Genomic DNA, 288,358 nt, shown 5'->3' on the forward strand with positions numbered 1-288,358 from the left:
TTCTAACACATAAATTTTCTTGACTAAGAGTTCACTAGGGGAAAGTAGGAATTTTATCATACTTTACTATTTTTTGCATCTGTGTTTTAGAGGAGTTAAAATGTATGTTATCAGTAATTATTACAATTAGATTAGTACTGTTTTCTGTAATTAGTTTCTAATGAACATATGTTTATTGATCAAAACTGCAGCCTTTATGCAATGCCATTTGAGCTGAAGGGGTGCGAGAAGTCTCATATAGTTCCTCATAAAATAACTGTAATGTATTTTGCTTAGGCAACAATCCAGCAAACACTTAGGCATAAGCACCATTTTACCACTGTGAAAAAAAATTAAATGAATAGAAACTGTCAAGACAGTATGGTAAAAGCCTAGTTGTCTGAATTGTTTGAGCATGGGCATAGTTTAAGGGAGCAGATTTGTTAAGCTTGAATCTTAAATATTTTAGCACACATTCTGAAGTAAGTACTCTACTGAACAGAAGCTGAGACCAGGAAGTCCTGTCGGAGATGGCCCATCTCTATCCTGTGTCCGGCGCAATGCTGTCCCCATCATGTGGATCATACAGTAACACAATCTATATCCATAACAGCAAAAATGTTATATTTAGTCATGTTATTTGTATTTATTTCTGATTATATTTTAATTTAATGATATTTATTCCTGTCTATCTGTCAGTATTTATTATTATTTCTGTTCCAGTAATTTGGGCCAAAGTTGGCAATGTAATTGTAGAAAGGAGCATATATAAAATCAAGACAATGTTTGGTCATTGATCATTTCTGGGATTAACATATATTGAGATTTTAGAGTTATTTTAAGAGATATGTGATAGTATGCCAAACTACTAAAAATTCAAAGTTCCCTTTGACAGTTTTTGCCTTTAGGACAGAGTGATTTTTGGGAGATACCATATAGTCTGAAAAAACAATTTAGGATTAGTATAATTGTGTTCTGTGTTGTTTTATGCTTACCTTAAAATACATAGACAGACACAATTTTAAAAGTATCTTGTATACACTGGAGCGAGTTCTCCATCCTCCCTCTTCCCTGGTGCACTTAGGCCTCATGAAGGTCGATCTTGTGTAAAGTTCTTTTGCTAACAGACCTCCTTGCAGGTGAACTAAGTCCACCCAGAAATAAGGACCTTCAGTGTTACTGTTTTCTGAACCAGTGACAGAAAATAAATGCTGAAGATGGCATTTTGTTTTGGGAATACAGGGTCCCGACGGAGTGTATTCTGGCAGGTGGCATATTTGGCACATTTGAAACTAGTTGTATTTTCTAAGCTGGCTAGGTTGTAAATGAGACGAGGCCCATCACCAGGAACGCGTCCGTTCTGAACGCACGTCACATTTCGGGAGCGCAGAGGAGCCTGGCTTCGCGCTGCCGGGCCCCAGACCTGCTCCCGGGGGTCCCGTCGGGGCGGCGCCGCAGGGCTCCCTCTCTGCCGCAGGACCCGCACTTTCCTGCCTGTCCTGCTGTCCTGCCTCTGCCCCACGTCGCTCCTGCGTAGAGGATGGGGCCAAGAGCCGCAGACAGACTCACTCTGATGCCCACCACCCACCCTCAGCAGCACCTGACGGGACCCCCTAGGGCCGGACGTCCCCCTCCCCGAAAAGTGCAAGGCATTATATTTGAAGGCGCCCAAAATAGCGCGCGTCTGCACAAGTCTCCTTATTATTCTTCCAGCGTCGGCAGTAAATCAGGGGGAGGATGCACCTCCGCCGGACTCCTTGTCGGCGGCCGCGTTTGCGGAGAGGGCGATGCCCGCTGCCCGTGGCCGGTGCCCGAGTGCGGCCGGCCGGCGCGCAGCGGCAGCGCAGACGACGGAGGAAGAGGAGCCGCGGCGGCGGCGGCGGCGGCAGTTTCCCCTTTCCCCAGCCCTGGCTCCGCGGGCGCATGCTCACTGTGCCCGCAGCCCTGGACCATATTTGTCAGGACTACTCGAGAGACGGAGAAAGAGAGAATTTGGGGGGGTAAGGAGCGGCGGGTTCCGATCTGATCCGCAAGCCGTTTAGCGAGCCGCGATGGCAAAGGCTGGTGACGGGTTTTAATTTTCCCCCTAGGTGAGGATGAAAGTTAGAGAGAGCGCGAGAGATAAAGGGAGAGACGCACCTCCTCTCCCTCCCTTACGAAACGTATCTGGGGAAGGGGAGGGGGGCTTCTCCCCCACCACCTCGAGCAGAAAGGATGGAAGTTAATGCCGGGGAAAGTGGGCAAGTGACTCGCAAGTGACTGGGGAGCGGCCGGGGCACCGGGGATCTCACTAAATCATAAGTGTACGAGTGTGAAAGAGGAACAAAAGAAAGAGAGAGGTGCCTGGTATTTCTTTTTCTCTTCCCAAACACATGAAGGGAGTACATGTATATATATATGCGCTATATATTTATATACATACACAGGCACGCACGCACTTATGTGTATGTACATATATATATACACGGGGGAGGGAGCTGTGGAAATGTGTTTGGGGGGGGCTTTTTTTTTGAGGGGGGGAGTGGGTTCCGAAGGGAGGGGGGAAGGGAAGGGGAGAGACATTTTGCAGACTTGCCCCACCAATGAGCTTGTCAGTTGGCTCCATTTAATGACACTTACGGGGCATCGCCGCGCTGTTGGGAACAATGTGATGCGGGTGCCGCGGCCGGGCGGCGGGGGGAGGGCGGGGGGGGGCACGGGTGTGCGTGTGCGTGTGAGCGCCGGGCGGGGAGGGAGCGGAGGGGAGGGAGGGGGCTCGCTGCCACCCGAGCCCCCCCTCCCCAGCCCCGGCTCTTTGTTCGCACAGGCTGAAGGACGGGGAGAAGTGCGGGCTGCGAGGGGGCAATGCGCAACGGAGAGGGGTGCGAAAAAGCCCCGGGTTTTTTGGTCGGAAGCGGCGAGAGGTGGCGGCTGCCGGGATATACCGGTTGAATGTGCCGTGGCTCCCCGTGTGCGAAGGCCTCTCCAGCGCGCAGCGGAGAGTTTGTGTTTTCCGTCGCTCCTGCACTTTGTGTGATTGTCTGCGAGAGATATTTAAAATATAATCATCTCCCAATTTCCGCCATTTTGGGGAAAGTTTGCACACACATACACATACAAAAAAAAAAAAAGCAAGCTTCTAGCATTTTTTTTAAGAGACGAAAAAAAAAAGTCTTTTGCTCGAGTGCTCAGTTCCTGCCTCTGTGCGGTGCGTGCGCCGCGCTCGCTGCGGCAGACATGTGAGGCGGCGGGGAACGGCCCCTGCCCGCTCCGGGCTGCGTGCGGCGGCGGGGCCGGCGCCTGTCAGCGCCGCCGGCTGCGCGGGCTGAGCTCGGGGGGCTGCCGGGGGCTGGCCCCGGGGTGGCGGCCGCGTGTGTGAGCGCACATACACGTGAGTGCGTATTTTGCCGACGACGGGGGCGGGGAGGGGGGGGCAGGGAATAGGACGCGGCTTTTCTGTTAAGTTGCGCGCTCTCGCCTGAAGTACGGCCGGGGCTGGGGAGCGGCCCCCGCGCACACGCCCGTCTCTCCCGCCCCGTCTCCGCAGCCGGTGCATATAACAACAGGATATAGGCACACTTGTTCTCATTAACCCGCGTGGGGCGGTGTTTTTTCGCGGGGCGGGGGGGCGGAAAGCGGTATTTTTCTCGGGGGGAGAGGCGGCCGACGGGAAGGCGCTCCCGCGGAGCGGCCGCCCGCCCTCAGCCGGGGCTGGGGAGACGCCGGTGGGGCTGCAGCGCCCAGGGCGGGGGGCGCCGCGTCGGGGCCTCGGCGGAGCCCGCTCCCCCACCCCCATGTTTTCCCCACTCCCCGTCGGAGCGGGCGCACGCGAGAGCGTGAGAGAAAAAGTTGGAGCGCGGGGCCGGGCGCTGGCGGCTGCGGGGCCGGGCGGGTCTAGCCCTGCGGGGAGGCGGCGTGTGCCGGCCCCTGCCGCGGGAAGGGGAGACTGCTCCGCCAAGGGATGCCCGGAGATCGGCTGCGAGCCGCCGCGCAGGGAGCCCCAGCAGTCCCCTAGGAAAAACAGAGCTCGCCCCGCTCCTTCTCCTCCGCGCTGGGGGAGGGGAGGAGGAAGGAGAAGGTAACATTTTTTAAAATTTTTGTTTTTCCTTTGCACTCGGACGCAACCTCCTTTTCCCGGATCTCGGTCCCGAGGGGTGGAGGGGGGGGTGGGAGAAAAAAACCCAAAACCGAAGGACCCGGTAAACAAGCAGAGTCCCTCTCTCGTTGTGCAACTTCCTCAGGAACACTTAACACCCAGTTCCTCTCCCACCCCCGCCCGCACCGCGCTCGCCCCCACGCCGGGGCAGGGGGCACTGCTCCCCCGCTCCATTTCACTGCCCGAGGCGGGGGCGAAGGAGAAAAGACAAATTGGGGAGGGAAGTGGAGCGACTCAAGAACCGCTTTCCCCGAGTGCCGCTCCCGAGGAGCCGGGCGGGCGGGCGCTTTTGTCTCGATGGCTCTGCCCGAGCCTCGGGAAGACGCGGACCTGAGCCCGGGTTTTCTCCAGAAAGTTTCAAGTGCAGCAAAAACACGCCGCAAAACTGGCCAAGGAGGGACCTCTGCTGGTAGGCCGCGGGCTGCCGGCGCCGCGGAGCGGCGGCCGCGCCCGCCGGGCCTCGCCGCAGCGTTCCGGCTGCCGCGCCGCTCCGCCGAGAGAGCGGGCGGAGAGCGGAGCGGGCCGGGCCGGGCGGCTCCGGGGCGGCCGCGGCCAGACCCGCCGCTCCCGCCGCCCGCGGGCACGGCCTGCGCCGGGAGCGGCCCCGGGCGCGCCCCGCGCCCCGGCACTCGTCCCGCTGGAGAGCGCGGTCCGAGCCCTGCGGGTGTTCAGGTTGGAGGAACGCTGCTTGGGAAGGAGGCCCCCGGAGATGCGGCAGCCGCCCCTGGGGGCTGAGGGTCACGGCCTCTTCCAAGTCTTTCAATTACCTGTGCATGGCAGCGCCGTGTGCAGGCTTCACAGTGAGAGGCAGAATGAGTTAGGTTTTCAGTTTTGTTCTGTTTTCTTTTTAGTTTCCTCCGTATTGCTGAGTGGCATTGCACTGATCATTTTTGCTGTTTCTACTCATGAATGGATGCTCAGTCGCGGGTGCTAAAAATCAGGTGGTCAGCATAAATAAAGCTCCCAATACAAAAAGTTCAGTTTATGTCATTTTAGGAAATAGTCCATGTTCAGGATTGTAACAGAGTTTTCTTAATGCAAATTTTAAGGTTGTTCAGGAAACCAGTGCTTTTTACCAAGGAAGTTACCATGTTCCCAGAAGTTTGTGTGATAAACATCTATAAGTGAGAAACTCCCTGGAAGTAGTGGCTGAAAGCAGTGTAAAGCTTTCCACTGTCATCTGGAAGGTGCCAGTTACGCGGTTTTTCCTGGTGTTACTTCAGCAGCTGTGTGGTCCAGTTGGTCTTCTCGTGAACTGGTGCTCTTGTTAAGGTGGCTGAAGCACTGGTCTTGCAGTGAACTCTAGTTTTGTTTGCTTTTGTGGTGTGTTTCACCTTCACATTGAGATTAGCTAGAGTGTTGCTTTTAAGTTTCAATAACTTCAGAAAATTATTGTGATGACTCCTTTTCCTCTGTGACTTGTTGAGTTTCATTTGGCATCACCTGTGAAGAGAAAGGGTTGATTTTTTTTGTGGGCTATTCAGTTTAATCTCTGTGTTTTTTAATACTGCTGGTAAGTAGGATGATGGATTGTGAGTGATGGGTGTGAGGAGCCAGTGGTGATGGCATGAGGCTTAGTGAAGAAAGTGATAGTGTGTGTGTAGTCATAGCTTGTTAGTGCTCCACTAGTAGGATTGCCCATCACAGTGGGAGATACCAGCTGTTTATGAATTGGAAAGAAGGGTAAGTCTGTAAATGCACCAGTGTATTTAGGAGCTAGGAAAGGTGAACTGTCAGATGAGGAAGAGAAAGGCACAAGTCAGACAAAAGGGACATTCAGATGTATATTAAATTAACTTGGGGTAAAAAATAACAATTTGAAATAGGTCAGGTGATCGTGTGAAGATTTGGCGCATTGCAGTTCTCAAGAAGGTGTCTGCACAGGAGAAGGAAGTAGGTACAAATGTGCCTGATTCAAGTAATTAAGAGAATTTAAGATGTAGGATTTCAGCATTGTTGTACACAACTTATTAAACCTCCACTCAGGCCTGCACAGACAATAACAGAAATAAAGGATTCATGGTTGCAGAGGAAATATTTCTTTGCTGTGAGGTACAGGTTGTTTATAAACAAGAAAATGTTATGATGGGTAAGTTTCATTGGATGATGGGATAGCTTTGGTGGTGGGTAACTGTTGTTCTAGTGTTCTGTGGATATTTGAAAATGAAATAGTAGAGGAAGGCTGTGTGTAACTATTACCCAATCTCTAGCAATGGTACAGCTATACCTGTATTAGCCTGCTGACAGAGACTAGTCTTGGGTGAAGACAGCAAGAACCTTCTTAAGCACTGGTGTAGACTCAGCCTTCACAGCATTTTGTAAAGCATCTGTGGCCAGATCTTATTTGTGAGGGGAAAAAGGTTTAAAACTAAAGTATTGTGAAGCAGGAGCAAGCATACACAGTACTGCTGGAGAGTCTAGCAGTCAGAAGTGTAGCAACAGCTAGAATAAGAGGCAAGAATGCTAAAGAGACATCACCAATGGGAACTCTGGTCCATTTTCTGTTCTAAATGTTAAGAATGGCAGAGAATTTTAAGCTCTGCTCTCTTTGTGAATACACACAGAAGATATATGTCTTATCTTGAAAATAACTTACTTGTAATAAACTTCATGAACAACTGGCAAAATAGTGAAATTAAACAACTTTTCAACACACAAAATAAAAACATAGCAGGACTAGTAAAGAAGTTCCTAAACAATGAAAAATGAGATTTTGAGGAAAAAGTGGAATCTGCAAATACTTCTTTTAATGATAATTGAACCTTTAAGCAGATACAAGAAAAAGCACATATTAAAATGTGGTGGGTAGCATCAAAGAGTTTTACCATTTCCTGTGCTGTTCCTGTTGTGGTTGTTTTTCTTTAAATGAAGAATCTGGTGCAAAAATATGAGGGTGAGAAAGAGGCAAGTGTGGAGCGTGCCCAGCTCAAAGGGGATTGCTAAGAGAAAAGCAGGGCTCACCCTGGTACGTTTACAGTCAATTGGCTTTGCTTTTGCTGTCACGAAGCTGGCTTACTACTGTCGGCAAATAGAGGGAGCTTACACTGCGAGGGGTAATTCTGCTTTATGTGGTTTTGGCAGTGTAACAAGTCAGTGCTGGTAGGATACACATTCTTACAAGCCAAATAAAGCTAAATTGAGTATCCACTTGTCCGCAGTTGTCTAGAAGTTGATGTATTTGCAGCTCTGGTACACTGATTTGTTCCCTTCAGATCCACTTTATTTTCCTGATTTACTGAGTAGGGAAAATGTGTCCTTTTATTTTAGCTCATGGGTGCTATACCAGGCAGCCTTGGAGATATCCAAAATAAATATTAGGATGAAAAACCTTACCTGTTGCGTTTGTTTCTGAACATCCATTAGTGGTGGTGTCACCCAGCCTTGTGGGGAAGAGGAACCATTGCTCAGCTCCGTAGGAACATTGCCTCGCTTGGGCCCTCTTTTGCCCTTGGACCTCACTCTTGGTGTCACTTACTGAGATCTCCCCTGGCTCCACATGCCCAGTTTTGCTTCTCCTTTACAGGAGCTGTCAGCTGGAGAGAGGATCAGTATGGGTCAAGCCTCCTAGGCTGTCCTGTCATGGTAGCTACAGAAATCCTCAAAAGTAGGAATAAAAATAGACCTAGATGCATAAAAAGAAAAGACAAATCCTTGCAAACAGGTTATGCCAATCTGGCATAACCAGATGACTGGTGGCTCTACTACTGAAGTCTCTCTCTGCTACCCTGTGACCTGTATTGAGTTGACCCCGCTGGTTAGAAGTCATATGGATATTACACAGTTGTCATCTTACTTTGGGTAGGTGCCAGGTAGTTTTTTTTTTAAAGCACTGACTGCAAGAATCCTATTACTATTTGCTGATATATTCAGTACATAACCCTATAATTATTTCAAAAACTGCTTGTAAGTTTAATTGGCATATTCTATCCTGTGTCTTTGCTTTATATCTTTAGAGAGTTTTTCACCTGATGAAATTATCTCATTTTTAGGGCTGTTTTTCTTAATAAGTATCTCTTCTGTGAGGTTCTCATTTATTGTTGAATCACTTGGTAAAAATGACAGTTTTTCAAAGGATGTGTCTTATTTTATGTGCTTGAGTATTTTAATGAATTTATTGCATATGTCTAAAACAACATGTTGAAATACTAACATCCAGCATTGCTTCCCTTATGACTGTGACGACTGGGATAGTTACATCCCTAATAGTGGATTTTGGAGTTGTTTTTGGATAACGACTGTTCCAAGTTCTTACTATTCTGTCCTTTCCATCACATCAGATGCCAGTGACAGACATAAGGACAGTACTGTAGTTACTTTGCCCCATATTCATCTGGCATTTTTACTACTTTTCTGGCAGTGCAGCAACAGAAATGATAGCAGATGAAATCATTATGGAAGGAGTTATACTAGTTCAAAGAACTGCATCAGAGCTTTAAAACAAAAATTAAAATGAATAGATAAGACATTCTTTAGTTTTCTTTGTTCTGAGATTTAGATGTATATACTGTGATGCTTTCATTCTTTTATAATACCTCATTGGTGAAACAATTTTATTGGTCTGTATCTCCTTCCTTATTAGTATTAGAGGGATATAGCCCTATCTTTCATCTCTTTAAACTCAGCAAAGCTGGAAACAGATATTTTGTTAAAAGTAATTCCTCTTGGTAAATTAATTTCTATCTGCATTGCCCTGTGACCTTTTCATCCCCACCAAGAACACTTCTAAAGGCTGCAGAATGTGAAAAGTACAGACTGTGGCTTTGACATGGAGTTTATTTTAAAACGAAAGAAATAGTGAATACCTTAGAATAAAATAGAATATGTCACTATTGCTGTTTGTTACAATTAAGTTAGAATTTGTGTGTTTTATGGAGACAAATATGCCCTGAACATTTCTGCTGCCAATTTTTTATTTACTTTCATGGATAACACTCTGGCAAGTAGGCGAGGCTCTAAGTTTCCCCCCCCCCCCCCATGTAATTTTCATGTCAGTAATGAGTGGCACTATCAGAGATGTCAGCATCTGATGGAGCAGCTGTCCCTGTCCCGTGCTCCTTGCTCCGTGGTATAGCGGCTGCTGTGAGGAAACATTTCTGCACAGCTTCCCAAGTTTTTTCCCGTTTTCTCTCATGCCTTCTGCAGAAATGATTTCAACATGTTTTCCATAATAAGTAAACCACAGGAGGGTTGAGTGAAGCGTCCTCTAAACAGGATAATAATTTAAGATTACTTAGAGACTTCAGTTAATATAGAACACAACTTTGTGTTTGCTTAGCAAGGCTAATCTTGGGGAGCTTGTTACACTAACATGCTTAAACCAGCATGTTTCACGTCCTTAAAATTTCATGGGTGTCTGGAGAGATCCAATTTTTCAACGACTCCTTAGCAGCTTGGTCTTCTGTTCTTGAGAACTGCGCCTCTGCCATCGTGCTGCAGTTCAGTTTGGTGGAAGCCTGCTGGGCTCAGTCTGCTGTGGTGCTTGGTGGGCTCGAGCTCTGCGGTGTGCTGTGCTCTTGGATAGAGCAGAGATTCCTAGTTGTATTGCAGGAACTGCCCTGAGGTAGGGTGGTGGATTTGGTATAGAAGTGATTTTAAAAGATGAGGTCTGTGGCTTTGGGGACTTTCTCTGTTTGCACTGAATTTGTTGAGACTTATTGACTTATTTTTAAAATTAATTTTTGTACATTGATGGTATGGTTTTCAATACTTTCTCATAGAGAATTACTGAAAGGTGGAGAAGGCGCATTGTGGTTCTTCTTACTTAAAACTTGTCATGTGAAATATGCGAAGGTTTCTCAAAGAACCTTCTCAGAACTCTGCCTGTGATATGAAATGAAGGGGAATGCAGAATCTTTCCCTCTTAGCAGTAGATACTGACTGAGGTCCAGCTCTTGTTACCTAGTTGATAATGTGTAGTTGCTGTAGTATAACAGAAGCACTCATGGAGTGATATGTTGCTCATGATTTTAAAGAATTTGACTAGAAAATGAGGAGGAAACCAAGGAGAAATACTAGGGAATTCACATTGTGTACCCAAAACCAGAGTAATATCTGTCTATAGTGGTGGTGTTACAGTGATAGGTACCATTTTTCTGATGATTACAATGTAAATAGGATTGTTTTTCACGCAACAAAGTTAATTAAGTCAGCATTTTTCTCCTCAAGTCAGCATTTTTCTCCTCAAGCTTTTGGTAAAATGCTTCTAGACTATCTTAGTTTACTTCTGCTTGGTTTGCATCTTTTTCTGTTATCTGTGAATGAACAAATACTACCTTTTTTTTGTGTGTGTGTGCGTGTGAGAAAATAAAAGATTTCCAGAGAGTATTAATAGTTTCAGATCTGGGGAGTGGGACTTAAGTTAGATTTTTAGAAAAGGAGGATAAGCTCTGAGGAACTGAGGAAGCTCACTATTTATTTGAAAATTTAGAAAGTTTAAATTTCAAAAAGTTCAGAAAATGTAAATTTCAAAAGAGGTGAGCTTTTGCTAATTATTCACAAAGCAATGACAGAGCTAGTTTTGCCACAGATTATTTTTACTGCTAGGCATAGTGCAGAAGTTCTTCAGAAGCAAAATTAATGAGTCAGGTTCTACACTGAACAACTGGTAAGTTAGGTGCCAGGCCACAGATGTAAAGATTGCTGGGTTTGTGAGAAGTGGAAAGGAAGAAGTTAGTAGTAGTCCCAACTGGCTGCTGAAAACACCTGTAGTTCAGTGCAGCTGATACAGGGACGAGTCCCAGGCCAAAGCCAGGGGTCAAAGGCAAGTGTGTTATACTTCTGTTGCTTGTGCAAACCTTTTTCCACAGAAGATGTCCAGATCCAGTATTTCTGAAGATAATATCTATCTTTTCTCTCTTCGCTGTTCTGAAACAAAGGGATCCAGTAAGGTCAAGTCTTGCAAAGCTGTAGTTTTCTCTGGTGTGTATGTACTTTTCTGTGTGAAAATAAACATTTACAAATGCAATTCGAAATTCAGCGAAACTGGATGGAAACAAATAAAGAATATTTGAGTGTCCTGAGTTAAACAGGGGAAATGACGGTTTCAAATTCATTTTGAAATTCTAATTTGAACTTGCGTAAAGCATTCACATCAGCATGTTATCCAATATTAAGGAAGTGCAGTTCTGTTAATCAGTGCTTAATGTATTTATTATAGGCATGCACTCATATCTTTCCTTTCCCAGAACAGATGTTTTTCTTAGGTGTACTTGTGGTATGTTTTTTTCATGTCAATTTATGTGCAGTTTGAAATTTTTCTTTCCAATACAGCCTGATTGCCTCCTAATGTGTGAAACAGGTATTATTTTTAAAGTTCTTAAGATATTTTCCCTTGTTTTTATTGCATCAGTGGATATTATCACCCTTGTCATTACTTGTCCACATTGCCAGTGTGCAGAACAGGCATTGGATACTAATCTATGAGAAGAAATATCTGGGGATATAAGCATTAAAACATTTACAGAATTTTCAGATAAAATCTTTTTTTTTCCCCTAGTACATGCATCATGAATGAATCTGCCTCTAGTGGAAATGGTCAAGAGTTTGATGTATTTAGTGCAATGGACTGGAAGGATGGCATAGGTACTTTGCCAGGAAGTGACTTAAAGGTAAGATCTGTAATTTTTTTAATAAGCAAAATAAAAATGTTAAATGACAAGAGAATGGATTTCAAAAACTGGTGTGTAGGTATCTGCTTTTATGAATAAAACATGAATTTGCAGTTCTGAGTTAAGAGACTGTTAGGTTTTAGCTCTGGAGTTTCTTGATTCGGTTTGTGGTGCTGGCACAGCCAGCCGTCATCCCTGAAGGAAGGCATAAATTAGCACTGCCTCACTGTATAGACAGAAGTAATCAAGAGCACAAAATCCCAAAGAAACCTCAAAAGTGTGAAAATTCAGTCCACTTAGAGCATTATATTACTATATCACCAAGAATTTTTATACTGCCATTGATTCTCATGTCTCACTTCTTAGTTCTTTTTATTTCTAAAAATAATTTATTTTTGCTGTGCTTTTGTCATGTGGGTGCCTAGAAAAAGTTAATGAAGTAAGTGCTTCTGATCTTGGTACAGTTTAGCAATTTGAATTATATTGGAATTGTACTTTTAATTACATTTTCACACTAGTTTTGTTTGCTGATGTAAATTATGACAATTTTATTTTGTTTTCAGATTCTTTTTATTAGCTTATATTTTTTAATGTCTCCTTAGACGGTGTCCTTTGCTGTGCTTCCAATTTTGGTATTAAAGACTTGTCTTGCACCTACTTCTTGTTGATTAAGTCAATATTTTCATATCATTCTGTTCAGACTAACACTGATGAGGTTTTCTCATAGTTTATTTTTTAAAAGGAATCTCACAAGAAAATATGTGACGTTTAATAAAAGAACTTTTTATCTTCTGTTGCCTGATAAGATTTATATTGTTGAAATGAAAAGTCAAAAAATGTTTGAAAATCAGGATGTACAAGTTGCAAATGTGTTTTTGTTTAGGTGTTTTGTAGGGTTTTGTGTTTGTGTTAGTTTGATTTTTTTTTTTTTTAATTTTACCCACAGAACACTAGGATAAATTCACAGAATAATTTTCTTTGTGGGGGCCTTCAGGACACCACCTAGACGGAGTAACCCAGTCCTCAGGGTCGCCTCAGGGTGACTTAGGTCAGGTTGCTCAGGATTTGGTTATCACTGGGGCTGGAGATACTGCAGTCTTTCTGGGCAACTTGTTCAACATTTGCGTATGCTCACAGTAATTTTTTCCTTTTATGGTACTTTGTTGGAATTTCCCCTTCTGTAGCTTGTGCCTCTTGCCTCTTGTTCTTTTACTGTGAAGAACCTGACTCTCTATCCCTTCTATATTTTCCCATTAACTACTGGAAGACAGCAGTAAAATCTGTTCTTCTGTTTTTAAGACTGAGCAAATGGATTCACTCAGCTTCTCCTTGCATCTCATCTGTGCCATGGCCCCTGCTTGCTTTGGTGCTCTTGCTGCAGGAGGTCAGTGCCTTTCTTGTACAGGAGACAGTCGCCTGCATATGGTCTCATCAATGTTAAGCAGAGAGGAATAATCCGTCCCCTCATCCTGCTGGCTGCCCTCTTGCTCAGGCAGCCCTGAGTGCTCGTGGCCACCTTTGCTGCCAGGGTGCATTGCTGACTCACGTTCACCTCGGGTTTTCTGCAGAGCTGCTCTCAAACAGTCAGCCCCTGGGCTGTACAGGTGCGTGGAGCTGCTCTGTTCCAGGAGCAGGGCCTTGTGTCTGCCTTGACAGACCTCCATGGTGTCTTGGTTGCCCATTTTGTTCAGCATGTTGAGGTCTATCTGAACAGCTGTCCCACCCCTCAGTTTATCAGCCATTCTCTTCAACTCGGTAGTTTGATTTTGCTGCCTGCACAATTAAAGAAGCCTTTCTTGTTGCCTTTGCTAGTTTATTCTCTGGCTGAGCTTTGGATTTCCTAATTCTATCATAGTACGATACAGCAATATCATTATATACCTTTTCTACGTAGTTACCTGTTCCACATTCTGCTTACCTCCTTTTCCTTTTGAAGTAAGTCAGGAGTCCCTTGTTCATTCATGTTGGCTTTCATCCGCATTTGCTTAACTTCTTGCATGTTGACATTCATCATTCTCCTGTTGTGAAGTCCCTGGGGAGAGGGACAAATTTCCTGGGTCTTTTTACCTTTTGAATCAGTCTACTGTATGATCCTACCAAGCAGATCTCTGAACAAGCCAAAATATGCCTCTTCTGAAGTCCAGTGCTGCTGTTGCAGTGTTTCTTTCACTGACTTTCTTCAAGATTTCAAACTTCACCATCTCATAGTGATAGCCAAGGCTATTACCAGCCCCCACATCCCTGAACAGTTCCATATTTTTTTAAAAAAGTCAAGGCTTTTAAAATTTCTTTCTGTTTTAATGAGCAACATTGTACGAAAGGCAACCATAATATTGACATGTTTGAGCAGTAGAAAAGGTAACAATGCAGGAAAATATAATAGTCTCATATGAATCACAGGTTTGGGCATTGTTGAGTTGTGGTTACCCTACATCAAAAGAAATAAAACTGAAGCAAAACTTGAGTCATTAATTAGTAGAGGAATGGGGAAGTTTCCATGTAAAGTGAGGGAAGGGACTGGGGGGTGTAGCTAAAGGTAGCTTCAAGAAACCGTGTAAGAAGATTCTTAGCTATGTCCCGTTCATGAAAGCATGAACTTTGTTTTAAGGCTGCTCTGCTGTTCATTTATGTATTTATTTTAATTTGGAAACAAATATACGTTTGATTTTTAAACAAAGATTCTTGCTTTGGTTCATGCATTAGGGAAGGCACAGTCAGAGGTGCAGTAGTTTTGGCCAGGCAGCTCCTTCTCTTTGGGTTATTGTTTGGGGTTTTTTCTATGTCCATTTTTTTAAATACAGAAGCAAGGGGTTACTGAATGAAATTGAAGTTGAGCCCTTTTAAGACTGACTGGAAGAATAGTATTTTCTAACAATGCCAAATCAGCCGGAGAAGGTCACTGGACCAGAGAACAAGCCTCAGTGAAAGACTAGGCATTTACACAGATACCAAAGTAATTTGAGCTGTTAGAATGGTAAGGATTGTTGAGCTTTCATGATAATTATAACAACTCATTTTTCAGGGCTTCTTCTAAATATTGATGGTTAAAAAGGTGATTAATCACTTGAAACTGTAAATGTGATCATAGGGAATATGTTACACTCTTGGTGGAGTTCTCAGAACGGGGCTTATGTGTGTGATTTACCTGAATTGTCCTGATCACAGAGCATTTTGCTGTTTTGTCCTGAATCTAATGAAAATGGCCTTAGATAGCAGTTAATTCTTGTAAGCTTGCATGTCTTTGAAAAATTAAAATAGACTAGTTCCATTAAGGGTATCAAACTATTGCCGTGTATTTACATTGAAATGCAGTTAAAAAATCTGATGAAAACAGTGTAATAGCAAGATACACAAACCCAAATATTCTATTTTTACAGCTTGATAATACATTAGAATATATGAGGGGTATTATAACTAATGATAAGCAATAGCCGAACTCTCCATTGTAGACAATGTCTTGCTCAAAGTCTTTCATTTAGTGTTTTCCCTTCCTAAAATATTAGGAGAAATTGTCTTTGAACACTCAGATTTGGTAAATTATATTTTAAGAGCATGTTTTAAGTTAAACTTACACCTAGATGTTGAAATGTTGCTTTTTAATGTAGACATTTTGGGGAGTTACCTGCTTGAAATCCTTATTTTTTAGTCATGTAAGTCATGTGGCATTTGCTTGTCTTTACTGCTTGCATGATGAAGTTTCATGCTTATTTTAACATATACATGTTTTAAGAAATCTCTTTTCTTGTCGCTATATTAGCATCCAGCCTGAGATTATCAGACAAGTATGTATTAACAACCGTCATTTTTAAGAACTGTGGATGTGGTCTCTCTGGACTTCAGCAAGGCCTTTGACACTGTCTCCCATAATATACTCCTGGAAAAGCTGGTAGCCCATGGCCTGGACAAGTGTACCCTCTGCTGGATTAAGAGCTGGCTGGAGGGTCGGGCCCAGAGAGTGCTGGTGAATGGAGCTGCATCCAGCTGGCGGCCGGTTACCAGTGGTGTTCCCCAGGGGTCTGTGTTGGGTCCAGTCCTGTTTAACATCTTTATTGATGATTTAGATGAGGGGATTGAGTCCATCATCAGCAAATTTGCTGATGACACCAAGCTGGGAGGGAGTGTCGATCTGCTGGAAGGCAGGAGGGCTCTGCAGAGGGATCTGGATAGACTTGAGAGATGGGCTGATTCCAATGGGATGAAGTTCAATAAGGCCAAGTGCCGGGTCCTGCACTTTGGCCACAACAACCCTCTCCAGCGCTACAGGTTGGACACAGAGTGGCTGGAGAGCAGCCAGGTCAAAAGGGACCTTGGAGTACTAATTGACAGGAAGCTCAACATGAGCCAACAGTGTGCCCAGGTGGCCAAGAAGGCCAATGGGGTCCTGTCCTGTATCAAAAATAGCGTGACCAGCAGGACCAGGGAAAGTGATCCTTCCCCCGTACTCTGCGTTGGTGAGGCCACACCTTGAGTACTGTGTTCAGTTCTGGGCCCCTCAGTTCAGAAAGGATATTGAGGCGCTGGAGCGAGTCCAGAGAAGAGCAACAAGGCTGGTGAAGGGACTGGAGCACAAGCCCTATGGGGAGAGGCTGAGGGAGCTGGGGTTGTTTAGCCTGGAGAAGAGGAGGCTCAGAGGTGACCTCATCACTGTCTAGAACTACCTGAAGGGAAGTTCTAGCCAGGTGGGGGCTGGTCTCTTCTCCCAGGCACTCAGCAATAGGACAAGGGGGCACGGGCTTAAGCTCTGCCAGGGGAAATTTAAGTTGGATATCAGAAAAAAATTCTTTACAGAGAAAGTAATCAGCCATTGGAATGGGCTGCCCAGAGAGGTGGTGGATTCACCATCCCTAGAGATTTTTAAATGCAGATTGGACGTGGCACTGAGTGCCATGATCTAGTAAATGGACTAGAGTTGGACCAAGGGTTGGACTCGATGATCTTGGAGGTCTTTTCCAACCCGATCGATTCTATGATTCTATGATTTTTGTGAATATAAGTTCCTGAATGAGTACAAGTTGGTAAAAAGTTCTTATAAGTAGTGTAAAACGATTCTTGAAACATTTAAAAATAACTTTTCTCAATATTTTCTTGTCATTGCTTAAATCTGATTTATCATACAGAAGAACAGCTAAATCAGAAATAGAAACTTGGATTATTTCTCTTGGTTATGAAGTCCTATGCACAGTTTCCTGCCTACCATCCTCACTGATGGGCTGCACCAGGAGGCACTCACTTCCCAGTCTAATCAAAGCAAAGGAGCCAAATTGGATACCAAGCCTGTCAGCCATGCCACAGTCTCTTATGCCTGCATCTGTTTCTACATTGTCACAGTGCTGCAAATGTTCTTCTCCTGTGATTTTGGGCACTGTCAATTGTTAGGGTTTTATCACTTGTAGTTGGAGAAGACTATGGAAATACATTCTCATACAGATTTTGTTAAAAATCTTCAGCAGAAATAGTTAACACTCCTTGAACACTGTTTCGAGCATGCTGTGTGAGAGATAAATAGTGAGTAGTTGTGGAAAATGCTGGAATTTCAATTACATAGGGAATAGGGAGAATTAAAAATTGTGCACTATGATGGACTGAAGACTGAGAAGGGAAATTTTAGCACTGTATATTCTTTTAAAATGTTTAAATAAAACAGAAAACTTGAATTCGAGTAAAATTCAAAAGAGTTTACAAATTACAGAATGCCTTCATGTGGCAGGCTAAGTAATGTATGCTCATCTGAAAAACATCAGTGCTTACCAGTTATTCTGCATGGTGTGAATGTGAATGTAAATGTGAAATGCTCCTCTTTTTTCTCTCTGTTTTTTTTGTTGGTTTTTTAAATCTCTGTGCTGAGTGCACACAGTAACACCATGGTTCAGGATTTTAATATACTCATTAAACTGGAAAAGCTGTAATAATTTACAGTCACTTCCTACTGCAGTGACAGAAGCTTATGAAGTACTTCTTAATACATTTTCTAGTGCTTCTTTGGAAAGTGAGCAGCTATGTACTGCAGGGACAGAATTTTTGTCATTATTTCCAGCTTTCAAATTGTGGTTGAACATAAAGAAAAAAAAATTAAAATTTGATGATGAAGAAATTAGCCTGTAAATAAAGTTGGGGAGACAGCAAATATTATAGAAAACTAACTATAGTAGTGGAGTGTGAAAGGTGAAGTAATGGTCAGTGGTGTTTGGTATTTCCAGCTGTGCTTGAAAAGAGGACAGTGATTCAAAATACTGCGTTTCTGGATGCAGGGTTGCAGCAACTCAAGGCAATAGAGTGCATCCTTCCACCTGCCTTTTATGAAGTGGTGTTCAAGCTTGCTTAAGATAATTACCATTGTGAGAACAACCTATTTCTTTTCTCACATTTTTATAAAAATATCAGTAGTGTCTCAGGCAATAACCAAGTGTGGTGGTTTTTCAGTGCAGAGCCATTTCTGTTCTCATACAGTGGCGTGTGCTACACTTTGAATTTGAGAAGGCATGTCTTGCTCAGGGACAGTCTCTGAGAGTGTCTGCAGGTAACATCAACTACCGGGAACTAGTTAAATCACTGCCTGCACTGGTAAGGTTCTGTTTGAGGGAAAAGGTACATTCCCTTCAGGGAAGGTGGCAAGGGGTAGTGCAGGGAGTAGAAGGCAGGGTAGATGGGACTTTCTCTGACCATGTGTGAGCCCCAGCAGATGTACCTAGGGGCCTGGTCTTTTCCATAGGAAATTAATTTTATTCTGTTGTAATCTAATGTAATTAATTAGCTCATTCTGTGCTTTATTGCCATACATTTCTGGTTAAAACTGTGTTATCACAAGAAGAATCCTCATTATTTAGGATAAGAAAGACCAAAAAGGAAATTTCAATACTAAAATTGTTAAAACTCTAAAACCAAAAAATGCTGCACAAGTCCTATGAGGAAAGGCTGAGGGACCTGGAGTTGTTTAGCCTGGAGAAGAGGAGGCTCAGGGGAGACCTTATCACTCTCTACAACTACCTGAAAGGAGGTTGTAGCCAGGTGGGGATTGGTCTCTTCTCTCAGGCAACCAGCAGTGGGACAAGAGGGCACAGGCTTAAGCTCTGCCAGGGGAGGTTTAGGTTGGATATCAGGAAGAAGTTCTTTCCAGAGAGAGTGGTCAGGCATTGGAATGGCCTGCTCAGGGAGGTGGTGGATTCTCTGACCCTGGAGGTTTTTAAGGTGAGATTGGACGTGGCACTGAGTGCCATGATCTAGTAATCAAAGTGGGGTTGGATTAAGGGTTGGACTTGATGATCCTGGAGGTCGCTTCCAACCCAACTGATTCTGTGATTCTATGATTCTATGATTTAGGTTTACCTTGATCTTTAATTGGGTTTCCTCATGGAAAGTTATGGTAGTGTCTTCCTTTAGGTATCACATGCTATTTTACCACAAAATCTGCTGCATCATTTGCTGTAGATGTTGTTAAACATGTAAATAACTAGGCAGAGGGTTTCAGGGAGGAAAAGGGATAGTTTTGTGATTAGTGCAGGTAAATTCCACACAAAAATGCTTAGCGCTGCTCTTGCTTCTACCACAGCCTTCCTGTGCGGTGTCGAACAGCTCACTGGAACCAAAACTTTGGCAGGTAGCCATTCATTTTTTCATTTGTTGCTAGCTTGGGTTCTCTGAGATATTATTGTTTTGTATTTAGAAATATTCTGGCCAGAATAATTCAGAGCCAGGATTGCTTTGTAGGTCAACTTCTGGATCAATAAGCGTCATCTTTGCAGACCTTGACTTCTGGCTCTGTCACTGATTTATGTGTCACCTTAAGAAAGTCTGTTTAGCTGCAATTTCTTACTCAAGTGGAGATAATAAGACAGACTGAGTTTGCAGTGTAGAGAAATCATTGAGAAGCCCTCTGGTACTAAGATAATTCTTGAGCACTTGGATCGGGGGGGGGGGGGGGGGGCGGGGGTTGGAAAAGCCTGAGGAGTGTCTAAGAATAAAGTAGATAAATATTACTGGAGACAAGACTGAGGTATTGGCAGTTTGCTGGGGAAATGTCAGTCTCTTGCTAAAGGTACATATTTTCTGATGATATACCTAAGCTTTCAATTTAGAAGTGATGACACCATTCCTATTATTTTTCTATATGGGAAGATATAATTTGATAGGAATCTCTTCCTGCTTCTGCCTGCCCAGATAGGAAAAGGCCTTTCCTTTTGAATGTAAATTGTTCTCCTTGGTTACTTCAGGATTATCCTATCACAGTGTTACTGAAGCATCTTAAAACCAATGCAATATTGGTGGAATTCCCTGATTGTCTTGCTGACAACATCATTCCAATGAGAGTAGGTCTGGCCTTGCCCGTTTAATCTCTGCTGATTATGATTCAAGGAGCGCTGTACACCCTGCAATCCTACCTCAGTTGTCTTTTGCCATACTTGCTAGTAGTAACATGCAGGCAGGATTCCTTCTCATCATTAAAGAAAGGATATTAGTCAGGTGCAGGAACTAATTTCTTTCCCTGAAAAAGTCAAACTTTAGTGATGAGGCAAGTGTAAGGGGGTCACATGGTTACTGAGTGCTTTAAAATAAGCTGGGAGGAGAATACTCAGAAGGATGAAGAGCTAGGAAGAGATTTTGTTTTTTAAGTGTCTGATAACAGAGATTTTGTTTCAGGAGTTACTGTGCACTGCATTGTAACAGTAATTGCTAGAGTGCCTAAAGCTTATTTAGGTACTTGCTCTTTTTTGTTTTGTTTTGTTTTTTTAAGAAAATAAACAGTCATTCGGCTTTCAAACCATGTAGAGTAAATAAGACTGACTGTTGCTTGAAGAAAGTACAAAAATACCAACAGCTGCCTCATTTTTCTGAATGCTATCCAACCTCTCCTTGGGGCATGGATTCTGTGGAAAACATACTATGTGATTGTGTGTATAAAGACTGTAGCACACACGTAGAGAAGAGAGGACTAGTTGAATGGACAAGCTCTGGCATTTAATAGCTTATTCAACTTAAGTAATATGTAAAAAATAGTTTGGTCTGTAGCAGGATGTGTTTGAACAGTACAATGTCTATAGATAACTCCTTTGGGGAGGAACTCAAATGCTAGAAAAGCTCTGATTAATCTGAGCAGTTCCACTGAAACTGCTGTGATTAAGGAGTTAAACATTGAGGACGATGATAACTGTTAGCCAGAGATCAGAGTGTCATTCTTTGCCTTGTATAACTGGAGTCCCACTTGTCAGTCCTCTTGACAAACTGCTTTGTAATTCTGCTACTTTAGCTGCTTTATAGGCATAAGGAGTGTTTACTGAGTTTACTTTCTGCTTAATAAAAATTTTGTAGATTCTAAGCTAGTCCACAGTTATGCTGTTGTGACGTCAAGATATGTTTTGTTGCTGAAGTTACTGTCAGAATACAGCAACAGTTGCCTTTATTACATTAAACTCTTTGTCCTTATCTTGCCCAGTAGATGGTAGTGTTGCCTGATTTTTCTAATTTATTTTAAAGCTCTGTATTAACATATGGGTTATTTCTTCTTTTTTTGTCCTTTGCACTTCAATTGTTCTTTCTTTTTCTTCCTTTGTATTTTTCTGTTCTCCCAAATAATAATTTTGCGTTGTATAAAATGATAGCAACTCTGATTTGAAATCTGTGGGAACTGATGAGATGTCTTAAGAGGGCACAAGTAATAGCAAACATTGATAGTCTAATCTTTGTTGCTCTGAATTAGATACATGAAACAGTGAAGACTTAATCTGAAACCAGATTGTATATATTTGTTCCCAACAGGTTTGAGTTCATAAGAATTAATCTGAAATATGATAGACATTTTTCATTGTTTGCAAAATTTTTTTATCCCACATAGAAATACTCAAGAGTATTTTTATGAAATAGATAACTGAAAGCACTTTTAACATTTAATTACCCCTGCATAAAACTACAGAGGGCCTTCCAGTCAGCAAAGAACTTCTATTAGAAACAGAAATGCTCTAAACCCACGAGAGAGGGGACAGCTGCAGTCCACTTTTAGTGTTGTGCTTACGCATGTTCACTAGGAAAAAGTGGATTTCCATGGTTCAGCACAGCACATGGTGGGCAAAGAAGGACAGGCTGAACAAGAAGATGGAGCACCATTTTCATAAGAACAGAAGGACCTTGTGCTTAGCCCAGTAAAGTCAAGTTTGAGTGGGTACATAATTCCTTGCTTTATCATATACCAAGAGAGGAAGTGTTCAGGTAGTAGAGCTGTGTAATCCATAGGGTAATGTTGGCTTAAGAAAAAATGGATATAAACTGACTACGAATACATGGAAAGTAAAACATAAAAGGAGGTTTTTCAAGAAAGAAATGTAGGAATGGACTTTTGGTAGAGACGCTGGTAATAGAAAATCTTGCCACTTTTCCATTGCAGTTGAAACATTTTTGGAATACTTTGTGTGATACTGTTGCTTGCAGTAGACAAAGGCTTCATATCACTGACTTACCTTAGTTACTCCAGTCCTGTGTAAATTTTCGTTCAATTATTTTTTGAAAATGTTTATTAATAGTAATTTTGGTCCCTGTAGAAAAAATTAGCATGTGGGCAGACACGAATGGTTCAGAAAGTATTTATAATATTCAATTATTATGATTTAAACCTTGGCTTCCCTCAATATGTTAATTATCTGTTGAATTAATATTAAAATGTTCCTGGGAATAAAATTAACAGTCATATAAGCTGAAGTTTTAGTATATCGGGGAATAGTTTCCTGAGAACGTATAAAAATGTATGTCAGCTCTGAGTGGAAGGAATCTTTAATGATGTTTAAATGGAAGCTACTGTTTTTGATTCTTGTGGAAACTGCAGACAAGGCAGCTAAGTCATATATTTTATACTTATCCAGTAACAGTTGGATTTGTCCTGCCGACTCAGTTACAATATATTTGTGTTAAATAAATTGCAGTTACTTGAACAAGTATTTTTGCCCTTGTTGGTCACCTGTACATTAAACTTTTTAAGTTAAATTTTCTATCCAAATGTTATATTTATTCACATTTCTCTTACTGTGGATTTGCTCAGGAAAGCTGTTGAGGTTTCTTTCTCTTCTTCTTTGCTGTCTGATCTTTTAGGATCATTGTCTACATTGGGTAGGACAGAGAACTATTTTAAGAGGTTACTTAAAGTTTGCAAACAGACATTTGACAAAAGTCAAGTAGATAAATACCCAGCAAGCATATTTATTTATTCTTTTCAAAACATTGAAATGGCAAAAATCAGTCTTCTTTGTGAGTTTATATATGAAGTACTTGGTGATGGTCTGACTTTGTTTCCATCAGTGGGAATTTTACTGTGTGATGCAATGAAGGCAGATTTAAGGAAAATCCCTCCAATGCAAATTTATTTATTTACTTAAGGAGTGTTGTGACTTGGAAACAAATTTTTACTTTTCAGAGAGCAGTGGATCCTCCTCAGAAGTTAGCTCAATGGCACTGTTTCTTTCCCTCTATCACCTGCTATGAAATTGCAGATTGTCAAGACACCTAGGGAAGTGTCTCGGAGGACTGTTCTTACTGTATTTTGTCTTGGAGGAAATATTATGACAGAATCCTTACTTCTAGGTTTTTTGGCGCTTACTTCCCAAGTAGAAGAGACTTACAAATGTGTTGAATTTTTTCACAGGGACATAAGCTACCATTAAGCTGGATCCTTTTTTGACATGCTTCCAACAGTAGACACCAGTTGGCACATTCTCTGACAGCTCTTAACCCTGTGATGGCTTTGTGCAGCATGCTGCTTTGCACATCTATTTATCCCGTTTTTAAGCAATTAACCTTAGTCACAAGTTGTTCATTGCTTTTCCTACCCAGCTAAAACCAGAGTATGACTCCCCATGTCTGAGGCATTGTTCTGGTTAGCCACAAAGAGCTTGGCATGCGTGTTAATGCTGACGCCGTAGCTGGGGAAGCAGGAAGCAAAAGCAGACATGGAATCAAGTTTGCATCCAAACAGGGACTGGATGCCTCTGACTGGTAAACAGGAAGCTGAAGGCAAAGCCAGGAGTTACAGCAGTCAGTGAGCAGCCCAGTAGGACTGTTGTGCCCTCTTGCTTGCTAAGGCAGTATCACATTGTTACTCTCTATCACAGAGACCATCTTAGTGGGGTGGCCCAACTGTTGAAGAGCTTCTTCCTTAAAGATTTGGGTCTTGCTACCTTTAATAGCCTCCAGTGAAAGACTAGCTGGCAGTAGCCTTCCCTGCATTCATGTCTTCCATTTTTTGGTGCCTGTCAGTCAGGTCTCCAAAGCCAGAATGGCTGACAGGTCACTGTGTTACCTGAGGTGACATCCTTGCATTACCACAGGAGGCTCTGGTGGAGAAGGAACATACATTTGATGTCAGGGTTGGACATTGATCAAAGCATGCAGAAATAATCCCAGTTATTCAGGTATCTCAGGACTGTTCAGAAATAACCTTTGATGTATGGATGTTCCAGCTGATACTGTAAGAAGGTGCAGGAGAGTGTTTCCAAGAGCTGATCAGTGACCTCCCTGTGAACAGTCAGTTGGTGCACTGCAGCACTGTCGTGGTCTGTGTTCGCAGTGAGGAAGGCTTTCTTTTCTCTCTGGCATCCATCTGTTGCAGAGGCAGCAAAGGACCAATAGCAGAAAGGAGCTTAACCAAAATACGAGTGCATAAGTCAGCTGTAAGACACAAGAATCCTCTTCTGAGTGGCTTTTCTTGGAGTCAAACGACATGAATGTCTCTCCGCAAACTGGAGTATGAGAACATGATGTTTACTGCATTTGATCACCTTTCAAAGTTGAACTTCTGGACTTTCAGTCCAGATGGATTTATCAAGAGCCTGTCCATGTTTTCATACCTGTTGTGAGCATGGCTGATCACAAATAAAAATCTTGGCTCCAGATGTCATATGTGAGGGCCTCTTCTTCATCTCCCTCCCCTCAACTTACTTCTTAGCTGTTCACATTCCTTAGGGCCTGTTGGCTCTTTGCAAAAGTTGAGGCTAGAAGGACTGTATTACAAAAGCACACTGCTGTGGTATGTATGTTACGGGGCTCACCCTTGCATTCAGCCAGAACTGCTTATTTTCAGCATGTACCATAACAAGGTCCAAAGCGTGGGACTGATGCATTTGACAGCCTCTGGAGGTACAGATAGGGTCAGTGTTGAGCCAGGCAATTGCTCCCTTTCTCATTTTTGCAAGGTAAAGTTGCCTGACTGAGGAAACAGAAATAGGCTTCATGCCATTGCCTTGAAGGAGTATTCTCTTCAGTGGATGATTCAGAGCTTTAAAAGACTCTCTGAGGTGTAATTTTCCCTGTTGAAAGCTGTTACTGAAGCACCTCACGGATACAGACCCGTTCTCTGTGGCAAAGACACCCCTTCGCTGTTCAGAGAAGGGGATCAGGGTCAAAACGCTGCCTTGAGTTGAACCCATGTAACCAGCTGGGCCTGCAAACCACATAGTGACTGGGAAGCTGAAGTTATTTTCTTGTGGTAGTGCTGTAATCACTATGACATTGGGTAGAAACTTTTGTTCTTGCAGCAGGATGGCTATAACTCCCGGTGCTCCAGTATAAGCACAGCATGAGGGGTATTGTTGAGTCTTGCTTCTGGCTGACAGTAATATCACATTCAGCATGTAATTAAACAGCTCATAAACTGCCTTGAGATGTTTGTTTATGGGCCCTTTATAGATAAGTACTGTGTTTTCAGAGAATGCTGAAATTTCTGTACTCTGTGAAGCGTTAGGTATGTGATGTTCGGTTCCCTTTTCTGCAGAAAAAATACTTAGTGTCTGGAGTGCATTATTTGCTGGCAATGAAAAGCATATGGTATGGGGATGTTCCCCTGAATTTGTTACTGATTCTTTAATTCTTGTGTGTAAGTTAGATATTGATCTAGGTGTGGAGGCACCTGTATCTATTGCAAATTAATATTTTTAGATACTGAATTTGCATTATGCTTGATAGAGAAATAAGAATGGCTTGTTTCAAATTCCATGTGAATAAGCAGAAACACAAAGAATATAGGCACTGTGGTAAGGACACCACTATTGGTGAAGAGAAGACACTCCAAAAGACTTTTTAGTAAATTTTTACTATATTGTATGCCATTTGTTTTGTCTTACAGTTTAGAGTCAATGAATTTGGGGCCCTGGAAGTGATTACAGATGAAACTGAGATGGAAAGTGTTAAAAAGGCAACTGCTACCACAACCTGGATGGTTCCAACTGCTCAAGAAGGTCAGTTAAGAGACTGTAAACACTTTTTATGGTACACTGTATTTTCTTTAATATATCAAATTTTCTTAAAGCTTACCCCTCAAAATAAAAAATCTACTTGCTTTAATGAACAGCATATCTCTGGTGATGTTACCTGTTTCTTGGGATGTGAATGCATTTTAAGTTAAAAGGAAATGCACTGTTAAACATCTAAACTTCAATTATAGCCACAATTTTGTCCTAATAGTAATTTTTTTCTAAATTTTAAATCGGTATTTTCCCTCTATGTAATTTGTACAATAAGAAATTTTTTTAAATTATAGAGAATTTTTTAGAGGTAATTTTTATTGAGCCCACAGATTTTACTAACAGCCTAGAGTTGGTTTGTGACCAAAGTACCATGCACTACAAAGTGCCTTCACACAATAGTGGCTTCTGCTCAGCTGCCACCACTGATGTCAGTGTGTATCTGCACAATTGCCTTGCTCCTGCTGTCTGTCCTTGTTTACAGTATTAAAATTAGTGTGTAGTAAAAGTTTCTGTTTATCCTGAGAGGTAAAATTCTAATAATTGTAGTATCTGTCTACCAAATATGATATTCCAGAATTTAAAATACTGGTGAAAGAAAACACCTGTTCTATTCAAGGAAGGTTGGTTTACATGATCATAAATAACATCAATCTTGTTACACTGACTCCAGTAATTATGGAGTAGCATGAATGAGAATATCACAGTAGGCTTTGTGATTACTTACAGCTACCTAGTTTTTTTCCTTGTTGATACTACATTCTACCAATTTTCTTTTAAAATACACATTCTATGAGTCCTTTGAAAAGCAGACTTCACAATTTGTGTTTAATAATCAGCACTGTAAGCATGAGAGGCAAAGTCAGTAAAAGCTTTTCCTTGCTACTCCCTCACCATTAAATCATAATTGTCACGTGCCTTTTGTGAATATGTGAATCATTTACACCAGCGGAAAAGTAGTCTGGGCCCCCCCCAATGAATCTTAGACCACAGCAGATACGTTCCATAGGTCTGTATCCAAGGCAGTGATAGTTCTTCAAGTGTCAAATCTGTTATGAGAGTAGCAACATTGTGATAGTGTAGTATCACGACAGGTTCTCTCCTTAGACTGAGTGATCAGTTACCTACAGGAGAAAGGCAACTGCATCCCCTGCGGTCTGACAAACTTGAAAAAATGAAGTAGTGTTTCTACTAAATTAAGGTGTGTTTATGGTCATATAAACATACCAAGTAAGCATCCTGCTACTACCTTACACTGATTAATGTAGTGCTTCCCAAAAATAAAAGTACAGCAAAAATTTTCCATTGTGAGAGGAAATAGTTGTTTTGAACTGCTAATGATGCTGATGTGTAAATACAACAATATATTCTATATTCTTCTAGGGGAGATAGGCTGCATGCAAGAGTTAATTTGAAGCTGCTTTCAAAGACAGATGCTTAAGCAAAATAAATAGTTTGTGACTTAAAATTCACCTTTTGAGGAGGTGCAAAGACAACAACCTGTGCCAGAGGCTGGAGTACTTGACAGTGCTTCGTACTTGCTTGTGCGGGAAAGAAACTGCATCCTTTCCTACACTGCCTGCTGGTTGTGGGGAAATTGTAGTTTAGGATGAGTGGGTAACTTAGTATTTGAAGATTGCTTTGTTACGAGTTTAGTGATTTTCACCTCTGGTAGATCTCAGGCAGGTTGTGCAATCTGTGCTGCTACAAGAGACTGTAGAATGTAGTCAGCGGTTTGCTTCCAGAAATAAGTCCAGCTAATGAAAGATAACTCCTCTCAACCCTTTTTTCCAAATACAAGTAAAAAAATGAGGCACATCATCAGGAGATGAGGCTATGGACTCTGTGCAGTGGTGATTCTGTGGGCAGTCAGTGCATTGTCTGTCACAAATTCTGTACTTCCATGAGTAGCCACATCAAGTAGTGTCAATGTGCCACTGTGTCAGAATCACAGAATCAGTGGATTCCTCTCTCACGTTACAATGTGAAAACCCAGCTTCCTTGCCAGTGATGTGGACCCCATACAAACACTAACTCTTAGCTCTTCATTCTGACAAGAGTGGCATGGCTTGCTGGGGATGGTTGGAATTGTATTGTCACTACCTAAGTGAAGTTAACTTCTGTCATTGTGCAGCCTTTTCAGAAAAGACGGGGATCCCCACAAGGTTGAAGGAAACTACAAAAGTGGATGGACTTGTTTTCTGTGAAAACTGTTACTGCTATGGTACTATAAAAGAATTTGTTTCTGAAGGGAAATTTTGCAGCCAGAAATGTGCCCAACAAATGAAAAACAAGTAGGTGCTATAATAAAGCTTATAATAATACATATAACATAATAATATAAAGATTTGACGTAAATGCAGCACAAGATAAAAGTAGTGGGATAAACATGTCGCAGCAAAGGGAGGTATTAAGTGGGCATGTTTTGATGTCTTTGTTAGTTTAAAATGTTCTTTCACCGTTTTTCATGTAGTGCCTTAAAATTTGGTTTTGTCTAACACTGATGTTGAAGGCAGTCTTTTTTGCTCAGTGTGCTGTCTTCTGCTGATGCACGCAGTAAAACAGTCTATGGGATGCATGAATCCGTGTCAGACTCCCATAGTCATTGGAATTAAGATAATCAGTAATTAGGTGGCTGGGGTGGTAAGGTAATTAAGTGCAAGAGCTGTGTTATAGATGGCTATGAGTGAAAACATGACCATACTGTAGTTTCTTGATTCCTTTTTTTTCAGCTAGTTCAGCTCATCTAATCATAAAAGCATGTTTATTTTAGTGTTTCCATTCTGTATTGCATATTGCTACGTTATGGCAAATTTTAACATCTATGATTTTGGGCTTTTTCGTTCCTGTTGAGCTAATTGCTTCCAAGTTTTCTGTTCTGATTCTCCTTCAGCAATTTGTACAGTCACATACCAGCTTTCTCCAATTGAATTTGTCAGTCCTAACAATTACCTTTGCTTTTCTCTCTGTAAACTGCCCTGCAGCCCTAAACATTTCTCAGTTTGCTTCTCTGGGAGACTTGATGATACATGGAAAAAGACACACTGTTTAAAACATGCAGAACTTGTTCAGTGTAAGCTGACAACTTTCCTTTCGCAGTTGCTATTGTGTGCCTTTCAAATGAATTCTTTTGACAGATGTAGTTTTCAGTAGTATTTTTAAGGATGTATTTGGTATAATACCATGAGACCCACAAGTACTTGACCTTCACATTTACTTGCTTTGTGCTTGTTTTATGAGTATGAGAAGTGAAATAATACTGGCTTTGTGTCATGGTGTTACTATTGTAATAGAGAACCAAAGGAAGAAAATCCCATTATGGAATGCAATGGGGAAGATGATTCTAAAGGTATTCGGAAAAGAAAAGCAAAGTTACCTCTCAAAGAAGAGCCCTGGGATAATGGGGAGAAGAAAGAGAATACCGATGAAATGGTCAGTATGCATAATAAACTCACTCCAACAAGTATTTTGGTGGGAGTTTCGCCTTACATTGCAATGTCAGTAACTTCTTCAGTCTACAAAGAAAAGTGACTGCATTGCCATGTCAGAGCCACCAGAAGGAGTTGGCTCATTTACTAATTTAATTATGCCTCACCAGTAAATGGTAATTGTTGACAGTGAACTGGTAAGAACTGTTCTTTATCCCTTTCCCTTGCTTTTTTAAGAACAGAACAAAAGGAATTTAAAGGAAAAATAGTACTAACCTAGACTTGCCATGCCCTCAACATATTTCTCAACACTTGTTACTTGGTCACTCTGTGCATCAATGAGTAACTATAGACCAATAGTTTATTTACAAAGAAAGCAAAGAAGGGAATACTTTGGATTATCTTAGTGTCATTTGCCTTAGAAAATCATAGGCAAAAATTCCTTTTTTCTGTTGTCTTGCAGTGTTATATTCTTTAGGGCATCTTTTGTTTTTTTCCTTCAGGATTTGTTCTTCGATTTAGAAGAAACTTAGCTCAGTACCTTCCCATAATGGTTTTTTTCCTATAATATTTGCTTTCTTCCCAATAGATAGGACACTACTGGAGGGAGTACAGTTTTGAGGGAGAAGGGGAGATTTCTGCAACCACTGAATTGTCAAAAGGCTAAAGACACTAAGAGTTGTCAGGAGGCAATTTGCAACACTAGCACTCTGTGTAGTAGTGTCTTGAGCAAAAGTTGGGGGACACCTTCTTTGCCCCCATGCATCTGCCCTCCCAAATGAGTCACACTCTGTTCTTCTATTCGAGTGCTCACAAAACTTGTAATACACAAACACTTGAAATAAATAGAAAGGATCTACATCATTTTGTATTTAATAAAGCAATTGTACATTTGGAAAAAATAGACTAAAGCTGTGAGAGCTTTTCTTTAAAATATTTTGGAAGCATGAATATATCACTATTTATCAGTGTCTCAGCGAGGCCTGCTGGAGGCTTTGTGATTGGGCCCTGGGTCAGGCAAGGCTGACTGGCTGAGTGCTGGGTGGTGAGAGTCCTCCCGTCTGTCATTTTCACTGTATCTGCTGTGGTTTGCCACTGAAGGCTCACTAGCTTTGATTAGATGTCTGCAGGTTTGTTTGAGGTAGAGGAGAGCTAAGTCTGTAGCCATTTGAATGAAGTCACAGTTTAACCTTCTAGATCTCAAGTTTTATTATACTTAGCTTTCTAAACTAATGAGGTTACTGTACTCTTTTTTTCCCTTTGTTTCTTTTTCCTTTTTTTTTTTTCTAATTTAGGAGGACAAACCTGAAGGAAGGATCTTGAGAGTCTCACAGAGAGCCAGGAGAAAAAGAAAAGGGGAAATAACAGTTTTGAAACAAAGTAAGTTAGGTTATGCAACAAAAATCTCAACTATTAGTTCTTTAGGTAATATTGATCTCTTATTGAGAATTGCCAGCATTATTTCACTGAATTTGTATTCCCTACTGAGTACTAGTTTTTCAATTCTGTAAAAAGAGTATGCCAGTGTTACTTATAATAAATACATTTTAAGGCATCACTGAGAAGGATATACTAAATGTAAGAAGGATAGTAAGTGTAAATGCAATGGATGTACACTTTAGGTTTGGGGTATTTTTTCATCATTCTAGAGAATGCCAGTATTAAAGGGAATCAACCACATTGAGTTCCCAGATGTTGAAAGACATGTATGAAGCAGAAGTGAAAGTTTACTTTTGTTGCCTCAGGGATCAATTTTACATCTTCAGTATGTGCTGGAAATAGACACATTTATGGAACTGTTTAGGAATAATTGCTATAATCAATCCAGAGGGACATACAATGCATCAAGCAGCACGATAAAACATATTTTAAATGAGTGCTGTGTCTTCAAGCTATTTGTATGACAGATTGTTTTAGTAAGGCTTGGAGAATCAGCTGCTATTATACCTCAGTGGTACACTAACCACAGAGCTACATCTTGCCCTCCAGAGTATTTCTTATGGTAGATGGGGAGACATTAACCGAAGTTTCTGGGCTGCTAATCAACAGAGCTCCAAGTAGCTCTGATGCACACTAGGCAGATGAAATACTGATTGAAAGTGCATCAATAGAAGTTATGGAAGGTCTCACTTCCAAGACAGAATCACTCCTGAAATGTTATTTCTACACTTGTTCTCAAAGCTGAAGAGATAAGAAGTGTATGAGACACAAGCACAAAGCTGATGCTCTGTGGAAATCACTTCTGTCCACTAACAGCAGAATGACCTGTATCAATTTTCTCTGTTGTGTTTGAGTTTTTTATTTTTATTTGGGTAAACACTAGTTCGGCACAAGAGACTTGGTAATAAAGACCAATTTGTATTCAGAACCAAACATAGAACTGTGAGCAACTAATATGTCACGTGGAATAGATAAAACCTGGGTAAATCCCAGATAAGATGAATATGCTCTAATAGTGTTGAGCAATTGCTGTCATTTGGAAATTTGTTATCTTTCGGTTATATCATGACCTTTCTTCTGGAGAGTTTGGCATTGCTATTGTTATGGTTCATGTTTTAATAGTAAAACTGCCTAGCCAGACTGTTACTTAAGGGATTTATTTCCCTTGTGAGTAACCTACAGTCTGGATCAAGCTGGAATCTTAGTGTTGACTGTGATGAATCCTCCTGGCAACCTGAGTTTATGGTCTGAAATGCTAAGCTGAATCTGCAGAGAAGGCATTTTAAGTGAGGATGGGTAGAGCAGAGTGGAAGTGTATTGAAGTAGATGCATATATGGCCAGCCTCACATGTCATCTGTTTTTGAATTCCTGGCTATTGCTAGTGCAGTTTGTGCCTTATTTTCAAGGCCTAAAAACTGTTAGTCACTGACGTGATGTAGCCAATATTAAGATGGACTGTAGCCAATATTAGAATCACTCTGCAAGTGTATGCAAGTGTTCATACCATATAAGCAAACCTGAAACTTGATGTTTCTGTTTATGCTAATGATATGATGGGGGAAAGAAAGCGCTGGTGACAGCTCTGAAGGCTTGGAACTGCCTCTCCACCCAAAATCATCAAATTACAAAGTGATGGAGTAGGTTAGAAACATTGTGAGTACTGTGATTAGAAAAACATGTTACAAGTGCTATCCAGTTGAAAATGGTTTCTAGTAAAAGAAATTCTGGGGGCTGGGGGGGGGGGAAATTAAAATATTCAGCTGTTTTGAACTGAACCTTTTTATGCGTCTGTAAATTGTTAATGCTTCTTAGAATCAATAAGAAAAAAGGGTTGGGGCTGGACTTTGTTGTTCTTGTCTCCTGAAGGCACTTTTTCTTGTTAATAATCAAGGTGTGAACTGCTGGAAACATTTCTGGATGAACCAGGAACTTTCATGTTCCTGATGCTTTCAAACCTACAGAACTCCTTTTTCCGTAATTTCTGTGTGATGATCCTCAGAGCTATTTCTTTTTTAAATAAGTCCTGAGCAACACCATAAGTGCATTTACTAAAATGTAGATTTGGTATTTATAAACTTCAAGGGGTTCTAGAGTTTTTTTCCTTGAGACATTAACAGTTACAGAACTATTTCACTGTTGTGTGCTTCTTTGCAGCTGTACCCTCTAAAGGAAGGCAAGCATGGTGTTGGGCATCCTATCTGGAGGAAGAAAGGGCCATTGCAGTACCTACTAAGCTTTTTAAGGAGGTATGGTGATCTGAAGTTTTAGTCAGTCAACTAGTTCAGATAATAAATTTCTAGGAAATCAATAAACAAATAACGAAGATTTTACACTTCTCTGGAGGAAAACCTAAATGATTAAAATAATGCTGTCCATCAGCAATCAACAAGACAGTTGAAAATCTGAAACTAGTTATCTTCCTCTTCTTTTTCAGAGAATTCTGTTGTTGTAGGTGAATACTGCCAAATCAGACTACAGAAAGCAGATGCTTTTCTGAAATCTGCAAGTTCTAGCTTTTCTTTCTAAATTTCTAAAGCTAAAAATCTGGTACATACCCACACTTTTTCATGCCATGTGATTTTCTTTAAGTACGTTTAGAAAGCTGGTACAAAGGTCATCTTTTAGCTTGTTGCTTCCATGATATTACCTGTCTTTTTTGCAGCTCCTGCTGACATTATACTTTTTTACTACATCAGGTGTTGGTTTATCTTGTTCCCCTTTGCCTGCCATCTTGGGATGTCACATCATCACCTCTGTCTTGTCCTTTGCCTGATATGGTAGTCTGCCATTTGTCATTTTGGGGCTTTTGCTAGTGCCACCTCTTTTGCTTGGAAGAGAGCTCTGAATGCAAATCCACAAAGTTTTCATGTTAGTATTTTCTCTTGCAAATGCTGGGGAAAGGCAAATGTGTCTTAGCTACTGTACTTCTGCTATGTGTTACTTCTTTTTATAATTCTGTTCTTACTTGTACTCTGTTTCTTGCATCCATTTCTTTCTATATGTTTCATACTTCAACTGTTAAATCTTTTGTGTGGGAATTAGCTTTTAAACTTACATTTGCAGGGGAGGCTGAACTTTAATTGGTGCTTTTAAATGTTACTGAGTTAGAAAAGTGAAGAACTAGCATTGCGTTGTACAGAATCTGTAGATTTGTAGGTTCAAGAATAACAGTTCCCTGACCATTCTTAGTTGTATGCCCCTGTGCTATATACTGGTTCAAAAATTAGTAGGAGAACAATCTGGATAAGGAGTGTCTTAGTGGGAAGGGAGATTTGCAAAGCATTGCTCTACCTGTCTGAAGTTCTATGAAATGCTCTAGCAACATGCAGGCAACTACCAGCCTTTCAGGGCACTGCACAGGGTGGGAAAGTCTGAAGCTGTGTGGTGTTTCCTGTATTTTTCTCCACAGTGTACCTTTCTCATTCAGTGCATCTTATTTAGTATTTCTTTCAAAGTCTTTAGCCCCTGGGTAATGAAAGAGTTTGATTTAATGTGCAGTATGTAAAGCCAGTAGCAGAAAGAATTCTTAACAACACTCAGAATTGGCCAGGTAATATTTCTCCATTTTACAGATGCACAAGCAAGCCACAGTTGCAGGAAGGTTAAAAAAAATCCAAACCAAACATCACCAACAATTTTGAATCTTTTATTTCTCTTTGCATTGTGAAAATTACTTTTTTTCTCTTTGTTTTTCCAGTTCAGAAGCAGTAGTTTTCAGTGTGTTTTTTGTACCCCTAGTTAGGAATGACCAGGATGATGGAGAGTCCCTGCCACTTCCTAGTACTTAGAGTAATTTCTAAGCTATGTCTGACAAGCTGTTACTGTGTCATTAAAACAAAATTATTGACCCTTCTGTTCCTCAGTGCTCATTTGTTGATTTTAATCTTTCATCTTTCTTGGGTTTTTTGTATTCCTGCTTAAGAAAATGTCTTTAAATGTTTCTTGTGAAGATAATGTGTGATTTCTAAGTTTATCATAGCTTTACTTCGGGTGATGTATTAAGAAGGGTGCACAAAATTGAAATCTGTTGAATAGTATTAAAGTTATTAGTCTTCTAGAAGTTGCCTGTTAATTTTACTGTGACAGAAACCAAATTAAAGACTGTGTTGCCTTAAAAGTTCTAGATTTCACAATGGGCAGAACAGTGAGTAGTTCACATCTTAAATTTCAGGAAATACATGTGTGATAATTGCTTGATTTTTAGTGTATAGTTTGTGAAATTTTGTACAGTTTGTACAGTAATGTTTGTTGTAAAAGTGAAATAATAGATATGTGGCTTTTTAAGTGTTTCCTCTCTCTGTAATTTTACTTGCACTTGTTTTTGAAAGATTTTCATTATATTTTTGGCCACCGTTCCTCAGTGTGTCAACGTTTCTAACATTGCGGTTTTCCATTGACATCTTTTATCTGTAAGGTATTTATTGTGTAGATGTCACTAGCTGCAAGCTTATGCAACGATATGAACTTATATTGAGTTTATTATTTCAGTCTATTTTTAAAGAAAAATTTTCCCCTTGATGCATTCCTTTTGAGAAAGGATCTAGAATTATGCATAGTGTAACTTCATTAAACTTTCATTGATAATAAAAATATAAAGTGTGATGATGTTAGGATGAAATAATATTTGAAATGCATGTAGTACAGTCAGGTACTCTGATCTGTTAACTGAGGTCTAGAAATTGTTCTAAGCTATTTTTAGAGAGGGACTTAGAGTTGGGCTAGACATCTACTAGCTGGCTGCTGTAGGCCAATTTAAATGGGTTTGATTTTCCATTTCCTTTCCGCTTGACTGCATATTCCTGCTCTTGTTCCATGCACTGCATTTTTTTCTCTAGAGTTTATTTTCAGTTATATCAGTTGGAGCCAAAGACAGGTTTCCCTTCCTTCCAAGTAACTCTGAGATCCTTCCTTGGTACCCTTCTCTTCCCATTAACTGAAGAGATAGTGCAGCAGGTGTAGCTTTTAGGCAAGAGCAAAAGGAAGGGGGGACATTTACGATGCTTCTCTTGTGTATTTTCTGTAACCATTTGGGACATAAAAACTGTCTGACTGTAAATTTAAAAACCTGTGGAAAACTGTCCTCAGTTTTGGTCAATTCTGATACTCCCTCCAATTTAACTTTAATATCTGCTACCTTCCTTCCTGTTTAACAGAGGGATGCTGATGCCTTCTGATTGAAAATACCCATTTTACTTAGCCTTGTTTTCACTTTCTAGTTTTGCAGGATGTTCTTCTGGGTTCTCTGTAATGCAATGTAAGGGTAGTCATATTCCTGTGGTGCAGAAATACTCCTGGAAAACTAGGTAGTCTGGACTCGACATACAAAGTACATCAAATAGGCCCTCTATATATACACAAACAATGTTTCATATTTCTGCCTTTCAGGTCATCTTTTATGGCCTGAAATGTGGAACTGAAAAGGCAAAATGGAGCATTGTTCTTGTGATTATTATAGGAATAACGACTGCGAGGAAGATGGTGTCAGTGTCACTGTACAGGCTGAAAAATAAATAATTAAATTAATAAAATGTTTTGTGGACAATTAGTGAAAAAAGTTGAAGATAAATCATGTCATCTCCTTTCCCTTGACTAACTCTTTTGCTAATTCTTTCTAATTTTCTTACATACTCTCAAGTTTCAAGTCATTCTAATCAATGTGTTTTACAAAGTTATCTGTCTTTTTCACTGTGTTTTTGAAAAAGTTCAACTTATTTTAAAGTGATTTATTAGTTCACTCAGAAACATGAATAATAAATAATCATTGTTCTATTCCTTATTTTATATATATATATATATTCTTCTGGTGTACTTTCAGAAGTATTGAATCTGTTCTTTTCCACTGCAGTATCAGTCTTTCCCATACAACAAAAATGGATTCAAAGTAGGGATGAAGCTGGAGGGCGTGGATCCTGAGCACCAGTCGATATACTGTGTTCTCACCGTGGCTGAAGTAAGTAGAGGCTGCAGACTGCCATGGAGCAGGACTGCTGAAGAGACTGAAGTGAAACTGTAGCAGCTGAAAATGCTTGCTCTTACCTAACAGACAGACAGAAACTGTATGTAGGAAGATTGCTTTTAATTAATAATGCTGTAGTAATGTTGCCTGACAGACATATAAAGAATATATACAGTGCCAATGCAGCAGTGACCATTAACGTATATTTAACACACACAGAGAAAACAGAATTAGACTACTTGGATGATGTGTGGGTTTGTTTATCTGCAATCATGTAGTGTAAATCTATATATAAAAGGGAAAAAAATAGAAAAACATTTAAGTTTGACAACTGTTACAAAGCAGTTTTACAGAAGTTTGATAGTGTTTACTGTTGGTCCATTCACTGATAGAAATAGTCAGTTTCTTGTGTTGCTGTTGTGCTACAACTTTTTCAGGCTTATGGCCTCAAAAATGGCCTGTTCTGGTAACCTGCACAAGTAAAGTATAAAGTATAAACTCAGTTTTTATTTTGCTGTGGTTTATGAAATAGTTTTTCTAATAAATAGCTTCTTTGCTTCTAATAGAGAACTTGCTTCTCAGGTTCATTTTATATATCTTTCAAACATACCTTACTTTAGTTTTTACATAGTTGAGTTTCTGGATTTGTTTTGTGAATTAAATGGGGAAACAGGAAACTGGTGGGTACTTTGCACTTTATCACTGTTGTTCTAGGCAGCTGTAATTTTGCAGCTCATATTTTAGCAGTTGAGGCTTTTGTGTTCTTGTTTCTGGATCTCTTAATGGCCTGTAGTCATTTCCCATTTCTGTGGATATCTCTTCCATTTTCTTGAGGATAGTGTGTCAGTGGTTGAGTATTTCCTCTGTACCCCGTGCTCAGCACTAGGTGATAGGTCATGTTTTACTGCAGGATAACCTGAATTCCATCTGAATTCTTGTTACGGGTTTTGCTAGGCCTAAATTTATGCTTTGATTTGTAGAAGAGGCCTCAGAGTGTCAGCTGACTTGAGCTGGCTCAGGCTGACAGCTCTGACTCCTGTTGTCCATTGGTATTCCATACCATTCTGGCGTCATCTTAAGTATAAAAATGGGTGTAAGGTGCCTGGCCAGTCCTTTCATGGTTGTGGTCCTGGTAGAATGCACTGTGCTGTCCTGGGAGGGATGAGAGGATTAGACCCAGCACCAGCTTACTACTATGTTATCTTAAGGAAATAAAATGTTTATTATTAGTTTTCTCTCTGCTTGAGTTTGTTTCTGGGAAGGTTGAGCTCTTTTGGGAGATGTCTTTTTGGGGTGTTTTGTGAGTTCAGAGTGGTTTGTGATTTCTGTTGATGGGGAGTGGAGAGTTACTGTTTTCTTTTACCTTTTTATATATGAGTTATATTGTAGTTTTACCTTTTCTTTCTTCTGTGTAAATATGTAAGCCTTTCTGTTTTAAGTTTCAGGGGTTTTTTCCCCTCTCCCTTTTCTTGGCAGTAGGATGGAACTGTCGTTTTGTGTTTGGTTACTTGGCATTTTGCCAGCTCAGCCTAACACAATTCTACACAATTCTGAGATGGCAAACTGAAAGTTATGTCAGAGTGCAAATGAAATATAAAATAGAGTGACCTTGATGTCAAGAGATTTTCACTGATGACTGCAGTAAATTTACAGCATTTGGCACTCAGGAGGATGTGGAGAACTTTACTGTACAGAGAGTATTGTGTCCTGTTTTTCTCTTCGTCTCCGTGGCTGACTTATTACTTCACAGAATAATGAAGTTCGGGGGAATACCTCCACTGACTTCTCATCTTTAACTACACTTTTCAGTGTCTCTCTGGAGAGCCTGTTGAACATAGTTACTGTTCAATGCTCTCTTGCATATCAGTTGGTCAGGATAGCTAGAAAACACCATTATATGCACCATGTCCATGATTGTGTTCATTGTCCTTTCATGCTATTCTGTGGGATTTATCTTTTATTCTGATACTGAGTTGAACCATTTTCCAGTTTTTGAACACTGATGGCAATACCCATCTTTTAGCTAATTCTTTTGACCAGAAGAGGAGGCACTCAGACTGAGAATACCTTTGCCTTTCCATTCTTTCCTTTTTATCAAATGAATTTGTTCAAATCCAGTGTTTAATTGAGCAATAAGAAAGAGATGACTGAAAACACACTTATTATACGTAATATTGAAAAAAGCTGTTATGTATAGGGCGAACATCTTAAAACATAGTGTCTTATGTTTTCAATTCTTGCTTTTAGGTTTGTGGCTACAGAATACGACTCCATTTTGATGGGTACCCAGATTGTTACGATTTCTGGGTGAATGCTGATTCTTCAGACATTCATCCTGTTGGATGGTGTGAAAAAACAGGCCACAAGCTTCATCCACCTAAAGGTATTGTTTTGTTTTACATAGTTCTGAGATTGAGACTACTTGTGTAATGCTGTACATTTATTTTGGCAGAAATGTTTTACTTAATTTAGTCAAAAGTATTTGAAAATGGCAAACACTTAAGTCTTGCCTAAAATTTCAAGATTAAAATCCTACATTTTTTATTTCAGTGGAAATGGACCATGTGAATCATTCATAAAGCATTAAAAAAGAAAATAGAGCAACAAACTTAGATCCGCAGTGAATGCTTATTGCAAGTAAAATGGCAGCATATTGGTGACACATATGCTTAAACTGAGATCTCACAGGCAACTGAGAATCCTTTAGTGGAAGGTCTTAGCATGTTCTTGTTATTGGATATTGATCACCATTACTGTATATATGTTGGCACAAAATTACAAAGATTGCCGTTTCCCCAAAGATAAAGTTTGAAATTAAGACCAAAAGAGGGATGAACAGATCAGTAGTGAGAAAAAAAAGGTAAAACTACAAGCCTGAAGGTGTAATTTATATATAGATTATGTAAATGGTATACAGGTGTTGAAATATGTGTCATTTGCTTGCATAATTGCTTCAATTTCACATTATGTAACTCTTACTTTAGCAATTGTAGGCCATCGGCACTGAACTGTACCATGAAAAAGAGATAAATGAGTTCCTTTTGGAATAGAGAGGGAATATGTGGGGATGGAGGGAGCAAGTCCTGAAGTCAGGAAAATGAGAAATAAATGAATGTGGTATTTTGGCATACGCAGTGAGGGTAGTATAATGAGACTTAGAAGGGCTGCAAAACAATCAGTGCACAGAATCAAAAAGATGTGTTTGTGGAGAATTGTAAAACTGTGGATGTAAGTGCTCAGGAGTGGAAAGTGAGAGTAAAACTGCAGAAAGTTGTAGAGGCAGGGACCCTGCCAGTGTGGGAGAGGATGGCACTTCTCTGTGTGAGCTGTGGAGGAACATGAGCTGCTCTTCTGAGTGGTCTGCAAGTTCCACTCAGGCTACAGAGCAGGAGTGCTCTGTGGTGCCACTTCTGTTATGGGAATTTTTCTTGGGACATAGTTCTGCATAACTGGTTGCGTAGAAATAGCAGTTTCTTGAACATAAATCAGAATTTCTTAGGAGGTTGGCCTCTGCTGATATAGTAAGTTGTATGTAGCAAGTAGGTAGTCCCCAGTTAAAATGTTTCTGATGTTACTTCAGCATGCGTAGTAAGCTTTGTATCTCTGACAAAGGTTTGTGTCTATTACACATTGTACAGATACTAAAGCCAATGTGAGTTTCGACATAGGGCACAGTATTTTATGTGAAGTAGTACATCATAGAAGAACTCAAAGATTTGCATCAGTAGCCTTTCATTTTCCATCTGTAAAATGCAAATTTGTGACCTTCATGGTGTAAACCGTAAACAGTTTGGAACCCAGTGGCCTGAGACAGAAGGAGATACTCCTGCCACCTTTATGGGCAGTGGGACCCCAGTCAGTCATTGCTGCAAGCTTGGACAGAAGTATCCTGCTTTGCAGGAGGGGTCTGTAAGGAGGATCTGCTCCAGAGAACTTTGGGGATCCAACAACTGACTCCTTATTTCCTGAGAGGGTTGAAAGTTTGTACCTTTCCAAACAAGCCTAAGTCTGTCTTCTGTGGTGAGGGGTGTAAGGCTATTCACTGGAATGGGAGGTGAGTTTTGTGTTGTCTGCTGTGAGCTTGAACTGAGTTTTGAATACTCCCTAGAATTACAAAGGGAAAATAAAAAGCCTTGATAGCGTATTTCTTCTAAAACGGTCTCAACTGGTCTACAGCTATAGTGTATCAAGACAAGAAGCAACTGGAGTATAATGAAAAGTATCATTGTTTGAGCTTGGAGGTTAATTTATGTTGGTTAATATTTAAGATGACTAGTGAGAAAGCCATATGCAGAGAAGGTGAAGTTAAACGGTTTTAAACTTGCAGTTCCTGAGATATTACCAGATTCTCAGGTTAACTAGTACAGTTGTCTCTAACATATTTGGGTAATAGTTCAAATAGTCAAGAGGTGACGCTTTCGGTAAAGGCCGCTGAAATTTGTTGTGGTTTTGATCTTGCTTTACTCAATTGTAACATACTGACTAAAATAGATGTTTGTATAACTATTGTTTAAAAGAAGAAGGAGGGAGTCTATTTGCTTCCAACTCTAGGCATTGTTTTGTGTATTAGACTACAATGGTTTCTTGTAGGTTATTTTATGTAGTTCAATATGTTATAAATTTTTTGTTGAGGATTTTCTCCCCAAGAAACTAAGAGGCATTCTATCAACAGAAACTTAGATTTCTTTCCAAGTGCTGTATACACAGAATAAAAAATGCATAAAGTCCATGCAGAGGACAGTTTACACTGTGAATACATAAGGGGTCCTAGGGCATCGATTGTGTAAGTAGCTGTTTTGATATAACCTGGGGGGTTTGTTTTAAAGCTAGTAGTGATCATACTGCATTAGCCTGAGGACATAGTAAGGTGAAGTCTGGAGGAGGAGGCATTTTTTTATTGGACGTACTGGCATGATGAGGAGAGCTTTCAGATCTGTAGGTCTTTTGCTGTTTCTGAAGAGCAGCTGGAGAATGCTTGAGGGGTGTGTCAGATCACCAAAGGAAAGTTGGTACCTTCAAGGCAGACAGGTGGTAAGGTAGGGTTTTCTTGGGGAGAGACAAAGAGGTGGCTTGTAGCCTGTGCTGCTTGAAGATGTTTGTTCAAAGGGAACAAGATTGTAGTATAAAATTGGTATCTTACTGACACATGCACCTTGTGTCTCATACCTGTCATTTCTTGCCCTTCTTTTGTGACCCTCATTTAGGATATAAGGAAGAAGAATTCAGCTGGCCCTCCTACCTGAAGGCATGCAAGGCTCAAGCTGCTCCTAAATCACTATTTGAAAACCAGAATGCAGTAAGTACTCACTTTTTGCTAATGGTGTGGAAAGTTCCTGCTATGCTCATGCATGTGGTAGAGACTCATAGCACATTTCAGTGATGGCAGACTTGAGACCTGAAATAGAAGACAAAAATGTTTACAACACATTCAGTAACTGTCTTCACTACAGCTAACCTTTGCAATTCCAATTCATTACTTTTTGACTACTCTGTTTAAACTTCTGATACATTCAGAAATGGTATCTGAAATTAAGATTAGATATTAGTACTGTGTCTTGCACCATAATGTTGTGGAACAGCAATGGTCTTTCAGAGAGAGTATCTAAGACAGAGTTAATACTAATGCAGTTAATTTTAGCAGCATGTTTGGAACTTTTTTTTTTCATAAACCACAAGTCTCTGCATGTGAGCATCTCTCATGTCAACTAATTAGGCTGCTGCCACTCTGTTGAGACAGCTAATTGAGAAACTTAGAAATGACATGAATATATTGACTGTGGACACTGGGGAGATTTCTGGATTTATAGTATTTATCTTCAATTAAATGTCTTTCTCTGTGTAGACAGTGATTCCATCGGGATTTCGAGTAGGGATGAAACTGGAAGCTGTAGACAAGAAGAACCCGACCTTCATTTGTGTTGCTACGGTAACAGACATGGTGGACAATCGTTTTCTAGTTCATTTTGACAACTGGGATGAGAGTTATGACTACTGGTATGATGCTTTTGTTTTGTATCCTAGTGAGATGTATTAGAAATGTGTTAGCTTTGAGCCCTGTGATGCATTCCAGACTGTCAACACAGTTACTGTACCAACTTTTGCTAGATTTGTAATTATGGCCCCCAAAGTATGTTTCAGTGGCTGACTGCAGGAATTAAATTTCTCATATCAAGCTGCACAGAAAAAATGCTGAGATTGTGTTAAATGAGTCTTCATGTGTGCTGCTGCATCTGGAGTTGTGGATTGATTTCTCATTTTAGTTACATACTCTCTCTGAGGCTGATATTTACAGTGCAGAATAATTGTACTTGGAATTCATTTTACATACAGTTGTAAATTGAAAGAAGGCTGCATTTATTCATAAGGTTCTTGATCCACTTAGGCTGTTAAAACCAAACCTTTCTCATCTTCTGTAAGGTGTCAAGATAGTGGCAAAACCTGATTTTAGTCTTTTGTGATCTACATTCCACTGAAAATTGAATCTTGCTGTCTTGACCTGTGTTAGAGATGACCTTTCCAAGTGTTGGATAGTGGAGGGGCTTTGTGTATCTATACAGAAAAGTCATTGGATGGAACAGGAACATAATAGGAGCGTAAAGATAATGGAGATTTAGGCTGTCACAGTGCTGTTTTGTATTTGCACTTGTATCTTCATTTAGCAGATCATTTAGAGAGATGATGTGAATCTTGCAGTCTTTGAAGAGTAACTTACTGCAGGACAAGTAGAGCATTTTATGCCTATGTCTGGGGTTCATGAGGCAACTTAATTGTATAGTTGAGCCTCTAAAAATAAATGGAGTTTCCTTCATCCATATTTGATGAGTGCTTAGGCACTATGTCAGTGAGAATGATACAAAACAATTCCGTAACTTCAAAATTCTGTGAGTCCACCTCTTGAAATAACAATTGTGTGGGCTGCGTGACAAAGAAACTGTAGTATGACTACATTATTGAAGCAGTCATGAACAGGCATTTCAGTGAAGTCAAGAACTGAATAACAAGATAATAAGCCATATGAGTCAAATACCAGAAAGATTAGTAATTATTTTCGTTAAGAAGTAATCCAGAACATACATTTCCTCTATAAAGTATCAGGAAACTGGGACTGGCAAAAAGTATTCTGTATTTCCTGATATTTGAACATTCACTAGAAGCAGTTATGCCATTAGGGAAAACACAATGCAATATAACTGTAGTTTGTTCAGAAGTGGCATAGGTATCTCTCTAAAGTACTGCACTGTATGTAGCAGACATACACTGAATTTCAGACCTGTTAATATTCCAATGGCAACAGGAATTTTGCCCACCAATCTTCTCAGAAGAGGGAAAAGCAATTTTTAAGTACATAACCAGCCTTTATATTTTTGCAGTATTCTGAAGAGGATTTTCTGAATTTCACACATGTAGAGTATGTGAAATAATACCCTCTTAAAGGAGGAGGGGAGAATTGAAGTGGAAAATCTGTAGGTGTTCCTATAGGTTTTGAGAAATCATTGGAGTTGTATTTATACTGAAGTGAAGCTTCAGTTCTGTTCTTTCGGTGAAATTGTAAAGCAGCTTTCTGGAAGCAGAAAGAAGATGCTAGTAAAGTACTGTGCATGGAAATTCTGAGTAGTGTGGCCTACTCTGCATTGCTGGGCTTGAGAACAAGAGTGAATAGAGGAAGAAGGAAAAAAAATGGGAAAAAAGAACAGCAAATGAAAATAGCAGTAGACTGTCCAACCAAAAGAGAGCCTGAAAATGCAACCTGAACATTTTTAGTTTTAGATACCAGGTGTTTAGGGGCTTCAAGATGTCTTAGGTGTGTAAATTTCATGTCTACCAACTGCTGTCTGTAACTAAAAAACAGAAAGGTTTTTTGAGATTACCTGGAGCAGAGCCTCACAGTTTCCCTGCATGTAAATTTCAATCCCAAAATTGTAAGGAAGGTGAAAAAATTTTTTAGTGTGTATTAGTTATTTTCAAACAAAACCCTTTTTTTTTCTGTACATCTTTTGTGATTTATTTAGAGTAGATTGAACTCTTTCATTGAGGTTAAAAAGCATTCCTGTTCTTGGATAACTAAAAGAGAGCTGACTGATTTTACTGGACTTCAGGCAACAGAAATCTGTTACAATCACCTAAGCTTTTTTAGGCTTCAGGCTTTCAGCCCAGAGATACCCTTCCTTGCTTTTTTTCTGAATGTTAGAAAATACATTATTGGTTGAAAATAGGTAGCCTGGCTAGATTTAGTCATTACAACAGCTCTTTAATGCATGGTCATGATACTTTCAGTATATTATAAATCCTATTAAGTTTTCCTTTGATAGTGGCTTTTAGGTGGGAGAAAAGTGAACAAAATTGTCAAATTTAACACTTCATGAAGGAGAATTTTGACGTATACAACACAAGCCTTCGTGTCCTTTCCATCTGTCCCATCTCTTTTGATGCAACAAGTAATACTTCTTTGAAAACCGAAGGTATTTCCTCTTAATGGAACTTCTGAACTTTCTTACTGTTGTTTGAATCTGGAAATAGCATTGGAAATATTTGGGTATGCCACAACTATGAATTAATTGCAGATCCATCCTATATTCCTCCATTCTTTTACATAAGTTTTACTTACACACAGATCTTTTTTGCCTCAGCTTCCTAATTTTTTTTTTTACCAAATCCAAACACAGCCAGAGCTTGTGAAAGAGGTGAATCTGTGCTAGCTTGTTGCTGCTTGCCCAGAGGAGACATGGAGCAATGGCCATGCAGGACATGCTGCAGCCCATTACTTGATGTCTCAGAGGGCTCTGGCTGCCCTCACTCATCCTTGTCTTGGTCTGAACTTCCCCTGCTGGGAATATGATCATTTTCTTAGGATCAGCTTACCAGGAGTGTGATAAAATACGATGACCCATGCATCACTCATTGCTAAGTAAGAGGCCAGCCCTGTTCACCAGTATTTACTGCTTTGCTAACAGCCAGGTCCTTTAAAGTTGTGCTCTGCTTGTTTCATTTTTTAGATAATTAACTTTGCTCCACTCTCTTTGAAAGGAACAGTCTTTTTGAAGAGGTTATGTTTTGTCTAAAAGAAGATAAAACAATCTTAAAGAACCGTGAGTCATAGTGCATGCTTTTAATGATTTAAATGGATAATGAACCATTATCTGACCCTAAAGCTCTAAATTTTTATGCAAATCACCATGCAGCTGTCTTACCAGACTTCAAATAGAAAATATGGCCATGTTACTATACCACTTCTGGATGCATGCCATAATCTCATGAGCATGCTTTGGGAAGTCCTGACATAAAATTATACCAACATTATACTTGTCAGTGATGAAGTACTCTCAATTATGCACTAGATGGGGCTGCAGGATGGTTTTTATGTTTTTGGGGTTTTGGGGGTTTTTTTGGGTTTTTTTTTGGTTTTTTTTTTTAATACACAGTCAGATGACTTGACATCTCACAATCAAGAACTTGCATAAGTATTCTTGAGGGCATATTATTATTCATGGGTGCATGGGGCATGTGTATATGAGTGGTTTTTTGATAGTTAACACTTGCATTACAGATTGTATCTATATTTAATAAAGTGAAAATCAAAATATCAAAAAGTTTGTTTCCCCAAAAGGGAAAATCAGAAATTATTTCAAAACAAAAAATGCGTATAACACATACAGCTTATTTTAAAAGCAATGCTGACTATTTGGTAAAAAATCTGTCCAGAGCTTCAGGTGGAGACTTATTATGGAAAACACTTTTTAAAAATAATTAACTTTTTCAACAGCAAGCATTATCATTCCTCTCTTTTGCTCTAATTACAATAAACTGTTTATATAAGATTCTGGGGGGAAATTAACAGGGATGAAAGTGATCAGTAGAAAAATACAAGGTCTTCTTCCATGTGTTACTCTCCCATTGGGATGTGCTTCCCTGCCATGAATTAAGGACTGTTGAACTGCACACATGTTCCTTTCATGCAAAGTGGTGCATGCACTGGAGAGACATGTTGTCAGCTGCCCTCAGTTTTCATTATTGCAGAACTACTTCCTGGCCTTTTACGTGATGCAGCTCTTCCTTGCTTTGAGGTTTCCTTCTGTAGTTCAGATGTGTATAACTTAGCAAGCTGTCAGTTGTTCTGTCCCTTTGCATGGCTCTCTTACAGATTCAGCTGGCACATTCTGCTGCTTTAAGCTCTGCTTCAGCTTCCTGATTTAGTTTCAGTTTCCAATATGGATAATAGATACCTTATTCTGTCTGCATGTTCTCACACAGAAGAAAGAATGGTTCACAAGTGGCATGAATTGTGTGGGCATTGTAATCTTGTTTTATTAAGTGTGCATTTGTCACCTCTCTATGGCTTGGTGGAAGGTGGTGTTGGTTCTCTACTATGGTCCAGAGGTAGGTAGGTAGTTTTGGAAGTGCAAAATCTTCATTTCCTGCTAGTGTTGGTAACCCTTTTTTGGCCTAGCAAGCATCCTCACAATTTATGGATCATGGTGTTTTATGAGGGGTATGAGCTGGGTGATCTGCCTTCTGTTTTGGAACAAAGGAGATAAAAAGCTGTGGGATGTGACAAGTGGATTGGTAAAGGTCAGCATAGCCTTTAGCATTCCAATTGACAAGTCTTGGGCTTAGACTGATAGACTGTTCTTCCAAACTAGATGTTATCTCCATTAAATAACATACATTGTAGCAGAATAGTTCTACTTTAAAAATTATGTGTGACTTCTACTTTTCTCTACTTTCTACTGTTAAATGAACTGTTAGAAGCTAAAAGGCTGTGTGAAATCTGTAGGTGAGGATGGACTGTATGATCTGGTTTTGCTGAAACAGGCATTTATTTTTTATTTCCTGAGGCCACTGGTCACAGAAGCTTCTTAGGGGCTTATCTGTAATGACTAGGTTTTTGGTTTAAAGCAAATCAAAATTAGTGGGTGTTTTATAGTGCTATTTTGCAATGCTGTTGTAGCACACATTGCTTTATGTTCCATGTTTGCACCCACTGCTGTAATGTCATAGCATTTTTCATGAGTCCATCTTCCGTTGCAACATACCTTGGTAATTTCCTTCTTCTTGAATCTTCAAGGCAAGAAGTGTGTGCAGTGACATTCACTTTTCAGAATTCTATTAAAATGTGTGTTCAAACTATGCTTGAAAAAGCAAATCAAAACAAATGCATTTAGAAGGTTTGTCCTGATTATTTTAAATAGAATACTGGTAATACAATAATGACTCATGAGCGTGGGTCTTATTCCCAAAGCTGACTCAGGAGACTTTTGAAAATAATTTGTGGACTTCACTTCAAGACATTTTAGGAAGAGGATATGTCTTTTCAGTCCAGAAGCATACCTCATCTATATAAAACTCCAACTTGCAGATGGGATCAAAGAGAGTAGTGCTGCCCCATGTGCTTGTTAGCTTCTCTTTGTAGCTACTGTAAAGAGACTGGAAGAGGCCGGAGGGAGCATGGAGCACTTGCCTTTCTTTACTTACTTGTTTGGGGTAAAGCATTTCTAGGTGTCAGGTGCTGAGTTTTAACAGTGCAAGATTATCAAAGAAGTTCTTTTGCTTCCTTTGCTTCCTTTTACTAATGGCAACTTCAGGGATGCAGACAGTACCTGATGTGATACTATAACTATTGTCAGAGCCGTTACAGAGTGTATCGAAGGTAGGTTTCAAGGTTTCATCTGCTAGGAATTGTCTGTTTGGCATTATTACAAAGAAATACCAGCAGAACTGTTTCATATATACAGCCACAAGATAATTGTATTAGGTTGGCTAGTATTTTTCATCATTAGTGTTTGACTCTGTTAAGGTAGAAGGCTCGAGAGGTGCTTGTTATGAAACACTGTTCTGAGACACCCAACCTGCATTTCTGTTCTTGGAGTATATTGGTACTGAATTTTAGGCGTCATGTGAAAGTACTTTTCAAATAAAAGAAAAAAAGTGTTATTCCGTGTACCTCAAATATGATATGCTCCTTTGTTTTTTTTTTTATGCAGCATAGGTTCAAACCCACAATGTGGTAGTAGCCCAGGGTCCCATCTATAGTCTTTTCTGTGCTGTGTTTCCTTTTGTAATCCTTAAAATGGGTTTGTGTTCAAGATCTGCAGACCTTGTATTTGATCTGAGCCTTAAAATGGAGTGCCTACTAATTTACCTTTAACTTATTTTTCTGTTGTGCACAGCTCATTGCATCCTCTTAGGTATTGCAGATTATCAGCATGTGATATTTTAAAAATATATAAATTAGTATTGCTAATTAGGGGAACTTAATTTAAACTTCCAGCATACTTATACTTTCTGGGTAGATACTGCTAATGATTGTAAACACTCAGAGAGAGAAGATCCACACGGTTCAGATATTTTGCATTAGTTAACTGTTGGGTTGGGGGAAAGTGGACAGAATACCTGTTATTCTCCTGCCAAATGATGGAGACATTGACTTCCGAGTGGGATTAAGCAGAAGCTGGATCGTGAGTGTTTTGGTATTTTATGCAATTATTTTTGTGTATTAATTATGTGTCTTCATGCATGAATGATCTCTACTTGTCTTCTCATTAAGTATTTGAGAAGTGTTTGGAAAACAGTACAAGGGGGAGATGGTGTTTCAGTGTAGACTACTGCTGGGCTACTTAAGGCTGGTTTCTAGGGAACCAGGAATGAAGCTACTTCAGCTTACTCAGGCTTCAGTTTGTTGGCCTTGGTGGATCCTTGGAGCAAGTAGAACATGGAGCTCATGGTCACTAGAGAGGTGAAAATGCTTATGGGATTCTCCAGAACAGAGAGAGGAGGTGTACTGAAACAGCTTTAGGCTTAAGAAATAGTGGAGAAGAGAGATAGTGCTCTGAAATACTAATTTATCTAACTAAAGAAGAAATTGGGTGGAACAGGCTCCTAAGAGAAGTGGGGTCCTTAAGGACAAATCTACATGCAGATTACATGGTTACAATATATGAGTTACCAGCTAAATAGAGGGAAATAGTATGTTTGCACAGCATAGTGCAGTGCCATGCCGAATAACACGAGGTTTTTGTGTCAGCATCTTGTTCCTTAGTCATTCTGACTACATAAGTGCTGTGTACTTCATTAAATTGTTTGTTAGTTGTTTGGCCAACTCAAAAACAGTCATTAAGTATCAATGCAGACATAGGGATGGTGCATGTTTTACAGCAGAGTCTGATAGCTGTTTGCTTTTCCTATGGATCAGTCTGTATTTTTGCCTTTCCTAATAATATTGAGTAATATAATAATTATAGTGTATACATTATATATTGTATACACTGTGTTCTATTGTACAAAATGTATGATGTTATAAAACAATATAACAATATGTAATAAAAATATAATAAAAAATATATAGTTCTATATATAATTATATTACAGAGGGCTTAAACATGTTTTCTCTCATCTACTTTTATATCAATTATTTTTTCCAGTGTGTGTCTTTTTTCGTTTTTGTAAGAGGACTTGATAGCCAGCACCCACTACCCCTTTCTTCTACGCACGATGCAACTGACCCAGTGAGCACAGTGAGAGCAATCTCTCCTTGCTTCAGATAGATGCCCCTACTTCTGTTAGTCTTTTGTGGTTCTTGTGGCATACCACAGGCAACAGCACTAGTACAAAATGTGTTGCACTTGACAGAAAATATGGGAAGTTGTTAACCCCTTAAGTAAGAGAGTTTGATAAATTTTGTTTAGAGCAGTTTTCAGTCTTGGATCACAGATTAGTTCTGGATTCTTTCATGCAGCTTGGGCCCTAAGATGCCTTTTTTTTTTCTGACAGTTTTTCTCAGACTTACTTTTTCTTATGTGCTTCTAGGTTACAATAACTTGTTTATAGCTCCATTTAAACCACTCAGAATACATTTTGAATTTTTGCCCATTACTGACAGTGCATTGCAGTTATGTGTGATTTTCTCCTGTCTTCAGGTGCAACCTCGATCATTAATCAAGATCTTTAAGCTTTTGGTTTAAAGTTTTGGTCTTGGCATTGCAAGACTCCATCTGTCTTTGGTGGGGATTACTGTGTTGTTGCAACCAGCCCACATGATTCTGCCATTTTCTCTACATATAAATTTTTTGCATACAGCATTATAGCTTTTCAATGAAGATCTACCACAGACTTAAAGGACTTGATTTTTTGATCTTCCAGTTAAATTGTAAATAAAGCCTTATGCTTGTATAGGTAGTAACAAGTCTATGTTAAATGTGTTCATATCTTCAGGTTATGTTTGCAGTTAAGCATAAGTTGAAGGTGTTGTGGGTTGATTGTTTAGTCTCTCTTATATGTCTTGTTTTGAAAACATAATAGGATATCTGAAGAACAGCATTATCATGCCCTATTTTTCTCCCCTTCCTCCAGGTGTGAGGCAGCTAGCCCACATATTCATCCTGTTGGATGGTGTAAAGAACATAAAAGAACTCTAATCACACCACCAGGTTTGTATCTTATTACATGTCTGAAAGATTTAAAGAAGTTATAGTCAGCTAGCATCATTAAAACTGACAATAATATATTAAGTCTTGAGAATTTTTTCTTTCTGAAATTACGAATTAATATTTGTGGAGCTGTAAATGTTTTTTACAGGACATAAGATATTGAAAATAGAAGTATAATAGATGTTAGGTGTTAAGTATGAAGATGTATAATGCTTTAGTAGAGATGTGTATCCACAAATGATATCCCTTGAAATTGGAACAAGTTTGTATTTTTGGCTGAATGTATCCACTTATTATAAGATTCACATTCTGAAAATACTGATAAAGCAAATTCCAGGTGTGTGAGATCATTGCATAAGAAAAACATGTTCATGTGAACTGAATATGCAAGGTTAAAGAGTTAATGAGAAAATTGTCTTGTGTAATCACGGAATCGAACTTGTAAGGGATCTTTGGAAGGGAGGAAAACACAATGAGAGAGACAATATGGAATAATGGAAGTGTGTTCATTAGTATGAAACTTGAGGCCACCACTGTTTTTCAGGACTGTTGTGTCTGGCTAAATGATGTAAATGCAGAAATGGGCATCTGTGGTCTGAGAATGTGGAAAACTTTAATTGGTTAAAGCCAACATTGACAGAAATTCTAATAGTCAATAATCTTTAAAAGTTATAAGCAGCCTGTCTGTCAGGAGGCTAATTGCAACCTCTTATTCAGCAAAATCTCTTGTAAAACAAATTAGAATTAGTTTTTTTCTGTTCTGGATTATGAATCATAATGTTTAAACTTGAAGTTAAATTTCTGGTGCAAAGTAAAGGTGAAGGGTAGGCCCTGCCTTTTCTTTAAGAGCCAAGCTGTCTTTGTGTTTCTTGCATGCTTTCTGAGAAAGGCAACATCTTCTGTAGAGTATTTTTATCATAAAGGTCCAGAGTATTTTGTTAGAAATTTAGTTAAGAAGAGCTTACTGAAAGAGTAACAGGTAGTCAGGTGTGGTCTATGGTGGAACAAACCTACCAGTGATTAGATTGTGCTTGCCAGTGGATGACTGTTTACTACTTGAACAAATTGCTTTAATTAAATGGACAGATTTTTCCAGTCAACATTATTTATATTACAGAGTAAATCACAAAATCTTCCCATATCAAACCAATTTTTTTACAATAGCATTTCAATATTGTGTATGAGAAGGTTGTTGACTTTTTTTAACATGTATGTATAATGTATCCAATGCAATTTAGAAGAGCCTTTCTTGTAATTATTTTTTAAGTCCAAAGCATAAATCAGAACAGTATTACAAAAGTGCTGGTCACTCTGTAAACTAGAGATTCACTTTATTTTTTTGCACTGCTATGTTTAATTTTGTTCACATTTCTTCTGTGCCAGATTATCCACATGCTAAGCATTTTTCTTGGGAGAGGTATTTAGAAGAAACTAGTTCATTACCTGCACCTGCAAGGGCTTTTAAAGTGGTGAGAAAATGCTTATTTTTTTCAGTTCATGTAAATAATTAGTTTGAGAATACATATATGGTGTTCCTATGTTTCTAAATGTATCCAGTTAATTAGTTGCATAGTCGGTGATCTATTTTTATGCAAGTTTGCAGTTCACTGCTAGAAATCAGATTATTACAAATCACTATTACTTTATTATTTTAATTATTATAAATGAGATTAAATGCTAGAAATATTAATGAATGTAATTTGCTATGGAAAATTACTGCCTACTTACTTGAAATAATGAGATAGCTACTGAGTCATGAGAACATATTTTGAAGATAGGTATTTCTATCTGTACGTTTTATATGGTGCAATAAATGCAGTGTAAGAAATTAATCTGCTTGCCCACCTAGTCCATTTCCTTGTGCAGTAATCATGAAAGAGCTTGTATTTAACACCCTTCAGTGGACTTTTTCTTCTGTAAGCTTGCACCTAAGGCACATGGGCAACATCCCCAGGCAGCTCCCCAGATTAACTGTGGTGTTTGTTGGCAGCATCCTTTTCTTTTATCTTTATACTTGATTGTTTCTTTCATTGAAACTCATCTTTTTTGAGCTCTTAAGATTTCAGTGATGATCACTACTGCAAAAAGGAATCCATAAAATCATAGAGTGTCTTGGTCTGGAAGGAACCTTAAAGATCATCTAGTTCCAAGCCCCCTGCCATGGGCAGGGACACCTTTCATTAGACCAGCTTTCTCAGAGGTCCATCCAGACCTTGAACACCTCCAGGAAAGAGACATGCATAGTTTCTCTAGGCAACCTGTTCAAGTGCCTCACCACCCTCACAGTAAAGAATTTCTTCCTAATATATGATCTAAACCTACTGTCTTAGTTTGAGTACATTCCCCCTTGTCCTGTCACTACATGCTCTTGTGAAAAAATCTCTCAGTCTTTCTTGTAGGTTCCCTTTAGGTACTGGTAGGTTGCAATTAGGTCACCCCTAAGATGTGTCTTTTCCAGGCTGAACAAACCCAATTCTCTTAACCTTTCCTCACAGGAGTGATGCTCTATCCATCTATTCATCTTGGATTGCTGCTGGGAGCCAGTGTCAGATGTCTGGTACCTCCCAGTGACTTGTCTCACAGCACACTAAAGCACATTTGCCTCAGCTTTTCAGATTAGGGACACTAATTCTGATAACACTTTGCTAAGAGCAGCTGGATTAACAAAAGCAAAACTGTGGTGTTTATGCTAGTTCCTGGGATCAGCAGATTACCAGAGTTTATTAATGACCAGTTAATCACCCGAAGGTGCATCTGGCTTAATAACAGTCTTATGTTCTCAGCAGGAATACCCTGAACAAGGACTAGGAAGGTATTTAGCTATATCTGAGACAGTAACAGTGTATTTTATTTTATTATATTTTATTATATTCTATGAGAAAATTGAGTTCTTAGGATGCAGCTAAAGGAAAAACATCAATGCTCTGGAAAGTCCTAGAGGGATAGATACATTATTTTCCTAGGAAACTAGAATAAAACCCATGACATCTTGTGCATATATTCCTTTAAAGTGCAAATAATTTTGCTTTAGCTTTCATAGTTGTAGGTGACAAAGATGAAATCCGATACTCCTACCAAATACACCATTTTTGCCCAAATAGTATTTAAAACCAGGTATTTGGTCCTGTTTGTTCTGACTAAGTATTTATTGTTATACTGTGAACTAGTTAAATTTTCAGTATGAGAGTGAAAAAGTTTGATTCATGAAACAAAACTACATACTAAAAAGCATGAATATGTTTCCTGTAGACAATTTCATGTAATACTTCATTAAATAGTGCATTGAAACTGTTGGCCAAAATCTCCAGGAAAACTTTTCTATAGAATTTAGGAAAAAACCGATTTGAAATAAAGATTCCCACTTGCTTGCTTGGATTACTTGAATCCAGTCCATTTTGGGAGAACCTGGAATCCCAAAGTATTTATTTTTATTTTGCTAGTTTAATAACCCTGGTTTGAATTAAGTTTTTATGCTTGAATTTGTTGTAGAGGGGAGGAAGATTTGAGAAAATGAAGGCAGAAAGTTTTCAATTGATTTTATATATTTTATAACTATGTGAGATTTTTGAGGGTTTGTTCTGTTTCACATAATATTGTTCTTTTCCAGAAACCTTCTCATGGCTTTCAGAAAAACATGAAACTTGAAGTGGTTGACAAGAGAAATCCAGTATTTATCAGAGTAGCAACCATTGTAGATACTGATGACTATAGAATAAAAGTAAGTTTCTATGTCTTACTGTATTATCCTGCTTAAGTGACTGATGAGGACTTTGTAAAACTCAAATCCTATAGTTTTAAAATTAACCATGGTAGGAGTGAGTCACATTGCTCTCTCCTGCTGAGCTTTGCTGATGCTTTTCTCTGATTAGTATACATATAATTCCTTCAGAAGGGTTTTTTTTTTTTATTGTCCTCTTAGTTACTTGTGCTGAGATAGGTAATTAGAGAACAGAGCTGAATATGTTGGAAAATTGCTTTGGGAATAGTTGGTAGAAGACAATTGTCTGTTCTATCAAGAAATGTGATTATTTAATATCAAGTGTCAAATGGCTACTTTAATATTTGTATTAGGGACCATAAAATATTTGGTCTAGGTTAATTGACTCTGTCTCTATAAAATTCCAAAGGGAGAAAGCAGATATATATATGAGATATGAAAGAAATAGCCCTGATCTCTTATGTTTTGTCAGTGATTTCTAAAATGCTGAAGTTAATTATGGACTTCAAATTGGGTAAATCTAAGCTACTGTATTTTCAATGTATTTTCCAGAAGTTGTGTACTTGAATTAATTTTATCTTACTGTACAAAACTAGTTTATACTCTGAAGCCCTTAACTCTTAGGAGGGCTAGCACATACCAGATATCCAGTTAGATAAGAATGAAGGATGTATTTGCACAGATTTATTTGGCATACCTGTTATTTCAAGTAGGAAATGGAGCTGACATTTAATTTTGAATCACCTGAATTAACTGGTGGTAGGGAGTCATCAGAAGTAATACCTTCACAGATTTTCTACCTTTGTCGGTTATGCAAAAAAACCCAAACGAACAACTACACCAAATCAAACAACAATCCCACTCTCCAGTCTACTTTATTAAATTACAGGATTTATAGTTTCTAGGGTAGTAATTTGACTGTGTAGCATATGTTGAAAGAGCTCTGTTTGTATGTATCTATGTGTACGTGTATCCACACATGCATACATGAGAGATCTGAGAGATTTACTAGTACAGAGATCATGTAAGATTTGAAGATATTTAGCTTTTGCATGAAAAAAAATGTATATAATCCATACTGGTGTTTTCCTGGAAAGTCACATCCTTCCTTTTCTCTTCAGTTTTAACTCTTTATCATTTATACTCTGATTTTAATAAAATTATTACTTGCATGATGGGGGTGGGGGGGTGTTTGCTTTTTTAAAGATAAATGCCTTTTTTTTAGTCCTTTGCTTATTCCTCTGCTGTTCTTAAATCCTGTTCAAACAGGAGATTAAAAAGCATTTGGAGTTTTGTTTGGGGGTTTTTGAGAGATGAGAAGGGCAGAAATTCATGTTTAATTTAAGTATTAATGTGAGAACTAATGTAAGAACTGCTTTATTCCTGGGATTTGAGCCTGATAATGTAGTAAACAACCACATGACATATCGTTGTTTACTCTCCTTAGTTTACTTCAGGGAGAGTATGCCTGAGTCCAGAATGTAAATATATTTTCTGTGTAACTTAAATAGTTCTCTGGAAGTGATTTCTCTAATGGACATACCATTTCTAGAGATTGCTCTAGAATTTTCCTGATCTAAAATGTATTATTCTCCTTTTTGTGTTTTAGGTTCATTTTGATGGCTGGGATAATATTTATGATTATTGGACTGATGTAGATAGCCCTGATATCCATCCTGCAGGCTGGTGTGCAAAAACTGGACACCCTCTCCAACCCCCACTTAGTAAGAGAAACCAAGTGTAATGTAACGATGGTCAAGAGACGTGTACTGTGCTATCTTTTTCTCTGCCACGCCATCCAAGGAAGAGAAGCAACTAGGTTATGGAAAATAATGTAGATGTGACATTTAGTTCAAAATCAGCAGTCAATAATCATTTTTTAGTAGATAGCTCTATTGACCCTTACTGTAATGGAATTACAACGTTTCTTGGTATGCATAAGAACTGCAGTCAAAACCTGAAGTAATGTTAAAGTTCTGTTGCGTAAAATCCTGACCCTCTAGAGGCCAGTGATGATACTGCTGTGGCATTCAGGGAGGGACAGGGTATCACTCTTAAGGTCCTTCATTTCCTTTGTTCACATCCTCTTGATGGTTGAATGCACTTTTTGGTTCCAGGAGTCCTTTCAAATGCAGTGGCAGATCCTCTAAACCAGCCAACTTCCTTTTCTTCTTCAGCTGAACAGAGGGATTAATGATGCCTGTGTTGAAAATAAGTTGTAACAGAAGTGTAGTACCAATAACAACACTGTATTCACCACCTTACCCTCTTTGGGAATTTTGTTTTACTTGTTGAGGAAGTGGGAGGTATATGATAAATAAGACTGAAGGTTAAAGGGGGATGAGATCTTTATGGTAAATACGTCCCTGCCTATGTCACTGTGCTTCTAGATAATAGCATTGAAATCACTTTAGACAAACTTTGAACAGATGATTTTTTAAGTAAGTGCTCTTCTCTGAGGTTGCTTTATGTTGTGACCCTGAGGTAAGGTTTGTACAAGCGCTGAGCATTCACAGCTGTAACGACATCAGAAAGAACTGTGCTTGGAAAATAAGAAATGCTGAGCAATGCTGAGCGCTCTGAAAAAATTAAATGTAAAATAACTGGGTTAGGTCGCACACAGACTGTTTGAATGTGTTACCTAAAAATCATAGTACCTCAATTCAGTATCTCTAAAATGTCAAGAGGAAATGGTTCCTATCCAGAGTGTGATCACAGTATATTCATTATTTTTCTGAGCACTCCAACAGTACAGTGATGACTGCCTGTTAGGAAGTTAATCATTCTGCCTTCAGAGTCTGAATAGAGTGCCATAAATGCCAGAGCACAAAGTGAATAATGAGGAGGAGATAGGATGCTGCGTATCTGAGATGTTCATCCTTTGTGCTCAGTGAGCAGCCCAGTGGGAAAAGTAGTCTGTGGCCACGTAAATAAAAATTGTGTCATAAGGCAGAAGAGCTGAATAAGGTTGCAACATTTCTATTACCTAAGACAGAACAAAATAAAAATCAAAATCTTAGCCTAGGTGGGAATATGAAATACATAAAATTGATTTTTTGGAGACATGAAAAGAAACAAGCTACAGATGCTCATTACATACAACATGTTATCTCCTCTGAATGGTGGCTTAGGAGAAACTGTTCTCTTTTAGGATGTGACTGGTAGAATTGACTTTCTGATAAGCTACAAAAATGAAGGTGTGCAATGTGACAGGAGAGAAAGTTGACTGCTCATTAAACAGAAGAGTATTAAGCTGCACAAATACAAATAAAATTGGATGATTATTGAATAATATATTCTTCCAACAATATGACTTTGTATTATTACTATATAGACTATTACAGAAATATTGTTTCCAAGTAAGCTAAAGTGCATTACCAGACTTGTCAAAGAGCTTCATAAGAAGGAAAGAAAATATTTTGCAAGATGGAATAATTTGCCTCAGTCAGTATGATAAGTGCATTTACCAATGAGATCCAGATCCATCTTTAACACTTGAAGCTTTATATGAACTCTGTGCAATGTTAGAAGCATTACTCAGTTACCACTATTTATTTAATTATAATGTTTTCAGATGTAGTGAAGTTATGATGGATTACGACCTTTTTGGTAGCAGTTGGGGAATTATGAGCCATGTACTTGTGATTTTAATGTTACTTGATAGTGGTGCAAACAGCAGCTTCTTGCATAAACATGGACAGCCAGTTGCAGCTCTTTTAAATTACATTTTTAAAGAGTTTGAATTTTTAAGTGAAGAGAGAGCATTTATAGGGAGGTAGTTTTTGCAAAACCACAACATCATTGAGGCAAGACTTCCCTTCACAAAAGCATCCCTATTCAGATAACTCTTCTTCTGAGTCCACTCACTTGTTACATTTTCAGCATCAGTTTTTTTCATAAAGGTGTAAGAGGTAAAATATCTGTTCTCTCATCCATTATGCTATTTAAAAACCATAGAAGTCTTTGTACTTTGGTGTAGTCATAGTGGTGTAACTTTTGCATAGTTAGAACATTTGGTAAAAAAGCCATTTGGACTGTTCTAATTATACATAGTAATTCTCTCATCCATCTGCAAGAAAGAATCGTATCTCTCATCTGGAAAAAATTATGTAATTAGACCTCTTCATATTTGTATTGTTGGCTGTAAAGGGAAGGTTCATGTACTTTCCGAGTAAAACCAATATTAGAGAGGGACAGTGCATGCTTGCAGTTGTACAGCACATGTTCTCAGTTTCATATACTGGAGTATGTCTGTCTCTCACTTGCTATGAAGTTATGGGTTGTATACAATGTTTGCTTGAATGTCAAAGCTAGTTTTGGCAGGTACATGCTTTAATGTCTCTGCAGGCATCATTGTTACAGGTTGATGAAAATCGGATAGACACGTAAATTCAGACAAGTGGAAATGTCAAAAATCTGATGGCTCATTCTTTTTAGTAGTATTTTCAGCCTTTGTTTTCACATCTTGTTCACTGGAAAACTTCAGCTAAAAAATGTATAAGGTCAGGACCCATTACAAATGCCTCCCTGTCTTCAGGAAAAGGGGTAGAGTTACTTGTTTCTTCTGTGCTCTTACAAAACAACCAAGTTACATTTAAATATAGTTAGTAGAAGAGGAATCTGATGTCATGAAGTTCCTCCAAGACTTGTGTTGTTTGTATAGATGTAGTTCTCTCCTTGAGATTTACTCACTTGGAGTAAAATACTTTTTCCAGTGAATTAGGTTGTTTGAATCTCCATCATGCTTTTGCGGAATGCATTATTAAAGTACTTCTGTTTTCTCATCTCTTCATGTTTACTGTAATGCACTGGTATTCCTGCATGTTTACGTAGCTTTTAAATATTAGATCATTTTTTTTAAACCTCATTTGTAATTTCACCTGACATGCAGGTCCCTTGGAATTGGTGGAAGCTTTAGAGCATGGAGGATGTCCCATAGCAGGATGTAAGGGAGTTGGACTCATTAAAAGAGCAAGACATATCGGCCATCATAGGTATGTTCTTTGAAACTAATTTTATTCTTTCAGTTGAGGGATGTGTGCAGATGGTTTTTTTAAATTGTTGTTCACAACAAAACAGATCCAAGCTGGAAAGAAGGAAATCTTGTAAATCTAAATGTGCCATGATTTCAGTTGCCATGGTGAGTGTGCTGAAATAAACATTAGCAATCTGTAACTTCATTTCACCAGGGTGTGCTGAGGTAAGATTTGTTGTACATTACTTCTTGTCCCAATTGTTAGATTCAGTTACTCTGTATTTTGGTTCTATGAGGATACCTTGTCTTGCTGTACAGATTGCAAATACTGCACAGATAGGTATAAAGCAATAACTTCTGAGCTTTTTTAATAAGAGGCCACTGATTTTATTATGGCTTGGATGTTTTTGTTCTGCTTGGTTTGTGGGGGTAAGGATTTGCTCGTTGGCTTGGAATAATGCTAGAAAGGACATTCCAGTTGAGATATTCCCAAATGACAGCTTGCTGCTTGTACCTAGTGTTTCTAAAGGTGCTTTGTTGAGCACCTTCTGAAGTATAATACAGAAATGTGGACATCCCATCATAGAGGAGAGTAGAATGGGAGAACGGAATGGCAGGAGGGAACAAGGAGACGACAGAGTAAATGGGAAATACTTCCCAAGCGAGAATTTTACTATTACAAAAATAGTTAGTGTGAGGTGAATCCTGAATATTTCAGTTAGGGATACACAGGTAATATTGTATGTTAAGCTGAGAATTAAGCATCATACTTATTATCTTATTACCTTTAATTAGAGCTTCCAGAAGTTTTCTTGTAGTTTTTCCGTTTCAGAGTCATAGAATTCTCAAATGTCATACCACTTCGTTCTTTCTACTCTCATACAGTTAGGGGATTGCTCTTTTTCATGTTTTTAAAGTATGTTTTAAACTATTGTGATCCAGAAGCCAGCTCTGCAATATTTTCTTGTTTTTGATGAGAGAATTAGGTCGTGTTGACTAGAACTAATCTGCAAGGTTTTGATGGTATATCAGCACTGGCTGAAGTCCTAATTAATCCCTAACAGAGATATCTGACCAGGAAAACTCATTGTATTCTTACATGTTTGGTTTGCAAAAGGCATCTTCTGTTCCAAGTTCTTCCCTATCTACAGCAGAAGCACTGTATTTGTGCTGTTAGGAGGCAAAAGACCTCCTGATGCTAGGACAAGCTTTATCCCCAGGAAGGGACAAAACTAGGTTAGCTCCAGTGACAAAACTTCTTGCAATATGAACTATGGTGGAGTTGTCATGACAGAGTCTGCTGCATTGCTGTCTTTCAGACTATTCTCAACCTATTCCTGTTGTATTTTTCTGTCCATGTTATTTTTCTTTAGGTTTTTTTCCCAGTTTTATTACCTTCCCTTTTTTGCCTTCCCTTTATTGCGCACAGTAACTAGGATAACTTCTTTAACAGCCAAGTCAGTCCTTAAGAGGTCACTGTCTTTCAGTTATCATATGGTAACCTACTGCATTCATGTTCTTAGTCCATTGCAAATGTGAAGTAAACTAGACTTGCCTAAAAAGCTTCCTGGCTGCTTGTCTGGAACGCATTTCATATTCTAGTAAACTTGAGTCTTCTATGATTTATTAATGCACCTGATCTGTAAGGCAGTAAATTCCAATTCCTTAAATGTGCTATCTCAATTACTTAGAGTCAGGTGGACGTATCCATGTCCTTCAGCCCAAAGCTGAAACTTCAAATAAAAGAAAATTAATGTGTCTGAAAAGTTTTTAATTTATAATCTCTCTAAATAAACATTGGCATTAAAAATTCAAATGTTTTAGAGAGAAGAGGTAAGAGCTTTATTTCTATTTACTTCGTTTAGCCTTTCTTTTATGGCTACATTTTCCATGCTATTTAAAGTTGTTATAGTTACTCATCCTGAATAGCAAGAAAAGAAAGAAACCCATGACAATCTATTGTGTTTTGTTTTTACTGCGGTGTTAGCAATCCTATTATTTGCACATTAACTGATAGTTTTAGGGTATAAAAATATAACCAAAGAGATTTTGTTGATCACAAGATACGTTTGCTGTTTTATAGCAAAAAAAATAACACCAGGAAGTATCTTACTCACTAACTTTATTGTTTTATTTTCTGTGCTGATATTCTCATTTTGTTCTTAAGCATAGAGATTTGTTATTCATCTGGAGCATACAAATTTGAGGGTCTGGGTCACCCCAGAAATTCTGACATTGTGGTATCACTTTTTTCCTGAGTTAACAGATTTTGAAATTGGTGCAATTATCCACATTAGGTGGCATTCCCTTGGTTCTTTCATCTTGGCAACGTTGAAATGTATTTAACCGTGCTTATCTTTTTTTTCATTATGAGGTACGACGTCTATCTACAGCATAAATGCCTGTTGCAGAAAAGATGGTAATTTCAAATGCTAAGTAGTTCTGAAATAATTTTGAAAGCTTGTTCCTTAGAAATCAGATGAAAGCCCTGGTGATTAATTATATAGTGGGGCTAAAGCATTTACTTTTTGCAAAAGGTGATGTTAACAAGAACTTGGTGTCGATCAACAGTTGATTTAGGTTTATGTGCTGTGCAGTTGGAACAGCCTGAGGTACAGGTTGTTAGCATTATGCACATCACCTGCATATTTATGATTGTGGATTGTATACTCTGATGTTTAATGCATGTAATAATTCTCCAGTTCAAGCAGTAATGCGAAGAGGTCAGTTGTAAATACTTCATTAGTGGTTTTAGTCTCCATGAATAAAGATTTTTGCCAGCAACTTCGCATGTGTTAGTTGTGTAAGTTGAAGTGAACTGAATGTGCCATGGTGGAGGCTGTGTTGTAAGAGAACTGCAGGACAGGAACACAGGAAACCTCAGTTCAGCAGGATGTTACATCTGTTTGTACAGTGTCTACTGAAGTAACTAATCTGATTTTGATGCCAGTCTCAAGTTTCATTTGACCTTTTATGTAAGGTCATTGACCCCCAGCCAAATCTCTTCTAAATTACTATAGAGTCAGGTTTAGACTGTTGAAGCAGCCTTCTCCTAAAAAAAAGAATGTTTTGATGATAAACATGCGTGGTAATTTGTGAAAGAGAACATTTGTATTGCTTGTTTCCAGACTAGTTAAAAATGTCATAAAGTCAGCTGAAGTAAAGAGATTACTTAACAAAATGCATCAGCAGGAAAAAAGAATACATCCTGCAGATGTTGTCAGGATCTTTTTTCTGGAGATTTCTTGCTAATGATACATTGCTACCAGCAGGTGCAGTCATCTGGACATTCATTGGCCCCTCTAAATAGTCTAGTCCATCAGTTAGTTAAATCTATTTGTTTAACCTATCAAGGGAGACAGTTTGAGCAAATCCATGTGAATTTTTCCGGAGCTGTCATATAACCTTCTCCCTTGGGAGTGCTTGGCAGTAACTTGCACCTGAGATGCACTGAGGAGCTGGGCTTAGTAACATTTCCACCCAGTACAGCTAAATCAGGAGACCTGTCTATGACATGATACAGATTTGCAAAATACTCCAAGTGGTCATAAAGATTAAAAATCTATATTTAAAAGTACTTCATTATTAAAGTCCTTAGACTGATCAGAGTGCTACCTTACTGTTCTTCAGGTTAAGAGAGAATCCTGGCTTATGTCCTCTTCCGATGTTACATGTAACTGAGGCTAAGTAATCCTCATCAATTGTCTGGAGAAGACTAAGGTCCATGCCTACCTCTTAGTAGTCCAGTTTTATCCTCGTACCCTTGAACTTTATAGGAAAGAGGTACGTGTGTAACTCTACCTAGACATACATCTCAAGTGTGATAGAAGAGTAGTTGCAAAATAAACACAGGCAGGATATGCTGCCTCAACACTTCTGTTCCATCAGACAGTTCTGAAAAAGGCTGGTTATATAAAACCTGTGTTGATTTTAAAATCTCAGGCCTGTGATCAGAACTGTATACAAGAAGTAGTAATCTGTGCATTGGCTCTTCCCTTAATTCATCTTTCATGATTAATAAAAGCAGAAACTCATTTTAATGTTCAATTTTTACTCAGTGTATGCAGGACCCTGCAAACAGTGTCTCCGTTTCCTTGGAAAACCGTGTCATGGACACACATTTTGCCAGCCTATCTGCTGCCTTTCAGCAGTGTACTACTGTAGGCTGCTAATTGCTGTGCTATGTTTCTTCAACATTTAGAGATGGCTGATTACTGTCCTGTGCAAGGGGCTGTGTGTGTGTGTGTATCAGGTGGTATGAATGTGAATATCTTTACTGAAGCAGCTCAGATGGTACTTTAGATGTTCGTGCTGTGTGGTGGTGCTGGAGGGTGTATAGCCCTGTTAGATGAATAGCAGAGGTTTCACATTGACTACCTGATGCTTTTGCTTCTTGCCATTCTTCCTGAGCCTCTGGCAGACCTTGGGATTCCGAAACCAAGGACATCAGATCAGATTGGAAACTACCTTCTGAACTTCTGGTGTTTTCAAAATGGTGTGCTAAATTAAACTGTAAGCTGGAGCAGAAATCCAAGTTTAAGGTGACAGAAGAGTTAAATATCCTGGTTTAGTATTAAATAACCTAAACATCAAGATTTCTGAACCCTTGAGATGAGTTGTCTTAAAAACTTAGAGTCCTATTTAAAGACTTCTATTATGTAGGAATAAAAATATTAAATTTTTTATTCTTTGTAGTAGACAAGTTCAACTGAACTGAAGGCTGGAGGCATTGGGATTCAGGAGGATTTACTGATTGATTAGAAGCCACGTAACTCATAAACGGCTTCATTCATCCTGTGTTTTGTTTTAACAAAGCTAACAGTGGAAACAACCAGGGCTCTTTTTGTTGCCTCAAGTAACAGTAACATCTTATGGCTATCAATGAGTTTTTAAAAAATGATACAGCAACTTGAATGATTAATTACAAAGAAAAACTGATATGAATCTAGTGCTCTACAGCATCATTATAACTATTCTTGACTGAATTTACCATTCAACTTTGTTTTTTCCAGAAAATCTGAAAGGAAAAGTCAGTATATAAGCAGTCAGGTTAAATGAAGGACTGCATTTTGAGGTTTTTTCTTTTTTATTTTTAATTTAAAATGTATCAGTGGTGTTGGTAAATAGAAAGCCTGCTGGAGTCTGACAATGCTGTTGTCAGATTTCATTGCTTAATAATACACAACTGAAGTTTAATATCACATTGCTAGTGTTCAGTGTTGACTTGTGACAGCACTTTAACTGCTCAGAAACACCAAGTCTCAAAGCACCTGTGTGAGCATAGGAAGCCAAAAGGTGATTACATGCTTTACCTTATAGTGGTAGCAGAACTGAGATTAACCAATATATTCATGAGGTTTTGATAACTGTATTTCATTGCAGTGGTATGTGTTTGTCACAGCAAGAACTTAGATCGCACTGGCATTGATGCCTTAAAACCTTTTTCTGAGTAGAAGCCTGTATCTTTCATCTTGTAGTTTGTTTGAAAGGGAAAAAAAACATCATTGTGATAGATGCAGCAGCATAAGGAATTGAGACTATAAAGCAACTCCCCCTCTTTCCTAGTGTTCCTGTTTTCTTCCCCATATTTCAGTTGATTTTTTTTTCTTTTAAGACATCTGGCAGAGGCTAGTCCTAAAGCAGACAAAACCAGTGGGTTGTAAAACAAATGTAAGTAGATGTATATAAATAGATTTAAAATAAAATACCCAATTCTGCTTAAGAGAAATTAGAAATAAAATGTGAACGCTTCAAGTTAATTTTTATTTGTATATTTTGTTCCACGTCTCTAAAAAATTTCATTAACAAAGGCATACTCAAGTGTAGTGTTTTAGACTCCAGTCACCCATTTGGCTGTGTCTTACTTGGCTGTGTAAACTAAAAGTTCCTCAGAAGGCAAAGATGACTGTTTTGTGCTTCATTAGGATGAGCTGGGGATATGGCTGCAGGACCCTTGAAAAGGCTGTACAGGCTCTTGTGGATGACTGACTTGGCAGGTGTAGCCTTAAGAAATTTTTTCCTTTCATGCTACTGCTGAGAGAAATGTAGATTTCCACCAACTTTTTGTTCCTGTTGTTGAGTCTAAAATTAGATCACTGATACTGTCCAACCCCCTTATAGGAGTTGTTACAGTACTTGTACTTACAGTACTTGCTCTGAATCCAGAGCTTCCTTGGTAAAGGAAAAGGAGAGTGTACAGCTTATTTTGAATAAAAAGGTTGGGGTTTTTTTAGCACTGTGCTTTGTAAAAAGAACATGATAATGAAAGCTGTTGTTTTTATTTTTGTGATTTGGAGGTGGCAGGGCATATGGCTGTCGAGGTAGACTTATTTATATTCTGTTTGGAAATCATGCATGTAACTATCAGTGAAACAAAACATTGCAGTGGTTAATGAAAGGCAAGTAGTTATATCCTTGAAAAGAAAATAAGCAAAAGTTGCACAACATAGGTTTTTTAACCTTTTAACCTTATAGAGGTGATTGTAATAATAGAGGTGAGTAGGAAAGCATAATTTCAGATTATAGGTAGTGTCATAGCTCATGAGCCACAAACGGAGTATCATGTTTAGTTCAGCCTCTCCTGTATCTTACATAGAGTTTTGAAAACTTGAGCGTGATGTTACTCACTATTGTGACGTATTTATACTAATCAGAGTTTAGAATATTATCATTGATGTTCTGTGTATGCAGTCTGGCTGACTAATCAGTTGAACACTGAAGAGCATTCTTCTAAAGAAAAAATCCTAGCTCAGACCCACGTGTTTTCTTTTGTTTTACTGTTTTTCCCTCTCCTTATGCAAACACAGTTTTTTCTGACTTCAAGTGGTACAAAGTTCTCATTTGTTGGAGTACTATTTACAAGTCAGTATATCCATGCACAGAGTCAAATTCTTTCCCCAGCTGGAATGCAGGGAAATAGGGAATGTTGAATGTTAAGAAAGTCTGCAAAAACACCACAGTCTCTTAATGGAATATCACAAAATGGCATTTGGAAAGATGAGGCACTCGCTGCAGTAAGATGTGCACCATTCCTCATATTGTGCCCTTGCAGTGCAGCTTCTATGTAGACATTACATAATAGAAATACCCTCCTTTGCAGTAAAAATAGCCATGGTATTATGACTTTATCTGGGGAGAGATAGGTATAGTCAAAAGCACCCTGTATTTTTTTATATAAATACCATTAAAATTGTGAGTGAGCAGGTTAAACATTCAAGAAATTTTCCACAATGAATGTTGTAATATAAATTAATACAATCTGTGTTATATAAGTTGCTGTCAAAAGGAAATGCAAAAGTCATTCAGGTTGAGGTTTTTAATCCATGGATTTATTAACATTTTAAAGTATGACTCTTTACTGCATTTTTTCTGATCTTTATATTAACTTACTGTATCTGCTTCTAGAAAACTCAGATGTCATTTCATTGAAAATAAGTGAAGTCAATAAAGTGTCTGAGAATAAGGAGTAATTTTTCTTCTTCAACTTCTAGCGCAGTCAGCTGCCCGTATTCAGAGATGAACTTGAGCAAAGAAAGCCTCTTACCTGACCGGTTGAGTGGGGAGATGCCTGCAGCCAGTCCTGTCCCCAGAAACAGAAAAGCAGAAGCAAGTGAAAGATCCACCTCTCCTGTAATCAAGTAATTATGATTGAAGCAATGTCCATGTCTAAGAGCAGTGTGTTTATTTCTGTGTTCTGCAGTGCAGTTTATAGTTGTGCAATGGCTCAATGGTTTCAGAAAGGCCTGCCTACTTATCTACATTTTCATTTACAGGGAAGAAAAATGGTTTTATCAGTGCTTATGGAAAAGGTCACCAAGCTATCAAAGACTGATACTGTCTATGATTTAACACGAGCTCAGTTTTATCTTCAGTATAACTAGCCCACAGGTTGATTAATTGCAATTTAAAATTGAGTGTTTACCGGTTGGTTTCATTTAAGAAAATTATTTATTTATGTTTCTTTTGTTGCTGGAGTGGCTTTATAGACATGGCTGTAAATGAATGCTGCTCTTTGAAGAACAACCACTATTCTCTCATTATTCTGGGAGTGCGGAAGAAAGTTGGTGGGACTGAGTTTTGTAAGAATGGTGGTAAAGTCAGTAGCTGAAGCTTTTAAATAGGAGCACTGGGAAAAAACAAAAGAAGTGTGATACCAAAGTGATTATTTTCAGATGATGATTTTATCTCAGAAATTATGGATTCTGATTCCTGTGCTTGCTTTGGGCTATAGGGATACATAGCAAATTTAAGTAGGAAAGGAACAGAGACTTTCCATTCTTTTCAAGAGCTACATTAATATAAATGTAAAAATGTGAATGTTTGTAGTGAAGAGTTCCAATTCCCACTGCAATAACCACATCTTTTCAATAGAGGGTATTTTAACTTTCATTCTTAGAGACAGTTTCAGCTTCCTGCTTTAGTAACAAAAATACTCCACTGTCAAAGAGGACTGCTTGATTTGACTGGTCTTATAAAATGAAGGTTCAGAAATATGAAGTGACTTAATTACTCACTGACAGACAGCCTGGGTACCATCCCAGTGAATCCAGTAGCAGTTTGATCAGTGTCGTTTGGGACAAGGGCTGTATCAAGTGCCACTTTCCTTGTTGTCCCTGTTAGGAGGCTACATGTATCATTTTAAGGGCTGCACAGTGGTATGTCATGGGAGAGAAGAAATAGGAGGAAAATGATACTTTAAGGTGTTCTTGTGTTACAAATACTTGAAGTGGATAGTTTATTATCAAAAATAATGTTAGACAAATTCTGTTCCTATTGAATTGACTGATCATTTACCATTGATTTCATGGCTAAGAGAGTTCTGTACTGTGATTTCTGAAAATCCTAGGTATGCAATTTTAGTGGTGGGAAGTTAAAAAACTACTTCCTAAAACAAACAAAAAACCACCTTGTACGTCTTCTGTTACACTAGTGACTCTTTGTACATATAAAAAATAACAGCTTAGCTGCTTCCACTTTTAAACATTCTGTTATTTGTTTTAAACAGTGACAGAAAATGCCCCAGCCCTGGTCACGTAGGTATGAAATCTTCAGCTCACAATCGAGTATCTGGGAAAACTGGACCAGAAACAACTAAGCTGGAAGATGCAGAAAGTAGATCTCCTTGCAAGAAACCCTTGTTATGCAATGTGAAGGAAAAGAAGGCACCTGGGTAATTCTCAGTCCTTTCAAAGTGTTGGTTGTTTGGAGTCAGTCAGTTTAAAATGTGACTTACCAGGCAATGCAGTGCAGTAAGTTGTCTATGGAATTCTTCAAAGCAGTGGGGAAGGAGATGAAAGTTCTTCAGCTGTCTTTGTATTAGAAATAGGGGGAAGGGAGCATCACAGCATGTATAAGAAATAAGACACATATCAGAGGAGAGGAAAAATATTACAATACAGATCAGTTACTGGAAGTGGAGATCCTTCTTCCTAGGTCTGTTTACAGCTCGGAAGCTACGCAGGGTCAGCCCTGGTCAGTACTTGAATGAGAGACCTCCTGGGAATACTGGGGGCTGTAGGCTCTAGTCCTGAGGACTTCACTGTCACCGTCCAAGCTCACTCGGCCGTGGCAGATGGACCTTAGAAGTTAAATGGTGGGGCCAGTTCTGAGCACGCTGTGCCTCACCTAAAAAATCTACTGCACAGGCTCAAAGGACACACCCACATGAGTAGAGCCCTTCCCAAATCTTCGTTTGCAAAGCCGAGCCATGCATACATACATTGTATATGTCCAATTGTGTACAAACATGAGAAAATTAAAAGTAGTTCCATAACTTTCAGCATCTGGAGTACATTTTTGACAGAAAAATGACATATGATTGTTCCAAGCTGGCACTGGAAGATAATATTTGTGGTATCAAAAAAGCTATTTTTAAAGCTAAAAAGATACAATTCTGTGTTTTCATGGGGATATGTGAAGCAATAGGATTCCCTACATTTTTAATTAGTTACAGTATTGCTGCATTATTTTATTGGCTATTTTCATACAGAAATAGATGACACCCTGGAACAAGAAGTGTCATTTGTTACATATTTACATGAGATGCATTATTTTGTGTTCATAATATATGAACTATGTTAGCAATAATAGTGTCTTGAGAGACAGACATGGGAGAGTTGGTATTTTATGGTAATTAACTCACGGTAAAGCTGATGATTAAATGTTTTGTTAATAATTGAACTTTGATGGTCCTTGGAGGTCCTTCCAACTCAGGATATTCTATGAATTAAATCCTCTGAAAGCAGTACAAGATTTTTTTTTAAAACTTTTTTTTCAGATTGAGTTAACCAGATCTGGCAGTGCTTTATGATTCCCCTTCCTTTTTCCACTATTTTTTTTTCTTTTCTGAACTATTCTTTCCTTTATTGCAAAAACCTGTGCTAAATTTAGTATGTAGCTATTTGCATCTTTTTTGATTTGGCCAGCTTTTCTTTAAAACATTCTTTCATGTGTTTTCAATCAGATTGTCATTCAAGGTATATTGGAAAAAATCTAGTAGGAGCATCAAGCAGTGTTAATATAATTTCCATACTACAAATAAACAGCATTCACTAGTCACACTTAAGTAAATTTAAAGAGTACAAAAAGAGAAGACAGTTCTAAGTGTAATTTTGAAATACCCTTTGTAAAAAAATAGTTGTTGTTCATCATTTAAACTATAGTTGTAATAAATTCACTTTTTTTTAGAAATATACTTTGGCTTTCCTGATTATCTTGTAATTGAAGAAACTTTCTTTTTTGTCTTTGATTTCTATACAGGGTGTTATCTTTGGAAGCACTCAGATAACCAATATATGTACTGTCTGTTAACTCTTGAGTCATTTTCATTAAGAAAATAAGAGTTTTGTGCCAACTTTGAACTACCCAGAGAATTTGCAGTTTGTATTTGAACTGTTTGAGTACATCGATGACTGACTGCATTTTATCAGCTAGTTTTCCATATTCATTACGTGTCCAGCATAGTCTTAGAGGACTTTGAGTTGAACAATCTTCCTTTGAAAAGGCATGAAAAATAAGGTTCAGAACATTAGGTATATATGAACTGCTGGGGTTATAAAATATTGAGCATCTGGTTATTGCAGGACCCAGTGGATCTTCTTAGATGTGTACTCAAAGTACACATGCATAATTGATGACATGGATACATACACTTGTGTGTTCTTTAGTTGCTGAACTCATAGTGTGGATTTAATTATGTTTGACTTCAGTTCAGTTTCATATACCTTCATATTCCAGGTAATATCTTATTTCATAGAAGTGCTTGTTTGAGAAACCAATCACATACAAACCCAAACATGACTTTTATTTTGTGGTGTTAGGTCTTAAGTGGTAGTCAGTTAATCTCCAATTCCACTTACTCCTTTTCTTATTTTTTAAGCTTTCTATGCATAAAACAATTATACTAGAAAATTTTGGTTTGCAAAAGTTTTTATGTAAATACTGGATTAAATTAAACAGGTCTGTTTATTCTGTAGTTTTGTGTTTTGAGGTCAGCTAATCTTGATGTCTAACAAGGTACCGGGTCTAGACTGGCTTTTTATCTGTGTTTGTGACATTTGTAAAGGGGTTCTTGTTGACTGCTTCTCTGGTACGTAGGTGAAGCGTCAGTTCTCACAGTAGTAGGTTTCCTTGTAGTCTTGACTCTTAAGATGATTCTGTCTGGTGCCTGTTTTAGAAAATGAGCATTATGTACTTAGTATCACCAAGGTCTCTGCATCTGTGATGGTTTAGTAAGAGTTGGTCAAAGTGTTCTCAAGTTCTTAAAAGCAGGGGGAATAAACACATAATGTCAGCAAGTGCACATCAGCTTCATGTCTGTGAGAAACCAGGCTGGAAATACCTTCTGAAGGCAGAGTTTAAAAAGGAACTTCCCATGCCTTTAGGATGCAAATGCACTCACACCCACCTTGAGAAATTACCTTGTTTTCACCTCTCTTGCCCCGTTTTTCTCAATAGGGGGAAGACATTCCCTCTTTGCAAATGTTTGGGCTGGTAAAGCTGATGGAGCAGCCACAGGCAGCAGGCAGAGTGACTCTTCTAGCTGGATAAGTAATGCAAAAACAGATGCAAAGGAATACAGATATTTTCAGCAGGCCCATTAACAGCTGCACAGTAGGGTGTCAGTGTAGTAAAGGAGCTGATGTCAGGTGGAGATGAAGGCTGGGAAGAGAAATTGTAGATCTTACTTCAGACAGCTTCTGAAAATGGCCTGGATAAACCAGTAAGGCTTCATAGGACATGCAGGTCTGTATGTTGGTTTCATTCACTCTTCCCATCTTCTGCTGTGGACACATCTACTGCCTTTGTTTCTATGTTTTCCAGTTTCAATTATGAAGTTGAATGTGTTGATGTGATTTACATAATCTTAGTTTACAGTATTCATGAGACTTCATTGCAAAATTCCTGTCAGCAGTCATGCCAGAAATCAAGTCAGAAATTACATCCTCTCTATTTCTTTATTTTATGATGGTACAACATCCTTTGTGTAGGAATCCTGATGTGTTACTAGCACTGCCAGCATGGCATGTCATGATGCTCAATGATTTTTATGATGTATTAATAAAAATTGAACATCTTATTTTCCTCAGTGGAGTATTACAAACAAAGGACACCATAAAGAACAAAGAGTGTGAAGATGAGGAGACAGAAAATAACCTGCTCATTTCAAATGAAACTAAAGGTAAATTGGCAGTACTTAATTTTTCGTATTAAAATCTGCAGAACTGAAGATGTGTGATGTTCCTTGAAATTCTCACAAAACTTTTAATCATGAGAATTCTCATTACAACTTACTGCATTCACTATTTGTGTTCAAAAGTTTCTTGACAGCAACACTTTCAGCACTGTGTTTCTTTATCTTACAATCATCAAAGGCTTTGCCAAAAACTTTTATCACAGTTGTAAAGGTGAGTACAAAATGAATACTGGTATAAAAAATTTCAATTTAAGAATGTTTTTCCACTGACTCTTAAAAATAGGTAATTAAACCAGTCCAAGTTGTAAAAGTATAACATTGACTTACTGCCTCAAAAATGTATTGAAAGTTAACATATTTACACATTACAGGCATAATGCCAAGTTAAGGTGACTTACTCAGCCCAGCCTCAGTCTTGTTGAGGATGACTCCCAAAGTGGCTCCTGGTTGGTCAGACAGGAAAGTTTTCTTAGCAGTCTCTTGTGCAGTCTGATATTTTCTAGCAGCCCATGTACAGAGCAGGCTCTTTATTTTTCATGAGTGTTACAGAAGGATGGCTAAAATTTTTACCTCACTGAAAAACTGGAGACAGTGCAGTGGGAAACCACTGAGATGATTGAAGGATGAAAGGTTGAAAGAGTTTGGGACAGGAATGCTTGTAGGAACCTAGTCACAGTCCTCCAGTAACTAAAAGGTAGTTACAGAGAAAATGAAGGTATGCTGTTTTCATGATACTCAGTGGTGGGAACAAGGGAGTGGACCCAAGTTGCTTCAGGGAAATTCTGTGTGAATATAAAGAAGAAACTTCTCACTCTGGGAACAACTGCAATCGGCTGCTCAGAAAAGAGGTGGAATCCTTCTTGCTGAAAATGTTTAGAACTTGGCTTGACAGGGCCCTGGGTAGCTTAGTCTAATGCCCTGCTCTTAACAGAAGGTTGCATTCTGTGGTCTCCAAAGGTCCCTTCCGACATGGACTTTTGGTTCAGTGATTCTCTGTGGTTGTATGTACTGCTGTATCAAAACTCTTGGCTGTTCACAGATCCAGTTAGACAGACTGAGGTAGCTGTTCATTATTCATTTTTATCCTCATTGTTTAGAAAAAATACAGGACAAATCCAGAACATCACATTTTTATTAAATCATGCAAGGTCAATACAAAGCTAAATGTCTTAATTTCCTAATCCTAATGCCTTAAATTTTTGGATTATTTTCTTCAGCAATTTGTGTGCAACAACACAAAGTTTCTAAGGCTTTCATCAAAATTTATATGCCTTGAGTAACTGTGGTTCTTTACGAGCTACATATCTTACCGTTTAAGTGATCTCATCTTTGTAAAACCCAGGAAATTCTTTGACACTAATAGAGCATAGCATAAAAATAAAATCAAGGTAGTGGTTTATTTTTAATTATTAACTTCTGATGCAATTAATCTTAAAATATCATTTGTCTGCCAGCAATTTTGAGATAGATCTAAGAGACACTCTAAAGAGTGTGTAAAGTATGAGAGATTTCATCTGATGTAAGAGCTGTGAAAAAGGTGTTAGGGTGTTTTGAAACATGATGTAGTTCAGAATTTTAGAGAAAATGAAGCAGCAAAAGAAGAAAGTCTCCAAAGCAAATAAAAGAAAGAGAGATTTTGGTCATTTTAAGTATTTTGTTTCAGCAGAAAGGAAGCATGCAGTTTTGATGTTGACTTTGCATTATATAAAAGGAAAAAAATTCAAAGAGTTGGAAGCATTTGAAGTTGTCTGGAATTCTTTCTTTTTAACTCTATGAAAACTGGCCTTATTTTGTGAAGCAACTTGAGTCTGGCAGAATTGACTGTTTGGATAAAGTATCACCAACAAGCTCTATTTGCTAGGTTCTTGCATAATTAGATTGATGAAAATAGAACACTTTGTTACACTGTCTTTAAAAGTTGTCCTTTTAAATACACATAATGTTGTGTTGTTACATGTTTAAATGTGCCATAATACTTAATCTGTAGGATGAAAATGGATCACGGAGTTCTTGCTTATCATAGTCATGGAAAGTTTAAGATAAAATAATTGCAGTTTTGTGAACTGTGACTGTTGGTGGCTGTGCTTGTTGCCTTACGTTTTCGACATGTCACTTACACGGTTATTCTTCAGGCTGCTTTTGCCATGCTCACTTCACCAGTTCTCTACTTGTAACTTTATGAAATGTGGACTGCTGTCTTCCCTTTTTTTGGAGAAAGATTATTTGGAGGTGAAGAGCTCCACTAAAATCATGATCTGTTCATACTATTTTTTAATGGACATAAATCTTGTGCTTAAAAACCTTATACATGCTGAAAACTAGAACCATGCAGGAGGGAATACGCAGTGTTAGTGGTCTCTCAATGCTCGAAAGCATTTGCCATTTAGCTTCTTTGAAATACAAGGTTATATTTTGTTCTGTGGTAACTCACTAAGAAGATAGAGATGAATTAAGAAAGATACGGTTCAGAGAGGATAACAAGGTGGCATAAAGTATGAAGAACAATATAAAGGCAAGTGAGCTGATGCTGAAGCAAAATGTTAGCAGATAACATGGGTCAGGTTTAAAAGTGTGAACTTACTGTATCTGACTGCCATCTTGTGTGGAGCTGGCAAGCAGATTTTGTTTCTTCAGTCACTTAAATGGTTCAAGAAGCTGTTTGTGGCTCCTTGATGGAACTGGTTAACCCTAGGTGCACCTAAAATTACTCTTCTCCTAAATGTCCCAATTAAGACATAAATTGCAGTAATTCACCTATTTTCCCTGGCCCAGAAACACAGACTGCCTCTCTATGGGAAGCAGGGCTTGCAGTGTGAGGAATACCAGAGCATCAGAGTACAGAGAACTTGGAGATGTCTGCTATTACAGACATAAATTGTAGGCAAAATGCTGTGATTGGACTTAGTGTTACAAGAAGGTTACACACTAAACTTAAACTTCCTTTTGGCCGTGACATGGTTACACCTGCTGCAGGGTTAGGGACTTTTTTTTTTCTTTTCTCCCATCCAGTTGGGTAAATTGGCACTTCACATGGTCCTTTTGTGTTCGTCATCTTGCCTGTGAGGCAGCTACTACACAGGCTGAGGAGCAGAAGTATTTTTTTCTGCCCACGTCTTCAAAAGCATTAGGCACTGCATTCCTTTCCATGTCAGTAAATAAACCTCTAGAATGTGAGTAGTTGAAATACAAGGTTCAGCATTATGCAGTGTCACCTTAATGAACTTATTTTCTGGTATTCATAAATAGCTAACCTGTGTTTGCTTGAAATTTCAAAAATAAACACAGCATAGACAGATGCCCAGCATAGTTTTTTTCCTTTGGAACTGTTAGGATTGACATAGCTGTAAAGTATTGAAAATAGAGACATATGGGATAGATAGTAACCTAGATGAGCATTGCTGCTGTGCATGTACCTGTGTGCTGTTATGTATGTGTTTATATGTGTGAATATGGGGTGTAATTTATGTAATTTTTTCACACAGTATTGTAGTCTGCTATTTATGTGGCAATACCAATGTATTACGGGTTTTGTGAATGCAAGACAGAAAAATAGCTAAATACTTACATTTTCAATTCTTCAGAGACCTTTTATAGAAAGAAACTATCAGAGGATAAGGATGGGAACAGTTAAAAAGATACTCTTTGATAAAATAGGCTTTACATTCAGCATGCTTACTGCCTTACAAGGCTCAATCCTTTCTAACTGAGATTTTTAATAGAATTAGAGGCTCTAAGGAGCATTTGAATAAAAATAGTGAAATGTAAATAAACGTTTAGGGAACTCACTTCCAAGAGTGCAGGTATGATGATAGTAAGAAATGAAGGAGTCTGTTTAAAAAAATTAATGAGTGGGCTGACAGTGCTGACTAAATGGCATAACAATCAGCTTCTGAATAATAGACATTTATAAACTTAGGATAAGTGTTGAAAGTAACAAAAAATTAAGCTAGAGGAACAGAACAACACAAGCAAGTGTAATAACATCCTATATTGGCAATATTATTTTTTCTAGATCAACCCCACTGTGCATTTCCAGTGGATCTAAATGAACATAGATGTACGCAATTTGACATCATTGGATGCATTCCTCTTCACTCTTTCCTCCTACACACATCTGCAACTGCTGCTTTTATCCAGACAACAGCAGCAACAGCAGCATGTGGCTGAAGACTCCCTCCAATCAGTACATTACCTTTGAGCCCAGTGGGATGGGAGATCATCCCTTCCGTTATGGAAGTGAGATATAAAGCAGCACAAAGGCGCTAAATGTTATTTTCCAAATAAAACATGCAGTTAAAGTGGAAGCAGAGAATTTGCAGACATTTGTGTTTTTTCCTCCGAAGAGCTGAAAAACTTTTTGTTGTGGGTGAGCCATAAATGTTGTGTGGGCTGGAACTGCATAACTGATTCACTTGGAATTTTGCAGAAGTGCTTTGCTGATTTTGATGAATTTGTAACAACTCAACCCTGAAATTAAGTTAATTCTTGTGCTGCTGTACAACTATTAAATGTGGGTGTGATTTATTGTACCAAAATATTTATAATTATTTGACCTACGGTGTGGTATGTGAACAGTTGTGTGGGCATAGAATTGCATTGTTTTGAAAGAGACTTTTTGCATGTAAGAGTACGAATATTTCTATAGAATCAATATAATGATAGTCATACTAGTGGAAGAGCAGTGGTACTCTAATTCTGGTGTACACAAAACTGTACAACTTGTTCAGGGGTGCTCATATATATGTCTATATATATAGATAGATAGATACATATCTCATTAGAAATGAATAGGCTTTTACTGTGACTGATCTTGTCATTGACTGAGTGATTTAATGCTTGTTTATTGCTTCTTGTTGTTGAAGATGTTGAAGAACCCAGTACACAGAGGCTTCTTTCTCAACCAGTTATTGTGTCTTCCAAATTGCAAATCCCTGGCCTACCCTTGCGCTGGGAACAGCAGAGCAAGCTCCTTCCAAGTGTAGCTGGGATCCCAGCCAGTAAAGTTTCTAAGTGGAGTACTGATGAGGTAGGTACCCTCTTATTTTCTACCTTACTTACCACTGCCCTTGAAGGTTGATTCAGAGCTTTAGATTATTGCCATAGATTAATGAGAAGATGTTAGTTCCCAGAGGATTAAATTCAGCCAGACTGATCCCCAAAATGCCTGTTCTGCTGCCAGGAAGCAGAAGCATTAATTCATATGTGTATAGATACAGATAAATACGTGTGCGTGTGTGTGTATATATATATATAAAAAACCATATTCACTGGTGTTAAAAAGGGAAAGAAAAGTGCTAAATGTACAGCCCAGCATATCATGTGCTCACAGTCTATACTACTAACATCTAGTACCCACAAAAAAATTCTGAAGGAATGGTTTAGGGAGTAGCATGAACCAAGAAGCTGTTCCTGGTGCATAGTTTGGCTGTGGCACATGGCTTTGGAGGGTGATAATATAGTCCAGAGTGGAGTGGTATGGATATGGTCAGGCCATAACACCTAATTTTAAGATCAGAGCCCTGACTTGGTTCAAGTGTGTAATAAAGCTTGGACAGTCACTGCTTGCTTTCAGAAGTACCTATGACTGAGAGGTTTCTGTACCTGAGGCAGTCATATCTTCTCTAATCAGAGAAAAGAAGAAGCATGAACTTTGAAAAAAGTCCTGTGGACTAGAGTGGGATGTGCTCCTTCCGTTTGCTGATTTTGTGAATCCTGTCCTTAAACACCCATCTACATGACTCCCTGGACTTACGGAAGATGATGGAACACCTAATATGAGGCTGTAAAAACAACAGCGAAAATAATTTCATGACTGTCACCTTAAAAACAATTTTGAAAAAACACCTTAATAAGTCTTGTGTTTGTGTACTTTGGCGGCAGGTCTCCGAATTTATACGGAGTTTACCAGGATGTGAAGAACATGGCAAGGTGTTTAAAGACGAGGTGGGTGAACTTTATTTCAAAAAGATACAAAGCTTGGTGGAAATACTAGTTTTATGCCATAATTAAAAATACCTATGAAGTAGTAGGATGAAGTGCACAAAATGATAGAATTGCCACTGTTCAAAGAGACCTTTAAATCATCAAGTCCAGCCATCAACCCAGCACTACCACTGTAACCCCTAAGCCATATCACCCAGCACCAGATTCAAGTGCCTCTTAAACACCTCCAGGAATGGTGACTCCACCATCTTTCTGGGCAACCAATTCCAATGCCATATTTTTTAAAGTCAGATGCAAGTGAATGGAAGATAGGGTTTGTTTGCAGGTCATGAGTGTGAAGAAAGTAAGATAAAAGTAGCTACAAGTCAGCTGGGTCTCTTGCACTTTTCTGGCTTTGTCCCTGCCAGTTGAAACTACTTAGGAACTTCGTGATTGACTACTGTTCTCTTTCAATCTGGTTTGAGGAAATTTATAAGTAGGTATGTTACTTTAGTTCTGCAGGATGTTAATAAGTAAAATAAAGCAGAACAGTGGTTCAGGACAACCACCTCTTTTAAAACTCCTTGCATCTTGTCTAATCACACTTAGCTCTTGATGCTCCTCCTCCTAATACAGCCAATTTGTGAATGTGATTTGAGTGAGAAGGAAGTGAGAAGATCCGAAGGTGTTCTGATGAGGTTGAAAGGAGCCATGTACTCACTTTGTGAACATGCCAGGCTTGCATTTCTAGTATCTGAGAAGATTGTTGTTCCAAAGTCGTCATTAGGAATGGATAGGGCTTTTAGGTATAATAGGCCATTATAAACTAGGTTGGCTTTTTCTTTTCTGCTCAGAGGTTTGTTATTCCTTGTAATGCTTAGTTTCAAGAAGGCAGTTTGGTCACAGATACCAGAATGAGTAATTCAGGTGCTTATCCCAGCCAGACCATCTGAATGGGCAGAGTCAGCCAGCCTTTCAAGTGAAGAATAATTATGGTATTTAGACTTGAGAAGGCACTTCCTGAGAAAAATGCATACAGATGGCCCTGCTAATCTCCTGCAACAGAAGTTTACAGGATGTTACAGCTGCATATCAAAGGGCTGACAGGGTGTATCTCTGGGCATTTTGCACTTGCTCAAATGTTAGGCATTTTAGGGTTGCAGCAGGTATGCAAGGCTAGATCATCCCCTCTGTCACTTAGGGTGTCTCATCAATGGGTTTAAGAATAAAAGCTGGCATATTGCTAATCAAGTCAGCAGGTGGCAAGTGCCACGGAGATGGATGAACCCTTAACACTTTGATTCTCAGAGGTGTAAGAAAATATTTACCCTCTTTAGGATTCAGCCTCTCAGGCCTTGTCTGTGACTAGTAAATTAAACCTACCCCACTGAGGTCAGCTGGCATGGACTGGCTGACATCAACAGGTCTTTCAGAAGGTAGAAGATGTTGGTTCAAACTTCTGCTATGGAAATGATCCTGCTTATATTAAGATGCGGCATCTTTTTATCTGGGCACCCCCAGGTTCACACATTTCAGGTTCTGAGCCCACATATCTGACCTTGTGCACAAAATGAGTAGAAAGTAATTGTGATGACCACATGACGTCGTTCTGCTTGTTTCCTAGTCCTACAGAAACATACACTTTTTATCTCAGATCAGTACTTTTAGGCCTAAGCAGCGCTCCTGGTTTAACCACAGTTGCCTTTCATGCATAGCTGTCCAGCTTAGGTTCTACTGGAAATTACCGATAGGCTAAGTGACCCGAAGTTGACACAGGAAATGTTGGCCTCATTGAAGCCCTTGCAATTGAGAACCTTGAGACCCTTTACATTCAGATTTATCGCTCCTGCTGATTAGAGTGATTTGCTTACAGGAGACTGTACACTTGTAATGTTTACTAAAATAGCAACACTACAAAGCTGGCAGAAAAAATATTCCATGCTTTGAAAAGTGCCTGTTGTGTTTGTGTTAAAGAGGCAGTTTTACATAGCCTGGCCCCTATTTTCATGTGGGATCAAATTCATTTTAATTAACTACGTAATGAACAGCAGAAAGTGGTGGCCTTAAGGGCATCCCAGTTCTAGCTGAGAGTGAAATCCAGAAGCTTTCTCTATAGAGACTTGCATAAATGGAATAGCTGAGAGGTTAAAAAGCATTGCTGTGCTTCAGTACAGTTGAATTACACTTCATTTACCCATTTTACTTTTCAATAGCTTTTATACTGTCAGTATGAAAATACAAATTGTTTAGGTAAAAATTAGCCAGACAGTTGTTTTCAAGCAGAATGAAGATCATCCTGGTTTTTTGGACCAGGCGGTCTGTCTAAAAGGTTGAAATCAAAGCTCTCTTGAAAGCATTTGCCAGTGTTTGTATTCAGCCAGTCCTTTACATTGTCTGAAATTGCTGGGACTTTTCATGTTTTCAGAAACATCTATACTGCTGCACTGTCAGACCTACTAATAGCTTTGTGTTTTTCTTTTAAAGCAAATTGATGGAGAAGCATTTCTGCTAATGACCCAGTCAGACATAGTCAAAATAATGAGCATTAAACTGGGACCAGCCCTAAAAATCTTTAATTCCATTCTGATGTTCAAAGCTGCAGAGAAAAACTCACACAATGAACTTTGAAGATAATGGAAAATGTGCACGAGCCGGCTTTCTCCACTGAAGCTCATGTTTTATTCAAAGCACAAAGACTCGCTAGAATTGTTGAGTAAGGACTCTCAGAAAGGAAGAAACGTAAGTTCAGCACTGGTGGACTATTTATATTCTCCTAGAGCCAGTACACATCTGAATCCTTCTGGGAAGTGTTCAAGCTTTTGAGAAGGTACTGAGTAACAACCGAGTCAGCTGGCCTTATTTACCAAACTAATGGCGCTAATTCTCCCTGGATGGTTAGGATCCCTAACTTTCTGTGGACAGAAAAAACCCTTCATTAATTATTTATGCTGTATTATATAAGGGAATGTTAATATTTTCTAAGGATTCTTGAATTCTACTTCATGTATCCATTTTACTTTTCAGAAGCTTTTACTTCATTCTGTCAAAAACTGATTAGCCAAAAATTAGGCTACAGGTAGCCAGATGAGACTGTTATGGCTAATAGGTATTTGTGCCATGGTTTAAAAATGAAACACTTAATGTTACATATGTGACACTTTATGCTACAGCATATAACTTTACAAATTATAAAACTGTCTTTTTGCTTGTAACAAAATAAACCTTGTTGGGGTTGAAATTATAATGCTTTTTTAATAACTGAATGTTTTTACTTTTGCACGATTACAAAAGTGTTACGTGAGTTTTGCCACCAGCATCTTTAATGTATTTTAACAAAAATATAGAGAAGGCTGCAACTGAAAAATAAAGTTTGACTTCACAGAAGACTTTTGTTTATGCTGCACAATGGAGTGCCAGCCTTTTTCATGGGAGTCTGCCACAGTCCTTCAGCACATGAAGGAAAATACATGTATTTTGAGGCAAGGAGATCAGCAAAACAGAAATTATATTCAATCATGTCTGCACTTCTCAGTCTCCAGTATAGTTACCACAGCAATGGAGAAAAACCATGCTACTCTGGCTTCATGTTCAACATTGATTTGTTTTCCCAGTGGTGGAAGAATTATTTCTGATTTGTAAATGAGTAAGGTATAGGAGAGAAGACAAAGCATGGAGGAAAAGGATACTTAAATGCAGATGGTGCAGCGGCACATCCTAGGTGTAAAATGCATGCATTTCACTGAGTCATTAGCAGGCTGCAGATGTCACCAGCAGGTACTTGGGTGAAGCAACTTCCTTTCTTGGAGGAGTCTTACAACGATCTGTCAGGGAAAGTCGTTGTGCTTGGTATATATACACATAAGATGTAAACCAGATGCACTTTATATGAGAGAAAGCCTAACTACCTGTATAATGAGGACTGTTCTAGAATGTCACTTTTGCAAGAAAAGAAAGAAGAGTTAGATCAAGCTTTTTGGCAGACCTCTTTTTAGAGCTGCAGTGGGCAGTTGTTCAGCCTTTAGAGCTGAGAACAGAGTATTTCCATTGCACAGAGCTGGAAGAATTTTACATCTTCCCCCAGATTTTGCTAGGCTGTTCTTTGGCTGGAGTTCTTAAGTTTTCAGGAACTCTCTGTGCCCCTTCCAGATTGTGTAGGTGACTGGTACCTGCCATAATACGAGGTGAAACAGGGTTAGTATGAAGTAAGTTGCATTGTTCTGTTAATTTCCTTCCACAGCATTGCATAAATAATATTTTTACATTTTGTTGAATATTTGTACATTCAAATTGCACTCTTATTGTACTTCAATATCAATAAAACCTGAACTGGAGCCATCTGTTACCTTTGTGTGTGCCCAGGATTCTCAGATGAACCCCAGCTGTTCCTGATGGTAATTCCTCTCTGTAGCTCAGTGTGGCCATGAGTTTAAAGAGCAGCTTGGCTACTGCTGTTTGCCCTCTCCCCTAACACTTACTCCTAAGGCTTACAGGCCCCTTGCCGTCACAGTCAGAATCCTGGATTTTGTCACTGGCAGCAGGTGAAGTTGTGCAAGCAGATCAGTAAAATGCCAGATTCTTCTGAGTTTTTTCATTCTGTCCTTCTATGTAGTTTATTTTCCTTTACCTGCTCTGTCTTTCCTGTATGCCAGGTCTATAGCCTGCAGAGAAAACCAGTGAATATATTTGCAGCTCAATAGAGATTACTGGGGATGTTAGCCACTCACTGAATTTTTATATACACCAATTTACAAAGTACTGTGGTTTGAGAAATACATTTGAGTTAATACTGTTCACAAGATGTAGAATAAATCTCTTAAATAATTTAGGGGCCAAATTTTTTATTCATACAGCTGTCATATACAACAGTGAGGACATACATAATCCTTACTTGTGTATCCTACGTGATGAGGTACCTGGGTGTAGCCACCTCTGTTACAAAAACAATATCCAGCAAATTCACTTGGAAACTAAAAACACTTAGGAGACCTACTGAATCTTTAAAATGGCAGGCACTACTGTTCTATGTGTTGTATTGGTGGTATCCAGCTGTCACACCAATAAAGATTGTCCCCTTGGACAGGGGAGCCATGTGGAAAATCGTAAGACTTTAGCAAGAGAGTTTGGCCATTAAAGGGAGCTGTCCCCTCTCACAGTGAAGGATCTCCTATTGTAACCTCTACTTTGAAGTCACCCCTGCACAACCAAGCTTTAACAAAGCTTCTGTAGTCTTCCAAGCTTTGTGTTGGAGTGTTTAAAGAATTGTGCTGACCACAAGTGCTGCTTTGTCTAAAATGACATTTTTAGAACTGCTGGGAGATTGGTGTCTAATAGAATGCAGACTTTTAATAAAAAACCATTTTTTATTTCTAATTAATGCAATGGGTTATGTCTGCTGGCTGCTGGTACTGTCTATCACTAGGCACTTGTCCAAAGTTTGTACTGCCAAGCAGTGTCACCTGGGGTTTCCAGACATGCAGGAGTGAAGAGGAGCACATTAAGAAAAAGAGCAGGCTTTAGAAGAAGAGAGGAGAGGGCCTCTTGCTCTGTGTGGGCAGAGAAAGAGTCATGTGGAGAAGGCTACTGGTATGTTTTGGGAAACAAATTTAGAAGGAAGTGAGGCATTCTCTCTCCAGCACCAAAGCTGAGATTACCAATGCACATGGCAGCATCCCAGATAAGTCATTCCTGCTACTTTGAGAGCTCATCTTAGAATCCCTATTTAGCAAATTCAGGATTGATGTTAAAACAAAAGAAAATAATGTTTCATGTAAGGAGAAAATAGTGAAAACTCATCATCCTCCAAATTAAAAATCAGGCCAACCATTTTGAACCACAAAAATTATTATATTAGGCTCTCAGTGATCATATTTTTATGAAGTGATGGTAATACATAAATCTTTATGCCACTTCAGAACTTTAACTGTATCAGCATCTGAAGCAGTGAAGTGCTCACACTGGTTCACAGTATGTTTTTTTTAATTCTGATAGTCAGAATACTATCTGAATTTGTCAAATGCTCCACATTAATACACACAATAATACACACTCATGAAGGAATCTAGAAAATTTTATTCTCTCTAGACTTCTCTAAAAACCTACCTTTGAAATAATGAAACTGCTTAGGTTTTTGTGGTTTGTTTTCTTTTTAAAGTGGCCAGTACAATAAAAAAAGGGGCATTATTAAACATAACTTTTAAATATACTTTCACAAGACATAATGGCAGTGATTTCACAATAAAGAGAGTTGACAAAATATCAAATGCTACTGTGAGGAGTGCTGTGTGCACCACCAGATACTGGATACTTGTGAGTCTCCAGCCCTGCCTTTACCTGTGTGAGCAGGGATGCTGGGTTCCTCACCTCAAAGACCAGGGACTCCAGGAAGTTCAGTGTCCTGTGGATTCTCTTTGGGCACGGGATATTGAATACATGAAATGCAGCCACCAGCGCTGCCAGGGCCATGGTGCAATCAGCGAGCTGGGCTAGCTCTTCCCTTTCTATGTACAGTGCAAACTCACATGAATTCACATTGAAGGGATTCTTTACTTCCAACACTGGTGTCACTGCCTTTACCTAAATTGAAAAAAGAGTTTTTCAAATGATACCACAGCATTGCTACAGAGAACAGGTCAGAGAATTAAGTAAGCTTGATAACTGCTTTGAATTTATCTAGTATTTCTATGAGTATTTGCCTTCTACTCAAAAGGCAGGCTAATGTTGTCTTTTTCCAGAAACAGCTCAGCCACCAAAAGGCCAGGTGATGTGCCCAGGAAACTGACAGAAGGAAAAGAGACCAAGAAGGCTGGTGGTCTGTGTCCTACCTCCTCATTTACTGCAGCAAACAGACTGGAATCATCTCCAAAGACATCTGGCAGGAGTAAACATGCAGCAGTCATTTTCATATCTGTCAAAAGACAAAGATTTCTACTAAATTACAAATGAAAACATTCTGGAACTGCAGTATCGTCCTGGAAAAACAGATTTCAGCCTATGTAATAGTTAATAGCTCAGCAGTTGAGCTGTTGTTCAGTCCATTTAGAAGAGTAGTTTATCCCACAGTGATTATTTAGGTGCCTCAGCTGGTAACGGACATTAGTGTTCAAATCATTCATGGAACTCTGCTATTCAATATTACATTTCTGTTTCTCTCACAGGAAGTGTGTAAGTTTACCTTTGGGTTGCTTCTAGTTGAGTTTGTGAGCTGAGTAGTCTTCCTGCCCCCACTGCTCATCCCCAGAGCCTCTCCCCAGTAAACTGGATGTCTTGGGAAGTCTTGTTGCCAGAGGACTCTGCCCTGAAGGCTGCAGTACAAGCTGGTGCTGCAGAACCTCCTGGGACCTGGGACCTGCTACCCCTCTGGTTCAGCAATTATTGACTATAACATCCTTTTTGCAGGTCAAACTTCTGGTGTCCTGTGTTTCACTGAACTTACCTAGTCAGGCATTTATTATCTAGGTGCTAGGTCAAGTTGGTTGTGAGAGAAAAACAGACAAGAAGAGCCTTGGGACTTCACTAAGGTATGAGTTAAAGTCTCTGTGGACATACTGTATAAGAAAAGGGGAAATCACTTAAAATGTCCATAGTTTTCTACTGCTAAAACTGTAGGTAAAAAGTCCGTAAAGGCTTTCTGGATTAGGCTATTCCTTCAGACTTTATAATAAGCTATCGGGTACTTGTGTTTCTAAGCTTAACGAAAGAAAACTCCAGTATTGCAACTTATGCTGCTTGATTCTTTAAAAGAAGTGACCTGGCAATAAATGGAGTGAAGTTGCTATAGGAAATACATGTGTCATATCACATGACCTTTGATTTTACGTCACAGCATTAGGCCTGTTTGATAGAAAATGATTCTAAGGAGCCCTTCTCAGACAGCTAAGCTTGGGTATAGGCAGTGACAGCTGGGCAAGAATGACCATCCAGAGTAACTGCTTCAAAGGTTTTGTCTCTACAGCACCCACACTCTCCAGACTTCTCAGACTGAAAGAAGTTTAGTGACAGCAGGTGCTTGCTTCCCTTCAGCCAGGAGCCAAACACTTTGAGATACATGGACCTCCATGGATGATTCTGGTACATGCTCACCAGAAATATCAGTCTGTGCCCTTTTTCCTGCAGTGTGTCTCTGCAGAGATGAGGTACTTGAAATTGTTAGTGGAAACTACTTCTTTAATTTCACTGGGATAAAGGTTTTAACCATAGAAACAGTACCTTGCTTTCTGAAGTGAATTGTGTCTTTTTATGGGACCAAGCTTTCTAAAGCAGAAAATTAGTTTCCTGTGGGTATTTTTAGAAAATAATAAGCACTCTTTTACATATCCAGAAATACATACTTCTGCTCATCTAGCAATACTTATTTTAAGGTAGTGACTAACTTTATCAAGTCTGAAGTCTTCTATTCAACAGAAAAAAAATAGTTTCAATACTTGACTGACTATATTTTTCCACTAATTTACTAGTTTTTCTTCTTAACGCTTCCCCATCACTATATATTTTCAAAGAAACTGTAACATTTTTCAGATGTTTTTGCAGTAAAATTGAAACTAGTTTAGTTACATAAGTAAGAACAGTTAGCTACAACTAAACTCCAATATTCAGAGCATAGGAGATTAGTACTGACATTTCAGAACCTCTTCCTCTGTGTGCTGCTTCAGATTTTCTTGCAGCATAATATTAATTGGATTATTTCTCACAACATACAAAGACAATATGTTTTCTGAATAAATCTCCAAAATCCTGACTGTTTTCTTATAAATGTCCATGTGTGTCAGAAGTTGGAACTCCCTAAAAAGCTGAAAGAAAAACAAATATTTGATATTGCAAAAGTGAAAACCAAAACTGGAAACAATGCATGCACTTTGAAGACAGGATAAAACTAATTCAGTTAAATAAGATTACAAACTGGAGAGGATGGTTTCTTTTCAAAGCAGGGAAGAAATACATCAAGTAACACCAAAATACTTCAAATAACCCACTGGTGTTGTATGTGACACATTTAACGTAGAACTGGTCAGCCTTTCAAAGACAGTTTAGCAGCAAAAATATCAATTAGATTAAAGAGAACAATGCCGATGGATACTTCACCAGAAGCATCTAGTAAAATACATGTTTACAGTCGTATCACATCTAAAACACATAATTCAATGTCATTATTAAAAATAGCTCTGTTACCTGATAAGGACATCTTAAGAAAGGAAATAGTCTAAGAATATCTTTTAAAGGTGCCTTATTGCTAATCATCTTTCTTCGTATTTCTATTGTCACCTTCATTCTGTTATCCACTTCTTTCCAGTTCCTCTGAGTTTTCATATATTCTTGCTTAAGCCACTTAATATGTAAATCCACTGTACTGTCTTTAAGATAAGCAGGTTCTTCCTATGAAGAAATGAAGGACAGAACAGTAACAAATAATATGTAAATCCCTTGTGCTGCCTTCAAGATGAATAGGTTCTTCCTATCAAGAAATGAAGGACAGAATTGTAACAAATCAGCCTTTTTGTTTGATGTGGCTTGTGTCATTTGGTGTGGCCTCTGAGATTTGAGTGCAGTCAAGCTCAGCATAAACTGTCTGTAGTGTGGTCTCAGTACCAGCTCCCTGAGCTCATCCACTTATTCTAACAGTTAGATTAAGGTCTGTTTTCATATAAAAGTATAGATCAGCCAAATCTCTCAAGCTCATTAAATATTTGATGGTACTCATGAAATTCCTGTGCCTGTGTCTGGTTTGCCTCATGACGGTTTATTGGAGTTAGTTCTAATGATGACTCAGTGTTTAGCAATATTAACTCTGTATTACCAAGAGAAATAGAATTTTCCTGGTACTCATACAGGTCCTAAAAGCAGAACAACTAACTTTCACATTGATGCAACTAAAGTATTTACCCCCAAGGAGACCAGCTAAACTAAGAAAACTTTCTGGAAATCATTAATTGAGCAGTTTGACTGTTAGTGTTTTCAGAAAGTGTTTTTGTCCTTGAGGCTAGTTAGCAGCCTTCCTCAAAGGTGTTATTATTGTCTCTGATGTAATTCCAAAGCCAGTAATTACTAAGAGGAAGAGTGGCCATCCAAAGCAGCACACCAATGGCAGTATCCTGGGTCTGCTTAGTTTATCTGCCAGAGGATGCAGTGAATTTGCTCATTGAAACAAGCCAAGAACATAGATAGACAGCACAGTTACCATTCTCAGGCTGCAATGACACTGGCTTTTACCATCTGTATTATCACTCATGCAGCTGTGACAATACATATGGGTGGCCTGTGGGTCAATGCCAGAGGGAGTTGAGACACTTCATAGTGTTCTCCAGAACATTTAAGACACAGAACTGTGAAACATCCAATATCTCAAACCACTTTGCAGTGCTCTACATGTGTAATTAAACTTTCCAGTTTAATTAACATCCTTTCTTTAAAATTGTGCATGTGGTCTTCCAAGAATGGTTGTACAAGGTACACAGGGAACAAACTGTCTCCCTCCTACTATATATCCATAGATCTCAATAGTCATTTGCATCCCAGAAGAAAATAAGACCTGCATGCAGTTCAGATACCTTACCTGGCCCCTGGCAGGTCCCCCTGGCCCTTGATAAGGCATTGTATTAGCACAGTCTGCACTCTTTCTAATAGAGGATTTTAGTCTTCACTGTATTACAATAGTAATGTTTGTTTGTGACCATCTTGAGTAGGCCTTCCTATCCTCTTCCTCAGTGCACAGAACAGAAGTGAGGAGTCAGAAAATTTAGTGTGCTGGGAAAAAGTGTAAAGAAAGATGAGTGTGTAGTGGCCCTTCCCCTGAGTTGTCAAGATTCCACTACACTGGGGTTTGTGGACTCCCAGGGGTTATGTCTTTATATTTAATAGCCTTCAGTAGATTTTTCTCCTTCAATTACTTCTCCCAGACACTTTTCCAACTGTCATAAAATCATACCTGCCACAAAATTATGCATTAAATTTGGCAGTTTAACTATACACTGTCAGAGGAAATGCATTCTTTTGTTTGTTATCTCCTACTGCTTCTGCCTTCTAATTATCATACTGGCTTGAAAACCTATTCACCCTCTGCTTGCCACTGTATTTTAATAGCTATGTCATATTCTGTCCTTAGCCAGCTCCTTTCCAGCCAAGACTGTCCTAAGCTATTTAATCATTTCACACATGAAAGCTGGTCCATATTTTCAACTACCCTTGTTAATGTCTTTGCATATTTTATAATTTCACTGTAAACCTTATGAAATGGGCACAATATAACACAATATAACTTAAAGTATTTGTTGAGATACTGGAACACCACAGGGACATACAGTGGAATAATGCATGCCCTTTTGTTGCTTTCTTAAATAATTACAAGTATCCAACATACTTCTTTAGAAGGCTACTTAGCATAGTGCCAAATATTCTTTGGGCTAGTATAAAAACATTTTTGAATGGCACTAATAAGCTCAGAGCCCATCACTATACATGCTGCTAGGACTGGGTTTTCTCCTTGTGCCTTATTTTTCATTTATCACTATTGAATTTTATCTGCTGGGGGTTTTGCCCTGGAATGCAGCAGCATGGGGGCCTTCTGCAATTCTTCAGTCTTTGTTTTTAGTATCCGTGGTAGCATCACAAAATGTATCTGCCAATTATTCTCTTTTTTCACATCATTTAGAAATATATTGAACTGTTTAAGCATTAATAATGTTTTCCACTATAAAAACCAACCATTTCTGCCTAGCCTTGTTTGTTCTATCTTTTAACTGCTTATCTCTTCAGATTATATCCTCTAAGAACATTTGAAAGGCATGTGGTAAAATCTCTTCTGAAGTTAAAGTAAACTGTATCAGCTGGATTTCCTGTGTCCTTAGGGTTGTTGAGTACTTCAAAGACCTAATGAATTTATGAAGAATTATTTCTGTTTACTGAAACTTTGTTGATTCCTTCCTAATGTGTTCATCTCCTGGGTCTGCATTACAGTTCTTGCTGATTTGGCCATTAAAGACAGCAAGTTTCTTCATCAATGTGTTCTCTAGCTTTCTCCTGAAACTGCCATCAAATTAGCTGCCTCCAATTATATGTATCATGTTTCATAAGAGAAATTGCACACCACAATAAAAAATTACCTATTTTTTCCTTGGACTCGACTGAAAGCTTTGCACAAATACTTGTTCCTGGAAATGTGTTACTGTTCATTTTAGTGTAATATTCTGTAACCCCTATCAGCCATGCCAGTCTGAAACACATGCCCTGATGCTGCCTATGAAGAATGATCCCAAGTAGTGGGTTAATCTGAACTCCTGAGAATCCATGCAAAATCTCTGTAGTTTTTCTGGCGTGGGTTTATATTTTATCAGCCCTCCTGCACCCAGGGAGCACTCCTGTCCCTTAGCAGCATTGGCTTCTTGTTTCTGCCCTGGTTGAAAAAGCCTTTATAACCAGTGCAGAAAAGGCAGAAAACCACAAGAAGAATTCTTTGTAAATCTACATTGGACCACTCACAGTCATCAGAGTCTTGTTTTGCTGCTGGTGTGTTGTCTCTGCAAGCTCCCTGCATCAGCATTTGGTAGTTTCTGGTACATTATTTATATTGGTTACTGACTCTGAATACCATCCTAGTATTCACACATCCCCAACTGAGCCATTCAGCTGTTCCTTTACCTGCTGACTTGCCCTAAGTCCGACAGACTGTCTCTTGCATCAGCGTGACCACTGCACAGAACCAAGGGTTGGCGCATTCTTGTCAGTCTCAGGATGCTCACTATTGAGAAATGTGCACACACGCAATCTTCAACAGTTTTGGGGTTTTTTTAATTACATTTATCGTTTTTACTCTGTGCAAGAGCTAGCACGAAGTCTCTGACTCCAAACAGCTCTTTTATTACTGGTTTCTCCTGTGGGTCCACTTCCAAGCCCCCTGCCATAGAGCAGGAGCTTCTTTAGCCAGCTGATGCGGAGCATGGTGGCTCATTTCTAGAGGGCCTGTCATCTTCAGTACCTTACTTGCACAGACAAGAGAGCAAAACAGAGTCGACCCAGTGTGCTCTAACCACAGACTGACTGACTGGGTTGCCTAGAAACGAACACCAAGGATTAAAAGTTGTGACCTTTACTCCAGTTTATCTCCATCCCCCTTGTCAAGGCAACCAGTGCTCTAGTTGATGGACTTTCCTTGTAGTCATCTCAGTCCTTGAGAGCCAGTTTAGTTAGTGACATCATTAATTAGCTAAAGGAGACCATTAAGGCAGTTAAATGCCACCCTGACACCCGATCCCATCAGATCTCGGAAGCTAAGCAGTGTTAGCCCCAGTTAGTCCTTGGATGGGAGACCTCCTGGGAATACCGGGGGCTGTAGGTTCTAGTCCTGAGGACTTCACTGTCACCGTCCAAGTTCACTCGACCGTGGCAGATGAACCTCAGGAGTTGAAGAGTGGGACCATTTCTACACACGCCATACCTCACCTAAAAAATCCACTGCACAGGCTTGAAGGACACACCCACGTGGGTAGAGCCCTTCCCAAAGCTTCCTTCATGAAGTCGAACCATCAAAGGAGACCACTTGATATTTTCATAAGCATCAATGGCAGGTTCCCAATAGAAATATGGCAGTAGTATAAGAAAGAAAATACCTATCTACTAGGGGGGGAAAATCAATGGAAGGCCAAACTTCATTGTGCACATCAGCTATTACTTGTGAGTAACACAAGCAGAAGTCAGTGTTAGAATTGGTTTTCTTGCAGCGTTCATACTGCTTAGAGCAATTATCTGTAATCTTTCCAACTTCTTCTTTTGTGAAAAAGTTATTTTTTAGGGTAAACAGGTGAGAGGTGGCTTCCTTTTAGGGGAAATAAGTTATCTCAGTGGGACACCATTTTGTAAAGTATTTGAAATTTGATTGGAGAATGATTCCAAGGGTGATTTAAAATCTTTTATAGCTAACTTTAACATTGCAGTATGAACAGGAAGAATCTGGCTTTGGAAAGCTGGTCACTGAGCTAATCTATTAGCCATCCCATGCTCACTTAGGGATGGCTGTAGATCAACTCCACTTTAGCTATGAAAGCAAGAAAGCTAGTTACAGCTCAGCAATATTCCAGTTAATTTGGACAATAAGATTAAAACTCATTTATTTTGATACTGTGAAAAAGCAATCCTATGTAGCCCAAAGCCAGGATTTCTTATTCCAGTGTCTGAAGAAGCCACAGCTTGTATGTTCAGCATATATACAGGACAGAACTAAAAAAAACCTGTCATTAAGTGAGGAATTCTCATTTTTGAGGTCACCCAGTGTCCTCTGGCCAGATTTTCAATTGTGTCACCAACAACATGCATTTCACTGGCCTGGTTCCTGAATGTCCTTGTGAAAGATCTAGATTCTTCCCAAGATACAAGACTGTATTACCACATTCCTGTAAAAATATGGTTAGCAAGGGCACTTGTATGAGTCAGTGCCACAGCCAAGGCAGTGAAACTGCTACATGACTTTGTGGGGAGCAAGAGAGCAATTCTTATGCATGATGTGATCTCCAAGGTCTAAGCTTCCAGTTACTGTTGAAAGCCAGCATCATAAATCCTAGGAGTCATTAATGTCAACAACAAAGTAACATGACTGCCTAATCACAGAGTGATGAAAGCTCCTCTGGTGAGGGCAGCAGTCAGCTCTTGCTCTTTGCAAGGGTGTACACCAATTCCTGAATGGTAAATGCAGCCTTACTGTTGCTAAGGTCAAAGATCAAGATCACTTTTTTAAAGAATGCCAACAGGACCTACTGACTCCTCAGTTTGAGAGACTGAACTCGAACAGGAGCAGTGGAGTTAAAGCAATGGATGTAAGGACACTGTACTGCATGCTGTTGGTCTGTTCACTACCAACCATGGAACCAGGTTCCTCGCCTAGGATGCTCTGGCAGTATTTCTTCGAGGGAACTCCTTTGAATGGAGACTAATCTGCTTGCTGACAAGGATAAAAACAATGTGTCATGGTAATGAGAACCATGTCCTGAAACAGCAGTGCCATGCAGAGAAGTTCAGTGGGTTTAGCACTAAATGGGAGCTCCTTTTACACCATACTTTGGGACTGGGACACTGACAAGTAGTTGTCTTTCATTACTACCCCTCTTTGTCAGCTCCCTGAGGCTGCTAACAATATTCCTTTGAAAAAGCATTTCACATTTTCCTTGCTAGATGCTAATGCATATTCCAAGTCATGTTATTGCTAAGAGCACTGATGCTGCTCTTGATTGCTGAGTCTACCCACATCAACACTCAAGGTATTTACACACGAAGGCCTCACAGTAGCAGTTTCAGTGTCTTCTCTTGGTCTAAACAAAAGCTATGATGCTCACAATACTCACACTGGGAGTTAGAACCCTTGTTTGGAATAATCTTTTCCGTTAATCAGCTTTTATAACTTATTTAGGATGAGAAACAGCTTTCATGGTTAGTTAAGTAAGCATAATCTGAATCTTGTGTCTTGATTTTTGAATACTGAAAAGTGGGTCTTGCTATTTTCAAACACCATAAAAGCACAGTGTGTAGAACAGTTTTAAATACTGCTGCAAGGCCTATCTTCTTGCCCCAGATGGTGGGAGAGAATTGAGAAGGCATCATAACTGTGCTCACCTCTTACGTTCAAATACTGAACACAAAGACAAGTGGAACAGCATGGACAGACTGCTTTCAAGCAAAATGAACATGTAACCACTGCAGGATCAACACTGACTTGTATTCAAATGAGGTATTTAATTAAAGCAGTCTTTGCTTTAATTACACATAATTATCATTTTGAGCCAGGTAGGCAACTTCAGAGCTAGACTTACATGCTAACCAAAAACTTTCAGAGCCACATAAGTTGGTCTGTTTCTGATCACAGCTGCTTTCTGATTTGTAAGCTGCATAAACAAAAGTACTGAAATCTGTTTTTTCTACCAAGGGGCAACCTGTATTTGACAATTTAACTCTCAGAACAATGGAGATACTGAATGACATCAGTAAGAAGCTGAAGTGCAAGATGTATACCAGGACTTTGTGTTTAAAGCTTTTACTTTGACTTAAAAGTATTTTAAAATATTTACTAAGCAACACTATGCACTGTATGCACATCAAAATTCTAGTGGAAAAATCACAATTACAACTGTACAGTACAGCCACTGAATGATCATTTATACATGCATGTTCACATTCTGGCTGTACACACTTTCAAACACTTGGAGATTTTTAATCTTAGAGGAAAAGGTGTTGTCACCTTTGCCTCATCTGTGTATGGCATTCACAGGAGAGATGGCATCTAATGCTGTACTTGCCAGTAGTGTCTCTCAGCCACAAGACTGAGTCAAGGGAGTTTCTGTATCTCATGCACAAGCTAATCGTCCTTTGAGAGTTTTAGAGAGATTTGGTTTCCTTTTCCCCTTGCTGTTGCTTTTTTTTCCTCCTCATTCCTCCCTTTTTCTCCAGCCATCGCTTTCCAATTCCTTTTCTCTCTAGATGCCTTGAAACCTTGTTTCAGGTTTCTAACTCCTGCAGTGGCATAAGGTCATTGACAAACATGACGTTAGTTATCACTTCAAAGAAAGATGTTCGTTATCACTTCAAAGAAAGACATATCCCTAGAAAAAGTCTAACTTGCCTAATTTACCTAATCCAAGGTAAAAGAAACTCCAGCTCACAAGGTAGATATCGCTCAAGTCTGATTCATTCTTTCATCATTTGTCAGAAAAGCCAATTTCTAGATAATGATGAACACAAAACCAACAGGGTGAACTTCACCACTCTTGTACTGCACGATACTACCAAAGCAAGTACATATGGTACTGAGCTTCTACCTGGTTGCTTCCTGGGCCAGCAGTCTTCTCTACTTCTCATCTGGTTCTCTTGGCAGAGGATTTGCACATTCACCGTCAACATTCCTGCTTATCTTCCCTGTACACAGTATCGGCAGATGTCCAACTTCATGAGTTTAAGTTTCTGCAGAATCCTTCCACTTCTCCCACTCCAAGTACTCACTATTTCTTATCTTTGTCCCATAGACACAGGAAGAAGATGGCCTGCTGGTGCCCCCTTTATAAATTGGTTTCATTATGTTATTCTCAGCTCTGCTGGGTGTGGAAAATACACCCAGTTATCTGCAAACATCTATCACTGTCTTAACTGAAGTCTTGTCAGAGCCTATTTTTCTTTTTCACACCTAACTCCAAATTTATTTTTGTGACAGCTTCAGAGAAACCCTGATGACCTCACAAACAGGCTGTCATAGGATGTAAAAAATTGGAGACATTAGAAGAGGGACTGTATACTTTCTTCATTTCTGTTCAAGATCATGGACTAATAACAGTCTTCAGGGAATATAACATGGAATATAATTTACCTTGGATAGTCCCTTTGCTGAGATATTTTCTTATTTAATGTCAGGCATGGATTGAAGTAACTTAATCCAGTTGCATAGATATAGTTATTTAGTGATATTTGAGATACCATAAATGTAACCCAGAAACCTCTGAAAGTGGCAGAACATGACACAGGATCTATGGGAAACACATGCCTTTTTGAGTTGGCAGGTGGAACCATTCAGGATATCTGTGGGCTTTTTCCTGTCTGTATTTAGCTATCTGAATTGATCGTAAAGTCACATTTTCCATGAACAGCATTGTTCAAGCCTGACAAGATTTCCAAGCCTAAAGTTCTGAAAGGGACAATTTGTTCTTTGGTCACTGCTCCTGTGGTGACTAAGACAGTGTTTGAACCACAAGCTTTCATCGATGGAAGTCAATCATTGGCTCTAACCATATTTCTCTCTCCATCACCTTTTGCATTTTGACAATCCTCTGGCAAAGATGCACACCAAGATGGTCCTATCTTTCTACTCCTTCTGGATCCCCAAGTTTAGGGCCCCTTCGATTACAATGGGAAGGAGGTGACCATAGCCTGAAGGACCATAAGCCAAATAAGACCTTAAGCAGAGGAAGGGGGTTTTGATGCTGAAACAGAATAAGGAAATCAGTCAAACAAGCCACTGGAGTGCTAGTTTACCAGTAATCCCACCCTGGCTACAAAAGGGTGACTGGCTTGCTTTTCTTATGTGATCACGGTGTGATCAGCCTTTTCTTGGAAAGTACCTTCCATTTGCAGCGGATGAAGGTCATTATTACAAATCACTCTCCCCTGGATTATGACTGAGGAGGATTCCCACACCATAGCCATAAAATTTGTTGTGTAAAGAGGCTTGCCTGATAAAATTCTGAATCTCTCTCAGACACAGAGGCTCCAATTAATTTCTGTCAGGCAAAGTCCAAGTTTATTTCCATGGTGGTGCAACCTGATGAATATTTGCAGGGAGCATCATTGAAATCAAAGTCTTCTTCAGTGACAGACATCTCCAGCATGGGTTTATGTGCATACTTACCATCATCTTATTGCCCTGCACTTCTCATGATCTTTCACGTGATGCTAGTTGCTCTAAAAAGAGTAGCTACTTTTCAGTCTTGTTTGAATATAACGCTCTGTAATGAGGAACATGTCAGCAGATGTTTTAAAGAAACTGGAGGAGAAAGACAGATGCTGAACCTGGAAGCAATGCCCTGCATGGGAGGCCGAGTTTACGCTCCAGCTGATTTAGAGGACAAACACTGACTGGAAGGTAATGGGATTGGACAGACCAAGGGGCAGACATCATCTGTCTCAAAAAATCACAGGAAGTTTGTTCTGGCAAGCAACTGGATTTTCAAATGATGTGGTTAAGGCTTTCATTAGTAGGAATAACTTATCTTTTTGTATAAAAACAAATGCCAGGTAAAACAGTGAGACATTTCCTATTAGAAAATAATATTTTTTTATCATTTTCGTACCATTAACAATCCAAGATTATATTGACACAAAGTACACTTGACAGAGTTACAGCACATGACTGTTCAGAAACTACAGCTCAATATAGAAGTCAGCTGTGTTACTGGTAAGTAGGTCATCTGTTGGGAACAGATGTGCTCTCTCATCTGCGTTACTTTGCCAATCGGCTTTGACCTATAATGCCCTATAATGTCCTCTCTGCCTAAAGAGAGTGAAGTGACCCACAGGGTCTCGGAATCCTTCACTGATTGTTCTCCAAAGGTCTCCTTAACATGAAATTCACTTCTCAGCCTTTTTTCTGATGTGTTGACTTCTAATTCACACAAAGCTGATTCATTCTTCCAGACTTAGAAAAGGGATCTGGCTAATGATAATTTGAATATCATTTGGCTTTGCCTGTGGTATTGGCTTTTAGAACATATATTTATTTTTTGAGGCTAAACCACTTTGTTTAACAGTTGATATTTTTCATAGAGTAATTAGTGCCAAGGATTGGTAGAAAGGTGCTTTTATGTGTGTTCCTAAATACACAGAATGACAAAACCCATGCTGCATTTGTTTAAATACTAAACATTTTGTTCAGTTTTGCACATATGTAGTGACATAATTTAGGATCTCAAAGCCAGACATAGCTGCTTTTAATGCAGAAACACATTTAAAACTAAGAAAGTTATGGTTCCCTCAATTTTGTGGGACTCATTCTTAAGGCTCGACAAGTGTTAATTCTTGCATTTATGTTTGTATTTTATTTATATATATACATATGTTTGGGAAACAGGCAAAATGAGAGAAAGAAAGGAAAAGTTGTTTGGGGATACTCAGCATCCTCTCACATCCTTTCAATTTAACCCTTAATTTGCTTACAATATTAAGGCTATCAAAAAATGCCTAGGCCTTTAGAAGAGATGTAAAATTCATCTTCAATATCTAAAGCGAGCAAGAGATGACCAGTGATGGCCTCAGGCAATGCAGTTAAAAAGAGTAGAGATTTCTAGTCTACAGATACACAGCACAGGCAGTTACACCTTCTCTGCAGAAAATCGAAGCTGAGCACAGTCCCTACAGGATCACTCCAAAGCTCTTCCCAACTATTTCATAAGACAGAAAAGATCCACATTTGCCCTTTCCAAGCTTTAGCAGATAACAGATGGCTAACTCTTAATGTGCACACAAAACCAGGAGCCTATAATTTCCTCTTTACTGTGAGCACGATTACTTATTGTTTTGCACCCAAGTTACAGATTTCTTCACACACTCTGCAAACCCTTCAACTAAGGCAGGCAAGGAGGGAAATATTTACTTCTGCACGCATTAACTCAAAGGGGATAAACAGAAATTACTGAAAGTTCTAGAAAATCCAAACCAAACATATATCTCCATTTTGGGTAGGAAACCACAGCTACCTTCAAATGCAACGTATGCAGAAATGTATCCAAGAAACCACTTTTGCTCCCCTAAATATAGCAGGTCTGGTAAACAGCAGGATAGACATGGGTAAACTAAAGTCAAATATCTGCTTACAAATTTTTTTATCATATTTCTACAATACTTTAAATTGTAAGAATGTAAATGAAATGTTTTGATTGCAGCATAAGAAAGTGTGTAACAATGGCAAAGCATAGCTGGAACCTTAAAATGTATTTATGAAAGTGTATAAATTAATTTGTGTGCTTCAAACACTTACTGGACAGTGATAGCTCTCTGAATTTTCTAACTAAAGGAATACAAAGCAACTGCATGCAGAGATTTGTAAGCATCCCTATGTACATCACACAACACAAACAGATTTTATATAACAAGGTGTGATGTGACAGTAGCATATGGCTATTTGTTACCAGCTCAAATACCTCTTTGCATTCTTATTTGTACAAAGGTTTCAGCTCTTAGACATAAGTCTCTATTGTTTTTCACTTTAATTGGAGGTATATATAACCTAAAGCAGAATAGGAATATTGCATTAAAAAACACCAGACAGAATTTTCTGTCCAATTGGTAACAACTCTAAATGACAACAAATGTGCTAGGCATCCAGTACTAGGTTTAGCTCTGCTGTTGATACTTAGTTTTCCAGAAATGGAAAAAAAGTTAAAGGTCTGATTATAGGACAAACTTTACAGAAAATGAGTTTAAATAGAATGAGATTACTTCAGCTCTCCCCTTTACTGGCTGGTGGCCTTACTGTCAATAGGGAAACTGAAAGACAGAACTCACCTAAAACACCAAAAAAATCTTACCTCTCCCTGCACCTGGACATCATCAAGTTTGTTTTCAGCAAATGAAGATTTTCTGATCTGTCCTCTCCTATGGCCAAACTTGCATTTGTTCCTCAGGACTTGCTCATCATCTTCAATGGGTCTCCGCACATATTTGAAACGATCTTTAAGGGCCCGTTTCCATAGCAACTGCAGGGGGGGAATATCTGTCATTACCTAAAGCAGGTCACTTTGTTTTATCTGACTCTACAAAAAAGTGTTAGCCATTTGACAGGAAAAGACTCATAGGGTGGCATCAGCATATTGGCTTCAGGACAGAAGGAAACACAAGCTTCTGTGGTAGATAACTCTATGGCAACTAACAGCTGGATTAATAGCACTCCTGTGACTTGCTATGGATAATAATAATTGAACCTTAGGGTTTAGATGTCTCCTATATAACCAGGGCTCTCAGTGAAACTGCAGTTTGCTTTTTTCCCTCAGCTCTTACTTTGGGATGCTCCATTCACAGCATCAGGTCACAGATGCCACAGAAATTGTGCTGAGGGTTTTTTTGGGCTGAGGTTCTTGGTGGGTTATTTTTTAGTTTAGTGTATTATTTTTCCTCTGCCTCTGGCAGCATCTTACTGGTTGCACTGTTGTATATTGATTCTGTCTAACAGAAGGGAACAGGAAAGATACAGTGGGGCACTACCTTTTGCTGGGAGCCTACAGGTACACTGTATCAGCTGGATTTTTAAACTGAACTCAAAACTGCTGAATTAAGAGGATCATTTAAGTAGGCCCTACATTTAAGTAGGTCCTACACACCTCAGACACCTCAAGGTGTGTAAATTGCAAATTAAAGGCATTTCTGCAGTTCAAGCAGATGCAGACCCTGTTTAATGGAACCATTCATGACTCCTTGGCAGTCAGACAGATTTTATGTGGTCTCACTGCTTCTGGCACACTTGTGTCTTTCTTTACTCAGGCATTGCAAAGTCACTTCTGAAAACTGGATGGGCAGCAACTTGCATCCTTATGGACTGATGGCTGCTTATGTGCAGTCCCCAGCTGGGCATCCCATGGCAGGACCTAGACATGCCAACTACTGACACCTGGGGAACAAATCACTGAGCAGAGGCTCTTAAATATATCTGCAGGCAAAACCTGCAGTTTGGAATGGTTTTGTCAATCTTCAAAAGCAATTTATTATTCCAGTTATTGAGGGGTATTCAACAGTCAGGGGAAACAAATATTAGTCAGAAAAGTGACTAAATGACAAGTTGTGTCAAGAGAGACTCACATAGCTGCGACCTCATTTTCTAAAATTGACTCCAATACTATATACACATAAGACTGTACTCAAGCCTATACTCACTGACATACTAAAACACAATATAAACAGAAGTATGATGACCCTAAATTTCTTACCAAAACAGGTTCATTTATTAGTCAAAGTCACATGATTTGAAAGGTTAACTTTGCTGTAAACCAGAATTCAGTAGAGGTAGACCAATTAGTAGAGTATCTTCCAGCAGTGAGTCTGATGTGTCTGCCTTTCTCACTCATAGGATACAGATGAGAGGGTCTTCTAAGGGGTGGCGGTGAAGGAAGTGTGACCTTGCATTTCTCCTGCTGATATTACTGTTCCCAACTCCCTAGGGTACTAGCTGACTTACAGGTCCTCAACCCTAAATGAAAGACCTTCATTAATGGTGAAAAATTAAAGTGGAAGAGCTATGAGAATGTAATCCCTGTGATGTCTACTTCAGCTGTTCTTGAGCAGACCTGGGCCAGCCAGGGCAGGTGTGCTCTTCGTAGGGGGACACTTTCTGTCACCAACCTATGCTCCCTTACTGAAGTGTCCTCTTACTGCCAGTCATGCTTGAACATCCAAGAACTGGAAAGAAAACAAACCCATCTATATTTCTAGATGTAAACTTCAGATTCTACCAGAACAGGAGTCACATCATGACCAACCTAAACGTAACAATTAGAAATAGAGTACAACTGTTCACTCAGTCTTCTCACAAGACATTTTCACAGCCTCAATATAAGTATTACTCCTCAGCACCATTTTCAAAAGCAGTAAGGTGACTACTACATGCCTTGAAAATCCCCCTTGTTAGGAAACTTGAAGGTTCCTAAACACATTTACTGTTCTGGCCCTATGCATTTTGATGAAAATACCGCACCATTATAAGCTTAGCAAAAGTTTTTTTGAAGCTAACCATTTTAAGACTGTTAAGAAAGAATTACACAAAAACTTCAGCCTAATGCTTCTCTGAAGTGTTCAACAGATGTTACAGTATTTTAAAACATGATCATCCCAGAATATATTAGCAGCTGACAATTTAAGCATCCCCATAGTTGAGTTCCGTGCAGTTTCTTTTTAAAATCTTTATTTGGCTAGAAGATATTTTTGCTTATTATTTCACATGAAAGACTATGCTGACACCTATACAAGGCTTTAAATATCCCTCAAAGTTCAAATTGTTCAGCTGTTTCATTCTCCTGTCCCCCAATAAATTAAAAGTTTTAACTAAATCTATTTCTGTAATAGATTTCTCATAAACTTAGCCCTAAGTCCCTTCTGCACACACCTATTTTAAGAATGAGACTGCAAGCACATACATTTATGTGGTTTCCCTAGTGGGTAATGCATCTTCTAAAAAGAATGCTTTCCTTACCGTTTTCAAACTGATAACTTGATTTTTAATTATTTCCCTGCCTTCCTTCCCCCCCCCCCCCCCCCAAAAAAAAAAAAAACAAAACACCCCAGGAAGGCTTACTATGCTTGTAAGGGAGCAGAAGGATTAGCCTATGTCTATCTGACATTGGAGGGAAAGGATTACATGCAGATTAAAAGCAGTAATTTCCTAGCAAATAATCATTATGTGGGCAGCAGTTACATAAATCAGGCATGTTAGCACTGGAATCCTGGGTTTCACCAGCACCTTGGCCCCATTCGGCAGCCACAAGAGCAAGGGAGCCACATATGCAAAGCCCACTGTCAAGTGGTGTGAATGAGAGAGCCCTCTCTTTTCTGTTCTCATGTCATGTTTTCTTGAAACCATTCAATTTTCAATATGTTGGCTGATACTAAATTAAATAAGGAAAGTAATTATTTCCAAGTTGTTGGGTTTAAGCCTTGGAAAAGGGAAAAATACAGATAGAATAGAACACAGAGAGAATATTTTGCAAGTCATCAAGAAACAGTGTCATGCCAATTTTCTTTTGACTGCTGTGTCTGTGACCTTGGCTTTTTCTATATAAATGATTTGTCTGTAACTTAAAAATGTTGCATTGGTTAAAATATACATTAGAAATTTAATAATAATTTCACAAATAAATTAAGATTTTTATTTTTTAAGTGTTGTATATTAGTTTAGTATAGCATTGTATTGTGAGTAGATGGAAACACCACAGGAAAAGTTCCTTAGGTAATCACTTGAAAGAACTTTTTACCAAAAGCTAATCTTGTACTTAATTTCATTCCAAATACTGCATGGACCTCTTAAATGAGTTTTACCATTAATATAAAATGATTTTTAATATTATTTAGAATTTCAGATAATTCTTTCTTAAACCCTACTTCTACAGTGAGCTCGTAAATAACATTTTAAAATTTATAGTACCTGAGCAATTTATTTGTGACTTTATTTGTAAATTAATTAATTTTGGATGGTAATCTTTGTCCTGACTATGTTGCATTGGATCTCCTTTGAAAAAGGGCCAATGGCACAGAAGCATATTTTTTTCCATATTGCAAAATTAAATCGGAAATCTTTTAACCAAGAAAACAGGATTATGGATAATCTGCAAATAAATCCTGAAACAACAAACTTTTAATGGCCTTTTAATTGCAACTTTTAATTGCAACAGTACGAGATTGAAAATATTAGACTATGTTTCTACATTGTCAACACACATTGTTTAAATTATTTGTTTAAAATAGTTTGAAGTTGTAAATAGGAAGTGTCCAGTATTTTGGGAAAAACTAACCAAACCAACCCAACAAACAAACAAAAAACCCCAGAATGTTCAAAGTTTTGCAAGGTTTTTTCCTATCACAAAAATACTGGTGTGAATTTAGGTGCTCTTAAGTTTGGGGTTTTGATTTTGTTCCTCTATGTTTTCCAGCAGATCTACCCCCTTTACAGTTGTTCAAGTCATTTCATTTTAACAAAAATGTTGCAACAAAAGTGCTGCCATTTTGAAGTTACTCCATCCATGTTAGGAACATCAAGTTCTTTGCACTGTGATTTTCTGCTCTTGCTCAGAAGATTCTGGAATGTCAAGAAATCTCATATGATGAGCTTTCCCTTTTCTCATGCAGGAAGCCCAACCTCCTGCCCCTGACCAGTCACACCAGACTCAGGCACACACACTTGCCAGGAAAGAACCCAGAACAGTTTCTGCTGCATTCTTCCAGCAGCCACACCACATCCATTTCTGGTAAAGGGCTCAAAACTACAAAACTCATAAGTTAAGATCAAAATCACACCACTAATAGATCTTCTCCAGACATCTCCCTAAGAACTACTGCAGCCTTCTGCAGAGCCCAGCAGATGCTGTGTCTGCTCCTCCAGCCTAAAGGGTAAGAAACTGCTTTCCTTTTAAGCATAAATTTAAACTGAATTAGGAATCGAGACATGGCACAGCAATAAAGAGCAGTAAATTAATGTGATTAACAATACAGAGGGATAAAGCATTTCGCACAGCAGAAAGGAAAATACTCAATGGCATAAGTGAGCTCCAGCACACCAGAGGGAACACAAACTTGGTATGCTAAACTGTGCTCAGCCCTTCTCGTTTTTAAAATGCATGCAACAATTTATTTTTCCTGCAACTTTGACCGGGTGCTGTAAACCATTTTTCTCAGAGGCTGGCTCAGCTGATTTGCCATGTTTGGTATGTCCTATTCTTCAGCCTTACAACACACCAAAAGGAGGGAGTTACCTATCAATCAGACAGCTGTGCACAGCTGTCACCCAAGGTTCTTTGGAGTCCACAGACAAACAAGAACTTACATAATGCTGTTCCTCTCTTCCCAGTGTAGACAACAAAATCATGTTACATGAACTGCATCTCCAGAAGTTAATATATAAATGTTATTTAGTAAGGAATGTAACTAGGATTTTTGCTTAAAATACTGCTCTTATGTCAGTTTTCCTTTTCTGCATATCAGTCCCCAAATAAAGAGCTTTTTGCTTTACCTCTGAATTCTATTGAATTTTATTTTCAAAGTGCTATTCAAAAAATTATAATAACAACTGTCTAATTATTATAGATAAAAAAGTTTAAGATATTCAAAGCCTTTCAGTAATTAATATTGTACATCTTACATGTTAATACTGTAATCAGGAACAGCAAGCACCAGTTATAGTGCCTTGCTAGCTGGAGGCAATTTTAAAAGAAAAACCTCCAAAAATTTTGCTTTTTCAAGCTGCTGAAGATCCTTTCTGAGAAAAAAGAAAGAATGGTAGTTGCTAATTTTTTTTGCTGTTCATTTGTTTCTTAAAGGTTTATGAATTCAATTTACTGCAAGTCTTGTTGTAAGTAGCTATGCATATGTTGTAGGGTTTGCTTTAAGCTGTTACTGTTGTAACATACTCTCTCAGATGAAGGAAAAATAAGTATTTATAGCCTTTATGATCATGAAGGAAGAACAGAATGTCTAACATGTAGGCCAATAAAAATAGGAATTAATTCTCACACCCCCTTTCAAACTGAAGGATACAGGCATACACCTTCAGTGCAGTTTTTCCAATCTCAACCCAGGCAATGCAGAAGGGCTAGCGCAGAAAGTGTTAGACTAGCAATATTGCAAACTGCTAATTCCAGCTTCCTTTCTTACTTATGGCAGTTATTGCCAGACATGCTTTCTAGTAAGCATGAGGGAAAGATCAAAAGATAAAGAACAACTTCTCTGAAGACTCTCGCCCATCACATAATTTCTGCCAGCGCCGATTCTGCCATCAGAAAGTAACGAGCCATTTCACAAAGAGCAGAGTTATAAGTAGTTTCACTCAGTCTATGGCCCTGCTGCAATTAAAGGCCTTTGAAAACCTAGCTTAATAATCTTTAAAAAGTTAAAGGCTGTAGAAGGGTCCTCAGACCTGACTGAATATTGTTTCCTCTCCCCTTCATAAAGGGAGCCAGATAAGCCCTAGCATTACTCAGAATCCTACCCAAGGACCACTCCTGGGTTATTCAGAGAAGTATGCTGGTTAAAAATAAGGATAGACTGCTGCTCTCTGATCCTTTCACCCCCTCTCTGTTCTTTGAGATATGCTTGTTTTCTTTAGTCCCTTCTCTTCTACAGTGCCTGATCTCAGGGGAGAATTAGAATAGCCACCCCTTAAGCATCAGCTTTTTTTTTTCCTCAAAATTATTTTGCTGTCCGCAGTAATGTCACTTGAGATATATATTTAAACAAGTTTAAAGCTAACAGTCCCCACAGAGGCTCACAAGCTTTTACAAGGTGCTATAAAAGTATCACATGGCAAAGCAATGATGTGAAGTCAAGAGGTGAGCACTGTCCTCCGAGACCACAGATACATATTTTGGGACACAAGAGTGGAAAAAATGTAGTTCAAATTTAGGTCATCTCCTTTCACTGATTTCTGTTATGTACCCATTGAGATTACAAAAAGTGGTTTTAAATAATATTTTTAAAAAAAATTAGACCTAGATTCCCTACATACTTAAACCACCAGTATTACTGTGTGTTATAGTTCAATATCTAACACACAGATGATCATAATGCATTGCAAGAGCATCAGTCAGATGTTAGCCCTCATACAGGTAATTTTCTAAAGACCTGGCTTCTTTGCTTTTAAAAATGAAAATAAGTCACATTTAAATTTTTCCGTTGGCAGAAATCAGTCCAGAAAGAAAACATACCCAACAAGCAACCAGGGACTTCATGTACAGGTCTGCATGATCTCACAGTGGCTTTGAGGTATGGCTATACTGGATTAATCTTTAATTAATATAATGAAATGAGAATGTGATTTGCCTAACACAGCCAAGGGAAGCTTTCAGCTCTGAATAAAGCCAGTATATAAGAATATGATTTCCTCTGAACTAGATTATTTCCTTGTGATTGACTGTGTGGAAAAAAACCGCACAATACTTACAAAGCCATTCCCACCTTCATCAAGGAACGGGTATGCCTGCAGCAGAGCATTGACAACAATGTTATACTGCTGACTGTTCGGATACCTGTGCAAACAAGATGGAGATGTAAAGGAAACAGTTGGTACTTTAGACAATATTAAACACTAGAGTCTATACTGATCTACGTTAAACTGTCTATTTCTCAGGCAATTGATTCCCCTCCAAAGAATGAAGGGCACAGCTTTAAAGCTTGCAGGAAATCTTCCTATTGTCTTCAACAGATTTCAGGCCCTTAGCCTCCTCTACTTAAGCAAGTACATTAAAGAGAATGGCTTCATATCCATTTGAAATTACTTCTGCAGCCCATAGGTAATAGCACCAAATAAATCTAATAGTGTTTACTCACAGAGATCCTTCTAGGTATTTTGTCATATCTGCTTGTAGAAATTCAATAATCCTTATTCTCATACTATGATCAGGGCATTTTTTTTCTGCTAATATGCACTTGACATCATAAGGAAAGTCTGGCAGAGAGTAAGAACTTGTCCACTGCAACATGTTATATCTTGCAAAAAATGATTTCAGATTTTTTCTGTAAAAGAAAATATTATATCATCACTATCTATGGAAATGCAGGCAGAATGGGAAGAAAAATACAAGGAAAAACTCAACACACAGGAAAGTTATAGCTATAGAAATTTAAGGCTTTCTGTCCTTGTTTCTGCATAAAGAATACCTACTAAAGCAGCAATCAATACATATGGACTTAAACTAGATGTCAAATGTGAAATGCTATAACCAGCAGACACCAAAAGGTGGTTTCTAACTGAAAGCAGAAGGCAGAGTAGAGCTCACTGGGGACTCATAACTTCATCTGTCTTAATTTCTAATGTGTTTCCTAGAAGTTCTGCTAGCTTATGAGAGTAAGACAAACAGCTTAATTGAATAGAATTCTGTAAGTGACATTAGGTAAGACTGTCCTCCCAAAGGGGAAGGCAATGAAGGGATGAGGGTAGTTGTCATCGGCACAAGTCTGGAAACTAAGCAGATGCAGCTCCTGCCACAAGAACATCATGACCATTATTTACAGATGCCACACTCCAGCTGGAGTGAGCCTGTGGCAGTTTGCCACCACTGGCTACCCAAACCCTAATTCTGAAGGAACACAGGGAAAAGTAGAGCTAAACTGGGCTTGAAATCAATCAAAAGCCACCTAAAAGATGGAGTGGTTCTCACAGCCCTGGACCACTTCCTAGTCATAGTAGTCCAGACCCAATAAAGAAATTTCAAATGATTGGTTCCAAAGACAACTAGAAAGTTCTGTTATGGATGTGGTATCGCTGCAGTTTATGTTTGCTAAAATTTAAATTATAGAGAGTAATCTGAAAACAACTAGCAGATTTTTAAAGTAATTTCTAAAATAAAATGCTATCATTATAGATGAAACCTGTAGATGCTTACATGGTATAAATATACAGATATAGGTATCTATATTAATCATCTTCAGTCTCTTCTTTTACATTGAGGAGATATAAACACCACTGAAGTATGACAGAACACCCAGAAGACATCTAAATCAGACCAGATGACCCTCCTCACCTATTTCGTTCCACTAATTATGAAGAAAATTAAGATAGCTACTACAGCTGTTGAGATACATCCATTATAGAATTCAAGTTAGGAATTCCCCACTTGAGGGATGCAAATGAAAGCTCCCACACAAAGACTTGTGGTTGGGTGAGGTGTGCTCCAGTGTCCTTTCCAAACTCCACTACATTGAGTCTATGAAAGATACACAGGGAAATGCTGTTAGACTTCAGACTGGTCTCTATGGTAGCCTATAAACAAGAGCTAGGTATGCACGTAAGACTTGTGAAGAGTTCTAGCAAGGTCTTAATTGGGAGGTTTTGCTATCCAGTCTTTTTCAGATAGAGGTGTGAAAAAAAAGAAATAACCAACTCCATGTTAGCCCATACCTTTAGGTTGGCTAAATCAAGTGCAATACCAATGGATGACTATTTGAAATACCTTAGTTTACACCACTTTGAAAGACAATTGTATACCTGGACAGCAGCTCATCTGGGGCCCTATAGCCAGTTAGAGCCTCAACACCTTCTTGAGTAGATTAGCCTACAACTCTTTGCTGACCTGGTTATGCTGCCACACCATCTTAGCATCTTTTAACATAGCTTGCAGGCTATCAAAAACTCTACAGCCACGATATAACTGTACCAACCCCAGCACTACCACAAATGGCAATGCAGTGCTGAGAAAAAAAAATAATTTGGATACTGTCATCTGATCCTAACAGTAGTAGCAATACTTCCAGCACTACCATTTCCTCATGCAAAAGAGGTACAAAATGGTCAGGACTGCTGTCTTTCTAAGCTCACCAGATTTCATGGAACACAAATGGTTGACAGTAAATGCAAAGTGCAGTGAACTTCTGTTAGTACTTTGCAGTCTGGAAAGAAGGAAAAGTTGTTCAAGAATTCACAACACATCCATTTAGACACATTCATGTCCTTTTTTGGTGATTAATGCACACATGGGAAAATAAAACCCATTTGGAAACCCCTCCTATGCAAATAAAGCACAGATGTTCAATGTAGCATCAGTGAGCAGCTCTGCAGGCTGTAAGTTTGCATCCTGTATCTTCACCAGTTTTCCTGATGAAAGTGGCATAGCAGACTGCAAGGTACTACATACTATTTTCAATATGCTATCATTTAAACTACTCAAAAATGGACAGAAGTTTAAAACTTACAGTATGTTGTATCTTAGCAGCACTGAAATTTCTTTTGTTGATAATGCCAGTGAAGTTGAAAAGCAGCTTCAAAAAGTGGCAAAGTTTAGCAGGTACAATCGGGCAAACTGAACTTTACTCAGTTACTTGGGAAAATAAAATTTTCTAGCAGTTGGGATGCCTAATAGCCAGGGAAGGATGGTAATTCTCCCCTTCACTGGTCCTTTCACTCTTGCCACCACAACAAAAGTACTCCAAATTTCATTTATCCTTCAAATGAAACCCAAAAATTCCTCCGGTCTCCACAGTGCACAAGATTAAATATTTTACTAGTTTCTACTGGACTCATTATTGCTTGGGCAGTCATGTTAAACATGTGCTGTAATATTTTGCAATGAAATACAAGCTTGTTTGAAAAGAGACACAACTCCACATAAACTTTATCCTCAGAAATGCATACATGCAAACTTGTTTAATTAAAAGAATAGTTCAGTTCAGCTGTAACGCTGTTCTCCACAACCAAGGAAGGCCTTGGCTATATTCATAAATCCCAACACACATATGGTTTCAGATTTAGGTACAAAAACACATAGCCTGCTTCTAGCCATCCCTCTCTGGTCTTCTAGCTAACCTGAGACAGAAATTAGATCAAAAATCTCAAAATGCAAGTTACTACATCTGTTTTTGTCTCTCAGTTCTTGAGACTTGATTCTACAGCTAAATAAATCTGATAGCTATCTCCATAAAAGGTGCAGTCCTCCTCTTTCTCCACTGTCACTTGTCTGACTTACACCCCTTTCTTACTGGTACTGGGAAGCCTCTAATCCTGCAACAAGTTACAAGGAGCTACAGTGACAAAATTCTTAAATTTTCTTTTTGGTTTACTTTTCTCACAGTTTAAGTCCCCCAAATGGCTTTCCATGAGGTGAGAAAAATAACAGTTCAGATGAAGCAATCTGGTCTCTTTATGCTTAGCTGCAATATGGAACTGCATCCTGAGAAGGATCGCCTCAGCAAGGAAACAGCTAGTCACAGAGCTTTTGACCACTCAGCTTTTGTAAATGAGTGCTTTACAGCATTAAGTCACAATCCTGTTTTACACAGCTATTTCTTTCTTTGTCTCCATTGTCAGCATGTTTACTGAGACATGAAGCTGTAAAATAGCACAATTTTGGGAGGAGCCATATGTCTTCTTTAGATGGAAAACCCCCTACAACAAACCGACCGACCAACCAACCAAAAAAGCAATCACCAAAAACCCTAATAACAACACCCAAATCCCCATCTATTTGAATTATATAACCTCTGGAATTCATAATCCCATGGAATACCTTGTTTTACTGCCAAAAGGGAAAGAGTTATACACTTGCAGTGTCACTCAGACCATTCCTTGAAGGTTTTAGACTTCACAGAAAAGTGGTGACTAAACACAGCATCATGCTCTCCAAGTTCCTTGTCTTGTGCAACATGACACTGAGCTACCTGAATTAGCTGTAACAAGTCAATAGAGCCAACCTTGGCATCGCTACAGAGAGCTCAATCAAGATAGATGTGCAAAGCATCGTAGAGTCCTAGAAACAAGATCAAATACTAGATCATAATAAGACTTTGTTATTTTAAAGCTTCTTGAGTATACTGGTAAGAAGGATCAGTTTTCTGCACCTATTTAGTCCATTCAGGAAAAAATGTGATTTAAAGGCCAACTAAGCACATACATAAACAGGTTATGTGCCACAAGCTTTTCTTGTTGCTTGCTGAAGCCCATGAGCCTATGGCACCCATTGCTACGTCTTGTACCAGCTCAGATCCCAGCTAGTCAGAGGACATGGCAGTCAAGCAGAAATCTGCTGACATCAATGGGTTCATGTTTTCAGTACATGCACATAAAACTCAGAACGTGGGTGACGTCTCAAGAGATTCCAATTTTCACTGATGAAGGTCTAACCTTTCACATGTCTACATCACACATCAATCAGCAAGAGACTCCAGTCTGAAGATTTGGAGGCTAGAAAAAAGTTCATCTCTACCAAGCCAAAGAAGAAACAAAGGAATAAACATGGAACTGGTAGATGTGAAGCAAAGGAAAAATCTGCAGCTGTAGAATATGTTCCATTTACCTAACACAACGCTTTCAACTTTATGACAACATTTAAGGTTGTAAAGGCCATTTCCATCAAAAGGAAGAAATTATGACAGAAGATAAAATATCAAAAGAATTTTTTCCCTTTCTATATCTGGATGAAAAAGGGCTCTCTTTTTTTATTCAGTTATGAATTTTGTGCCTGAAAAATCCTCATGCCATTCTCTTCAGGTGCTTCACTGTCACCTCCAACTCTTGAACACAAACACAGAGTCTCATGGTTATTCCCTAAAGCCTGGGATTTGTAGTCTGCCTAATGCTTGATGATGTCTTTTATTTTTCAGTTCCTACTAAACATAAGGGCAGGTATCCTTTAGATTGAACAAGAAGTTACTTGCAGCAGTGTTAACTTTAGCAAGGCTAGGATGTGGGAGCTGACCGACACTGAAGCTGCCCATTTCCCAGAGCAGTCCAACTTCAGCTTTGCCTGCAGTACCCTTGCTACAGAAAATCATCATAGAAATCATGCATTCAGTATGAGCACAAAGTTACAGATGAAGTGAATCCACTTCCAAAAAAGTTTGAGAAATGTAGACACAACCTTCTTTGAGAAGGAGTCCAGATTTTTTGATAGTTCCCCATTCTGAGGAGCTGCATCACATAAGGGAAGGCTCTGCACTTCTACCTATTGCAAGGGCAGCAGCTGCAGGTGACAGATAGGGGAAGGAAAAACACTTCTTGGGGAATCTGACTGACAGATTTGCCAGCTAAGTCAGGCCATTTAAAAAAAACCCAAAAACTAACTAGCATTCACATAAATCAAAAATGTAAATGTAAAGAATCTCCCCCAAACCTTACACAAGCCAAACCAAACCCCACAGATACAACAGCTTTTGTGAAAATGATTGAAGTGAACTTATCAGAAATAAGAACAATTAAATATTTTTCTGTTATGAAACATCGTTTCCCAGGAGAATCTACTATTGAAACAATAAATAGCTTTAAAAGTATTGAGACAAATTAATAGAAGAAAGATTCAATCAATCACTGTTAAAATTAATGGGCTACATGCAATTTATGATTTTGGAATCCCCAAAGGCATAATCAAACAAAGCATCTGATGTCTGTACTTCTGAACCAAATAGACAGGCAGTACTTCTTTTCTCCTATTATTGACCATTATCAAAGACTTAATGTGTTTTTATGGCTGCTTCCCATGTCCTCAATAGCTAACTGAAAAAAAGGATCATCACATATACTAGAAATAATTCTGATGATATCAAAACTGAGGTCTTTGCATAGAAACTAAGACACTCTTAAGCTATACATAAAAAAGCACAGTTCTGCTGAGTTTCCATTGTAGGACTGTAGCAACATATGTGTGTATATGCATGCATATAAAAGTAATATTTGTTCTCCTGTGTAAATGGAGCAAAATCATCTAAAGTGGTTGACTAAGTGATCTTTTTTCAGGCTAGCTGTTCTTTCTCTCTTTTCCTTTTAAAATTTTCTTTTCTTCTTTTTAAAGCACAAGTGTGTTTCTAATAAAACACATCAAACAGACCAACAATACGCATGTATGGATAATGGGAAAGCAAAGGAAGGAGCTCCATAAAGATCTTTAGCAGAATGACAAATCAAAACTAAAAGACACTTCAGATGCAGCTACCCAGCAGTCAGGGCAGTTGTCTGTAGCTGACTGAAATAGCTGCAAGGCTGCCCTAGTTAAGGAGATTTTCTCCACTGAAGAAACCAATGACCTGTGCAGGCCCATCACAGACATCTTGGAGATGGATGCCAAATTTCTTTTCAGATCAGTCTTCCAATACACTATCCTTGATATCAACTCAAATTTGTATCAGCACCAGCACCAATATTCTGTCAATGCTCTCAATAGCTTCATTAGTACTTGAGCACTTAGCAGGCCCATGGTTAGCTGAGCACTGAACACATTTCCAAATTCACAGCAAATAGGGAAGTTCAAACCTGTCAAGGCTGGCTGGAAAATCTGTTATCCTGCTTGCGCTCTAAACAAATTGCTCCAAGGCATTCAGACAGTGACTCTGCTACAGAGCACTCAAGAGCTACAGAACACATTTTTATGGAAGAAATAAATGTACAAATAAACATGTATCAGGCCATCACTCAAAGGGAAACAGCTGGACCATCATATTGGAAGCAGTGAAAAAGGGATACAGTAGAGATGTCATTTGCTAAGCAAACATATTGAGAAAAGGCAGACAGAACATATAAACCAACCAATAAAATGTTGGGTTTTTTCCCAGAAGTATCAGGTATTTACAAGAAGTGAAAGCCTCTGTCTTAGCAACAAGATAAACACGAGGCTTCCAGAAGCCATAAAACTTCTAGTACCCCAATACAGAAAAGCAGGAATATGGGAAATGTATTTATTGAATTGTCCTCTGTAGCTGTCTTACTATCTTCACAGACAAGCACTGTTTCAACATTAGTCTTCTTGGTAGATTAACAGAAAGACTGTCTGTTTTCAGTTCTGTCATTGCTAGCAAGAAGTTATTTCACAGGAGTGGTCTGCAAACCTCACATATCACCTACATAGTTATATGTATGCACAATTTCAATACAAGAAAAACAAAATTAAACAATTGCTTCATCCACTTTCTCTTTAATTTTATGTTTAAAAAATCTTCTTTGATATTTGGTAACACTTGGTAATACAGAAGAGTGTATTTCACACAGTTGTTAGGACTACCTACACAGGAAACAGAGAAACTTTGAGCCAATTTATCAGTGTTAATAATCCATAAAAGCACTCATGAATTTACTTCAAGCAAAACCATGCAGTTATTGAAGCTACAGTTCCATAGATCTTTTGGGAAAACAGAAAAAAACAAAAACCAAACCACAAACTACTCAACACCACATACAAATAATGGAAAAAAAACACACAAAAAACCCCAACCCACAAATTGTAAGTTCTTTTTCAGTTTGGATGAAATGAATGATACTATAATCCCGGCCAAATAACAATAATTTAAACTGTACATTGAAACTGCACATTGAAACCCCAACAAATCAAGCTAACCCCTGGCTGAGCATTAACTGCTCTGCAGAGGGTGATGTGGAAGCACCTACAAAGGAACAGTGGAAGTCATCCTTGTTCTTAGCTGCTCTTCCAAATCTGGTCTGGCTGATGAGAAATGGCTACCTACCCTCCTTAACAGTTGAGGGTGTTTTATTTGCAGAACCACCTTCCTGTAATACTACAGCTTTCCCTTCCCTGTTAGTTAAGATACTAGGGGAGAGAAACAAATGACAACCTGCTTATAGCTGGCATAATCCCCTCGAGCATATAAAACATTGCAATTTTCCCTTTGTTGTTGAAAATGCAGTAAGTGAATACTGCAGGGAAAGGAAAAGAAAATACTAAAAAAAAAATCAAAGCTAAGCTCTATCATATCATGTTTTTCAGCATAGGTCGAGATATAGACACATCAAAACAACATCACTCACCTCTAAAAATAGTATTTAGCTTTGGATGAACCTAGTGCATCAGTTTAACTCCATCCTCAGTTAAAACAGCTGTTTCTAAGGAAGACATCGCCCAGCTTTTATCTGACCTTTAAAGATAAGCCCTCATCAAATTTACTCCGGTCTTCAAGACTACAAATCACCAGTTCCACTGAATTCTAGGATGTCTCCTGCGTTGCTGAGAAGGGGCACTTCATTTGGAGCATCAGATTTCCCCCCTTTTCTTCTCTGCCTCGAGTTGAAGTTGCACTGCCCTTTTGCAATCCCTTCTTCTTAACAGACAATTATAGGCCTTTGAAAGCTCCATAATGACAACATTTGCTAGTACATTTCTTAAAACCAGTCTATTCCTGATTGCTCTGATTCACACAATCCATTTAAAACTCTTTATACAGCACAAGGCAAATTAGTCATAATTAATTAAAAATAAGCATCCTTTGGAAGCACAGGCTAAACCCCATCATTGCAAGACCATATTAGTGGTTTATTCTGAGGGTTTAAGTGATTCAGGTTTGTTTCTTCAATAACAATGCTGACAGAATCTTTGGGTTTGGAGTTTTTGGTTTGTTCTTTTAAAGAACAGAAGTAGCAGGACTTTATTTTAAATGCATTAACTATGTGATTCACTAACTCCTTCCTCTGTTTGCAGACATGCTTATCACTAACTCCCTGTTACTTTTTTAAGTGATAAAATAGAAATTTTTGCAGGAAGACCTCCCTTGTCTCAGAATTCTGAAGCCATCAGTCACAGCTATGGAGGAGAATGGTAGGGGGAGAAGCCACAGCAGGTGTAAATAAAGTAGGATAAAAATAAACAGACAAAGTTCTGCAAACAAGAATATAATTGGCTTGAAAGAGGAACAGGTCTCTCTCCCAACACTAACTGCTGTCTCAAAGAAGAAAAGCATGGGTAGGAGTAAAAACAGAAAATCAACCAGAAAGAAAAAGCGCTACACCTTGTCTTGCCTCCGGTTTCTAAGGGAGGCTCATTCTGATACCTAAGAAAAATGAGCATGCAAATGCACTCAGCATGCCTATCCTCCCAAGTGCTATATAAGGTGCCTCAAACACACATTTTTTTAATAGCCTTACTCCATTCTGTAATGACTAATTTGTCAGACTGCTGTTAAAAACACATCTGTAAAAAACAAGTTTTAAAAATTAGATAAAGAGAAACCTGCAACTTGCCGTCTGCATGGGGCAACATGACACAGTGAGCAAGGACTGAGGATAGAGGGCAGAAAACACATCATCAGGCTATTTCATTCAGCCAAATCCTAACAAATTTCTGTTCCTGCTGTTTTCTAAATAAATCTGGATATAGCTAAACCAGACCTCCAATAATTAAGATCACTTTTTATAAAGTACAAACGAAACAAAGAGAAGTATTTACATAATTTTCAAAAGACAAGGAAAATTTAATGAATACATTATAAACTCACTTCTGCTTTAGCACTCTGTAATCAATTTGTCCTTTTTCATTTTCAGTTGAGCACAGATATTTTTTCTGCTCCAGATGACCAGAAGAATTTAACATCTGCCTGTCAGTAGCCCTGAAAGAAAAAAAAAACAAACTTCACTCTCAGGTCTTGTGCAGCTTACAGAAAAGAGGAACTTTAGGGTTCTAAAATACCAGTGGAAGAAACAGAAAAGGAGAAAAATTAACATATTGAATAGTCATGATTTTATGCTGGTGTCTCTTAATCAGTCTCTCAGTTCACTTATCAAATTGACAAATTAAAAGGAAAAATGTATATACCACTGCCTGGGGATATTCTAATTGTTACACAGTTACAAAACCCAAGAAAATCAACCTGCTCAGAGTTACAGGATAACTGCCATCTTCATAGCCTGGCATCTGCTAATCTCTGGGAATAAGGAACTATTATACCATGCAAGGGGTGGGTTGAAAGAGCTATTTACACAGTATTGCAAGGCAGTATCTATTTAACTAGAACCTTGAAAAGTTGTTTTTTCTAGAGGTTAAGTCCATAGCTTTAAGTAAGATTTGCATTACTCCACCCATTCTAGAAGATCTCTGAATGCCACCTGGTCTCACAGTCCACTTTTCTTGGTTAATTGCTTTAATTCCAGCTCATCACTAACACCAAAACCTCCAGATACCCACTTTGCTATGTGTCAGTCCAAACAACTGTTTCTGTTTAACCTTTGTGTCCACTTCTCTACCTCCTCATATTCCAGTTATTTCTTCTTTTGTTGGTAGAAGCCAACATCAACAGTTTCACCCTGTACTGGGGGAAAGGCAGAGCTTATATAGGGGATACTATTATGCTGCCAAGAATTCATGCCAGTCATCAACCACTTCTTTTTTCAGCTAATCTCTTCAGAACATCCAAACTCCAAAGATGCTTTAGAAACTGTTCTAGCCTCAGCTGCATTCAACACATGAAAGGCTGTTATTGGAAGTGATGTTAATGTTTGTCAAATTTATAAGGGCAGTTTCCCCTTTCCATGAATGAGTATTTTTCAGCTATGCAGTTAAAGCAAACAAACAAAAAACCCACTAGTAAATTCTCTTTGTGGCTCCTGAAAACAATCAATTGCAAAATTGGAAAGCATCTTAACATTTACCTGGTGCCATCTATGTGTGAACTCATACACACAGTTTCTACTGCATGGCTGAGAACATTTCCACCTTACCAGTGACAGACACAAGATGCTATTTCCATGTTCTAATACAAACTGCTGGAGATACAAGTCACATTCTGTGTCCTTTCACAAATCTATTACTTCCACACAGCAAGTGTTCACCTATTGTACTCAAAACTCCATGTCCAACTGTTGCCTAAAAGAACTGGATCTGGGGTTCCGGAGGCTCCTTACTTTATCATCACACCACTTTTCCCTCATTGAAGCTTCTCCAAGGTTCCTGGGTCTGACTGAGAAATAATTCTACAAAACAGAAAAGGTAGTTGGTTTTCATCTGGGCTCAAGCACCACAGGAGAATGGCTAGGAACATGCAAAGTCAGTTTTCACCATTGTTCCCTGTCACTGTGGAACTGCACACTCAGCTATGGGTGCCACTAACTGCAAACCCTGGTGTGGTGACTTTACTCACTGCAATTCAGCCTAACGTAACAGAGCGATGGAGGAAATGTGAGTTCACTTCACATATATTGTGGAACTATGAATTTTGAATTTGTTCAAAACAGTGCCTCATTAACTTTAGTAAATAGTCCTTGAATTAGATCTGAAGAAATTCTTACAGTATTTTGTTCAAGACGTACCAAACAGACAAGGTATTTTTAAAATACATCACTAAGACAAGCCCTGCAGAGTTAAGAAAACAGAGTTGCAACTACCTGCTTATAAATGTACAACTTTTAGTTTTATGACAAAATACTCCACTTACTATAGGAGCTCTTCCATCATTTTATACCCCAAACTGCACAGAATATATTGATTTTTTACTCATCCTAAAATACGTGACTGAATGTATCTTGAACATGCTTGGGCTTTATTCTGTCATTCTTGGTGACATAGAAAATGTTTCAGAAACAGCAGCTTATTTACTCAACTTCCCTGTAAATAGAAGGATACCAGCATCTTATTTCCCAGGAAGAATAGGTAGGAAAATATTTTAATATAAATTATATTCATTAACATTTGGTGTTTTAAGCACTTAATTTTTTTTAAGTCTGCAGAACTGCACTGCAAAGCTGTGCCCTCATACTACTTTGTATGTGAGGCAGCAAGGCCTTACCTGCAGGAGTTGAGAAGCACATAGGAAACAGTCACATCTGAAACACAGCCTAGTCAAATATCCCTGACAGAGGATGAAAGCTAAATATCCAAAGCAGCATTCAAATTGTCCTAAGCATAAGTTTTATTCTGAATGACGCTGATGAAGTCATGGGGTATCTACCATACTTCAGATGAAGTACAGAACCTAAACACAGTAGCCTTTTTCACAGCAGACACCTACTCTACCTCCAGAGGAGCTTCCTATAAATCAAGTAAGGCAGGACACTGGTGCAGAGAACCAACACAGGCTGTGATTGCATACATCAGGTCTATGACAAATGGTACATGCGGTGACAGCATTGTCATTTTTCTGCAATCCCCTTCCCTCCAGTGGTGCAGGACCATTTAGCTAAAATAGCTTTATAAACCCTTTCACAAGGACAAGAGGATGTATCTACAGTTCAGTTCTGCCCATGACTGCAAGTTGTTTGGAAATAACCCAGTCATCACTATTTATCCTGCTTTTGTTTGCACTGTGGAATCACATCAGAGTGCACAACCTGAGCTCCTTTCGGATGAAGGCAAAGGCTACAGAGAATGTCTACAGTTCAAATCCTACTGGGTCACTACTGTGATTAATGCAGTTTAAGTGCTAGAGTCCTACCCTTTGAAAAAGAGCATTTTGCATCCATGACAAGCCATTCTTTACTGCGAGGGTTCTTGGATTTAGAAGGGACCATTAAGAGATCAGAGTATCTCTTCTGAGACAAGACATTCAGAAAAAAGTAATCCTGCAGGACTTAAACAGAGCAAAATGAAGGGAAGTGATGGGGGAACTAAATCAACCAACCACCTCATCCAACCCTCCTCAACCCAAATCCACAAACTCTGCCCCTCCCCCACCTCCAAAAACCCCAAACAAAGAAAACCTGCTCAACCAAGAGCCAGAACACAATCATTGAAGACAATCCCCCTGGAATCTTCTAAAATTTTATCAAGTTGCATGCCGTGAGATAATTAAATGCTTGTATCTAGATCAAATTCTGAATTTTCTTTGAGAAACTGAATTTCAATATACCTATGACACAAATACTGTCTCTGGCTAGCCCATTATTTTACTCCAAGACTGGCAAGCATTTAAAGGCAAGTTCTTCAAAAGCTTAGTATTGTAAATAGTGAAAATTTTAGCTATATTGACAGTTTGTTACTGCTTCGTCCAAGTGAAAACCACGTCCTAAAATTGGCTATGATGAAAAGTTTATTAATGACATTGTTCAGGAATGTTGATGCCCTGTATAAAACCACATGGTAATGATCTATTTTTGCATTTCACATGTTGCTACAGCTACTTAAAATTTAAAAAACCAATTACAGCTGAAGAGTTAGTAAATGTCAGTTTTAAAATGCCACAAAAAGAACACAGCTATAACCAGACTGGTATCTTCTGTGCCACATACAAACTCACCCACTGATTACTTCTGGAAATTTTTGAAAAGCTGATTCAGAACAGTATGTAAGGGAATCCGGCCCACTTTTTTGTTGTTGGTATTTTCTAATCAGGTCCATCAGCACTGCCTGGTGCCCAATCTTTTTCACCAGCTGTTGCACCATACGATCATTAAGTGCCAGAAGAGCTGCTCCACTTACTTCTTCTTCTGCAGATTGAAGCGGATAAAAGAATTACTTTAAAATAACTTCACAGTTACATTCTATATGCCTAAACACATGATGGAAGACAGGTCAAAGGTAAAGATGCTTGCTACTGCCAGCAGTCATCATCAGCTGCTACTGTCCTTTACCAAGCAGTGCCAAGAGTCCTAATCACAGGCCAGATACCTTCCCCCGACAAATACAGAGCTAGAGACATGACTATTTTAATGCTTTAAATCAGGCCTTGCTTAAACCACAAGAGATAGTCGCTCGTTAATGAAGGAAAGCAACCTTTTCAAGAGAACATAGAACAAATAGTCTGTTCATGTAACAGTTCCTTGTGCATTCTTTTGTAGAGTGTTTATATACTCAGACATAAAATATTTACACACTACAGTTGCATTATTTCAAAAGATTTATACAACATTAAATAGGCCCTGTCCAGACTTTCAAACTGCCAGTTCTGATTTGAGGTGTCTCTGTTTATACACAGGCTTAATCTCATCCCCTAGCATTTCCCAGAGACTTCATAATTAATCTGTACACTTAGGTTGATTTATCAGATCTATGTCAGTTCTCACCCTAATAAATTTCTATAAAAGTCTGAAGTTAGCATATACATTCATGCCCCTGAAAAAGGTGGACAGCGTCAATTAAAAGCATAGCAAGAAATACTAAACAACACCACCTCCCTTCAAACAACAAAAACGCTTACCACGGAACTTAGGAACTAGTTCTCCTAAATTTCTCTGTTTCAACCAGTTGCAGACTTGCTCAACCGACCAATCTTCCATCTTCAGCTGTTGCAATGCTAAGTTTCCCTGTGAAATGAAAACAGAGGATTATTTTTATGCTGAACTCCAAAGTGAACTCCAACATTTCACAGGAAAAAAATGCACTTAGCAAATAATGATACATCTACATGCTCTGAATAAAAATAGTGCAAAATAATCCAACTAATGTCTGTTATAAGTGGCAGCTTCCTCGGATCCCTTTCCTCACCTCCTCTCCTTTCCCTCTGCTCTGAGACAGCCTCATTCCCTATAAAACAAGACCGCTCCAGTACCATTAACACCCAGATTTACACACAGAGAAAAAAAAAAGGTGTGAAATTCACCATCACCATCAGGTTCATCAGGAAATGGCTGACATTTTACAGAAGGAAAAAAAAGCAAACCACTCCATCATCAGATAAGAGTCTGTCACATATGTGCTTATGTCAATCTAGCACCTTAACCCTCTCTGAGCCACCCCCCCAGAGCAGGTACCCAGCAAATACTTAACCCTCAATTACCAACAGGTGAAGACAATAAAGATTGAAGGGAGGGGACTGCTCCTCCTCTTACTTGCTAGTTCCGTTCCCCAGACTCTAGTGCTACCTGGGGAGATGTAGCTGGTTCCCTTGGAAGGCAGAGCCCAGGTGCATACACCGATCCTCTGGGCGAATCCGTCCTGCACATCCCCTGTGCCTCCTGTCCGAAGGACTCTCTTGTATGACCAGGCGGGTACTTTGTATACCAAAATCAACAGCAACTTGCCCCGAGGAAGATTACTTATAAAGACACGGCTTGTTCTATGCTGCAGAATTCTCGACAGCAGAAAACTCTGTCCAAAGGGGATTTTGTTATTAACGTGGTTTAGCTTTACTACATAAAGGAGCACCAAGTGTTTCATGACCATGCTTGCAATCCACAGTAAACAACACGGCATTATTCCAGTCAGTTTTCAGACCGGAATATGGGCATCTGGCATCACTGGCCAAACATTTCCTTGCATGTCCTCAGCCTGCAGCAAACTCCAGGTTAACAAGCAGATTTACCCACACAAACCTCATAAGCATCTCTCCTAAAAAAAACCCCCCCACACACACACAAAAACCCCCCACAAAAACAACAACAAACCTTGAATAAAAACAGTTTTATTCTTCAACAGCAGAGACCCTCCAAAATATCTGCACTTCACAGTCTTTAAAGTTCAGCAGCTTAAAGGGGTTAAGTTTAAGAGGAATGCCTTTCTGCACTACTTGACTGGCTTAATTTGATATGACAACAGTAGCCATACAACTCCTCCCCCAGGCTAAGCAGAAAGAACAGGGTGTGAAAAGTCATTATTTGTTGAGAACTCTAGTGTAAATTAAAAATCACACCTTTCTGTCACACTTCTTACTTCCTGGCAAAGAGTAGGGCAGAAGAAACAGTCTCCAAAAACTGGAAAGATAAAACCCGATACAAAGCAGAAAGATACTTCCCTTATCAACCAAGCAGTGTAAAAGGAGAGAGATACATTAAAATGCTGGAAAGGTCACTTCTTCATCCAATAAGAAGTCTACATCCCTGAACAATTCTAAAGCATACAGGCAGACACCAAAACTTCACAGTGTCAAGCTAACTATAGCCATGCCCAACAATATGCACATTTAGTCCTGGGTGGCTAATTCTAAAGCAAAGTTGTCACTTGCACATGGAAATGCAGGCTGTACACTTTATGGGGGGAAGTGATGATAGTTTAGAAACTGTTTTTAAAAAAAACAGATTACATGCACTAAGGGTCATGAAACATAGATACTTTCAGATGCTTCTCATAAATGACTTCACTTACTTGCACACACTACAGATAAAGGAGCCAGAAAAAGAGCACATCAGTCTTCTAGCAGCATTATGGAGACAACAAGAAAGAGTCTTCATTAATGATTCTATTTATTACAGTAGCATCAAAATAGTATCCAGGGTAGGGTTCCCTGTGCTCATTGTGGTGAAACTTGTGAATACTGATATTCTTCAATCAACTCATAAGTCAGAACAACAAAAAAACCAACAGCAGCAACATTTTTAAAGTCAGCAATGTACAGCATAACTTCAAGTCAAATTCAGAGCAGTTCTAAGAGTGTGATCTCTGTTAATAAATACAGCCAATCACTGAGACCTGTTTCTTCTTACACCTAGGGTGAATGTCTGCCGTTAGGACTTAACTAGCCCTGGTTAATGAAATTAAGTAATGAAATTAAATAATGAAATCAATGAAAATTACATTTCCCTAAGATATGACAGGTCAACACTTCTATTTACTGTAAAATCCTTCAAGATCAAAGGATAAAAATCTTGTGTTCTAATCAGATCAACCTGGTAGAGGTATCTATCTATGGTAGAGATTTCTGCTGATGTAGATGGTTATGCAATAGCGAGAGATCGGTTCTTAACCAGCACGCCTATGCAGGCAGATCCATACAGCACATGCAGTGATTTACCCTGCAGCTTATCTTACAAGCACATACAATAAGCTCCCAAAACCTTAAGTTCCAAATTAATATATCTATAATCTTCTAAATGAATAAGCTATATCTCAAAACATTTTAGACATGAAGAGTGAGTTGTTGTATTTAGGTCACCACAGAGTACAAATAACACAGCCTTTGACAGGCTTCTAATTAGTGAGGTCAGAATTATGGTTAATTTTAGCACATTTTAGTACAAGAGTAAGGAATGTGATATGTGCACATCTATACATCATAGCTGTATGTCACATTTTGTACAGGGCCAGGTCTCAAAGCTGCAGGTGTGATGAGTAGGAATTGGGGCATACCCAGTATATAAGCAAAGTATCCCATGTGCATTTTTTATGCTCTGCTAATTTGGTTTTATATTTGTATGCATTGCAGAGACATTATTTTCTTTCCACTTACTACCAACCTATTTTTAAAACAATTAAAAATATGTTCAAGCAACTTATTTGAAGACAAAATATGTTATCTTTGTTCCAATACTGAGTTATAATGAAAAGAATGTCAGCTCTCTGTGAACCTTTTCAATACAATACAGTGAGACTCCAACGCAGCACTTCTGTCACCCTCACCATCCCCTTAAGAAAATGCCAACAAATTATTGCTGACATTTATCAGGCACACACAAGCATGAACTGTTGCACTGAATGCTCACAGAGAGGCATGGAAGAAAGGGAAAAATAGCAATGTATGAGCAAATCTTGAAGTTGACATCAGTTCTCATTTCTATGCTATTATAGAGTAAAACACGTGCAGCTGCAAGATCGGGATACATGCAAATGTGCAGCAAATGTAAGAGAAAACCCGTATCGTCTAGGAGTAAGGCTATATAAGAAGATGTAGTAAGAAAACATGCACAAACATTAGTCAGCTGTAGATAAAGGGATACAACCCAGGCAAGCCTTCTAAATTTTGATCAGAATTAAGGGTTCTGATCCTGCCCATTTATTAAGCTTGTCAAGCAGACAGCCTCCTCTGTTGCAGTAATTGACTCTGAAGAATATTATAAAAAGTCAACTCTTTCCTTAATGCATATGCTTCTGATTAAATATAGCATTTCTAATATTCAAGTTTTTACTATATGAACTTTAAAAGTATTTTCATCTGTATTATCTACAGTGCTACTGCAAAAATGAGCTGTCCCACTTCAACAGCAAGACTCAACACATGTACCAAGTTCTCTCTGTTACAGATGTTCAAGTTATCTGGCAACTTGAAAGGAAGAAAAGAAAGTTACCTTGATTGTGTTTTAAGGTGATTTAATAGTGATGCAGATGAGACTCCATTCTTGCTATCACTGGCAACAGTGCACAAACAATGAAATAATACACTTAGCTGTGAAAGAAAATGTCTTTTTTTTTTTAAGAAAACCTTCTGGAAATGAATCCCTGTAAAATCAAACCCTTTTATATTATCTTCAAGAAAATGGTATCAAATTAAAAATAAAATATTACTGGATAGTGAGACCACAAAAAGAAACATGTAAAGGTTAAAAATTCATGAATCACGAAAATGAAATTTCATATACCACAAAGAAAGCAATCAGACTGAGGATGTTCAGTACAATGTAGAGACTGCTTCAGAAGACTATAGAAAAAAGTAATTTGATCTTTTAAGTGATATCACACTGACTTTTCTCACCAAAGTACAAATTTCTCACCAGGACTACTGGTACTGTTGCTCATGTCACTGTTTGCTGGCATAGCAGATGACTCCAGCTCCTGTCACTGGGCAGTGCAGAGACCTCAGTCACTGTAGCTCTGAAGTGTGATTCCAAAATAGCCTAAATCACAGCAATCATAATCCAGCCACCCTCTTCTTTGTGGCCATCCATGTGATCATGCCATCAGCAGTGCAGGCTAAGCTGAAAACATCAATTTTTTTATATGGTGGGGTTTGGACAGACCAGTGCCTTTAACCAACTCCCTGGCCAACTGGGTGAAAATAGGTGGGGGAATCATATATCTAGATTAATCAAGGTGTAAATTGATCCTTGTTTCAATGCATTAAAACAGTGAAGATTTCTAGTTTAATGGAGCGTTGGTTTGTAAAGTTAGGCCAGAAACCCAAACCGTGAGCAGTAACTGTTCCACCTCCAAATACAAGTGAGAGGTGTACTCATCTCCGGTCCCTCAAACTATTTTGCTTGAATCACACTGGCTCTGCTTCCTGCAAAATTACTTTTCAAGCTTTTCAGATGATTAAGACTATTAAGATGTGGAATACTCATAATAACAAGGCTGATCCATTAATTGTTGAGAAGGATGGGTACAAGGTTCTGTTCTTTGCTTGCTTCACTCTTAATTTAGAATCACAAACCAGTTCAGAGAGCTGAAGAAGCAGTCAGTTGTAGTGACCTTAGAAGAAGTGGTTAAGGCTAATTGAAAACAACAGATTATCAAGTGTATTCTGATGGAAAAGGCTTGGTGACAATTTAAAGGTGCTAATGTTTGACGAAGCTGCCTTCTGTTTCTCCCAAGGGATGAAAACAGAAACCTTTTTAGCCTCTAGCATCTAGAAAGTGAGTGAGTCTGCATAGCTGAACTATGACATAAAATGGGGCTCCCATGCAGAACCACATGGATACATGGCATGTACATGTTTTTCCCAATAAGTAAGTGATCTACACAGCTCTTACACCTTCAGCACACAAAGGTTGCTATAACATATCACTTGAATTTTGTTCACATGCTTTAATTGCTCTTATTCTGCATTTTAACCTGCATTCAAAGTAAGATTTTTTACCCATGTTTTGTCAATGCAAGATTTTGTCAAGCATTCACTCGATTGTGCCCAAAGTCAGGATTGTATCTCTTGCTAAGAAGGGCAAGAGATACGTCTCTGAGACATATACCATCGTTGGACATGGCCACATGTCTGAGACAGCCCGATCTCAAAAAGAGCTACAAGCCACATCCAGAAACGTTTACCAGTCAGTGAAGAAACAAGAACCTCAACAAAGTCTTTGAATTCTCTTAGCATTTAATCAGTAGGATGAATCGGCCATTTACTGTGAAGACATACAAGGAAACCCTGAAACTGAATAAACTGCCCTTGTCAGTATACCTGGGCATCTACATGACATCAGTTTTGGCCAGAGAGAACCTGCCCAGAGGCCCCTTTTCAGACGGTCACTGCATAACTGGGGAAACTAGAGTTTGCTACATCTTAGGAATAGTTAGTAGGCTCCTTCTCAGCATTTTGAAAGAGTAAAGCAGGTGGAAGTGTTTGAACCACAGGAAAGAGGTCTGACTAGCTCCAGAAAAGACACCTTTGGTTTTTATTTGTCTCATGCTCAAGACAAACAGCTGTGGGCTGACTGGGACCACCGCCCATATGTTACATTAGCCCTTCCATCCTCCCATAGAGAGCTGGGCAAGACACCCCTGTTCAGGAGGAATTATGCACCTCCTAAGAAAGAGATACAGAATTCTTTTAGGAATTGCCGAGCTGCGCAGTGGAGCGCCACTGCTAGGTAGTTCGTGCTGCTGCCCAACACTTCTGGATTGCTGTTTTAGCATGACTGAGAGTTGCTCGATCATATGGTTACTAATCAATCACAGCACTCCTCCAGTTCATTCATCACACAAATATGAAGATGATGATAAATAATTACATTTTAACACAGTTCACAAAGCACATTTTTCGTTGGTACTATTAATTAAATAGTGATGGATCCAGTCAGTCTTAGATTTTTGTGATAAGGAATTATGTTGGTGTATTAAGCTGGGTGAGGTGGGTGTAATTGAGCTAGATGGTAAAAACAAAACAGGCTGTCTCACAGGCCTATTTTATACACTAGAAGCAACAGTTTAACTGATTTGACATCCTTTATGTACAAGATATTCTAAAGCGTAAATTAAGTAATGCAGTGGTAATTCAGAACAGATGTCCCCACAGGGTGAATGCATTTATTTAGTTCATTGATATTTAGGGCATACACAGACCATTTCTTACAATATTACCACACTAACCAGTCAGTTTTGCCCACTGTCTGTGTACTACTGTCTTCTTGTAATATCCAGATGAAGAAGTCATGTAAACACTCATATTTGATAGAGAATGTTAGTTGAAACCACCAATAATCTCTACCTACATGATGGAATTAGCAGGAACTGGAAAGTTTGAACACGTGCAAATTCCTAATTTGTTATGATACTATAATCATAACATAAGTAAAAGAATTCACAAGCTCACTTCAGAGGACTGTTTGTTCCTGCTTTTTACCCCTTTTACAGCTATACTAATTTATCATGCCATGAAAAAACCCCACCCCCAAAACATAAGAACATCTACACGTATAACCATTTGTTCTAGTGGCAGGGCTGTAAGTGTTCTGGTCTAACAATTTACTGAGATTGTATCCATAGATAGTGCATCAGTTCATGAACCCACATTATAGTTGATTGCTGTCATCTGTGCTTTTCAGGACTTCTGAACTATTTATGTAAGAGGAATCTCACAGTTTCACTATGGGTAGCCTCAGAGCCTCTTGGTTAGTACACAGGAAGCATGAAAACTGCTTTTAAATCCTTGCTTCAGGTTAAGCAAAGTAGGCATTTGAGGATATGTTAACCATTGTCAACCATTGTAGGGTGGAGCGGAATTGTCATTTGGAGGGAAGAATATGACAGACAAGGCCTGATCTCATTTTAAACACCTACTCCAGGAGAGGGGCTAGAATGAGGATCTCAAGAGCAAGTAAACACCTTTCTCCAGGCTCAAGATAGGTAAATATTGTGCATTCAAACCAGCTCTATCATGTTTGTGTTATGCGTGTATTGGGCATTAATGAAGTTAAATTTCTTTTCCAAAATAGCTGAAAGAAATCAGCTTTGAGCTTCAGTTCAGGCAGTTATAATGTATGTGGGAAAATTTAGCTTTGTTTCACTCATTCTGTGGCTCCTAAACCTACGCATTTTATAAATAAATCTTTCCTGACTGTAGGTCTTGTTTGCATTGCAGGCAGTCAGACAGAAGCAATACAACACCAAAAGGTGAGAAATTCTTCTCTATATGCCTAAAGTAGAGTGCTAATGTCAAAACATCATTTCGCTGTTAAAATGCTAATAATTTTAAGCAAATGCATACCCCAAACAGCTACATATTGTAAGTCATTTGTTTTAGTTATACACACTGGCCAAATACAGTAAAACATACTTTGGTTTACATGGTTCATTGGTCAGGGAGTCTCAGTCAGGTGTGAGAAGTATGACACTGATTATGTGGATGATTATGATTAGATTTACTGCTAATACAGTATCTTAATATTGCCAACGTAGTATATAATACAATCAGGTCTAAAGCATTATAATATACTCCAGTTCAGCAAGAAACGTACAGGGTTACAGTTTTTGGCCTTAGACAATGCACAATTACAAAGCAACAAAGCACCTGTGGAGCTACTCCAGGAGTTTATCTCTGTATGTGGCTGGATCTTAGTCCTTTTACTCCACGGTCCAAAAGTGAGTGTTCCCCGTCTCGGGCTGGAAGTACCCTGCGGGCATACCTGCCAGGGCAAGTGGCATGGGGAACCCACTCAGAAACTGCCTGCAACCCCAGGAGGCCAGTTGGCCCCTTTTCTAGCAGCATTTTATAGCCTTAAGGAGGCCAAGGTGTATCAAAGCCAATTGTAATCATCACAGCTCCCCCATCTCTGGAATGCATTCATTATGCGAGCACTCAGACCCACCTGGTGTCCTTATCTTTGGACAAATCACAAGCCCATTAGACAGGGCAAGGGGGAGAGAGAGTGAGTGTGTTTGTGGAGGACACATGCCAAGACCCAGCTATCTTTTGTCATTATCACACAAGGGTAAGCAGTGTATTCCAAGAATTTTTTTTTCTCCCTCAAAGTGTCTGGCTTTAACAAAACCAGGAATGAAGGCACTTTTCTACCCAGAAAATGGCACAGAGGTGTTTATGTGACAGTGTTGCCATATTCTGCATTTCATCTCTCTGACAGATACCAGGAAAAAATATATTTGGAAATAATTTTCCTTTCCATAAACATGTAAGAATATCGTGGTATTAGTATTTTCAGTCACTGTTTTCTCATTTGTGTTATCCTTAGTATCATACAAAAAAAGCACAGACTGCTCACACACAGCCAGTATAATACATATACTTGCACACAGATGTATTAATAAGCATTTATGGATGTAGTAGTAAAAAGATAGACATGTACACTCAAGTATTTATGGACACTATAAAAATCATAGCACTAGTGATCAGAATGCAAGAAAACCTATTAAAATTACTTTGTTTTCCTTTTCTGAATGAAAGATCAGAAAATCACTTCCCCCAACACCCAAAATCTAATTAAACATACTGTATTAGCTTTCTGTCAGTAAGTAAACTGCTTGGGATTTGTTACTTCTATGTTTCACTATATCTGTTACTAGGTTTATTACTACTCAGGGATATATTGGAACATGTTACTAATGTAGCTGTCAAATACAGTCTAGGTGAATACTTAAAACTGGGCATTTATGAAAGACATTGTTATGTGGAAACCATGCTCAGAACAGAAGCAAAAAACTTTCAGAGAAGAAAGTTTGGTCCTAAAATTTATCCTAGTTCATGTCATTTAAAAATAATCTTCTTTTTTTTTTTTCACTGTTTGATGAAAGAAAAATCTTGCTCAGTCCATTTGCCTGACAGCTCCCTTTTGGATGCTCTTGTTGCTCAGCTGTTGTAAGTAGTGGAGCTCCTGTTGAGAAACAAGTCACTGCGATTGAAAGCAGCTGCCCCTGTTCCCTCTTCTGTTTCATTTTCCTGCCCACACTGCCCCCTTCCCCACTGCCAGCTCACATGCTCTCTGCCCATACAAGCAGAGACGATTCTGAAGTTTCTGTCACACCTGGTCCCCCATCTGGTTCATTGTATAGTCATACAAATACTTGTGCTGATGAAGGGAGGTGGTGGCAGAGATGGCAATGGCCTACCAGAGGTCTATTTCTTCACTTTGGTAACAGTTTGGCTTAAAATATTTCTTGAACTAGCGCTCAACTTAAAAAAGCTTGTAAACAAAGAGTCATTTTGGAAAGAGCTGCCCTGATGTGAAGTGTTACCTCCAGCTGCTTATTGTTTCTCAGCTGGAAAGCTCTTAAACCCCAGCTGTTTGGGTACCCCCGTACACCAGTTTAGCTGTGCAGTAGGTGATCACTGGCACTGTAGGTATGATACCTTAAATCACTCCGTCTGTTTTTCACAACGAACATGACTCAAACTTCAGATGCTGAGTTGATGAGTCTTTATCATTATTAGAGTCACACTGATCTCCATATTTGCAGCAGTTTTTACAAATCGTATTGGTAGGGATGTCTGATAAGGGCCCAATAAGGGAAAGTAGAATTTCCTGCAGGTTAGGCTTGCCTCTGGGATCCTTCAGATATTTCATGTCACCCCCATCTTATTCCTCCCAGAGTCCTAGGCAGTGGCTGGTACTGTGATTTCTTTGTCCTTCTGAGGGTTTATATTGCTGCTGCTGTTCACTTAGACTCAGTCTTCTGAAAACTGAGTGTTCATCAGATCCAAACTTAGTGCAATATAGATTCAGTCTTTATGCTTGATGTGAGTCCTGTGGGATTCCATATACATGTTTGCAGCGGAAGTAACTAGGGCGGTCACTTAGGAAGTCATTGCTTCGATGCATCTTACTGCTGCATGGCAGCGTGCTACTCCCTGGTCTCAAACAGTCAATGGAAGAGAATGAATCCATGGCTGCTTTAATATAAAGTCAAATCTTAAATCCTTCTTGAGAGTTTACCTTAAGTTGTTGGACTCTGGTGAACAGTCAGGTTTCATTATCATTTTGATGTGGATGAGATAAACTTCAGCAATAGATAAGGGGCAAAGGGGGAAAACAGCATTACTAGGCATCTGGAATTATTTAAGACTTCTGGCATTTGGAATTTCTCACATTACACTTGCAAATCTTGTCTTCCTTATAAGTGCAGACAGATGTTTCTTTTTTTCATATCTTCTTGCCTAAGTATAATTGGGAGTTTACAGTCTTTAATAATATCCTCCAAATCTCTAGTTCTCCTCCTGTCACAGCATGAGGTCTGGGGTGCTGCAGTGCTGAAGCTCAGATCTGCTGTCTGAGCTTATGCCAGTCCAGCACCAAGCAAAACTCTGTCTAGAGCATAACACAGCACAGGGCAGGTTCTACCATGGCTGTAGAAAGTGTGTGCACATCTCATGTGGAGGTGAGTTGCTCTTCATTCAGTACCACCACAGTTCACCCTCCAGTCTATGCTCTGGGGTTTGGGGTGAACCTGGGGAGAGCTCAACAGTGTTTTCATCCTACTGCCTGGTGCAGAGTGGGGAGATGGTGGAGAAAGCACAGCTGCTCAAGCAGCTTCAAAATGGGTCCTGAGAATTATTTTTGTCCTCCCCTTTTTTTTCATTGAATAATCTGCCTCAGAATTGCTTTGCACTCCACGTTGCCTTGTCCTATGTCAAGTAAGGGTTGCCTGTGATCTGAATTGTCAGTGATAAACATATATTAAGATTAGATACTTGAATGTATCTTTACAGTCTTAAAGTTTATGAAGTATTTAAAACTCAGCTATATCTTAAAGGGCTAAAAATAATCAATGCAGACTGTTACTACTTGTATAATTAAAAATATAACCAAGGCAATCAAAGGGTAGCACAGTGAAGTTTCAAAAGCTACCATACAACAATATTTATAGCACTCTATCATTTTTATAAGTTCTTTTAAAAATACCTATTATCAACTATATTATTAATTATGTTTCACAAAGCCGTTTGAAAATCCAGTTTTACTGAGAGGAAATAATTCCAGGTTTTGACTCTTAGGATCACTTGACACAAGAGAATTACACCAAACTGCTCCAAAGAGATTAAGAGCTTTACACCAGTATTTCTATAATGCATGTCCCTGCTAGGGTAGTGAATTAGGAAAGCAAGCCACAGCTAATTCTGCATTACTTTAAAATACTGAGGTATAAACTAAGTTAGTTTAAGCATTGTTTCACAGCCACCTCATTGTTCTTTTCTGTACAGATGACAAATTTCACAAAAAAGACCCCTGAATGTCCCTCCAGCTGCCTGTGTTTGCGTGTAATGTGTTACACAACCTTACATACAATAGGAGTTTTTGGAAATAACTGGCTGTGGTTTCCTCTTGGGAAAGATAAAGTAAAAGAATTGTACTGTTGGTTTTGATCAAATGAAAGAGCGATGAAATTTTACAATTTTAGCACAGTAAAAAGGATCATAGAACACTGTTGGAGCTAACAGCCTTATTCAACATAAGCAAATGGTAACAAAGCAGGGGGTTTACTGCAGTTTTTATTGACAGTGAATTCTTCATAGCCATTTTCTCCAGTTCTGATAATGACTTTTTGAAGGATGTCCTTATGTCTTTTGAAAGAGACAGCAATAATGAACTGCTGGGTTCCATAGATTTCCAAGCAAAAAAAAAAAATAACCTGTGTTCTTGTACCTGTCTGCTGGATCCTTTCCAAAATGAAAACCAGGCCTTATTTTATTTTTTTTTAAATACAGTATGTAATTGCTCTGGTGAAATTTCCCATGTCACTGTCACTACCAATTAAAAAATGTTTCACATTCAGCTGTTGTTGAAGCAAATGATGAAACCATGCTGTGCTAGTTTCAGACAAAGCTGTGTTAAAGAAGGGAACAAAGGACTGGAGCATCGTGCTAGCCCCTGGATTGCATGTAATTGATGGTTTATACTTTAAAAAAATACCACAATCAGAAGCTACTTCTAATTAGACCTGAGACTTTGGACTCTACTGTGACAACTGAAGTAAAACCGGGCAGTTTCCATGGCAGAGAAAGATCATGTCTACATTGCTGTGTTAAGCAAATCCCTGAGACTGTCCCTACAACCATGCCTCATGCACCATGTAGAATAGCTCTGTACTCTCATGGCTCTGGTGTGGCTCCTCACCATTCCTGGACTATGGGCTCCCTCAGCATTACTGCAGGCTCTGTGCCTGCCCAGAAAGGGCCGGGTTGGTTTCTGCCCGTTCGTCTGAGCCAGTAGTGACTGCACATTGCAGAGAGTGAGGAACAAAATGGCATTGGTCTTGCTTATACATGCAAACTCAGTGTCAAGGCATCTTGTCTGTGGCCCTGATGCTGGTAGTTGCTAGGCAAAACTGGTAGTTTCTGCTGTGCAGACATTTGCCTAGTACCCCAAAACACCTCTAAAAAGTACATTTGGATGTCATTGATCTGCAGGGAAGAGAAAGGAAGACTCTGCTGTAACATAGACTGGAGCAGTTCCCAGGGCTGGGAACAGATAAACTGCTTGAAGGGACATTCAGGTCAAGCTAGCCCTGTTCATCCAGGAACAATATGAAGCTGCTGGTTTTAATTTGCTGACAGCAGTCTGTGCAGATCCTCTCCTCTGATACCCAACATGTTACAGTCACTGTATAGGGAACCTGGATGCCTCTCTCAAAACTAGGGATTTTATACCACAATAATTTGTCCAGAAGTTTAGTGTGTAACATCTTAAAGTGGTGGTGCATTGATTTATCTCAGTGAGAAATCATGGCAGTTGATAACAGCATTCCACTGGGAATAGATTTTCTCCCTTACTTTTGTTTGAAAAGTTCAACCCACACTAAAATAACCTTCATCAGAGCAACTCTAATATTTCAGTGGTGTAAACTAAATCTGGTGCCCTGATAATTGTAATACTGATAAAGAAAGAGAGAAGATCTAACTTTAAAGTACAGATGCTTTAAATATACCCAGAGCAGAGCTTTCTGTTAAGTTGTGCTTCTCCAATAAAAGGAATATAAGCTATTGCTTGAAAGAATGGAGATTAGTTCTGTAGTTTTATCAGTAGTGATAGTTTAAGCTATAGTTTTAGTTACACTTAGTCTTAACATATATAGGGGTCATGGGAACTGGTCCAGTAGACTGGTAAAAGAAAATGTTAATTAAGCCATCTGTCAGCTTGCTAAGGCTTTGATGCAGGACACTTGCCAGTTATGTTTTTGATGATTGACATTTTCCTGATTACATGCAAAATTATACTTTAACTGTGTTTGCTATAATCTCAGTGGGCTCCTATTAATTAATATATTTATATACATACTAAGATATCAACTGCATTCAAAGCAACATGTTACTAGCTCAGACTTCCTAGTGCTCCTGGGTTTTTGCAGCTTTGAGTTGCTAGTTTTACCTGAAAATGTGACTCACCTTTAGTCCAAGGATATCACAATTAACTTTTCACAAAATTTTTCCAGTAATTCCATATCTGGAAAAAAACTGAACACATATGATGTCTACTGCTGTGCTGGTTTAAAGGTAAACCAGCAGGAGAAATGAACTCAGCTCAGGAGAGATTGTAAGTCAGTGCTACAATTTAATATAAAATACTACAAAACCCAGTAGTACCCTGGGGCACAAACACAAAGGGGTTTTGTTAGCCCCTGCACTGAGCCCCATATGGTTCCCCTGTCCAAAGCAAAAGGAGGTAAAAAACCTGTTGGTGCAGATGATGGTTGCAGTCTGGTGAAGACTGGCGTTCAAGTCTGATCAAGAGCAGTGGCCTTCTGCTGTTGAGGTTCTCGTCCTTTCAGTTGAACGAGTGGTTTTCCAAGGTCTTCAAACCCCCAGATTATGTATCCTCCGGCCCAGGTGGGAGCACCCAGTCCCTCCCCCAGAGCGGAGAGTTACACAATGGGACTCTTGTGAGTCAGGGAGTATTTTGGAATCATTGATGGCCTATTAGCAGACACGCCCCCTCAGGCTGGGTGTTAAGGTGCTAACGACTCCCTGGAGGGGAGTTATCACAGCTCTTATCTCACAGATGTCTTTCACACCCAGCTCACACCCTGAGGAGTCGCGTGTGCCCTGGGCAGCTGCTGCAAATGGTTCATTGTTAACAGTTCTTGGGAAATGAATAGAGGGCATGGAATACATAGCTTTGATCATCCACACAGTGATAAACTGGTCCCACCTGCTAAACTAGGACAACTCCCAAAGACTCCTTAGGTTGAAATCAGCTGAAGGATTAAATTTATTTCAAGTTAGAAAACAACCCTACTTTGTAAAATCCTGATGGCTATTTCAGAAAACAGTCTTGAATCACAGAGTCGGAGAGCACTCTGAATAGGAATGGACCCACAAGGATCATTAAGTGCAAAGTCTGACTCCAAACACAGAAACCTAAATGTTAAACCATATACCTGACAGTGTTGTACAAATATTTCTTGGATATCAAAAGATTGGGGCCACAATAATTTCTTGGGAGGGCTTGTTTCAGTGCTTGCAAAGAAGAAGACATTAAAATTAGATGATCTGAAATTTGGCAGGGTGGTAGTCTTGGTAATTAAGATGTGTCTTTTCTGTCCCAATAATAAAATGCCTGAAAAGTTATAAACTCCCTAAAAATATCTGCATTTAAAAATACTAATTTAGAATTAATCAATATATTTAAAATAAAAGTGCTCAGATGATAAGTTGTTGTGAGGCTTGATATTTCAGCTTGCATATAGTGTACTCTTTCAGTCAAACCCAGCTGATGAGAAGGCACTACAAGGGTTGGTAAATGAAAAGCACCTACCTTCTTTTCTCTATCTTTGTAAACCAGTTTATTTTGTTGGTGACAACTATAACTATGTCGCTTTTACAGTCATTTTATTACAAAGAAGTTTCTAAATTTACCACTAGTCTTCTAAGCTTTATGATCAGGTTTTGATGTCTGCATTTATTACAAAACTCTTGTTCAAATTCTCAAAAATGGTTACAAAATATTAAGCAATGAAGACATCTTCTAGTCTCGCACCATGGAAGCAATTTGACATAGCAGCTATGACATCTGTTTTAGCAAAATAGATGAGGAAAAATCATAAGAGTCTAAGGGCTTTGTTGGTTGTGAATTTTTCCCTTTAAATCTCTTTCCATAGTTTAAATGTGTTTTAACTACAAAGTTAAATTCCTCTGGGCAGAGCAGAAGTTAGTGATGTATACTTGTGATCTTGTAGTGCATGATGAACTTTACCATTGCATATGACAAGAGAAGCAGTGAAAATCCTAACAGTTACCAAAAAGAGAATCTTTACGTTAATAAAACAAAAACTAAGCTACTGAATCCTGTGCTTGTAGGCTTTCTCATCAGTAGGCCCTTAAAAAGTTATAATTTTGAAACCTCTAATTCTCTGGCACTGTTTAGTTTAAATGGCTTTTAAAGTGTGGTGATGACGTTTAAGGGCACCTCTTCCAACTTGAACATGACTGATCTATGAAGACTAATAGCAGTGATTTTAATCCTGTCTTAACTACACTGTACCATTACTGGTCAATAGCTGCAAGCAACTTGCATGAAATAAAACTATCCAAAACAATACATTATGGTGAAAAAATAGTCAGTAAATAGAACCCATAACTTCCTTTGCAGGACAGATTCACATGACATTGTTTAAGCTATGGGATTTGTGGTAGCTGAACTGATCATTGGGTGGATGTTTGTCTACTCATTGTCCCTGCCAATAATACTGATGCAGGGAAGGGAGAACTGTGGAAGTCTGGGATTAGATCAGTTTAAATGGATCAGGAACATTTTCCTTTCTTGCACCCAGTGCTGTTTCTGCTCATGCATATCACCCATTTCTGAGCACCTGGTAAGAAAATATAGATCTCTGCGAGCTTTGTCTGAAATAATACAAACTACACAACACATTAAGTTCATATACACTTATGTTGATTTGCAGTGCCTACTGTTTTGGCAGCCTTACATCCTGACATGACTGGCTGGGTAGTTTATCCATATAGCCTTTACTGTTCTAGGTCTGACTATAGATATCATCTCCTTGGAAAGTTTTCTCTGCAGTTGAAAACATGTGAAATTTGAGGTACATCAGCCTCAAAATATATCTTACATAGAGCAATAAGCCACCGATGACCTTCTTTTTTGGGAGGAGGTGATGATGTGTCCTTTTGAACAAACTTCATAGCAATGGTCTTTACAAAGCTGTCACTACAGTGTTTGCTTAGCAAAGTCATGTCTACCCTGCAATGGGGGATCACTGGAAAAAATTCAAGTCTCCCGAGAATGCAAAGAAAAAATGTAGCCCTTCTGCTCTTTATTATTTTGTGGGATTGGACAAGACTGTATTTGTGTGACACTTCTGCCTGTGGTTTGGAAAAGGGTCCTGAGATACTACAGTATGGAGATGATCAGTGTGGAGTCTGGTAACAGTCACTTAAAAACTAGAGTCTCCCTGTTATACAGAGCTCTCTGAGAACCATATAGACAAGACCCCTTCATCTGTCAGATTTCAAGATTGGATTCCTTTTTGGGATGGAAATCTGTTCAGATTTGGGTTTTCTTATAAATATTTTGTTTATCTTTCTCTGATAGCCATTGAGTCTTTTTCACTCATAACTAGAATACTGGTTGTATCAGAGAGGAATCACCCATGCTTGTAAATGTAAAGATTTTCTGTACCTAAGCAGGCCACTAGACAGAAACCATATTCTTCTTGTTCTGCACTAAGTCTTGCTTATGGGGGGGGGGGTAGCTGGATGTATGGTTGTTGTGTACTCACAATAGTAACCTTTTCTTCCTGCTGGTACTGTGTACAGTGCAGACTTTGATTTATTATAATTATTTTTTTAATCTCAGGACTTGGCCAATGCTCTTTTAAAACTGCATAGAAGGTTATAGAATATATGGTAAAGTTCTGTGAAGTAGAATGGTGAGAGATCTTTTAGATTTCATAGCAGAAAAACATTATGTTTCAGCAGGACAACTGGATGGCTTTGTGTGTACCCCCACGGTGGTGTTTCAACAAAACCCAGCAATTCCAGTCTTCTGCTTATTGAATGCCTAAGCATGCATAAATAACAAGGCACTGAGAAGGTGACAGGCTCAGGTCAGCTCATCCTCTAACAATTTCAAAAGTTGGTGTGACTCCGTTCATGTCACTGCAAACTTTGGGCATGTCTACAGAGGGTACAGAATGCAACTTCTGTGCATGAAATCACTCTGTGGTAGCTCCAGGATCAAGAGAACCTATGTTTTTCATTTCAAAATAGGTAGTTCTAGCCTTTCAAACCTGGTGAATGATGTCAGTGTATACCTTGCTGTGCACCATTTAGAACTTTTGAAATATGCATTTGTTTATCAGTGATGTTTCTTTTGGCATAAGGTATAAAAACGTGTCTGCCAAATGCTTTGCTCTCCCACCTTAGTGCTTATCCTTTGTGATGATAACATGACCCTTATCAGGCATTCAGCATCCAGCAAATGATAGGAACAGAGTGTAAAAAGAGGAATATTTGGTTAGCTACTAAAACACTGGATAGCACAGCAGTGGCTGAGGATTCTTAACACTGAGAAGAGTAGAGAGACACCATGACAATGTTGCTGGTATTGTGCAATGTTCCAGGAGACTGGACAGAAAGGTTAACAGTTAGGGAATGAAGACATTTGATTTGTGGAAAGTGAAAATAGTCTGAAAACCTTCTGGAAAGCATGCCACACTACCTCATTTTGGTTTCTTTCTCTGAAACTGCTCCCCTGCCTTATGTGGCTCCATCTGATGCAGCACTGAACACCTCTTACTCATGTAAGGTTTGCTAACCACAGACCCTCCTACCCAGAATTTTCAGTTAGATAATGCCACATCTGAGCTGCTACACCAACACTGATTTCTGCCATGTCTTTCCATCTCTCAAGTGTAATTAGACGAAAACTTGCAATAATAACTCTCTGAGCAGTATGGCCAAAGACCTTCTCTGTCTTCGTTTTCTCGGAGTAGTAGCATTGGACCTATATTACCAGGCACTCCTGGCAAAACCTGTTTTTAGGGATGTTGGTACAACTATTAGTAATAGTAATGTGGCTTGGTTTCAGATGATATACTTCCACCAGCAAAGCAGTAGCCTTCTTTCTGCCTCACTTTACCTGCCTTTTGGCCTCCTTTGTGCATTTTCAGTGTAGAAGGGGCTCTGTGAGGTCTGACTGCCTCTGTGATCTCATGATTCACTGTTCTCCCTTTTCATTCCTTTAGAGGAATATGCTGAAATATCACCTAAAGTCCATCATTTGGTAATTACAGGATTGGCACCTTCAGGGTGACAAGCATATCGCTGTACTGTACAAGAATCTCCATCCAATCCTCAGTGAAACTTTATCATTGCAAATCCAGACATCTCACCCAGAGAAGACTCAGACATCCCACTCAGACGTCTAAGAATCACCTGCTCCTGCTGTTGGGCTGCTAAGTGTTGCCCAAATGTTGTTGTTGATTCTGGAAGTGTTCTTGATCCTATTTTTGAAAGATTAAAAAAGACACCAGCTTTATGTGGCAGTGTGGCTTGATAGTGTTAGAACAAGATCAATACATATAACACTGTATTTCAAGGAAATAGTGATAATATGGCCAAGTGCACACTGATCATAGGAGTTATGCACCTGCAGAGCTGGAACTCAGGGACAGTATCTGTGTAAGACACTACTGTTAATAAAATGACATTACTGTGGATGCATTATGAAGTAAATAATAGTCAGTTGAGATATCAGTGGATGTTGTGTATCTTGAGCTTTCTGCTTGACTATTGCTGCTAATTAGCAGCTTTCTAAGGGGAAAAAAATAAAAGCAGATAATTGCCTATTGGAAAATGGCAGTTCTAGAAAAGCTAATACTAGGAGAGCATTATGTATTGAAGATTGCCAAATGTCTGACATACCACGTAAGAATTTCTCTTTCTCCTATTTCTACTTTTAGCTCCCTTGAATAGAAAAGAACAGCCTTTGCTCAAAAAAGCTTTTCTTCAATATTTCGTAATACCACAAGTACTTTTAAACAGAGACAAAATGAAAAATAATTCTACCAGTTGATACCTTTGTTAGGATAAATTCTAGGATATAATGATTTGTAACAACTCTTTTAAAAATGAACCTCAAAGTACTTTAAAAACTACAAGTGCTCAAGACCTCCATTATACACCTGATCTGGAAAATCAAATGCTCTTCAGCTTAGTGAGATAGAGGTGCATTGTCTGGCCATGCCCTGTGCCTTATCAGCACAGCCTAAACTGGCTTCTCATTCTACTCCATTTCTAATTATTTTTTGACTTTGTATGTGGATGTGTATGGGGATGGGTGGGTGAATTCGTTCAAGTGCTAGCAGCTGTAGCAAGACTGTGGGTCACGGGACAGTGTATCTGCATGTCAGCAGAGCAAACACCTTGGGAGCCAAGGAAGGGATGTGGAAGTCCGTGTCTGTGACACAAACAGAGAGAGCAATGACCTTGGTGCATGTCTTTATTGTGAGCCACAGATAGGACTACGTTGATGTATGCTTTATGAAACTTGGACTGGGGAGTTACAGAGGTATTAGATATATAAATATCTATCTATATATCTCCTCTATACAGTAGGGGATTGTGAAATGAATTGATGACATCCAAATTTGGATTAACTTCACAGCATTCTAAAATTCTAGAACTCCCAGCATTCTAAACCTTCTCAGCCTATTTCTTATTCATTCTGATTGTCCTTTATTGAACAAACCCCACAGACTGAGAGTGCTAAATGACTCATATAGGAAACAGATTACCTGGATTTGGACCATATTTAATCTGAGGGTGGTGTGAATGCCAGACTGTGGAACAGCCTGATGTGACAGTCTTCCAGGACACGTCAGCTCCAGTTTCGGTGGCCAGAGCAGACTCCCCTTTGCAAAAGTGGAAGACAATTTTAGGGAGACAAAGAGCAAGCAAGAGGTAACCAGAAATGCAGGCTGGAAACAGAAAATTGGCCCTGAAAGAAATATATTATATAGTGCCATGATCAATCATCTTTATTTTTCTAGGATTATTTTGATATATTATAGGAATAGTAAGTGTATGGGATGATTTTCAGGACATATTTCTAGGATTTGAATAGAACATTAAGATAAGCACAGGTGTTAGATAATCATTTACTTATATGTAAAAGACCCTAAATGTTAGATGGCAAAGGGTTATGTCATGGACTTCTGTATGATATATTAATTAATGTTAGCAAGAATTGATTTCACTGGGAATCAGCTGCTGATGTTTTTTTCCTGCACTAAAAAGCAGCATATGAAAAAAAAAATCAAGCTTGCTGAATTTGTGATTTTCTTAGATGAAATCCAGGCAATCTTTCTTTAAAAAGGTGTTCGCAAGCAGTGGCTGATATGCTTGTTGGGCAGGTGATTTCTGTATAAAACAAGCAAATATATGGATTAAGTCTTGCAGTTCAATTAAAAAAATGGCAAGTGCAGTGATTTCAGTCAAATACGAACAAACCCAGGTTGGTTGGTAAAATGGTGATGTTTTAACTGTTAGAGAAAACACAAAACTGAAAACAGATGCTTACATGTACAGTGGCCTTAGACTTCAGGATTATGATTTTTTTTTATTTCTGTAGGATGATCCTACAAGACAAGACTATTTAATGATTAACAACAGAGCCCAAGTTCAAAGCAGTAGCATTTTACAATAGTTGGATCTGCCTATTTTAAATAAAATTAGAAAAAAAATTGTAATGCATTTTATAAATTTCTAGCCTGTTATTTTATTGAAACAGTTCTTAAAACAAAGCTTTATGCCTTCAAAAAATAGGAGTTAAATCTCTTTTTGAGCAAAAGTATTACCAAAGACAGTACAGATTCACTAGGTGGCAGCATAGTTAGTAATTTTCTGAAAAATCTACCTCATGTTCCATGTATGTTTTAGATACTTTTTTTCAAGCTGAATATGAAAACAGATAGAAAAATCACCTATTAGAAAGCCAATATTAATAAAATTATTGTAATTATTCATTCTTTCAGAATGTGTATTAACTTAAGGAAGTAGTCTGTTTCTGTGATAAATGGTATACATGTCTTATGGTGTGGTAAAAACACAGACTAAAACAGAAAAAAATGAAATTCCTAAAAAAGGGTTAAACCATAGTTGTTAATCAAGTCTACAGAAGACGAAATATGAATTGCAGCTTCAGAATGCTTAAAAGAAAAAAGAAATGGGGAGCAGGGCGGAAAGATATTGTGTGGCTGTTAAAATTTATTAGAAATAATTTGGTAAAAATTGCACCTCAGGAGGTATAACCACTGTCTGTGCTCTCCAGAACCAATAGGTATAGGGGAAGCAGTGTGGTGCCAAACAGAAGAACAAAGTGAGCAGAGAAAGAAGCTTACCTCTGTGCCTGACCCTTTTCCAAGATATGCTGATGCTGTGAACTTGTAGCCAAAATCTCCTCGTTTGGGATAAGACTGAAAATGGATCTTATCTGGTTGCAAGATTCTCTCTGATTTCATGGTTATACTGTAATTTACAGCTTTTTTCACTCCTCTTTAGAGGGGAAAGAAAAAGGTTAAGGCCTTCTCAGCAGGGAAAATGGATATGAAAATACATTTTTAAATGGACTGAAATAATTCAGTCTTAGCAGCTTCAGAAATTCAGATGAACCAATTGACCCTTTTTGCCTCTGTACACACCTTACAATCAACATTCACAAAATCAGAATAATGATAATTTACTGAAACGTTCTGTAAGCAATCTCTTTCCTGATACAGCTCAAATGTAATTATCCAATAATCTTTGTTCTGCAGTGCTGCTCTCAGCCACTTATGCTTAATGCATGATTGCAGCAGCACTGCTCCTAGCTCATGGAGAATCCAGCCAGTACTTAGTCAGGTAACTTCTCTGTCTGTCTAATTTCCCCTCGTGAATGACCTTGAGACAGTATATCCAAGTATACTGGATATACAATATATCCAAGCCTTTAGAACCAATCCCTGCCCTGCTAAATTGAATGTATTTTCTTATTAGTTTCTTTAAGGTAACTTTGCAGTGTAGTTTGGGGCTATTGCTTGTGCTTCTGACAACTTAATTTCCCCTACGAAAGAGGCCAGGGTGGTGGATGACAGACAGTGACACAGTCCTGGGCTAAATCCGAGTCCTGGTATTTAATCACAAGGATTGGCTGCTATTCACAAACTGCTTGAGCTGTGCATTTGTGGTTTAGGATCCCAGCATTATCCCCTGATGAAATTACAGTTGTGTTCAATCAGGACTGATTCATGCTTTTAGATTTTTGGCAAGCAGAAAACCTGTCTCAGAAATTACATATAATATGTGGTAGATGATGTTTATAATGAAATAGAACAAGATTTTGCCATTTCATAGTGTTTGTATATATTTCAGAGGATAGGAATAACAGAAAAAAGTGTATCTAGAGAAATGCTAGTAAGTTAGAATATCCTTCTTTTAGAAGAATACTAAGGTAAATGTTATAGAGGCCTTAAATCCAAATTACTTTATCTATGTCGAGACTACATAAAACAGTAAATGAAGTTTAAATTTATGCTGTACCTTGTTGCACAACAACTTTTTATGAGACTGGATTCTTGGAGACTCATTTTCATGTTATGGAGATAAGATTTCAAATTTCTCCAAAGGTCAACAAAACAGAGCTGTTTGAAAGGAGTCCAGTGTTTTAAAAGTCTTTCAGAATGTTTTTCACAGAATGGCTTTCCTATTTCCAGGATTCAGGTAACTGTAGACTTCATAGGCAGCATCACAGGACTAAGGTAGGTGCTTTGCCAATATTTCTAACATCCCCTTTTTACTCATCGTGGCCTGAAAAAGACATCCATAAAGAAAGCTTTGTCATTTTCTCTACATTTTTTTATCAGAAACATTGGTTATAAGAGCAGGGTCAGATCTGAATGGCACAGATGTTAGAGAATAAGGCTGAGTGGTCATGGCACATCAAACTACTGTTTCCTGTGACATTACGCTGTACAGACTACTGAGCTATTCTTCTGTGGAGCTTGTGCTCCCATGAATCCCTTTTTTGTATTGCACAGCCATTTCTTATCTGAAATTTGCACTGAGGCTCATTACTCTTAAATAAATGAGATCCTATATTTACATAGTAATTTTTTACTCCAATGCACTTTCAAAACACTTCATAAAATTGGGATATTTCCTATGCCACCAAACTTCTAACAACACTTGTCGTTCTCTGTTGCGCAACAGATGGCTACTCTGTACAACAGGGTGCAAATGTCATTCAGCTGCACTTGGTGCCATTGCAATTGTAATGTTTTTATGTTTTGTACTGTCTTAGTTTGAGAGAAGAAACCAAAATGTTTACCAAAAAGCAGAGGAGAGGATTCCTCCACAATAATCACGTCACTGTTTATTAAATTTAAGAAAAGGGACTTTAAATAGAAAATGGATAAAAGAAGGATAACTATTCTTAACTACTGTGTGTATATATATATATATACATATATATATATGTAGATATAACTGTAAACAGATCAGAGCAAATTCCTCCCCCCAACACCACAAGTAAAAAGAGAACAACCCCCAAAACAGTAGGTTCCTCCTGGAAAAGTTATATTTATGGACAGAGACAGTGTCACACCTGGGCTAGCTGCAGGGTGAGTTCTCAGTCTTTGCAGAGATAAGCGGTGAGCACTCAGATGAATTCTCTCTCTCTCTCCCTCTCTATGTCCTTTGTCCCAAATTAAGAAGGAAAGATAGAAGTGGAAGGATGATGATAGTTCCCAGAAAAAAAACAGCTGTGACTCCTCTTTCTCGGGTCACTGCCACGGTGGGGTGGGCAGCCGTGACACTGCCAGCGGTGGTGAGGCCAGAGCGGCGACCGGTACCCCAAAGCCAAAACCAGGAGCAACAGCAGTGGCAGGAAAATACTGGCTTACTCCACTGTAGCAGCAAGGTGCAGGAGCAATGGCTTCTCTCCCACAGCAGCACACACACAGCCAGAGCCGTTAGTAGTCCCCAGGAACAAAAGAGACAGTCCAAGCCCGTTTCCCACCACACCTTTCCCCAGTCTCCCCCACTGAAAACGATCAAGAAGGAATTGGTTGTAGTTAACTACTTCTTTTGTTAACTAATGGCATGAGGAGTTACTGGCAGGGAGAGAATTTACATCAAAACTACAACAGTACTTGCATTTTTGAGCATTGCCTTTTCATTATTTCTATTCTGGAAAGTTCATTTTCAACCCAAACCCCTCGAATTAATAGTACGTCTGAAGAACTTACACTTGGACTAACCAACTCCTCATGGTCCTGCGCTAGCGTGCTTGAACCCTTCCTCTGTGCTAAAGTAGGGAAGCAAAGACTCTGGCAATAAATAATAAAAGCATGCTCTCCTGAAATCATACTCTATCATGTTCTTTCATCCATGACAATCCTTGACTCCAGAGGGAAAACATCATATTAAGAAATAACATGAAACATGCCTGGTCAGCATGCCTGGCATTGATCTTAGTATTGTCAAGTGCTTTGAATGACATCACATCATAGCTAAGGGGATTTTAGTTGAATTAAACTAGTTACTAGCAAAGTTATTAACAAAATATATTTTAAAATTTATTGCACATCAGAAGTATTTCCCACCCTAAAGATATGGATTTAAGATTCCCTCAGTGGGAATATTAAGATGCTTCAGATCCCACGGTAAATAAATTGTAGAGTTAAAACACAGCTGATTACTAAATGAAACATGGAAGGTCTCAAGTTTCAGGCAGTAGTGTACAGACATGCTATTTAGTAGCTCTGCTGAGAGCCAGAGTGCTGTGACAACTGCAGACTGTAGAGGGAATGTAACTAAAAAAAAAAAAAGGTAAATATTCACACTGGTATATTATTGGGAGACCAAGGTTAACATCATTACCCTGTCATCTACATGATGGCTTTCATTAACAGATAAAATAGAATTAAGTACTAGGCAGTACCTTCCTCTGCCATCCTGGGCACTAAATTCACATTAATGTCAATGATAATTTAAGTGCAGGTGGGTAGATAACAAACTGTCTGTTTATGTTTAAATAACTGTAACAGAACTGCTCTCCTGAGGAAGATGTTATCCAGCTTTGGTCAAGATGTAAAGAAAACAGATATTTTCAGAAGAGACAGTAAAGTAAACAAACAGACAATGACAAAGTTCTTTGTGTTCTTTGTGCTTCATTTCAACATAAAGAATGAATTGGTATTTTGGCAAACTTCATCAACAGTGGCTTCAGCCAGCCTCCTATGTACTCACCTGCAAGATGTGCTGAAACAATTAGCAATATGCTCAGGTAGTCAAGTAGAGCATTTCATACCAGAATAACTCCTTTAGCTTAAAAATGTTTAGAAAATTGTTCAAAAATATCTTTAAAAGGAAGTTCTTCTGATGTGTTTTTCTCCTATTATCAGGTTAATATGTTTTGACATGATCCCTTTCCATCTTTTGCCCTTCAGTGAAGGTATCAATACTTCCCTGAAGAGAATTGCTCTGTACTTAGGATTTTGATATAATAAATCCTGGGAGACATACGGAAATAATGAATAACAGACTCCCCTTTATCAAGCTTCTATATTAATGACCACTTAAGCAAATCTAATTTTCACAAATAACTATTCAGTTATAACCCATTCACAAATGAGATTTGAGACGATATTGTGATAAAACACTGAATGCTAGATTGATGTGATTGCCCCAGAATTATTAATAATGGAAATTTAAAACATTAACAAATGGCTCCACTGCTATTTTTCTTCTCCTCTTAAGCATTTTATGTTGATAATTTACTGAAAATAGATAACAGAATACATGTTCATATCTAAACCATTCCTTACAGGCATTTATAATTCTTTAAGCAGAACAAAGAATATTAAAAAATTAAATAAACCCCTTCAATGGTATCTTTGCACAGACGTTTTCCCTATCTCTCAATTTTCCCTTTTACATTTTAGCATGGTAGCTACCTCCACAGTCTCTTCTAAGACAGTTTCCTGATATAAACTATGCTGAGAATCCACTGTATTCTGGGTTACTTGTTCAGAAATTAAAGTGCTGTTTAAGGGCTTCTCCCTCATGACTACAAAAGTGATAGACAGTAGAATGCACTTTTAAACAGGGCTAAAAATTTCAATTTTTTTTAAAACCGAGGACATAATTTTCCGTTTTATTTGCTTTAGTACACAATTCTCTAAACGTAATGTACTTTTCAGTATGTCTTACTTGATCCTTGAGGGAAAACTTAAATGCCTAAGCATTCCAATATTTCTGAGGAAGAAGGGAAACCTGCATTTTTTTAAAGCATTGCCTATAATATTTCTATATGTATGTATTTATGTATATAAGTATTAAAAATCCACTATCTTTAAGAACAGGTTCCATACCGGGGGAAAAAACCAAACAAACCAGAACATTTTCTAAGGAGATGGAAAAAATATAAGTTATTGCAACAAATTATCATGCATGTGTTGATGGGGCATACAAGTGCAGAAATATCTCATGCAAACTGAAATAAAAAAAGGCATGAAGTCATTGTCTTCTTTCCTTCAGGGTTTAGAATATTCCTCCACTGTTTCAGATCACCTCCTGAGATGGACGAGCAGAATATCTGAAGACCTCACTGATGAGCTAAACTGAAATCTAAAAATTAAAAAGTAGTAATCTTTATCTAATACTCATATTTTAGTAGAACTCTAGTAAGAATTAAAACTCTAATCTTATTATTTTTATTGTACAAAGACCTAAAAGTCCTTACTGAGTCAGTCTAGCAGGACACTGAGAACACTGTCCAGTGCCACACATTTTTCAGTTGTTTAAACATTTATTAATGTTTAAACTTGTGTGCCTTGAAATGTTTATTTTATACTGTCAGAATACTCTGCATCTTGAGGAGGCTCAAGACTTTCATTAACAGAAATATTTGGGGTACTGAATTTAAAGGAATTATTGCCACTGATGTACACAAAAATTGGACACTTCCCTTAATTCTACTGTTTTCACTCTTAGTTTTACCCTATTCCCTCAGTTTTAGTCACCCAATATTGCTCTCCGAGTCCATACTCTAGCTTCTAACACCACTGAAATGTAAAAACCAAAACCAAAGCAATCTCTCTTCTCTGAAAACCTACTTTAGGGTTTAAGCAGTAAACTGTCAGGCCCTTCTTAAACCTTCACTCAAATAAAACAAAAAACTCCCAAAAAAACAACAACAACAAAAAGGAGAATGGTGGCTAAAACCAGATGATGAGAGGGCTGGTGAGAAAAAATCTGCAGGGACTAATCTTATACACAGGCTCAAGTCCTTGAAATACCAGATAATGTAAACCATAGACTTGTGTTTTGTTGGAACCAAAACACTGGATTGGGCAATTTTCATAATTATTCTCATAGTAAATTTTTGTAATTATTCGCATAGTAAATGTTAATTTTCGGGTGCCATCAATTAGTCTGCTTTAATTGCCACATTTGGTAGTCTTTGTTACAGAATTATTCAGCATTTGCCTTTCAGAAATGGGTGTAAAATGTAACAGAACAACAAACTCTTTTTCATAAAGCTTGGAAACAGTGACTGATATTTTACAGTAAATTTCCACGAAGACCTGATGCTTAAGGTTCTGTGCACCTTCTCAAACTCTTTAAATAAAACCCAGCTTCTGTCTAGACTCTGAATGGGACTTGGTTTTTGGTGAAACTTGCAGAATCACGTCACACAGGAAGACACTCACAACATAAGTTTCCCCTGAAATTTCATCTGGAGATAATATGACTGCTGCTCACAACAGCACTTGCATGTTATGAAATAGTAAGTTAAGTCACACAGTACATTGCATTTTGTTATCTTCCCAGAAATATGTGATGAAAAGATGGCAATTCTGTAAGATATCTTCTCTTTTGCTGGCACTACTGCTGGCATTTAAAATGCAGAGACAAATCTTTATGCAAACAAGGAAATACTCTACATCTGGTCCCAGCATCCCACCTACCTGCCTTGAAATACCCCACATAAAAGAGCTGTGGTTTTTGATTCATGATGCAGTATCAGAAAACCTTACATGCAGAGATGAAAAAGCATCTGCAAACAATTCAGTAATCTGAGAAAATATTATATTTTCTGTATATGTGTTCATTAAAAAAAATTTATTCCCCTGGTAGTTTATTTATTGAGGGCTTCTGCTATAATGGACATAAAACCTACACATTATTTTCCATCTTTCTTTTGAGATGGTGCTGCTATTTAAAGATGGCAACTCAAGAGTGTCCCAAACACAGGCCACAGCTCTTAAACTGCACTGACCTTAATAATAAACTGAAGAGGAAAAAAAGCCTTTTAGGAAGATTTTTTTTTCCACACTACTCTATGTATTATACAAGAGTTCCAGTTCATAGATATTTAACATCTTTTCTTCAGTGTATTGTTCAATCTCTTCACCTACGTGCATAATAAATAATGGTTCTATTTCTGTGTTTTTTATTAGATATCAATGTTATATATTCTAACATATCCATATTATTCATAATACATAATAATGCATTCTTTAGATGAACATTTCAAATAAAGGCAAAATAAATTATTATGCCAGTGGACCACATTTAAGAAAACCTGATTTCTTAAACCATTTCAAGACAGAATAAAACCTATTCTAATCAAAAACTTTTCATACTTCAGTTGTTAACAAGAGAATAGATATTCCAGCAAATTCTTTATTAGATACAAAAAGCCATATATATACTCAATGCTGGCAGAGAGAAAAAGTTGACTTTCTATTTACAGAAACTACCAACACATGATTTTCCAAGGTTTATTTTTAATATATATAAATTTTCATCATACTTGGTGAGCTCAGTGTCTATTCCTTTTTAAAAAGTTAGACTGTAGGAAAGTATGAAAGGATTAAGTTAAATCAGCATTTTAAGTATTGTTGACAGCTCGCAAATCATTTGGAAGCAGATATTTGCCTGTATTCTCACTAGTTTCAGAAACTGTTGGAGGTAAAGCTCAAGTCAATAAATGATAAATTGCATAGTATTCCATGCTGCGTAACTATTGTTAAGATAAATAGTGGCATATGCTAAGATTCTTTTGTATGATTCTGACATTTTCTTGGCCCTGTGTTTCTTGGCTTTCATTGCTGTTGCCTAATATTTGCACCATAATTCTGCTAAACAGGATCTCACTGATTTCTCTCTGGGTTACAGCTGCAAACTGAAGAGCTGCTATCTGCCATGGAAAGCTTCCATGTAACAGGTAAGTACCAGGAAGTGAACTGGTCAGCTTGAGAATCAGTGGCTTTGGCATTGCAGCAACCTAGGAAGTTTTCAAGATTATTCTAGGCAATATAGAAATAAGTTCTGCTGATATTTATGATGAACCCCTGGTAGGACTAGTGTGCAGGACACCACAGAAATTATAAAGACAAAAATTAATTACTCATGAAACATCTTGTCATTTGGTCATAGATACAGGCATAAGGGGGTAGGAGCTAACTTGTCAGTATAGCATGGGATAATAAAAAGAGGTAAAGACACCTTTTCTAGACGTCTGATGATTAGGAAAGGGGGCTCTTGTTTGAAGACAGCAGGAGACAGTGATAGAGTCAGAAGTTAAAACGATATTCTCTGTGGCATCATTCCTCTCTAAGAATACTTCCACTCTCTCCATTCAAGGGAAAATACAGTAAAGCATATAAGGCCATTTTGTGTGCTTTAGAAGTATTTGATAGAAATATTTACACTGTTAACTCAATTTCCTGCTGGCAAACTTTGGGATTATTCAGATGGTTTATGACTGAATTTTGGTTACTAGCTTATGCCTTCTGATTACATGTACCAGGCCTGTGATTTAATACTTAGACACTATTTACGTCTTTGATTGCTTAAGCATTTTTTCATGTGCAGATTAAAGATCTTAGATTTTGTACTTTTTGAGGCAGAAACCAGTCACTAAGGCAGAGATGGAAACATTTTTTCAGTAATGTGTTTATTATTCATTGAGTAACAAATAATTTATTATCACCAAGGAACTTGATACCTTCATAGCTTACAAAGACCAGATTCTCACCAATTATGCTGTAAAAAAAATTTAATATGAACAAATCAGTATGAACAAATGATGGGTCAAAGATTTATTTTATGTCTTAGTTAATTCTGATTAAGGCATAACAGATTTAGGTTTTCTTTAGTTCAATATAATGTGAAGAAAAAAGGTACGTAAGATAACAGATTCACAGTACAGTTCACAGTAAGTCTTAGCACAAATAAAAACGTATATTGTCAGTTATTTTCACTGTAATGGTCTGGACTTGACTACAGCTCTTCACTTCTAATGGGGATCCTCCAGTTTCATTTGTGTTTCAAATTCAGGATTTCACATTTACCTTGTTATCACATAGGATAGTTAAGCATCACAAATTTTATCCAAAGTCAAAGTAGAAAGAAGTCTGGATCTTAGAAAAAGATTCTGTCCAAAGGCGAGAACTAGAAGAATGCTGACTTTCTCTTTAATTGGATTAAAATTAAAGCAGATACAGTTTAATCCACCCACTGCCTTGCTTATTGCAGCAAATGAATGACTTTTCATAGTGTGAACTGAAAGGTGTAGGTTGGAAGAGAAACTAGTATAGTACTGCTAACATCCTAAATTTCAAATAAAAGTATTCCACGCCTTTAAGAGTTTCACCCATGAGACTAAATTACTGATTCTTTGTATAATCTCAGAAGCAACTAGCTTCATAATTAATGCATTAAAATGTTTGTTTTTCTGAGCATTAGCAATATCAGTGTTGACATTTAAAGCCTGAAATATTGGTCTTGACATTGTTTGACTCTCCAGAGATGTGCAGATGACTGAGATCTGAAGAGCCTCAGGGCCTTTTTCTCTTCTTTCTTTTCTTCTGCAGATTGGGAGCAAATTTCTTAAATCAATGGTCTTAAGGTCAGTATAAAACTGCTTTAAGTAGGAAAAAGAGTAGACACTGTCTCTTAAAATGCACTGATAGTTTTAGCAGACTCCAGGCAACACAAGTAAGTAGCAAGGGTAAAGGTTATCTAGTTGGAAGACACATCTCCAAAATGTTGGTCACTAGGATAGGCAGCTCTTGTACTATAATCCACAGCAATCTCCCATAAAATGCATTGCCTACAGTAATATAAATTAATTATCACATTTTTCTACATACAGTTTACGGATCGTGAAAAAACAACAAACTTTGGTTCAGTGCCAGTGTAGGTTTTCCACATACAGCAAATGCAAGGGGAAGTCTATTCTAGAGATGCTTCTCACCTTGTAACACTACTGAAAATAGTCCTTCAGCCCACTCACTGTCCCAAAACCACACTGGTTCTGCCCAGGTTTTTTTCTGGGGCAGGCTGTTAGAGAGCATAAATTATCTGAGGATTTATAACAAAGTTTTCTTTGTAGCAGCTAGCATGGGGTTATGTTTGGTATTTGTGCTGGAAACAGTGTTGGTAATTCAGCAATGTTTTAGGTACTGCCAAGCAGGGTTTACACAAGAGTCAAGGTGTTTTCTGCTTCTCTCTCTAATCCACCAGTGAGGAGGCTGGGAGTACACAAGGAGCTCGGAGAGGACACAGCCAGGACAGCTGACCCCAACTGACTACAGGAATATTCCATATTGCATGGTGCCATGCTCAGCATATAAAACTGAGGGAAGAAGGAAGTGGGGGATGTTTGGAGTGATGCCATTTGTCTTTCCAAGTCACTGTTACACATGATGGAGCTCTGCTTTCCTGGAGATACCTGAACACTTGCAAGCCCATAGAAAGTGGTGAATAAATTCCTTGTTTTGCTTTTCTTTACCTGTTACACTGTCTTCATCTCAACCCACAACTTTTCTCACTTTTACTCTTCAGATTTTCTCCACCATCCCACTGGGGACAAGTAAGCGAGTGGTGGTGTGGTGTTTAGTTACCAACTGGGGTTAAACCACAACCAGAAGAAAAGTATGGTGATATTCTACCTAGTCCACTGTTGGAGGCAAAACAGAAGTTACTAGGAAGAACTGAACAAATATTTTTCCTTGTAGATTTACAAGCTCCAGCCTTTCTAGAGACAGTACAAGAGCCATGGTGAAACCAGCATTAGTTCACATCACACTGCTGGTCTACATTTCATCATCTACTGACAGCACAGGTGGGTGAAGTTTCCATATCTCTTCCACAGCAACATATTCCATAAATTCTTAAGAAAATTTCTTATTTTCTACTTGTAGAGACATTGCATCTACTTTGGATCTGGTGGGCATATGTGATCCTTTCATTCATTGCCTCTGATACACAGCTGGGTCTTATAGATTTTGACATCTCTGAAGCACACACTTGTCTGCAGACCTGTCCTCTCACTAGTTGTCATGAACTACATGTTACATCATACACAAACCAAATTACAGTTCCAGTAAGAGCTGAACGAATAGACAGAATCTGTCACTTGAAAGTGATTCTTCACGTCTTGAATCAAAGCAAGCTGAATAGCTGGAAATGCAATGTTTCAAACTTCTGAGGAATGTTACATTTTTGCTAGTCTAGAATTGCTGATATATAGTATCCTTGCCAGAATAAGGTGCAAATGAAAGATGTATTTAATGCAGAAGCCACAGCAGCCATCAGGAGTATTATTATTATAAAGCATTCACTGAGAATTGACAACACACCATACAACCACAAACTGGAGTCATCCCCTCTCCCAGGTGCGAGCACCAGGTAGCTTAACTTTGCCGTCCCTGCCTGGACACGAGGGGTGGGCGTGCGGCCGCAAAAATAAACCAAAACCCCAAACCCAAATAAAACGAAGTGGAAATAGGAAAAGCTGAATCATAAAATATAATTGCATCTGAGATAAAAAGCCTCACACATCACAGTGAATCACTCCGCGCTCCCAAAGCTCCGGTCTGGCTCTCAAAGGAGGGCGGGCACCCGTACCCAGATAGCGAGTTCCCCGCCGCGCCAGGCCCACCCGCGTCCCCTCCCGCAGCCCCCGCGGTGACTCCTCCCTTGCGGCCGCGGCCCCCCCTCCCGCCGGGGCGGAACCGGCCGCGCTACAAACCCTCCGCTCCGGCAGGGCTGGCTGCGGAGCCGCGCCGGGACAGCCCGCAGAGGAGGCGCTCCGGCTGTCTGGTCCCGGTCAGTGGAGCACTGCTTCTGGCGGCTCCCGGCGCTCTCCCCGGGGGAGCGGGAAACTTCCCCAGCAAGCGGGCGGTAGAGAAGGAGCCGCGTCCCCGCCCCGAGGTTCAGCCTGCCCCTTTCCCCGGCCGCCGTCCCATCCCGCTCCCTGTCTGCTGCCAGTCCCGTCTAGCGCCCGCCGCGCTCGTCCCGCCCGCCCCGCATCGCCGTGGCTCCCGAAGGTGTTGCCGCCGCTCCCGCCCGCCTCCGCCTCGTCTCGGGCGCGTCCCGTGGGGAGCGGCGGCAAACGGGGGGGTTCGTTTCCATGGAGATGAGGCCGCAGCCGGGAGGCTTCGGAGTGAAACTTTGCTGCGGGCGGGCGGCGGGGGCCGAGCGCCGGCGGCGCTGAGCCGAGCGGTGTACCCGGCGGGGTGGCCGCGGGAGCGGCTCCGTCCCCTCACCCCGCCATCTGCCCCGCGGCGGCCCCGGCGGCGAGCGGCTCCGGGCACCTCGCTGAGGAGCCGGGAAAGTTTTGAGCAGCAGAGCCGCCGCCCGCCCACGCCCCTCTCGGCGCTGCCTGGCGGCCGTCCCCTCTCCGCAGCTCCCGCGGAGCGCTGCTATGGCACCCGCCCGTCGCCGCGGGGCGAGCAGGGGGTGGCCGCCTCCGGCTGGCCGTGCGGCGGCGGCGGCGGGGGGGTGCGCAGCCCCCGGTCGGCGGGCGTCCTCCTCCGTCCGGCAGTGACCGCCCTAGCGCCGCTCGCTGCCTGCTCGCCATGCCTGCCCCCGCCCGCCTCTCGCCGAGCACGGTGCCGGGGAAAGGCGAGGGGAGCCGCTGCCTTGCCACTCCCTGAGCCAGCCGTCGCCTCACCGGAGAAGCCCCGTGTCTGACGGGCGCGGCGCAGCTCTGCCACTCGCTGCGCCGGGAGGGCTGCGGGCACCGCGCACCTCCGCACAGGTAAGCAGCGGAGCGGAGGGGATGCGTGTGGCGGGGTCTGCCCTTCGCCTCTAAACTTCCACCCTCCCGCAGCCGTCACCCCTCCAAGGGAGCGGAGGGGCCGCGCCGTGCCTGTTCCTGCCGGCGGCGGGGACGGGGAGACGAGCCCCTGCCCTCAGCGGCGAGGGGCAGGCAGAGAGCGGGCACGGGTGGGTGAGTTTTTCCTTGCCAGGAATGGACTTTCTGTCTGCCGAGCGGACCGGGCTGCCGTGCCGGCGGCTGCCTCGCTTCGCGCAGCTGCTACACACCCTCTTTTGTCTGCGCTCGGCTCTGGAATACTTTAGGTGCTGCCACCGCCTGCCCCGCCGCTCGGGAGCCCGACATGGCCCGGCCCCGCCGAAGGGCTGTCCATGGTCTGCGCCCCCTGCACCGTTCCCGCACCGGCGAGTTGCCCTTTTGCCTTTATTTTCACGAGAGTTGGACTTTCCTTCACCTTTGTTTGCGGTAAAATGGTGGTGTGCTGGTTGTCTGGAAGGATGAGAGGCAGATGGGGACGACAAAGGGGCTTGCCCTATTCCCTTGCTTGTGAACATAACTCACTGCTAAATAAATCGCTCACCGGCTGGATATAAGCTTACTAGTGAGACAGACTTTGAAACAAAAGTACTGCAAACAGCTCGGTTGCATGAGAGATAGTCCTCATATCCTGTTAACATAACCATTGTTAGTATTTGTGCTTGAGTTCAATACGTGTGCAGCTGTTCTGCAGATCTGGAATTGCAGTAGCTGTATTTACTTGACCCTTAAAAGTTATTGAATGCAGGGGTTATGAAAAACAAAAGGGGTTTTACTGTTCAAAGGCAAAGTATACAGGCAGAAGTATTCCTTTAGTGTAGCGTTCTGTGTAACATGAACTACAAAATAACCTGTAGCGATGTAGCAGATTTGCAGTTCACAATGCTTTTAGGACATGAAGTCCGTATTGTTCAATAAAACTCTTTGTCAGCAAAGGTTTTGTCTTTTCTGGTTTATCTTGATGCTAGATCAATACACTTGCAACTATTCCGTTATTTTTCTCTAAGTAGACGGTACTTCCAATCCATGTGATGGAAACCAAGTGTCCAGATATAAAGAAACTGCATTTTTTTTCTTTTAGTTGTTTTTGTGCTGCTTTTTAGAAAGTGGAGGTAAAAATCCCCAAAATCGAAACCAGAAATTTATATTTCCATTTAATGTATCTTAAATTCCTTGATAATGAAGTCAAAGGATCGTTCAAGTTTGGAACGATTTAGTGTACTTTTTGTGTTGCCAGGAAATGTACTTCTAGCTATCTTATAATTATCTTCTAACAAGTATTTAATTTAATTTTTCGTAATTCAAAACATGAGTTACAATTAGATTTTTGTCCTGAGAAAAGAAAAATACCCTCATGGAAAAAGGTGCGTGCTACTTAAATAGTAATTTGGAAAATAAAATCATATATAATTTATATTTTGTTGGCATAGAAACATGTTTTATTTCTTGCTTCTTTGTTGGATTGCAACCATGATCAAATGAAAGTTGGAAAAGGGCTACTGGTGCAAGAGTTTAACACACTAGAATAATTTTATTCTATGTACAGAAGTGATTTTGCCCAATACAATCTTGCTGAATTGGAATAGAGCTTCATTTTTATGGAAGCTCTAATCAGGTTATAAAAGGTGGGCTATTGGAATCTAGTCCTGTGAAGTGTAGTCTAAGCAAATTCTGCTCTGACAAAGGAGTGAAATGTATGCTCACTCTCAAGTAGGTAAGTAGTTCCACCTTCCTAATGATCACATCTGGTGTGAGTTCATGGCAGAAAGTCCAGGTAACTTCAGAGAAACTGCCTTAACTGCACTGCTGGACCTTTCCTGGACCAAGCCCCCATTCAGTGTGCTCTGCTTCCCCTTCCTTGAATGCTGGGCATACAAAAAAAATAACTGTGTCATGTGCAACTGCTCACCTCGGCCACATCTCAGGGGTTTTATATTCTCTGTTGACTCATACCTCTTGGGAGGGGAAAGTGGAAAATGAAAAGTGAAAATTAGTTAAGGAGTAAAGTGCACCAGTGAAACAGCAGGAGGAGACTGCTACTTCTTGTGCATTGTTCAGTATATTTTACAAGCCAGAAATCTGAAATACTGAAAATCAGTAAAAAATACCACTAAAATTACTGAAATGTGACAAAGTTATGATATAAAAATTACGAAACATAAAGGTTGTTGTCATGTCTTTTTTGTTTGTTTGGGGTTTTTTGTTCACCAGAAGAATCCTGTCAATCTTGTCTATGATAGTGGTAGAGAATGTAGCAGAAGAGGAACTTTGTACCCTAGGTAGTCATGACTCCATTTGATTTGATGCCATTATGCTTTATAAACAGATCAGTTACTTTTAGTCTCCATGAACAAAGGGGCAATTGCAAATAATTTCCTAGTGTGCAAGATTAGAGAGTAAAAGTATGATTAACTTGTGAAAACATGGGCATTTTGTGCCAGTTTAAACACCTTAAAGTGTTTCAGACCTCTGTATGAGACTGGCAAACAGAGTCTAAGGAGAATACTTCTGGAAAGGCAGCTGAAGACCAAGTAGAATATCCTGTTAGGTAATGTTTGTACTACAGTTCTACATAAAAGCCTTTAAGAAGACTTCACACTATTCTCTGAGACCTTATTGTTAAAAGTTCTGATGCTGCAGTATGATGGATGTGGGAAGAAATCCCTTGCTGTCAGGACTTGCAGAACTCCATTCTCAGTGCCCATTTCTCAGCAGAATCTTTGTATTACTTTCTGTGATGTTAACTGGTGATTGCTTTTGAGTAACTCAAAGATAATAATAAAAAGTTTAAGAGTTAAAAATCTTGGAGAAGTTTGAAATATATTTTAAAACACAGAGTTGTGTACATTCTCCAAGCCCACTAGAAGTAAATGGAAATTGCAGACAGTGCTTGAGTTAGTGCTTTAGTTTTAGTTAGTACTTTAGTTTTACAAAAAACCATTGTATGGAGAAAGTTTCTGGTTTTCCTTAGTGGGTAACACCTAAGAACCTAATTACCCTGAGATTGTGTGGCTTAAGTGGACTGTTGATTACATGGAAAGGTGAAATGCTGGCTACATCACTGAATTAAACTACTAAACAGGAGTTTTACTCAGCTATTATCCTTCCCACTAGTTTTATTAGCTCCTGAATGTCCACCACTTGTGGAGCGTGTAAGAATAAGCATTGTTCTAAACTTTCAATTTGGAGCTTCAGTCTAACTTTACAGCAAGATGTTGTTACTCACTTCCATTACTAACCATTTCCACATAAGACAATTCAGCACCAGGTGTATATATGTAACTGTTTTTCAAATAGGTAAATCTTGCCAGAAGCAGCTCAGCTGACCTGCTGATAGAACTTAGTACTGAAATACTTAGATAATGCTGGTCTCTTAGTTGAAATTAAATTACATTGCCTTTTCCTTCCCAAACTTTCTTAAGATTAGTGATTTTAAACTTCATGATTTTGCCTGAATGCCTTTTTCTTAAAAATCAAGATTTTCTTTTTGTTTTTTTTTTTTTGTTTGTTTGTTTGTTTTGCACAGCTGGCCAAATGAGATGGATAACCTGTAGTACAGAGCTGCTTGAAGCCTTTTATCTTCAGCAGTAGCAGAACATGTTTGTATTGCTCACTTTTCTTATTTTGGTCTTTTGTTGGCAAATATTACACAGATCTCTTAATTTATTTTGAAAATAATTCTATGTCCAGAAGACCTGAGAAAGAAGGATGGTTTTCTTCTGTCATTTCCTCTGTTCATCTCAGTTTCTAGTTGGAGTTCTTTTTTCTCCATGTTTCAATACCAGAAAATATGTGACAGGGAGGTGCGGGGCTGCCTAACCAAAGCCAGGCATCTGAGGAGCATCGCAAATGAAACGTAATGATGTAGGAGAGTTCATGAAATGTGTTCTTGTGGAAAATAAAGCAGTATGCTCCCTTTTTGTGTACAGAGACTCTGAAAAGTCTTATGAGAACTGTAAATGCTTGTCACTTTACTCTTTTGTGTTCATTTATATCAACATCTTATTATTATTTATATTCCACTGAAATTATAGTCAGTTGTTCCTTTTGTTGGAAGTGTGACCATTTTCCTCCAATTAAAATAAGCAGAAACAAAGGAGATGTTTCTCTACATTGTCTTTTAATTTTTCCTCACTAAGCTCAATGATGGAATTCTTACTGAATCAGAGAAAACAAGAGTTTTGTCACTTCAATGAAATGTACTTTAAATACATTTTAGATACAATAATAAAACATTTTAAAAATGGCAAGATATGTAATATGTAGCATAGGTTACTGTTTGTAGAAACTAAAGACAACTAGAACAGAAAAGGAAAAATCCCTTTTATATGAATTTGTTTTTTCTAGTTGCTGTTTCACAAACAGAGCTGCGCTAAGCATCCCAGCAGTGTGGTTTTAAACTCATCACTAAAATGTGCAAAAATTTTAATCTGTTGCAACTGCATGCTTCTGTATTCACTCTGGCTGTGGAGAAGGACATTGTCAATGAAGAGTTGATGCAATTGGGTTCTAATAGCCTATGAGTTCCGGCAATTGGTTTGTGGCACTTAATTCTTTAAGTAACAGAGGTTTGTGCTTTGATACCTGTGACTCTGTAGCATTAGCTCAAAGAGTGGATATGGAATCAAAACAATCCCTTTAGAGCTTTCCAATAGCAGTCACACTACTTTTCCCAGTAAAGGGTGGAATTCCAAAAGTAATTTTAACTTTTGTCAGCTTAAACCACCACCAAAGCACATTAATTAGAAGGCTGTTAAAAATGGCAGTTATTATACTGAATTTTGTGTGGTATCGGTAACAGTAATATAAGGTGGGGTTTTTTCACTTCTCCATCTGAATGTGTCTGAATAAATGGCTCTGCTTATCTGTAATCAGTTGCACATTGTTGAAGAGCAAGTTTGTATCTAATTAATTTTATCCCTTCCATTTTGCTATGTATTAAATGAAAAGAAAGTGTTATTACTTGTCTATCCAGCTAGTTGCATGTGTAAAATTGCTACTCAATGCACTGGAGTTTTCTCACTTCTTTGTGTAATTCAAAGTAACAAAGAAGTATCTTATATTAAATTAGAGAGGAGATGGACAAAAAGGTACATCGTAAGTGAAAACCATTTCAGTTACTCAGTTTTTGTTTGCCATTACTAAAAATCTTCTACTTACTATTTGTTAGGATTAGATTAAATTACTAAATTAGTATGTATAAAGAGTTGTTAGGATATTAACATTTTCCTGCATATTGGAAGACTCTCAGTCAAGAATTACATTGTGCTGGTAGTGCTCTTCTTTCCTCATAGAAGTTGGCAGAAGTGTGGAGGAACCATGTTTTAGCCTAGCAATCAACTTGATCCCATAACCCATAATTTTATATCTGTTCCTCTCTCTGCACAGACATGACCTGCTTCTCTTACTTAAATATGAAATTTGGCATGTACTGACATTGTAATGAGTTGTACCATTAACATATTCCTTCATAAAGAGGGATGGAAGCAGCCTTGTGTATTGGGGCAGAATTTTGCTCCAGCAAATAAGCTTTCCCAAGGGAATTGTTCCTTGGACCACACAGGGTGTACATAACAGCTGCTATAGCTTCTGTCTTTAGCATGATCTTGTGCTAGGTAAGGTATGGGGGAGCCTGCTGGACTCAGAAAAAGAGATACACCATGGAGCTGTGCTTTCTAGAAACATGGATGTCATAGTAGGACTGTTGGAGGTTGACTGAATAAACCTGATACAGTGTCTGAAACTTGGCAGATGTGTACTTCTTGCCGTAAATGATCATGTATTTAACAGTTGGCTTGTTTCACCTGAGGTACGACTATATTTTTGTAGGAAGGGGAAGTTAAATGACAAATAACAGACAAAAAAAAGAAGAAGGAAGAAAGCAGAGGTAAATGGAAAGTGGAAAAAGAACAAAAGACAAAAGAGCAATATTGAAGACAGAAAAAGTATGAAGGCAGAAAAAAGATGAGATATAATAAGTTGCTTTCTAAAGACGAATGATGCTACATTCGGAGTTGTAAATGGAAATAAAATCAAATAATGAAGAGAATGGCAAGATCAAAAGATATAGTACTATTTTCTTTTTGAAGTATTCACATGGTTCAACTCTGGAATATAGAGATTAATTATTGTCTCCCTGAGATGCATTTTAAATGATTTGTCTTTGTTGCATACCAAAGTATGATGCTCTGCAAAAATGATGTTAAACACTTCTTGCAAAAGATACACTGTAAGTAGATAAGTTCAAACAGACATATGAAAGGAAAGCGAGCTATGAAGTAGATTTTGCTTGCAAAGATAGAAGTTGTATTTTGAAGTACTTGAAAGTTAGGTGAACTGTTGTTTCCAACTAATACTCTGAACCCAGAAGTTATCACCATGCAGATCTATGTAATTTGTCATTGTTGCACAGAAGACTAGTGAGCACAATAAGCACAACGTGAACTTCTTTCAAATAGTGGATAATTGATATTTATCAAGACTACTTAGCTACCACACTTACACAGATTTTTCTTTCTGATATGTTTTTTGCTATATCTATGTTAGGAAACTAATGAGGCTAAGACTTGTTTTTCATCCATGAGGTCTGCCAGAGTGGTCTGGCTCTGTGTGGGTGTTAAACTGTCTTTGAGATGGTCAAATTCAAATTGACTGGTTGGAAGGAACTTCTGGACTGAACCAGCTAAATGCCTGAGAGGGTGCTGGCTGACCTTGACCACAAATGTCCCTGGCATCCTTTTTGTAGCATGAAAGAGACATGGTGGAGTTCCACTCCCTGGGCCTGTGCCTGGGTACACCAGCCAGTACTGAGCATGAGATCCCTGACTTGTTAGAATGTTTTTCCATCTTACCCCAAACAATCTTATTACAATGATCCTAATAGACACAGATTTGAAATAGAAGTAATGTATTAAAAGCTATTTTTGGAAACCATTGTCTGCTCTACTTACATTAAAGGAAATCTGATGTCAGTTTGCTGTCACAGTAGTAACTTCATTATTGTGGAAACTGGAATTTGGAACATTATGTTTGTATACACAATATATGTGGAGTTGGTGGAATATACTGGGACACCAAGTGGCCACCTTGTGGCTAAGAAGGCCAGTGAAATCCTGGGGTGCATTAGGAAGAACGTTGCTAGTAGGTTGAGGGAGGTGATCCTGCCCCTCTACTCAGCTGATGAGGCCTCATCTGAAGTGCTGGGTCTGGTTGGGCTCCTCAGGACAAGAGAGACACAGAGCTCCTGAAATGGGTCCAGCACAGGCCAATGAGGATGACTGGGGGATAGGAGAATCCCTCTCCTGAGGAAATGCCGAGGAACCCGGGCCTGTTCAGCCTCAAGAAGAGACAACTGAGAGGGCAGCTCATTACAGCTCATCAATGTGTATAAATACCTAGAGGGGTGTGCCAAGAGAATGAAGCCAGGCTCTCCTCAGTGGTGCAAACCACTAGGACAAGAGGCAATGGGCGGAAACTGACCCACAGAAAGTTCTACATGAATATGAGGAAGAACTTCTCTACTTTTTGGGTGACTGTGCACTGGAACAGATTGTCCAGAGAGGCTGTGGAGTCTCCCTCATTGGAAATATTCAAGAACCGTCTGGATGTGATGCTGTGCAATGCGTTGTAGGATAACCCTGCTTGAGTAGGGAGATTGGAGCAGATGGTCTTCTGTGGTCCCATCCAAGCTAACCGATTATGTGACTGTACTCCCAAATGGATTACAAGAGACTTACCAAACAAGCACAAAACTTGCACACAAAATAAACCTCTAGATGGCAGTTCCTTAATGTCACAATTATTGGCCTGCTAATAAAAGCCTAGTACAAAAATGGCTAGCAAATATCAGTAACAAACATTCAGGGGCCTAACAGACTCTTCTTGGGGAGTACTGTTTTGCCTATTACTACAGTTAATAGATTGTAGAGCAGTAGAACAATTTTGCATTAATTCAGTGCCAAAGTGCTTTCCCCAAACCCTTCCTATGACCCCAACAAAGTATTTGCTTTACTCTTTGCCAGGAAGACATTTCTTCTCAAATTACTTTGCAGACGCCTGTTCGGAATTTATTGCCATTCTTTTACTAATTCAATTTTACTCTCTGAGGACATGGCCTCATTAACTGGTACCCATGGTGGAATATCTGCAAAGTCCTGCATACATTGCTGGAACATAGTTCATTAGACTGTATTATATTAGAAAGACACAAGTCACTGTTTTCCAATCCAAGCTTGCAACCAATATACATGCCAACTAAATTACACACAGAAGCATTTACTGGTTACGGACAAGCAATGGTGTGTTTTGCAGAAAGGCAGTTTGTGGGGTTTTTTGTCTATTACCTGTGTAGTTGAAATAGGTTATAGCTGAGACTGTAGGTTTGGGGTTTTTTATTTCAGTTCTTTATCTTGTGAATTCTTTAATTCAGTTAGGTTTGTATTTAGTTTTTCCCCATGGAATTTGGAGATTATGACTAGGTGTATATAATTCCTGTAAAAGAGATAAGATTATCACACAGTCAGAATTAGATTATGAGAAACTGGGCCCAGATGAAGTAGAATGGCTTTCTGTTAATGTTTTCTTGTGCTGCCTTTATAGCTTACAAGTGCATTATTTTAACTTAGGTAAAAATTCTCCACCAAAAGGGTTGTCAAGCATTGTAACAGGCTGCTAAGGGAAGTAGTTGAGTTGCCATTCCGGGAGGTACTTAAAAAAAATGTAGACGTGGCACATAGAGGCATGGTTTAGTGGTGGACTTGGCAGTGCCAAGATAACAATTGGACTTGTAGTCTTGGAGGTGTTTTCCAATCTGTTTGATTCTACGGCTTCGTGACATGTGACGGTCATGGTTTTTCCTATTCTGTCTGGAGCATTTTGAGAGTACCTAATCTTTACTTTTGCAACCACTTTTGTCAGTGTTCACTGTACTAAGTAATTGCCCTGTGTCAGGGAAGGCAATATCCAAAGGGAGAACCTGGAGCAGAAAATGGTCTGTGTGATCCTTAGTTTCTGCTGTCCTTCTTTCCAGAGTTTAGACCTAATCTCAGGGAAGACTCTTTTATCTTTCATACAGAATATTCTAATTGTTGCTGGACACAGTTTCATTTTAAATAAGGCTTGTGATACATGGTTTTCAGGTTTGCACTTAGGAGATGATTTTCAGCCCAGAATATTGAGTGATTTGGAAATAGGCCTAACTAACACATTGCTTAAAACTCCTTAAGAAGCCAATATAAGCATCACTGTCAAGTTAAATATGCTTTTGTTAAGCCTTGTGACTAAAAAGATGGACTTCAGAATTCAGTTCTGCACTTCCTTTCCTAATCTAGCTTTGCAGTTGAAGAAGCATTCTGGGAAAATGGGGAAGAAAAAGAAAAAGGAAAAGAAGGAAGGTCTGCTACAGCAGACTATAAATTTAGATGAGGGAAAGTGAGAGTGTCTGGTTAAGCCTTGGAAAGGGTGCTGATCTTATGAAAATTTGAATTGGAAGATTTTCCTGATGAATCATGTGCTCTGAAGTTAGTTGGGGATGTTGCCCTTCAACAGTGAGACTGTGCCTGGCAATACGCATGTTTCCAAAAGTATGTGACTGAAACTCATCTAGGACTCAGGCTTGTGGCTTCTCACATTAGATCTGATGCTTGGGGATGTGGGTAATGCTTATGTGGATTCTTCTATTGCTGATATTAATAGTCTTATTGTTGTGTCTAAATGCCTGAATTTGATTCAGTTACACGCATTCAGTGGCTCTCTGCTGTACAGAAAAGTCACACAAACTCTGACACAGTATATATTATACTTCTGTAAAAAATTTTAGGCAAACACAGCTTTTTCCTTGAGAATTGCAGGATTATGAATATAATGATATTATGAAGGCAGAATATAGATAGAAAGATAGGTCAGTGCTACAGCAACAACCACAAACCGATTATTCTATAGAGGCAAGACCATATTTTTGCACATAATACCTTAGTTAAGTTGTAGGAAGGTTCTTGTTTGAGTAACTGGAAGAAGTGGGTCTCATGTAGTAGAAGTACATGTAGCATTATTACAACACTGTTTTCTTTCTTGTCTTTCATTACATCGACAAGGATTGATGAGGCCAAGTGTTGGCATTTGCCAAGGTTAACAGTGTAGAAGAGAGAAAACATGGTAGGGATAATGCTCAGATCTTCAGCAGTGACGGCAGAGGCTCTGATATAGAGAAGTAAAAGGGCACTAGAAAAGGGGTCTGATTTGCTGGTGTGCCTGCTCTTCTCCAGAGGTTTGTGGCTTTTGAACTCTGCAAACACTCAAAAACTTCTGTGGCAACAAGTGCATTGCTCTGAAAGGTTGTCCTTAGCATGGTCATATGCGTGTTTGTACTGCTTCTTGTCTGCCTTTTGACCATATTTCTGCCTTTTAGACTGTGATGTACTGAGTGATGTGCTGTGGGTAGTTTGTCCAGCCCACATATACTGGTTCACAATCTGGATGATAGACAGAGGAAGAACAGGTGCTGGCAGAGGGTGTTAAGATAAGCATAAAGTTCAGGTTCTCAAGAGTTTTTATGAAGATCTTGAGGCAGTTTGTTTTCAAAATCTGAGATTTTGAGTATGTAATCACATGGACCTTGGATTTAAGGTGCTGGGTAGATTTCTACAATTCCTGTGCATAAAATCCCTTTCTGATAGGAAATTACCTTCTCAGACAGAAACAACAAGTCGGTTGAGACAGAAAATGTCTACAGATCCTACTTTATAAATTTCTTACTGGTTTCAATGTGATGCGGTTGAGATTTGGTCAAAACAATAGAAATGCTTGAAAAAGCATTTTAAATCACATACATCATGCGTGAAACCATGTGTCTGTGATTAAACAGTCTCATTGTGTGCAAAAGCTTGAGGATGACTGTTGTTGAGCACAACTTGCTTTAAACAGATTTTTCAGAATGATTATCAGTCATCATGATCAAACTGTAAAAACAAAGTATGAGCCACAGCAGAGATCTGAAAAACAGCCAGAGAAACCATCCTGGGTTTTGTCAAACCCCAAAAGATTATACGACTTCATGTTATGTCTTTGGGAGAATGATAAAATTGAAGTTGACAAATGACTTGTGTTAATAATTTTATATTTCATTTGTGTTTTAGTTTTCAGGATACTTTATTATAAAACTTTTTTATTGCTCATTCTCGGTATGGGTTTTGTTTGTTTTTACAGAGACAGACTGCATATTTATAGCGCAGCAACTTTCCACATTCTGTCTGGATAACTCTTGAAGAAGGAGCATGAAAAAAGCATGGCTATGTAGCCAAGCTAGTATTGTATTATTATCTGAATCTACTATGGCTCTTCTGGCTGATATTACAGTAATTTCTGGTTTTCTGAAGCAAACCTGGCTTTTCCATATATGAGTGTATATAGGTACATACATAAATCAATCAATCTTGGGAAGAGAGTGGGGAGTATGGAACTATTGCTTCTGTTTTTGTAAAAAAAAACCCCAAACAATCAGGTAGTGGATTTGCTTCATGTGGAGGCTTGTAGACACTAGTTTTCTTGTATGCTTCAAGAAGCACCTTAATGCCATAGCCCTACTTTGTGATGTGAATCCAAGCCATGCCTGTGTTGTATAGACGCAGACAAGACACCAGAGTGTGTATAACATGTAAGAATCCCATTGACATTGTGTTATATGAAAGGTTTGATAATTTCTCTGTGAAACAGTCCTTTAAATCCCTCAGGTTTTTTGTGTTCATGCAAATACTCTCTCCTCTCTTTGTTTGTGGTGTAGAAGATCCATCCTCCTCTTTTGCTTCACTTCTCCCTTTTCACTTTTTTCCAACATCAGAGCAGCAAAGGCTTCAGGAATCAAATGGTATTTAGATTTGCTTGTATCTAGGGTGCACACAGCCAAGAACTGCTTACTAGATCACTGAATGACTCCTAAAAAGTTAATTTTTAGAGTTGTATAAATTAAACAAGTCAGCAAGAATGTAAGAATTTGGATTCTCTGCTATTTTTACTCACATTTTACATCAGTATAAATCCTCTATTTTAATAGGAGTTTTAATATATGTCGCAAAACTGGTGGAGGGTTAGATGCAAGTCAAAAATTGTCTTTTCCTACTGTGAGCTCGAGTGCTGTAAAAAGATTGAATTGTTCTTCTTTGCTTACTGTTGCACAGGTAGTGTCATGAGAGCCTGACTATGTGAAATCAAAGGTAGAATTCCTATATATTTGAACAAGGTTAGATTTCGGTCTGTATGTAAGGTACTCATGGGCCTAGTGCTGGTTCTTACATGGCCCAAAAATGTCAAAGATGTTTTCTGTAAATCATGCCTTTATTACACAAGTGAGCCGAAACAGCTCTCAGCAGCTAGAAGGGTTTTAGTTCAAAGCCATGGCAATCAGTTTTAGCTAATAAGCTGCCATCCTGGAAACCCCCAAAGCCTTCCAGAACGTGCTTTCTGCAAAGAAGACAGTCTAGTTTATTTTGATTGTTGTTGTTGCTTTAACATCCCTGAATATATATGTTTATCATCTGGATTTTAAAATGTCTGTCTTCTGAAGTTCTAGATGATATCTCTAACATGCCTGAGCAGAATGAACTTTGGAAGTGGAGGGATTTTTTCCATCCAATTTCTTTTATTATAATAGAATATTATGAAATGTTATGATAGGTGAATTAAGTTAATCAAGATAATGAGAAGATGTTTAGTGTTACATTCATATTCAAACTCTTAATGGAAACATAATGGGGAAGATGTCTCTTCCAGTCCAGGAGAAACACTTCTTACAGAACTTTTAGAAATACCTTAAGACAGGTACAAAATACTTCCTGAGGCCAGTAAATTTCAGGAGGTCAGATACTCATTTTGCAAAAACCCCTATCCCATAAAAATAGCCCATATCCCTTTCAAAAATAGGAGTCAAATTTCAGTAACCTTTACATCCCAGTGTGCTTAAGCAATAAGCCTGGAGTTGTAGCAAAGGTTATATAAATGCCTTGAGTATTTACTTTCTTTCTGCAGGTTCTGCAACCCCATTTGCTGTGAATGGGAAACACTAATTTTCTGCTCCTTGCTGTGGTGTGACCCGCTGCTTTGTATAACATAAGGCTGTGAGAGTAAGAGACCTGTGCCTAATAAGGCTCCTCTCAGAATACCCTCTGATAGCTATTGTCTGCATTTTGGAGAAAATCTATTGAGTTTGTTTCATCTACTCAGTAGTGTTCATTGATTCAGAAAAAAAACCTTTTCTCCCAGGTTCAAATGTGAAAAGAAGTGACTGAGCGTTCATGCTTCCATTGACACAGAGTCACTGGGGACTGAACTGCTAGGCTGAGGTCTTAATTTTCTTTGCCATGGGTCAGAGTTTCAGCAGCTGCCAAGGCAAATTTGGGCTTGCTGTGAATATTGGTGTTTGTGATTCATTAGGCTTAAAGTGTCTTGTTGTATGAAATGGGATAAGAGCAGTCAGTTGCTTAAGTGGTGTCAAAACTATTGCATTCCTATGCTAGACAATTTGTAGTACTGTTAATGTAAGTGAAACATCAGTATTTAATCTGTAGTGTATTTCTGAACTGTTTTAAATGCAGAGTTGTACACCTGCACAGTTGTGCTTCTGAACATACAACAGTATCTAGAAATAATACATTCAAATCATAATGGTCTTGTGGAAGCACAGGCATAAGAATCCAGTGATGAGAGTTTTATTTGTCTTTGCTAGAGGAGGCCTCTGACTTTGGAGATAGTGTTTGACCCCACCCTCCCAGAAATGCATAGATACCTTGTTCTAATGCTGTTTTTATCCCTTTGAAGAATATGATCTTTATTGTTTTTTTCTTCAGTTTGCCTGTCTGGAGTATATTTCTATAGGAAGCTTGATGCTCTTAAATATTTATGTGGAGGTTTTGAGACATTTGAATAAAAGGTGCTATGCAAAATCAAATCAATATTGTGTACTACGAGTGAAAAGAGCTCTGTGAATGTTGGTACCTGAGCAGAATCATTAATGGTAGAAGACATCATAATGCACCAAAATGTATTGGAAATTAAAATATTGAAACTGCAAATAAACATTGAAATTGGAAACATTTCTAACAGTGAAAGAATGAGTTAAAATATCTTCTAAGAGTTGAGCTGTCTCTCTTCAAATCAAGACTATCTGGAATAAGTAATTCATGGAGGAGTTATAGGCTTGATACATAAATCAGAACTGAACTTCCTTGCTTGTGTATGCAGACAAAAATGATCTTTTCTGGCCTAAAATATCCGTGAATACACATTTTTTTTGGTTGAACAGTCATAAGTTTGTGACTAAATAATGCTTTTCTCTAGAGGGATTTAAATTCCATCAAAGCTATTACTTTGAAATGTATAATGTAAACTTGTTATGTAGACAAACATAATGGCCCAGATGTTTATTTTAGGCAACTCTCTACAGCTGTGTGGATAAATAGATGCTAGAGAGACTGGATGTGGTTCTCCAGCATGCAGCAACTTGGATAAAGTTTAGATTTCACATGCTCAGTGTACTGAATGAAACAAACATTTCTAAGTAGGAGTGAAAATCTGCAGTCACATCTTGCCTTTAATGCATTATTTGTGGGTGGCAAAAGCAGGGTTGGTATTGGTAATCTTGTCTAACAAAATTCAGTATCTTGTTGTGATACTTGAGCTAATATATCACTGGACATGGGATGTCTACTGCATGTGGGCTTCAGATGAGTTGGTCCAAATGTCTCCATACAGGAGCAGTCAATATGATTGAGCAGTTCTTTCTGACATACCTTTTTTTAGAAGAAAAATCATGAATATGAGAAAGATTGACAGACTATTGTGTGAAACATTCAAAATTATCTCCATTCTTATTTAGGTGGGTTGGTTAATAATGGAGAACTTAGATGTTGTTCTGCAAAATCTGTTTTGTATAAAGAAAGATTTTGTGATCTATTTTTCCTTAAATGGTATTTTACAATTTTGCTCAGAACAGAGTATTATTCTTTTTTTTGTGTGTGTGTATCCTGTTCTTTCCTGTTGTTATAGCGTCTGAACAGGTCACAGAACTGATATCCCACTTATATAATACCAACAATCAGCATAGAATTTATATGTATGTAAGGAGTTTAATGTTTTCAAATAAGCCATTAAAAATATGAATTCACAATTGCTATGTCTTTTTTCCCCAGTCTCAGTTAGAAGTCAAGGGACCAGTTTTTGGTGAAGTGTTCATAAAAACATCAGGTGCAGTTTTGTAAAAGGCCTAAGCTATTAAATTCTAACCAAATTACAAACAAGAATTTACCAAAAAATAAACAGGTAACTGGTTAACTTGGCATTTTAAATGGACTTTGGTAAACAAAACTATTTCCTTTACAATGGTACAAAATACAATGTATCACAGGAAATAAGACAGGACGGGCCATTTAGAATAGTAATTTTATCATTTCTTGTAGTCCGTGACAGAATCAGCTGAAACTGCTGGACCAGATACTGTCAAACCATCATGTTTCATTCTTGTACCCAGTTTTAAGCATTGTAAATTGCAGGCTAAGATAGTCTTTCAAAACAAAATAGTTGGAAATAATTGAGATCTACAGCTACTTAATTATTTCTAAATTTCATCTTTCCTGCAAAGCAAAGGTGTCAGTGCACAATGAGATACAAGAGGAATGTTGAGGAAGCACAGTGTCTTTGATGGATAATCTTGAAAAGTATCAGTAGGGGAAATACAAGAATTGTCAAAGAATGACAGATTTTCATATCTGTTTCTTCATTATATTGCTTGGGGAAAGAAAGGTGTCATACTCTGGATAATTTTTTTTTCAGTGAACTATGAGGGGTTTAATTGCACTCAGTTTGACTCTATCTGCAAAAGCTCTTCATCTGGACTATATCTAATTATAGTGATAGTTAACAGTGATTACATTTTAACCTGAGATGGTGATAGCAGAGAAAGCAGGAGATTTTACAGAAAGGACATCAAGCAGCCTTAATAGGAAAACTTACAATTTTTTCATAATAATTTAAAAATATGCATTCATGGTCTATTTTTATGTAGGTTTCCTGAAAATATCAGAATTTGTATTTATTGCACATAATAAATATTTTGACAGTTTTATACTCTAGTACTTTATTTGTCTGTTTGCAGTCAGAGATACTTTGACTTAATACACCTTCCCAATATCTAGGTTAATGCCAAATAGTAAGTGGCCTCCAGTGGACCTTTCATAAAGATCTCCTCCTAAAACTGTGCATCTCATATTCCAATTAATCATATGTGTTTATAAGAAATTGGCCCCTGTCAATCGCGCACAGTTACGCTAAAAGATAAATCAGTTTGGATGAACATGGAAAAAGAAAAGCACTGGCTATCAAAATGTGAGGACAGACTTAAGGACTAATTTTCTCTTGCACTTTTTTTAGGATGTAGCTACCTCATACAAATGGCACACCTTTATAGCAGTGCGTGAAAGGCAGGGCTGTTAGTTTTCATGAGAGCCCTTCAGCTAATAACTAGGTGTTCAAAACAAAGTTGATTGTGCCCACACATTGCAGTGTCAGAAATTTTGTTACCTGCTTGACCAGCTCCATTCCATCTGGGGAACATGTCACCTCTGCAAAAAGAAATAGAAAAGTGATGTTGCATCCAAGGCAGCAGGATGTGCTTCTCTGCTTTCAAGGCCCAAGCAAGCACCATTGCACAGTGCTTTGTTTTGGATTTTGATAGCTGTAGCTCAGACCTCAGCTTACTGCACTTCATTGCATGGCGTTAGTATACCCAGTGGCTGCAAGTGAAAAAGACTGTGGATCTGCACAAAAGATCCTTTGTGTCTGTTCAAAGACCAGACAACAAAGAGTATCCAATGATTGTTGTAAAGGTGCTATCAATGTTGCAAAAAAAAATATTTCATATTATATGTTAAGATTTGTCTGTAAAGCTACTTGTTTTACCTGAAAGCAATAATATAGTCACTGTTTTTATTTACAGAAAGATCCCCATTCACTGTATATTAGCACATATGTACATTTTATTTCTTTCTACTTCTGTAAAACCTATACACTGTTCATTTATACCATACATTAATTCAGGATGGCTTCTTTACCATTTAAGGGTACTAAGTGTTATGTTTTATCTTTACCAAATATCTGACCAGTGCTGTGCTGAGTGAAGGTCTTGGGAGAAATGAGTGAGTCATGGAATAACAGATGATGTGCAGCAGACAGAGCTAGGGAAAACAATGAGAATCCAAAGTGAGCTGGTATTTTAATAAAATCTTTATTCTTTCTGTAAAGTAATGTCTTGTTTTACTTGGTTATATATTTTTGTCTACTCTCTATGTACTTTATAAAGTGTGATCTCCTTTATCCTGCACATACATAGTGGACTTCAATTATGGCTTTGTCTTAAAGTTGCATTGGATGAGGCCTTTATTGTCACTCTGAAACAGGTCTTTTGAAGGCTTATGAGCAATGGTAGGCATTATATAAAAATGTCAGAATATCACTCTTGATAGTCAACATTTTAGAGTGATTTTGATAAAAACTAGCACATGAGTTTTCCTGGTTCCTCTACAGAAGCAAGAACATTGGGAGCGAGCCAAAATAAGGTTTTTAGAGTACAGAAGCATATGACAGGCCTAGATATTCAAAAGATACTCAGAGAAAATGTTTTTCTCTGTCATCACACCATACTTAACTGCAGTCAGCTTGCTGAACATGAAAATACACAGCTGAATGCACCTTTCAATTAATTTTAATATGAAGAAGAACTCCTCAGGATAATTGATGCACTCTAATAGAAAATGAAAATCTATGGGGAGTTCAAAGGAGCTACAGTAACATATTTCCTGGAAACATATACAGGAAAGAAGTGCCTGCAGGAAAGAGGCTTGTTCTCTGCAGTCATTAGTTGGGTGACGTGAAGGCAGTTTCTTTTATTGAACTTATTAGGAAAATAAAAAGTATAAAGAGGCAAGGAAAATTAATACATTAAAGGTGTAAGAGGTGAAGCACTCATTTCTTGTCTCTGGTAACTGGGGACAGGACCCAAAGGAGTGGCATGAAGCAGTATCAGGGAAGGTTTAGTCTGGATATCAGGAAAAGATTCTTCAATAAAGAATGGCTGGGCACTGGAACAGGCTCCCCAGGACAGTGGTCACAGCACCAAGCCTGTCTGAGTTCAAGAAGTGTTTGGACAACACTCTCAGGTACATTATGTGATTCTTGGGTTGTCCTGTGCAGGGCCAGGAGTTGGACTCAATGATCCTTGTGGGTCCCTTCCAACTCAGGATATTCTATGATTCTCTTTGATATATGGACTATGGTGTTTTGTTTTTATAGGCTGTATGCTGAAAGGTCCTTGTTTGTGAAGAAGCTTATAGGTACTGATTTTACTGTGTATGTTACTTCTGCTAATAACTTAAGAGCTGAACTGTTTTCATAAACTCAAAATAAGAAATTTTACACAGCAGGAGTACTTCTAAAAATTACTTTTTAACTTTTTGGTCATGTGTCTTCTATTAATTCCTTACAGCTAGTCAAAGTGTTAATCCTGTAAATAAACTAAAACATAAGTTTAGAAAAATCATACAGCTCATGTGTTTCTTTGATAAGCAAAACCATATGAAATTACACATATGATTAGATCTGCCAGTTTCTGTGGAATGACAGAATTTTTCCCCACCTGCCAAGCAGCAAAATGAAAAGCTGTAGTACTCTGGCCTCAGCTTTACAGTTTCTTGCCAGTTCTAGCAGCTGTTAGTCACATGAAAAATCACACTGATTTTAATAGAGGGAACTCCAGGATTTAGGTGCATTAAAGGCATTTTATTTCTGAAAAAATTCTGCATCCAACTTGTAAGATTATAATGGTTTTTTTGCATATAAGGTGCAATAACTCTGAAGAATTTACTGTGAAATTTTTGTGACCCTAAAATTAAGAAGAAAGTGCAGATAGGCAGATGTTTACAAATCAGGCTCTCTGTAGAAGTTTATGCTAAATTTATAAACATAAAGTATACTTTTATTACTATAGAGATAATTTAAGTTCCTCTAATTCCTATGGGTACTTTCAAAAGAGTCTTTTACTTTCTAAGGTTATAAAAACTTAGTGTTTTCAAATTCTACAATAATGATCATCATATTGTTTATTAAGCCAATTTAATGCTGAAGCATGAATGTTTCAGAATAAAACCAAAATCTGATCTCTTAAGATTTAAGAACACCTCCAAAGACTAAGATACAAATACTAAATGATAGTAGCAAGTATTTTGAAAAGCAGCAGGCATACATTAAGAATTACTGAGAAGAAAGAAGATAATTCTGAATTTCACGTAACATTCGCATCCCATTTAAACTGATGGCAACCTCCTGTTGTTTGAACTTAAGATTTAACCTTTTGTCTTGTTATATGCTGTCAAAGTGCATATGTGGGCATTCAGATGTCTAATTGATAAGATGAATTACTTAAAAATTATTCAGAGCATGGGGAAATATAGGTGAAGGATAGGCAGAAAACCTGGAGAAGAAAGTTAACTTGAGATTTGCTGTCTTCTGTACCTCTTCCTTTCCAAATTTTTTTTTCAGGTAAAGATTAGTGCATGTAACACTCCTGTAACTGAATGGCTAAACAAAGTGTAGGCTTATCTTCATAATTACGGCATACTTTTACTTACTGCTTTCTTTCTGCTGGGAGGAATAAGATGGATTGCTTTGGTATTCTATTTCAAAATCCTCAGCAGTCTTCCAGGAGCAGTAAGCTAAGACTTATCAGCATGGACTAAAACTTTTTCGTAATGGAAAGCCATAGTATGGGTCATGCAAAAGGCAGCTGCTACTTAAAAAATGTTCATATGACTGTAGGATTGCAGGCCATCTGTACATTTGCTTTCAGCAAACAGTTATGGGTGTTATAAGCAGCCATTGCCTATAGCAGCTCCAGAGCCTGGCAATTCCTCCTATGTGGCTGCTATGTGTGGCTATAAGCCAAGCCTGGGGCACTCTAAAACCTAGAGGTATCCCTCCCAGACCAGTGGATGTGGCTGCTGCTCTCCCCTTTACAGGTGCAATCAATAGCAAGGCTGAACACGTACCCCAGAGACATAGACACACAGAGGACATGTGCACGGCTGGCTACACAGACTACCAGAGACAAGGTGTTTCCCTCAACAGCATCCATGCACAGTGCTTTCAGGAGTGATATTACAGGCAGGTCCTCTTGTCCCTCTTTGACTGATAAGGATTGATACTCACTAGTGAAAGTACAAGCACTTTTGTGTATTCTCCAAGCACTAGTATGGCCGCTGTTTCCACACATCTGTCCTGCCTGGATCCCAGATCCCCTTACCCACCCCATGGGTTCTCAGGCTGCCAGCTGGTCCAGCTTGATGCTTGTTGCAAACAGACAAACTCCCTCACACACTTGTTCCACAGGTACCCCACACTCATGGATCCCCCCAAAAAACCAACATGAACCCTCTGCTCACCTGATACCCCTACCAGGTCCCAGAGCCATTCACTGGCTAGTTCAGCTTGGGAATTGTGGGTGAATATACAGGCACACCATGCATACCTGGTTAGTTTCTTACTAGCCAATCAGTTGATAACTGTGGGTCTGTGGCATTGTCTCTGTTTATTCCTGGTCTATCAGTTTGCATCTGTGTGCCTTTGCTTATCACTTTCCCCCTTCACTTACAATCACCTTTTCTATCGAAAAGGCCCTTGATAGGATAAAGCTAATGAAGCTGATACTCTTGCTTTCCACATGCCCTGACAGAAACAAGCTTTGGTGTTGGTAAGGGTCACAGCTTGAGTTTGGTAATCTGTACTCAACCTACCCATAGGCTGTGCAGACATCTGACTAGTTAGACAGTGCTCCTGGTCTCTGACCCCAGTTCAATGGCAGGTTTAGCTGTGGTGGTCTAAGATCCTCCTGCAGTTGTCCATCCCTGTGCTTATCAAAGGCTTCTCTCCATTGCTGAACAGTGTGTGTGAACACATGATAACCCAGTTGCTACAGTTCATATCTTAGTATGTAAGTATAAATCATTAATGAAGATTAACACAGTATTCTCATATTCCATTGCAACTTGCAGTAGCTTTGGCCCTGGCACATCTTATTCTGTTGTTCCACAAGGGCACTGCCAGAAGTTCTGGAGCTGGATGCAGTACACTTTCCCTGGTAGCAACACCCAACCCTGGTGAGCTGAAGCTGGACCAGCTTAATTGATAAGATGTCCAGTCGCTGTTTCAGTAGCCTTGTGAACATACCTTTCTGTATGTTTCTTAATCATTATTAGAATTTTACCTTGCTAAATTTTGGTGTGTTCTTTAATTTTTTTTGTTGTTTCCTGAATTTCCACTTGTCTGTTGTGCAGAGATCAGAGCATGGGGAACATTACAGCTGGTTGGTGCCAGCTCTTAGAACTTTTGGCATAACAGATCTCTGCTTCAAATTTTCCAATCCATCCTGAATGGTTCAACTCCTAAATAGGAAAAAAAATGAGGAAGGCTGAAGAAAGGGAATGAAGAAAGCATGTAGTGCAGATAGGAGGCGGAAGCGCTAGAGTCACACAGAACCAAGTATAGACAGAGTATGGATGGGAAAAGGGAAGACGTCTCAGCTCTTCTTTGGAGGTGCAGCAGGGAAGCCGGGCAGTGTGATTTGAGGGATCCTTAGTGACGAAAAGAGAGACAGTCAGATCCTGCCTGAGGAAAGAGGAAGTGTTGACAGGTCCTAATGAGAACATGGCACATCACAAATTTTAGGACTGGAAGCAGAGTAAGAAGACTCCACTTTCTACAGAAGCGCCAAAGGCTTTCAGAGGAAATATTGGAAGTGTACTAGTTGCATGACCTATTCTTAAGCCTCCTCAAGGATCTTAAAATGCTCAGTATACTATGTGTTAGAAAATGCATTTTTCTTCAGAAATGTAAAGACCCAGCTCTTGAATGTCTACCAAAAGTAAATAAAATCTCACTTAAATGAGTAACTCCAGTCTGTTCCACTTGAACTGTTTGTAACAGAACAAGTAAGGCATCTTGGCATCTGTAGGAGACCCAGAACAATTTCTGTGAGCTACTGTAATACTCCTACATTGACAGACTGTTATTCACAGCAGGATTTCTCCTGTGGCATGGTGATATTCCACATGAGTCACAGCAGCAGCATCTAGTCCCAGCCGGTAAAGTACTGATTGTGGCAAGAATGCCTGCAACTATAGGCAGCAAATCTCTGTCCTATGTTAAAGAATATTGGCTGCATTTCAGCTCTGTGTTGATGCCATGTGTGTTTTAATATCTTTATTACAAGGGGAAGTTTTCTAGCCCTTCTTTCTTTTATGGGCTAGGGCTCTTTTTCCCCATCTCAGCAGGTATCCTGAGAGAATGTATGTGGTCTGTAATGCAGCTGTGAATTTTTAAGACAACAGGGCAGCAGATGTTCTGTATTTGAATTCATTTTCAGATGCTACTACTTTGATAAACAACATTCAGGGACTTTTTACTTTGTTGCCTAAGTGTTTTCCAATTTGGCATTTATGGAGTGGAATGTTGAATTCTGAGACTATTGAAAATGATAGATCAATTATGGTGGCTTTATTGCTAAAACAGATGAATTGAATAGTAAGTGAACACTATGAATATTTGTGCAAAAGTAACTGTATATTTATATATTTCAAAAATTCAGTGAACACCAGGAAAATGAATATTTTCAGAGACAGACATTATTATCTCATTTTATTTTGCTTTTAGGACTAATCCAAGATTAATATATGGGTACTCTTCCTATGAGTAAAAGATTCATAGTAAGCTTTTTGTTTGTTCTATTTCATCTGATTTTTTTTTCCAATCAGGTATACTTACTCTTATATTGCAGAGGTATTGCCTATTTTGTCATAGCACTTCCCACAGTTACATGTGTATGAAACAGCTCCTGGCTGAAGGAAATCAGCTATCTTGGAAACTGCCAAGGATTTCCTATTGGGGAGTATGGGGAGTACATGATTCAGTCAGAGTAACCATGGAAGACCTGAACTCATCTGTGTGGAAGATGTGCTTCATAGCACAAGTGTACCTGTTTAAGACACCTGGCTGTTAAAATAACAGTTTGGCATGGTGATTTAAGGGATTGCTTGGTGGAGACATAATGGACATGGAGAGAGATTTGATCACTCCCCAGTTCTACTATCTAGAGATCAATTGATGTGACACTTCCCATTGACTTTCCATTAAGGCTGTGAGAGATTTGGAGATCTGAATTTACTGTCAGATGAGGACAATTGGATTTGGCCTTGAGCAATCAAGAAGTTTGCTGTAATATCTGGACATCTCTTTCTGACATGCAATAAATTTCATGTATGTGTTTTTTTATTTTGATTTCTTTATACCCCTGTAATTTTTCCTCACAAACTTGTCTTCTAAAACTAAATATTTTCAGTTTTAAAAGATAGTTCATTTAGGTGCAGATTTTTAAATTGAGGTTTCCAGCATGTGTTCTTTGGACTTCATGGAGAATGGAAGGGGGTGGGTCTGTGAACAACATCTAAGGCGCTTATGGAAGATAACTGAGGAAAAAAGTTCATGTATATGAATTCTACAGGAGATTGCATTGAAAATCCTTTGAGTGTCTACAAACATCACAAGTTTGAAATTCACTGATCTAGAATATGAATATTTTGCTAGCTGAATTGCAAGGCTCGCCCTCTTCTTTGCTTTTGTTCTTTCCTATGTATTTTTACCGAAAACTCGATTTTGGCATTTGCCTTTTGACAGGTGGCATCATGCAGTAATCTTGAAGACTTTTCCTGGAAGACATACACATTTTGTTTTCCATTGCCAGTTTTATGGCTGGCTGTTAGGACAGTGCAAATAGTTCTAAAGTGCTTTTAGCTTAAATATGTATCGTGTATTAAAGAGTATTAAAGGAGACAATGTGCATTAGAAACCAGTGCCTAATGTAAGTTTCAAATGCTAGACTTCTGAGTAGTGAATATGTTAACACATTTATTTCTGTTTTCTAGATTGTTGTGTAACAAACCACTTACAAATAACAGTCTAAATGACTAGGTTGATAAAAAGAAACTTGGTGTACCAAAATATTGGCAAGTACACAAAATTAAGAAAAGGTAAAATGTGTCCTTTTTCTAGTTGCTGTCAGTTGTTCCAGCAATAAGTAATGCAAACAGTAGAAAATAGATAAAAGTTTGGTTTTATTTTAATTAGCTGTGTTTAAATTTTAAACATGGAGTCAAGGCCTCATCAAGGTGTTGGTCCTTCCTGTGAGTTAGAAGACTCATGTGTGGGTCTGATATATTTGTGACAATATGTTAGGTGGGGGTGTTGAGAGAAAGATGGGAGTAGTGGGATTGTGAATTTAGCCATGGCCTTTCACCTATGTCAAGATGGCATCTGTTGGCACCATCTGTCCAATTTCTCTGCTTATCTTCCCATGTATGTACCATACAGGCTGGGAGCCCTAAAAAGGGACAGAGGGGACACTTTAGTGAAAGTGTGATGAATGCTGCTCAGAAGTCCCCAGGCAGCAATCATAACGATACATGTGGTCTTTTGCCTGGCAGAGAGAGAGATGCAACAAGATGCTATGAATGTGATTAATATTCTGCAAGGAAGTTTTTCTGACTGAGTTTCTATCCAGGATAAGCAGTATGTTGTCTGACAAAAAACTAGGGAAAATAAAATTCAGAAACTCAGTCACCCTTATCTCACCCTCAGTCATCCATTTGGTGGAACTTCCTGATTTAAAGTAGCTTTGCAGCTACTGTTTAAAAGTCCATTCTTCATAAGTCTCAGCAAGCAGGAGTACATAAAAATTTTGGCAACCAAGAGCAGATTTCAGTAAGAGAACAATAGGATATGTTGAGGGAAATTAACTGGTCTTTGCAATAAACATCATCAGTTTTTCTAATAAATCTATTCTATTTGGGCAGCAGCTTTTTAGCTCTTGGCAAGCTTGTAGGATGTTCTGTAGCAAAGACAAGAATTTGGAAAACCTCAAGGGGCAAGCCTGCCTGCAGTCTGTGACAGCTGGTAATGTATGAGTCTAAAAATGGTGTGTGTATTGTACAGTTTCTTGCAAGCAGCAGGATTTGTGGGGATCAGAATCACATTTTATAAAAACAGATAATTTTTTTAACCAGATGAATGTCAGTTCTATGCGAAGTGTTTCTTTTGACAGGAGTTGTGTAATTTATAATATGACTCATTCTGTACATGAAATATTTTGGTTAAAGAAATCACTTTTACATGTGAAACATTTTATTCCGACTCAGTATTGATAATAATATGAAAGAAGAGTTGCTGTAAAGTTTCTTTTCATCACCTTTTTTATTTAATCTTTGTCAGAAATTTAAAATAAGATGAAGCTAAAATTGAGGCTATGCTACACCTATATCAGAACAGCAGTTTTGCTAAATAAATCTGTTTCCACAAAATTCAGTACAGATTAAAATAACCACAAGCCCTGTATGGGCATCCAGCAGGTGAGCTTGGCTAAAGTAACAAAAACTAAAAACAAAGGTTGAAACAGCCAAAATATTTTTGAATGTTTGGAAAGTGAAACTTTTTTTTCCCTCTCAAACGGATGTATTGAGTCAAAAATCACTTTAAAAAGGAATTTTTTAAACTGATAAGGATGCACAGAAAAAAAATGCTGTTTGAACTAGAACTAGTTTTGTTTAGTTAAGATTTTGCGAAGAAAGCTAAAAGTTATTTATGTTCACATCCAAACAATTCTCCATATCATTCCATTTTTACAGTCACTGCAGGGATAGTGGTCCTAGGGTTGCCCAGCATATGGGCAACTAAAAATTCAGAATACTGAGTTGGCGCATATGTTACGGATATCCTCTAGAAGTAATAATTTTATTTTTGAAAAACAGCACTGTTAGAAAAATTAGCTTCTTGCTTGTTACATTTTTTCATTTTCTGTGTGGTGTTCTCCACATTTGTGTAGCTTCGAAATGATGATAAAGTGTGTGAAAGGAATGCTTCATAATATCCACACAATAATCTTCTAAATCACAAGAGAAGGTCTATCCGTGCTATAAGTCTACGCAAATTTGGTGACTCCTGTCAATAACTAGGATTTCACACAGGAGTGTCAGAATCATCCTGATTTTTGTGACTCTGCCACCATCTCTGATTTATTATTTCTCAGTAATGTGTCTAAATTCAAACACTTTGAATGATGTCAAAAGTCTCTGACTGCTGTTTAAACCAATTAAAAACTGAACTAAAAAACCTACCTTTGCTCTGTACTGAGAGAACCCATCTGTAAGTTTGTGTTCTCAGAGTTCAAGAGGTCTTATCACCAGTGTCTTTTGACCAAAGTGTAGTTATTTGGTATTCCTAATACTATCTTGTGTGAGAGGAACAAATTAATATCCTTTAACATAATTTTATATTTCTTGCTAGAAGCCAATCATAATTATTTAAGCAGTTAAAAAAGTAGGACCAGGACTATAAATGTAGGTGACTTTTTTTTTCTAATTTAGTGTTGTAGTTTGGGATTATTATGTAAATTTTCTCCCCTGCCACTAACTGCCCATGCCAGCAGTTAACAAAAGAAGCAGTTAACTACTGATCGCTTGGATGGGGGCAGGTTTGTCTCTTTTGTTTTTTCGGGACATTTTTTTTCTTAGCTCAGTGGAAGGCAGGAGCGGTGGCTGCCGAGGAGAGAGTTGGCTCTGCTGGCACTGCTGGGGCTTCTGGCTGAGCTGCTGCTTTTTTCTCCTCGCCGTGGCTGTTTCTCCCGGTTCCTGCATCTGGGATCCCGGCCTCTGTTGCAGTCTGACCACCGCCTGCACTGACCACCGCCTGCACCGTCACAGCCTGCCCGCCCCGGCTGGGGCAGTGACCCAGGAGAGAGAGAGGTTTGCAGCTGCTTTTGCAGGACACGTGGTGGTTCCCCACTTTCAGCTTTCTTTTTCCTTCATGTGGGACAAGAGACACAGAGTTCATCTGAGAGCTCATCACTCGTCTGTCTCGCTGGAGAGGGACTGGGAACTACTGGGAACTCACTCCGCAGCCAGCCAGACTGTGACATTTGACACTGCTTAAGTATAACTTTCCTCCCGGAGGAAAACCTGCTGGGTTTTGGTTTTGTTTTTGTTTTTTTTTCTTTCTCTTGTGGTGTTGGGGAAGCGGTTTGCACTAGTCTGTTTATATATAGCAGTTAAGAACAGTTATCTTTCTTCTATTAAAATTCCTTTTTTTTTCTTAAATTTGATAAAGAGTGGCGTGATTATTGTGGAGAAGGCCCCCTCCCCCGCTTGTGGGTAAACATTTTGGGTTTTTTCCCCTCAAGCCAAGACATTTAGTTTAAATAAATTATGCTAAACATAATCCTAACAGACATTTCCAGAACAAATTTTACTTGCCTTACTAATGCAAAGTTTCTGTTGAAAATTGAGCATGAATAAGAGTAGCATTTTATTAGGCATAAATCTTTGAAAAATCTTTGGATACACAGCAGGTAATTTCAGAGATAAAGAAAGAGAAAAAGAGAGAGAAAAACTGTATCCATTTCTCCACCTTCTTTTTGGAGATAATGAAGTTCAGGGGTTCTGAAGCAATGTTGACTGTGTTACAGGATATCCTCCACACCAGAAAATGAAATTAATCAGTCATTGCTGTATTAACTGAAAATGAATTAGTTGCAGACAAAACACTGTACTTCCCCATTAGTCACGTCAAGATGCAAATGGGAAGATATATATCTTCACATAAATGTTCACAGATAAACAATATAATTAAATTCACTATTGAAGCAAACTAATTAAATTCACTGTTATGCAACAGACATTCTCTTTAAGTGTATGATAGTTGGCTTACAAGAATATGCAGTAAGTTCTTTATCTGTATTTTGTCTATGATGATAGGAGAATTTTATTTTTCTTAATCTGGAGTGCCCAGATTCAGGCAGTGACTCAGGAAGACATCTGTGTTTATGCTTAGTATGCACAGTCCATCTAAATCTCACTGGCTGCGAGTTTATTTCTGTTATAACAATATCCTCCTGAGGAGTATAGTATGCAATCTGATCTCACAATTTTGTGACTGCCCATCAGGATGGTTCCAATAAGACCACTTTTATCCAATGAGTAGAACTGAAACAAAAGTTTTGTTTTATGTGTTTTCAAGGGATTTCATTAATTAGTGTCAAAGCAACCTTCCCTGAGTATTTGCTTTAATTTCTGAAATGTACCTAGTAACAGAAAACATTTAAAATCACCTGTTAATTGAAAATTATTCAGAATTTATTTGATATATTTTTTTGCTGTTGAATTCAGAGAACCAGTAGGTAGGTGGTAATGATGTACACAACCTGCTGTGCAAGAGAGGTGAACTCCTGCACGGCTTGGAAAGCAACGAGGAATCATGGTCAGCATGTCTGCCCCATAGAGCTTACAATCTAACATATACATCTTCAGCTACTCTTCAGTCATAGAATCATAGAATTGTTTAGGTTGGAAAAGCACTGTAGGATCACTCAACAGAGTCCAGCTAGTAACCTCGCACTGCCAAGTCCACCAGTAAACCACATCCTTAAGTGCCACATCTTCTTTTGAATGCCTCCAGGGCTGGTGACTCAACCAGCTCCCTGGATAGTCTGTTCTAATGCTTGACAACATTTTTGGTGAAGAAATTTTTCATAATATCCAATCTAAGCACCCTCCCTTCCTGCCCGCCTTGGCGCAACCTGAGGCCTTTTCCTCTCATTGTGTTGCTTGTTACCTGGGAGAAGAGACCTACCCAGCTGCAACTTCCTTTCAGGTAGTGGTAGAGAGCTCTGAACCTCCTCTTCTCCAGACTAAATTCCCCAGTTCCTTTAGCTGCTCTGTGTAAAACTTGGGCTTCAGGACTCCAGTCACACTGATTGACAGGAGCTGGAAGTAAAAGGCTATGAGAAACAGAATTTAGAGTAGCAGTAGGGGAATTTATTAAGAACTGGATTAATTCCTAGGTTTTAGATTGGCTTTAAGAAGAGCATTGAAGAGAGAGTATTTAAAATATAATCAAAGAAACATTTTCACTTATTTGGGGAAGCCATATGAGGAGCAGCAGAGGACACTTGGTTTGTTCAGCCTAGAGAAGACCAGACGGAGGGGAGACCTTGTTGCAATCTACGGCATTCTCACAAGGGTAAACAAAGGGGCAAGCACTGATCTTTTCACTCTTGTGACCAGTGACAGGACTCAAAAAAATGGCATGAAGCTGAGTCAGGGGAGGTTTAAGTTAGATACCAGGAAAAGGTGCTTCACCCATAGGTTGGTCAAGCACTGGAACAGGCTCCCCAGGGAAGTGATCACAGCACCAAGCCTGGCTGGGTGTTTGGACAATGCTCTTAGGCACATGGTGTGATTATTGGGAATGGTTCTGTGCTGAGCCAGGAGCTGGACTCAATGATCCTTGTGGTCCCTTCCAGCTCAGGGTATTCTATGATTCTATATTTATAGAATTTATTCTGAATGTTACAGTGCTCTAGTTGACATGGTACAAAGCATGGTTTTCTTTTTAATTTTGTAGAGAGAAAGAACACAATGTTCTGAGTAGTTGAATATTAAATGTAAAATGTGATGTGATTCCTATGAAGAAGACTGTGTCTAGGGACCAACTTCAATGTTTCACCAAGGCAGACTATTTAGGGGAAAAATTAATATAATTTACTTTATCTGTTAATGCATTAATTTTCTCTTTCTGGAAGCAAATCGGTTTTGAATGTGTGGTATATTCAATAATGTAGCACTTGTGTAATCATGTGATGATCATTTTATGCTGAGTCCACAAATTAAATACGCAGCTGACAGAGAAAGCTTTTGAATAAACTATTGCTGCCTCCTATATGTCATACCAATATTTTATAATAAATAATATTTTCTATGTAGATTTATGATATATTATTCTTTTTTCTCCTCCACTGTAGTTTTCTCCAAGAAAGATTTTCAGAAGGTCACAGGTGGGCTGTGAACTTCAAGGAAGCATTTTTTCAAAAAACGAAATTGGAAGACTTTATAATTAGAAAGATCCTTTCAGTGAAAGACTGCTAAATCTTTAATAGTAACTTCACTAACAAAGCAATTGCTAAAAAAGTAGTTTCTGAATCGAGAGACTTCTTTTTTATACACGCAACACACATCCTAGATTTGGTTGATTAGTAAATAGGAATTTGAAGAGGTGGTTTTATGGTCAGAGAAAAAGAGCCATGGCCCAGTTCACAGATGGAATCTGGGAAGTTCTAATGTTCAAATGCTTAGAGATGAACCTTTTTGTAATTGTAGGTTCAGGCCTTAAGGATAAAAGTGTCAAAAACTTCTAAGTAATTTGGGAACTCAATTTCCATTATGAATGAAGATTCTCAGGTAATTTCTGAAAGAGGTTCTAAATTAGTTCTTAAAATTTTGCCCTGAGCTTTTTTACACATTAATTGTTCCATGAAGAGGAAGTGAATATTCAACCTTTTCAAGTGTTTTAAGTTCTAGTGGTGCTAATCTGAGGATGTAATTTTTATAGCTGTATTCTTAGAACATTACTTTATTGTGATATTTACTAAGAGTAGGTTGGGTATGCTGAGGTCTGGTTATGATTTTACTGGTAAGAAACATGAGTCAATACTTTTTAGCTCAGAACAGCATTTCTCTCTTACCCCTTCCATGCACCAGTAAACAACTATGTGTCATTATCCCATGACTAACGTTGGTCCTTGGGATTTGGCACAGGGTGCATGTAATCTACTTCCATTATCCATGAAATAAAGGTTCTTAACAGCTAAAGTGTAATACAGCCACATGTGCTGTCAAAAGGATTGAAAATAAAGATATAGATTAATAAAGGTGTTGCAAATATATGCCTATTGCAGCCTATATAAATCTAAGTCTGTAAATACTTTCCCAAAACACAGGTTGAGTTCCTGTCCTTTGTCTTATTCTTACTGCCCCTGTTCTTTGTAAAGCACTATGTTTCTGTGATATCAGTTTCAGTGAAGTACACGAAGCTGATGTGGGGCATATGGTTAATCAGTGGTGAATCAGGGATGCAAATGATGTACAACACTCGTTGTGAAGGAATGGGGACAGATAAATGTAGCCTGCACTGAAGAAAATCAGAGCAGGATTGGATTAATCAGCACAGTGTGTATTGGGAGGAGGCCAGGGCAAGCCCAATTCAATTGAATTTCAGCATGTCACAGCTCCCCAAGCCAGAGTGTCTGTAATTAAATTTAAAAAAAAAAGTTAATGCTCAGCTGGGTCACACAGTTCAAATCAGAAAATAATCAGGAAGTGCTGGAAAATTGAATGTTTCATAGAAATATTCTGTGGGCTGTACTGGACTTCGTCAATGTTCTTCAATGAGGCTTTCTCAGAACAAGTACAATTGGTGTAATGCAATTAGAACTATTTGATACTTAACCAAGAACAGGTGTCACTATAGTCATTTGTGAGTGTAACAACAGTAGAATAGAATAGAATAGGAAAGGAGTAGGATGCTGCATTGTGCATGAATTGCTGTATCACACATAGATTGTAAGTTTCCAAGCTAGAAAAAAATTGCACATTGGTATCTCAACTTTTGGCCACCTCTCAGAGCTTTTGCGACTTGCAGCTTTTAGAGTGACACAAATGTCCCAGCACTTACGAAAGCAGCTTAGGTGACGCCATGGTCCTGCTTTAGGAATTGCATGATCTGTATCATATCTCAGATGGAAAGAAAATTAGAATCTTCTTGCAGATGATGATTCTCTGGGAGCAGGATCACATGGGATATTTGTGGCATCAGGGGATGATGATGATGATGATGTCATTAACATCTGTTAATGATTAATGGCCTGTTGGAGCAAGTCCAGAGTGGGGCCACAAAGATGATCAAAGGACTGGACCACCTCTGCTATGAAGACAGGTTTAGGGAGCTGGTGTTGTTCAGCCTGGAGAAGCACCTTCCAATACCTAAAGGGGGTCTACAGGGCAGCTGGAGAGGGACATTTTCACAAGGTCATGTAGCAATAGGGACAAGGTGAAATGGCTTTAAACTGAAAGAGGGTAGGATTAGGTTAGATACAAGGAAGAAATTATTCTCTATGGGGGTGAGACACTGGAACTGGTGGTTCAGAGAAGTTGTGGATGCCCCATCCCTGGAAGTATTCAAGTCTAGGTTGGATGGGGCTTTGAGAAACTTGATCTACCAGAACATGTCCCTGTCCATGGCAGAGAGGTTGCAACTAGAAGATCTTTAAAGTCTCTTCCAACCCAAACCTTTCTATGATGAAAACATGAGCACTCTTTAATCACGTTTCTACAATGATTCCTGTATAAGTATGTTATGGGTTTAGCCAGGTGGGCCTAAATTAGGCTTTAAAGTTCAGCTAGGCCTGGGAATTGTCAGCTGACTTGAGCTGGACTGAGCTAGCTGACAGCTGACTTCTTCTGGCCAATAATATTGTATTCCATACCATATTGCATCATCTCAAAAGGGGTAAGAGCTGGTGTGTGGGTGTGGCTTGGGCAGTTGCTTCACAGCTGTGGTGCCAGCAAGACACTCTGCTGTCCCAAGAGGGATGAGGAGGCCCAAGCCCAGAGCACCGGCTTAACATCATGTTATCTGAGGGAAGTAAAATGTTTGTTCTTAGCTTTTCTCTCTGCTTAAGTCTGTCTCTGAAGAACCAACTTCTCTAGAATGATTTGTAGTTAAAATGGTAGAATTTGTGTTTACTGGGAAGTGGGAAGTTATTTCTTGTTATACATAACTTGTGTATGTTATATTGTAGTATCCTCTTAATTTTCTCTTTTCTGTATAAATACATGTAGTTAGTTCCAGCATAAACCTGGTTTTGAGGGTTTTTCTTTTCTCTCTCTCTTCTTTTTCCCTTGGCTGGTTGGGGGGGGAGGAACACTTTTTCTCTGTCCTGGACAGTTGGCATTTTGCCAGCTCAACCCAGGACAAAGTGAGAAAATATTTCACCAATAAATGTTCTGCATTCAAGGAAGTCTTTTTCAGTAAAACCTGTGAGCTGGAGAATCAATGATTCCTTTCACGATAATTTAGGGATTTAGGAAAAATCTAAACTCAGCTTTCAGCCAATCTGAAGTGCTGGAGGTGTTCATTGTTGCAATTTGCAGCAGGATCCTTCAAAGATCCTGAATAAAACATCACAACATATAGAAATTTGCCAGTAAGAACAACAATAAAAATACCAACATAATCTCTCCTGTTTTCTGACAGTACAGAAATTATATTTCAAATTATGTAGTAGTCATTTTATCTTTGGATCTTTCTCTTCTGAATTTAGCTTCTGAGGACTACAGCAGAGATGTTGTGAGTGCCCTCTGTTCTGACCCATTCTTTCACCCACTCAGCAACTCAGCTGTGAAAAATTGCCAAAGGCTTGAACCTTTTCTCAAATTCACAGCAATTTGAAAGGCAGAAGCATCAGAGTTGTGTGGAATCTGGAATGCTTTCAACCGGGATGTGCCTCGCTGACAACCACGCCCTGGAATGTCAAGGCAGCCTGAGAAGCCTCATGCATGTGTACCAGGGCAATCCAGGCCTGTTTCCAGAGGAATCAGCTGGCATAAGTGTCTGAGGCTGAAGGGCTTATGAACCACTTAGAGCACCGTGTACTTCTCCATCCAATGATGGCTGTGCGAGTTGGTGAGTGAGTGTAGAACAGTCCATGACTTCAGTGAGGACTGCAGCAAGCTGTCTTGTTTCTTGTGGGTGTCTTAGTGATGCTCTAGGATAACAACAAATGAAGAGTAAATGGGATGCCTAAAATGAGAAGCCTAAGTGGAGCATCTGTGAAATGATCATTTTGGCTGCTGGGCAGATCATGGTTGATCCTTTCTACTGGGGAAGAAGAACAGTGTGATGTGAAAGAAAAAAGAGAATCTTGTACTGTAAAATCTTGTCCTCCAACTGAACCTGGAGGATGGGATCAGCTGCCAAACCTGCCAGAAGTTGCAAGTGTATCTATCTAGTTAACTCCCACAGACCTTACATATTTCCTGCAAATCAAACAGTTCTCACAACCAGATGCTTTTTTTACCTTCCCTTTTGATTTCATTCTCATCTGTCATGTTTTTTTCGTTTCTTGCGTAGGTATCTTTGTTGGTTTGATTTTTCCTTGCTTCCTAGTATGTTTGCATTTATTATCTTAAGTTTTTTTGGCATTTGCATTGGTTAAATTACATTCTGTCTCTGACATTCCAAGCTGTTTGCACTTGGTTGCGTGATGTGGTTCATCTTTCTGCATGCTCTTGTACCTCTTTATTCACTTTGTGTGGTCCTCAAAGTTTGCAGCTCTATCAGCCACAATTTCAAATGTCAAGCTCAGTTCATGTTGTACAGAACTTTTTCCTTTTGATATTTGCTCTGCTAATTTGAGGGCACAGTTTTAGAAAAAATAAGTTATCCTTTTACTTTATCAGATATCTGGCTTAATGTGGTGTTGCTGCACTTCTTTCATTGCTGTGAACAAGTAATAACATTTTTATTCACATTTTAGTCCTATAATGGATTTGGACTCATGCATAAATAGATATACACACTAATCCAACTGTCTAAACATTTACCCATAGCTTTCTAGGAGGTGTCTTCTCAGCAGAATCAAAGCCCTTGAGGCTTTCACAAGGAAGTGAAAGAGATTAGTACCTGTCTTCAGAATTGACACGTTATGACAGTATCTCAGAAAACTGGAGATTGGTTATGCTTCAGACATGCTCTGGTTGGCATTAACCTCACTAATCTGGATAGTCCCAACTGCTCAGTGGTTTATGTTATATTTTAATGTTGCCTCTTACTCCATACTTACATCGACATTGCTGCCATATTTCCTCTGGGAGGAACATGTATACTTTCTATTACTTTAGTGAATGCCTTCAAATATGTGTGGATAATTTCACTTTTCTTTTTCCTTGTTGCTTTAACAGTCTAAATAAATCTGTTGGAAGTAATTTGGTAACACATTACTAGCCATCTACTGAAAAAGTAATTAACTGGTGATGTGATATTTCACTCTTTCCCCTATGCTCTGAACTGAAAACTCGGTGAACTGCTGACAGCTTCCTGCTGCTCAACATTTTCAGTTTTATCTCTCCCCATTTCTTCATCCTGCTTTTCTTACACAGAACTGGTAGTTTTGCAGTAGTTTCTTAAAGGAAAAAAACCCAAAGTAACCCATACTGTATCTGTTGTCACTCAGTAGTCTGCTGAGTTTTGCTGCCTGTTTCTTTTCTCCTCAGCAATAGATTCAGAAACTGGGATAAAGATTTAGACATACCAAATGGACTGATAGCTACACATGCTCTGTGATTAGCTAAGAAGACTCTAAATGATAAATGTAAATTTTACATGAACTGGGAAAACTTGACTCTATATTTTTTGGTTTTTTGATTTTTAGCTGGTTGAATCATCTCTTAGTTCTTTATGCTGTCTATATTTGCATCACAGATTAACAAATAATTGTTGTTGTGCCTCAAATAATTGTTGTTGTGCATTTTTTTAGTTTAAGTGTGCCTAATTTAGAAGGGCTTGATTCTGAACTTTATGCTGGCTTTGTGTAAGTCAGGAGGATATTCATTAAAATAAACTGATATTTATCTCTTTAACTAACAAGGATTATATGCAAGCTAAAGCAAAATAAGTAAAATATTAGTGTCATAAAATGATGTAGCTATAAGGTGAGGAACTCAAAGAGTAAAAAAAAATTACTGCAAGTCATTTGTGAATAAATTGCAACTTATAATACCTGCTAATAGGAGTTTACTTCTCCCTTAAAATTAAAATGTTACCTAGTATCAGCCAATGTTGACATCTGTCATGATCGCATAAGTCAACTGAGATTGTGTTTTAAATTACATGGGCAATTAAAGAGTAGGTCAAATATGTTAAGACACAGATGAATGGACTTTACGAATGGAGGACACTGAAAATTCACAATGCACTAGATAAGCTGCCATGCTATTGGCATTGCATTCATTAATAGGTCTTTAACTAGGGCACCATGCTTTAGCTAGCAGTACTATCTGTCATTCTTCATATGCTAAGAAGATTCTCATTTTTCTAAGGCCTGACAGCCTACTGTTCCACAGGCTTTCTATTAGGAAGCCAGTCAAACCAGAACAACTGAGTGGGAGATGGTTTTCTGCAAAATAGTGGGACCAGCTTAATGCTGATTCCTAGATGCAAGGTGAAGTAAGAGCAACTCTGCCATATTTCAGAGGACTTGGTCCTATGGAAGAACTGTTTATATTTGAAATATAGGGCAACAGTGTGGAATGTACGTGTCTGAGGTGAGGGAGGCAAACCTTTTAAGTGTCACAAGTTTTGTGCTCTCTATGAAGTCCCCTGTGTGAGCAACACCTGGGCATTCTGGAAGTAAGTAGAAGCAAGGAGGTAGCACTTATTCTACGCTATTTAACTGGCCTTACTTCATGTACTACAGAAGAATTGTTTGGCTTTAATCCCCAATGCTGTTCACAAATTGTTCATTGTAAAACAGAAAAGGGATTCACTATGCAAATCACGTATCTGCATAAGTGAATTCTGGTACCAAAGCTTAAGATACAATTCCATAAATGTGGCCAAATTTCAGCATGTCTTTCTCTTAGCATCTGGCTACCCATAGGTTACTTGGCTCCCCATAGGTTCTGCCTGTTTGTAGTATCCTTAGTGCTGGTGTTACAGCACAAAGAGAATGGTTATTGCCATGCAAGTGATAAAGGAGTTGATTAAAAGTGCAGAAGAAATTGTGAGGGAAAATTTGCATAACAGGAATGATACTAAGCTTTCATAATGACATTGCTATTGTTTTATATGTGTGAAGTATTGTGTCTTGAAACTGCTGCTCTTCTGTGTACTTAATAGTTGTGTTTACTCATCAACAAACCCAGTAGCAGTGTGGGTGCTTACAGGTTGTACTGATGCCACCATGTGGATGTCTGGATAGATCATTCTAGTCTGCAGTTGAAGATATACTGATGTTTACTGTTAATTTAATAATTTATTTCTGTGTCATCCATTAATGGGCAAAAAAGTTTGACTATGTGGGATACCAAAAGTATTTATGAACTATGCTTTCCATTCTCTATGAAATAGTGCTTGACTGTCCCTTTTTTGTATCTGGCATTTGAAATTATTGTTGACATACTGGAAATAGCATCACACTAACCAGTTTACTTAGTTTTGTGGCATTCTTGAGACCTAAGAAAATTTTTTTTCCATTATTAGTGTCCTAATAATAGCTGTGATATAACAATAGCCTAATTCGTTTGCTAACATAGAATAACCTAAACATCATACACTAATTTTTCTGCCCCTGTGGATGAACATAATCATATTGTAACTGAGAGTCGACCTGTACCCCTAAATCACCAAAAATTAGTGGTAAGATGCTGAAACTGTCTTTGAATGTGTCAGCTCAGATACTGTGACCTTAATAGTTACAGCAGTAGAGACTTGGGGCTGGGATGTGATTTGCTTCTTGTCAGGGTAGGTTAACTTGTACATAGGCCTTTAGTTTAAGAGACATCCTAATGGTGACCCATGTTTTCAGTGTTCCTGGATCATAGTCATCAAAGGAGATTTTGGAAGGTAACAACAGACCAAATGATCATAATGATAGCATAGGGCCACAGCTTTTCTTCTTGGCCATAAAAACACTCTTACCTTGTGGCTGGGGAGCTCAGGGAACCCGAATTTTAGTTCTTCCAAAGACCCCTTGCATGAACTTTACTAATAACATGGAAAAATGTCTCCTGCTGGTAGAGGTACCTGGCAACCAGGACACCTCGATTCCCGGACAAGTATCTTGGCCACTAATTTAAAACTGTGCTGGCAGGCTTAATGATCAGGTAGCAGAGTTAAGTTTGTGGCTTTTACATTTCCTTTTTGGTCGTAGATGCTTAAGTTCTGCTAAGTTGGGCACTTAACATTATTGTTGTACCTCTATCACACACCGAGATTTTCAAATACAACTATAGAGTGTAGATACCTAAGTACTATTCAGAGTTAGACTCTTGCATTGTGTTTGAAAAATTGGTCCTAAGTCTCTTGACAATAAACAGAGCATGTTAATTTTTACTGCTTTGAATTTGCACATTTTATAGAACAAGAAGTATTTTCTAGGTCAGGGGGAAAGCGTTGCTCAAACTTCTTAGTTGTGGAGCAAGTAGATGTGATTTCATATCTAAGATGTATATTACTTAAGCCTTTGAAATTCCTACTTCATTTTGTTCCTGATACTATTTGATCTTGGACTGTATACAGTGTAAAATTACAGTTGTTAGAACCTACTAATTAAGTTGATCAACTGAGCATGTAGTGCAGATAAGGACATTTGTTTGGTCTCATGACAGTTGGGCACTGCCTATAGTAAGTGTGTGTCCAGGCTGGAGGTTTTGCCTCTGATCAAATCAAGTAACATATTACTAGTTGAGCTAGATGGTGTTAGTGTAATAGTGAGCCAGAGCACTTCAGTGTTGCTCATGCTTATACCTCTACACCAAGTGTCTGTCACTGTTTTATTCACAATTTCACGTGTAAGAACTGAAGAACCAGCAATCCTAGTACTTGAAAATCAAGATATTTCCCAACATTTTCAATCTTGTTTCATGTTTGTTTTTTATTAAGAAACTGCATATCTGGCACACTGAGCCCTGGAGTGTTTAGTCATGTGTTTCCTTTGCAGAACATGACAGATAATGTACCTTTTACTCTGCTTTTTAACATCCAGTCTTTCAGAAACATCTAGAGATCTTCATATAATTTGTTTCATGACTTGTGGTTGATAACTGGTCAATACTCTGATCTGCACTGTGTGAGCTTCCTTCAGAATATACATTAGTTCTGTGCATTTTGGATTTCAGTTTTAGAGTTGATGGGCTATAGTACTACCTCAAAATTTGAACCTTCTTCTAAAAGAAGCTGCTTTTTACTCTTGGTAAAGTCTTTGAAATAAAAACTGTGAAAAAAGCAAACTAGAATAAATGCATAAATATCCACATGCTGCTTCTACACATTTTAAATTAGATTGTGCTCATAAAATGATTATTTTCAATAAAATGCTTTACTTTCTCTTTATGTGAAAAGCAAACAGATTGCTTGGCATAGAAGGTTTAAAATAGTCTATTTATTTCATCTGCAGATATATATAACCCAGAATCTTTTTTATTTATGGCATATGAACATTACTAATGTGAATGGACGGACATATGTAATAAAATATAACTAATTATGAATTATTATAATTATGAATATGTGACTAAATAGCCAATATCTGCTTCCATTTGCAGTACTGATTTTCAGTAGAAAATGGGTTTACACAAACTAAAGTGCTAAAATAGCTTATAAACAGATTTTGTCACTTCAGTCATAAAGGACAGTTATCACCTTACTCAGTTGAGACTAAAAAAACCCCTAGCTGTTTTTTAATAGAAAAACCCCAACAAACTGGAGAATGCAAGCAAATAAAACCCACGGTAAAGCCTCTATTATATATATCCAGCTTCTATTTTCCTGTGTGCATATTCTGTTCGGTTTTTTTTCTTCTAGGAAGTACATTAAAAAACTTTTTTAATCAATCACCTTTTAAACAACCTGTTTTCAAATCTTATAGTTATTTTACCTTTTTTTGTTTCCCCAGTCTCTTTTTAGCTCCCTCTTGCTTTTTGTTGTAGATCTGTAATATATTTTGGAACAAGACATGATGTATCTGTGCATAAGAAGTGAAAATTTCTGTGCATAAGTAAAGAAGTTATTCCTACACACTTCTGAAAACAAGTTACAGCTCTAAATTTAGTGATTAATTAATACACTGAATACAGAGGTTATGTAGGCATTCCATAAAGAAGTACATCCGGTGCATGAGATCTTGTGTGTCTTTAGTCCATCATGTAGGATTTTAAGATAGTACTGCAAGAGAGAGCAGGAGAGCTGGGAATTCAGGCCATCAGGTGTTTTGTGACCTGAAAATATGCTTGGTTCACTGTATAATGACTGAGAAGCTGTTCCAGACATACAAGGCCTGGCACCAACCTCATGTTGCATGAGCCTAACATTGATAAAATCCATGAACTTCTGTAGACTCACACCTGATTTATTGCAATGTGCCAGTAGACATTGAGGGTGGAACAAATTTAAAAGTGAGTTCAACTGGGCCTGGCAAAATCTGGCAGACTAAATCTAGGCCAAGTCACAGAGCGCAGTGTCTTGAAAACAAAATAGAGAAACGCAGGTTCCTTCTTTCTCTCTTTGATGTCTGCTCTGCGCTTTTGTGAGTAGCTAACAAGCTCTGCGTAATGCTGCCAATATTGAATGTTGCTGATTTTGCACAGGATTACAATATATGACCCACTGAAAGGATCAGGCTGAAGGAGAAATAATAGCAGAGAGGACAAAGCAGCTCATGCATTCATCTTCAGGCAGTATTGCTGGGTGTTCACCTTACATTTGACCTTGGCATAATGCTTGAAATAATTAATGTATATGGCAGATACTGTAAGTGATGAAGACATTCAAAAGGGATTTTTGTTTCCTGTGATTTAAAGCACACAGTCACAGCATTTCCTGAATCTTGGTAACAGGCATCCTCACTTACCTTATAATTATATTTATCAGTATTACTAAGTTTGCAATTTTTAGTTCAAATTTCCTAGTTAATGGTTGATTATTTCAAGTTAGTTTAGAGCCAAATAAAAACCCAGGTGATTTCAAAAAGGAAGTTTCACATTAATAAAATATGAAGAAAGAGATTCACAGACTCAAGCAAGTTCAGCATGGAGAGACCAGGGAGGTTGGGATCTGAAGCCCTTGCCTGAGAAGAGGCTGAGCTGAGTGAGGGCTGGTTCAGCCCTGGAGAAGAGACGGCTCTGGGACGGCCAAGCAACAAGCCCCCCCAGTACCTACAGAAGGGTGATCAGGAAGCCAGAGCTAGACTCTTTACCGTGCCACATGGTGTTAGGACATGAGACAACAGATACACGAGAGAAGTGCAATGTGAATATAAGGCAAGAACTTTCTCCCCATGGAGCAGAGAGAAAGAGTTCTAAAGGAAAGAGAGTGTTGCACTACTGCTGACACAAACTGAATCACTTTTAAAGTTTGGGTATTGCTCAGTTGTATCTTTGTAACTAAGGTCTATTCCATGTCAAGTTGAGAGCTTTGCCTGATAGTAGTGAAGTATAACTTCAAACATATAACTATAATTTGGTGGGTTTGAGTTTGCTTTTATCTTTTTTTCTGTTGCCTGGCACTTTATTTTTCTCCCCCTCCAACAAACAGTGGAAGCTCAAGGATTTTTTGTTGTAATTTATGTGATTTGGTGTAATTTTATGATCTTTCCACTGAGTCATTATGCAGTCACTTAGTGCAATAGTATGAGGAAAGCTAGATTAGGAAGTTAGATTACTCACAGTCAAAGTTGGACTTTCTTTGCTGTACTTTAACACAAGGCAGTGGACTGTCATAATGATAGAGAGTGCCATGTCCAGGCTTGTTCATGAAATAGAATGAATTTGAGTACAAATACAAATTTGATATATTCAGTGTGGACTCAAGTGTGTCTCCTTCAAATACTTGCCCCAAATGAAATTTGCGTAAAAGCCACCTTTACAAAAAGGAAACTGTGCCTCTTTGCACAGTGCAAAGGTATTGCTTTGCCTATGTTTCAAAATGGTATGATGCAGTATATTTATAGAATATGTATTAAAATGAGATCTCAGAACTCTCATTAAAGTCTGGACTTGTTTTTTAGAAATTCATTTCCCCTTCTTAGTTTCTTTGAGCATCCAGCTTTGTTTAGTAGAACAATGAGCTGCTTCTCTTTTGTTCCCAAAGTGAGCTTAGTCCATCCTCTTGATCCATTCCAAATCAATGTTTTCCTGTCCTTCACAATTTGTGTCACCCCTGGATTCCTTAAAGCAGTAAAAATTTTATTTTTTAAAGAAAGTTATGATGTGTCATGCTTAGCTATCTTTCACAGATTTGGCAGAGGTTACTGCTGGCCCCCTGTGGTCTTGCTTGGACCAATACAGTGCAGATTTGAAAAGCACTGCCAGATCAAGAATTTTAAAATACATAGATCACTGTCAGATTTCAAATTTCCCAACAGATTTTGAAGTGTCCTTGATACCAAGCTTTCATTTTTCACTTATGAGTGGATGATACTACCTAGCATGGTACTATTGTAAAGCAAATGCAGAATTTGTCATAGATGCATGGTCTACCAACATCTAGGGAACCTCAGCTTTTAATGTCTGCAGTGGACTTTCTGCCTACTGCTGACACTCAGGCACCCTGGTGCTCTTGTGTTGCCTGTCCTCTGTTCTGCTTGTCTTTCCCTTTTTATGCTGTAAAGCTACTTGCACAGTTTGGCTTGCTTCTACAGTCTGACTGGCAAGCTAGCAGGTTAAAAGGACATGATTTGTCCCTAAGTGCATCCATTTAAAGCCTATAAGAGACATCATTAAAGGAAATTTGAACCCAAATGGGTTGGTTTCGGCTGGTAATTTCAAAGCTTTAATGGTTTTGTCATACAATTTCCCATCCATAGTGTTTGGTTGCATGACTTTGAAATCCCAGATGAAATTATGAAGATTTTTAGTACCATATTCCACATACTCTCTTCTTGCCTATTGTCAATTAAAATGCACTTAAAATACTTCATAATCATGAATACAAAAGATGTCTTTTGCTTGCTTGCTTGCTTGCTTTGTTTTTTTAATCTGCTCTACTAAGTCATGTTTTGATGAATGGATTATTGAGAGAGATATGTGTAAGGTAGTCCCATTGGTGTGCTAAGCACTTGGAGAGGGCTGCTTGTTAAAGTGCTAAATAAAAATGTAAATTGAGATGATTTTTTTTGTTTCTTGTGGAACTTTTCTTTGTTTGGCTGTTGCTGTATTCTGTGTACCAGAACGATTAATCCCTTTGGGCCTATAAAGTTGCATATTTTTGCCTTTGGAATAGAACATATTGTACCAGATGACAAACTCTATGCACAGATAGCATATTGATATGTATATACTGTACATCAGTAAAAGTATAGATGTGTTAAATACAGCTTAATATTGATTTGTTTACTCAGTTATATCATCAGTTCTCTTATTATTTTATCTTTTTTGTTCTTGATTATGAGAAATATTTTGTGAGTAAACAGTCTGTCGCAGACCTCCTTCATTTCTAGGACTCTAGGTTTATCAAAGGTAAAAGAAACCTTCCCTCATGTTAAAACTTGTCCTGTTAAAATTTGAGATTGAGTCACTTAATTGATAATGAGTTAACTACTGATGGGAAATAAATTTCTTAATAAGCTGAAATAGATAGGTAGTGTTAGAGTAATATAAGTCAGATTCTGTCACACATTACTGCTTACTGCAGTAACATTTAATTCTTTCCTGAAACACAAGACCTGAACTTTTCAGAAAGGTTTACATAAAGTTAAATTACAGAGAAATAGCATGTACAGTTCTGATAATTTCATGTTTTCAGTTATTTTTCAAATAATAACTGAGAAAAAAAGAGAAATATTTGTGCAAGCAAGTTTATTGGGCAAAGATTTCAAGTGGTAAGTGACACTGAAACATATCCGGAATTCTGGTATTCTTTAGTTTGTTTCCCATCTTCGCTGGGAAGAATTTAAGTGTAAGATCTCAGTATAAATTATTATGTATGTATTCAAAAGACTAAGTTGTAGATGGAAGTAATAACTTATATAGTACCAAAGTAGTTGAAAAAATTAGATAAGCTTTCAGGCTCCTGAAATAGAAGCCCTAAGCTTTAAAGCTTACTACAAGTTGAGAGTTCCTAATAATTTCTGAGAGATTAACTAAATTTTAATTAAATAATTAGACCCTCTTAGCAAAAAAGTTACTTGACAGCAGTATAGTTAAGGTAATATTAGTCATTAGGAAGGGAAGAGGGGTATTAAAATGTTGGCCTGTTATGTAAAAGACAGAAATAAATAGTTTGTGGAACCAGAAGAAGTTAGTTGGAGCCACTAGAACTTATTATGGAATCCATTCCTTCCATTTACTCTTGTACACACATCTTTCAGGTTTTCCTAGGCTGCCTAACATTAGAGTCACTGATCAAATAGCAGCTCTTGCCTCAGTTGATGTTAAAACAGAAATATGCAGTCTGTAATAGGTTCTTGCAGTTGGCACATCTCCTCTATTGGGGTTTATCAACCAGTGAAACAACTGAGCTCAAATCCGTTAAAATCCTATCACATCCATTTTGTCATTTGCTTAGCTTCCAAAGGATAACTAGGTAGTACTTCTGTAGACAGTTTCCAGCTTCAGAAGGACTCTGAGTCACTCCTCTTATCTGCCATGCCTCCCTGTGCAGTGTCCAAGTTCCTCTGTGCTCTGCAGAAACTTTAGCCACCTGCCTCCTGCCTCCCTTCCTTTCTCTAGGGTGGCAGATATGTCCGTATGTCTGTCATATGCCTCTCAAGTCAGAGATGAGTGATGGTAATTGCATAAATACACCATATTTCTGTCTCATCATCAGTGGTAGCCTGATGTACTGCTAAAAGGACTACAGTTTGTCTATGATAATTTACCTAGGCCTTACCTTTGTGTCATACAGTGACTCTACTATTTCTTTGTTGACTTATTTCACCTTCTGGCTTGGTTAGGAAAATATCTCATAATTTGTTTAGCAAATACATGTCTAGTGGTTACTCACAAAAAACTGTTTAGTGAAAGCTGTTTTTAAACTCTTTTTTAAAGCTTCCTTTATGGCAGCCTTCTTTGAGCATCTGATCAACCTTTCGCCATGTGGAAAGGTGATGAAGAGAAACCCTATCAGCCTCTCTGGCAGCCTTGGCTGGGATAGCCAATGTAGCATAAGGAAAAAATGTCATTCAATTACCTGTTTTGCATCATGTCTGCAAACTTCCTGCATGAATTTATTGCTCTGGCTCTGGTATTCTTTCTAAGATGGGCTGCAGCCCCTTTCACGGCTCCTTACCTGCACATGCTTTTGCAAATGTTATTGTATTGAGTTTGTATGGCAAGGTTTAGGTAGTGGGGGGGCTACAGCAGTGATTTCTGTGAGAAGCTTCTGGATACTTTCCCTATGTCCAATAGAGTAAATGCTAACTGGCTCCAAGATGGACCTGATGCTGGCCAAGGCCAAGCCCTTCAGCAGTGGTGGAACAACCTCTGGGATAACAGTTTAAGAAGGGAAAAAACCAGTCCTCAAACTAAGAATATGTGAAAAGAATAACCCTGCAGACCCCAAGGTCACTAACGAAGGAGAAGGCAGAGGTGCTCCAATCACTGAAACAGAGATTCCCCTGCATCCTGTGGAGAAGACTGTGGTGAGCCAGGCTGTCCCCCTGCAGTCTTTGGAGCTCCATGGAAGAGTAGATATCTACTTGCAGCCCTTGGAGTACCCTATGCTGGAGCAGATGGAGCCTGAAGGAGACTGTGACCCTGTGGGAAGCCTGTGATGGAGCTGGCTCCTGGCAGGACTTGTGGATCCGTGGAAAGAGAAGCCCATGCTGAAGTAGCTTTGCTGAGAAGACTTGTGGCCCCAGTGGTCCCATGCTGGAGCAGTCTGTACCTTAAGGAGAGCACCTGGTGGGAAGGACCCCATGCTAGGGCAGGAGAAGACTGTGAGGAGTTCTCCCCCTGAGGCGGAAGCAGCAGCAACCTGCATTCTCTGTACCCCTGTACCGCTGCAGGGAGGAGGTAGAAAATTCAGAAATGAAGCTGAGCCCAGGCAGAAACAAGGAGTTGGGGGGAGATGCTTTCAAGATCTTGTTTTATTTTTGATTGCCCTACATAGATTTGATTGGTAATAGTTTAAACTAATTTCCCCAAGCTGATTCAGTTTTGCTAATGATGGCCATGAACGAATGATCTCTCTCTTTCTTGATCTCTTCCCATGGGTCATTTGTTATATTTTCTCTCCCCCATCCGGCTCAGAAGAGTAGTGACAGAGCAGTTTTGGTGGGTACCTGGCAACCCCAGCACAGTTATCCAGGTCTTGACCTTTGTCTCCATTTCTCTGTCCTTGCTGTATGGCTCACTCACAGTAGCATCTGCTGAGGGGTCCATCCATTCTTCATACTAAGGGAGCTTATAACAACCTGTTACTCCATCTGCTGCAGGACTTTTTTAAGGCATCTCCAGATGCAGAGGGCTGAGCTTAGCCTGCTTTCTGGATGAAAGGTGAGGTACATCTTGCTCATGGTGGTGAAAGAGGTTACAGCTGAAGTGTCAAGAGCCTGAGTCATTCTCTGTGCAAACAATGTCAAGAGAGCGAGTGTAAGCAGGAGCTGCTTCACAGGATCTCTGTCAAGATGGGCTTTTCTTGGGTGACCTTTGAGTGGCTGGCAGGGCTGGTGTCAGAGCCACTCTATAACAGCAGCACAAAGCAAAGCAAAACTAAATGTAGAGGTAAATGGGAGCCACTGCTTCTTTCAAGACTAAACTCCTAAGCTGTCCAGGGCTTTGGACCTGATGTTTCTTGCTGAAGATGAAACAAATGAAGCAGTGACAAGTTTAGAGAATCATTCAACATTGGTTCTTCAAAAGGAGCTTGGCAGCTGTGGTGCTGTTATATGTGAGACAGTTATATTTCATAAAATGAATTACAGGCATGTCCCTTTCTTTTTGTTCTGCATTTCACATCCATTTTACCATTATTTGTTTCCTTGCAGAGCCAGCGTGTATTATTCACAGTGTCATCCAAGAGATGTGTTCTGAGCTCTTGGCATTATCTTTATTAACGTCTGAGTGAAAGTTTTCTAAGTCTTTGCTTGTTTAGAAGTTTGAATTCAGACTTCAGGGTAAAACTGAAAGTAATCACTGTACTCAGTTAAATAAGAGAAGCAGCATTTAATGGGCAGCACTTTAGTATGACCGTTATGTGACAGAACGAAACAGGTTTGCAGAATAAATCAAATGTATCGACAATGTTTCTGTTATACATGCAATACTTTCTAAAAAATGGTTTCTGTCTTAGTAGGCACTTCACTGTAATCAAGCTTCTGTAAAGCTGTCAGCATGGAGTGAAATCATCTCATACCAATATGTCTGTTAAGATCATTGAAATTATTAGATACAGAAGAGATAAAATTTCAGCTGTTAGTATATAATTAAGTAACTTGTGAGCCTAACCAACACTGTGGCTTGTTAAAATTATTTACAAACCTGGTTGTGATTTTTACCATGAAAGAAAATTTAATAATATTGCTGTGAACTCAGGAGAGAGACTCTTTCTATGTATAAACCTGCTTCTACGTTGTTGCAGCTGGACTTTTTGTCCCCTGTGCCCAGCTTCCGATGTAGGTAAAATGAGCAGAGGAACAACAAGTTCCCCTGAAATCACAGAATCATAAGAATGGTTTGGAAGCCAAACATGTACCTTGAGAGGTCTTACTGTCTCACTTTCAGAGATCTCAATTTCTGTTGTTCAAGTTACTGAAGACCAGGTAATACTGTAATTCAGGTGTGGTTTTCCAGTTTTTGCAAAATTTGCAAATGAAAACTTTTCACAGAAAGACACCCCAAGATGTAATTTTAAAGTATGTTTTTATTGGCTTTACTTTTCACAGAACAGAGTGGATTCATGCATGCCTGTAAAATACCACATGAATATGGAAACTCCTTGTCCTCCAGAAAGGTCTGGGAACTGGAAGAGATTAATGGAACCAACTAGATTATAGCTAAATGATTATTCATTTCAGTAAAGATATGCCATAATTATCTTAATTTATTTCATAGAGAAAACTATAATCACATTTAATTGAGTAGTGGCAAAATACAAGAGCTTTTATAATGGCTTAGTCCTATTTATTTCTGTTCAGGCATTCAAAACATTGTTTTACAGAATAATGATCTTCTGTTTTGGCAGAAATCCATAAACGTAAGCAAATAAGGAAGTTTTAAAGACAAGCAGTGTTGAATAACTTTCTTTGGGGGATTTAAAAATTGTTATCTTAAAAAAAAGGCTTTTGATGCAGCATTCAAAGCATTAATTTGCATTGAACTATGGAAATTGCCCAGGTAGCATTAAAAAGGAAATGAATTGCAAAGGCTAAGAATTCCCAGAGAGATTATGAATTTCTCTTTTAGAAATCCAAAAAATGCTGTATACTTAGTTAGTATCCTAGGCCTTTTTCAAATCTTTCCTTTGTGAATAAAAGGGTTTCTCAGAGGGAGAGGAAGTGGTCTGTCCTTCAGTAATGATGGTGCAAGGAAGGAGTTCAGGTCATTATTCTTTCTGTCTGTCATCTGAATTGCTGCTTAGCAGATAATAATGAATGCTAGATAATATTTTTTGTGGATTAGTCCTTGCACTTGACCACCTTTCTCAAATTCCTTATTAATTTCATAATGAATTTCGTATCTGGTGAGTTGGACAGATTGCTGTTTGTAGATCTGCTTATGTGACACCTGCTTGCAGTGTGGAAATCGATGATAGCGTCCAACTAAAGAATCTGTCTGTTTCTCATACCATGAGAGATTGAAGTTTTTTTTTCATGGATGCATTGATAACATTTAAAAAAAAAGTTTAAGAGATCTGATGAAAATCACTGCCTGTAAATTGCAAGCAGTCACCAGTTTGCTTTACCTCCACTTTTCAGCATCTGACATTATTTACCCAGTCCCACTTTAGTTTTGCTTCTTAAACCATCCCCAGCTTTGACACAGAGCCTTTTCCTCTGCAACAGACTGTCAGCCTTTCTTTAGCTCTGAGCAAAATAACACTACCAAAGAGGACATAATTTTTTCATACCTGACTTATAATATCTTAATTTTACTCTATAGCATTATCTCTCATTAATTCTATTGTTAATTAATTAAACTCAGAAAGTATTTTTAAGTCCAAGATGCCTTCTAAAATGAAATACAATTATCCTGAACTGTATTGTTTGAATTGTTACTCTTGCTCGTGAAAAAATATCAAACATGGCTTTCTCTTTTAAACGTTTGCTGATTAATGTTTCTTACATGATAATGACAACCAGGTATGAAAGTAAGTCTTGAATAGAATAAAATTTCCTCATAAAAATAAGATAATTTGAATTGATTAATTTGAAATTTATGAAGATTTCTTACCTGATAAACTAAACTGAAGTTCTTGATTTGTAGTCTAAGAGGAAAAAACAAGGGGAATAAAAAGATCTAGACATGAGATCAGCTTTATTAGGAAAGGCAAAAATGATTCTGTAGTTGAGACTCAGACAATCTGAATAGACTTAATAAAAGCTTATTTAAATGCTGGAATAAATTGTACAAATATATGGTAAAATATATCAGGAAACATCTCTTAAAGGAGATATGTAGAATGAACTGTATTCACAGTCATTACGTGTCTGAAGTTTTAAAAAGAAGTAGCTAAAGCGCTAAAATTATCAACAAGGTAATAATATATTATTTACTGAGCTGCAGACCAGTCCAGAAATGAATTATCTGTTAATATTTTCATCTTTAGTCCTGATTTATCACCACTAAGAGCATTAGATTTCTGTTACTGTCTGTATCACTGATGGAAGATTTTAACTGTATTTACAGTTAAAAAAGACTTCTGAAATTTGTTTTTAAATTGCCATATGAATCTCAAATATACTACTATGTCACAACTGGATTAAGCTATACTTATGGCTTTTTAAAAGTCAGAAATATTTTAATTATCAAGAAATATCTTCAGGTTAACAAAATGCTATTTATATTTGCAGACAATCTTTGTTTGCCTCAATATTTCTGCTTTCTTTTTTTCTTTTTTTTCTGCAGGGCACAATATAGAACTATGATAGCAACCGGAGGAGTCATAACAGGACTGGCTGCCTTAAAAAGGCAAGACTCTGCCAGATCTCAGCAACATATAAACCTCGCTGCAGCACCAGCTTCTGAGGAGAAAAAACCAGTTAGACGCCGACCCAGGACAGATGTAGTAATTGTCAGGGGCAAAATCCGTCTCTATTCTCCATCCGGTTTCTTTCTGGTTTTGGGAGTGCTTATTGCATTCTTTGGAATTGCCATGGCTATCCTTGGATACTGGCCCCAAAAGGAGCAGCTTTTAGGATCCGAAGATAATCTATCTGTAAATGAAACCCAGGTCCTGAGAAGCCAAGGAAGCATTTTACTTCGCTTCTTTGAACAGCACATGCACTCAGATAAGATGAAAATGCTGGGCCCTTTTACTATGGGCATCGGAATCTTCATTTTTATTTGTGCAAATGCCATTCTACATGAAAACCGTGACAAGGAAACAAAAATAATACACATGAGAGACATATACTCCACTGTAATAGACATCCACACCCTGAGGGTCAGGGAACAAAAGCAGCTGAGTGGTAACTTCACTGGCTTGTTGGGGGAAGGAGAACTCAGGCACAGCGGGAGCTCATGTGCATCACGACTGGCTGCAAACACAGTTGCACCTTTTTCTGGCTTCAGGAGTAATCTTAGAATGGATAGTTCTGCTGAAGAAGATGAGATTACTCTAAATGAAGATAGGACCACTAGTAGCCTCCTGCCACCTCTACTAACCGAACAGTCTGGTTCAGTCTTTGGACTTTACCCTCACTCCATCAAGGCTTCAGATGACAAAAGCACTAATTCTATAAAGTGTGAAACAAAATCCATTGTATCATCTTCCATTAGTGCTTTCACATTGCCAGTAATTAAACTGAATAACTGTGTCATCGATGAGCCCAGTATAGACAACATAACTGAGGACTCGGAGATCACTCGAAGTCAGTCTAGAAATCTGTCAATGGATTCTCTGGCCATTCCACTAACTGATACCAATGAATCCTACAGACCAGCTGCTGCCATGCTGCCACGACACAATTCATTTGTGGACACTCCTTCTGATCAGTTCAAATCCTCTATGACCCTTGGACCAAGCACAGGAAAGCTTTTATCTCCTGGTGCTGCCAGGAAACAATTCGGTTCCAACACATCTTTGCACCTTCTATCTTCACATTCTAAGTCCTTGGACTTGGACAGGGGTCCGTCTATGCTCACTGTCCAAGCTGAACAAAGGAAACACCCCAGCTGGCCCAGACTGGATCGGAGCAATAGTAAAGGATATATGAAACTAGAAAACAAAGAGGATCCAATGGATAGGTTACTTGTGCCACAAGCAGCAGTCAAGAAAGACTTTACTAATAAGGAAAAGCTTCTTATGATATCAAGATCTCATAATAATTTGAGTTTTGAACATGATGAGTTTTTGAGTAACAACCTGAAGCGAGGAACTTCTGAAACAAGATTTTAGTATTTAAATTGCAATTTAGAAGATGTCAAACAGTATTTTTTAAAAAAGCATTTTGACAAGTGTTTCCTTTTCATTGAGACTCTACAAATCCATTTTTAACCAAATGCTTAATAGCCCATTAAAATTGACTTGTGCAAACAGAGTTCTTCATCTTTGTAATGTCAAGAGTTTCCTGTCTTAGTAACATAAAGCTGCAATACTGTACATTATCATTGCTTGGACGGTTTTGTTACAACTGATTCCAGTTATTCCCAAGTCATTATTTCTTTTATTCTATATAAGCATGTCACTTTTTATCAATTTGACTCTAGGAGACTGCATTAGGAAAAAAACCTCAATTTACTTCCAAGTTCTCTTCCTTTAAAGACTCCAGGAGTCTGAAAACAGGGCTTGTGGTCTAGAGTGGAAAGAGACCAGAAGCACATACTGGAATTGTCAAATCCAGGCCTTTATTCCTAGGTGTTGTCCTTCACATGCAGTACATCTTGATAACTGCAGTCTTGCCATTGTCATTGTGAGAAACTTGTTTACATATTGGGGTGGGTGGATAGAAAAGAGTGGGTATAATAAAAACCATTTTTGTGAGTTCATTGTAATTGATCAAGCTGAATACCAGTGTTGTGAATTATTAGCTATGCTTTGTACAATAATCTAAATCCATTGTAACTGAATCCTGTAATTCTGTAAAAGCATATATAAAATAAGAAATCTGAAAATTCAGTTCTCTACACCACTTGGATTGGCAGCAGTTTTAAAATCAAAATAGAAAGATTCAATTAATATCAAAGGAACATGATGAATGCTAACTGGGTTTTAGAAACATGATGTATAATCAGATGATATCGTGGCGTTCACCTGAAGACAATAATGGAAAATTAATATATTGCCTCTCATTACAACAGCAAGAAGCTAAATAACTAGATCTCTATGTTCAAAATACTGACGCAAAGCATATAATTCAGTATGTGTACTAACATAGTATGAAAGCCCCTTGCCTAAATTTTGATTTATATATTTCACATAATTCTTGGTGTTCACTGAAGGCTTAGCTGTGGCATTTTGCATTACAAGATTTTGCAAAATGAAGTGGCTTTTAAAACAATGTTTTTCTCAGCAAAGCAAGCTTCACAGCTGACAGTTGTAGGCTACTGCTAAAGAGGAGAATTTGAATGTGCGTATCAGAAGTTTTCATGTATTTCATTAAGGTATTTAGGCCATGATTCTGCCATGACAGCCATGCTAGAGAATGTCACTTCAAGCTGCAAGGCTCACCTAACAGGATGTTGGTCTTACTTTGTCGGATTTGATATATTCACTTAACCTAAATACTCAGGAATTATTTTTAATGGCTTTCCCCCAAAAGAATCAAGCTTGTTAAAATGTTGTTATTCCTCAATTACTTTGGTTATGAAAGATCAAAGATAAAAATGCCCTCTTTTCTTTAAAAAAAAAATCAGCTCCATATTTCAACTGTACAATGTTTATGTATCAGGAGCGTTACTTGCTCAGTGAGTTGAAGCATGGTGTCAACTGTTAGAACCTCAAGCCTATATATTGTAACAGAGTTGGCTAAATATTTTGCTATAAAGCTTTTAATAACTTTCTGGTTTGTGTTCTTAATACATTTGGTATTTTTTGCAATAAAATGTCTATCTACACATATCTGCTGTAAGACCTATTTTTTCCTCTAGGACCTTAAATCCTGTATATGAAAGTATAATTAGGTATCAAAACTTTGTATATAACATTTTGCTTAACTTATTAGCCTGTCACTAGATATTTTGTCATGACTAATTAATTTCAGTAACATGCCTACACATGTAAAGGTTGAATGGTTTTTTTTACCTATGTAATGTGAAATGTACTCAAAATGGTTTTGATACAAGGAATTTTTGTATAAAAAGAGCATCCTTGTTCCTTTTAGTTTGGCAGTAAGTATTCTTATAAAAATGGGAAACACTATTAAAGACATGAATGATGTAAACTTTTTATTTCCTTAATAGCTGCATTAAATCATAGCTTAGAAAACTGTTTTTCACATACTATCACATGTGGGAATGGTGATCCCTTTGTAAGTATAGCAGGACATGAGCTCTAATTTTAACATCGATACTGGGTACTGAAAAATGTATTCGCTTGGGAAAAAATACCAAGGTAAAGTTACCAACTTAAAGCAACAAGTCAAAATAGCACCATACAAAGAAACAGACCAATAACAAAATTATCCCCTTCATTCAGATAATCACAGGACTGTTGAGGCTGAAAAGGATCTCTGGAAGTCATCTTATCTAACCCCATGGCTGAGGCAAAGCCCCAGGGCCATGTCAAAATGGTTTCTGCATAACCCCAAGGAGGTAGACCCTTTGACCTCCCTAGGCAACCTGTGCCAGTGCTTCCTCACCTTTACACTAAAAGAGATTATCTGGTGCACAGGGGGACTCTCCTGTGTTTCAGTTTGTGCCTGCTGTCCCTTGTCCTGTCACTGGGGAACAGACTCTTTCCAGAGCCTGGCTCCTCTATTTTTTTGCACCTCCTTTAGATATTTATACAGATGATAAGATCCTCCTGAGAACTCTCTCAGCCATTCCTCATAGGAGAGATGCTTCAGTTTCTTAATCTTTGTAGCCATTAATGCAACTGGCTCCAGTATGTCCATACCTCTCTTGTACTGAGGAGGCCAGATCTGGACCAAGTACTCCAGGCATGGCCTCACCAGGGCTGTGTAGAGGTGAAGGATCACCTCTCTTGAGGTTAGTGTAGGACATTGCATAGTTTCATAGTCCTTTAGTAGTTCCAACTCAAGCTCAATTTGGGCAAACTTGTAGACGTTCAAAAAGCCTGAACATACGTATCAGCCAGAAACTGCAGTAAGAGAAAGATGTCTGAACTATCTGCAATATATGGGGAGAGTCAGGCCACATAGCAGTGGCTAAAATATGAACATGTGTAGTTGACAAGAAAGTAACTGATGAAGACAACAGCATGTCTTAAATTATACATTCAGAGTATAAATACTGTGTTCAATCTGTTTCTGATAGAGTTCACACACTTTCTTTTTATGATTTCCAGTATTGACGATCTGTGCAGCCCCACAGATTTCTTCATGTACACTGCAGGGTGAAAAAGAAGCCAAAGTCTGGAAGAAATGTTATGGTACTGCATCCTTTGTATATAATAACAACTCTAAAAATAAATAATTTAGGTTGTGCAAGCAATGAGTTTGCTCCTTCCTCTGCCTAAGACTATTAAAAAATACATTTTCTACTTCTTAGATAAGCATCTTAATCACTGCCTATGGATCAGAGACTGATTTTTAGGTCTGTCTCGCCTTCCTGGATTAAGCTCATTTATTAGGCAAGTTTCATCAGGAAATAAAGAGCAGGACTCTGATAGATAGAGTGATAGAGCATAAATGCTGGATTACACTGTCTCTTCCAGGATTGTCTCTGTATTTTACATGGAATGGTTGGTGGGTAAAATCCTTCAAACAGGGACTGGATTCTTGCCAGGTTGATACTTTACTTCCCAGTGAGCCCAATTTATTCTCTTTGTGAGGCAATGAACCGAAAACTTCTTTGCAGAGCAGCGCCAAGCTCAGCAGGAGGGACTGGCAAATGCTCCAGCTGCTCAACTGCACATGGCTTAATGGGTGGGGAGGCATGAGCTTTCTCAGCAGCAAAAGAACTTTGGTATGGCATTACCCATCCACGTGGCTGTCATGAGACTGGAGCTGTGTAAAGGATGGGAAGGTGAGCTGGCCCCCCAGTTTGGTTTTGAAACAAAATGGAATTTAATGTTATTAACTGAGCAGAATTTTTGAGGCTGCCATTTTTGGAGGTAAACATCTACAACTGGCCTGCCTCTTATACTACCTAAATAAATTTATTTTGCAACCGTATCAGAGTGCCATTCTCAGATCTAGAGTTGATTTTGCTAATCCTTAAAATGCAGCATTGCTAGTTCTTTAGTTTCTGCAGAATGAAATTTGGGAAATGGAATTAACCTACAGCAGCAGTTTTCTCTCTGAAAAGCTTTTCGTGCAGCTTGTAGAGTTCCTGGATTGCTTTAATCTTATACCCTTAAACTATTTCTTTATATGAGTCTTTTTCTGACCCTTTGTCTCGGTTTGAGGGGAAAAACCAAAATGTTTTACCCACAAGCAGGGGAGGGGCCTCCTCCTCAATAATCACACCACTCTTTATCAAATTTAAGAAAAGGAATTTTAATACAAGAAGGATAACTGCTATATATATATATATATATGTAAACAGACTAGTGCAACCCACTTCCCCAACACCATAAGAGAAAAAACAACAACAACAACAACAACAAAACCCAGCAGGTTTTCCTCCGGGAGAAAAGGTTATACTTAAGTGTCCTTGTCACAGCCCGCTGGCTGCAGAGTGAGTTTCAGTCCCTCTCCAGCGAAACAGACGAGCAGTGGGCTTTCAGATGGACTCAGTCTCTTTCCCCTGTGTTCCCCGTCCAAGAAGCAGACAGGTACGAGCAACCAGCAGCAAATCCAAGGCAGGTAGCAGCACGGCAGGAAAAAGTAATCCGAAGTAGGCAGCGGCAAGACAGCCAGGGAAAACCCCAGCAGTAACCAGCAGGGCAGCCTGCCTCCTTGGAGCCCCCACTCCCCCGTTCCGCCGAGCCAAGACTGAGGAGAATATCCCAAAAAAAAAACCAAAAGAGACAAACCTGCCCCCACCCCAGCGATCACAGTTAACTACTTCTTTTGTTAACCGCTGGCCTGGGCAGTTAAGTGGCAGGGGAGAGAATTTACATAATAATCCCAAACTACAACACCCTTTCTGGGAACTTCTGCCTTCATCTTCCCAGCAATGCTTTTTTTTGTTAATTTGCATATTACATGTGGCATTGTGATGAGCAAGTAGAAACCTTTTAGCAAGACTGTGCATATGTATATGAGAATCCAAATGGGATAAATAGCCCAATACAATGCAGGAGTGCTTCAATTAGTATGATTTAGCTACTCAAGGGTAAGTTCGTGCCCTCTGTTTAAACCTTTTCAAATTAAATACAGGAGTGAATTAATTGCAGTTATCACAGGTATCATGTTTAACTTTCAGGTGACATTTATTAACTCTTCCATCAATGTTCTATGTATGGCAATGTTAGTTTGTATTTTAGGACTCAGTATTTCAAATTAGCTTCATTGGAGTATTTTACATTTTCAGTAAAGCCCAGTTTTTAATAGTCATATTTGAATGACAGTTGGCAGGATTACAAGCCCAAGTCTCATGAGGAATGGAAATGGGATAGTTAGAAACTTTTTATTCTGGAATAGTGTGGCCAGCAGGTCGTGGGAGTTGATTGTGCCCCATTACTCCACTCTGGTGAGACACCATCTGGAGTTCTACATCCAGCTCTGGGGTTCCCAGCATGGAAGGACATCAACCTGTTGGAACAAGTCCAGACAAGGGCCACCAGATTAGAGGGATGGAGCAACTCATGTATGAGAAAAGGCTGAGAGAATTAAGATCATTAAGCCTGGAAAAGGGAAGGCTTCAAGGTGATCTAATTGCGGCCTTTCAGTACTTGAAGAGAACTTAGGATAAGGATGGGGCAAGGCTATTTACAAGAGCCTGTAGTGACAGGACAAGGGGAAATGGGTTCAAATTTTCAAATTCAAAAAGAGAGTAGGCTTAGATTAGATATTAGGAAAAAATTCTTTACTTGAGAGTGGTGAGGCACTGGAACAGGCTGCCCAGAGAAGTAGTGGATAACCTATCCCTGGAAGTGCTCAAGGGCAGGATAGATGGGGCTCTGAGCAACCTGCTCTAGGGGAAGGTGTCCCTGCCCATGGCAGAGTCTTTAGAGCTAGATGATCTTCAAACTCCCCTTGCAACGCAAATCAAATAATAAAAAAAACAAAACAAACAAACACAACAAAAACCAGCAAATTAAACCCAACAAAACCCCTAAACAAACAAGCAAAAAAATAGTTCATTGAAATCAAAATCTAGGACCCCAATGTATTAAACAAAAAATACGTATGTCTAATTTGTCTAATCAATCAGGTAGATAATGCTTTAGAGGAGAGTGGTTTACAATTACTATGAGATGTCCATAGGAAGAAACATAAAACTATTGTTGCCCCTTATCTGTTTTTATTCCAGCTAGTATAATTATTCAGGATAGCATTCACAGAAACATCTAATCCATTTCTGAATCCCACTAAGTCTTCCAGTTCACTAATAGTGTTTTTGTGAACTACTGTTGATTAACTGTGAGTTGTCAGTAATTATATTTCCGTTATCAGTTGGCAATTGTTATCAGCACCGTGATTTCATTGCAACAGCGAACTGCTCCCGTGTTAAAAAAATGTTCCAGGAATGACCAGATATCTATTGTAAATATATTGATATTTCTGGGAGGGCTGTGTGTGTGTGTAATATTTTTAAAGAAATTCATCACTTGATTTGCTCAGAGCTATCCTGTGATTCATTGCGCAACCAATATAGCGCTTAGATCTTTTTGTTCTCAGAATAGGTTCCTACTTTGTAGACAACATTGTATCTCACTTTAGCCTCTTAATTATATGAGGTTTTTTCACTTTTATGTTTAATTTAATTCCAGCCCATTAGAGAATTCGATTTTCCTTCTGATCTCTTTTATATTGATAACACTTACCTACTCTGGCTAAATGGGCAGTCCGTGCAACCCAATAGATCTGTGCTTGCTGCCAAGGTCCCCTTTTCCATCCTGGTTGTATTTACTTGATTAGCTCACACCTGGGCTGGTTGGTGACTGGAATATGTTATGGGTTTCTGGAGGACCTCTCATTTACTTTCCTGTGAAAGGAATCCAGTGCATGCCATGAGATTGCTCTTTGGCAGGAACTGAAGTGTGGTACATGAGGCCAACGTGGAGATTTGTTTCAAAGGAACACTACTGACCTGGATAAAGTATCTTATTTAGCCACACCCTTAGTAACTTCTAAGAATGGCATCAGCATAAGTGTACATCTTTCTTAAATCTGCTGTCAGACCCTTTAAAAACTCCACCAATGACGTCCCTGAAGCTTTATACTTCCCCTACTCACCCAACTTGCCATCTCATCATCTACTGGTTAATACGTTGCATATTTTTCTGCCGAATTCTCTTCTCCAACTTAGCTAATGATTTCAGATGTGCTACCATGTAAAATGCATTGCTGAAGTTGGAGCAGATGAGATCTACTGCATATTTTTCCCAGAAAAATCATTATTTCAAAAAGAGATATCAATTTAGTGTGGTATGATCCATCTTTGGCACATCTACTTGGCATTTTACCCTGTTTCCCATTTTCATTCTTGTCTTTAGTGCCTCAGATTTTTTCCTTTTCTGAAGCCTTCCATAGAACCTGTCTTAACAGACAGGTTTGCAAGTGGACAGATAAATTCTCCTCTCTGAAGGCGAAATTTTCAATTTCACAAATACATAAATTTACAGGATTACTACTTCTAACATATATTGCCTTCCCTCAGTCAACTCAGTAGATTTATTGTAAACCTTTGCCATGATGTGCTTCATGTGCCAATTTTTTCTGTACTGTATTGAAGATTATGTACCCCCACACAGTGAGAGCATTTTCCATTTTCACACTTCCTTTCTTCCATTTTCCACATTTTTCTATCTCCCATTTCCAGATTTTTTTTCATACTAGTGATTTTACCATTTCTGTTGCTAACACAGTTAAGGTAGCTGAAAAAGCAAGGCAAAATATTCAGTTAACTTATAGGATTTATCTGGAGCAAACTTGTCATGTTCAGTGGTTTTTGTGAGGGATCGATCTTAAAATGAGTTAAAGGCTGGCTGAATGTGGCTCTTCACGCTTTGCAGTGTGTTCCCACACTCACTGCTCCATTATGTATGCTTCCCCATTGTGTTTCCTCACTTATGGAGTTTTTTTTAATATAATTTTGGTGACACCTGTCATTAATCCACCTTGGTATGGAATTACCTCCAAAAGTTTCCTACAGTCGAGGTATATATCTGTATGCTGTTGGTTTATAAAAAGGTCTACCTTAGCTGAGAGCCAAAACACCAGCCTGGCTGATTTCAATAACAACTTGTCTTCTGAAGTTGTCAAAATTTGTTCAAAGAAAGTCAACACTTTACTTGGAGTCCCACTGTATCTTACTCTTTATAGAGTTAATTAGAACTTGAGTTTCTAGGAGCACCATATCTATGGAACACACAGTGCTTAACAAAAGCCAGTTGGTATTTGCTACAGCAACTATTTGTGGTAGAGATCTGTTGTTGGCTCTTGTACCTAGGTATGTCTCTCCTCAATTGTCATGGCCACCATGTGTTCAGTCTCTTTTTTTGGAAAAAAGTTTTATGCAAAGCAAAGGTAAAAATTCAAGGTAAAGACAATATTTAACTTGGTTAACAATGATCAATATAGATCTGCTTTTTAACTCCATCATCACAGGAAAAAATATTCCTCTGTCTTCTACCTACGTATCTTGATTGTCTGGGGTCTTAAGTATTTGTCCAACACAATTCTGAAAATGGTGACCGAAAACTGTGTGTCCAAGTTGAGAATATAACATTGCAGTGTGGACTTAATGAAATATACTACTTGCGGTAATAACTGCTATAATTTCCTTAGTATAGTTGCAAAATTTCATTTTTTAGTCTGTTAAACGTGTTTTCACTGAGCTACCTTCACTAAGAAGTGGGTTACTTTTCTGTGTGAGTGCAGTTTTGAAATGATCACCATGCATATGTACTTCGCCTCTTTCCAGGGTGCATTTCTTAGCATTTTTTCAGGAAAAAACCCCGTAGATTTAGGCATGTTGTATTCCACTTTGAAGGAATATTACTCCAATTTGTTGTGATGGCTGTCTTACTGCAGTCATTAGTTTTTCAATGGTCTTGATTGATTCAAATAAAAATACATGAAGATTGGCTACTAACACACAGAGGGAGCAATATAGTTAAACTCCTCTGGCACCTGAAGAGAATTCATTATAATTTTAACAGATGGGAAGCAGTCTAATATATGGTGTGAGCATATTGTATTATCTCCAGCAAACAAGTGTTCTTTATTATTTCTTTATGGAGACTAGGAAGAGGATTAGATTTATAACTTAATTAAATGGCAGTACTCTTTGATTCTTGTGTGGAGGAGTCAGGTGAATACAGGAGATTAGGAGGGCTTAGGATTTAATGAAAGGGACATTAGATTCTCATTAAACTATACTTTCTAAATCTGTATGCCATATTACTAACACTGAAGTGGAGGGCTCTTGCTTATTGTCACAGAAAACAGTTCTGGTCTGAAGAAAATACACCTGTTTCTTGTCCACTGAATGTTTGAATGAATGGTTTTATTCTTATGACATTGATACCTGTTTCACGGTTATTTAGACTGACAGTTTTGCTAAGTTTTCATGCCTTATCTTAATACTTCATTTCACTCTGCAATTTCCTTTTGCAGGTAGAACTAGTTAGGGCATTTCTGGAAGTCATTAAGAACTCTCTGATACTTACAGTTAGACCTATATAATTTTACAGCAATGCTTTAGTCTCTGGTCTCATTGTTGGTGTGAGATGACTAAATCTTACCTGCCAACATAAGGAACAGATTCCCTCTCCCTTCTTCCTTCCCACCCTTTCCTTCATAATCCTACTCCCTAAACAGCTGTGGTCAGTCAGGTCAAGAACTGAGAAAAAAACCCCATCAGCAGGACCAGCTACAATAGCAAACAACTCATTGTACTCATTGTGGCAAACAACCAGCAGTAACAAACAGGTGCTGGATCAGAGAGTTGGTCTGCTTCAAGGTTTATCTGTGTAAGGGAAGAGGAAGGGCCAGACTGCCATGGGAACAGATTGGTTTCAGCTGACTGTGAACCTCACTGCCTCTTCATAATATCACAGTGACTCAGATGAATTGTGATTTTGGACAGCACTAATAGTCCAATGGTTTTTAGAGAAACATAATGGACAGGCTGTGGCTTCTATATCTGTTCTGGTAACAAAACCCTGTGAATCTATGGAATATCTGTCTATGATTTTCTGTCCGTGTTTACCCTTTTAAATTTCTTTCAAGCATCCAGTTTCTTGGTGACTGTCTATGAATGAACACATTTGCAGAAATCAAAACCCATTCCTGAAAAGGGAAGAGAAGAAAGTTTACTTGATTATTGGTAAGTCGTTTGTTCAGCTTCTGTTCTGTTGCTAAAGGTAGGTATGAGTGCTTCTTAATGACTTTGTGTTCATAATAGTCCGTTACTTTCTCCTCTGAGGTCTGCACATCTTTAGTTTTCCTGACATAAAGCAGATGGGAAAATGTACCCCTGAGCCCTTCCATGTCTTACAGTCTTCCAGAACATAATGAAAGGTTTATTTTTTAAAATTAAATTTTTTAATTTGAATCATATGCTAGATCATATATGGATATGAATTTACAGACATAGTCATATATGTATATACACACAACATTTGTACTGGATCTGGAAGCTGATCTACTTCAGAGCATTCTGCTTTTGTTGCTCAGCAAAGAAAAACAGCATGGTGCAAGTGAGTGGGGAGAGGAGGATGCCTGTGTCCAAAATGGTGGGCTGCCTTCATCATTCCTGCCTCAGTGGAAGTAAGCACAATTAATCATTAAAGCAAAGACTGTTGCAGCCCTGATTTTGGTGGGTCTGAATGACCACCTTACAAGTTTCATTTTCACCCTAAAAGGATATGTTTCCAGCCTCAACCAATTGGGGTCAGACCACCGCACCTAGGGCGGGCTCACATGAGGTCATATATACCTGTGTTTTTGAATAAACTTGGGATCTGCTTGAATATCACATTGGTGTGTGCGATCTCACTAGCGCCTGGTCGGCAACAATTGGTGGACCCTCGACGTGATTTGAGGACATGGAAGCCATCTGCAGACCTGCCTAGAACCTTAAGTGGTAGCCCCCGAGAGCTGCTGTGCCCCAGTTTTTTTGGGTGCTTTGTGGAGAAGCCTCCGAGAGCTTCTGTCTCCCGTAAACTTGGGAGTTTGTTTTAGTGGCCTTCCGAGCTGCTGGAAGAACATGGACTGAAAGAACCACGACCTTCAAACCAGTGAGTTAAAGAAACATGGGAAATTCTAATTCGACTAAAACCAACTTATTGCTTGATATATTTGAAAAATTATCTTGTGTTACAAAAGCAAACATTGAAAGACAAGCAATACAGGAATTTTTGGACTGGCGCTTTAGTCGGGGGCACTTAACAGATGCCAATTTCACATTTTCCATAGAATTGTGTGATAACATTGGGGCAGATTTGTGGAATTTAGCGCAAACTGCACCTGAAGAATTTTTGCAGCTCATTTCATCATATGCAGCTATAAGGAAAATGCTGTTAGAGGTAGAACGAGCCCGTAAAAACCTTGAGCTACTGGAGAGAAAAGAAAAAAGCCTGCTTCTGCAGAGCAGTTTTTCCCCTGATCATCCTTCTGCACCGCCGTGGGCACTGCCGCTCGCAGAAACGCTGCCGCGGTACCCCCTCTCCACCCGTGCCACCCACGGGACCCCCACCGCGGTACCCCTCTGCCACACCGCTGCCGCCCGTGCCGTCTGTCGGACCCCCACTGCCGTTCCCTTCGGCATCACTACCGCCCTATCCACAAGAGCGGAGCCTGGAGCTGAGCCGCAGAGCCAGCGCTGTGCCGTTCCCGTACCCACACGCGGCACCGCCTGCTCCCGCTCCGGAAAACCCGATGGAATCACAGCAACCATGGAATCAAGGCTTTTGCCTGCCGTTCGTCGCCACAAAAAGCCAAGAAGTCGTCTTTGCACCACCTTACAACTACCAAGAAACAGCCTATGCACAGCAAATGAGACCACCGGCTGCCGCTGTAGAAGCGGCCAGACCTCAACAGCAATCCTGGAACCCCATGAGACACGCTGCAGAAAACATCTAGACATTCCGAACCGTGAGTGATTTTTATTTAAGTCCTGAATCCAAGAAGGCGCAATGGGGGGTGCCCTCAGCCGAGAGAGAGATGAGGGAAGGCAGCTTTCCCCCTGTCCATCCACCTTCGGTGCCGCCGCCACCGCCAATGCCCTGCAGGTACTTCGGGGCTGGGGTCGCCCTGCCGCCGCACTCCCCGCCACCCTGCGGGTACGCCGGAGTCGCTCCGTTGCGGCAGGAGACTGCCGCGGGAGACATTTCAGCAGGGCTCAAAACCGCGTGGCCAGAAAAACAAAGAGACCATGTGATTGCAAAGCCCGCGAAATCAAACAAAGGAATTGCGCGCCCTTACCACGAGACGCAAGGACCACCCAACTCCCCTCCCTACTGCCTGCCAATCAAGGCGCATGCGCCAAGCATGGGTCCCCCGCAGCCCACAGGGGCCGGGGTCGGCTCCGAATTTGCCCGCCCCTGAGGGGGATCAGTTCCTGTGCCACCCCCACCACCTCCTGCATGGATGGATACGCCCATGGAGAGGGGAGAGACTCCTCCCCAGTGGAGCGGAGCCAGCGAAGCTCCCCCTGGGCGTTCCCTTCACTGCGTGCCATCCACATCGCAAGTGTCCCGGGAGTGAGTTCCCACGGCGCTGGGTGCGCAAGACACAAGCTCTGCACCACCAGCGGGGACTCCCTCCCCGATAGCCGCGCGCTGCCGCGGCTGCCCTGCACCGGCAACCTGGTATCTGCAGCCTCCATCACCGACAGCCACACCCACCAGCTACATCCCAGAATGGAGAGCAACATCACAGCCGTTTAAAGGTATGGCACCGAAAGAAAAAGAAGCCTCTGTTTGGGACATGCTGGGGGAAGCCGGGAATCATGATGTAGTAAAAACGGGATTTGAAAGATCCAAGAATGCTGCCTTAGCTGTTTTTTCTAACCTTCCTAGAACAGGGAAGCCTCTGGTAACTCAAAAGACCATTTTAGAAGCTTTCACAGCTACTTTGGTACAGTTAATTGAAGTCTGTGCCAAATTGCCCTGGATAAAAGAGGAGGAAAAAGCAAAGCTACATGCCTCTGCTCTAGCCACAGCTCTTAGCAAACAATCTACCCAAAAAAGGGGGAAAAGACCCTGGAGTTTAACAACAAAATCTTATCCAGCACAACCAAAATATAGCAGAACTCAAAGCTTGTCTCGGTTTGAGGGGAAAAACCAAAATGTTTTACCCACAAGCAGGGGAGGGGCCTCCTCCACAATAATCACACCACTCTTTATCAAATTTAAGAAAAGGAATTTTAATACAAGAAGGATAACTGCTATATATATATATATATATATATATATGTAAACAGACTAGTGCAACCCACTTCCCCAACACCATAAGAGAAAAAAAAAAAACAACAACAAAACCCAGCAGGTTTTCCTCCGGGAGAAAAGGTTATACTTAAGTGTCCTTGTCACAGCCTGGCTGGCTGCAGAGTGAGTTTCAGTCCCTCTCCAGCGAAACAGACGAGCAGTGGGCTTTCAGATGGACTCAGTCTCTTCCCCCTGTGTTCCCCGTCCAAGAAGCAGAAAGGTACGAGCAACCAGCAGCAAATCCAAGGCAGGCAGCAGCACGGCAGGAAAAGGTGGTCCGAAGTAGGCAGCGGCAAGACAGCCAGGGAAAACCCCAGCAGTAACCAGCAGGGCAGCCTGCCTCCTTGGAGCCCCCACTCCCCCGTTCCGCCGAGCCAAGACTGAGGAGAATATCAAAAAAAAAAAAAAACCAAAAGAGACAAACCTGCCCCCACCCCAGCGATCGCAGTTAACTGCTTCTTTTGTTAACCGCTGGCCTGGGCAGTTAAGTGGCAGGGGAGAGAATTTACATAATAATCCCAAACTACAACAAAGCTTCACTGGAGAATGTAACCGTTGTCACAGGCTTGGTCACAAGGCTCAGGATTGTCATTCTAAATATAAAAAGGATGGTACTCCTCTAACAAACATGGGGTGGGGAGCTAGGCCTCCAGAAAGCCAGAGGGGCTGCAGACCATTGGGCGCAGCCAGTCAAATACCTCATGGAAACTGGAGCCAGGCTGCCTTCCCCATATGGCAACCACAACCACAAGCAGTGGTAGCCTAAGACTAGACGTTAACTGTCCAATCAAACAAGAACAGTCCAGTTCAAGTTAGCATGTTGTTTAGCCTGTATTTTGAAATTCTGTTAATTTTCAAAGTGCAGTTTTAAGCTTATTGCACTGCCAAGTTGCCCAGCAGGCTGTAAGGGTAAAGACACCTGTCCCCTCAGCTGCTGAACATTTTCTGCAGATGTTTAGCCTTTGTGAATTTTCTCTGTGAATTCACACTTGTTTTCTGCTTTACCAAGAGTGTATAAAGTGACTGAAAATCAAAGCTTCATCCTTAAGCCTCTGTGATGGCCACACAGAAGTTTTGAGAATGGACCTTGAACTATAGCATAAGGAGATTTAGCTCAGCTGTACTGAACTTGCTTCTTTGCTAAGTGAAGTCACTCTGCACTCTTAGACACTTTGCACAAAATTTAATAAAATTTGTACTTTGTTGACAGTGGTTTGTGCGGTGACGACTGCACAAAAAGACCACAATTTCACACATGAAAGAAAAGTTTCTTGTTTTGCACTAGTTGTAAGTTTGTAAATTCCAAACATACGTGTCTTAGTCATGTATTAATTTGTGTTAATTTACAAAGTTACTGTAACTTCTTCCAAAGGTCTATTTTGAAAAGAGAGGGGGAGGTAGGGATGTGTAACCCGCAAAATACCCTGTTAAGTCTTGAATTAGCAAAATTTAAGACTTTCAAAATGTTATTTCTCAATTTTCAAATTTTCAGCCTTTCTGTTCAAGTTGCAATATGCATGATGTGTATTATGTTGTTTGCATTTTTGCTTTGTTCTTTGAAACAAAAGGGGGAGATGTTGCAGCCCTGATTTTGGTGGGTCTGAATGACCACCTTACAGGTTTCATTTTCACCCTAAAAGGACATGTTTCCAGCCTCAACCAATTGGGGTCAGACCACCGCACCTAGGGTGGGGTCACATGAGGTCATATATACCTGTGTTTTTGAATAAACTTGGGGATCTGCTTGAACATCACATTGGTGTGTGCGATCTCACTAGCGCCTGGTCGGCAACAAAAGACCTTAAAAAGTGTGAAAATTATTGATATTAAAGGGCCACAAAAAGGATGCTAGCATCCCAAGTCTGAGTTTGGGAGGATGCAGGCTAATTTATGACCAAACTGAGTCCTGGAAGAATTCAGGCGATTCAGAATTATCCAATTCTCTGACTTGAAAGCAAGATGGTGTCTCTGATTTCATCATTTTTGGAGAACCCAATAAAAAAAAGGAGGTTAGTGCACCGAATCAAGAAGAGATCTGTTGCTGGCAGCATACTTGGGTAGTTCATTACAAATACTGTTGCAGTGATGCTTTTTCCTCATAAGGGAAATAAGGGGGAACATATTGTTAGGGGGAATAGATAAGTAACAATATGTTCGTTGACATAAACCAGTGCTTTAACAAAGTTTGATAGTAAATGTGACTGTGGTCTACCAAAATTCAATGGCGAGGGCCAGGCAAAACTGTCAGGGAGACCCTCTTGTTGAGTCATGAGGTTCAGGAAGGACTCTCTTGTGTTCCAAATTTTCTCAGAGGGGAGTTTAGTTACAGGTCGTTCCAGAATTGGTCAACAGTTTATGTCTAAAGATTATATGTACACAACCAATCCTTTATCTCATTTAACTAATATTTCAAAGTTTTACTTACCAAGAATCTGTTGTGGCAAGGCATTTGTCAACCTCAAGAAGTAACCTTCAGAGTTATCCCTGCTCACAGGGAAATCCTGGCACACAGCCCTGGGCTGTCCACTATTTATGGAGTAAGATGATTCACTTACAATCATATTTGCATCCATTTCAGAGAGCCCTTGTCTGCAATGTTGTCATCCATTCCCCAAAGGCCAGAGTAAGCGGAATGCAGCCATCACAGCCCACACTAGTGGTTACAGCCTAAGCAAGGGAGGAGCACACTGACATGAGCAGCATTCATGAAGACAAAAAACCCTTATGCAGACATGACCTCCTTAATATGTGGTATAAATCATTATTGAGATACGTTTTCAAATTCCACTGGACTTCCCAACACACATTTGCTGCCTCTTTGAGTCATATCTCTGAGAAGATATGGGGCTGAGACTTTGAGTCTTTGTCAAAATAAACAGTAAGTTCTGTGCAATCAAACTAGTTTCTCTTCTTCCCATATCACAGTAAAGAAACTCTGCATACGTGCAGATATGTTGATAGCAGTCTTTCGCAGTATATTTAGTTGTTGGCAGCTTGAAAGGCATATAAGTGCATCCGTATTGTAAAAGAACAATGATTTGCAACATAAATATTGGAATTTATATAAAGGCAGCCAGATAAGCCTCAGGCATGGCCCTGCCTTTTCCAATGCAGATGAAAAGTATCTGATGGGGTCAAGGTATCACCTTCACCTGGTACAGGCCAGGTATGTGGCTTGTAAAATTCCATGACATGTGATATACTAGCCTGGATCATGGCTGTAAACTTGGTTTGTGGAAAAGACTGTGCTTTTCACTGAACTGAACAAATAATTAATTAATAATAGCTAACCTTATTTGCAAGGATATTATTCACATTTGCTTTTGATAATATCAACACTTAAAATTATTTTCACCACAGGTGCCAAGATAAACAATTTGTGAATATTCATGGAAAACACATACACAGATCATGACCACAGTCCAGCTGACCTCAATTTTCAAATTAGCATCTACAGAAAAGAAAAACTGCCTTTCATTCAATTTAGATTTCTTCATGTGATCTAAGAAAAGCTTTTGTATTTAATAAAATATGGATTCAGAATAAACAAACACATGCAATGGGAGACAAAAGGATTTGTGTTATTTAAAATCTGAGTTTAGCAAGCTCATGAATTTCTTGAAAGGGAAAATTCAGTCTGCTGAAGTTGACAGATTGTCTGCAGCTACTTAAGATCACCCAGGCTGAGTACTCTAACAAGAATGATGGATCATTTCTAGGTGTTCAGAAAGCTCAGCTATAACCAGCAAAAATATTTACCTAAATGTCCTCCTAAGCAGCCCAGAGTCTGGTTTAGTGAAGTGCTTTGCTTTTATTGCCTGTGCATTGCTTTCTTTCTGAATAACAGGGTCTGCTAATATAAAAATATAAGTGGATTTAAAACTACAGATGTTAGGAGGACAAACCTAGTATTTTCATTGCCTATCCTCATTTCCCCCCTTAAGATAGTGTAGTCTTTTGTCTTACATTTTCAAGGGTGTAGAAGAAAATGATGTCGTAGAGGAATAAAAATTAAATAATTTTTAAAACCAGCTTTTCTGTGATGTAGCTCTGTCACAGAACTTGTAGGAATTGAATGGAAAATTATTTTGAAAGGCTCATGCCTCTTGTCAAAAATCACATTCCTGAATGAATTCTGAATAGACTGAGCATAGGAAAAGACATAAATATCCAGTTGACAGAATTAGATACATGCCATTTTAAAAAGTGAATAAATTATATGGACAAGTTTGAAATAAGGATTTTTCTTCTTTTCCTACTTATGGAACATATGCTGTTGCAGAATTGTATCCTGGCCCCCTCTTTGCTGCATACAACTGCTTGAAACATATTTCTTTTTAAATTTTTGGAGCTGGTCAGAAGAGTTAGAATGGCAGTATTGCTTCATAAAAGAGTAAGCTTCTCCATATCCATGCATCAATAAGCATCTGATCTATTTTAAAGAAATAACCCCAGAATACAAATCCAATTTAATTGTCCTATTTTTTTAATGCCTTTCTAATCATAGGGAAAACTTAATAACTACAGTTAGTGATAAGAAAGAGAAAAAGGGATCAAAAACCCTTTAGTTATTTCATACATGTTGATAAACTGTAATGGGTAATAATGTTTTAGTATCTTGGGAACATTAGGTATATTGGGAACTTTACGGAGGTGAAAAAAGCTTCTGTTCAATATCTGTGTTTTGGATAATAAGGTTTGCTTCTGTTCAATATCTGTGTTTTGGATAATAAGGTTTACATCAGGATTGGATACGGGTGCTCATGTAGTCAGATGTATCTCCTGCAAATCCTGTAGCTGATACTACAATTGATTCATCTATCTTAAAATGACATTTAGTTTCTAGTAGAATTGTAGAAAATGTCAGTTTCTGGACTTCTAGCTAATAACATGGAAAAAGCTAAACAGTATCAGAAAAAGCAGTACCAACAGGACTAGCATGATCCAAACCCTGAAATTATCATCAGATTTCCACTTAAGGTTGTCTCTCTCTCTCTCTCTCTGAATCAGCAGAGTTCAGTTTACATTAAATTCCTGCACGTTTCTTTTGTTGCTCAAGCCTGTGGGCATCATCCTAAAGCTTAGAACGTAGTACATGCCTTTTTCAGTATGAAGAAACCATCTGGTTTTTCTCCTACTCAAGTAATACTGACAAAGGACATATATAACTGCTGCAATGTTATCTAAAAGAAAAACAACATTTGCTTTCTCCAAGGAATATAAATAACATATTGAAAAGTATATGAACATCCACAGCATGCATGTGGTTGGATATAGCAGAAATGTAACTAGATATTGGAACAAAATTTCAATGTTCTATTGGTAGGAATTGAGGTTTGTATTTCCTTTTCTCTTTGCCCTGTCACCTTTCTCTGTTTCCTGTCACTGTAAATGTTGACTTTAATAAACAGGAAAATGAGAGAGAATAATTCTTCGTTGCAGACTGTCTAAATCCCTCCTATTGCAGGCACTTGCCATTCCAATTTCTGCCCTTATATTAACTGTCTTTTCATCTAGACATTGATCATCCTTTTCAAATTATGGGTGTTTTCAGTAGGAACAGCAGCACCCCTAGTTACTCATGGGGGAGAAAGGGTTTAGTAGGTACTTAAGGAAATGCAGCAATGTTAGGGGCATGGCATAAAACTCAGTCAGAGCAGTGTGCCTGACACACTCCTTCTCATAGTGAAGCCTTTCAATTGCAAGAATGGCTAAGTTAATTTTTTCTGTCATTCTACCTCTGTTACAGAATTTCTGGTTATCCTTCATAGCCTGCACCTTACAACAGTGAGACTACAAACCTCAGGCCACAAATATCCTTAGCCCAAAGGTGCCACCAAAGACAATGCATGCTAGAAAACACATTAGTAACTGTTAAATGTCTTTGTACTATCCAATATATAAGTTCATTTTGCTCTTAAAGGAATGAGCAAAGGAAGCAATTTGGCTTTGTAGCACCTCTAGAAAGTTAAACCAAATAGTTTCTTTAGGGTTCACAGAGCTGTGTTATGATGAGCATTCATAAACCCAAGAACTGATGCTATTGGCAGTATTTCTAAAGCAGCCACATAAAAAAATCAAAACACATTATGTGCAAACAACAGTGTTACTCATATTTCATATTAAAAAGGCAGAAGTCCATTCAGTTTCCTGAAAGAAAAATCTTACCCAAAACTCAGTAAAATCTTGAGGAAGGTGGCCACAATACAACCTTCTCTACTCCATGGGGAGTCCTGGCAGTGCAGGGCAGGGTCTGCTATCTTACTTAAATTGCATCATCAAGATTGTTTGGAGTGTGACCATAACTCTGGATGTATTGGCATCAGGACACAGAGGGAGGTTTGTCCCTTTAGTAGGACATTTCCTATTTGGTGGAATCAGCCTTGCTTTCTCCACATGCAGTATGTTTATTCTCCTTCACTCCTTTGATGAAATAGGACAATAATAAAATATTGAATTAGAGTGAAAGTAAGAGAAATAAATGACAAAATATCAAAATGGAGTGCCTGAAAAGTAGAGGTTTCTATGAAAATGCTTATTTTGAAAGAGAAAAGAGTGGAGGTGAATTTCTGATTTCACACAAGGCTATCAAATAAAGAGGTACTTAGCATTTTTTAGCTTTTTTTTTTTTTGAATGGACACAGGAACTTCACTCCTCTAATCTCTCTCATGCTCTTTACTTCAGTCAAGCTCAATACACATTTTTCTATAAATGCCACAGCAGGTGACAAATGGAGCTGGATGCGAAATTCTGCAGCAGCCAGCCAAGGAGTGAGAAGCTTGTTGTGTGGGGAGAGTGCCAAAGAAAATGAAGGGAAAATTGCCAGAAAGGATCATAAGTATACGGGAAAATGAACAGACTGACCAATTCTTGAAAATGTACTTTTTTTTTCTTAAAGGTAGGTGGTGTCCCTCAAGAGGGAAAACAGGCAACTGAGACAAAAAAAGAAGGCAAGGTAGTCCTCCTCCCGATGCTTGTATCTCAGAAGCTTGGTGACAAACATCATTGACAACTACATTTATGCAGGTCTATGTCTTTCCCACCCAGGCAGTAAGCCTGGGGAATCAGCAAGGATACAACAGATTATTTCAGAAGCTTAGCTTGAAAAGAATCACCATCACCACATGATTTCAAGCCTAGAGTTAGCAGAAGTGCCCGAGGTCTCTGCTGTCCTACATTATGAACTGGGTAGGAGTTTGGTGACAATAAACTGGACAGGTTGCTGAGCAAGCAAGAAAGCTGTCAGAGGAGTGACTCTCCATGGAAAAGGGTACAAGCTGGCCCAGAACAGAGCTAAGGGGGCACTGTGAAAGACAGAGACCCAGCAGAGTTGAAAGTTGTGTATTTTAGGAAGTGGGGGGGGGGGGGGGGGGGGTGAGGGTTGCTGGAAAGAGTCCTGGAAAGCAATAGGAGCCAAAGAACTGTTTGAGGTAACTGGTCTTCCCATATTGCCAATATTCATGGTTTGACTGGAAATCTTGCAATGTTTGGAGACTAATTTTCTTCCCCTTTGTGTGAATATATGTTCTTGCTGGAAGGGAAAACACACCCTTAGACAATCCCTCTGTTCTTTACCCTCAGTCCTACCAAAACTGTTGCTTGAACATAATCTGAGTATCCACAGATCAGAAAATGGTGGAAAAAAGCTTAAATTTGTAAATTAAAGAAGTTATTTTTAAAACACCTGAAAATTTTTAAAGGGAGGCTCTTGATTTTTTTGAACTTCATTTTGATAATCTGGGCCTGTAGAGTTTTGGCCAGCTGTAAGAGCTCAGCTTCAGGAGCTTAGCAGCTTGTGGAATTAGGGAGCTCCTTGTAGAGCCATGTGCACCTGAAGAAAACATGCATATTCATCTGATGTGGAAAAGGTAATAGGTGTCCCAGCAGTGAGTCTGAATCTGTCTTGTGTCTGCACATGGAGCTGACAAGTGGGATTTGTAATGTCTAACTGGGTGGATGAGTTTATACCACCTGAATCAACCATGTGACTGTAGGTATATGTGGAGAGATTCCTACTGCAATACTTTTTCCCTCAATTCTTGCTTTTATTTCTCTAGTGTTCTTATAAGACAACATGGAAAAGGGAGCAGGAAAGAAGAACAATTTAATTTCTAAATGTAGTTTCTGTGCTTTTTTGTAGAGATAGAAAAAACAGTGATGTTTCTCATGGTGCAATATTTTTGATCTGGTGCCTCACGCAAAAGTGACTGATGACAGGATTTGGCAGGAATGGGGACCTGTACTAAGAACCTTTTAATTCAGTGGATGTCAGATCAAAACACAGAGCGGGTGAACAGAAGAGGGTGAAAGTGGAAAATTTGCTAAATATGTAAGGTTTTCTCATTCTCTGTCTTTGTCTTCTTGATATTTTATTTATTTAACCTGTTTTTGACATTTGATTTGTGAGACAGGAAAGAGAGGTGCATTTTCCTCCCAGATGTGTAAGTTTGTCTGCATAACTCCAGTGATCAGCAGAAATGTCTAAATAGATATAGACCCTTGACTTGCCAGGTTTTCAAACAATGTGTGGGATATTTGGTTTAACACTGCCAGGTATGCAGAAACCTTATGGACTCACATGCCTGTAACATTTTGTGGGATGTGTTCTACCTGGGAGCAGATGTGTGACCCTTGGATATGCCATAATGCATTCTTGATTCACACACCAGATATATATAAGCATGGCAGCCTGCAAAGGGGCCCTATCCTGGGAAACAAGGTTTTCTGTTCTCCTTCTCTCTTCACTCACAAGTCAAATATCTGCTTCAGCTGGTGCTGGTGGCTGATGGCTGATGTGAATGGAGTAAGCACTCTTAAACAGATGCATTCACTGCCATTTCTGTCTAGACTGCCCTGAAATCTGGCCCTGCTTTGAACTTGGCAGACAGGGAGGCTCCTGAGCAACTGCTGCTTGATGGCTAAATATATAGTTTTACCCACAGAGAGTGCCGTCCTGCCTTGCAGGCTGCATCAGAGCCTTCAACCCCTCCGTGGACAGAGGAAACAACTTCACACAGAGACATTGTTATAGGCACCAAGGCATTAGCTAGATAAATTAACGTTTATTTTATTTTATAAGGAAAAAAAAGGTTAATAGCATTTATTAAAAAAAGAGGTAGTGATTTTATTAAGTGATTTCAGCATCCAGCTCTGTAGGCCTTAGCCTCAGTGACTGCAGCGTCCAGCTCTGTAGGCCTTAGCCTCAGTGATTACAGCTCTTTGTGAAGGCAAGGAGAGGAGCAACACAGTGCTTGCAGGATAGCAGAGCACCGGGTGACCCAGGAGACCAGCTCCAAAAGGTTCACATTTGGCTCTCGTCCAGGTCTCTGCTTATATTCACTTTCTCTGGCGTAGGCCACGCCCCCTTTGCGCAGGCGCAGTTTCCATGTGTTACATAACAGTTTCGTCAGCACTTTTCGTTTGCGCAGGCTCAGTTCTGTTCGTTGTAACAGTTGCAGTCCTCAACCAGGTCCGGCCGTGTTTCGCAATACTTTTGCTTCATGGTGCCCAGGAGTGGGGGGGTTTCCATGTGGCTATACAGTCGGGGATACCCGGCAAGGAACAAACTGCAGGCTTTAGCATGATGTCCTGTTTGGTCGTACACAGCAGGAAGGGTTACAATGCAGCACGTTCAGACGGGGGTCGGCTCGTGCCGAGCCGGCGCCCGCTGGTATGCTTGGTCGCAGGCTCCCCACGCTGGTTCAGCTTTTAGCATGGGTGGCGGGACTTCCCCGGTGGGGCTGCTTTTTGTCCGGCTGCGTGGCTAGCTGGAGAAGCTCTCCAGGGTGGCGGCTATCTCTGCTGATCTATCTCCACTGTGCTCCTGCCTTGGCATGGGGTAGCTGGGGCCAGGTGTGGGGGCTGCACAGCCTTCCTTTGGGGGGAGGGGAACTGGCGGGGAGCTTGGCAGGGCTTGCGCTGTGGGTGACCGTGGTACTGGGATCCCCGGGGGCGCTCCGTGGGACCCGGCCCCCAGCGACACGGCTGGCAGGCGCCCCGGCAGGACATGGAGACAGCCAGGGCCCCCCAGCGCGGCTGGCGTGGGAGTCGAGACCGACCGGGGCCGCAGGGGAAAAGAGAAAAACTGGTGGCTTTGAGTTTTGGGTGTTTTGGGAGTGAAACTGGGCATGTATGGCCAGGAAAGGCTTGTACTGGGAAAGATGGAGGGGCTGAGAGGAAGTAGGGGTTTTTCCCGGGTGCTGGCTTAGGAGGGGAACGAGACGAACCTGGGGGGTTTGCAGGGCACGGGTCTTCCCCGGAGATTCAGTGGGGGGGGTTTGGAGAAGAAGGGAATTCTTAGGGCTAGAAACGAAAAAAAAAGGCAAGGAGGTATTTTTCTTAGCAGGGCGAAACTGTTTGGGGCTAGATAAACCTGTAGGGGAAAGAGGGGGGGGGGAAGGCACCGGGCTGAGAGATATCGAAACTGGGGCCTCGTTCCTTTTCTCTACAGATAGTACCTTACATTCCTTGTTAAGCACCGAGCCATTCTCTGATAAGGCGTTGCTGAGAAGCTGTCTTTCTGGTTATCTCCGAGTTTTCAGGCATATTTAATTTTACATTTAAAACAAAATTAAAAATACTATTTGATTTGGTTTCTAGCAAATTAATTATCTATTACAATCCCCCCTTTTTGTTTTTCTACCAATTATTAATTTGCTGATCAAACTTAGCTATTGTTTCTCGTGCTGCTCGTAAAGTTGGGTCTTCTTGTAACAGATGTTCACTAGAATCTTTTCTTCTGACTAAGGTCCAATTATAGGGTTGATGAGGATTTTCCCCACTTACTAGATTTATCCCCATAAAAATTAATGGCCATTTTGCTCTACTTGTTTTTACAACTGCTAACAAAATTGCCGTTATTACCCATGGTCTAAGAGATGATGGTGGAATTATAAGGTCATTTCGAGCATAATTATTACCACAATGCAGTTCTATACCCCAAAACTTCGGTTCATATTGTTTTGAGTGGGGGAAAGACTGTTTTGGACTTACAAGGCATTTTATTGCACCTTCTGTCTGGTGGCACAGGGCATTTGTTGGATTTCCAACAAGGCTAGCCATTAACAGTCCCCACAGTAATACACCTCTGCCTCCTCCGTCTACTCGGTTGCATCGAGCAACGGGGTTTATCATCTTCTCGGCAGCAAGTGTAGTCTTCAGGGGATTTTTAGCTTAGCTCGTTTTACTTTACTTGGTATGTGCCTCAGTTGTTTTTTTATTTCTTGCCTTTCTTAAGTCACAGCTTATCCTCACCACTTTTTAGTGATATTTTTCGGAGTTTTTTTATCTTTTATAAAAACCTCCCACAATTTATCAGATTGAAATTTTTGTATTCTCCCACTGTTACCCTTAATTTTAAGTTTTTGAACTTTAACTTTGTTTTTGATTATATTACTCCTAGAAAAAAACTTCTTCAGGAGTATTCTCGTAATGACTGTGCACCCACCACCTCTCTTGACCTTACTTTTATAGCATACAAATGGATAATAATTACAATTTGCATTTACACAATGTACAGTTATAGATCAGCTTATTCGTTCTTTTTTTCGTAAAGTCAGTTTTAAGTCCTTTGAGTTATTCACCACTTCCCATTGCTGATCATGGATTGGTCCTTTGATTCTACTGGCATGAGTCCATCCTCTTTCTGCTGTCCGGACTGCAGTGTCTGTGGTAAGTAGAACAAGAAAGGGTCCTTCCCAGCGAGGGGTTAAGGATGTTTCTTTCCAAGTCTTTATTAGCACTTTATCTCCAGGCTGTATCTTATGTATAGATACATCTAAGGGTGGTCTTTGGACTACCAATCCTTTTTTCTCTAACTTTTTCTTTCTTTTCATTAATTTTACTACATATTCTTGCAACAGTTTTTCTTCTACTTTTGGGTGCTCAATTGGGATTCCAAAGTCATATGGCATTCCATACAGCATTTCAAAGGGGGATATTCCGATATCTGTACAGGGTTGAGTTCTTATATTTAACAAAGCTAAAGGCAGACATTTTACCCAATTCATTTTGGTTTCAATCATTAGTTTTGTTAAATGCTTTTTAATTTCTCCATTCATCCTTTCCACTCTCCCAGAACTTTGAGGATGCCAAGGAGTATGATATTCCCATTTAATTCCAAAAGGTTCTAATGCCTCTTTAATAATTTTGGAGGTAAAATGTGGCCCTCGGTCTGAGTCTATTACTGTTATGACTCCATACCGGGGAATAATTTCTTCCAATAATATTTTAACCACTGTTTTGGCAGTTGCTCGAGCTACAGGAAAAGCTTCTACAAAGTGGGTAAGGTGATCTACTAAAACTAAGAGATAATGGTATCTTCCCACTTTAGGTAGTTCAGTAAAATCGGCTTGTAGCCTTTCAAATGGTCTTTTAGCTAATTCCCTCCCACCTTGTACCTTTTCTCTTAATTGTTGTTTATTTACTTTTTGACAGGTCAAACATTCTCCAACAATTTGTTTGGCAATGTTATAAGTTCCTATACTTATATATTTGGTTTCAAATTGATCTACTAATGCTTGTACTCCCCAATGAGTTTGTCGATGGAATTCTCTCATAATCCTTTGAGTTAGCCCTTTGGGAAGGATTTCTCTCCCATCTGGTAGCAGCCACTTATTATCTTTTTCTACTGCTCCCACTTGCTGCAATTTTTCTTTTTCCCGATTAGTGAAACTTTTGGTTATTTCGATTTTGCTGCTATTTATTTCTTGTGCTTTTATCATCAGTAATGCAGCTCGCTTTGCTTCTTCATCAGCTAGATTGTTTCCCCTTATCTTAGGAGATAGCCCTTTTTGGTGTCCTCTTACGTGTACCACAGCTATTTGATTGGGCAGTCTTAAGGCCTTTAGGGTTTCTTTAATTAGTGTTTCATGTATTAGGCCTTTTCCCTGGGTATTTATTAACCCTCGCTCTTCCCATATTTTCCCAAATGTGTGCACAATCCCATATGCATATTTTGAATTAGTAAAAATTGTCCCTTTTTTGTTTTTCAATAGCTGAAGAGCTCTTAAGAGAGCATATAGCTCACAAGCTTGGGCCGACCAGGTCTTATCTAAGGGCCCAGATTCCTTAATTTCAAACGTTTTTCCATTAACTATAGCGTACCCTGATTTGCGTTGCCCATTTACTACTTTAGAAGATCCATCTGTATATAATTTTTCTCCATCAGGTAATTCTTCTTCTTCTAAATCTTCTCTAATTTTAGTTTGAGACTCGATTACTTGAATACAATCATGTGACAATTTTTCTAAGGGTTCTTCATATAGAAATTGAGCTGGGTTTTGAAGGCTGGTTACTTCTAGTTTCAATTTGGGAGAATGGATTAAAATGCTTTCATATTTTAACAACCTACTATCTGTTAGCCATTTCTCAGCTTTTTGTTGTAATATTCCGCGTATATTATGAGGGGTATATATCTTTAATTCTGCACCAAAGGTTATTTTTTTGGCTTCTTCTGCTAGAAGAGCAGTGGCCACAATAGCCTGTAGGCAAGTGGGCCACCCTCTACTGACAGGATCTAGTATTTTGGAAAAATACCCCACTGGCTTTTTCTTTCCAGCCCACTCTTGGGTTAAAACTCCATACGCGGTCCCATTTTCTGTATTTACAAATAGGAAAAAAGGTCTCTTTATATCTGGTAGGCTTAATACAGGTGCATTTACCAGATCTGCTTTTAATTCTTCTAATTGACTTTCATCTTTTGGACTCCACTTTAATAGTCCATCAAGAGTTAGTTTTTCATATAAAAACTTTACTTTGCTACTGTAATTTTCAATCCATTGTCTGCAATATCCTAATAATCCCAAAAGTTGCCTAATTTGTCTTTTACTTGTGGGGGCTTGCAGGGATAGAATTCCATTAACTCGATCGGGGTCTAGTCTTTTATGTCCCTTACTAAGCCAGTGTCCTAAATATTTGACTTCTTCTTCTGTGAATTGTAGTTTAGATTTTGAAACTTTTAATCCCTTAGAACCCAGAAAGTTTAGCAACCTGATAGTTTCTTTGCGAACTTGATTTTGGTCTTCTCCAGCTATTAACAGATCATCTACATATTGTATTAAAGTGACACTTTTGCTAACACAAAAAGATTCTAATAAGCATTCTAGAGCTTGCCCGAATAAATTGGGAGATTCCGTAAACCCTTGGGGTAACACGGTCCACCTTAGTTGTTGTTTACGGTGGGTGTTGGGATTTTCCCACTCGAAAGCAAAGTAATTCCGGCTTTCTTCCTTTAGAGGACAAGCTCAAAAGGCATCTTTCAAATCTACAACACTATACCATTTGTAATCGGGGGAAAGTTGGCTTAATAAAGTATAAGGATTAGCCACCACTGGGAATCGGGTAATGGTTCTTTTATTGACCTCTCTTAGGTCTTGGACAAGCCTGTATGACCCATCAGGCTTCCGTACTGGTAAAATTGGAGTATTATGAGGTGACATACAGGGTTCCAATAATCCTTGTTTTATCAACCTTTCGATTATAGGTTGTAAACCCTGTTTACCCTCTTGTGAAATAGGGTATTGTCTGATTCTTATTGCCTCTTTAGGATTTTTAATGGTTACTTCGAGAGGCTTTATGTCCAATTTTCCTACAGAGTCTGGGGTGTACCAGACTCCAGGATCTATTTCTCTCTCATCTTCTACAGTGAGAGAGTATAATTTAACTTTTAACTTTTGGTTTTCCACTTCCAAATTTATCCCTAATTCAATCATTAAATCCCTTCCCAAAAGATTGTATTCGGCTTCTGGGACCAATAGAAATGACCCTACTCCAATCTTGGAGGGGGCCTCTATTTCTACTTCCTTTAGTACGGGGACCTTAAAGGGTTCCCCTTTTGCTCCAATTACATATATATTCTCCGAGGATGGTGAACACCCTCGGGGCACTTGTTGGACAGTTGATCTTTCTGCCCCGGAGTCTACTAGAAACTCCATTTCTTGTTGCTGGGGACCTAGTTTTAATTTTATCAAGGGCTCTGTTCCTTTTAGGGTCCCCAGCACATAGAGCCCCTGACCCCTCTAATCTTCTTTAAATGCTGCTTCATCTTGTATGCGTTTTCTACAGTTCCTCTTCAGATGCCCCTTCTTCTGACAGTAAAAACATTCAATATTTTTCAAGTCTTTTCGCTCTTTTTGGTCTCCCTTGTCATTTCCATCTACTCGTTGGGGTATCCCACCCTTTTTACCATTATTAATTTCACGTTGCCCTTCTCTAACTGCTGCAACCAAAATTCTTGCTTGCTTCCTTTGACTTTCTTCATCTCGCCTCACATAAACCTTCTGAGCCTCCCGCAAAAGTTCATCTAATCCTTTTTCTTGCCAATCATCTACTTTCTCTAACTTCCTTCGTATGTCTACCCAGGACTTGGCCACAAACTGGGTCTTTAATAAGGCCTGTCCCACTGGGGTGTCTGGGTCTAAACCAGAATAAAGCTGTAAGCTTTTTCTCAGTCTTTCTAACCATTCTGTGGGGCTTTCATCTTTCTTTTGGTGTTCACTAAAAGCTTTGTTGATGTTTTGTCCTCTGGGGACGGATTCTCTAATACCTTGGACAATAATATCCCTCAGATCTGCCATGTGTGTCCGGTCTCCTGGGTCTTGATTATTCCAGTTAGGCCGCTGTAAAGGCCATTTAGTATCTGCGGCTGGGCCATTTTGATGTCTTGTATCCCAATTTCTCATTCCAGCCCTTCGAATCATTTCTCTTTCTTCTACTGTGAATAATATTCTTAAAATAGATTGTATTTCATCCCACGTATATAAATTGGGACCCAGGAATTGGTCTAACCTTTCGGACACACCAAGTGGATCCTCTAACAAATTTCCCATTTCCTTTTTAAATTCTCTTACGTCCCCTGAATTTAAGGGAATTGACACAAATCCCACCCCTGGTTGGGGACCTCCCATAGCTGTTTCTCTTAAGGGATATAATTTATTTTCTGATCGCCCCCTCCTCCCAGTCTGACTTCTGGTAACTCTTCTAGCTGGTTCCGGGGACTGTGATGGTGAGGGTGTTGGGGAATCCTCAGAGTCCGTTAAAGGATCTGGCTGAGGAGCAGTAGGTACTGCAATGGGTGCAGGGATTGGAGCAGGGGGAGGAGGGACATAGGGAGGAGGAGATAGCGGGAGTTCCTCAATTTTCAAATGTTTTTTCTTAGTTTCTTTTTTCTCTTTAAGTGGATATAGATATGTCTTGGTTTCTGGTCTTACCCATAAGCTTGCATACTCACTTTCTTCAGGATTAAAAGGTATTTTGGTTTTAACATACTCATTTAATGCGTTACATAGGCAGTCTTCAAATGTCCCAAATATAGGCCAATAAAGACTGTCTCTTCGGATTTGTCTACCTCCCCATACCTTCATACAATAATTTACCATCTTTTCTCTACTCTTTCTCTGGTTAGAGGGCCAACTATCCCAACAGGTCATCATGAGCCCTAAGGGGCTATCAGGGGGTATATCCGGGAACTGTACTTCAAACCCTCCCATGGGATCAGAAAATTTACTCTTTTTCTGTCCCATCTTCCAAAGTGCCTTCACACACACACACTCTCGTTTCCTCTCGTTCGTGGCCCACGCTCTCGCGAGCAATGGGAACCGCACTACGTAGAGAGTCCGCACTCACTTGGTTCTGTAAGAACCTCTCATTCACTGCACTCCAGGAAACCCTTCCCCAACCGAACAGAATCGTACTATACTTACTCGTCCTTGGGTCCTTTGTTCGGGCAGTGCACACTGGAATTACGGGGTCCTTTATGGCCAAACCGACACCTGACTGCAGTCCGTTCTGTTGCTCTTTCTACTTGCCCTCTAGGTTCGGGTGTCCAGGGTCTTGTTCCGTAGAATCTGCGTCCAGGACCGTCTGTTTGGGATGACGGGAGCGCTCTTCCTGTCGACGATCCACGTCCAAGGCCTTTGGATCCGAGTCACAGCACCAGAATTGTTATAGGCACCAAGGCATTAGCTAGATAAATCAACGTTTATTTTATTTTATAAGGAAAAAAAAGGTTAATAGCATTTATTAAAAAAAGAGGTAGTGATTTTATTAAGTGATTTCAGCATCCAGCTCTGTAGGCCTTAGCCTCAGTGACTGCAGCGTCCAGCTCTGTAGGCCTTAGCCTCAGTGATTACAGCTCTTTGTGAAGGCAAGGAGAGGAGCAACACAGTGCTTGCAGGATAGCAGAGCACCGGGTGACCCAGGAGACCAGCTCCAAAAGGTTCACATTTGGCTCTCGTCCAGGTCTCTGCTTATATTCACTTTCTCTGGCGTAGGCCACGCCCCCTTTGCGCAGGCGCAGTTTCCATGTGTTACATAACAGTTTCGTCAGCACTTTTCGTTTGCGCAGGCTCAGTTCTGTTCGTTGTAACAGTTGCAGTCCTCAACCAGGTCCGGCCGTGTTTCGCAATACTTTTGCTTCATGGTGCCCAGGAGTGGGGGGGTTTCCATGTGGCTATACAGTCGGGGATACCCGGCAAGGAACAAACTGCAGGCTTTAGCATGATGTCCTGTTTGGTCGTACACAGCAGGAAGGGTTACAATGCAGCACGTTCAGACGGGGGTCGGCTCGTGCCGAGCCGGCGCCCGCTGGTATGCTTGGTCGCAGGCTCCCCACGCTGGTTCAGCTTTTAGCATGGGTGGCGGGACTTCCCCGGTGGGGCTGCTTTTTGTCCGGCTGCGTGGCTAGCTGGAGAAGCTCTCCAGGGTGGCGGCTATCTCTGCTGATCTATCTCCACTGTGCTCCTGCCTTGGCATGGGGTAGCTGGGGCCAGGTGTGGGGGCTGCACAGCCTTCCTTTGGGGGGAGGGGAACTGGCGGGGAGCTTGGCAGGGCTTGCGCTGTGGGTGACCGTGGTACTGGGATCCCCGGGGGCGCTCCGTGGGACCCGGCCCCCAGCGACACGGCTGGCAGGCGCCCCGGCAGGACATGGAGACAGCCAGGGCCCCCCAGCGCGGCTGGCGTGGGAGTCGAGACCGACCGGGGCCGCAGGGGAAAAGAGAAAAACTGGTGGCTTTGAGTTTTGGGTGTTTTGGGAGTGAAACTGGGCATGTATGGCCAGGAAAGGCTTGTACTGGGAAAGATGGAGGGGCTGAGAGGAAGTAGGGGTTTTTCCCGGGTGCTGGCTTAGGAGGGGAACGAGACGAACCTGGGGGGTTTGCAGGGCACGGGTCTTCCCCGGAGATTCAGTGGGGGGGGTTTGGAGAAGAAGGGAATTCTTAGGGCTAGAAACGAAAAAAAAAGGCAAGGAGGTATTTTTCTTAGCAGGGCGAAACTGTTTGGGGCTAGATAAACCTGTAGGGGAAAGAGGGGGGGGGGAAGGCACCGGGCTGAGAGATATCGAAACTGGGGCCTCGTTCCTTTTCTCTACAGATAGTACCTTACATTCCTTGTTAAGCACCGAGCCATTCTCTGATAAGGCGTTGCTGAGAAGCTGTCTTTCTGGTTATCTCCGAGTTTTCAGGCATATTTAATTTTACATTTAAAACAAAATTAAAAATACTATTTGATTTGGTTTCTAGCAAATTAATTATCTATTACAGACATCACATAGATTATATAAATAGTTGAGAGACCCTGGGGCAGAGAGGATTATGTATATTCAGGGTCTTGGGGCAACCGTCTTTGGAAACAGTAGTTCTTATGTAAGAAGCATAACTTTAAGTACATTTGTATCTTGATTTCCCTGCAAATACAGAATGCAAGAAAGCATCTTTTACAGAAGAAGTCTACTGTCATCACTGGGGAGTGTAACAGCAAACACAACCCAAAGTGAGGCACAAAATGGAGGCTGCTTTCCTGCATGGCAGGCTGCTGCAGGGCTCAGGCTCTTGCAAGACCCAGAGATAACCCACCCACCTCAGGGTAGTGCAGTCATCTACTTGAGGCTGATTCTCCTGCAGATTGCAGAAAAAAGTCACAAGAAAGAGACCAAAGCCTAATTATTATTTATAAGTGAACAGAAGATTAAAAGTTGGAAAGGAAGAATGCATTAACCAACTGAAAAGGACAGTTGTTTTCTGTTAAGCATATGCATACCTTTGACATCTTGTTCTCATGACTAAGGCAAGTGAGAAATTATGGTGAGATCCTAAAATACCTCAAGGGAGAAACCAGCTTCAGCCTGTCTGTCAAGGCAGAAGTCTGTTTAAAAGGTCATATTAGAGTTCTGGGTAAAGAACATTACAAACAGCTGACTTTATAGCATATTGATCAGCCATTCCCATGGGGTTTTGCCTTTCTGTCTTTTGGAAATGGAGTCTTTTGGAAATGTGATCCTTTCTCAAAGACTCCCTCTCACTGCAGTTCTTTAGTGTTTACATGTGCTTCTCAACGATTCATCTCATCACCTCATTGCTTAAGTGGGTGTATGCCCTGATCTGCTGTCTAATTGCTGACCCTGTTTGCCAGTTTTCCTAACTCTAACTAGGCAGCATCCATAGCACTCTAACTGCTAATCTCAAGCAACAAGAAAAAATATGTTATTGCTCTCTTTCTCTATGTTTTCTCAAACAAGTGAATATTTTGTACCACTTCTGCAATCTCTTTGAACATGAGATTTTAAATAACTCAGAAACTGAGATTTATGCTGGTATAATAAAGACTTGGGGCTATACTTTTGTTATTCACAGCAGAGGCCAGAGATCTGTCCTTAGCCCATGGAAGAATGTTTGATCTGCAACTGCTACAGCACAACTGGAATGGAATCTTTTCCATTTTGTCAGCATTTTTTATCAGAAGCTTTTCCACATTACTGAGCCTCTGGGAACAGAGCTGGAATTTACAGACATACCACTGGAAATGAGACTACAGATCTGATGTCATATAAGTGCAGGAAGCAAAATTGCCTGTATATGGGTGAAATTAAATTTGCATGGTACACTGTAGTTTTTCAAGGCAGCAATGAGAGACAGGCACCTACATATCTTAAAAAATTAAGTCTTGGTTGAATTTTACTGTTTAAACTGTGCTCCAGAATTGAAGCATAAGCTCTGCAAGAGGAGGTGGGAAAATTTCCTCTGACTCTTTAGATGGGCTGCCTGTGCATAGTAAAGACAGAATTAATGACACTTCTGCTCTTGTGCAACAATTTGTTGGAGCTATTCCTGACCAATATTGCAGGGTGGTGCAGCCACCTAGGCAAGAATAGAGTCTTATATCTTTATGCTAACATCAGCAGTAGCATGAGCTCATGGGCTTGGTGCAGCTCACATACATCAAAATGTTATGCACAGAGCCTAAAATTGTCACACACCTTGGCTAGTTGCTACAGAGTCTTTTGTGCTGGGAAGGAAAGTTTCTTTCCTGAACAATACTATGAAGTTTCCCAAAGGCATAAAGCTATTTTCTGTTGTGAAAAGTTTGTTCTTCATCTTTTATACGTACGAATTAAAAAATTCTTTTATGACTGATTAAAGAAACAGAAACAGTGGAGGAAATCCTGGTTATGATGCTGTTTGCCAATGTTTTTCTTTCCTGTAAAGCTATGTTGTTTCTTCAGGTAATCAGAGGAGGCAAAATTCAATGCAAAGAAGAATGTATCATGAAACACCTTCCCTCCTCCCTTGCCTGCCCATAAAGTGCAAGCTATTCCTTTTTAAGGCATCCTAGCTTTGTGTTCTGGATATTTGTTTATTTTTTTTTCATTGCTCTTTCTTCTGGACAAAAGATTTTACATTGGTGAGTAACACTATATAGTATTTAACTGTGAGCAGCATCAGCTGCCAGTGGCGTCTCAGACTATGAGATCCACACACAGTAATGAAGTGATATGGAACTGAAAGACTGAGTTGCATTGGTCATGTCCCTGAGGACTCAGTATAGGGGCCAGTCCTGTTTAAAATCTTTATCAATGACCTGGATAAGGGAACTGAGTGCACCTTCAGTTCGTTTACAGGTGCCACCAGGTTAGGTGGGAGTGTGTATCTGCTGGAGAGCAGGAAGGCTGTGTAGAGGGATCTGGACAGGCTGAATTCATGGGCTGAGGCCAATTGTATGAGCTTCAAAAAAGGCCAAGTATCACATCTTGCACTTGGGGTACAAAAACACCATGCAACACTGCAGGTTTGGGCAGCAGTGGCTGAAAAGCTGCTTGGTGGGAGTGGTAAAGGACCTGAGGGTGTTGGCCTGCCAGGCCAATGACATCCTGGCAGGTATCAGCAATAGCGTGAGCAGCAGGACTAGGGAAGTGATCATTCCTATGAACTCAGCATTGATGATGGCTGCACTGTGAGTCCTATGTTCAGGTTTGGGCCCCTCACTACATGAAAGTACTCCTCACTACACTGAGTTGCAGGAGTATGTCCAGAGAAGAACAACAAAGCTGATGAAAGGTTTAGAGCACAAATCTTATGAGGAGTGGCTGAAGGATCTGGAATTGTCTAACCTGGAGAAAAAGAAATTTAGAGGAGACCTTATTTGTTCAGCTTCCAGTCAGCTGGAACCTCTCTGGATTCCCAAGACCTCTCAAAAATCACTGAGAGAGGTTTTACAATGACATGAGCTAGCTCCTTAAGGATTCTGGGATGAATCCCATCAGGCCCCATAGATTTGTAGCGATTCATCTGGATCAGCAGATCCTGCACAATTTCAGGGTTGACTGGAAGTTGATTATTCTTGCAGATTATTCCTCCAGCTCAGGGCATTGAGACTCCCTTGGTTCATCATCCATGTTGAAGACAGAGGCAAAGAAACTTTAAACACCTGTCTCTGTCCTTGTTTGTGAGGTGACCATGCTCATCCCGTAACAGGCCAGTGATACTTCCATACTGCCTATTGCCATTTATATGTTTCAAAAAAACTCTTTTTATTGTGCTCCACATTTCTGGAGAGCTTCAGCTCCAGCTGAGCTTTGGCCACACAAATTTTCTCCCTACAAGCTTCATCTCTGAATTCTTCCCATGTTCCCTGACCTTGCTTCCACTGGGCATACACCTTCCTTTTTCCCCTTATCTCCAAGAGAAAATTCCTGTTCAGCCAAGCCAGCCTCTGCCTTGCCTGTTTGACTTCCAACACTTTGGAATTGCCTGGAGGTGATATTTGAAAAGTGACCAGTGCTGACAGAACCCAGCACCTGCAAAATACACTATCCCAGGGGACCTTACTTACTAACTCCCTGAGCAGCCTGAAGTCTGCTTGCTTCATATCCACAGCTGAAGTTTTGCTGGCACTTCTCCCCCTGCCCACAGAGATTTTAAACTCTATTTCTTCTTGGCCGCTGTGGCCTAGAGGCCACAATCTCCACTTGGCTCATGAGATCCATTCTGTTGACAAGAAGCAGATCAAGGAGGGCATCTTTCCGAGTCAGCTCCTTTAGGACCTGTTCCATAAACTTGTCCTCCAGATTTTTAGGAATCTTCTGGCCTGGGTTGTACCAGCTGTACGATGCTCCTAGTTGTTTTCTGGCAAGTTGGAGTCCATCATAAGGACAAAGGCAGTTGACTTGGAAGTGTCCCTTAGTTCGTTAAAGAATAATTTGTCAGTGTCAGCGTCCTGGCTAGGAGGTCTATAGTAGACTTCCACGATGACATCCACATTATTGGTTTGACCCTTGGTTTTTACCCACAGGCTCTCAACTCTGCTGTTGTGAACTATTAGCTCCATATATTCTAGCCCTATTACATACAGTGCCAACCCTCCACCTCTTCTGCCCTGCCTAACCCTCCTGAAGAGCCTGTAGCCATTCAACATGAAACTCCAGTCACAGGACTAATCCCACCACATTTCACTTATGCCAAAAATGTCAAATCTCTGGGACTGGCCCAAAGCTCCCAGCTCCTCGTTTGTTCCTCATGCAGCATGCATTGGTGTAAGAGCATTTCAGGTGTGGTACTTTGCAGCCAACACCTCTTGAGGCAGATGGAGGGATCCCATTAGTGCTGTTTCTTCAAGCTTCAGCACACCATCCCATCACTCATCAGTGATAAGCCTGGTTTTTTCCCTTTCTCCCTTCCAAGCCAGTTTAAAGCCCTGTTAGTTTCTTTGCTAGAACTCCTTTTCCCCTCTGAGACAGGTGCATGCCATCAGATATCACTAGACCAGGTGTTGAGTAGATCATCCCATGGTCAAAAGATTTTTCTGATCACACCAACCTCAGGGCCACTCGTTAACCTCACAGATCTGCCTATCCCTATCAATATTATTTCTTGTCCCTACCTGTCCTCCTGATCCCTCTACCAATCCTTCCAGGGCCCTGAAGTCTTTTTTGATTGCCCTCAGACTTCTCTTTGTTATTTTGTTGCTGCCACTAGCAGACAGTAATCAGAGGGCATTGTTAGACTGGATTGGAAATTAAGAAAAATTTCTTCACTAAGAGGCTTGTCAAGAATTGAAACAGGCTGCCCAGGGAACTGATGGAGCCATCAGTCCTAGAGGTATTTAAAAGACTTGTAGATGTGGCACTTGGGGCTATAGTTTACTGATGGACTTGGCAGTTCTGGATTAATGGTTTGATTTGATGATCTTAGAGACCTTTTCCAACCTGTATGATTCTATGAGTCTATGTAATGGTATAAAGAACACCAAAATTCAGTGGCTTGCAGCTGAGGTTCCCCATTGCTACTGATATTAGTTTGTTGTTGATAACATAAAAAATGAAAAGAACCATGCTGAGGCAGAATTTTAAAGAAAGCTGGAAGGATCATAAAGTCCTGGATGGATTTGCCACTCAAGTTACATGTGGGTAACAGTCAGCAGTGGGTAGTATGCAGCAATTGACTTTTTACATAAATGAATACTGTACCAGAATGTTGATTGGTGGGAGCACTGCTCCCATTAAGCAGTAGGAATTGTTTCTTGCTGGTGTAGGGAAAAGAATTTTATATAATTAGAGTTCTAATTAGAAATGCCAGACCTAATATCCTGCTGCCTTCTTTGGTTTGAGTGCTATAGGAAAATATTAACTTCTGACAGAAGTTTGCACCCACTAGTTACTTGGGAAAAGATTTGGATGGAAAGCAGAGCCTCAATCTTTTGTAAAAGGAGAAGCAATTAAAAGTAAAAGCAAGACATTATGTTATTTATTTCTCTGGGTGATCTGTGCCATTACTGTATTGTTTTCGCTCTGACAGATTCCTTTATTAGTAGCATTCAGCCTGACTTCTATTTATTCTATTGGGCCTGAACATAGCTCTATCCTAAGAATGCTGAAATGTGGGTATAAGTAATATTATAATGAAAATAAGACTAGGATTCTGACTGATCAGCAATTCTGTCCATCTTTTTGCAAATGATCCACAGGGTTTAGAATAGACAGAATTAAGAGTTCCTTTTCTTGACAAACATTCTCACGTTTGTCATTTCCTCTTGAATCAGTAGCTCCCAGTGATAGCTACAGAAGTTAGTTAACATATGTGTCATGCAAAACTACTGTGACTGAGTAGTTGTGCAGTGGAGTGTGAAACCTTTTCCTTTCCCTTCCATGCAAACATCCACACATGTATTAGCTATACTTGAAACAAACTTGAAAATGGGGTTATGTTGCCCAATGCTTTCTTTACATTTAATAAATAAATGGAAAAAAAAAAGGAACCTCTACAGTAAATGAACCAGCATATCTAAAACCCCCATTACCTGCTGTGGGAGCCAATTTCTTGTGAAGGGAACCTTGGGGAATTACTCTCCCTAATTAGGCAATGCCTGAATTTAAAACTTATTAGAAGTCAGAGTGTATACGATAATCTAAGCATTGAGGATAGCACTGGGGCAAGAGTTCTATCTACCTAACACATTAGCTTTATCCATCTGTAAGTGTAGTGACATACTGTATACAGGTCATAGCACTGCATATTTAATTAGGATTTAAAGTGACCCACACTGTTGCAGTGACAGTGGAAACACATTTCTTCAGCTGTGACCTGGCACACTACATTGTTACAACTGGTTACACCTGTACTGAAAAAAAAGTAAAAAATTAATTAGTTCTGTAGGATTGATTACAATCTAAAGCTATAAGCTTAAGGCATACATAAGGCAAATATTGGCCTTAAACCTACACATTAAATTCAGCAATGACATTAATTTTCATAATTTTAGTTGACCAATTCTTAGAATTCTTTCCTCCAACAGCGGCATGCTACTGTTCTAAAAAATAGTCGTTAAAGGTAAGCCTTGCACAAGACTTTCCACAAGAAATTTTGCCCAGCCCTCTTCTCCTTTCAAAAGGCAAGGATGTGGGAGCTAGATACAACCTCATGCTTTGCATAAGTTCAATAAATCTTTAAACTCACTGATGTTAAAAAAATACCTGTTAACCTGCAGAAGCACTTCTCAGGTGGCAATCTTCTGCAAATTCATATTGCTATGGAGAGTGCAGGCATGGCTGTCAAGGAGGTTGCATGAAGAGCTGGGGCCCTGTTAGGCATGTCCTAGGGCAAGCAGGTGGTTGATTCATTAGGCTGTCTTCAGTTTAATTTTTCTGCTTGATCAAATTGACAGTTATTTTAATTTAACGCTGGTCTGTGCTGGGAACAGTTAAGTGATTCCTTTGGAGGAAGGAAAAGAGAAGAAAAGACTGATATCTGAACTGTCTTAATGCACATGCAGAAGTTTTGATGTTTTTATTTTTCATACCAGCATGGTTGCTTATGGTGAGTTTAATTTTCCATTTGGTACTTTTTTCGCACATTTCCACTTACAGAAGTGAAATGACATATCCAGCTATCTTTTCAGTTCTTGGGTGATAAAGATACAACACAAAAATCAAATCTCATGTTAGTTTTCTGTCATGAACAGCTATGCTAAATCATAACTCCTCCACCCAAAAGCCCTGTGTTCAAACACTTACTACAGGTTTCCTGACAATTTTTAAATAATGTTCCACTTTGTTTTCCCAAGCTTTCAACTTTTGTCTTTAAAATGTGTTTACTGCAATGAGACATATTAGCTGTTTCATAAAATATGGTTTTATTATAAAATATTTCTTTGGAAAAGAAATACCCCAAGAAATACTCAGACTTACAATGGGCAGATATTCACTTGGTTAGCCACTACTAATCTAAAAGTAGGCTAATCCAAATTAAATTCTGTTTGTACCTTAGTGTTTAGTTACAACATGGTTTTTCAAAGCTGACTTTTCTTTACATCTCTGGTTGTTGTACACAAGCTTAAACACCTGACTGCTTCTCCAAGGTGACACTCTATAATAGAGTTCACGAGAGTTTGCGAGTCGCCATGTCAGTTGCAGAGTTAACTGCTGAGATGCCTTTAGAAACCCTACATTTCATAATAGTTCCTTTGTTATCTGCCCAGGTGACAGAAGCTTTTTAAACAGAAGAGAAATGAGAAGCAAATACTGACTAATCTTATTTATACACATGAGTTTTTCTGGATGTGGAGTTATGGGCACTTATGAAGAAGAATAACTCCCGAATAAATATGCATTTATGCATCTGAAACTTCATTTTTACAAATATTTGCCTGGTATTACTGCATCAGCCATTAGAACAGGTTTTAAATGTCTATACTAAATTTCATAGTTATCAAACAGTCCTGGTTTTGCTATTGATGGAAGAGTGGAAGTTGCTGTGTCCACTTTGTGAGCTGCAGGAAAGCAGGTTGACTACCTCTGTAGATAGGCAGGAAAATAAGGTGTGACTTCATGGAGAGGCCACATTGCCCTGTTGTCTTTAAAAATGCTTGTTCTGAGAAGTGAGGCACACTGTCAGATCCTTGTACAGGAGTTTGGCCATAGCTATGAAGCTGGTAGACAGCTCTGAAGACTCTTTCATCTGATACATTTCACATGTACTAAATTCATTATAAAAGGATTAAGCATTTTAGTTATCATACCCTCCACAGCTGCTTATTTCCCTGAAGAAGTCCCAGGAAAAGGTTATTTTTCATGGGGGTACTTTGTATGAGTGATGTGCAGAGAGTAGTCACACCCTGTGGACAACATGAATTTTAAAACAGTTGTAAAACCAGGACTGCCTTTCTTCTGTAAGCCCCTCTAAACTAGGCAGAGCTGGTGCTCCTGTGAGGAACAAGAGCTAATTTCAGTCTCATCGTTACTCATGTAATATGCTCTTTTATTTTTCATGAGGAAGGATATCCTCTTAAATGAGTTTTAAAACTCTGACTTTTACTGAACACATGCATAAAATATGGTAGGCTGAGCAGAGAATAACCCAAATTCCTAGTTCACATGGTGTGGCATCCGCTGAGAGAAACTTGCAAGTGAGTTTGTTTTTCTTTTTAACACTTGCTGTGATTTATGGCATGCTAGGCATTACTAAGGATCACACAAAGAGTGCAAATTATGTAAAAGTTTCATGGCCAATATTTTTGTCAATTATTTCACCAACCACTTCCCTTGCATCTCTGAAATTGTAAATGACTATGTTTTTTTCCTGTGGTACTACAAAGTTGTTGTAAACATTAACAATGATTCTTATTGAATGTCACTTCACATATTTCAGCATTAAAATATTCAGAAAGGTGTGGCAGAATAGAGAGACTTTTTGTGCTAAATTTTCAATGCTTTGACAAATCAAATGCTTTGACAAATTTATCCTTTCTTATGAAACGGAAAAGTTCATTCGGTATGAAAAATTCTTGGGGTTAATGTCTATATTATCATTTCTTCTGAATAATGATAAAAGTATTCTTTAGTTTTCACAAGAATATTTTTATGGTTTCCTTTTGGGGTCTCATTTTTGAATGAAATTATTTCTTTTCATCCATTTTCATTTAGTTATGATAAAGTTTCTACATTGCTGTATTCATAGTGCAATAGTCAGACTTTGAAGAGTTTCCAGCATACTACAGGTTATCCACACTCTAACACCATATTTCTTGGATTCCTGTGGGTACATTTTTTTAGGTGATACAGGTTGTTAAAGGTTAATTAACCTCCTAGTACAGGTTTTCAAACATTCAAACTTCAGAATTTTCTTTCGGTTAGCTTGAAACACTTGACTGATTCTTGCTTAGAATTCTCACATCTTGTGTTCAGACTACGTTTTGGAAGGCAGCATTGTTTGAAGTGGAGATACAAATTTGTCAGCACAAATTAATTCTGCCAATGAACTTGTTTGGCTAAAACAATCAGCAAGAGAATTCAGATGAAAATTTCCACTTTGCCTAGAAGTGTCCTCATCGAGAGCATTCCAGACTATGCCTTCTAGCTTCTCTTTCTCAACTTCTGTGTGTTGTCCTTTTACTTCTTCTGCCATCCTGTTAGAGGTCAGGACTATCCAGTATTATCACTAAGGCCCCAAGTCCTGCAAAAAGTCTTCATAGTGAGCACCCTGGGCTTCTGTTCTTGGATCAGATCAAATGAAAGGCTGGAGCAAAGTTTAGATATGGATGTTGAAACAGGCCCTTTCAAGAGAAAAAAAAATGGAACAAAAAGAGAATAAGGATGTACTTGCAGAAAAACAAGTGTTACCAGTTATTCTGATACCTCTGTACCTTGCCATGGCAATAAAGGTGTCTTTGAGTTTCATAGTGAAGTAAGATAAGATTTTCTGTGTGAGTCAAGTGGAACTGACTTTGTAAAGTCTGTCCACTTCCTTCCTGTCAAAATAAAAGAGGAAGCAAAGCATGGCATCTACACAGAGGAAAGATATCTACTGAAGCAGAAAAATATTTCTAAAAGTCATAGGAAAAAAACTAAAGGCGAGGAGTTTACACATTTTTGAAAGAAGAGCTTAGCGAGTGAAAAAATGATGCTTTCTTTGCTTGACAAAATTGAAAAGAGTTTAAACAGGCTGGTTACAAAAGGGCAGGTTTAGCATAGGCAACATTTCTCATCTGAACACAGAGCAGGATTTATTAATTAGTAATTGTTTCTATAGAGCAAACATTCATACTGACAGCAGTAATGAGAAATTCATGATGGAGACTCAACATTCTAATCTGCTGTATTACTATAAGGAGGCTGCCAAACTTGGGTGACCAGCCAGTGCTAGGAACACAAACAAATATCATAGTTCCCATAGTAACTGGGATCACCTTGGAGATGATTAATACCAGTCTGACTTAAAATGGGTGTTCCAGAGACATCACTCTCTGCTGATTTAATTATGACCCAGTGTAATATAGCTGAGCATCTCTGAAGAAAAATATGTCTATATTTCTCAAATTCTTCCTCCAGGCCATTGATGGAAGTCTAAGAAGGATGTATTTTATTTTGTTTCTTTGTTATTAAGAGAAAACTGAGAACCATATAGCACACATCCCAGAGTCATGCATGTCACAGTGGAATGTACGTAGATGTACTGAAGACTATGTAGGAATATTTAGAAAGCTGATTCTTTTTCTTTCCTTTTTTTCCCATTTGTTTGTTTGTAGTCTTGTAAAAGCATATATTGCTCATATCTGTGGTACTCTGAGCAATACAACCTATCCACAGTTTTCATACTTAATCAGAGTATGTCAACTGGTGCAAGGAGAAATTTTACAATCCTTTACAAAAATGGAAATTTGTAAACAGAATGCTATTCCAAGGCTTTACAATTTTAATCAAAAATAAAATGTTAATTTTCCTAGAGTCTGGGGGGGTGGGTAGGGTGGGGGGTGGGTGGGCGGGGGAAGTAGGTCTTTATAGCACTACCATCAGGTAATTTGAGTATTCTATGGATAGAATACTCTTTGGGCTTCAGTCACCCATCTAACACTTGTGGTGTCATTCAATTTCTCAGTTTCTCAATGAATGAAAAGTGAGCATCAAATCTGGTACATTAACATGTTTTTGTAAAAGACATAAATTGCCTAAAAGTGTTAGATCTCTGCAAAGAACCTCTACCATAAGCTAGCATAAAATTCAGTTTTCCTTCTATGTGTTCTTGAGGATCAATTTAGGATGCATTTTGCAGATACATGAAAAGTTTTAAACTTAACAGTGACTTGTGAGAGACATGACTCATTTACCAGAAGGAGCTCTTATATTTACATACAGTATTGTTATTGACACTCAGTTTGGTCTGAGATACTGTGAACTTTTCTTCAGTGCTGAATCTTCAACAGCTGTAGACAAATATTCAAAATGCATTTTATTCTTTTTTAAATGTTGAAAATGCTTCCATGCTTATCTGTTTTTAGAAAATTGAAAAGAATGAAAATATTTCTCCCCATTTCTGAATACTTTTACATAACATTTCCCCATCAAGAATCAGAAGAAAGATAGCCCAAGTTTTCCTCCACCCCCAAAGATGATCTTATGTGTCATGTGAAAAGATGATGGAGAAGTATTAAAATATCAGAATAACTACGATGACTTTCAGCTTCCATTGTTCATGAGTGAAGCTCATGGATAGAACAGTTCAGGGAAACTGATTGTTCCAGAAAGTAATAGCACCAGAGCTGCAAACAACTGTCCCAATGACAGGAGCAATGGAAAGTAATGGAAGACTAAGCTAACTGTACTAAGAACTCTGCAAGGCTGCATAGGAAAAAAGAGGAAGTGCAGATGAGTCAGAAAAAGCATCAGATTTGAAAGATGAATTTAAAAGGTAATTAATTGTAGCATGCAAAACTAAAATGAAAGGATATGAAAGGGTATGCAAAAAGAAAGACTAAGAAAAGCTAAAAGTATTCCATTTAAAACTATCTTAAGAGAAAGACAAAACATTTTCCCAGCTACTCAGTAATGGATGAATGATATTAATGCTTGAAGGAAAGAAGTCTGAAGTGGTTTAATATCTTATTGAAAGACTAGCCATAAACAGCCAACTTCTATAAATAATGTGAGACTTAAAAGAATACAGAACCAGGCTAGATTTTGGACAAGAAGTTTAGGACTTGGGTTAGTTTCTTTAAGACGTTTTCAAATTGTTTAGTGGTTCTCAGATGAGTGTTGTAGTTTGGAATGATAATGCAAATTCCCACACTGCCACTAACTGCCCATGCCATTAGTTAACAAAAGAAGTAGTTAACTGCTACTGATTCCCTCTTGATCGTTTGGGTGGGGGGCAGACTGTCTCTTTTGTTTTGGGGGACATTCCATTTTAGCTCAGACTGAACGGCAGTTGTGTGTTTGCTGCTGTGGAGAAGCCATTTCTCCTGCTCCTCACTGCTGCTGTTCTTTTTAGCAAGCTGGTTCCTTTCCTTCCTTGTCACGGCTGTTCTCCTGGTTCGGGACTGGGGCCCGTCTCACTGTCGCCTGCCGTGCCGCAGCCCGCCTGCCCCCGCTGCAGCAGTGACCCGGGAGAGAGAAGTCACAGTTGCTGTCTGGGATACGCTGTGGCTCTCCACTCCCAGTCTTCCTTCTTCGTTTGGGACAAAGGACACAGAGAGACAGAATTCATCTAAGTGCTCACCACTCGTCTGTCTCGCTGGAAAAAAAAAGACTGAGAACTCACCCTGCAGCCAGCCGAGGTGTGACACTGACACTGTCCATAAATATAACTTCTCCAGGAGGAAACCTACCAGTCTGGGGGTTGTTCTCTTTTGTTTTACTTGTGGTGCTGGGGAGTAGTTTGCTCTGGTTTGTTTACAGTTATGTTTATACCTGTATATACACACACACACACACACATATATATATATGTTTATATATAGTTATATTAGTTATATATATATATAACTAATACATATATATATATATGTATTAGTTAAGAACAGTTATCCTTCTTATATCCACTTCCTAGTTAAAGTTGCTTTTCTTAAACTTAATAAAGAGTGACGTGATTATTGTGGAGGAATCCTCTCCTCTGCTTTTTGGTAAAAATTTTGGGTTTTCCCCTTAAACTAAGACAATGACTTACAGTAGCCTGAGAGCAGGGAAAGGCTATTTCAAGATAGTGAGTGATGATATGAAGAACTAGGGATAATGGGTAAGCTTATGAAAGAAAGGGACAGTGTAGATGTAGTAATCTTATAAAAAAATAAGAAGAAGAAAAAGAAGAGCCAGGGTTTTGGCTTAGGTCAACTAAATCTCTATGTCTTGAAAATTCTGTAATAACAAAGCAAAGCATTCATGAGAATTAGCAGATAATGAGGAAAAAAGATTTTTCAAGAAGAAAACACATCAGATTGCTAGAACAAGAAAATATGCTTTGTGAGTGGGAGAAAAGTAGTAGATATCTTGTATGTTTTGAAATTTTTTCACTACATGCTCATACAATCTGTCCAAGGAAATTTATGTGCACAGAAATTGATAAACAATTATACAAAAAAACCCAGAAGCAAGTGCATACTGCATGTGTATGGTTCCAGAAACATGAAGACCAAATAAAATGAACCCAGCAGTGAGAGTGCTCATCAGAAAAGACTGAAAGCATGGCGTGAATAGAAAGCAATAGTCTTAAAATGAAGCAAATACCATTTGTATTACAATTAAGAGGAAAAGAATGGCTAGAAATTTACATAGAATGTAGATATCCATAGCCAGTGCTCCCTCAAGTTTTTGGAAATTTGAATTCTCCCTGGATCATTTGCTCCCATGTGATGCGTTGCATTGAAAATGTTCTTTCCATCTTGAGAAGATTTACCACATGCCTCTGTTAATGTTCAGTTATCAGCTCCCTTCTTCCCACGAGTGGTCACAACAAGTGCCCATGACCCATTCTCGCTTCCAGGTAAAAAAAAAAATGCTGCTGCTCATTTTTTTTTGTTTGGTCTTCTTGATGCCTTTTCAAGAACTTCCCACTCTCCTCCCTGCCCCTCTGTCCAAGGGACACTGCTTGAAGGTTTTCAGCAGATGGCCATTTTAAGAAAAAGTTACTTAATTTTTGTCATGAATGCTGATGGTACACCTGTTTGTATTATAGAGCAGGGAGACAGATGACACTGTCATTGAAAATCCTTTCCATCTCTATTTTTCTGTAGTTCCATGTGAACAAGAACTGGAGTATATAATTCTTCATTTAATTGGAAAGCTCACCAATTAATAAGTAAACACTTCTCTTAGGAAGGACTGTGGGTTAGATTTGTCTCTTTCTTCTGCCCATCAATTTTTAAATCTAATTCTATCCAAAATTCTCAAGTCCCTGGAGGAGGGTAAGATTGGATTCTTCCTATACTAAAAAAATTTCTAAATTCTTAAATTTAGCTTTTTGTTACAGATACTGCTGCTTTTGCCAAGATTTCCAACTAGCAAAATATTTCAAGGCAAGAACGAAGATCTGATTTTTCGAGACAATAAAGTATCTATCCTGAATTTTTTGGTAAATATTTACATGTTATTATATATCATAACAGTTTGCATCTACCTAAATGTTTTCCACTAACACAGCCATTGATACAACTTTGCAGTTGGGCATGGGAGAAGGAGTGTTAGGTCACTTCTGATTGCCTTCTTATATGCCTTGGTCTTACTCATTTGTTCCAATGGAGTTGCACTGATGGAGGCTGGAATGATGAGCCAGCTGTGTGTTCCATATATGGAGCTATATTTAAATTTGATTTTGCTAATTTAAGGTCTCTAAACATGCCTCAGGTGCCTCATATTTTCTTCTCTAGGTGATAAGATCTCACACTGAGGCATGTGCTGCCGTTGTTTGTTGTAGGTGTAGAGTCAGAAGACAAGAAATTCTACGCAACAGCCTTTTCTTCTTTCAGCTGCTACTGGGACAAGATATTCTAGCTTTATGAAGGCTAACACATCTTCTCCTCCTCTCCAAAATCAGGAGAAGTCTGCCTTCAGCACAAAGAATGTTTTAGAAATTCTCCTTCCCTTTTGTATGATGGAAAGAACACTTCCCCTCTGTGCTTTTGCGAATCATGTAATTTCTCTTCATAACAACCTTGCTAAATATATTCCTTGAGGACATATGGAGAACACAAAGGATGTACTCAATGTTGCAAATACTTTTTTCAGTTGAAATTCAGGAATGTAATTCCAGTACTCTACCTGACTAGAGGGCATCATACCTTTGGAAATGTGTCCTGAACTCATCTCAACCTCTCTTCAGTTCTTGTCTGAATCTCCCTTCAGTCTGGATCCCTGTTCCCACTTAGATTTTTGTGCATATTTAACTTTGCTGATGAAAATAGCTTCATTGAGCTCAGCGAGGCCACTTGTGGCAGAAAATTAAGCACATATATGAACATTTCAAGGCTTGCTACAAATTATGCTCTTCTCAGTAGTGCCTATAACAGCACATTGCCTTGGCTAAGGGTTAAACGGTGGCATGACACATTTTGTTAAAGCATGGAATACCAAAGGTTCTGTCATACTTCGCATGCAAAGAGTTGAAACACAAATAATTTTATTGAACAAATATTAAACCAGATCACAACTGGAGTTCTCCAAACCTCACATCAACAAAATTTCTATTGTGTGCCTCTGCCATACTCACAGAGTAATCAGTTTGGGGGAAGTTGGTGCATATATAGTGTCAATTCTTCAAAAGCTCGTGTTCATATATCTGCACTTTAATGTATTACTAGAGAAACATTTTCTCTATTTTCACCCTGCCTCAACTGTCATGAATCTATTTGCTTGTCTTCTGTAGTATTTTTGTGAATAACTAAATACTAGAAATGCCGTAGAAAAATTCAGCAATCTGCTCATATGTTCTTGACAGCTCCCTTGCTGAGTAACGGGATGATACTATGTTGATGGTTATTGAAATTATATAACAAATGAATACCAGCATATTAAAAATAAATCAAGGCTTTGTGTAATGTTCTGTGTTTCCTAGTGCCATCCTAGATCTCACATCAATGACAAATATATAACAAGGAGCAATTTGTTGGATTTGGTGTATTATTTTGAAAAATTGAAGGAAAACTGCTTAAAAAATACCACCATATGTCAATATAAGAATGTATTCTAAAGGCTCATAAACTTTTCCCATGTATGCATGATTTACCAACTGAAAGTTGAATGAATCTTCTCTGTTCCAAGAATACCATCAGTAGATGCTTAGAATGCTCCAAAGAGCAGTCCTCAGCTGCTTTCAAGGAGGTTTAAATGTGTTTTCTGCTCCACTCATGGGAAGCCTGACTCTAACAAAGATAAGCTGTATTAAGGCAGATGCCAGTGCTCAGACCATGGTTTCTATACAATGATGTTTTATCGACAGATCACTTGGTTGCAGAAAGAATTTTTCTGTATTTTCTTTTCTTGATGAAAACTGTTTTCTCACAGTACATTCCATTCTTTTGTGTCCCGATAATGTCTACAGCAAAGATTGTTTATTCACTAATAGAGCTGATAAGGACTAAGATTAATTAGTTGAGCGCATGAATTCAACTGACTGAAATTTAAACACTATTTTATTTCTCTAGGATAACTTTCATCCATGCAAACACTGAACTTAAAATGTAAATTTAACAAATCTTCATGAAACCACAACCAAGTAAAAAAATACCACCATGCCTATAATACCTACTCAGGTCTAGAATAATAAGCATAAATGTGAGGGGTTAAAGACCTGCTTCAAAGAAGAAATGGCTGCAAGTGGTGACAGGCATATCTGGTGGCATTCACTGTGAATCAGTGCCACAGCAGAAAGTAGAACCCAGTACTCCTTCTCTGGCTTCCTGATTTTCTCACATTTGACTTCTAGTCTAAGACACTAAATAAAAATGTGTTGGGTATCTTATTGGTGCATTTCTACCTATATACAGTCTAGTTTCAGATCAGGGTTTTGATGACTCATTCCTTCTTCTGCAGACACACAGTGGCAACCAACTTTTGGCTTTGATGCTTAAAACCCGGCAGCACATTCCCAGAACTAAATTTACAATAATCATCATACGGACTGACAAATGAATACATGACTGAGAGCACATTTAGAAGGGAGTAGATGAAGAATAATGGCCATTTTTTGCAATTACAGAGCAATTAAGATAGGCATTCTCTTAAGCTGTCTATGTACAGACTTCACTAGCACAAATTCAAGGGATTATTGATTTTCGCAGGGAAGTATGTGTTTCACACTGCATTGTTGCTTTCATCACATGTAAAACCTCATGAAAACTCTGTTGCTGATAAAAAAGCCCCATTATATGTGGACTAATAAGATTTTGGAAATGTTAAAGCTATATACATTATTCATACACTATGAATGGAAAGCACTGAAGCCCTCAGCTGACTGTGGAAGCCTTGAAGGCTCTAATAGAGAGCGTGGTTAAATATTTTACACAGCAGTCACAGGGTTAGGAGTGTCAAGTGAAATCAATATATTTTCACAGAGTTGTGACACTGATGTTAGAAGAAAAGGGAACAGCAGGTTTCTTAGCAATTACTACTTTATTAGTTAGATTCCTGTTCCTTGTGCCTGGTTCCCCAGAATACCAGTGGCAGTTCTGCGTGTATTGGTCTCTCCCCTCTCCCATCTCCTGTACCTCATTGCCGTTAATGGTCCTTAGAGAGGAAAGTGTCCTGAATTTCTCTACCAAAAGGAATGATTGATGACTGAGAAAACTAACAGTGCTCAGTACTTCACAGGAGATGCTTAGAAACTTGAAGACTTGGATCCTTTAAGAACTGTTTGAGAAAAATACCTGATAAGAATTGGGTTGGCTTTGCATTTAAAATATTTTGTAGGCAAATTTACTTGTCACACCTTTACCTAAGGGATTAGCAATAGTGTAAAATACATTGGTAATCTATGTGTAAGTTCACATTGTCCCTCCAGACCCACCTCAGAACTACAGTGGTTAAAGAGAAAATTCATCTCAACTCACTTCATTGTAACTGTTGTTTTTATTTGCAGGGCTTTGACTAAGGAGTGGTTACTTAAGGAGTAATAGAGGCCACTACATTTTTGCTAAAGGAAGGGTGCTGGAATTTGTCTCACTCTTTTCTGAGAGGAATAATGCACATCCCACAACAATGTGCTTTTTGGTATGACAATAATCCTGAGACTATTAATACACTGGGCCATAGATTAGTCTATTCTCTCAGACGATGTCAAGGACTTCCAGAACACATTTTAATACTCTTCTACTCTTTTAAATCAGCATATACTCTGATCCTGATTCTGATTCAAGGGTACACTTTAAATATCCAAATATGGCTTTGAAGATCAATTTAAAATATTTGATAATGATCAATCACCTGTGTTTTTTATAGATAGTGGCATAAGACTTTTGGCTGATGACTAAGCTAGAATGCCTTCAAGGGATGGAATGGTATTTGATGGACTTGGACTAATTTAGGCTACCACTGTAGAGGACATCTGGTGCTTTAAACAGATCTATTTTAAGATACTTAGACCATGAAAGCCAGAAGCTGATGGAATTGAGAGACCCAACTTCAAGTCAGGTGTCCTCAGTTTCATGGACACCAGGGGGATCACCGGAGTGAACCTGCTATGTAAGGCAGGGAGTGAGAAACTCGGTCACTGCATTCCTCATTGGAAAGAGTGCAAACTTCAGAAAAAATTGAAGAAGAACAAAATTTAGGATAAGTCCTTCTCACTTCTGGCCAGATTGGCAAAAATGAGGTTGTCTAGTGGCCAGGTCAGGTGGGCAGGAAGTGGTGGGATGATTCCTGGCTGCTAGTGCCTTGTCTGGCTGCCTCCATTCAGGGAGAGGGACAGGATGAAGGGCAGCTGGAGACAGATTCAGTCTCAGCTATTTTTGTTTAGGAGTAGTCTGCTAGTTTTCTACTATGTTTGTGACACTTATACATCCTCCTTTTCTACCTCCACCTCTTTACTACATGGGATCTTGTAGCTTTCCCTAGAGAGAAAGTTGATAGAGCACCTGTCCTTCCCCTTGTCTAATTCTTTTGCTTATTTCCCCTCCTACAACTCTATTCTCCCACTTTTTAACATACACAGGGATGGAGATTTCTGGCTGCTTTCATCTGCTTGGCTCTTCTTCACTTGAAGAAGTAATTCTCAGCTTCCCTTTACAACTCATGATTACTTCTTTTGACACTTTTTGCTCACGAGTCAAACCTAACAAAAATTGACCAATGAGTTTGTTTCTCCCTCTAGACCCTTCTGTCCTTCTCCCATTCATGTATCAGCTCCTTGGGTATCCTGTGCACTGCTGTCCTGGTCCTCACACCTCTCCATCTGGCTGTTTCCCAAAATCTGTATCTAAAGGTAAGCAAATATTTTAGTTATTGAAATCCTTTAAGCACCATTAACTACACTACATCCTCAGTAGTCATAACTACTTTCTTTCAACTCCTCCAGATTAAACCAAACCTAATTTATAAACAAGAAACCTTTCAGGTTGTTTGCTCATTAGCACAGAATTAATTCCTTTTGAAATTTTGGCAATGAGAATTCAAAGTAACTAAACACTGCTGTGATTTCTGAAATAGTACTTGCACTTGTATTGATCATACAATAGAACAAAGTGTATCTAAGCCCTTAGTTCCTTACTTTTGCCTCAAATTGGAGAAAACAACATTGGAGACAATATTAATATAGATAGAGACCTGGCCTTTAATGAAAGTGCTTTCAGGTACTACACAACATGTATATATGCACACATCAGCATAGAATTCTCACAGTTTCATAGTGTGCATACATCCAACCCAAAACCCATTTGCCCCTAGTACCACCCTCAGAACTGCCCTGTTGGAGCCTTTCTGAGGGTTCTGGGTCTTTTATCTTGTTTTGACTAAAATATATCCTATTATTCTAGTCCAGGTGCATGTGTCCCAAACAAGATATCTTTGCTAAAATCTCTTTCCTTGAAAAGATCATTAAACAGAATTTCAAGGCTGTGGCACAAACTGTGAGAAAGGGTTTTTGAAACCGTCAGCTGCTACCTTAAGTGTGAGAAACTATACAACTATATTAATATCTACAACATAAAAATCTTAAGGCATCATTATGAAAGTCTATTAAACACTAGACTGTATTACTCCCCTGTTGGCTAATTAGCTGCTATGTAAAATTTCAGCTTTCACTTCCATATTCTTAGGCACCTAAGCTTGCCTTACCACAACTACCATACTAAGTGAATGTTGCAATGCTTGACTACAAACAGAGCATTTCCTCATTTATGCTTCTGTCTTTAAACATTTGCCCAGCACTAATTTCCACAGTATGATTTTACCTGTACTTTTTGCTAGAACTTTGGCCAATTCCAGGCCATTATTTGAAGCCTTTTACTTTTTCAGATGAATGTAGTGAAAGCACACAAAGAAAAGAGAAGCAGGGTTCCAGTGAGAACTGTTTCTAAATGGTTTGCAAGGCTTTGAAGGCAGCTGTCTCCTGTGGATTCCTGCCTGAAGAGCATCTGAGAGAGCGACAGATACATGCAGCCTTCCTGTATAATTTCTGGCTCTACCTCTTCTGTAGGCTTCTCCTCCTGTTTACTTATCTTACTGATTCCCTGAAACTCAGGAAACAGTTCTGGCAGACCTAAGTGCGTGCAGCCTCCTCCCAGCTGTAGCAGTAATGACAAAAGGCCTGCCAAAATAACTCAGCTACCTGCAGGCCACTTTCTGCAGCATTTGCATTTTCCACACACTGTGTGTGATTCCTCCCATTTCATGATTATTGGTCCTGCAGACATTTCATTTTAGAAGTAAAAAGCTTTAATCTGAGCTTTCTAATTCTGCTGAGAGTTAGTCAGCAGTGGGTGTCATGATTGAATCTGCTCCATCATCTCATGGCTATCTGGGAGAAGAAACTGTTGCTTTGACAGCAACATTTTCAGGCACGTAGGTATTCCAGCTGCAAGTACAAGCTTCTCCAGGCCTACACTTGCTACTGTGAGCGAGTGAGAATATCCATACTTACTGGAACAGAATAGAAAGAAGTATACAATTTTCTTTTTGGTTCAAAGGAGTATAAAACTTAACTACTCACATTCTTCATTTATTCTATGAATAAGCCACAAAGTTTACTTTCCCAGTGACACTTAAACCATCGTCTTGCTTTTACACAAACCTACTAAAAAAACCTGTAGTAGTACTGTTCCAACATTTAAGTGAACTATTACTGTAGACAGAATGAAATTAGGGGAAGAATGATGAGAACTATTTAGGGAGTTTGATTAATAACTTAGCTGATGAAACAACTATGAAATGTAGTTAGCAAAAATGTTAAGTATAAGCCAGTGTAAAGCAATTTCTGGTATTAATTCAGTCTGAAGTAAAAACTTTCATTAGTGGGCATTATGATGTGGAATATCTGTTGTTGAAGACATATTCACTAGCATTAATGTGAGGAAGACTATTACTGACACATCTGCAGATGGGAATTCAGCTCTGACCTCCTAAAAATCAAATGGTTTCTGCCTTAAGGAACAAGGCTGACTTGTAAATAAAATACTGTAATTATAATTAAGTTGTTGAAGAATTCTAATTTGAAAGATCTTTCAGTGAGGGACCACCATCACTGTATGCATGTTTGTAGCATCTGATGTAACAAAGCCCTATTCCTGAATAAGAACCTGTGAACACTCCATTAATATTAACATTAATATTAAATCCACACCACCACCACCACCATCTTTGGAAAGAAGCACTAATCCTATTGCTATCCGTAGGCATGTAATTTAGAGATTGAAACATGAATTCTTTGCAGTTCAAATGATCCGTTGCATTACATGTGTCAAACCATGTCGTCTCTCATGGGTTAACATGACTTTAGTGACTTGTTCCCTTTCCTTCCTGATGGAAAGATATATATAATGAGTGAAAAGTCTTGCAATATAATCATGTTCTACTTTGATGTATACATTTTTTTTTTACAGGTGAAACCTTTCACAGTTACTGTCATGTTTAGGGAAGAAACTATGTAATTCCTGGTCAAATATAGTTCTTCACATAGTTAGGTTAGCAAACCAAAACTTCTAAACCAGAATCACACTAAGAACAATTTCTGACCAGAATTCTTCAGAGTTTTACACAGGATATTTTACTTCTGCAAAGTGATGTGCATATATTTTATTTACATTAATTGTAATTAGAAAGTGTTATTTTTCATAACTAGTAAAAATGTTTCACTAGCACTGAGCTAGAAGTGCTATATACTAATCGTTGTATTCTTAATTTACAGTGGGTAGTCCCATCTAGTTTTCTCTTTGATGAGAGTTTCCAACTTAATTTTCTCTGTATTTTCCTTTACTTCTATAAACTATCCTAGCTAATTTCCCAACAAAATGCCTCTCCCAGGTAGCCAAGAGACACATAACAGTTATCTTTTATTCCCACAGACAATAGATGCGATGCATGTAAAATTTAAAAGGTGCACATACAGTTACCTGAAACTTTATGGAGTAAGGCTGAGATTTAAGCTGCTTGCTGCAAGTGTAGCTGTATCATTTCAGGCCCTATTTATTTTGGGTTAATATTTAATTTTCTAATTTAGGCATTATTATCATAACAAGCTATAGGTATGTGTTTTCAGGGTGAGGATGGTTGCAAGAAGCTTAGAATTTATTAATTTTTTTATTTCCTAAATAAGATTGTCAAGATTTCCTTGAACACTCTTGTTGTGGAAGGCAATTCTCTTTGGCATCAAGAAAAGTATGGTTTAGGTAAGTGTTACAAAGTCTCATTCTTTTCAGCCCAGAGAAAAGCTGGATACAGGCAAAATGCAGATGTGAGCTTCATAATACTTTTGTTTTCACTGGAATCATTGTTGATGCAGCACAATAAGTGTAGATGGCTTTTCTGTAAAGCTGGCTTTTCTATCTTGCTGTGTGATACACTTTCTCACATGTGGGTGTGCATTTATGTCAAGACAGAGAAAAAAGACATTTGAATTTGGTCTGTGACATTTTCAAAATTAAATAACCTAAAAATTCTGGTTTGTACAGCTATAACGAAGGAGTACTACATTTCCTTGAACTGAGCATATGACAGTGTTAAACCAGAAAAATGAAATTTAATTTAATTTGTATACCAGAATTCCCTATAAAGCTTATTTTTATAGTCTCCAGACAGACAACCATATGTGGAGGGAACATACTATAAAGGTTACATAAACCTGACATGAAATGTTACTTGCTTTTGAAAGAAATTTTTTCAGACCTATTTTCTAAACACAACTAGCCGTTGCAACTTTAGGCAAAATATTTCTGAGATGTTGCCTTAAGACTTTTCTGAACATTGCTTTGCAGATATGAAGTAGCTTGACAAAAATATAGGTGGTATACAGAGACTTGTTCAATGGCTTTCCACCACCATTTTTAGCAGTAGTAAAGGCAGATTTCAATTATGCATTTCCCATTCATCCTCTCTTGGTTGAGAAGATAAGTTAGATCAAGATGTGAGTGAAACACTGTGTGATTCCGGAAGGAATTCTGCAACTGTGCTCTTGTTTGGTCTACACATCAACCTCAAGGCTTCACTACACCACAGTTTATACCTTTCCTGGCATCTCAGCAATGACTGTTTTATAACCAAGTATTAAAGTCATTACAGACTCTGGAAGTGTCTTTTACATTATATACTGTACTTTCCAGTTTTAGAAAAGAAGCAAATTAATTCCTGGGATGCCTGCTATGACTGTATTAATTGGGGAAAAAAAAAAGTCTTAACAAGGAACAGTCCTTGATATGGGGGACAGTTAAAACACAACATGACCTGTTTCTTTGATGTTTGTTATCTTGTAAGGGAATGATCCAAAGGCCTCCAAAGTTCATGAACGATTTTTCTTTATCTTCAGTCCACTGACTGGGTCTAAGTATAGAAAACAGCTTCAATATTTTTCCTTAAAATAGATTGTTACTATGTATTAAGTATCTGAAACACATGCTCAGAACTTTCTTTGTCCTAAACATAGTGAAGTGTCACATGTCCTTGCATGCTCTTCCTTCTTAGAGCTCTAATCTCTTTTCTTGCAGGCTGCTTATTTCAGACTTCATTGAGGAAGATGCCTACAGTCTCTGTTTTTCAGGGATCCGCCTTTTGGAGATGAAGATAAAACTGTATTTTCAGTCTCAATGCTGAGAACACTAAAGTACATCAGCAACTAGATGAAATTCAAGCCATAATTTTTGGGATCATATTGCTTAATGATTAAACAATTAGAGAGAGAGTGGTATATGTGAGTCAGATCTTCAGAAGCTCTGTAGGCAACCTTTGCTATTATTGTGGAAATTTCTGGGTTATTGGGAGAGCCAAACTACAATGTATCATTTATCTGCTGTGGAAGAGTGAGATACTTAACATCTTCTTTGCCTCAGTTTTCAAAAAGAGAGGTTGTCCTCAGGACAACTGGCTTCCTGAACTGGTAGGCAGAGATGGGAAGCTGAATAACTCCCCTGTAACCCAAGAGGAAGCAGTTAGTGTCCTGCTAAGCCACTTGCATCCTCACAAGTCAATGGGACCAGAGGGGATCCATCCTAGGGGGATGAGGGAGCTGGCAGAGGAGCTCGCCAAGGTGTTCTCCATCATTTATCACCAGTACTGGCTAAGCAGGGAGGTCACAGATGACTGGAATTTGGCCAGTGTGATGCCCATCCATAAGAAGGGCTGGAAGAAGATCCAGGAAACTACAGGCCTGTCAGCCTGACCTCTGCCTGACAAGGTTATGGAGAAAGGTTATTTTGTGTGTGATCACAAGGCAGGTACAGGGCAGCAAAGAGATCAGAGTCAGCCAGCATGGATTTAGGAGGGGCAGGTCCTGCCTGATCAACCTGATCTCCTTTGATGACCAGGTGACCTGCCTGGTGGATGAGGGGAAGGCTGTGGATGTGGTCTATCTGGAATTCAGCAATGCCTTTGACACCATCTCCCATGCTGTGCTCCTGAAAAAGCTGGCAGCCCATGGCTTGGACAGATGCACTCTTGACTAGGTTAAGAACTGGTTGGATGGCTGGGCAGAGGGATAAGTGGTACTGAATCCAGCTGACATCCAGTCACCGGTGGTGTCCCCCAGGGATCAGTGTTGGGCCCACTCCTTTTTAATATTTTTGTTGGTGATCTGGATCAGGGGATTGAGTCCACTATTAGCAAATTTGCAGATGACCAAATTGGGGAGAAGTGTTGATCTACTGGAAGGCAGGAGGGCTTTGCAGAGGGACCTAGGCAGTCTGGAGAGATGGGCTGATTCCAGTGGAATGAGGTTCAACAAGGCCAAGTGCTGGGTCCTGCGCTTTGGCCACAGCAACCCCATGCAGCAGTACAGGCAGCAAACAGAGTGGCTGGAGAGTGACCAGGCAGAAAAGGACCTGGCAGTCTGGATTGACAGGAAACTGAAGATGAGCCAGCAGTGTGCCCAGGTGGCCAAGAAGGCAAATGGCATCCTGGCCTGTATTGGGACAGCAGGACTAGGGAAGGGATTCTTCTCCTATACTTGGCAATAGTGAGGCCACACTTCAAGTACTGTGTCCAGTTCTGGGCCCCTCAATTCAGGAAGGGCATTGAGGTGCTGAAGCATGTCCAGAGAAGGGCATCAAGGCTGGTGAAGGGATTGGAGCACAAGTTCTATGAGGAGCAGCTGAGAGAGCTGGGGTTGTTTAGCCTGGAGAGGAGGAGGCTCAGGGGAGACTTTATCACTCTCTGCAACTACCAGAAAGGAGGCTGAGTCAGGTGTGGGTCTCTTCTCCAGGCAATGAGCAATAAAACAAGAGGACACAGAGTTAAACTGCACCAGAGGAGGTTTAGTTTGGACATTAGGAAGAAGTTCTTCAAAGAAAGAGTGATTGGGCATTGGAATGGGCTCCCAGGGAGGTGTTGGAATCATCATCCCTGAAGGTGTTCAAGCAAAGACTGGATGTGGCATTTCGTGCCATGGTCTAGTTGACATGATGATGTTCAGTGATAGGTTGGAGTCGATGATCTCAGAGCACTTTTCTAACCCAACTGATTCTGTGATTTTCAGCTTCTCTGGGTTCAGGCTGTTACACACCACAGACACAAGTAAATGTAGAGTAGTCATAGGAGTAATCAACATGAAATACCTCAGGAAGAGTAAAAAAATAGATCAAAAATTACTTTCCTGGGACACCTTCCTAGTTTTTGACATTGTGGAGCCAAGACAGAGATGGTGTCTTTGTGTCTAATAGGTGTCAATGACTTTCACTCCCACATACTTGTTCAGTTACATGCAAAGCCCAGTTTAGCTTGCTACAAACCCAGATAGGGTAAGTAAACACTACAGTCTACAGAAGGGCAATTCAGGACACTTCAGAAATCTTATTATACTGATTAGTAGAGAGACACTAGGCCTAAATTGTACATGCATGCGAGTTCTCTGCTTTTTCCTAGCATCCCGAACTTGACTCCATCCCATGAAAATACACAGCAAAGAACAAATAGCAGCTCTGGATGCTCGTGCTTATCTCACAACAGAGATCCTTAGTCCTGAAGGTAAATGAAGGGATCTGATGGAGACAAGAGCATAAATAACCAGGTGAAGTCACTATAAGATGAGATGGGAAGAAATCTCTTCCTGGTTAGGACTAATGGCTTGAGCATGTCTCTTTGTGAACATCTAATGTAAGAAGTCCAAGAATGCTGATACCTGGCAAAATTTTCCCACTTTGATGGATGTACCTAGGAAAAAAAATATGATGAGCAAAATCTGCTCAGTAGTTTTATTCCAAGGGGTTGGTACAATATAGGAAAAGGACTGAACATGTATTTCTCTCCCCAGAAGACTGAATTTATGTTTTGCTCAGGCACAGCCTGAACTGTTCTTTGCTAAGAACTAGCCATCCTGGTAGAGCAGAAGTTTGTATGTGATGAATGAAAACAGAACTTCCAATTTCTATGCTAAGAGTGCATAAATCTAATTACATCACCTGTTTTAATGGATATGTGGAAATCTTGGTTTTCTTTTTCTCTGGTAGATTATAGATATTCTAAAGCAAAGCAAATCATCTAGCTTTTTTTTTTCAGAACAGCCTATAAGAATAATCAAACAAATGGTTAAACCAACAGAAAGATGTTGAATGAAAATATTTTATAAGCTGAAACTATCTGGTATCCCTCCATACTTAAAAAAAAAAAATTGCAGAGGTCTTTGAATCATCCTTCCACAGTACAGCTCTTCCAGAACAAATGTCTGCTCTCCTTTCCCTTTCAGCTGCTACTACTCTGACTAGTTGCATAGGCAATATGAATGATCACCTGTCCTAGTTTAGCAGCCAGGACCAGTTTATCACTGTGAGGATGTGACCAAGGCTATGTATTCTACACTCTCTATTCATTTCCCAAGAACTGTTAACAATGGACCATTTGCAGCAGCTGCCAGGGCACACCCAACCCCTCAGGGTGTGATCTGGGTGTGAAAGAAGCCTGTGAGATAAGAGCTGTAATAACTCCCCTTCAAGAAGTTGTTAGCACCTTGACACACAGCCTGAGGGGGCGTGTCTGCTATGGGCCATCAACGGTTCCAAAATACCCCATGACTCAGAGTCAGATCACCCATTGTGTAACTCCCCACCCTAGGGGAGGTACTGGGCATTCCCACCTGAACCTGAGGGTATATAATCTTGGGGTTTGAAGACCTCTGGGACCATCTCATCGGATCCAGAGGAGGGCCAGAACCTTGACAGGAGGAGACCACCACTCTTCACCAGACTGTGACTGTCATCTGCACCAACAGGTTTTTTCACTTCCTTTTGCTTTGGACTTGGAGGAACCATGTGGGTCTCAGCACAGGGGCTAACAAACACCATTGTGTTTGTGCCCGGAGTGCTGGGTTTTGTGAGTTAAAACCAATTTCTCTTTGTGCCATTGCATTTATTGTAATATTGTCATTAAATTGTAACTCAGATTTATAATCTCTTTGTGTTGGGTTTGTTTCTCCTGCCTGTTTACATTTAAACCAGCACATCACCTGAGTGAAATTTAGTTCAAATATAGAGGGAGTATGTGGTGTGAACATGAGAAGACACAACTTCATTAAACTATCCTGTTTCCAGAGCAATTCCTCTTTCAAAAGTTAATGTGGGGACAAAAAAGTTTAGCATTTCTGGCTGTGCATTGATATAGCTCCCACCTTCTTCCGACCATGATGTTCCTACTGTTTCAATAAACAAGATATCATGTTTCCAAGTAGAAGTAGGAAATAGGGAGGCCTTTTGCCTTTGGCCTAAATATCCACATGATGGCTACTCATGCATATCAGGGCAGTTACAACTAGGATGAAATTAAAATTTTACAAGAATAATTGTACTATAAGACTCCTGGATTAAGAGGGCAAAGGAGATCCAGGGTTAAAAAGTTTAGTTTGAGGATGAGCTTTTAAGAAATTTGTACTCATGTAGCTGAGCCTCCCTGTTGCCTTTCTTAGAACCTCTGGTCAGATGTTGATTAATAATGTGCTACTGATGATTTTGCCATAATGAAACAACTACAACAACAATAAAATCACTCCTTGCCTGCCAGGAATATAGCCTCCCAGTCCACACTTAGAGGCATGAAACTTCAAGGAAGAAGCATCAAAAGCACTGAAATTTGGTAGCAGCAATAAACTTACTTCTATCTGCTCTGACCTTGTCTGTCTCACACACTGGGGATGCTAAGAGGCCATGCACAGGCTTTCCCTGAGCACTGCTGCCACTCCTGCTTTCTGCATGCTCACATTAGCATGGATGTATGCAGGAGTTTTCTTCCATTCTGTTTCTCTGGTTTCCTTCTATTCAATTTGTATGAGTAAGAATTTGCTAATGATCACAATCTGAAAGCTTCTAAACTTTTATACATCCTCTGAAGATTCCCAGTCTTCTCTCATTGTTACCTTTCCCAATATGTATAATGAATCTTGATGGAGACAAAATTGCATTGACCTCAAGTCATTCAGTCTCTATAGAAATGCTCATCACTTACATGCCTTAATTGCAGCAGCAACCTGAGTAATACTGCTCAAAGCATCTTTGTAATGCAAAATTTTCTTTCAAGAATAGCCTTGGAGAATTGATTTATTTTAATAATATCAGACACTGATATGCACTAAGAGTCAGTTATAGCTGGTGCAAATGATTTTTAGAACATATCCAAATAATTTAAGTAATACTTTGTGATAGGAGTGGCTTTGTGTAAAATTATCTCACGTTTGCAGCCTGTCACTAATATTAACTGCTCCCTATCACTGCTCCCCTCTCTTTTCTGAAAAGTAATTGCTACTGCTATCTAAAAGAACAGAATGTATTTTGGTATTGTTGTTTATCATGGTTTTTCTCATAATACATTTTTTATAATCTTGAAATCTGAAGGATTTTAATACAATGCAAATAAATAATTTAAACTGCATTCAGAGATGCTATTCTTGGAACTCCTGGATTTGCTTTTTCTACTGAGGAATCCTTCTTTCAAAACTGCAGTGGGACCTCACTCCATTTCCTGGAGGAATAACATACACATGGTCAAAACCATCACTGCAATTGTCAGTAACTGGGAGCTCTTGTGGAAGTTTTAGCAGAGACTAAGGTTTTAATAAGCAAGGAGGATGAAACACTCACTCAACACCTTGTGGTGGGCTTTTTCATGGCAGTGTTAGACATATGGTCGTGGCAATTGGGATAGTTTGCAGTCTGGTGCTTTAGATAATTAGAAGGCTTGTTTCCCTGGAATTGCTATTGTGCAACCTTGCACTAAACTCTAGTTTTTCTTAACTCTGTTTCTAAGCAGTAAGAAAGAAAGACAATGTTCTTTTGTTGAAAATAGCTAGAAAATTCAGCAGCTGCAGTTCATTGGAGACCAATAATTAAATAATCTATAACACCAGTCAGTATTAATTAGTGAGTTTCAACATCTATAGACTAATGAGCCTGATCAAACTTTCAGTCAATTCCTGCTGTGACTCTCTGGTGTCCTGAAAATTGTTCATTGTTTTCCTGCCTGTGAATTCTTTACTTTTCAATTACTACCAAGTAAAAGGTTTTAAACATCAAAGTGCATCAGATGTTTTGAGGCACAGCAGACCCCACAAGGATGTTCTTTGATACAAAGTACTCTGAAGAATACAGCCACAGAGTTCTACTGCACTGAGTGTGCAAGTGGATTTATATGGGAAACTGTTGTACCTGAAACTTTCTTTCTCCCTTCCCTCAGGACAGAGCCTGGCTTTTTGCATGATAGAGGAATGCCATTGCTCCTATAGAGAGGTCAACCCAGTGACAAGAGTGGCATTTCTAGTATTGCCTGAACAGAGCCAAAAACAAAATGCAAGGGCCATCAGTGTCCCTCCATTGGGGTAAGGGTGGGTTGGGTGGGGAGAGTAGGGGAGTATTTATAGTGTATTTTACAAGCATTAGTGAGTGCAACTGACTAGCCAGGAGATACTGTTGGCTTTGTTGACTGTATCAATATGCTCTTTAAAGCAGCAATTCAAGCTCAAGCTTTTTAAAAGCACGTGTAACTATTCTTTGTTTGTTTGTGCATGTGTGGCTAATAGCTCTTGGCAGACAGAAAAGGAAGGAGAGCCACATAAGATCGGTCCTGGAGTTCCCAGCCACCACACAACCTGCTGTTCTCATCTCGGGGATGTGGTATCCTCCCCTTCTAGATAAGACAGAGGCTTTTCTCTTCTCAACAGCAGTGTCTCCAAGCTCCCAGTTCCCCCCCCCCCCCCCCCCCCCATCCTATTACAATGCTGTTTGGCCTCAGAGACAGTCCCACTCTTAGTGATTTGTGTACTCACATACCAGAGATATAGGCCCTGCCTCCAACAGAATCTAATCCAAAAATGCTCCTATACATGAGTAACTATAGTCTGGGACAGTGGTCATATAATTAGTTTTGGTTAGGATATTTTTACAGGTATTAATAAATAAGACATTTTTTTATTACAGTGATTTTGTCATTTTACCCTCTCTAACCACTGTTTCTATTCTTCCAGGGGTATCTGTGTTCTTTAATCAATGTGTTATAACAAAACACACAATAGAATTCCCCCCCCATAACAATATTAAGAACAATGTATGGAATAATATCTGAATCTTTTTCTCCCTGCCCCTACTTTCATACCTCCTATGTGAGTTGGCTTAAATGGAGCATCAGGTCCATTAAACCTAGTTAGGACTCTCGCACTGTGCTCACAGTGAGCCATGTTGATTCACTGGTACTACACATCAGCCTTCATTTGCCTTACCCAGGCTGGCCTGTGAGGGAGAGTTGGGGAGGGAAGCATAAGCACAGGCATTGTATGGAAGAACTATTTATTCTTGCCACTTCTCAGGGGTTTTGCTTTTTCTCTTTCATCTTATGACACTAGTGCTGGATATTAATACAGAGGCAAGAAAACACCAGGACTTTGCATCAAATCCAATCGATCATGTTGCGTTCATGACAAGGGGCATGTAGGCTGGCAGGAAAGTTGGGGTGGAAGTGATTTAAGAGGGAGGGTTCAGGCTAGATATAAGAAAGAAATCTTTTACAATGACACACTGGGCACATCCCTGGAAAGTGTTCAAGGTCAGGTTTTATGGAGCCCTGAGCAACCTGGTCTAGTTGAAGATGTCCCTGCTTATTGCAGTGGGGTTGGTCTAGATGACCTTTAAAGGTTCTTTCTAATTCCAAATATTCTGTGATTGTGTGATTTTCATTTTTACAGCTAGTTTCTTGTTTCGCTTAGTTTCCTGTAGTAGCTATAACAGGGGGTAAGTCTTTTAATTCTGTTTTGTCTTTAACAACAGAAATCATGCATAAAATGCTGTGGTCCTTTTACAGCAATGTAACAATTAAATGAATTAAGTGTAAAATCAACATTATAAAGCCAGACACTGTTCCAAATGAAGTTAATTGCAGAAGTGCTTTCTGCTGATTAAATACAATGTTATTAACTCCTGGGTCCTAGACATACACAAATACTAATAATCTTGGCACAGTACCACTAACAAAGCTTAAGAAGTTTCCTTCAAAAGTAATTTTTCTATTCCCAGAAAGATCTTTGACTATATCTTGTGATTTTGTGTCATGAAATCAGATGGATCCACACTAAAACTTTAAATCATCCTCTCCTCTTGTGACAGAGATCAGCTAAGAGGCAGAAAGCTGCACCAGGTGGAATTCATCTCTCTGGCTGCAGGCAGTATGGCCCTACTGAACACAGCCTTATGTCTCCTGTGTGTTGCTGTGTGCAATTTCCAGGCAGCTGGCATAAGTGGGAGTGGGTCTGATGCTGCCCTAAGCATATGCCAAAAATATCTAAATCTTTTCAGATCATTCTCAAGCTCTCCAGGACTATACATGTGCCCTATGACCATTTTTGTCCTGCCCAGCTTCTCCAGCTGTAATGTATTATTGTCAGCCCCTGCAGGAATTCAGTGGTTAGAAATTGTTTTAGTCTTGTTTCTCCTTGCCACCTAACTTCAGTGAGTTAACATTTTCAGCCTCTTGATACTGTGATATCCAGGGGGGCAGGCCTGTCACACTGGAACTCTCCAGGCTACCTTTTCTAGCACTGAGTCTATTACTAAAAATACTATCTTGACTTTTTTCCTAAACAATTACAGTCTGTGTCTTCCTTCTCTGAAAGAAAGGTATCCCATCGAAGTAAAAAAAAAAAAAGGCCTAAGCAGAAGAGATTTAATTAAATAGACACCATGGCAAACTTGTAGGAAACACAGGAGAACACATGCATTTATGTGAGAGGTGCTCAATCCAAAATTCATTGCACTGTGACCACTATTTATAGACGTGTGACTTAGCCCAGCTACTGAAGGTAATCATAAACCTAAATTTTGAAAACCAAAAACCAGCAGGAACACAGTTTGATTTGTATAATGAAAATCAGGGTTGTTCTGTAGCCCTATGTTCATCATAACAAAAGGAACTGGATATTATGATTTCACTAATGGTGTTCTAAATAACAAAATAACCAAATAAATAGAAAGAATTTATACTATTGGTAGTTGTCAGTTCATGCTACTCAGGCAGTATATGGCAATAGCAGAAACTCCTGCTCTTCTGGCCATCTCCTGCTCTGTGCTCATAGTTGGAGCAAACTCCACCCTCCCTACTTGTGTTGTTGGGATGACTGTTGCAGTCCCCCAACAAATATTTACAAACTTGAGTGAAATTGGAAAATCAGAACTGTTTTCATGAATGTGACAGTAGGACTTGCAGATAAGAAGTGGGTTGTTTCCTAATGCTTTGTGCATGTGCAGATTCTTACCCATATATTAGATACAAGATGAGAAATTCAGGCAGTGGGTAACAGCTGAGTAGTTGTGGTCTTCAAAACAACCACATGTGAAATGGATTAAAGAAACGTCTGCTTGGCAGACATGGTCAAGCTTAGATGTGCAGAATAACATTTCAAGTGGTTGTTCCTTCCAGGAAGAAATTGTATTTCCCTGCAGTGCTGGAAAAACCGACAACTTCAGATCATATTCTTGACCCAGAAAAAGTGGTTAGGAGAGTGGTGACAGTGCTCACTGCTGAGCTGCAGTAGAAGTGATAACAAACCATGTATCATGCAGCCCCTTCAAACTGCAGCTCCTTCATGTAGACTTCCTCGGCTTGCTCAGTCTGAGATGTTTAGGAGGGCTTGGGATTTAGCTGTTCTAAGCAAGAACAAGCTGATCTAGCTCTAAGTCTCTGTGCTGCCAGTAGTGGTTGTTGTTAGGGATTCTCTTTTATCATTAAATGCTTATTAAAGTTATGGTTACTTGGTAACTCTTTTCCTCTCCCAGTTATCTTTTCCTGTGTCCCTCCAGCAGCAGAGCTACAATAAAAAAATTAACAAGTATGAAGAAACAGTTTGTAAGAACAAAGCTAAACTAATTTATTGAGACTGGATCTGTGATATTGCTTTCCAAAGCAGGTTAGCAGCTTTAAAAATTCCCAGGGATGCAATGACTGACTTAAATCAAAACTGAAAGGCACATCCTATGAGGCACATTCAGCATTAGGATTAATTTCCCTCCAGTTCTTTCACCAAGAATATTTGTTAAGTTTTTCAAGAATAAACACGTGTTTCTTGTATTTTGAGGCAGGAAGTGAAGACAGGGTTTGAGGATTTGGGGTTATGATTTTGTTCATCTATTAGAAACTTATTTATTCTTTGAAAGAAAAAGAGAATATTCCCAAGTCAAATCAGACATTCGTTTATCCTGGAAAATATTCTGCTGTTGGTGTAACAAGTGCCTAAAGATTGCTGGGAAATACACAGTTATTGAAGGTGTTATAAAGACATAAATAAAATGCCAATCTGTTTGGTGATAAAGCTTGTGCTGGGTTTTGCAGCCATGTTTTGACTGTGGGTATTCCAGGATGACTGGGACAGAAGGAGGCATTGATGACTTTTCGTAGTTCTCCACTGAATACCAAATATGAGAAATATAAACATTAAACAGTAAATCAAATGTTGAAAAAATAAATAAATACAGAACAGATGGGCAAAAGTTGTGTCCAGCTGGCTCATGAACTCATTTTTTCTCAGCTGAGCAGTAGCCACATGCAAAGTGTGTTGGGTATTGTGCTGAAACTGTATTTTCCAATGTCACGTTGCATCCACTTTCTCCCACAGGCTTTTTAAGACAAGTCAGAGGAAAAGTTTCTCTGATAAGATTTTATGCAGGCAGTCAATTAGATAGGGTCTTTCCCACATCCCACTTCCTTATGAGAAAGTTGAGTGTTAGGGCCCATTGCGCCTTTGATGACTTGTACATATCATCATAATAATTTTTTTGGCCGTGCAACTCTCTGCCCCATATCATAAGCCTATTGACAGTTCATGTGTTCTCTAAATCCATGATTATGTGCAAGCCCTCAGCTTTCAGTACGGTATTCACATGGACCTTCTCGTTATGCAGTAGCAGGCAAACACACCAAGCAGGTGGTCACTGGGGCATCTCTTTGAGGACAAGTCTCCTTCTGTCTCCCCTACAATTGTTGGTGGTGTGTGCATTTTGGGGGCTAGAGAATTGTGAGAGGAAAACCTTCAGAAGAACACCATGGCTTTGAAGAAGCCTTGAACTAAAACTGTGATTTCAAACTCTGAAGTACAAATACTGTGAATCAAAGTATTTACTTCTGTGGCAGATTTCACAGCATTGTGTAGGAGGGCAAAGAACTACTTTAGCAAGACCAGGTGTTTCTTTTTTTTGTGGTACTGTATAGAGCTCTTCATTTTTTCAGCCAATTTTGAAAAAGTCAATTGATATGAAAGCTAATTTCTTGTTCCAAATGCAGTCAAGTAATATGGTGCAACTGATACTAATGTTTGGCCTAGTAGTTCCAGGAATGAATGGCATGATCTTAGTAAGCATGTGATGTAATTTATTAACGTCAAGTGCAAACACTACAAAACAGTTTGTTCTGATGAAATCTTTTTCTGTGTGTAGAGGAAGGGAAAACAAACACTTCAATTATACTCATGACATTTGAAAATGTCACCATGTTTGGTTTTTTTTCTCAAGGAGAACAAAATATGATATACCTGCAATGAACAATTCCAACCTAAATTATTCTATGATATCATGATCTGTACTTCAACAAAGATCCTGGGGCATGAGTTTAGAAAAATGCAAGGTTGACAGTAAGACAGCAAGAAAACAAAACTAAAACTACAATGCAAGAATTGCCCACTCTGCTCACTCCTGGAGTGTTTACTTCCATCATCTGTCATTTTAATATAAAATGTGATTTTTATTTGGCTTGATCAACAACTGAAAAGTATAATCTTTATAAAAATTGGTAATTGAATAGTGTTCTATTAAATTAACATCTGAAGGCCAGATATGTTGAGTGATGAACAATTGCAGAGAGAGATTTGGAGACAGACATGATGAAGTAGAGCAATATACATGAGAAGGTATAGCAAGGGTACTGAAAAAAGATACATAAACACACCTCAGGGATGTGTCCAGCATGGCTTGAAGCCACCCTCTACACTGGTAAGGAAGCACTACCAAAATCACCTCCCCCTTGCCATCTTCACCAAGCAGGTGACTCATGCAAAAAACACCAACACTTGACTTCATAAATATCTTGGCCTCTTTCTTTTAAGCTGAAACTGATCCAGACTTTAGTGGCCTGTGGTGAAATCAAACCAGCACTCCAAGATGAGGAACACTCAGTCCACAGCCTATGATTCAAATGCAGCCCTTGTGAAAATTAATCATCTGGCCCATTGGTCCTCTTTCCAACTGCCTATTTAGACATTCAGCTTCAAGCATCATGAATTAATCTGGCAGTTGTAGCATCTTGCTCCCAAGTGCCATTTTCCTCAACACCTTTTCCTGTATGTTACTGGGGTGTTTATGAGGGACAGGGTCGACACAGCATGTGTAAAGCTATGTGTCCCTCTGCGAAATCCCCAGAGATTTCCCCCCTGATCTGTTCTGCATGTCAGCGTTTTACTGGGAATTCTGTCAATACCTGTCACTAGCTGACCAGCTAACAAAACTGTCTTAATTTGAGCTAAGCACAAAGCTTTCATCCTTCCTCTAAACATTTGGTGATATTTAGAGAATAAAAATAGTAGAGACAATGCTCTAACCCTCTGATGAGAATACAAGTAGGGAAGGAAAGACACACAACACAAAAGCACCAAGATGATGTACAAAGTCAAAATGAGTAAATTTTTTTCTAATGAAGACATTGTTTTAAGATTTATTATTGCACATAGAAAGGAATTTCATGCTTATAGGGTTCTGCCTGCTCCCCAGTATATACTTAGTAATAAATGCATGTCGGAAACCTTGAAGAAGAGGTAGAAAAAAGCAGTGAGCCATTATTTTGAAAAACCTATTTCCTGGCAATTTCTAGTTCAAAAGAATATGTAAAAATTACTTTTCTGTTATATTTATGCACAAAATCATGGAGTTGTATACTTATTTATAAACCTACAATTCGCTTCATGAAGTGAAGTTTATTTCCCGATTGAGATGTCGACTTTTACACTTCTATTTTGCCTTGAAATATTTGCATCTGTTCATTTCATCTTTTCTCAGTCTGTTTCTACTACATTTTTCAAAACTTCTGCTGCCAGAATGTCTGTAAGCAGCTTCTTATATTGACATAATCTTCTTTCTCTTCATAGTCTCATTCCCATCAGATATTGGCAAGACAAGTCAAACGATCCTTTGTGCATTTATTGGAGACTTCCTTTTCCTCACAACAGGGTAAACTCACCAGTGTCTGCAGTTATGCAGCACTGGTCTCTGCTACCTCTCTTAGCAATGGCGGTGGGGAACATCACATTCTTCCAGATTCACTGGGTTGATTGTATTTTACCATACATTCTGTATCAGAAATTTGTGTTATGCAGTCTCATATTTCCCACTGGTGTTTAGTTGACAAAGATTGATGATTTCTGGAGGAATACTCCCTGTCAGAGCCTTGCCAGGCAGCTGGTATCCCTACAGGGAAGAGCTATGGGCGTCTCAGGTCTTCGTAGGTGGGGAACTTTCTGGTGAATCTTTTCAGAGACGCATCAAAAGGAAATGGTGCAGCCTTGTTGAGAACAGTAATATTAGTGTAAGCATGGTGATCCAGAGTAATTTTAGGCACAGAGACAGGTCAGCCTTCTGAAAAATAGCAGATGATAAAGAGAGAAAAGAATGTGAAGAGTAGGACATCTTTCCCATGTAGGTGATCATTTATATCCATTCGTTGCTGTAAATCCACAATGAGATGAACATTAAACAGGCATCTAATCTGAGACCGAGTTATAACATATCATGGGTAATCTTTTCCATGGATTTCCCAGTCCTTTGAATGATGAGATGCTGCAAGCATGTCCTTTGTTTCCCCACAGGGAAGTCCCCTAGCTGGAGGGATGTCCAGTTTTCACATGGATCAAGCACAGCTCAGCAGCAAAAGCTCTTAGACTCAGATTGTGGTTTGCTGTATTCAGGCCCATTGCCATACCCTTACCCCTGGGAGTACTTGGGGGTGGAAAAGGTTACCATCTGAACAGCCACTTACATTGCTTACCTGTGGTACAGCTACAATGCAATGTTTCCCAATTAGAACAGCTACAATGCAGTGTTTCCAACTATCTTGAGACACAGATTGCTTATTGGTGAGGTTAGCTTGTCTCACGGTAAAAGTCACTGACCAGTCTGTGGACTCTCCTTCCTGCAGGAGAGTCCACCTAGCATGACATTCACATAGTAAAACATCATGGCCTCAGGCTTCAAAAGAGAATTACAGCAGTAACATTACACACAATGCTCAAAATGCTTTGGTGTCATGTAATTATAGCATGGAATGGTCAAATAGTTCAATGCTGTAATTCCAGTCATTTTGTGAAGTGAATGACTTTTGTAATCAATGGACAAGATATACAGTACAAGCACATTCAAACACAATCATTGTATGAAATTGCTGTTGCACTCCCTCAGTTCAGGCAAGTCTGCTCATTCCCATGGGCACTGCAAGCAGACAAATCCCTACTGTTATTCCTGTAGATACCATCCACACTGCCACTGAGCAAAATGTGGGCCCTCCATAAGAGTCCAGGCTAACTGGTGGTTCTACTGGTTTGTTCCAGTTTCAGTGATTGAAAACCAAGGTCTTTTCCCAGAGTCTTCATGAGGTTCGTTCTCACCAATACTGAATCACCATTCTTCCTCTTAAAAACACAAAGAAAATATATATATGCCTACATGCTATATAGCAAGCAGAGGTTTTAATGATCACAACAAGCTGCAGACACCTGATCTTTTAATTGACCACAGAGATCTGTGCATTATATCAGAACTGCTGGTTGAACACAACTGTTCAGTGACTGTCTTGGTAGCACAGTTTTTCTGTAATTGTGGCTCTGAGCTTAAAGACTTCAGATCATCTGCTCTTCCTGCATGTTAGAAAGAAATTCTTTACTGTGGGGGATGTTGAGGTACTGGAATGGATTGCCCAGAGAATTTGTGGATGCCCTGCATCTGGATGTGTTCAAAACCAAGCTGGATGTGGGTCCGAGCTACCCAATATATTCAGTGGCATCCAAACCCTTAGAGGGTTGGAATTAGATGATCTTTAATGTCCCTTTCTACCCAAACCATTCTATGATTTTACTGTGGTCACTGCAAAGAAATGTAAACAGGGCACAATATAATAAGGCACGTACAGAGTTACTACTTTCTTCCTCATTTTGTGAAATAGATGTTGAAAAAATCTAAATGCAACCTGTCCCTGTTAGAACTACTGTAACTGCATTTGCATAGAATGATCAATACTGGAAGAATTCATCAAAATTCTATCTGTATTGGTAGACCTTCACTGGACAGTAATTTAGAATAATTTGGGTAGCTGACTGAAAATTTCCAAAGTTTAACTGACATTAGGACCAAGATAATAGAGAAATTATTATCCTGGTTGCATATATTTTCAACTTATAGTGCCATTCCTACAACGTTTAAAGGCAGAAGAATATTGGAAGAATAAAACATTCACTAGTATGACAAACTTAAAAGATTCCTTCTCCTCTTTCCCCCAGATTTAAGCAGATCTCATGCAGTGCATAAAAGAGATTTTTCTATATAATAAATGTCGCAGGTTTGGCCCAGCTGTTGCCAACCCTGGACTGGCCCCCCCTTCCCCCTCCCAGAACCTTCCCAGCAAAGGAAAGGAAAAAAAAACTGAAAAGAAATGCACTCTAAAGAAACTGAACTGAATAAAAAGAATAAATTATATTTACTAACATTTACAAACCACGCTGTATACACAATACATAGGATCCCACCCCCCAGGGGAGAGGGGAAGGGAGAAAAGGGGATTGATTAGCCGGAAAATAGGGAAGACACCAACCCAACCCAAAGAAACCAAATGAATCAAAACAAACACAATTAAAAACCTCAAGGAAGGGGAACAAGAATGAAACAATCTCACCCAGGACAGGAGAAACACCAGGGACCGGAGGGACCAGACTTCAACCACCTCCCTCCAGCTCCTCAGCCAAGGACCGGGAAGTAAGAACCAAACCACTCCCCCACTGCTACGTGGAAGACACCTGTGGAATACTTGTAACTTCCTTAGATACAATGGTTACTGAGGAAGCCATGGGTCAAACCATTACACTAAGGAATTATTATATGCATATATGGGGAAAACCATAACTTGGAATGATGCCAAGAGTTTTCACATTATTTAACTATTGTAAAATGAAGGAGATACAGAAAGCCACATTGCTATCATACTTCTGATAAGGTTTTACAGTTCTTCAAAATAAAAAGTACCAAGGGAAAATTATGTTATTTATATTATATGTATGTATGGCCAAACTTCACAAACAAAGATTTTGGAAGGGCTCTCCCCACATGGGTGAGCCCTTCCAGCCTGCGCAGTGGATTTTTTAGGTGAGGCACAGCTGCATGTTTTAAGCCACAAGGTGACTTGTAATTTTGAGTATTTAAATAAGTGGTATCTGATTAAATATACAAACCCAAGAAATCAAACATAATGATGGAAAAGTAATCAGCATCTCATTTCCCCATGCTCACATATTAGAGCAATGCAATCTAAGAAACTGAATCATGCATTACAGTGTATTTCATATCGCAGAGTGGAGCTTGACATACAACTACCATAAACACTTGAAATAATTGAACATTTAGAGAATACATAGATGCCTTCTAAAGGATCATGTAGTCTAACTATGCCTTCAACTAGATGGTGTACATTAGATGTATACAATTTCCTTTACCTGATAGAAAACATGACCCTCACAGCTTGCTATGCAACTAAGTACATAAAAAGGCAAAATATCCCTAGTGTTCATTCATCTCCTATACAGCTCAGTGTTTCCACAATTTCTTTGAAGGGAAAAAATACATTTTCAATGTCTTTAGTTACAGAATTGTCTCATGCATCTCCAAATTCATGTGGCCATTGTGTTTAAGAGAAAGAGGCTATAAGACAAGGTGGTGAAAACACGGCTAGGTTCTGGAGCCCCACAGACTGTGCCAGACCATGCGGGTGCTGTGGGACTGACAGTGGGCACATCCCAGAACTTGTGTTAGATTGCAGTTTGAAGCATTTTAAATTTACATTTTTTACCCTTATTCAGCTACTTCCTCATCTCAGTCAGAGTATTTCTGGTTATGCAAGCAACTGTGGGTTGTACTGAGCAGACTCGTGTGACCTCTTGTCAATCCTCCTTATTCCCTTTCCTGGAACAACCCTCTTTTGCAGCATAAAACCTGAATCACTAGAAGACGGAGAGATAAATCTGGCCACTCTCTATTGTTCTTGTTGCTGAGAAATTGTTTGTACTTATCTAACGCATTTTTATTCCACCTCATACTTTCACATCTCATGCTCTCATGGGCTCAAACACACTTGCCTTCTCATCTGCTGAACTACAAATCCTGGAAGTAATCATGAGAATGGAGTGGAGGCAAAGTTAGTGGTGGTATATCCAAGTTAGTGAAGAGCCTGACATGTTGATGATCTTGAAAACAAATGTTTGTACTCAAAGATTAAATCATTACCTATCTGAAAGTTCAGTCACACCTAAAAGGAAAAATATTTACAGAAAATACTTAAGCCATCTCAAAATAAAATATTTAAGAACACAGAAAGAGAGTGCAGGACTGAGGAAAGAACCAGTATGAAAATTGGGACACTAGACCAAATGCTGGGTGAACAAGGGAGATGGAAATGACCTAGCCTGAGGTGAAAACAACACTGATTTTAAGTCAGGGAAAAGTTTGCAGCCTACTGGGTCATGAAAGTATATATCCAGTTGCAAATGTTTTACCTTGTTAGACTAAGAAATTATGAGGCTTTAGCCCAGGAACCATTTTGTGAGATCCTCTTAAGGCACAAGATATCTCAGTATATCTAGCTTTAAGATGGCACTTAAACAGTTGTTAAAACTGTATGATGTGATTGTCTGAGACTACAGACAAAGCAAAGGACTGATCTGGATGAATCAGAAGCTCTGTTCCAGATTTGTATTCCCACTGGAAATCTACTCTGAAATAAATCTAATATTTTGAAATTATGCATTTAGAGACAGGAACAAGTTTGAAATCCACTCTGTAAAAGGAGCGTTTTCTGTTGTTCTTTAGAGATGGCAAAAGGAGCAGCAGAGCCAACTCTGCAAAGCAGTATCATCTGCACCCTGAGGTGCACACACAGGTTCCTGCTTATCTCTATGCTTTACCAGTCCCTGGTGGTAGTATATGAGCATCCTATCTTTAAAAACAGAAATCCTGGCAATCTATCCTAGCAACCATAGGATCAACCGTATCAAGCGTAGTCTCAATTCCTCACTGCAAATTCTGGTCTCTGACAAGTTTATGATGTGTGACAATAAAAATTCCTTCTTATTTTCCATTATTGTTTTTATATAAGTTGAGAAAAGATTGATTATGCTGATGAACACCGGTAAAGAATAATAATTAGGGACATGACAGGGATCTGGTTGCTAACCAGAAATGGCTTAAAAGAAAACTTGAGCGGGTTGTTTCAGTTTCTCCCTAAGAAGCTGTTCAGAGAGAAGTGGCATTCTAGAGTCACTGTACTTTTTTATAGATGTTTGCACAGGTTAGTAGAAAAATAAAATAGATATTAAAATCTTGTCTGGATGGAACCAGAGATTCGAAAGACGTAAACTAGATATATCAAAGGACAAATATGATGAGTGTCTGAATAAACAGCAAAATCACATCTTCTACAATTTTTCGTCTGTGAATTTAGATACAGACTTTGATTCAGGGGAAAATGTCAGTGGTTGGATTTCTATATATAAAAATTTAAACCTCCCTGCACAAATACCTACAGTTATGTTTTGCCATCATTCTTGGTTTCCATTCTGCCTATCCTGGAAGCTGGAATGCAGAGAATGAAAGCTCAAGGTGTCTGAGCCTGTGACGAAAAGGTTTAGTCCATACACACAGAAACACACTCAAACACATACACACACATAAGCCCTCATTTGCATGGGATTCACAGCGGTCATGAAAGCAGTACTGAATTTCCTCTCTGTCCTTTCACAGACAAAAATGTACAGACTTAGGCAAAACACTAATTTTGAAAAAGTAAACAAATGAGATGAGTGAATGCAATGCACTAACATAGGACCCTTCTCTGTATTTTATAAAATGCAAAAAGAATTTATAGGTTTCTATTAAAAATTAAAAAAGAAAGATAAAAAGGAAGTGTCTGTAAGATTAAACTTGTAAAAGATCAACTGATTATTCATCTGGTATAGCTTTAACTGAAGTGCCTATGGGACTACATTATATTATCCAAACTGTAAGTTGTATGGATTGGCATAACAAACTTCAAGAGGAAAGTCTTTCAACTGGCATTTTCACACTCTCCTCTTTTATGTGAATTGTGCATGGGACTCTAAAAAAAGGAATAAGGCCATGCATTTTTATTTTCTATGTGGGTGAACTTCTTTTCTTCCAGCCAAGGAAGAACAAAGAATCATTATGGATTTGTTCAGTGAATGGGAGCATTCAAGTCAGTTTCATTTTATCTCACATTTTTATGTTTCCTTACTATCACTGATCAGTATCAAAATTCTATATCCATTAATTCATTACCTTCTCCAAACATTCCTCTATCAAATCTTCCATTTCCTCTCTCTTCAAATCCTAATGGTTGCTCAGTCACTACCTGTCCCTAGCTAGGTTAAATATTAAGTAGTGTCAAAAAACTTGCACTGGAAAACTTTGATTAGTGAAAAAAGGACCAAAACTGAAAACCAGAATTGCAGATCTAGTTGCTTGAGTGCTGGACGTAGGGAGCAGCAGTGACTGTCATGGCTTTTGGCTGGTTCTTTTCTTCAGCAAGTTCACATCATCCTCACACAGCTTCAACGCTGATCTTTAGAAGTTGCTGCTGGGCTGCATCTGATAGTTCAAATGAAGCTCAGAGACTGGGACTTTTATTCAGTTGTTATTGTTGAATGTTGTTTATCTGGTGGTCACAGAATAGTAGAAGGGAAGGTTGGAAGAAGCAACCTTTCTCTTCTCTGTTCCCCCGTAAAGTAGTTTTTCCTCATATGCAGATGCAACTCTCTGTGCATGGTTTTCTGCCCACTGCCTCTTGTCCTGTTGTTTGTAAATGTTCTGGGTCCTTGGAAATCATTCCACACAATATTTCACATAGTTCAAATGAAAGAGAAAAGAGAACGTTATCAATATGACAGAAACCTGTATTTATAAATGTTTCATCAGTGCTTTCTCCCATCTCCTTCTTCTTATCCTCAATCTTTCCCTCTTATCCCCAATGAAAAGTAAGTTTTTGATAAGAGTTGTTTCAATGGAAGTTGCCCTTTATATACTGGTGTGCAACATTGATCACATTTAAATGCTGCAAGTATTAAAAGACCCCTTTTCCTTATCTTCCTCTTTGGTGAACATGGATACAGAATATCCTATTTCTTGCTGAACTATGTATTGAAACCACATTTGATCACTGAGGACTCCAGTTTCATAGAATCACAGAATCATAGAATCAATTGGGTTGGAAAAAAACTCCGAGATTATCAAGTCCAACTCCAGTCCATTTATTAGATCATGGCACTCAGTGCCACGTCCAATCTCAGTTTAAAAGCCTCCAGGGATGGTGAATCCACCACTTCTCTGGGCAGCCCATTCCAATGCCTGATTACTCTCTCTGTAAAGAATTTTTTTCTGATATCCAACTTAAATTTCCCCTGACAGAGCTTAAGCCCGTGCCCCCTTGTCCTATTGCTGAGTGCCTGGGAGAAGAGACCAAGCCTCACCTGGCTAGAACTTCCCTTCAGGTAGTTCTAGACAGTGATGAGGTCACCTCTGAGCCTCCTCTTCTCCAGGCTAAACAACCCCAGCTCCCTCAGCCTCTCCCCATAGGGCTTGTGCTCCAGTCCCTTCACCAGCCTTGTTGCTCTTCTCTGGACCTGCTCCAGGCCCTCAATATCCTTTCTGAACTGAGGGGCCCAGAACTGAACACAGTACTCAAGGTGGGGCCTCACCAATGCAGAGTACAGGGGAAGGATCACTTCCCTGGTCCTGCTGGCCACGCTATTTTTGATACAGGCCAGGATCCCATTGGCCTTCTTGGCCACCTGGGCACACTGTTGGCTCATGTTGAGCTTCCTGTCAATTAGTACTCCAAGGTCCCTTTCTGCCTGGCTGCTCTCCAGCCACTCTGTGCCCAGCCTGTAGCACTGCAGGGGGTTGTTGTGGCCAAAGTGCAGGACCCAGCACTTGGCCTTATTGAACTTCATCCCATTGGAATCAGCCCATCTCTCAAGTCTATCCAGATCCCTCTGCAGAGCCCTCCTGCCTTCCAGCAGGTCGACACTCCCTCCCAACTTGGTGTCATCAGCAAATTTGCTGATGATGGACTCAATCCCCACATCTAAATCATCAATAAAGATGTTAAACTGGAGTGGACCCAACACTGACCCCTGAAGAACACCATTAGTGACCGGCCGCCTGCTGGATGCAGCTCTGTTTCTAAACTCCCATTACAGGTTTTCAGCTGTGACGCAGACTATGGGTGGGACAAACATCTATTGCTACAATTACTGGCACAAAGATTTAAAAAAACCCCTCCAACTCTAAATATAACCAAACACTGTCATACCATTTCATATAAATTATAGACATTTAAAAAAATAAAGAGGCTATTAAATATGAAAAGAAATCTTTGTGCTGCTTGACAGTGAATAAGTAATACTGATTTTAATCATGTAAGAAAGACTGAAGAAGTCAAATGAACAGACTTGATTGGTTTCAGCATGAATTTACATTTAATACATGCATCTTGCTGGTTTATCTTAAATAGAAGTGACATAATCATAGTATCTCATGGCATTAAAAGCAATGACTTTGCGAAACTTCAGATGATATTTTTGAATGTGTATCAGAACCCAAATATCAGCCTTTCAAAATTTGCTAAGGATCAACAAACTGGAAGAAATAATTTAACAACTACAGTCTAGAATAATTCTCCATGACATTTGCAAACTCATATTTACTCTTCTGCTTTAAAAAAGTTCACTCAGAGGCTTATATTTTTCAACAACTGGAGTCAAGTATTTTACTCTGACTACTGCTGAAGAAAGAAAATCATTCTTTTACCTGTACTTTCTCCTTCTGTATCCAGTCCTGACTTTTTAAACAAATGTTGGAAGAGCAAGAAGGAGAGTGCACTCTGACTGCCTGGCTACCAGCAGAGAAACAGTCAGTTCCCTAAAATTTCAAAACAATTTTAGATTTGCTGTAGTCAACTAGAAAAGTCATCCAACCTTTCCACCCTTCTATGACAAAAAAACTGGAAAAAATTATAAGAGAGCAGGGCAAATCAAAAGATGCATTGATGGAATGTATTCCCCATTACAGAATTACATACAAATGCCTAAATGAATATAGAAGATACTTTTATTTGAAGAGAAACTGAAAATTGAGAGGCCTAGAGACCACATTATTACAGACTAAAAAAATTATTATAGACAAAAAGTCCTTCTCAAGTATCTTGAATTATGTGGAATTGAGAGTTAAAATAGCTGAGGAATTGACTAAAAGAGTTTGTTATATCTCTACCCATTTAATCAGTTTCAGCTGTAATACAGACAGATCCTTTATGTATTTAAAGGCTCATATTAAAAAAGTTCTTTATAATCAGAAGATCCAGAGAAATAGTGTAGAACAGGGCAGAGGGAAAGACAATTCACCTCCAAAGAAAATTACTGTAAAATTTCTACAAAATCTTTTCAACTCCAGTGAAAATATTCTCCTTCAAAAGAGAGTGCACTGTAATCATTAACAGAGAATTGAAAATGCTACAGTAATAAGAGACAAGTACAATAGGAGCAGAAAGGAAATTGTAGATCTCCACAAATGGCATAAGAAGCAGCATTATTTAACTAACAGGCAAGGAATTCCATTGCAGTAATGAATTACAGAGAATACCTGTGAGACATACTGGAGTACAGAAGTATCAAAAACTTCCTAACACTGTAAAACTTTCATTTTGAATGAAGGAAAGACAGACACAATTCATACTCTATCAGCCATGTTTGTAATGTGAATCAGGAGAGTTAATTTATAGATTTCACAAATTCTTAATTTGCTCTCGGCAATGCTCTAAAGTGAGTTTCTTCTGTCTCATTCCAAACTATATTCACCACAATGCTGTTTTTGAAGTTCAATATGCAAATTATCCTTTTATACTTGGATCATGAGCGCTGAAGAAAGGCCCAGTCAACAAGAGTAGCTTACTGAGTGAGAAATGTAGGATCAAATCTGTTCCATTCTTGGTATTCAGATACCATATGAAGTAGTGTATAAAATATGTCTGATGTATTTTTTTCGTTAAACCACAAAAAAACTATTCTTTTTATTTTTTAACTCTTAACCTGATTAGACTGGCTTGCTTTGATTTCTTCATGACACCAACCATCTCTCTTAATCGGGTACTGCAAAGGTGGGGCTGTGCTTCATTAGGTGTTTGAAACTACTGCTGCTGCTGAAGTGGGGATGTGTTCACACCATTTTTCAAGAAAATGACTTTTTGTTATATAATCTGAGAGACAGATGCGAGCTAGAGTTCCATTCTTCTCTCCCCAAACACAATCTGCTTTTAAGCTGCAAATCAATCCAACATGCCTCAGATGTCTGCCGCCAGCTGACTTCTCCCCTTAAACATAAACAGAGCAGATTCCCAAGGCCTGTTACTCTGACAACCCTGTAATGACATCCTTTTGACTGTCCAAGCTCTGTAAATCTTCATTGCATCACAGCTTGAAACAGACCAGTCTATTTTCACTGCTCAAGATATAGGAAGCTATAAAACCAGCCTCCATGGTAAACTCAACAGATTATAAAATTGTTTCAGTACAATCTAAGCACCCATCAATGACACAGGTAAGTTGCAGCTTTTAACATCTTATTTTATTTGCAATATAATTACTCAGTGTTGTCTCATATCAACAGCTGGGGAGGAAAACCTCATTAACTTCTCTAGTGACTCAGGCTGAAAGACTGCTGGCCCAGTACAAGCATAGGTAAGTACATGCACTCATATGTGACACATCAATTATTTGACAGATGGCCTTTTAGCATCTTTACGTATCTAGTTACATGAAGAGAGAACACTTTCAAGGTGCAGTGGTGCAAATCATCAAATTCCAACATATGGAAAAGCATGCAGGGGAGTATGTGCTTCATGAAGACATCCAATTATCATCTTTAACAGGGTAACATTTGTTTTTAGCCACAATTCAAAAATTTCCAATGCCCTAAATATAAAATGCCATAAAGCAGTGAGATATCCATTGTTCATGGTAATGGTAACCTAGAAAAACACCATTGCTGCTCTCACAATAATTAGCAGTTACAGGCTATACATCCAATGCCTTTTTTTAAAATTATTTTTTAGAAGGGAAGGAGAAGCATTAGTGATTTGGTGTGTTGCAAGCAGAGTGCTTTTTTCAGTCCTAAAAACAATGTAAGGAGAGCACAGTTTACTTTAAAAGGGGCTAAACGCATGTCTTGCAAGCAGCAAACACGATGTGCTGTTTCCATAGAAACAGAAGTTGGTATTATTAAAAGAAGTGAGGCATTCTGCGGCCGGTTCTCCCAAGGGACCCTCATTTGCAACTAGTATTGGATAAACTGGGTAAGTGAGTATTACCACCTGTTGTTAAAGATCATTAGATATGCCTCTTTAAAGCTTTATTAACTCTCTGCTAATTCATGGCAAAAGTATAAGGAAAAACACTTCCACCTACCTATAGGTTCTTCTGGATTATGTTTTACATTAAAAATTTAATCCAAAGCCATAGCCTCTCTCAGCTGAATTAATCTTGAAGGACTTGCCACTATCCTGAAGGAACAGAGATCTAATTTTGTCTCTGTCTTACAACCAAAATATTTTCCTCCTGTTGAAAACTTCAAAGACTATATGCCTGAATAAAGAGAGCAAGAGGAAACTTCTGAAATTGGAAGAATCAAGTAGAAATAAAATGACAAGACATTACTTCAGAAAGCTGCAGAAGATTTGAAATTCAAGTTGTGCAATTGGCTATCTATTGACTCATATCTCCTGTGGTTAATCCATATTTTTTATGCTCTGGAATAATTTTAGATGTGATAACATTGAAATCTATTTTCGTCTGTGCTCATTGATTTCTATACACTGATGTTAAAGTCATTGCTGCTCTTGGCCTTCTCACTTTTCAGAACTGACAGAGTAAATGTCACATTAGGAAAGGTATGAAAAAGAGGTTCTCCATCTCCATGCTCTGAGTACGATATGTTAGATGTTAAACCAGCTAATCATGTCATAGCATCCTGTTGTCCTACATAAAATGTATAAGGCTGGTTTAGTAAGAGGGGGCTGGAACTGTATAGTTTTTATTATCACTTTTCCTTCAGTTTTGATGCATAATTTCTTTGTATCTTCCTCAAATCCAAAACTGAGCTGCCCATTTCCACCTGAGGACGTATTTACTAACTATGGACTTTTCCACACAAGAAAGGTGAGCTACTTTTGCCAAATACAGGAACCACACATGTATCATGCTCTGGCTACTGTTTCAGGACTTGCACATAAACCAGATATAAATTATTTGAAAGGCTTGATATAAAACACAGGTATGGACTTAGTGATATAAAAAAATCTTAAAGCCAATGTAGGACACTTCATGAACTACAATTCTCCTT

At 39.1% G+C, this 288,358-nt stretch overlaps 3 protein-coding genes and 1 long non-coding RNA gene across 11 annotated transcripts; 3 read left to right on the forward strand and 1 right to left on the reverse strand.

The window, feature by feature from the left end:
- The first annotated feature begins 1,896 nt into the window (after positions 1-1,896).
- Positions 1,897-82,819, forward strand: L3MBTL3 (L3MBTL histone methyl-lysine binding protein 3). 7 transcript variants are annotated; one of them, XM_071549060.1, is made up of 22 exons: positions 1,897-1,979; positions 11,610-11,721; positions 25,817-25,928; positions 28,069-28,228; positions 29,228-29,366; positions 30,658-30,742; positions 32,958-33,049; positions 36,649-36,753; positions 39,007-39,142; positions 41,964-42,055; positions 42,602-42,753; positions 51,103-51,179; positions 52,563-52,648; positions 54,787-54,897; positions 56,507-56,621; positions 59,789-59,891; positions 67,363-67,509; positions 68,877-69,041; positions 72,460-72,551; positions 77,429-77,592; positions 78,447-78,509; positions 80,973-82,819. In XM_071549060.1, exons 1-22 carry the CDS (start codon positions 1,903-1,905, stop codon positions 81,114-81,116), a joined length of 2,529 nt encoding a protein of 842 aa, XP_071405161.1. In that variant the 5' UTR covers positions 1,897-1,902; the 3' UTR covers positions 81,117-82,819. The 7 variants fall into 7 exon arrangements, with proteins under 7 accessions (XP_071405161.1, XP_071405164.1, XP_071405167.1 ...); XM_071549063.1 differs by having other exon boundaries at positions 1,935-2,069; XM_071549066.1 differs by lacking the exon at positions 1,897-1,979 and adding an exon at positions 3,204-3,353.
- A 1,924-nt stretch (positions 82,820-84,743) lies between these two features.
- Positions 84,744-154,681, reverse strand: SAMD3 (sterile alpha motif domain containing 3). Its single transcript, XM_071549070.1, has 12 exons — positions 154,459-154,681; positions 121,020-121,125; positions 120,120-120,309; positions 116,391-116,501; positions 107,019-107,204; positions 106,633-106,717; positions 99,527-99,694; positions 88,660-88,737; positions 87,654-87,857; positions 87,103-87,274; positions 85,310-85,392; positions 84,744-85,061 (listed from the first exon to the last, which is right to left on the reverse strand). The coding sequence occupies exons 2-12, from the start codon at positions 121,096-121,098 to the stop codon at positions 84,744-84,746; spliced, it is 1,674 nt and encodes a 557-aa protein (XP_071405171.1). The 5' UTR covers positions 121,099-121,125; positions 154,459-154,681.
- On the forward strand, positions 128,285-150,638 carry LOC139668543 (uncharacterized). The gene is made up of 3 exons (XR_011697089.1): positions 128,285-128,311; positions 128,547-128,578; positions 150,597-150,638. It is a non-coding gene; the product is annotated as an uncharacterized lncRNA (long non-coding RNA).
- TMEM200A (transmembrane protein 200A) lies at positions 154,502-208,411 on the forward strand. 2 transcript variants are annotated; one of them, XM_071549068.1, is made up of 2 exons: positions 154,502-155,469; positions 205,272-208,411. In XM_071549068.1, exon 2 carries the CDS (start codon positions 205,288-205,290, stop codon positions 206,761-206,763), a length of 1,476 nt encoding a protein of 491 aa, XP_071405169.1. In that variant the 5' UTR covers positions 154,502-155,469; positions 205,272-205,287; the 3' UTR covers positions 206,764-208,411. The 2 variants fall into 2 exon arrangements, with proteins under 2 accessions (XP_071405169.1, XP_071405168.1); XM_071549067.1 differs by lacking the exon at positions 154,502-155,469 and adding an exon at positions 155,822-155,952.
- The last annotated feature ends 79,947 nt before the right edge of the window (positions 208,412-288,358 follow it).

This window comes from Pithys albifrons, chromosome 2 (assembly GCF_047495875.1).
Source record: "Pithys albifrons albifrons isolate INPA30051 chromosome 2, PitAlb_v1, whole genome shotgun sequence".
Lineage (NCBI taxonomy): Eukaryota > Metazoa > Chordata > Aves > Passeriformes > Thamnophilidae > Pithys > Pithys albifrons.

Excerpts from the sequence above, each read along its gene's own strand:
- L3MBTL3 (XM_071549060.1), top strand. The coding sequence starts at position 1,903 with ATGCTCACTGTGCCCGCAGCCCTGGACCATATTTGTCAGGACTACTCG. Across the intron at positions 42,056-42,601 it reads TATTTGAAAACCAGAATGCA|ACAGTGATTCCATCGGGATT; the intron begins GTAAGTACTCAC and ends TTCTCTGTGTAG. Across the intron at positions 51,180-52,562 it reads AACTCTAATCACACCACCAG|ATTATCCACATGCTAAGCAT; the intron begins GTTTGTATCTTA and ends CTTCTGTGCCAG.
- SAMD3 (XM_071549070.1), bottom strand. The coding sequence starts at position 121,098 with ATGGAAGATTGGTCGGTTGAGCAAGTCTGCAACTGGTTGAAACAGAGA. Across the intron at positions 107,205-116,390 it reads TACAGAGTGCTAAAGCAGAA|AAAAAATCTGAAATCATTTT; the intron begins GTGAGTTTATAA and ends TTTCTTTTACAG. Across the intron at positions 106,718-107,018 it reads AAATACCTAGAAGGATCTCT|GTATCCGAACAGTCAGCAGT; the intron begins GTGAGTAAACAC and ends TTGTTTGCACAG.
- TMEM200A (XM_071549067.1), top strand. The coding sequence starts at position 155,831 with ATGGCCCGGCCCCGCCGAAGGGCTGTCCATGGTCTGCGCCCCCTGCAC. Across the intron at positions 155,953-205,271 it reads TTCCTTCACCTTTGTTTGCG|GGCACAATATAGAACTATGA; the intron begins GTAAAATGGTGG and ends TTTTTTCTGCAG.